This window comes from Enhydra lutris, unplaced genomic scaffold (assembly GCF_002288905.1).
Source record: "Enhydra lutris kenyoni isolate GAN:26980312 unplaced genomic scaffold, ASM228890v2 scaffoldscaffold12, whole genome shotgun sequence".
Lineage (NCBI taxonomy): Eukaryota > Metazoa > Chordata > Mammalia > Carnivora > Mustelidae > Enhydra > Enhydra lutris.
The window spans coordinates 70,153,486-70,373,357 of record NW_019154096.1 but is presented as its reverse complement, the minus strand read 5'-3'; the positions used below and the strand labels follow the sequence as shown (position 1 = coordinate 70,373,357).

The window sequence follows — 219,872 nt, the reverse complement described above, 5'->3', positions numbered from 1 at the left end:
AAAAAAAAAAAGAAGTAGGATTCTGAAAATACGCATAGAAACTGGGAAATCACCATTAATACTGCCCTTATTGGTGCACACTGGATGGACTCTCTCAGCCCATGCATTGGGCTGAAACAATGGACAGCTTGCATTTTGTGATCGATAATACTGATTATGAGAATTAACATTATTTACCATTTCCATAAGCCAGACTTTTTAGGAGTATCCTTTCCTTCTTCCCCACCGTGAGTCTCTGAAGTAATGGCATCCCCCCCACCCCATTTTCCTAATAAGAACCTTAAAGCTTAGAACCCCTCTATTATTGGTCTGAGGAAAAGAGCAGACCCACAGTTCAAGTCCATATCTGGCTGTGTCCAGAGACCAAGTCTTGAACCGCTGTCTAGCACTAAAATCAAAAGCTTCTGACATCTTATTTTAAATGTAACTGAGTTAGAAATGGATCCAGATATTAAAAAAAAAACGAGTAAGCAGTATCTGGGCTAAAATGAAACATTTTATGATGAGATGAATCAGATCATCTGTTGTGTAAATTAGTATTTTGGTATCTGTCCATTTTCTCGTGATGAGATATGCCTGCATGGCCAGGGTTGAGGAGGCTCCGTGGCCTCCATCCTCACCTAGAAGCTTTTCCTTAAGGAGCTAAGAATCCAACTACTCAGGAGGCAGGCCACTTCTTTTAAGAAACTTCACTAGAAAATCTACTCAATAACTTCTAGGTACATCCCATGGGTTAGGACTGTGGTGGCATCTCATCAGGGAAGTGGGCAAATGTCACCTTGGGGGAGGGTGTATGTTGTCACTCTCAATTCAACCAGTGGCTAGTGTGGTAGAAAGACACAGAGAACCTTGATAGAAGTCCCTGCCAGAGAGAGAGAGGCAGCACATATAGGAAACCAGAGGCTAGATTCGGTAGGAGTCACCAGGACAAGACAGGTGGCAGGAAGTTCTGGGGTGTTAGGGCAGGAAGAATTCCTTCCTTGACTCTCTCCCCTGGGTGCCAGTGCTGGAATGGCGGTCCTCGGCTGGCTCTGCCTGTCCTGGCATCACTCACGTGAGATGGCAGCAAAACGAGTCCCAGTGCCCATCTCTGGATGAGGAGGCTGAGATGGACTGCACTTTGAAGGAACCGCCAAAGTAGACCCACACAATGGTGGAAAGGGAGGATTCTCCCTCCTTCAAAAAACCCTCCATGGTGCTCTTAGAAAGGAAGAATGATGCAGAGTAGCCAGAAACCACAAAGAGTCACACCTGCTGGGTACACAGTTTGCTAGTGTGTTGGGGTTGGAGGGTGTGTACTAGTGCCCTGTTGCATTGGTGTGTCTGTTAGGGCAGAATCGAAGGGGCCAGGACCCTACTCTTTCGGAGATTAACAGGGTTGTAGCCCCTGCCCTGTGGTGCTGCTCAAAATGTGAGTTGAAATGGAGGGAATCCAGTTGAATTTAATGGAGGACTACTAATTTCAGAAGGGGGCAAGCAAAAGTGTGGTCAGTGGACACTTGCATCAGAATTACAGCAATGGCTTGTTTAAAAACTTATTCATTCATTGAACAAATATGTATTGATTCCAGAGATGTGACTGGCTTTAAAAAAAAAAAAAAAAGGAGCTGAGAACAAAATGGTAAACAAGGAACACATCATCCCTGACTTCTTGGAACATTGTTGAGTGAGGAAAACTGTGAAAATTTGAAAATTGTAATAATTAATAAAGTAAGTAAAGCAATGACACATGGTGATGTTGTGAAAGCAGCAAATCCCAGCAGGACCACGAAGAACAGAAGTCTCCCAACTCCTTCCTGTTTTCCAGGCACCAGCTAAGTAAGCCCTTGAGTCCTTGTTAAGGCCCAGGGCAAGAATGACAAACTGACGTCAGCGATCTCTCCTCTGCGGATACCTCAAAGTCAGTGTTCCTTTGATTTAGAAAACTAGAGGGACTTTTGCTTTAGTGTGACACATAAGCTTTGTTTCTCACCTCTTGCTCCCTAAATCCCACTAAACTTGCTAAAATTGTAGATATTAAGCCACAAGTTCTGAGAGATTAGGAGAGGAGAAAAATAGCTCTTACAAAATGTCAAAGTGTTTTCTGGAAGGTAAAACACAGATGAAATCATGAGCCTAAGGACAGGAAGTTGCGACCTCCATGTACATTGCATTGAAGATGCACAGAGAGGGGAGGTTACAGACCATGTGAAAGTCAGGTCATCCTGAGAACCTTCAGGGAGTGGAACTTCACACCAGGGACTGTGGAAAGCAGAGGTAAGATTGGGAACCAAGAAAGGATGCCAACTATCTTTATAACAGAGCAGTTGTCCCTTTCCCCCCACCAACTCCTTCCATCACCCCACACCACCACAGTTGGACCTGCCTTCCTCCTAGAAAGTGGACTGTCCTGTATTTAAAGAAATGTGTCCAGAAATTTCCAAGATAAGGGACACCAGGGAGGAAGGAGTGAGACACAGGGATAAAAATAGGACAGAGAGAGTTAAGTCAGAGTCTGCATTCTGAGCCCTGGAATGCCCGGGCCCCTTCCCAAATTCTGCTCTCATAAACTTAAAGCAAGACACACACTTCTCTAGGCAGAAGATCGGCATGTTCACTCAGGAAAATATTTCATGGTCCCAGAGAAAAGACCTTAATATACAAAGGTTCTGCATTCCCCACATTTGACCTGGCCAAGTAACCAGCCCCTCTACTCTGGCTCTAAGGCAATCAGAGATCCAAACCAGTGTTTTTAGAGCTTAGCTCTTAAAAAACGGTGGACAGAAAAATCTGAGCATGGCCTGCAACATGAAAAAAAAAAAAAATCAAAAAAAAAAAAAAACCAATCTAAGAAAAATAAAGGTGAAAGGAGACAAACAGAAGCAAAAGAAAGGTTTTTTAAAAGTAGTTATTACTATCCTCAAGCAGATGAAGATACTCTATTCATAAAACAAGAATATAATGCTTTTCAAAAAGGACAAACAGAATGTGAGATAAAGCTCTTAAAAATAACAAAGCTATTAACCTAAAATTTAAACAAAATCTGAGAAGGGTTGGAAGATAATTTTAAAGAATTCACCCTGAGCTCACCTAGGAAAATAAAACAAAATGTGACTAACAGAAGGGATGGAAATGCAATTGGAAGATATATCTGTGAGAGACCAGGCAGTAGAATTTCTAAAATGAGAGGTCAGAGAAAGCAGAAAGAAATTATTAAGGAAATAACTCAAGAAAATTTCTTAGGACTATATTTGGGTCTTCAGATTGCAAAGGTCTAGTAAGTATGCAGCCCAAGGACAGGCAGGACCCCCATACCAAGGCTCATCATGATATACTAGATACTGAACACTAAAATAGAAGGAAAACCCTAAAAACCTCCAGGAAGGAAAAATAACATTTTGTATGCAAAGAAGCAGGAATTAGAAATCTATCAAACTCTTCAGTAGAAAACTGGGTAGTAGACAACCACAGGAAATTCCTTTTAGAAGCAACAAAGAGAGATGATTGGACAACAAATGGAGAATGATCAATGGACATTGGAATAAGAACACAGAGCTATGGGAAGGTCACCAGGGAAAACTGGGACTGATAAGTGTTATGGACTGAATGTGTCCCCTAAAAATTTCATAAAATCCTTCATAAAATTTCTTGAAATCTTTAATCCCCAGTGTGACGGCATGAGGAGGTGGGGACTTTGCCAAGGGCTTAGGGCATGAGAGTGGGGCCCTCGTGAATGGGATTATTGCCCTTATAAAAGGGTCCCCAGAAAGTGTTCCCTCCAGGTCTTTTCACAAGGTGAAGACACAATAAAATCTGGCAGTTGGGGTGCCTGGGTGGCTCAGTTGATTAAGCATCTGCCTTCAATTCAGGTCATGATCCCAGGGTCCTGGGATGGAGTCCCAGATCAGGCTCCCTGCTTAGTGGGGAGCCTGCTTCTCCCTCTCCTCCCTCCACCAATGAATAAATTAAATTTTAAAAAAAGAAAGAAAGAAAAGGAAGTCTGTAGTCTATAAACTAGGAGATGGGTCTCACCAGAACCTGACCTTGCTGGCATGCCGATCACAGGCTCCCAGCTTCCAGCTGTTGTTTATAAGCCACTAGTCTCTGCACCTGGTTAAAGAAGCCCAAACAGTATTTTCAAAAAACAGGACAAATCCCGAACTTACTAGGAAATTAGCAATAAAATCATAGAAAACAATACAAATTACCCACTTCCAGAAAGACAAAACTCTGCACAAGAGAAAAAACAGTCATAGTGTATCACTTGGTACAGAAGTAAGCACTGTTCGTGGTCACAATATAAACATCTTAAATATATGATTTTATCAGGAGTTATAAATAACTCAATTGGGGCAACTGGAGTGGTGAATTGGGAGTGATGGTCCAAGAGCTAAGTATCTCAACCACCACACCAAAAAGTAGGTACTGCCTAAAACTAGCAAATGAGGAAATAGTACTAGGAACGTATTTGTTAGAAAAATGCAGATAAATATAAAAGAATATAGCTAGAATTGTTGAAAGTAGTTGCCTCTAGGAGGAGAGCTTTGGAGATGGACGGTAGCAGGAGGGAGGTAGGGAAATATACTACATATAAATTCTGTGTATGTTTTACCACTATTTTAAAAATGAACATTAACTTTAAGAAAAAAGAGCGATGTGAAAATTTTTTACATCTGAACGCATAATAAAATTCCCAAATGTCATTAAAATGCCTTGTAGGCTTAACGATTTGAGAACTGTCATCACCTGACAAAGACCACTAGTAAGTTTGAATTCAAGATTTTAAGCGGTCCTTGTAAAATGTCAACTTGCATTTTATTACGATCCCAACCAGCAAGAACCAGAGAATATAGCCGACCACTGATTTCCCAAGTTGAAGTGGTAAAATCTAATTTTGCTAGTATTACGGACCACTTTACCAAGTGCACGATAACTGTGAAATGGTGATTTTATCTCATCCCCCCCAAACCAATTTCATTTTGTCCTATTCCTACTTCTGGGTACAATTTAAAAGATCTTATAAATGGAATCACCCTGTACTATTTTCAGTTCCTATAAGGTTAAGAAAGAGGAGTATATACTTGATTCCTTTTATTTTATTTTTTGTTAGGAGAATGCTACACAATCGGAATGAGAATAGATTGAACATCGGTCCAGAGACTCATTTTCATAAGAAAGGTTATAACAGGCAGAAGAAATAGAATAAAATTTACTCTGAGATGGTGAACGATAGGAGGCTGACTCCTTCCTCCGGTTGCTTTGCTTTTGCATTCTAGATGCCCCGGCCTGAAGGATCTTTTATGTAATTTAAACACATCCTCTGTTCTCAGAGCTGAGATAAACAATTTTGTATCTCCCATTTGCCAGCAAAGGGGAAGAGGGTCTGGATGGAAACGAGGTGAACATTTAGGCTGGGCAAACATATAATTGCTCTGTTAGAAACACCTTCATCCAGAAAGATAAATTAATGTAACTTGTTTTGACAGCATCTTCTTGCACCAAATACATTTCAAAGCAGGGACAGGATAGGATACAAGCTCTGAAATCAAAATGCAGAGATATATTTGTATCAAAATTATTTGTTTCTTCCTCCCTTTGAAATAGGAAGCTGGTCCTGAGAACAGACCAGAAAGCCCTACCCCATGGAGGTGATGCAAATAGAAAAATCCACCATTTCACATCAGTATGCTGCTGCAGATTCCTTCTACACAGGTAGAAAAATCTACGTGGTAACCTGGACTCACCGGACAGAGGACCCTCCAGGTTATCAGCTCATGGTCCCATTTTCTGGGCTTTAATTACAATTTGGAACTTTTTCTTTCCATTGGGGAAAGAACTTCATTAACTATTCTAATGAAGTACACTAAAAGTTTTAATGACATTAAAATGAAACTTTTTATTGAAGACTATTTAATGCAACTAAAATACAACTGAAGACAAACTAAAGCTTCGTGAAAATAACTGGAAAAATTTTATGGGGAAATATTTCTCAAGAGCAGGTGAGACCCACTGACAAAAAAGAAATACACCTTTCAGCAAAGTTTGAATGTCTTCATATGAACACAGTGAAAATGGAAATGATCATTTTTTAATTGCCATGATTTTAATTGCCATGAAAAAATGAACTGCTGAATTTGTTTAATTCAAGAGCTATTTGCCAGCTGAAAGTATTAAGTCCGTAGGCAGAAATCTCCATTTGGTTAAATTTTATTTTTGTATTTACTGCTGAAAATATTGACTTTAAATTATACTACATCAAAGTTGATTAAAAACCTCCATCAGTATTTCAGACAGGCATGTTGTGAATAGCTTTCTTTTTGGAAGGAGCTCACCCCTGAGCTTCAGGAGAAACACTGGCTCCCTTCGGTGGTAAAGCAGGGAGGACTGATAGCCCACTGACTATGGTGTCCCCCAGACCCGGGTTCCTGAGCACAAAATACCAGGTGGTTGCCTGCCCCGACTTATGCGGAAGGGTGTGCAGCCCACGTACTGGAGCACTAGGATGAGGAGAGCGTTTCCAAAGGGGTGCCAGGAGGCAGGCTGGGGACGAAGATTCCAGCATATACCTGATGCTGGGAAATGTCCTCCTTCCACTGTGTTCCCACTGGTGATCTCTAACTTGGGTTAAGGAAGATACTTCCCCTTCCCACTTAATCCTATGTCCCAGATGCCATTTTTGGGCGTAGAGGGGATTTCTGCCCTCAGGTCTCTGTCCACCCACGTGTCTCTCCCAGCAGGCAACAGCTACTTGTTGTCTCCCTATAACTGCAAGCCCTTACAGCTTCAGAGAATCCTCGACCCAAAAGCTTTCTCCCCTCTCAGAGTCCTCTGGGACTAGGATATGTAGCCTTTGGCTTTGTATAAACTGGGAGAAAGAGAGTCTTACAAACAGGAGGGATTAAAGTGAAACAAGATAGAAATCCACTTCACCACATGCTGGATCAGGGCTAGCTGATTGGACCTAGCAAATGGCTCTCATGAGCAAGTTTTGTTTCGGACTAAAGGCATTCACCCTATGGCCAAAGTAATCAGGAACCGGGGACATGGTCAGCAATCAGAGCCAGTAGGGACCCAGCCCCAAGGCATGGGAGACCACTTCCCGAGCGTGCCTTGGGCTCATGGACATGGAGAGCATCCAAACCACTTGGGAGTTTTCTTACCTAGTGATAAATTTTCTGAATCAACCCCAGCTTTTAGAACTGGAAGTCCTCAAGGTCCTCATTATTTTATGCTGCAAAAATGTAAGTGTCCACAAAGCAAGAAAGGAGCAAAGGGAACAGATTGGGAGGGAGGGAGACTGGGGCTTGGTGGTGAATCTAGCTAAGTGGTTAATACCACTGGACTGAAGGGAGCCAGATACATTTAGAAACTGGGACACCTGTGTGTCCAGATCTCTTCTCAGAATGCAGAGGGCAGATGTGCATACAGGATACAGAATGAAGCGTCCTTTAGCCTTTGAGAGGCACTTGGGTCCAAGAGACAATGGAGTGGCTTACCCTACCTATCTTCATCCTCAACAGCCTCAGTAAGAACCATCTCACCAAAGGACATCTTCAAGAGCTCTCAACAAACCTGCAGGAAGTCAGCTGCCCCCTCCCCACATGCTGAGATTTGCCTGATTACAATTTCCTTCCTTTCTTTTTTAAAGAAGTGTATCCAGTACATTAATATCCCAGAGAGAAAATGAGCATATTAGAGGCTATAAAAAGTACAGTAATAAAGAAATCTTCCAACTTTTCTTAAGTGTTTTCAAACTTATTTGAACATAGACTCTTGTATGTGCCGTGTGCATAAAATCCTCATTAATACCCCACCTCTAGAATACTATGGTGTCCTGCCTAGGAGCAACTGCCCAGAGAGGGAGCCGTCCATGTTGACACAAAGGCAGGGTTGGGCTCACTGTTGGTCACTGTTAAGGCACTTTGGCTTACACCCCAGGCATCATCCTGAGAATCACTGAGGCACAGAATCCCATACAATGTACAATTCTAGCCCTAAACTGGTGCTTGGAGTCCATCTAACACAACTCAGAATTGTATAGATGAGAAAACCACCAGAATGAGAAAGCAAGTTGGTGGCTAAGGCAGGTATGAAATCTGGATCTCCCGAGTCTTAGTCAGGTGTCATTCTGACTGGTCTATTCTTTCTCTTACCTATCACCTACCTCTTGTCCAGCTCGTTTGGGAGACCAGAAGTCTAGGTAACACAGGCCACATTTTCTTACTTCACCAGGCTCGATCTATTGCATTGCCTGAGATGCATGTCATCATTTCTCCCAAACAGCTCCACTTCCCCTTCCAGCCTACATCTTCTTCCCAGAGAATAGCTCCACAATTCCTTCCGTGACTTACCCATTGGGAACCAAGGGTCATCTGGGACCTGTCCCACCTCTAATTGGCACAAGATCATTTACTCACTGTGCCTCTCACACGACACATCTCCCCTCCAGACCCTGAGTCCTCCTCCCATCACTCAGCACGGCCCTCATCACCTGAGGTCAACAGTGGTGGAAGGGACTTCTGTCCCTCCGCGTCAGTCCCTCCACTCCCCCAGCCACCCTGCACGCTCTTACTGGAAGAAGCTTCTTCTTTTTTTTTTTTTTTAAGATTTTATTTATTTATTTATTTATCAGAAAGAGAGAGAGAGAGAAAGCACACAAGCAGGCAGAGAGCCAGGCAGAGGCAGAGAGAGAGGCAGGTTCCCTGCCAAGCAAGGATCTTGATGTGGGACTCGATTCCAGGACCCCGTGATCATTACCTGAGCTGAAGGCAGTGGCCTAACCCACTAAGCCACCCAGGCATCCCCGGAAGAAGCTTCTTAAGCAACATCTTCCCTCCCTGCTTCCTAAATGAAACCCATGCTGGTGCCCAGTGAATCTATCCTCCATCTCCTGGCAAAACCTCCCATTTTCCATGTGTGGAGATGGCTCTGCAAAAGAATGACTCTGCCTTGATCAAGTTGGAATGGCCCAGAATTAGTAGAGAATTTCCCAAAGAGTGGGAGAAAGCGTTCACTCTCTGCAGGATACATTATTTGAGTTTTCAGAATCTCTGCTACCACCATTCCGTGTAAAGACAAGATGTGGCCAGCAGTCCCTGATGCAGCCTCTCCCAACCTCTTGGTAAAAGACCAGGGAAGGCACAAGGGAAAAATGAAAACTTGTAACACACATTAAAAATGACAACAAAAATTGGCAGTCAATCTAACCTTAAGGATCTGAGAGAATTTCCTGCTATTTATAAGACACGCAGAGATGAACGGATACCCACAATCAGAGCCGGCCTGCGCTCTGTGTTGCATTAAATGGAGAAAACTTACCAACCTTAAAAAAATATAGAGATATTTTCTTCTCTGCTGCAAGTGTAGAATTTTCTGTGATGACAGAAATGTTCTACAGTCTGTGCTGTCCAGCACACTAGCTACTTGGGACTACTGAGCACTGGAAGTGTGCCTAACACAAGGGAGGAAGGGAATTCTTCATCTAATTCAAATGTAAGTTAATTGCATTTGAATTGTATCATCACATGTGGCCACTAAATGGGCAGCATAGATCTAGACCCATCAGAAAGTCTGGGGTCCTCTCTCTTCGGCAGACATCCCCTTCCTGCATAGTCAAGTGTGTCCCCTTTCCTGCCCTCAGCCTCAACATTCCTTATTTATGATCTAAGCATTAAAGGAAACTTCAGAAAAAAAGAAAATAATAGTAACAACAGGGCACAACATGGCAGAGAGAGGGAGGGAGAGGAAGTGGTGTTTGTATGCTGGGAATTATTTTTCTCTCTTGAATAAAACATCAGTTTGGTCAGAGACTGGAGGCCTGGGACCAAGGGATAATGGGAAACTCTAGGTCTTCCTGCCGTCTGTGCAAAGGGATAGAAGGCAAGTTATCAGAAAGGGAGAGATGAGTAAGGGAAACATAAAGTATGTTATTTAGGGCAGTGAAACTGTTCTGTGGGAAACTATCATGGTGGATCCATGTCCTTATATATTTATCCAAACCACAAAGTACACAACATCAAGAGTGACCCTAAGGTCAACTGTGGCCTTTGGGTAATTATGCGTCAATGTAGGTTCGTCAGTTGTAATAAATGTACCATCCTGTGGGGGAACGTTGATCATGAGGGAGGCTGTACCCGTGTGGTGGCATCAGGTATACCAGCAAGTTCTGTATGTTCCCCTCAGTTTTGCTGTGATGCTAAAACTCCTCTAAAAATGAAGGTGGTGGTTGTTTTTAATTCCACAGGCATCTAAAATAGGAAGACAAACCAAACTGTAGATTATCGAGAAAGGATTAAAAACTACGCTGGTGTGAGTTTTGTCCTCTATGATGCTCAAGGATGAAGTAACAACAAAAGACGTGAGGGGAAAAAAACAAAACAAAACACTGTTTCCAAGGATTTTCCACACAGGTTGCTGCTTACGTGCAAAACTTACAGAAAGATCACAAAGTCAAGAGCTGAGAGAAAATACATCTTGGGTGCCAGTCTGACTCAGTCAGTAGAGTGTGTGGCTCTTGATCTTGGGGTTATGGGTTCAGGCCCCATCTGAGCTACAGGGATTATTTAAAACCAAATCTCTTTAAAAAGAAGAGAGAAAATACATCTTTACTTTTTTGGGAAAGAAGTACTTGAAGATGGACACAATTTCAAGCAAGAATGGAAAGTACTTAATATAGGGGAAATCTTGGAATAAAACTACCTTAAGAAAATCTTAAAATTGGAAGTTGAGTACAACTGTGAATCTGGTTACAAATGAAATTTTCAAATGCAGTTACTGAAAGGAAATGTAAAAATTGTACGTAACATAGATAATCAATCACAACATACATTAGTGGAGAACAGGAAGTAAGAAAGATGATTTAGTAAAAACATGCTAACTTCTCCATCTTACATAGGAGGGAACAAAAAGACATTTTTTACAAAAGATTTTTACTTAAAGACCAAGAACACCTGCATGAGCAGAAGGGTAGGGGCAAAGGGAAAGAGAGAATCCCAAGCAGACTCCATGTTAAATGCAGAGCCCAATATGGGGCTCGATCTCACAACCCCAAGATCAGGACCTGAGCCGAAATCAAGAGTTGGACACTTAACCGACTGAGCCACCCAGGTGCCCCAAAAAGATTATCTTTGGTATTTAAAGAACTATAACTTAAAAAGGTCTTTTTAAAACATGATGGTAACGACCAATACTATTTAAATGAGAGGGTATACCTTGCAAATGACTACAGCTGATAAGAGGAAGGAAGCATGTCCATTCTTTCTCCCCTATGCTGCCTTTTTCTTCTGAATTTCTTTATTCTTGCCTTGTCTTCCTCCAGTAGAATGTGAGCTCCTTGAAAAGACTGAGTTTGTTTTATTCACTGCTTATCTCTGGTACCTATAGAACCAAGTATCTATTTATATCTAAAGGTCTATATTTTTTGTATAGATAAAAGTATTGTTTTCCCTCTTGATTTCTTCCATTGGTTTAATTCTTAGTCTTTCTAAACCCTGAGAATTAAGGTCATTAAGATTTTATTCCAGTAGTTTTATGATTTCAATTTTTTTTAAGATTTTATTTATTTATTTGGCAGAGAGCCATCACAAGTAGGCAGACAGGCAGGCAGAGAGAGAGGGGGAAGCAGGTTTCCTGTTGAGGAGAGAGCCTGATGTGGGACTTGATCCCAGGACCCTGAGATCATGACCTGAGCCGAAGGCAGAGGCTTTAACCCACTGAGCCACCCAGGTGCCCCTGATTTCAATTTTTAAAGATGTCATTCATTAACCCACCAAGAATGTGTTCTGCTGCCACACAGTAGGAGGTTAAAGTTTTCCAACAGCAAGTGCAAAATAATCATTCCTTCCCCACTGCTTTGAGATGCACTTTTTTGGGGGGGGCGGTTATGCAACACACTACAGATATCAGAGACTTTTCCTTGGCTGTTTTTTTCTATTCCATTACTGTGTTGATTTTTACAGAACAGGTAGTATTAATTTTTACATATTTAAGTGTATGTTACTTGTAGGAAGGACAAGACCTAATCTGTTTCATTTTCATTTATAATGTTAAATAAAACATAGCAGTATTTATTTGCAGTGAACAAGTCCGAGGGTATGTAAATAACCAACAACAGGGGATGGTTAACAAAGCTGCATTCATGCAAGGGACGGCCGTGCATTTGATCCATCAAGCAAATGCCCACGGCTACATTGACACACAGACTTCTGAACACACTTAACAGCAACACCACTCCCTGATCCGGAAATGACACAGGCCGCAGAGCAGTGTTCTCAACCCCTGTGCCGGCTGCCGCCATGAGAGGGCCTGGGGATACATTTAAAAATCGGTTTCTGAAGAATTTTTAGTGACTTCGAAGAATGTTTGTGACGTGATTAAATAAAAAAAAAAAAATCAAGAGAGAAAACTAGAAACACAATGAGAGTCCAGTTCTGTTTTAAAGTCTCCGTACATATATATTTTAGACAGGGAGAGGGAGAGAAAGAAAAGAGGGGGCGGGGAAGCAGGGGCAGAGGGAGAGGAAGAGAATCTCAAGCAGGCTCCACGTTCAGCTCAGGGCCCAAAAGGGGCTCGATCTCACCACCCTGAGCTCATGACCCATGATCCAAAATCAAGAGTCAGATGCTCAGCGGACTGATCCACCCAGGCATCCTTCCATGTATTTTAAAGACTAAATGGAGAACCGAACAAAAGGTAAAGAAAATCCATGGTAATACAAAGGACTTTACTTTTGACTTCTCTGTAGTTTCCAAATTTTCTTCCATAAATTCTATTTTCATATGAACGAAGACACAGAAATCAAGAATGCAACGGTTGTAAATTTGTAAAATTTGTAAATTTGTAAAATTTGTAAATTTGTAAAAAGGACTCATCAATGGCACGGCCAGGTCTTCTGACTCCCCTTTCCATGATTAAACAGTAATCCAGGCACTGCGTAGCTGTCTCTGGATTAAATTTATTTGCTAGAGGCCACAAGCTCCTAGAATGACTGTTTCCTCAAGGTAATTATCTATCTTTTCAAGATCCTGGTATCTGAGTTGGCTGTAGAGAAGTCAGAAGCACTGCTCATCAGAGCCTAGACACAAAGAAAGGAAATCCCAAACTGGCACTTTGCAAAAAAAAATCTTGAGTCTAAGTTCTGAGTTCTTTCCAAGGGCCATTGGCTAAAGTCAACCATAATTATAGGTCAATTTTAGCTACAGAATTGTAAAGATCATAAGGACAATAAACTACTGAGATTGAACCCAAGCCAAAAAAGAACACGAGAAGACACGATTTTTTATTAAGAATTTTAAAAGAGGAAAATCAAATAGGTACCTAGCCAATGTCAGGGGCAGATGATGGGGAAATGCTGGCAGGTGAATTTTTTTTTTTTTCCATAAAAACAAATTACCTTGCCAGCAGACCTGTAATAGAATACCTTAGGCAGTTTCATTTAGCATTTTTACATTTCTGCCAATCCCGATGTATACATATAAATACGAATAATGCATCCCAGTCCTTTTGAATTAGTCTCCACAGCTACTCCTGAGCAGAAAATGCACTGAGGAATCAAACAGGACTTAATATTACACTGTGTCGTGTTTATTCAGGCTTATTTAACATCAAACAAATCAAAGCTAATGGCTATAGCAAAATTAACATGCACGCACATGAATGGATTAAAAATAAATGCCACTTTCCTGATTTGTAAACGGTGTTGCCGGGAGCATGAGGCGTTCCCGCCCACCCTGCAGCCCTCCCGTGAGATGCACAGAGCCCTGCTCCAAGGTCAGGTCAGCGAGTGGCCAGCCTTGGCCGCGCCCCTCAGTCCCTCTGTTCTCATTGGTAGAATGGAGAGGACCGCAGCTGTCCTACAGACCTCACCTTGTGCCTGGGGAAGGCCCTGTGAGGCCCGGGACCACGCCTGTGTGTTCAACACCTGACACCACCCTTAGGGCCTGCACGTCACAGAGTTCAGTAAACAGCCGTCAGTGATGGCGGGAGATCAAGTCCAGGAATTATCTGGAGAAACGGTGAAGCATTTATTCAGATACCTGGTACAACACGGATCGCTACCAGGGACATGAAGGAGAGCGCAGGCTGGGCATTAGGTTAAGGGATTTATAGCAATTATTTCATTTAATACAACAACCCTCCGAGCTGGGTGTTACATCATCACCGAGGTTTACGGCTGCTGCCCAGAGCACGTGCAGGGGCGGGGCAAGGAGCACAGATGAAGCTGGGGCACAGAAGTGGGCAGGTCTCAGGCCCTTGTACTCAGCCCTCCTCCTCCCGACGCCTCACTTGGGGGGAGGGGCAGGTGGGGGTCCAAGGTTTGCACCTCATGCCTTCCAGACCTGGCTGTCCATTCACTCACCTGTCCATTTATTCAAGGAACAGCGACCATCTCTCACACGGAGAGAGAAACATGCTAGACATCATGGGAAAGCAAAGACTCCTAATACACAGACTTTCCCCCAGGAAACTTACAGTCCCCAGGAGAGGAAATCAGCTGCACTGACATAAGAAATAAACAATACCTCAGCGGTTAATAACTGCATGGTGGTGGGTATCATGCACCCCATTACAACTGCCTCCTCACACACACAGGGGTGTCCTGATATTCAGAGAAGAGGATGGCCATGCAAGTCGGGTCATTTAGGAAATTTCCAGAAGGAGCATGGACCTAAGCTGGCCCTGGTTCTGTAATAGGGGTGTAAACTTGCTTTTGGAGGTGGGGGTAAAAGACACAGGAGGTTAGCAAAGGGATGACTGTTATGCTGGGAAGAAAGACGACCAGGGCGCTAGGGGCAGGTGTGATCCTGGGCAAATTCTAACCCTTCCATCTTCATCCCCAGGATGGAGAGCGCCATCATGCCTCTCTCTTGAGTTGTGATAGGAGTGAAATGAGATAACTACCCTGCAGACCGATGAGCTCTGTGCTTGCTACAGTAACCATTCTATAAATGGTATTGATGCCAATTAATAATATAACACACTTAGGAGGGACAAAGAAAGAACGAAAGAAAGAAAGAGAGGGAGGGAGAGGGAGGAAGAGAGAAAGAAAGAAAGAAAGGAAAGAAAGAAAGAAAGAAAGAAAGAAAGAAAGAAAGAAAGAAAGAAAGAAAGAAAGAAAGATTGTTTTTGTGCTGAGCCAAATTCTCCAAAGGCAAAAGCTTTCCAAGGGGTGGGGGCGGGGGGGGGCAGGGAGGAATGAAGGTGGAAAACTCCCTATAGCTTTCCCACTTTCTTGCTAAAAAGGAATTATGTTAATTAAGCATGCAAAACAAACAGGAATTAGATTTTAAAATGCTGACTTCAACTCTTTCCAAGGCCAAGAGTAAAATTTGAAGTGCTTTTTACATCATTTAAAAAATCATTTGTTGTAGAAAACAAATGAGTAACTTTTCTTAAATCAAAGCTTTGTTCTTGGCACAGTAATTTCTCTTTAACAGTTTTCCTTACCAAGTGAAATGGCTTATTAAAATTAAATAGAGAAAGAAACCATTATGTAACAGAAAAGTAGTAAATTTTAAGAGAACATGTTGGTGACAAATTAGAACGCATTTAGTGAGGAGATCTAGATCCCATGGCGTACAAAACAGTTTCTAAGTTCAAGTGTCTAGTGTGAAAAGAGGTGGCTTTAGGGGACCATAAGCATCATTGTCCATAACTGAAAAGCTGTCACACAGAAGGGGAAGGTGGTTTGTTTTGCCTTATCCCCAGGAAAAGGTATTAGATCAATTTTTTAAGCTTTAAGGAGACAGATTGGACTTAACATTTTCAAATAAAAAGAGCAAAATGAAGAAAAGAAAAAAGTACCCCTCCCAACTTTCTAACAATTTCAGACCCATCGCTGGGTGCCATCATAGAGAGTAAAATGTCCTCAAAGGACATGGGTGACCGGCTGCCCATGACGCTCCTCCCTCCCCTCCCCCTCTGCCCTGCCCGTCTGTTCTCTCAGGACAGCCAGACCCATCTCTCAAAGTGGAAAACAGACGACATATATGATGTGGGAAACAGAGGCAGAAGAAAAATTATTAAATTTCCTTACCTACTGACAAGCCCTTAAAACAGGCAGAGAGACTCTTCTCTAGGCACTCAACTACCCCCACCTTAAGGCTTTGCTAAGGGCAAAGGGCAGTCCTAGCCCGACCAACCCCCTACCCGCAACCAGGATCCTTGTAAGTGTACTTTAACAGTTCCTTTGGAAACTTTATCTCTAAACCTCCAAGATAGTGCTGACAATCATTCCCAAGTATATGGCCCACTGATAGACATCTAAAGGGTCTCACGAAAAGGTTTTATTACTGAATAACCTTTTCCCCAAACAATAGCTAGCCCCTCAAGGTCCTAGAAACCTTGCTTCCAAAATTCCTTAGGGACTTACACCATCCCTAATCCCCTCCCCAATTTACAAGTATCTAATAGACCACCCCTCACAACCCCGGGGCAGCAGCTCTTCCTGCCCATGGGTCCTGTCCCCGTGCTTTAATAAACCACCATTTTGCACCAAATATGTCTCAAGAATTCTTTCTTGGTCATCGGCTCCGGAGCTCACCCCACCGAACCTCACCTATATTCTAGAACTCCATCAATATATGCACTTAAACATTTTAACCCAGTGTTTCACGAGCTTATCTTCACATTAGAATTACCTGACCTCCTTTTAAAATCCCAGTTCCCAGGTAGGATCCCAGACCAATCCATCTCTGGGGGCAGATTTCAGAACTCAGCATTTTTAGAAGGTTCCAGGTTCCACGAATCTGTATCAAGGTTGAGACTCAGAGTTTTACTCCAAAGGCTCAAATCTTTCCATAGGTTAAGACCTTTGGGATAGCCCCTACCTGCCTCCCAGCTTCCTCTCCCATCCTATTCTCCCTGCTCCCGCTCACTTCCTTTCCATCTCTCCATTCCCATCTCCCCTCTCCTGACCGGACACTGACTCATGCATCTCCAACTGCGGGAAGCATCCTTCCCTTCCCATTTAGACAACCCTGAGCTATAGCTCACTCTTCGGACCTTATCTTCAGAAGGTCTTTCCAGGTCCTCCACTCTAGACTGGCCCACCCCCCTACGTGTTACGATCTCAAAGCTCAGAAGGGCTTGACTTCAGAGCACAAGTCATGGTTTTTAATATAAACCTTGTTCGTGTAAGTATGTGATTAATGATTGAATCTCCCATTACCACGGAAGCTTTGGGGAGCGCTGGGGAGCACCCAAACATGGTTTGTTCATTCTGAGTCTCCAGGACCTTGTGCAGGGCCTAGCATAGAGTAGAATGAATGAATTCATTTGATGGATACATGAAGGAGTCCAGTCACATAATTTCTGCATCGTTTAGAAGGACATAATCTTTATGGTATAATCCTGCACTCGGGCGTCTTGAGTCCTAAAAGGCGCCCAGTGTAGTAGCTCTCCCAGCTTGCTAGTGCCGGTGCCGCCATGTGCCGTACCATGTACCGTAAACCAAAGGGTTTACGAGCTCAGCCTTTGGAGTCAGACCAAGCTGATTCTTAGTCAGGACTTAGCTACTTCTTAGTAAATAGCGATTATAGACCAGTTGCCTATTTTCTCTGAATTTATGCAGAAGGACATTCATATTCATCACCTAAAGGCATCGTAAGGTTTAACTGAATTGCTTAACACAGTGCTTAGCACATGATAGGGGTTAATATTAATAATGCTGCTGGGAATCACTATTATTTTCATGTTCTTTCCCTACTCAGGATCCTTCAAAGGCTCTCCCCTTGAACGCTGCACAGTAACTCAGCTGCCAGAGCGGCTCATCCTTTTGTCTTTGCTGCCATCACCTTGTAGCTTACACCCAAATATACTGAGCTAGGGGACTAGATGGTTCTCTGCACCTCGGAACCTTTGTCAACACTGATCCTTCCATCTGGAGCACCTTCCCACGACCCTCCTGCCCCTCACACTGCTCCCCTTGGAGGCAGTGTCTTAGTGACGCCTCCTGTTTTCCCCTAGGAGGGATCCTTGTCCTTCATTCTTTCCGCACTAAGGCACCAGCCACCCTTAGCAATGGTCACACGGATTGTTTTAGTTTTGTTTTTTGTCTTTGTTTCTGTTTTTAAAGATTTATTTATTTATTTATTTGGGGATGGAGGAAGGGCAGAGAGGGAACAGACTCCCTGCTGAGTGGGAAGCCCAAGCAGGGGCATCACCTCCAGACTGGGAGATCATGACCTGAGCTGAAACCAAGAATCAGATGCTTAACTGACTGAGCCACCCAAGCATCCCTGCATTTTTCTCATGTTCATGACTCTGTTTACCAACCAGACTGCAAGATCCCTGAGGCCAGGGGTCATCTCTATCCAGCTTTGTATCCAGAAGCCTTTGTGAAATCTTATCCTCTGGGCACTTGATAAGTATGTGTTGATGTAATGAATGCTCCTGATCTCAGGAACCAGAAAACAAAGATGAACATGGTTCTATAGAAAGTCATTTTTCTCTCTGATATGTTTCATGATCCTTTCTGCAATGGTGGCCCAGCACCTGTAGGTGACGTGAAAAAGGTACTGGTACCAGCTGGAGCTTAGAAGCCCTGCAGCACACGTGCGTCCCAGCTTGGGCTAAGATTGGGGCTGAAGAACTGTGCCTCAGTGAACTTCTGGAGTCCAGAGCAAATCTCCCAGATCTGGAGAAATAGCACAAAAGCTGTGCTTTTCTAGTGCATGGTCAACAGAGTACATCCAATCCTTGCGAGTGAATCACCACAGACAGCCAAGGCAGACCCAGGGGGAATAATTATATTCCTTTCCTGACATCACTTTTAAAATATCTCCCATTGCAAATAATCGAACGGAATGAAGCTGCTCGGTTTTAGAGGCAGGTCTTCTAAAAGGCACTTTGAGAGAAAAAGAGCAATTTTCAGACTTTTTCACTTGCATGCTGCTCAGAGGAAGGTCGCATAAAACCTGCCCCAGCATTTACAAATAAGAAAGAAATGGCTTTTTGGCCAGGACCCTAAGTCTGCAGGGTGAGGCTTCTAACTGTGCTCACCTCCTGATGGGCTCTGAGAAGGCCGTGTTCTAAGAACTCAAATGAACACAGAGTCATGGTTTGTTATTGTGTAGTTGTTCTAAAAGGATAATTTCCAGATATTAAATCTATGTACAGATTTCAGTGATGTTAGCATTAAGATTCATTAAAGTTCAGTAATGGAACCAGGTCGGAGATGAGAATACACCAGCTCTAAAACAATCATCATCATCTCCCTGATATGTTGTCAGGGCAGTGAGGACCTTCCAGAGTGCCATAATTTGAAAAATAGCCCACGTGCTTTTGTATTCCCTTTGGTACTTACTGGCTGGGAAGGTGAGCCAGAGGGCCTCTCTGGGTAGACAAATTCCATCCGATGTCATGGCAGCCACAAGCCCTTTCTAAAACCTTGGTCTTTTCATCCCTGCGCAGGCGCGGGTCTTCAACAAATCGGAGAAGGCTCTGCGTGGTGTAGCTCAGTGGTTTTCAAGCTAGAGATCGCCTTGGAATAACCAGGAAGACTTGTTAAAACAAGACTATTATAACCCCCTGATTTTCTGATTTAGTGAGTAGAGTAGTGCCTGAGAATTTGCCTTTCTAGCAAGTTCTCAGGTGAGGACAATGGATGCCTCGCAATCTTCCCAGGTGATTCTGAAGCTGCTGCTCCAACACTCAGACAACCACAGCTGGTGGGTGCCTGGGTGGCTCCGTGGGCTGGAATCTGCCTTCAACTCAGGTCGTGATCCCCGGGGCCTGGCCTGGAGCCCACGCTGGGCTCCCTTCTCAGCCAGGAGTCAGCTACTCCCTCTCCCTCTGTGCTTCTCCCTCCCCTCCACTTGTGCTCTCTCTCTGTTGTTGAAACAACAACAACAAAACCCCACAGCTGATACTCTGTGCATTAGAATCACTTGGGGATCTTTACCCTGGTAAACCTGAGCTCCATCCCCGCATCTAATTTCACTGGGACCGAAGTAGAGTAAAGCTAAAATTAAAGAGATACCAGAGCTGGTGACCACCATGTTTTCCAGGGCAGTTCCAAGGACATCTGAGTGCATCTACTCACTGGTCTTTTTTCAGCGGGCTGAGCCACGCCTTTACCAGGCCATGCGCATCAAGAATAATGCCCTGCTCTCCAGAGGCTTATACTTTTTAGTAGGAATCTGTTGAATGACAGCAAACCTCTGCATTTCACAGGCCAAAAAGTAGTCTGTATTTCTGCAGTACAGAGACACCAGCACCTTCAAGTCAAACCTCAGTTTTTTACGATACTCAGAGTAACTTTAGAGAATGGCTTATGGGAAGACTTTCAGAGATGTTGCTCGGCATGTGACTCGTGTGAGCTATCATTGCCCCCAAACGTGTAGATGTCCTTCTTTTCAAGTTTTCCAACTAATTTTCTCCTCCCGAAGTAATATAAGGCAGGTACAGCATCTGTTTTGTTCCCCATGCGTGTTAGATGCTCAAAAACCACTTCTTGACTCAGTGAATTAGTCTTTGAGTCATCAAATCTGGCTTGCTGCCTGTTTTTCATACAGTCCAGTGGCAAAGAATGGTTGTTACATTTTTAAACTGTTGGGGAAAAGCAAAAGAGTAATAGTATTTTGTGACTTGTAAAAATTATATGAAATTTAAATGTCGATGTCCATAAGTAAAGTTTTATTGGAACATAGTCATCCTCAATTGGTTAGAATTGCCTATGGCTGCCTCCACACTACGTGGGTAAATTTGGTACATTAGAGCAAAACCTAAAATATTTATTATCTAGTCCTTTACAGAGAAAAGTCTGTAGCTCTCCGAATTAGCCAATACATATCCATTATTTTTCCAGAAGAAACTTGTTTGTGTTTCACATTTTCAAAGAAATTAAACATTTTAAGAAGCTGCTTCTGAGCTGTGGCCAGAGAAAATTGCATTCCACACCCAAATATACACAGCTGGGTATTGGGGGAAAAGCAAAAGCTTTAATGGAGTTATTAAAGTTGCAGCATAAGAAATAAAATTCTCCACAGAAATTCTTTTAAGCTCATGAAACTTGAGGGAAACAAAGAATTTAAGACCCTGTTTATTATTTGATTTCATAAAAATGCCTGGCGTGAAAGCAATTACCCATTCTAAATGCTTCGCTTACTCCTCCCAGATTTGGGGAAAGGCAGAAATCAGCGAGTAGTGTCATAAATCTTTGAGAGGTCTGAACAAGCATCTTCTGAACATTTTCAGACTTAACGAGAGCTAGACTTCAGCCCTGAAGAAATGAATCAGGGGACAGTTTCATCTTTTGTAAATCTGTTTCCATCTGGAGTCTTTCTTGCAGGGGGGGAAGTAAACATCCTCCTTTTTAAGAGCTGACAAGATCTTAATTGCCTGTTTGACCCTTTGCAGCTTTTCCCCAGAAGCAGAATTTAATGTATCCTGTTTTGATATTGATAGCATACACATGAATATTCCTTATAACATAAAATGAGGGAGATACATTAACACAGCTGAGTATTTGTAGTCTCTCTTTGGAGACAGAGAACGAGCTGCATTGCCAATCTATGTCCCCCAAATGACACTACAACTTTTAAAGCTATATCAATAAAGATGATGGCAAATAATTAAATAAAGCTACTTATCATACAAATCAAGATAGAAATGGAGCCTTTGTCATTTTATATATATATAAAATCTATGTACAGATTTCAGTGATGTTAGCATTAAGATATATATAAGATATTATATAAGATATATATTAATATATATATTTATATATATATATATATATATATATATATATTTTTTTTTTAAAGGAGAGGGCAAGGGTGCCTGGGTGGCTCAGTTGGTACAATGTCTGTCTCTGATCTCAGCTCAGATCTTGATCTCAGGGTCATGAGTTCAAGCCCCACATTGGGCTCCACACTGGGCATGGAGCCTACTTAAAAAAAAAAGAAAGAAAGAGAGGTTAAAAATAAGTAAATTAATTAAAAAAAAAAAAAAGGAAAGGATTGCAGCATAGTGAGGACAACATAACCTAACATTCCGAGTTGGTTTGAGAAGGGTCCACTTGGAATCCATGTGTCCTACCCCAGATTACTGACAATGTGTTGGAGAACAGCTCTGGGTATGTTCTTTTGTTTCTGCTTCTTTGGGGCAGGGACTATGATATGATTTGCAAAATCTTCCTAGGAGCAGAATGGTGGTCCAGAGACAAACAATGCTTAAGGCAAAGGAGCAAGAACTAGAGAAGTCAGCTGAGGTCCCATGGGAGAATTTGCTTCAAATCATTGTCACAACCAGATGGAGAAAGACATTTGGCTTATTTGGACGTGATAGAACCAAACGGGAATTATCAGAAAGTGAGGAGAGGTGCCACAGCACGGTGCTTCAACGCCTGTGATCCAGAGCTAGATGGATTTGGGGTAGAATCTTTGTACCTCTCACCCACTGTACAGCCTCGGGCAAGTAACGTAACTTCATCCATGATATTGGGACAACGATAGTATCTATCCTTGAGGGCAAGTGAGAATTATAAAAGATGATGCTCATAGATGTTTAGCACTGAGCTAATTTCATATAATTTTTACACGTCATTCCACAAACATTTATGACAGCCAGGATAATGCTGGTGACACAGTTGCCATTCCAGGCTAGTGCCAGATGCAGGTTGGTAGGTGAGCTAGTCCTGTTTGGAAAGTAGAGACCACCTCACCTCTAAATCATTACAAATGAAGAACTGGGGAAGAAATTGGGGAAAGCGTTTCCAAATAAAATTAGACTTATAACTTCAAAAGTAAATACTTGCAGTAGACTATTCTGAGGGACGAGAAAAAGGTTACATCATTAGATCAAGGATAGAGGGTTCTAATTCTAGAAAGCCAGAAAACATAAGGCTGTCTTAGGCATCCTGCTGGTGTAAGAGATAGAACAGCATCACTGGGGAGAGCAGAGGAGGCACAAAGCAATGCACTGTCAAAAGCTACATGGCTTGGTACAGAGAGGAGATGAGGAACAGACCAGAGAAGTGTTCTAACTGCCCTATTGGGGAGGCCTTGGGTTTGTTGGCACGAGTAGACCAGAATGGCTCTTGGAAACACCCACTGTCTTCATTCTTCTTGCAAACATCCCCAGGGGACATTCACTTATTTTTGTTCTTGGTTCTCTTTTTTAAGTTTCCATTTGGCCACAAGTAGGAAAACATTTTAAATATTTGAAGAAATGAGAAATGGAATTTTTGTTGGACCAAGGAATAACCAACTATAGAGATTAAAAAGGAAACTATAAAAACTAGTGAAAAGTCAGCTTTTGGCTATATTACCTTTTATATTTTTCCTTCCCTCCTCTTAGGGAGCTATAGGAAACTCACTTCAGGAGCAAGAGAAGACCCTAGATGCTAAGCAGTCTGGCTTCTTGTCTCTCCAACTCACAGAACCAACCCATTGCCACCTGCTCCCTTTTGTTAGGTCCTACACCATGGTGGGAAGCAGAACCACTTTGTTGTATAGCCATAGGGTCCTGGGGACACCTGACAGGATAAGCCATCTCTGTGCCTCCCCTCTTTTCTTGAGTGATAACTCCAGTGTTATATTTCTGGCTTGTTTTCAATTATTTCTTTGGGCCAGTAATCTTTTCATGTTGTCAACACGACACAATGGCAAGATTTCACCCTAGTCCCTGTGCTAGCTTAAGAAACAGGCTCTGAGGGGCACCTGGGTGGCTCAGTCAATGGATCTTCCGACTCTTGATTTCAGCTCAGGTCATGATCTCAAGGTCGTGGGATCGAGCCCCCCATTGGGTTCCAAGCCTAGCTCAGAGTCTGCTTGTCCCTCTCTCTCTCTGCTCTGCAGCTCCCCACTCATGCTCTCTCTCTCTCTCTCTCAAGTAAATAAATAAAATATTAAACAAAAAGGGCTCCGAGCATCCCTTCCTTGGGAAAGTTGGAGTGGGAGGGGTAGGACTGGGACCAGGAAAAGTCAATCATTTACTAAACACCCATACACCTGCTGAGCTGGAAATGGCCCAGTTCATAGAAAGACTCAGGCTTATCCATATCCAAATGGAGGTCACTAGACTATATAAGAGAGACTGAGAGTAGCTGAATGTCAAAGTACTTCCGACTGTCAAGTTCCTCCAAAGACTAAATGCCATGGGAAGGTGTGGGGAGGGGGCTGCTTTGGGAACTGGATGATAATGGGTATGGCAGAGACACGGCACCCACAGAGCTAGGTTTGTTCTTCACTCACACAACCTCACCATTCTTGCAGCTTCTTTTCAGGGCTCTCACAACCGCAACTAAGTAAAGGTTGTGTTTATTAGTCATTAGGGAAATGCAAATTAAAACCACAATGAGAAGCCATGATGCACCTATTAGAATGGCTACCAGTGTAAAAACGGACTCTACCAAATGTGGATAAGGATGTGGAGGAGCTAGACTCTCACGCTCTGCTGGTGGGGTGTAAAAAACATACAACCACTTTGGAAAATAGTTAAACAGTGTCTTCGAAAAGTATCCATAGACCCATCATGTGATTAAGCCATTCTCCTCCTCAGTATTTACCCAAGAGAAATGAAAGTGTATCTCTATACAAAGATTTGTGCATGAATGTTCATAGCAGCTTTGAACTTTGACTTTGGTTAAAGTCACGGATGGCCTCAATAAAAAAAATAAGGTAAATAAATCTAACATGAATTTAATAAATGTCACTACTAGGTATTTGACATCCAATTTTTTTTTTTTTAAGATTTCTCCTATGTATTTGAGAGAGTGAGAGGGAGGGAGAGCACATTTTGGGATAGTCTAAAACTAGGAACAATTTAAATGCCCACCCAAGGGGAAAGAATAAACAAATGTAGTATGTTCATGCAATGAAAGACTCCTCAGTAACAAAAAGGACTAAATTATCAATATATTTAACAGCACTGATAACATTTGAAACAATCATGCTGAGTGAAAGAAACCAGACAATATAGAGTATATACTGTCTGACTCTACTTGGATAAATTTCCCCAAAGTGCAAACTAATCTATAGTGACAAAAAAAGAGACAAGTAGTTGCTTGGGATGGGGAGTGGGGAGGGATTACTAAGGGGAAAGAGGAAATGGTTGGAGGTGACGGATATGTTCAACACCTTGATTGTGCTGATGGTGTCGCACGTGTATACATGTGTAAAATTTTACCAAATTGAGCACTTTAAATGAGTGCAATTTATAGTGTGTCAATTATATGTCAATGATTTCTGAATTTTCTTCATTAAAAAATAATACTTATGTAATTATGTTCCCTGTCTGCCTCTCCCGGAAGCAAAAGCTTGTGGGTAGGACCTGGGGTGATCTAGTTCACTGGTGTACCTACAACATCAAGTAGAATGCCTGGAGTACAGTCAGCGTGAGAGAAATATTTGTTGAATAAATTAATGGATGAACTAGGGCAGGCAGGGATTTGATATTAACCTGGTCTATTGTCAAGTCCAAGTGTTTGGTCCTAATGATTTTTTATTTTAAGATTTATTATTATTATTATTATTATTATTATTATTTAGAGAGAGAGAGAGAGTGAGAGGGGAAGGGCAGAAGGAGATGGAGGAAGAGAATCTCAAGCAGATCCTCCCACTGAAACTGGGGCTCCCTGTGGGGCTTGATCCCACAACCCCACAATCATGACCCCAGCCGAAGAAGAGTCAGATACTTAACCAACTGAGCCACCCAGGTGCCCCAATCCTAATGATCTGTAAAGAACCTAGTCAGTTATTCTCACTTGGGCACTAAGAGATGAACATTTTTACAGCTCATGGCACATACCTTATAGGTTTGAAATCAAGGATGCTGATTTAAAAACAATGTTTCTGATTCTGATTATAATATACTTAGTACAGAAAATTTGGGAGTACAGAATAATACAGGAACACTTTTTGAACTGGTGTGTCCTTGTTTATTTTCCTGCAAGTGTCTTCTTTCTAATAAACATGGGACACCCTAATGCAAACAATCATCTTGTCCACATGTTTCCTGACTCCATCATTGCCTCCAGCTACCTGGAGCCCTTGGACGTCTCTTTTGTACAGCATGACAGTCCTCCCCAGTGGGAGCTATATTTATCTGACACTCTGATTATATGAGACACTTACTCCATCTTGTTTAGACTAGAAAGAGCCAAGATACTAGGGAATTTGATGAGCAGAAAAACTGTCTTGCTTCTGTGCTACAGCTTCTAAACTTTTACAAAACAAACACTATACCTTTCTATGAGATTCCACACTTAGAAAGATCATCTGACTGATGATTGTGTCAATATGAACTCATACGTCCCCAACACCCCAGACATATTTCATCCTGAGAGGCCGGGGAAATCTGGCCATAGAGTGTGGTTGACTAGTGTCTTACAGGGAGTCACAGGTTACCTACTTTTGATTCCCAGAGCTTAGAGGATGGTGCCCTTTGATTAGTCATTGGATGAAGCCACCATGTGGGGAATATTTATATTTTACTTTTTCCTCAGTTCAATAGCTATTTAGTGAATGCTTGTTTTCAAGGACTTTATTAGATGCTGTAGGGAATGTATGGGGTGAGCAGAAAATTCATGGGCTCTCAAAGAGCTTATTGTTGAGCAAGACAGAAAACAAGCAAAAGGCACTATTTGCTGTTAAATAATGAAGTAGAGATTCTCAACCAGGAGGCTTCGGACTAACCTAAATATAGGGGATGTCTTAAAATACCCAGGTACCCATCTTAGATCTACTAGATCCAAATCTTCGGTTAAAGTCCCCAGTGGCCTCAATGAAAAAAATAAAGTGAATAAATCTAGCATGAATTTAATAAGTATTACTACTGGGTATTTGACATCACAATTTTTTATTTATTTTAATTATTTCTAAGATTTTATCTATTTATTTGAGAGAGAGAGTGCGCACAAGCGCATGGGGGGAGGGGCAGAGGGAGAAGCAGACTCCCTGCTGAGCAGGGAGCCCAATGTAGGGCTCGATCCCAGGACCCTGGGATCATGACCTGAGCTGAAGGCAGATGCTTAACCAACTGAGCCACCTGGCACCCCAACACCACAATTTTTTAAGTGGAATAACATACACATAACATAACATTTCCCATCTTAACCATTTGAGGGATGTAGTTAGTAGCATGAAGTATATTCACCTGGCTGTGCCCCATGACCACCATCCACCCCCAGCATTCTCCATCTTGCAAGAATGACTCAGTCCCATTAAACAATAACTCCCCACATCCCCCTCTCCCCAGCCTCTGGCAGCCACCGTTCCACTTTCCGTCACTGTGAATGAGACTACTCCAGGCACCTCATAGGTCTTGGCAATTTCAGGCCGCTCTACACAAAATCCCCTAGGCTGCCTCGCTTATCAACAACAGAAATTTATTTCTCAGATTTCTGGAGGTGAAAAGCCTGAGATTCTCGTGTGGGTATGATCAGGTTCTGGTGAGGACCTTCCTTCTGGTTGCTGGCTGACTTCTCATGGTATGCTCGCATGGCGGAAAGAGAGCTTCCTCGCTCTCTGGACTCTTAACAGAGGCACGGATGCCATTTCACGAGGGATCCGCCATCATGACCTAATTAACTCCCAAAGGCCCAGCTTTAGACATGATCACACTGGGATTAGGGTTTCAGGATATGAATTTTGGGGGAATGTGCGTGGCTCAGTCATTTAAGCGTCTGCGTTCGGCTCAGATCATGATCTTGGGGTCCTGGGATCGAGCCTCATGCCCTGCTCCCTTTTGTTCAGCAGGGAGCTGGCTTCTCCCTCTCCCTCCGCAGCTCCACTTGGTAGTCCTCTTTCTCTCTCTCAAGTAAATAATAAACAAAATCTTAAAAAACAAAACAAAAAAAAGGTTTGGGGCGCTTGGGCGGCTCAGTGGGTTAAAGCCTCTACCTTTGGCTTAGGACTGAGCCCCTCATCAGGCCCTCTGCTCAGCAGGGAGCCCGCTTCCCTTCCTCTCTCTCTCTGCCTGCCTCTCTGCCTACTTGTGATCACTCTCTGTCAAATAAATAAATAAAATCTTTAAAAAAAAAAAAGGTTTGAGTTTTGAGTGAACACAAACATTCAGTCTATAACGTTATATATGTTGGGTCTCATAGTTGTAAGTGCCACATTTATTGTGACTTAGATTTTTTTTTTAAAAGTCCCTTATTTATTTTTTATCTTCTGAGTGGATCCCAATGTGGGGTTTGAACTCACAACCCTGAGGTCAAGACCCGAGCTGACATCAAAAGTTGGACACTAGACTGAGCCACCCAGGGGCCCCTAAGAAATTCCTTTAAAAGGCAGGACAATACATACCTCCCTGGAGGAGATCGCAAACATACAGCTATAAGCTGAATGACCAGTTGAAAAATACTATCCTGACACTATGTCACTGTGTTCTTGGGGCTGGGAATATATTTCCAGGAAAAGCGGGGTGCCCAGATTCCAAAAGTGCTTTACCTCAAGGACCTTAAAGAGAGGCAAAGACAAGGAGCTCAGGTAATTACCAAGACAACCTTTCTCAAAGAAGGAAGTGAGGAATTTGACTATGAATATATTTTTTAAGTAACAGTTCTCATTTCTAAGTTACATCATTAAAATGGATGGAATAATTAAAAGTGTACTTAATTTTTCTTTTTATATTTGATCAAGTCAGAAGGCACTATTCCACTCTTGACTTTGATAATTATAGAAATTATAGCTTAAATAGTCTATAAAAGATGAAAAACAAGAAGGACAACTTTCATTCCTACCAAAAAATAAAGGCAAACCGCAATGAAGATGCTCAAAAATAGAAAACCACGGTCATGACAAGAGGTAAAACCGAATAGAACTCCCCATCTAAAAATATCCCCAAAAGTACAGAACAAGAGATAACAGAATTAAGACCAAACATACAAGAATTATTTCAGTAATTGTAAATGATTTAACATCACCTTCACCTAAGAAAAACCAAGAACAAATGATGAGAAACTCGCTGAGTCCACATGCCCAACACCTCCCCCCTCACTTCTTCCTTCCCAGATGAAGCAACGGAGGAGGGTAAACTACCCGGTCCAGGGTAGGCTTGTAACATAGGCAAATGGAGAAGGTTGCAAGTTCCCAGAGGCCTACGTGCTGCTGGGGACTCTGCCTGGGGAACCTTGAGATTGCACAGAAATTCTACACCACACCGTGCAGCGCGATCTCCCCCACAGACCAAAGTCCTTCCGGCGCCTGGTAAATTCTGGAGATAGTAAATGAAATTTTTGTAAAAAGCCAATAATCTGATGACGTGATTTGAGAAAGCAGAAACAGTATGTGGTCGCCTCGGCCAGAGGTTTGCAAATTAGGGTTGCACGAATAGGCCTGTCTGTAAATTTAAAATCAATTGGAAGAGTGTGGGTGAACGTGAACAAGTGTGTCTTTTGTGGGTGCACAGGAGCGATTGTGACCAGTCGCGGTGTCATAAAGCTCGGGCATCGAGAGCATATACACTGTGCACACATCAGATTCCTGAGATTCTAGGCACATGCAAGTTTCCCAGGGCCTGAAACTCACAGTGTTTAAGAAAAAGAGGACAAAAAATATGATCATAAAGATGATTTGAAACGGGAAAAGGAATTACAGCAAATTTTAAATTTCACAAACACCACAGTCTCAATATCTAAGAAAAGAGCATGACAATTTTATTAATTAACTGCCTATCTTTTCCATTTTACCTATATTGCTCCTTTTTTTTTTTTTTTTTTTTTTTGGCTAGTTACTCTCTAATCTCCTCTTCATGGGACAATGATGTTATAACATTTTCTACACAGCAGATAGAATGAGAAATAGAAATAGACCTTTGGTCTAGCCCAATTTATTAACATTTGCTTTTTATTTGCCGATCACAGAAATATTTCTTGTAGCTTTACAACTTAGCAGTAACATCATGCAATTTTTAGGATTGTTGTTAAGTTTGAGCAAACTCCATCATGTTCTTTTTATATATTTGAGATGTACCATTTGGAAAAATTTCCCACAGACCAGCCTCATCATGCAATTCAAGCTTTGTTTCTCCTCTTCTTACATAATTCTGCGCTGAAATACCAGGTACCACGTCTCATGATTGCAGGTGAATTAACACAATCAATGACAAGAGCATTCCTAGAAGCCTTCTTACCTCCAGGAGGCGAACAATAATTTAACTTTAGGTAGACGTCACTGCAAACCACCAAAGGAAAAAAGAAAAGAAAGAAAAGAAAAAAAAAATCCTGCTAACTAAACCAAACATTACCTAATTCACCAGTCCCTCAGCCAGATCCCAACCATGCCCACAGCCATTCCAACACCAAAGCCATCAGGGTGAAGTGTGGTGTGTGGGAAGCTGGAAGGGAAAGATAGTGGTCTTAACGGATTGCAAACAGCATATTTTACTTTTGCAAATTTTATTAAAAATTTATGAACACATGAACACAGTCCAGAGCTTTGGAAGCAGTGCATGAGAGAGGGGACCCCTGCAGCTTAAGGTTCATTAGCTTTAAAGGAAATCCACTTCTGCTACATTCAAATCCTGTCGTTGCCGCTCTAGGGCCTTCCGACAAATTGCTTACCTACCCCATGGCCTCAGCTATAAAATGGGAAGAAAACATGGCTGCTTTCACTGCCAGACTGAGCTGAGTAGTTTGTGGGAGATGATATGGTCTGCAAAGCCTAAAAGGTTTACCGTCCGGCCTTGAGAGAAAGTTTGCCAACCCCTGCCTATTAAATGCCATTAGAAGGCCCTGATTACCAAGCTTCATCTCACCTCCCCCGCGACAAGGTTGCAAAGCAGGTATGTTGCTCCTACTTGGTCAAGAAGCAAACTAAGATTCAAGGAAAGTCAGTGACTTGCCCCAGGTTCCAAGGACAGTGACGAGGTTCACCTCCAGTCTACAGGACTCCAGATTCCAGTGACCCCTCCATCACGCCACGCTGCCAGTGAAGCGAGCCACGCCATGCTCAGGGTCCATGGTCGGGAGGGGTGGGAAGAAGAAAACACCTCCCTCCCTCCATGTAGCTGGTTCCCATCTCTCTGGTGGGCAGTAATGCAAAGCTCCTGAAGTGGCTGGCTTGGCCTCCCACGGCAGTGTTGCCCACCTCCCCGTTAGCAGCCTTGATCGCTGTGAACACACTATTTTATTTAAAGTGTGGTTTCAAACTGTGTGCTCGCAGGAATGGAATATTCAAATATAAAGAGTTTGATTACAAGTGTTTCTCAGATGATTTAAGTATTTAAGCCATTGTATACATTATAAAAGTTTATATTTTGAAAAAAAAAAAAAAAAGCAAAAATAATTGGCTTCTTCTGTAAGCAGGGGCTCCTTTGAAGTCGATTAGAGGGAAAAAAAAAAGCCCCCGTAAGAAAGGGCCACATTTTGGTGACCAGATGGCCAGTCACTAGGAGCGGTTCTGGAAAGAAGGATGGCTTTCAGTGCCTGTTCCCAGAGAGAAATTCTCGGCTACCCCTAAGCCAGCAGGGCAATGTGAGTTCCTCAGATCTCCAACACCCTCACTGGCTAAGGAATCCCCTACCTGGGGAGTGCTGTCATTTCCCTTCCTTCCCCCTTCCTCCAGCCTTCCATGGCCAGTTCAGAATCCAAGACGACCAAAGTAAACTGTGGACCATGTGGCCATGTTCTCAGCACAGGTGTTCTTTGCTGTAATCACACCTATTTCTAAGGTGAGTCACTGTGAGGAGGGTCAAAGATTGGCAGAGGTGGACAGACTCCCAATTGTTTTACTAGGGCTTTGTCCTGGAACCCACCCGAAACCCTCTGTCGGGTGACCCAGTGACAAGAGCCCAGGAGAGTCTTCCCAGGAACATGAGAGAGGTGGAGGCCGCTTCATTTTTTTCTGTTGGGGGGGATGTTTGGGGCACCCTTGGAGGGGTGTGGGGGTTGGCTATAGACAGAGGACGTCTCTGTGGTGAAAATAAACCCATCTGGGCTGGTTGTTAGGGATGTGATCTTCATAGACACAAAACCTTTGAAGTTTCCCATTGATTGTGTTGATTTTTCTGTATAACAAAGTAGAGGTAGTTTACGCGTGGGAACCAGTGGTGACAAGTTGAATCCCAGGTGCCCAGGACCTCTGAACTGTCCCCTGGGGAGTCTGGTGGGTCCAGGCAGAATGGGAAACTGACTTTGCCTGGATGATGAAATTCCTCGTGCAAGAAAGGTACAGGAGCTCCATCAGCACCCCCCGCCCTGGGGGGACTTGGCCATGTTTTCTACCCTTGTCCTCCCTCCCAAAAGGAGTCCCCACTGAGCTAGGGCCCTCGGGCAGGACTGGCAAAAGACAGGCCAGCCCTTCCTCCTCTTCCTCCCTTCCCTAAAGGGCCACGACAGAGAGTGGCTGCAGGGTCCACGCCAGCCCAGGAGGGGGAGTAAGACAGCTCTGTCAGGATGGTCAGGGTCAGGGCATGTGGGAAGCCACTCTCAGCCTAGTGCCTCACCAACTAGTCTTAAATGCAGGTGCCTGGAAATGGAGTGCTGGGATTCGGAAGCAGCTAGAAAATGCATTGCAGGAATTTAAGAAAACGGTGGTTGAAATCATCTTCATCGCCCACCGCTGTTCTGGATGAGGGTTTTACAAAGCTGGTTCATCACACAGTATCTCGCAGTCCCTGCTGTAATTCACAACTTGGGTCGGACTCCATAACCCACGCTCCCTCCCACTCCTTCCCTGCACCGTTCCACTCCTTCTCGGCTCTGGCTCTTTGTCACTATTTGTTCATGAAATGACGCCCCAAAGTGATAAAAGAACTTTCCTGCAATCTTCCTCTGGGCAGACCCGTGAAGTGCAAAGGGCTCTCAACAGATTGTCAGAAAACCTGGATTCTAAGCCCTATGACCTTGAGCAATTCACTTAACCTTTCAGGAATCCAATTAATTGGCATTAATATGGGAGTGGCTTCTCTCTAGGATCTCTTGCAGGCCCCAAACCTATGGCCTTAAGTAGGGAAACAGGAATTGTTCACAATAATGGCAAGAAAAACTGAAATTTATTCACGTGGAGCACTGAATGGACCATCGGGTACGAAGGGTCACTTAGGAGGAAGTATGTGCCCCCCGAGGCACCCAAGAGCTGTATGAATTATTATCTTGATAGCCTCTGAGGACAAATTCACACCACCATTCACCACCAAAACGATTAAACCAATTTAGGAATGTGCAAAGCTACAAGGGCAAACTTAATTTTGATAGAGAACAGGAAATTAGATACTACACGCCCTCCACCCTGAAAAATGAAACAGATCTGGTTGTGAATTAACCTATTATTACTTATTATGAGGGGGGAAGCCAAAGAGTCTTGCTTCTAAGATACTGCAACAGTGCCTCATTTCCTGTTGGGGGTATGCATGGAAAGCTAATTAGTTCAGACTGATTTTTCCAGGGCTGTGTCACACTCGGCTTCTTCCTGCCTGGGTTACTTTTCTATGAGATTGAGATGAGGCTGTCATGTCCGCAGACTTATGGAGAAGAACGGCCCTAACCCATATGCCCATGGACCACTGAAACAGCAAGACACGGGCTGATAAATGGAAAGGTTTATATAAAGTTTATGCCATGACTGAGCATTGCACTTGAAGATGCAAATGCCATGATAGAGGTCAAACAGCTTTTCATCCTGAAACGTAGCATAGAGAAGAGTTCAAACTCATCATCAGCTCAAAGCCCTTCTCACAGACCAAGAAACTCAAGTCCACAGAAGGGACAGATATGCCTGGAGTCACTAGGAAGAGAATGGCTGAGTCCCACCTGGATGTCCAAGGCACGTGGCAGGTGGCCAGACTCCGCTCTTTCTCTGTGTAAATCGTGTAAGACCATAGAGGGCAATTTATCTTTTTCATCAGCTTAAATGTGTTGACTTCAGAGTCTCGGAATGCTTTATTTGTGATCCCAGTGTGTTTTGGAGGCTGCAAGTTAAATTCTAACAATTAAAACAAGTTAGAAAAGTAAAGGACTCATTTGCCAGAAATCCCATGAAAGGCGGAGTTCAGTCTAAGTGAAGTGTATGGCAGTTTTTATCTTATGATTAAAAGCTACCACTTTGGAGTATCTCTTTCATGCCAGGAGTCATAATTGACACGGCACAGCCTGACCTTCACGGGATCCTCGCACAGATCCTCTGGAGAGTTAGCAGTCCCGTCCGACCCCTCCAAGACCATAGCCTCGCACTGTCCCCAGCTCTCTGGGGTGGCTGATGTGGGCTGGGGCGCTGCCTCATTCCTGGGTGATGTCAGTGACCCAAGGAGGGACACCTAGTAGGAGCCAAGCCACTGGTCTTCTGCCCCAGCTCTGAGGCAAAATGACACAAACAGGAAGCCAAATGGGGATGAATCATTCTGAGGGCAGGACCTTCAAGACAGTCACTGAGTTCCTGCTCCCAGACCCCTGGAGCTGAGCGTGGCCTTTGTTCTTCTGGGGGGCTGTTTGTCTCACTATTCCTCCCAATGAATAGGGATCCCTACCCCATTCCTGCCTTTGTGTCACATTGTTTTAATTGGTTTCTTTTACTTGTAAGCAAAGAATCCAAACCATATCTCACTACACCGTCACACGGAAAGCCTTTGTTTTGCTCTTAAATACCAACATTTATAACAACCTTCTATAATCTATGCCATCCACATCTCTGCCTTCTTATGCACAACAATGAATACATCAAGATCCTGTGTTAATGGGAGCATTTTGGGTGCCTTGAAAGGAATGCAGAAGGCACAGTAAGTTATGCCAATTCTTTGCTGAGCCCAAGACACAGAGTGGAAGATATTCTAGGGGAGGGAATATTTGATTCTGTTTTTCTTTTCTGCTCAATCTCTAACATGAAACTCTCTGCTTTGCCTCAGTCCCCTGGATCTCCTAGGGACCCCTGGACTCCCTGCTCTCAAGTCCTAGGCAGGTCCTCCCTTAACCCTCGTCCTCTCCCCCATCATCCTCTGTGTTCTCCAGCTGGTGCCAAGAATGATCTGCCTCCTTCCATCCACAGGGCCTCCATACTATTAGCTTCTTTCTCATCAGGGTCTCCAGCCTCATTGATACACAACTAAGGAGCCTGGCCTGGGCCCCGGAGGGTGGGGAGGTTGAGGCGTAGGAGGGGAGAAGCTCACAGCTGATGCATGATTATTTTAGTATTGTGGACAGTGGCAGGGAGTTTGAGTAACAAATAAGAGGAAAGTTATGGAGGGTCCTTGAATGTCCTGTACCAGCCCTGGTGTCACTGGTCGAGCACGGGGCTTGGTCCCGGTTTACCCAGCCATCTCTGTGGACAGCTGAGTCCATTCACTTCCTGGGCTTTACACCCTTTTCCCGCAAGACTTTAGAAGCTGAGCTATCCCAGGGCTGCACAGCATTCAATATTCTCCTGCACGTGTGTGTGCATTCTCGCTCACGAATTCCTCTGGGTGGGCTGGAAGAGAACTTCGGAATCTGAAAAGAATGGGTTCCTTAGTCCGCAGAGCTCGCTCGTCTGGTGGGTCTGACTGCTTCATGGTACCTGTGGCCTGCCTCCACATGTACTCCATCTCCATGAGAGGCAACCAAGCGGGCTCGCACTTACTCCAGACCTTCGGGGAAACCCTGGGCTACATGCCAGTTTCTGGACTGAGAAGGGAAGATGCAGAGTTCGATAAAACACAGTCCCTGACCTCCAGAACACCAAGACCAGGACCAAAGCTTGGCCAGTAAAGAGATCATTGCTTCACTGTGGACCAAGTGCCATTCGAGAGGGGCATGCGGGGATTCTGTCCCATGGGCTTCGGAGAAGCAGAGGGGACTCTGGAAATACGGGACGATCCCTCCTTTTCTACTGCACCTGCCAGCGGCCAACTGTGCTGAGGGGAGAGCTACAACCCACCACCGATTTCTAGCACTGTTCTGGGTTCATGCAAAATTCGGCCAAGATCTCAGCTCTCTGCCATTATGATTAATTGGTCGATGCGTATTTATCAGTCACATCAACATCAACATCACTGGCTCTCCCTCTGAGAAGAGCCATGTGATGAGAGGCCTCATTTAGCTGCTGGGAACACGAGCCTGGCTTTTACGGCAAAGCATCCCTGGCCGCTCTGAAGGAGTCATTGGACCCAGTGAGGAACTGGTGTGATGAACACCATTAACTGATTCATTTTCCCACTGCTACATTGGTTCCCTTTAGACGCCTGAGGCTAATGTTGAGTGTTGCCGTTCGATGCTATTTTCTGGTCCCTCACAGGCAGCTCACATGGAGACATTGGTCACACAGGTTCCTCAGTGAATCCACGGTGTAATGTTGGAAGAGATTGTGTGGCCTCTGCCTAAAAACGCAGGCCCCTGAACTAGGGGACAACTAGGCAGGGCCCCTCAATGGTCCCAGGCGGATGATACCAAGTTTCAACCTTCTCAGACTCCCCTTCTCTGTGTTAAAGTTCAGAAGAGTCCTGTTTCCACAACACTCTGCTTGCTTGCTTTATTTATTTTGCCCCTAAAAATGGAGTGTTCTCTGCCTACCATCTCTCTCCTTGAGCTTCCCTCCTCCAGATCTTCGTACAACTGTCTGTGTAAGGTGAGCTCCCAACAGTGAAATGCAAGTTCACAAGGAAGGGGTCTGCTTGGCTCCTCCCCCACCCCTGTCCCCAGCACTGCAGAGGGGCAAGGCACAGGACAGGTATGGACCAGACTGCTGCAGGAAAGAACCTTCTCCACTTTTCCACTTGAGCTCTCAGCTCTGCGGGGATGACTCCTGTCTCCAGTTCTCTCCTACACAGAGTCCCACATCTCAGCTGCTGGCCTGCGTCTCCCTCGGCTGCCTGCTCACACTCAATACGATCGTAACAAACAGCCTTCTCTTCCTCTCCACACCAGCATCCCCACCGGACCCTCCTGGTTCTGACAGCAATGCCACCATTCACTCGTGTACAAAGACCACTCGTGTACAAAGCCTTTGTGTGGGGCTGCCTCCTCACCTCCTTCTGTGGCCCTTCTTCCTTCTTCCTGTCCCTGAGCCTGCTTCCTTGTTCACTGTGCAGTTGCCAGCCACCTTCCACCAGATCTCATGGTCTAACTCGGAATCCCATCCCTCAGATGTACCCTGCAATGACAGCCCCTACCTGACGCGTCATTTTCTAATCCATCGGTCACTCTTCCTCCAGATTACATTCCTCCAAAATACTACCTACGTCTGCTGCTTCTCTAACCTAATCAAGGCTCATCAGCTGCTCCCTATGGCTGACTCTCTTGAACTTTGGCATTCAGGGGCCTTCATGGTCACCCCTTCAATATTTTGTCCAGTCTCACCTCCAGCGATCCCCAAGCAAGCACCTTCCTTCAATCTAACATTTTCTCCTGGACATACCTTACGTCTTCCCTCTTCTGGACTCATGTCCTCTTTACCCCTTACCTTGGGACTCTACTCAACTCTGTTCAGTGAAGTCTCACCCAGACGTCAAGATCAGCCCAGATCACACCTCCCCCAAGAAACCTTCCCTTCCTGACCACAGCTCTCTCCCCCTCACCTGAGTTGCTATAGCTGTGTTCTCTGCATCATTGACTTGACCTTAGCATATAGTGCTCGGTAGTAATTTTGTCATGTCTCTTATCTCCCCAGCCAGCTTGTAAACTCCTTTTGAACAGAGCTCACGGATCATGTTTTTTTACATTCCCTACAGCAGTTAAGCTGCTTGCTCCCCAAATCCGGGCCTTGCGCAGTGTAGGAACTCAGTGGATATTGGTTGATTTTAAAGGAAAATAAGACTGAAATAAATGAACATCTGGATAAGAATCAAACGATACACATCTAGGGAACAGCAGTTCCTTAAGGTATTTTTAAAGTGTTTTCCCTGAAAAAATTGGATACTTTGAATAGCACCAACATCCCATGTTAGATACGAAATAGGCAAGCTTACCTTAGGATGTGTTTCACTGTTACTAATTTCTAGAAGAAAGAAAATTAGAAAGCCCATTATATTCTGGTAATGAAAGTAGGTCATCTGAAAATCGATGTTAATTTTCTATATTTAAATCACCTCATTTCAGCAATAACATGGTAGACTTAGTAATAATGACGGGCTCACAACATAGCTCTTTTGTAGTGTTCGTGTTTTAAATCAACACAAAGGTGTTATTGTTTTATTCTGATTCGAATAGGTTAAACTATATCAGCTTTGGCGTTTAGGAACAGTGCCCAATGTAGTTCTTGACTCTAAAGCCCTGATTTGGTCCCCTCCCCTCCAACTTCCTTCCTCCTCTCCACCCCCAAATTCATATGTAGAAGCCTAATCCCCAAGGTTATTGATTTAGGAGGTGGGGCTTGAGGGAGGGAAGTAGATCATGAGGGTGGATCCCTCACCAATGGGATTAGTTTCCTTATAAGAAGGGGCGTGAGAGAGCATGCTTTCTCCCTCCACTCTCTACCACCCACTGGAGGACACAAGCAGATAGTCATCCGCAAACCAGAAAGCAGCCATCATCAGGCACCAGATCTACGAGCACCTTGATATCCTGGTCTTGGACTTCCCGGCCTCCAGAACAGTGAGAAATAAATATTTGTTTGTAAAGTCCCCAATCTATGGTAAATTTTTACAGCAGCCTGAACTCAGACACTCCCCTGTCCCAAGCCTGTCACCAAGCCTGTCTCCCCTTGTGCCATCTACCTTCTGATAAATAGGGTCCCAGAGCTATGGCTAATAATCTATTGGGCTTAGGCCCAGGAACATATTTGTCAAAAATGTTCCTGTGGTGATTCTGAAGAGAAATAAGTATTGGGAATCTCCAATCTTCAGGCACAAGAAGGCTAAGTGGCCTCTAAGAGCCATGATGTAGATTACGAGGCTCTGCTGACCTCTGCCCACCAGTACAGCCTGAAGTGGACCACTCCTCCCTCTCTCTCTCTCTTTCTCTCTCTCTCTCTCTCTCTCACACACACACACACACACACACACACATCTATGTCTTCTCTCACACCCCTGGGCCTCTGCACAGATGCTTCACCTGCCTGGCTCACCCCTCTCCACCTTGCCCATTCACCCAGTCCCTCTTCAGACACTTGATAAACACCACTTCCTCTGTAAAGCCTTCTGGAAAATTCTCCACCCGACTAGAGCCTTTGCTCCTCTGTATCACTGCTTCCCTGTGCACTATTCTAGTTGAAAACCCTTCATTCATGCATGTATTCAATGATCATCAGGGAAACACCAATTTTGTGCCAGGCCCTGCATGGGGACTGGTCATACAGAGCTAACTGAGGCACCATCTCTGGGACCAAGGAGCTTGGGGTCTCACTGGAGAGACCAACCAGAAAACCTAAGATGAGGTTTTCAGCTTTTAATGTCCTTCCGTCAGAGAGATCATGAGAGAGCAGCACTTAGTCAGGTACAAAGAGTTTCCTCTTTGAAAAGCTGACTCTTTAACTGAGGTTTTGTATTATACTGTATTGGATTTTGTGTTTGTTTTCCTCAAGGCAAACACAGTCATACAGTACAAAGAGCTAAACTGTTTTCAATATTTGTTGTGGAAAACGTAAGATCCTTCTCTTTTTCCACCCTTCCTCACTCATCTGAAGATGGACACATCTACCCGCTTTAGTTGAGTGTTTTCATTTTTACCTCCATGTCTTCAAATGCCATCTTGAATTGTTATCTTTTGATTTTTCAGCTTTGGGCATTTTTTTATAGACATTGCCCTAGGGAAAATAAGATTTTACAGTCCCACTTCCCAGGTATGCTCCTTACATCTCCCAACTTCCCAAAGGAGTTTCATTGTAGTTTTGATTGGTTCATTAAACATTATGATTTGATAACATAGCTAACTCATAACGTTGTGTTTTTCCTGGAGTTGAATTATCCTTTTCTTTTTAAAAAATCTGCATAACATGCTCTATCTTTATCACTAATTGAAGACCAAATGGAAAATTGTCTGAACATCCTTCCCAAGAAGTCCAAATGCATTCAGTACTTTTTCAAGTTTATTTTCCTAAGGAAGCTCTCTCCCAGAGCCTTTAACCATGCTCCAGGCTGACCTGGGGGGCCCTGTGTGCCCAGCACCCAGCTACCACCCAGCTATATACATCAGCACCCTCAGAGCTCCCTTCACCTCTCTCCTGCATTGAGCGCTGCTTTCTGTATCACATCTTCCTCTTTTTTGATGTGTGGCCCCATTTTGGTAGAGCACATTCTCCAATACCTTCCTTCCAAATGTTCCTAGATACTTTGCACATTTGGAAACGTCTTTATTCTAAAGTGACACTTGATTGATTGTTTATGTTTAGCAGGTGTTTTCTTTTTTTTTTTCATTCTTTTTATTTCATTATGTTATGTTAGTCACCATACAGTACATCATTAGTTTTTGATGTAGTGCTCCAAGATTCATTATTTACGTACAACACCTAGTGCTCCATGCAACACATGCCCTCGTTAATACCCATCACTGGGCTTACCCAGCCCCCAGCCCCCTCCCCTCTGAAACCCTCAGTTTGTTTCCCAGAGTCCATAGTCTCTCATGATTTGTCTCCCGCTCTGATTTCCCCCCTTCATTGTTCCCTTCCTTCTACTAACATCCTCCATGCTATTCCTTATGTTCCACATATGAGTGAAACCATATGATGATTGTTTTTCTCTGCTTGGCTTATTTCACTCAGCATAATCCCCCCCAGTTCCATTCATGTCAATGCAAATGGTAGGTATTCATTCTTTCTGATGGCAGAGTAATATTCCATTGTGTATATGGACCACATCTTCTTTATCCATTCATCTGCTGAAGGGCATCTCAGGTCCTTCCACAGTTTGACTGTTGTGGACATTGCTGCTATGAACATTAGGGTGCATGTGCCCTTTTTCACTACACCTGTATCTTTGGGGTTAATACCTTCAAGCTATATTACAAAGCTGTGATCACCAAGACAGTAAGGTATCAGCACAAAAACTAACACATAGACCAATGGAACAGAATAGAGACTCCAGAAACGGACCCTCAACTCTATGGACAACTAACATTTGGCAAATCAGGAAAAAATACCCAATAGAAGAAAGACAGTCTCTTCAACAAGTGGTGCTGGGAAAACTGGACAGCTACATATGGAAGGATAAAACTGGACCATTCTCTTACACCATACACAAAAATAAATGCAAAATGGATGAAAGACCTTAAAGTGAGACAGGAATCCATCAAAATTCTAGAGGAGAGCATAGGCAGTAACCTCTTTGACATCAGCCACAGCAATTTCTTTCAATACATATCTCCAAAGGCAAGGGAAATAAAAGTTAAAAATGAACTTTTGGGACTTTATCAAAATAAAAAGTTTCTGCACAGCAAGGAAATAGTCAACAAAACTAAAGGGCAGCCCACAGAATGGGAGAAGATGTTTGTAAATGACATTACAGATAAAGGGCTGTTATCCAAGATCTATAAAGATCTTCTTAAACTCAACCCTCAAAAAACAAGTAATCTGTCAAAAAATGGGCAGAATACATGAACAGACACTTCTCCAAAAAACACACACAAATCAGACCCATGAAAAAATGTTCAACATCACTAGCCCTCAGGGAAATAAATACAAATCAAAACCACAATGAGATACCACCTTACACCAGTTAGAGTGGCAAGAATTAACAAAACAGGAAACAAAAAATGTTAGTGAGGATGTGTAGAAAGGGGAGCCCTCTTACACTTGGTGGGAATGCCAGCTGGTACAGCCACTCTGGAAAACAGTATGGAGGATCCTCAAGATGTTAAGAATAGAGTTACCCTATAATCCAGCAATTACACTATTAATTGGTGTTTTCATTTGGGATTCCCCTGGCAGCAAATCCGGAGATAAGTTATTGAGTGCAAGTAATTTATTTGGGAGATAATCCCAGGAGGCACCACGGGGGAATGGACACATAAGACAAGAAAAGGAAAGATACCTATACAGGTCACCATTGTGGACAACTGGACCTCTGTCCTGCTGGGACCCCAGGACACTATACAGAGCATGCCTAAGGGATGTCGCACCTCAAGGAAAAGAAAGCCCATCAGCAGTTGAGAGCTGCCACCGGGGTAGAATAAGTAGTGGCCAAGGTCATGGAGACAGTCAATGACGGATTTTAGGAATGCTAACATTGCTACCCACCCCAGACTCCTCTTCCCTGTTTTGTCTCAGTGTGTGAATGTAACTCATGAAAACTACTTCTGGACCATCACATCTCGAGAAGTCCCCTGGGAGTTTACAAAGATGCCTTCCCCTCCGGGATGACCCACTCAGAAACTGGCCTTTGCCAGCATAGCAACGTGGCATCTGCTGTACCGGCCCTCCAGACCTGCAGCTGTGTCTCCGACCAGCCAGCGTTCTCAAAATGCAGTCCCTGGACTCGCGGCAGCAGCGGCACTTGGGGAATGTCAGCAAAGCAAATGATCAGACCCAGGCCACAGCTACTGAACCCAAAGCTCAGGAGGTGGAGTCCAGCAATGTGTGGTTCTACCAGTTCTCCAGGGGACTCTGGCCCACTTCAGTGCGAACACCGCTCATCTGCAGTGTCTGTCCCCGGAAGGCACAGAGCACACGTTATATTTCCTTATGTCCTTCCACGTGCCTGTAGTTGTTCATATGTTCGTGCAGCTCTGTAGTTGTTCATATGTTCGTGCAATTAAATTTGATAAGTGACTTGAAGAGATTAAGATTAATCAGAAAGAATGCTGAGAGAGTAATTAAGCCACAAATCCCATATGCGTGTAAGCGAAGTAGGGAGGCGGGGCACATCTGCAGGGACAAGGACCTAGAGAGGCATGGGAGGAGCACTTGGGAGAGGAGGACTATGCTAAGAACAAACTCGGTCTGTTCACAAGTTTGCCTCTGATGCCCCGGAACACCTGTATGATTGGTGTGACCTCGTTAACAAAGTATGACGCAGATGGTGAGAAGAGCAAAAAAGAATTAAGCAATTGATGCATTTTCTGTTTTCCCCCTGCTATCTTAGGAAGAAAGAACATGCATACATTTGTGCTCTGACAAACACCCAAAGACAGGGCAGCCATGCACACAGCAGGGCTCCCCAGCAGCTGCGGTCTGTGGGGTTTCCCACGGTGGCCTGCAAGACCCAGTCTTCCACACAGGCCACAAGCAGAAGGTGACCAGCACACTGCTCCATTACCGTGTATCCTTAATGTCTTTCAGCTGCCTGCGGGGACATATATTATTGACGGCCCCGGCAGGCAGCAGACTGAGCCACACAGGAACACGTGAGAATCGGGCAAAGTTTCCTTTAAAGGGATGCAGACTTGCAAAAGGTGTACTGAAAATACTGGAACTGCCTGATCTGCTGTAGTAATGGGAGAAGCATTTTTTTTAAAGATTTTATTTATTTATTTGACAGAGAGAGAGATCACAGTAGACAGAGAGGCAGGCAGAGAGAGAGAGGGAAGCAGGCTCCCTGCTGAGCAGAGAGCCCCATGCGGGACTCGATCCCAGGACCCTGAGATCATGACCTGAGCCGAAGGCAGCAGCTTAACCCACTGAGCCACCCAGGTGCCCCTGGGAGAAGCATTTATAACTGGGCTCCTTCCCAGTGCATCTCAGCTCCCCCCAGCAGACACCCATCTGAAGCCGGGGACACACAACCCATGGCACTTTCACTGTCCTACTGCAGAGAGAGACAACTAACAGTGAGAATCATGAGAGCTACAATTCAGTGAGCACATACGAACCACCAGGCACAGCCCTGGGCCTCTTACATACCCTGCCTCAATTCACCTTTATGAAGTCAAAAGCTTGTTTGTAGGTGGAGACCGTTGTCAAAGTCACAGGAAGAGAAAGTGGAAAAATCCCCTGGATTTAATGTTGAAAGCTCAGGAAAGCATTTTCCAAGTGTTAGGATCCGTAATCAAAGGAGCGAGACTGATATAAAGCGAAGGTCAAGCAAAGCTTTATTTCGCGCCAAGCATCGAGAATCAAACTGACCGGTCAGTTTGAAGCAGTTTGATTCTCGATGCTTGGCGCGAAATAAAGCTTTGCTTGACCTTTGCTTTGTATCAGTCTCGCTCCTTTGATTACGGACCCTAACGTTTCCAATTAACCTCTTCCCACCTCAGCTCATAATCTCCCATATAAAGAAACTTATGCACAAAGACCAAAACAAAAACAACAACAAAACAAACAAAAACCCCTGCTTTCAGAATGTATATGACCATATCAATTCAGGTCCTCTGAGACACAGATGCCACAACGGGATTAGCTGTGTAGAAGATTCTAGTGGGGGCAATGCCTAGAGAGGAAATAGGAATGCAGCCAGAGGAGGCCGAGAGAGCCGTCAGGTCTCTATGCGGGTCTGGGGTATAGAGGAGAAAAGACCAAGAAAAGACCAAGGAGAAAAGACCAAGGGAGAGTCTGAGACTGCAGGCCCTTCTAGGAAAGGTTTGCCAAGGCCCACAATGGGGAGCCCAAACTTCCTGCCACAGGACTCCGTGTCTCCCAGGAACTCCCACCAAGTTCAGCCACTGGCCAAGAGCGCTGTGTGGGAAGCATTAGGCACCCAGGTCTTCAGCTGGGAACCACCCATGAAGCTCCTCACCATTAGTGATCTGAGGGGTGCATTTTCATGGCCGGCATCGTTATCAACTGAAAGCGAAACTATCTGGTGACAAATTCTGTGGGAAGGCCCTGAGCTCTGGCTGAGCCATGTTTTGAAGCCACGCTTTAGAAATTAAAAGTTAGCTACCTCAAAAGAGAAAAGCTCTCCACAACAAATGCCTCTTCCTCCAGGGAGCCTTCCCAGGGAACACAGGCCAAGGCAGGTGCCTCTGAGTCTCCCCCTCCCCCATCGGCCATCAGCTCTGCCCTGCAGTTCATTTCTTCCTGTCAGCCTCACCTCCTCACCTCCTCTGACTTCAAAAACCTGCATATTCTCCCTTCTCTGAACTTCTTTTGTCCTTTTTGATGATGCCAGATTTGTTTCATCTTTTAAGAAAAATGTCCTGGTTCTCAAGGGAACCTCACTCTCCAGAGGGTGTTGTCAGATTCCTTGGGGGGGCGGGGAATTCACCAAAGAGGTTAAATACCAGGTGTTTTGTGAAGTCACTGAAGATTTTACTCCGCACGGTGCGAGCACGTTATCTCTACTCATTCCCTCTCTGGGCCTCCCCTTCCTCATGCCCTCAGCACGGCGGCATCCCGGAAGCATAGTCAGGAGGGGAGGATGGAAGACAATGGACGCTTCTAGGTGGGAGATGGATTCCGTGTGTTGTAGCCTATCCTGGTTATGGAAAACTGTCAAACAGAATCATAAATCGATTTCCAATGCCACAGTCTCTAGGAACTCAAGCTTACTACCTCGGCTTTCACTCAGTACTGTGAATTGTTATTTTGTGTGGACTTGAACTTGGATCAGGTGGGCAAAACGGTATAAACAACACTCTGTTACCTACCATTTGTCACGGAGGTCATGCAAACATCTCTTTCTGATCCAGTTCTTGTGGGTCTTTTGAATACAAGTTTCATGATTGCATAGAGCAATCCTCTGTTGCCAATCGCTTGACGGACATTGGGCAGACACCAGTTTTGTGTTACGCAAATAGTGCTCCTCCCTTCTCATTCTCTCTTCCTCATGATCCATTTAATAAGCCCAGAGAGTAATGGTCCAAAATGCTCTTGGGGAAATGTGCGTAGGGAGTAATTCATAGTAACGTTATAATCTTGGGACAACCCAAATGTTCTCTTAACACGTAGCTGTTAAAAAATAATGATAGAGGGACACCCGGGTGGCTCAGTCGGTTAAGCATCTGCCTTGGTCTCAGGTCCTGATCCCAGAGTTCTGGAATCGAGCCCAGCATGCTCCCTGTTCAGTGGGGAGCCAGCTACTCCCTCTCCCTCTGCCTCTCTGCATTTGTGTTTGCTCTCTCTCTGTCTGACAAATAAATAAAATCTTAAAAAAATAAAAAATAATGCTAGATTCTTTAGTTGATCCATTTAGTCATTCTTCCAACTCACACTGACTACCTGCTGTATGCGAAGCCTGGTTCTAAGCACTAGAGATCCAGCGATGAAGGAAACAGAAATTCCTGCCAGCAGATTGCTTACACTGTCTTTTTCTCGTTGTTAGGTGTATCTTTCTACATCCTAAGTATGAGCTGATTCTTAAATCTCTTTCAAGTTAAGACCAACTGGAACAAAACAAGTGAAGAGTCAACTTGATTTCCATTTTACCACGGAAAGTTCCACTTCATCCACATTTTCATTTACACAGACCTGTAATTTCAATAATAAAACAGCAAATACTGCTCTTCCTCGGTATCTTTTCAGGGTCAATAACCCTTCAATTACAGGAAGCCAAAGAATTGATAAAAGATTTTTTAAAAATATTTTTCCCTCATGTTTTTGGATAGGTTGACTATTCAAATTGTCGACCCAATTTTAGGTTAATCTCTAGTTGAGTTCACAGCAGAAAATCTAAGTATTAGTTTTAAAATGTTTTTGTTATTTTAACCTGCAATTTAGCAAGGGGCTTCTAGAAGTTTACAAAGATACATGAAGGAAAGAACTGAATGAGCTATCCTTGGAGGCCATAACTTTCAGGCTTTTCTTGGTTTTCCCAAATGAAATGTAGTCTTCTCACCAGAGGTAAAATCATTATAGGGGGGCAGGCATAAAGTTCAAAGAAATACAGAAAGAGGGGTTCAAACACTTTGTTCAGCAATATTTGTTAAAGTGCCTCCTGATTTAAATTTTTGCTATTACTTCCTGGAAAAGTATTTATTTTGTTTATGCAATGTCTAATTATGAATATGACTAATATCTGAACCACGATTTCTCAACCTCAGCATTATTGCTACCTGGAGCTAGATTTTTCCTGGTTGTGGGGCTGTCCTGTCTACTGTAGGGAGTTTAGAAACCCTGGCCTCTACCACTGGATGTCAGTAGAACCCCCACCACTCTCTCACCCCGTCCTTCCATTGTGACAACAAAAAGGTCTCCAGATACTGCCAAATGTCCCCTGTGGGAGGACCAAATCACTCCTGGTTGAGAACCATTGTTCTGAACAAAGACTATGACTCTTGTCTACTTGTTCTTTGCCACTGCATATCCTACTGGTACTTGGAAAACAAGACTGCCATGTGAGGTTGGACAGGTCCTTCACTGCATGAGAGCACCCAGTCAAAGATGTAGGAAAGACCTGAAATCCAGTTCTTGCTCTGCGTGTCAAGACAAAAGCCCTGGAATGAGGCTCTGTTCTGAAGAAAGGCCACTTTAGAACTCCCATGGAGGTGACTTTCAGACTAGCTTCTATTAGCAAATTAAAAAATGATAAGCAGAGAGTATCATAAAAAAATGATAATGGCAGATGCTAAATTCATCTAGCCCAACTCCTTCAGTCTTACTGATTGGAGAACTGAGGTCCGTGAGGAGATAAGAAGGCTGATGCTCTTGCTCTTTGGGGATCTTGACCATCAAATGGAAACATCTAGCACGTATTTGGAGAAGGGCCCTTCCATGGGCAGAGCAAGGAAGCACAATCCAAATTGCATGCAAGTATAAGACAAAAAAGTAGGACTCTTCTAGGAAAGATATGGACTGGGCACAAGGAATGGCATACCCTCGACCAGGCAGGAAATACCCCTGGAGAAGAAGGTGCTGATGTTGGCTGCTGGGCTCCGTTCAAAAGAAAGCCAGAGTCTGATTCACTCTGTGGCCTTTGGGCTCATGCCCGGCCCATATTGTTAGAGAGCACAAGTACAGCAAAGCCCAATTCTGGACAACAATATTTTTGACAGCAGAGACCTGGGGGCAGTGTAAGGGGCAAGCTGTCCAGGGGGACTGAGGGTATTCCGAGACGCTACAGTTTCAGTCTTCCTCACCCTCAGAGAGCTCTCTTGTCTCTACAGGAAAGCGTGGCTAAACATGACCCTTCTCTTCTTCCAGATGATCTGCACCCAAGGCAGTGAGGTACGCTGTAACTTGTCACCATCTGCCCTGCCCGCTGGACTTGCTAGCTGGAACACATCTCTTCCCAAGCAAGTGGGGCTCTGGGTCTCTGAGCCCACGGACATCCTGAAACCTCAGCACATGGGTGTCTGTCCCAAGTGCATGTTGTTCTTGCCTTTGCAGGTCAGCTGTGCCTTGTTCAAGCGCTCAGCGCCTCTCACATCCCCTCAAGAATCTTAACCAAGCCCATGACAGGTCTAACAGAAGCTGTAGCAAAAGTCAGAAACACAAGCTCAGAGACGGCCACTGACACACTGCTTCCCCCTGGGCTTCTGGCTGCAACCCCACGGCCCTTAGCCTCGTACCCTCCTGCCAAGGGACCTCACAGTTTCCCCAATTCCCATCTTTCCTGTTCCTCAGGGGTGATTTCAAACATTTAGGAAGCAATTACAATGCATCAACTACTCAGAGCAGGCTCCTGGAGGCCCCCTGCTGGGTCAGATGTTAATTTGCTGGTGGTTAATTACATGGAGGTGCTGGGTCTTAGGGACTATCTGCACAGGGACAGGTATAGGTCAGTGTTCTAGCCCTAGTGGGGTCTTCCTGGTGGATATCAGTCCCAAGTCTCTCCATCCTTCTGGGGAGTGCAATTTGACTCTGCCTGTCTCTTACAAACTCATAGAGGCATCTGCAGCTTTCCTAAGGACCCTTCGAGCTCTAGACAACCATCCACCCAAAGAGGGAGGTGATAGGGTCTAGAGATAACTCAGGACACGATTCCCTTGCAGTTTTCATTTCCACGGAACACCAGCTGGGGCATGTTTTCGGGAATAGCCTCATAATATAACCCAAGTTGCTGACTCCCCTGTTCAGCTGCCCAACTTCACAGAGGTTTCTGCGGGATCTGACTCTATAACAATCCATAAGGCACCAACTATGCCAAAATTAAAGCGTAAAAATCAAACTGGCAGTAACACACAGCTGGGGAGGGATTTATCTCCCGTGCTGTCCCCAGTGGGCCACAACCCTCCTCTGGCTGCCATGGCATGTGGCAGAGGGCATTATGTCAGCAGCACGAAACCCAGCATGCCCCTTGGGCTGTTACTTCCACGGCAGGGGTTTGGGAATTAGTCGCAGGCACTGCAGTGACTGTGACAGGGAAAAGCAGCTCGCAGGCTAAGTGTAGTTAGGCGGGAGACCCTGAGGCTGGAATTCTGGGAACTCTGTAGTGCGGGTGTAAGATTTGGTACCCAGCCAGGGGAGGCGTGCAATTGAGCAGAACAGGCAGGAGATCTGGGACCAGGAGAATGAAGGAAGAAAGTGATTCAGGCCAGAGGGGAGGCAGAACCCGCAGCATTTCAGACTAAGGTTTTCATTGGTAGAGACTGCCCATCAGATGTATTAATTTAATTAAATCTGCTTAGCATTTAAAACAGACTACATATCTACTTAACGTGTGTGTGTGTGTGTAGATTATAATGTGAATTTCATCTTTAATGACTCCTGTTATTCTCTTAAAATTCCAAAATTAAATTAAAAGGAATCTTGGATATTGTTAAGGGGAAGTGATACACTGAATCTGTATTTTGCAGAAGTTTCTGCAGCATGGACTGGAAGCAGACGGAAACCAAGTGCCCTCCGTAGATTTCTCTTTTACATGTGTTCAGTGGGGTCTCATCGAGGGGTGTGTCCACCTAGTACCTATGATGTGGCCTTATTTGGGAAAAAATCTTCTCGCAGTAATTGAGGATCTCAAGATGAGACTATCTTGGATAAGGGTGAATCCTAAATCCAATGACAGGTGTCCCACTAAGAGAAAAGAAAAGGAGAACACACAGAGAGAAGATGAGGTGAAGACAGAAGCAGAGAGTAGAGTGGTAAGTGTGCAAGCCAAGGAGAGCCACAGATTACCAGCAGCCACCAGAAGCCAGGAGAAGGCACGGAGTGAATTCTCCCCCAGAACCAACCTTGATTCAATACCTTGATTTCAGACTTCTGGTCTCCAGACTGTGAAAGAGAAAATTTCTGTTGTTTCCAGCCACACAGTTTATGGAACTTTGTTTTGGCCATCACAGGAAACTACTGCACATTGTAACTGGTGACCAGGTTGGGGAATGGCATATAATGCTAGTTTGGGGGTCAGAATAACCTGGATTTGGATTTGAGTCATGCCTCTGTCATTTTCTATTTGTGTGCAACTTCAGACAAATGATTTCTTAATGTTCCCTTCTGTGCAACCATGATAGTAAATACTATTTATTTCACGATGTTATAAGAATGAAATGAGATGCAGTGATGGAACACCTGGCACACAGAAAGTACTGGATAAATTTTATGTATTATCATGACCTTTTATTAGAAGTTAGTTGAACACCTAAGCTAATGACTAGTTAAGGGGAAGATGGGAAAGCACACAAGTAACTTTGAAGTAGGCATTCCAGAAAGAGACAACGCCTCCTCTTCTGAATATTTGGAAGAAGTGCCAAAGAGAGTCCACTGGCTGTATTTGAAAAGAGGAGAGAGAAGAGAGAATTGGGCTAAGAAAGACATGAAGGGAGGACTGGTTTTAAAATAAAATAAGTATTGCTATTTTGGAAGCTGAATGGGGGGTATTGCTCTGTGTTTGGGAGGAGAATGGAAATGGAGAGATGATTATTCCAGAGAGAGGGAGAAAAGCTGTAATTATAAAGGGGATGTGCGTGACCCACATGCTGGGTGATTTAATGAACATGCTTTAAGGAGGCAAGAGAAAGGAGAAGCCCAAGGAAGGATGCGTCTCCTAAGTAGGATGCCTTCAGGTAAGAGAATGGGTACCTGTCTATCTCCTGGGCTGGAAGAGATGACAGGTCACAGATTTCTAGGCAATAGGGCAGAATGAGAGAAAGAGCAGTGCCTGGTACACATGTTGGGCAGCTTAAAACACCCCCAAAAGGTACAGAACATGTCCATGGGGTCTCACCAAGACTGAGCTAGTCTGGGGGTGTGGCTTTGACAGCAGAGAGGATGGAATATGTTCTGGGAGAAAGAATAGGTTGAGCAAAGATAATGGGTGCATCATAAATGAAGGTGGTACAGGAGGCAGGAACAGGCACGCAGGGCGTGTACAGGGGAGAAACGGGAGAGAAAGGGGAGAGGGACAGGGGCACCTCTCACTCCTGAGCAAGGGGGTGCTATGAGCAATGCTCTGGAAGGTTACTCAGGCAGCTCTGGGTAGAATGAGTGGGAGAGGGAGGAGCTATGAGGATAGTGCTTTATTAAAAAGTTTAAATTAGTGCCAATATTTAAGAATCAATATATTTTACTTAAAAGCCAGACTACTGGCATCTCTTGCCGAATCAGAAGGTCTGATAGTTCCGGGCCCATATTCGGGTGTGGTCACAGATAGTTTGAGGCAAGGAGTTGCTAATGTTTCAGAAACTCATACTCTCTTTGCCTGGCTCTACCTTACCCACCACTTCACTCATTTCCATGACCTGCTTAGGCCCTGCAAGCCGGACATAACTGATGTAGATGTTACCGAGCAAAGGGTGATGTAATGCGTTCCTGCCCTCTCTCTGCAAGAGCTAAGCTAAAATGTATCACTGATTCCATTGGAAATGTCACTTGAATCTTCTTTATCCTGAACTTTTTTTGTTTGTTTTGTCTACTAGTTTTATGAATTACTGAGAAAGGAGTGCTAAAATCTCCATCTGCAACTATGGACCAGTCTGTTTCTCCATTCAGGTTGATGGGGTTTTGCTTAATGCATTTTTGAAATTTTGTTACTAAGTGTATACATATGTAAGATCAAACTATCTTCCAGAAAAAATCAACTCTTTCATCATTAGTCTAATATGAACACTCCAGCTTTCTTACAATTATTGTTTATCCTTTACCTTAAACATTTACATTTATATTTAAAGAGAATTTCTTATAGAAAGTACATAATTGAATCTTACTTTTTTCATCTCTGCTTTTTTCTTAAAAAATATTTTATTTATTTGTTTGTCAGAGACAGAAAGAGCACAAGCAGGAGGGGTGGCAGACAGAGGGAGAAGAAGGTTCCCTGCCCAGATGTGGGGCTCATCCCAGGACCCTGGGATCATGACCTGAGCCGAAGGCAGACACTTAACCAACTGAACCACCCAGGCATTCCCATCTCTACTTTTTAATTGGAGTATTTATAACATCTACATTTAATGTGAGTATCGATATGGTTGTGTTTAAATCTGCATCTTGTTTTGTCTTCTCTTTGTCCCATGTGGTCTTTGGTCCTTGTTTCTGGTTTCCTGCCTACTTTTCTATTAATTGGATATTTTTAGCATTCATTTTTTAAATCTCCTCTAATAGCTTATCGACTCTCTTTTTTTTAAGTAGTTGCTCAAGGATTTAAAATATCTACCTTTAATTAACCAGAGGCAACCCAAATAGCATTATAAAACTTCAGGTATAACCTAAGAGCTATGTAATTCCATCCCACTAACCCCTATTCATTATATGTGCTATTATTATGCCATATTTTTCTCCTACATATGTTATAAAACCCGTAATAAACAATAAGTTTTCCTTTAAACAAAAGTAATTGAAAATGAGTCACAAATTTTAAATGTAAAAATCAAACCCAACTTTTAGGAGAAAATATGAGAGAAAAATTTTGCCACTTTAGAGAAAGCATAGTTTTCCTTCTGCTTCAATTTTTTTGAAGCAGAACAAAAACTTCCAGACTCTTTTTATGAAGCCAGCATTACCCTGATTCCCAAACCGGGCAAAGACCCCACCAAAGGGAGAATTTCAGACCAATATGCCTGATGAATATGGATGCTAAGATTCTCAACAAGATCCTAGCTAATAGGATCCAACAGTACGTTAAAAAGATTATCCACCACGATCAGGTGGGATTCATCCCTGGGTTGCAGGGGTGGTTCAACATTCACAAATCAATCATTGTGATAGAACAAATCAATAAGAGAAGAGAGAAGAACCACATGGTCCTCTCAATTGATGCAGAAAAAGCATTTGACAAAATCCAGCATCCATTCCTGATTAAAACACTTCAAAGTATAAGGATAGAGGGAACATTCCACAACCTCATAAAATCTATTTATGAAAAACCCACAGCGAATATCATCCTCAATGGGGAAAAAGCTGACACCCTTCCTTTGAGATCAGGAACATGACAAGGATGCCCACTGTCACCACTCTTGTTCAACATAGTATTAGAAATCCTAGCAACAGCAATCAGACAACAAAGAGAAATTAAAGGTATTCAAATTGGCAATGAAGAAGTCAAACTCTCTCTCTTTGCAGATGACATGATACTTTATATGGAAAACCCAAAAGACTCCACCCCCAAACTACTAGAACTCATTCAGCAATTCAGTAATGTGGCAGGATACAAAATCAATGTACAGAAATCAGTTGCTTTCTTATACACTAACAATGAAAATACAGAAAGGGAAATTAGAGAATCAATTCCATTTACTATAACACCAAGAACCATAAGATACCTGGGAATAAACCTAACCAGAGAGGTGAAGGAACTGTATTCGAGAAACTACAGAACTACAGAATTTCTTTCTACATGAAAGAAATTGAAGAAGACACAAAAAGATGGAAGACCATTCCATGCTTATGGATTGGAAGAATAAACATTGTTAAAATGTCTATACTGCCTAGAGCAATCTATACTTTCAATGCCATTCCGATCAAAATTCCATGAGCATTTTTCAAAGAGCTGGAGCAAACAATCCTAAAATTTGTATGGAATCAGAAGAGACCCCGAATTGCTAAAGAAATGTTGAAAAAGAAAAACAAAACCGGCGGCATCATGTTGCCTGATTTCATGCTATATTACAAAGCTGTGATCACCAAGACAGCATGGTACCGGCACAAAAACAGACACATAGACCAGTGGAACAGAGTAGAGAGCCCAGATATGGACCCTCAACTCTATGGCCAAATAACCTTCGACAAAGCAGGAAAAAATATACAGGGGAAAAAGACAGTCTCTTTAATAAATGGTGCTGGGAAAATTGGACAGCTATGTGTAGAAGAATAGAGAAAGCAAAGTTTTCTTAGAAAACAATATGTGCCTATCATAAAGAACAAAAAATGAGGAATTCACTTTATTAAAGTTTAAAACACTTTTTCTTTGATAGACACTGTTAAGAAAATGAAAAGGCAAACCACAGGCTGGGAGAGATAAATTGTAACATGTTGATATGAAAAAGGATACATAACCAAAATATATAAAGAACCCCTACAACCCAAGACAAATAACACAATTAAAAATGGGTAAAATATTGAAAACAGAAACACATTTCACACATACAAATACATGCACACACACACACGCACACACACACACACACACACACACACACGCACACACACACACACACACATGAATGACCAGTAAGTACACAGGAAAATGCTCAGTGTCATTAGCTATGATACTGAGGTACAAATTAACACTCCAACTCTATATAAAAACACCCACTAGAATGGCTAAAGTTTTACAAAGACTGACTATACTAAATGCTGCTGAGGTTGTGAATTAGTCCACAGAAACGGAGAGCAAGAAACTAACTCTTTCACTGTATTTTTGTCTTTTATCCAAAATTTTCTTCTCATAATTAGCAACTGCTTTTATCCCCATCAGACTCTTTGAGTATGAAGCTGCTCCTGTTTAGCGACCATCTGATGTGCTTGACATCTAATTAACTAAACATTTACAAAAAAATTTCAGAAGCCAGCTGACAGCCCCTGCCTAGGAAGAGCCAAAGGCTGGGCTTTCTAGAAAGATAAAGAAAATCTGCTTAACCATGGCACAGGAGAATAATAAACACTAGATACATTCCTTCCAGGGAGATGATGTGCCCATTTCTTTTTCAGTTCCTCTGGCCCTTGTAATATTGTCTCCATCCCAACCCCTATAGTGATTTCAAAGCCAATGAATGAGAATTCACCACGCCAATATTGACCACCCTCAGAAGAAGAAACCTGGGAGTTGTAGAAATGAGTTTTTGTCAGGATGGTACCTTGGTTTCTCTATCATTCCTGGGGAATTATGTCAGATTTCTTCTCTTTAATGGGCACATTAAGAAGTGACCCAACATTTAATAATGATTTACAAATTACCGCCTAGCACAGCCTGCAGAAAGTGGCAGCCATTAGGTCCATAGAATATACTGTGCCAGGAACAGGTGGGAGAAGGAAATGTTTTCCATCTGGATTTCTAAGTAGTAGTTTAGGAACTTAGATTTTGCTTAGCTTCATAAAAAAATGGATGAATTGCAGAGCCATGCCATCGTTCTAAATGTTATTATGCCATATGTCCTGGAGTGTAAGTGGCTTCTGTCGTGCCTCTTACTCATGTCATTGTGTGGGTGGCAGTGCTCTGGCCAACAGTGACCATGCAGAGTTTGGGGCTGAGCGACTTTTATAACCATCTCACTGGGTTCTGAGAGCTTTCCAGAGCTGATAGCACACAGCTAATTAGAAAGGCAACTCAAGTTATTTACCAGATAATGAGGGGGAAATGCCTGTGATTTAACTTTTACCTACTATCGTTCCCTGTGGAGTTTTTGAAGGGAAGTAATCACCTCCTCATTACGGCGAAGTGTGGCTTGGTGTGTGTTTTGTTGTTGCTGCCATAGTTTTTCCTCCTCTGAACTCTCCATGAGCCCAGGAGTTATTGTTCCCAAATGGCTCGAGCTCCTTCAAGGTATTCCATTAAGATCACCATTAAGATTTCCAAAAGTCAAATGAACACAGACTCTCAGCTGTTAGCTCATCTAATATTTTTCCCTAATGTATGAATTTCTTCATCAACACACACTCTAGGTGTCTGGTCTCTGCTTTGCACAACTTCAGACAGGAGCTCACTACCTCACTTGGAAACCCATTTCTCCGTGAAGAAAATTTTTAAAACAGAACTGAAGTAGCTCTCCTCCTTTACTGGTTCTAATTCTTTCTTCTGCCATTCAAGAAACAAGTCTACTCCTATTTCCAAATGATGGCTTCTGTATCAGATGCTGCTCCCACCCCTTCAACCATCCCCCAAGACGTGTCAACCGCCAAGCATCCTCCTCTCCAGCCAATGACGCTGCAATAGAATTTTGACTCTGTTTCTTCTTCTTTTTCCCTCTTTTCCTGCTTTTCAGTTTTTCCCTCATTCTCCCTTCCTTCCTTTCCTCCTCCTTCCTTCCTACCTTCCTTCCTTCCTTTGTTTCTTTTTATCAAAAAACATATGCACTTGAAGCAATGTTTGGAAACACAATCACAAGCCTCCCTGTGGAAGTACTAGACTCAAATCTGCTCCAAACAAGGGCAGCTCTCTTCATAAAAACAGAATTTTAGGTCCTATTTACCAAGGAATCATGCTTTGACATCTTATTTTTTTCCAGAATGTTAACATCTATCAGACTCAGACCTCAACTTTTCACTACTCTATACATCATCTGAGCACAGATGGGCCTGAGAGTCAAGACACTTACTTGGCTCAATTCGGATGACAAACTTCTTGGTCTACGGTAGCGACTGACAGAAGAAAGAGTATTTCATGAACATGAGGCCCTCTGATAAATGCTCAAAGCCTCCCCATGATCATGCAATGTGAAGACATGGCCTCTGAGTGTGTACACCCAGCTCCGTGACTCTCTTGCCCACTAAACCGTGGTGCTTCTCTTTTCATAACCAACAGCTGAGAGTCTAGAAGCTTCCCATCTGCCTGCAGAGGGATGTGTCATTCACGAAATGAGGCAATTGTGACAACCCTTGTGAAACACAACATCGTAACTGTAAAAATAAATTACAAATGGTATTTGCCTGCCATTATTACTTGCTGTATTGACGGTGTGTTATCCGACTTTCTTCTTGTTTCTATGGAAAACAAACCGCAGAGACCTTGTTTTTCTCCTCCGATCACATCTAAGTAAGAGCGGATTTAAATGTATATTTGTCTACTTATATCCACATATTTGGAGACATTGGACAGCCCGATCCCTACACTTTACAAATTGACATGATGGGTATCAGTAACACGGTGAAACTGTGGCCCTGAGCCATTGGCCAAAAATGGCAGTTGCAGCCCAGCTGCATGGACGTACTCTGGCTAATGAATGCGGGCAGTGGAATTCAAACCAGCGTGCCGCTTTGCATTCCGCCTGCATCACCGGAGACAGAACAACAGTGTGCTAATGATGGCGAAAGTTGAATAACACAAAGTCCCACTCACAGGTTCCAAGCATCAGCTGGACGGTGGAGTGCCACGGCTAGCTAGCCCCAGGGCTGGAGGAGAGCAAGCCACGGACCGGGAGCAAATGAAACTCTTAAAAGAAACTCAAGGCTCCGACTCCCACTCCAGAGAAAGGAGACCAGGGGGGCACTGCTGGGCATTGCAGGGCTCGGACTCACTGGCACTGGCACTCGCTGAAAGCAGTGGCTATTTTGTTTAGACACATGAAACACAAAATGAAACCACCTGGGTACAGAGGAAAGGGGGATTCACTGGTTCAAGGAGCTGAAAGCCAGGGGCAGGGCTGGTTTCCTGCACAGCTGGCGGTGGGGAGCAGGTGACATCATCCGTTCCGCTCCCTCAGTCTTTTGGCTCTGATTTCCTGTGTGGGCTCCATCTACAAGCAGATGCCCTTCTTCTGCTGGTAAGATGCCTGCAGCCCTTCGAGTTTCCCATCTTCTCCTCTCAGCGACCCCAAGCAATAAAGAGCTTCCTTTTCTGTGGTTCCCACAAAAGTCCTGGAATTCAGCTGCTCTGATTGGTCCACCTCTCAGCCAATCACTTAGGTCAGAGGGATGTGATCTTCTGATTGGCACATGCTTCTCCTCTGACACTGAGGTGGGGCCAGCTCTACTTTACCACTTGGACAGAGGGAAGAACGGGTAGTTCCCCCCAGAGTTAAATGCTATCAGGGGGAAAGTGTGAAGGACAGAAAACAGAAGTAGATAGCCACATGGCGGTAACAAAATTGACTGAAGGGGCCGGGGCAGAGTTTATGCATGGCAAGGCACTGCTATATATAGCACTAAATGCCCCCTTCTTTTGCCATCATCCCCTGTGAACACACACGTTCTGGGGATTCTGTACCCAGTTCTGCTCCTTCCAGCCACCATTTTGATCATTGCCATTGCCAAAGTCCTGTAGCTTCCAACCTGGTCTTGTTGAGGATAAAAGCATGAGATTGTCCAAGACAGAAATGAATTTGTCCTCATTGGTAGTCAAACGTTGTGAGGACTGATCATGCTTAAAATATACAGTGGTTGACGTTATTCCTGGCAGCTCGCTAAGCTTCGTGTTTTTCTTTACTGACTCTCAATAGTGAAACCACTGTTATGGCTTATTTATTAAGTGAGTTTCCAATGTGAACTTGTAAAGTTATAGATGCTTTTCTGTTTCTTTCTGTTTTATTAGAAGTGCCAGGGATTATCATTTTCTAAGTTTGTTGATTGCTGATGCCTCTCCCAAGCGTTCTATTACTCTTAATACTAGACAACTGGGAGAGATTGTTCTGAAAGTCACCGAGAGCAGACAGGAGGCTTCTGGCTGGTGAATTCACTTAAGAGGCCAAGAGGAAATGTCTTCTTTCTAGAATCTGTTAGTCACTCCTACTGACTCATAATAATTCCGTCTCTGGGCAGAAGTTCCCTTGAGGTAGGTCCCTGCCATATGGCTATTCCAACTGATGGAAGAATTCAGTGATGTTTATACAGCAAAGAGTTCTTGTGACTCCCAGGCAGCAGATCAGGATCAAGTAAGAGAGACCAGTCTTGGCTAGTAGGCATAGCCCTGGCTGGCACTGCCAAAAGTGTCACTTTAACCTCCATACTCTTCTTTCGGACTACCCACTCAACTCCTAATCTAGCCATTCATTCCACAAACGCCTGACTACAGATATCAGGGTATGAGTGAGTAAGAGAGAGAACATGCAGTCTTCTCCGATCATATTCCTATGGTTTCACATGAGCCTGAAGGAAATCAAAATGTCACCTCAAAATGTGACTTTGGCATAAAAACTATTTAAGGCTGAAGACTATTAAGAAACAAAACTTAACCAGATAAATGGGAGGATCTAATTGGCTTTATTAATGGATCTATGAATCAGGCAGCATCCCATCTAACAAGTAGGGGGGAGCTCTGTGGAGTTGTACAAAATGGAAGTTTTTTATAGGGAAGAGGGTGGGACCAGGAGTTAATAGCAAAAGACTAGAAGGGATTTGATCAGGCGAGGTCACCTTCCCTTAGGGATAAGGGCAGGGGGTCTTATCAAGTGCATTACCTCACCTTCCTTTGGGAAATGGACAGAGTCCATGTAACAGATTACCTCATTGGTGCTGACCAGAAAATTCCAGATTGATTGGCTTAAAATTCTACTACTGGAGAGGTTAAAACTGCAATTAAGTCTTGGTTTTCTGCCCTGGGGGTGAGTGACAACACCTTGGGCCTGTGGTTTTCTTTTTAGCAAGGCAATTAAGACAAAGCAGTTACCAAAAGAAAGCTCTCTGCTCTTCCCTATTTCCCTAAAAGCAGGACATAAATTTATAAAGTGTCCCTTCTGCTGTCTCTGTCAGGAAGGGAGACAACTTTAGACCCTTATCAATGTGGAGATAACACCAGACAGAGGAATCTACATGAAAAACTTCACTAGGGGTGCCTGGGTGGCTCAGTCAGTTAAATGTCTGACCCTTGATTTTGGCTCAGGTCATGATCTCTGGGTTGGGAGATCGAGCCCCCCCACTGGACACTGAGCCTGCTTAAGATTCTCTCTCTCTCTCTCTCTCTCCCCTGCCCCCCAAAAAAGGAAGAAAAAAAAAAAACCTTACTAGCGAGGCTTTATCTAACATTAGTTTTCCATATGTTGAACTTCACACAGTTTGTTGCCCTTGGAAGCCTTAAAACTGCTTTCCTTTGTCCTGTCATTTCTCTATAAACTTACTTTTTGTTGAAGGTGCTATATATGCCTGGATTCTAAGCCATTTCTTTGAGCCACTCACCCCTGGGCACTCCCACGTGCTACCTGTGCATTACACATGGTAATAAACTTGTTTACTCTTCTTAGTCTGCTTTGTTACAGACTGCAGCTGAGAACCCGGAAGGGTGGAAGGGATTTTCCCTCTCCCCTATAAGCCTGAAAGTCATCTTGAGAGTTAAACAGGGCAGGTATCCATGCCAGCCTACAGGTAAGAAGACAAGGCTTGTCCAGGCTCACAGTGCCATCTTGGACCCTCTAGTGCTTCAGGAATCCATCTCAGAGCAATTGAAGAGACTGTGGGTCTGCTCTGCAGATTCCCATCAGTCAAAATCATCTGCATATTAAGGACAGCAACCACCCCTGCCCTCTTCATATTTTGTATAGCTCAGTCTCACACTCTAAGCCTATTTAAAAACCATTGTCCCTCAACCCCCACAAGGAACCAACATGTAAGGTAGCCAAAGGGCCCTTGAATATGGCCATGCCAACAGAGACCTAGAATTTATGCAGCCACCCTCTAGCAAACTTTCTTCTGTGAGTTTATGAGCCATCTTCTTTGCTTTAAAGTCTTCCCTTTTCTTTTATTCTTCTTTTTCATTTTTTTGTCACTCACTCTTTGGGGCAATTATCATTGATTACTGGAGATCTGTGTTCCGAAGGAGGAAAGATGTGCTTGTGAACTGTGTTGAGGTTACGGCAGTACACACAACGCAACCCTGCCCTATCTTCTCCCTGTCATGACTCGGATTATTGACTGGTCTTCTGTGAACCCCAGATCATTCTCTTTAAGCATTAAGCCACTGCATTGTTAGTCCAGTTTGGAATCATGGCTTTTATCCAATGTTAGTTAAAGGTGGAAAAGAGACTAAGCCCTATGTCCATGGGATTCAGAGAAGGACAGAGCTTCAGAAACCATCCGGCTCAAAGCTTCACTGTTGGTAGTCACTAACAGTTCCTTTCTCTAAGAGTAATAAGAAATAGAAAAGAAAAGAGCCAGTATTTCTCAGGTACTTGTCTGGTGCCAAGCACTTTTTCAACATGCTTTCCACGCACTGTTTACTTAATTCTCAGAGTAACCCCCTCTGGAGAATACTGTCCTCACTGCCATTTTACAGATGGACAAACTGAGGGGAAGAGAATCCAAGTAACTTACGCAAGGCCACGTTGTAGGGCTGGGACATAAATCTGTGGGTTTGAGTCTGTGTTTGAGCAAACATCGCAATGATTCTAGAACTGTCACTCTAACCCACCCACTCATCTATATTTTTCCAACCAAACCAGCCTTGAGCTAACAAATATATGGGGAGTAAGGGACAATACTGAGAAGAGCGAAAAAATTACCCACCTACACAGTGCCACTAAGCACACAACTTTCATCATGGTCCGGGTAGGACTTGGAAATTACAAATTAAATGGACAAGACATGTCAAGTTACTTTATCTTCTTTAAATCTTTAATTTTGACTCAGGGCGCCCACCCCAATTCTACCGGCCTGACTGGCTCAGTGAATTGGGGGGCCGATCCCTACCAGGCATTCTGGAAAGGCTCGGGGGTCTTCCCTGGAGAACATTTGAGAGGGTCTCAAATGCCGACCCACTCACAGCCCAAACCCACATGATTACTCAGATGCAGAAATTCTGCTGCTTTCTTGCCACTCTTGCACGCATCAGTCTTTGCTGAGGTTGAGGGCTCCCAGGCATAGGTGTCCCTCTCCTCTAGGCAGACCAACCAGCTAAACCTCCACTTGCCTCCTGCATTACCCTGCAGGTCCTCTTCCCCCTACTGAACCCATCATGGTTCGTCGTCACCTCCCCAGTATGAGCAGCACAAGTGCAGGAATGTTTTGTGCTCAGATGCCTTCCCAGTGCCTAAGTCAGAGCTCGGCACACAGACTGCTGCCCCTTCCAGAAGGCCCTTCCTGCCTCTCTAACCCCCATCCTCACAGTGACCTCAGGCCATCAAGAAAAGCAGGTTCTCAGAGGCTGGGGGAGAGAGGAACCTGGAAAATGGAATGGTAAAGGCGCTCATTCTTTCTAGTTCTTCAGCAGCAAAGACAGAAACCAAAGTAATATCTCAATAAATCACCCCACCCTTCATGGACCAGCCAATGAGCTTTTGGCACTATTTACCCATCTTCTAGCCGTTGGGGGAAAACACACGTGTGAAGGTCATTTATAGCTTTCAAAGGTCTTTCTGACTAAAATGAGGAAGTTTGAGAGGTTCCTCTCTTCAGCCCCAGGATAATGAGACCATTCACACAGTTAAAGGGATTTTTACTCTCCACAGGGCTCTTTTGTTCCACACAAGAGCACAGCTTTCTGTGTAGGGGAGGCGGACGAGGGTCCCCACAGCCTGACAAGCTCAGCACCCATCAGCTCAGGCAGCCAGATAAAGTGATGAGAAAGAGGGAGAGAGAGAGCGCGCCACATCCAGAGGCAGACACACGCTGGCAGAAGTGGGGAGAGAGGTGACAGAGTGTAGAAGTCACAGACACACGGCGACACACAGAGTCCCAGAAAAGGCACTTCTGAAGGACATGGAGACAGAGAAGGCACGGCTGAAAAGCAAACGGCAAGAGTTAGAACACACCAGGGCTGCACTACCAGTTAGCCATTCTGTCATTCCCCAAAGTTAACTAATTTTGCATTAAAGCAGTGGCCATGCCACTGAGGCAGCTTAGAAAAAATGATTTTGTTTTATGGCTCAGCCACTTAGAGAAAAGAATCTCTTTGCTCTGCCTGCACTGCCCAGACACTCGGCCACCCGGCGCTTAGGACCCACCTCCTCACAGCTCTTCGGCCCTGGATTAAAGCTGCGCTGGCATCTCCTTTCCTGACCTTTCCGGCCAATGCCTCCTGCTGTGCAGGTATGTTTTAACCAACGGGCCTGCAGCTCCTCATGTGGGACAGACAGCTTCTGGAAAGATCTTGTAAATCCAATTCTAATAAATTATATGGGATCGGATTGGGGTGTTGTAGTGATGGTCAACACTTAGTTAAGGAAAGAAGGCTTTCGTCAAGTTAGTTGATTTGCTTTAAGGTAAATAACTTCGTTCTAGGTGTCTGGGTTTGGTTGCTATGTTTTTGGTTTTGGCCTCTGTCTCCACAGCCCAAAGGAAATGGCTTTGAACCTTCTGAAGCATGTTCAGAGAGTAAGTATTCCAGAGCCTGTAGAAAGAAGGGCAGGAGATTTTATTTTATTCAGGAAGGACCTCGGGGAACTATGGAGTCATTGAAATGATGCAGGACCAAGAATCAGGAATTCTCTTGCCTTTAGCTGTGCCACCTTGAGTGGGTAACCAAACCGTGATGAGCCAAGCTTATAGAGGTAATGGTGAAAAAAAAAATAAGAAGTTTCCACTCATTAATTCAGACACCTATCAAGGACCCCTTCTGTGCCAGCCTGTGCCAGGCCATGGGGACAGACTGAGGAAACAGAGGAGATCCCTGCTCCCATGAGCGCCACACTCTGGTGAGGGTGGAAAGGGGGGACTAAATAAATATCCGTTCGCTAGGGCTGCCGTAACCCAGACAATGCGAGTGCCCTCGTCTCACAATGTGAGACGATAGTCACGCATCGTCTCATACACAGTTCTGAAGCTGGAAGTCTCAGGTCAAGGTGTCAGCAGAGTTGGATCCTTCCAAGGGCTGGGAGGGACGGATGTGTTGTCCCAGGCCGTTCTCCTCCGCCTGCCGATGGCCCCCTCCACATGGCCTCCCCGCTGTGTATGTCTGTCTTAGCCTTCTTACAAGGAAGGACACTAGTCCTTAGATGAGGACCTGCCCTAAGGACCTCATTTTGACATGATTACCTCTGTAAAGACCTTGTCTCCAAACTCACGTTCTAAGGTCCTGGTTAGGACTTCAAAATACGTATTTTGAGGGACTTCAAAATACGTATTTTGAGGGACACAATTCAACTTATAAGAATATAAGGAACAATAAGGAACTATTTAAGAAAATGGGAACTAAATAAGAACTAAATAAATAAGAACTAAATAGGAAAATACAGGAGAAAAACAAGTGTGTGTGTGGTAGAGTGGGGGGACGGCTTGGGGAGGGACCTCTGAGGAGGGGGTGTCTGAGCCGAGCCCTGAAGACAGAGCCGGGCCGGAAGGAGCTGAGGCAGAGCTGTGGGTGCAGAGGGCGCACAGGGCAGAGGCAAGAAACTGCCCGCCTGGTAGTTACTGAAGAGAGAGGAAGCAGCATCTCAGGCAAAGGGGTGAGGAGACGGGCGATGAGGCCGGTGAATTTCAAAACCGGAAGTCAGAAACAAACGGCAACATGACGTTCTATAAAAAGTAAGTTTAATGGAAAGCAGATCTGTGGTCACCAGGCACGAGGGGGCAGGAGGAGGGCCATGGGGAGCAGAGGGACAAGAAGAAACTTCTGGGATGAGGAAGCTATTCTAGATCCTGATTGGGACGATTCCACAACTGTCTACAATGATCAAAATTTAACAAACAGCACACTTAATATCGGTGACGTTTCTTCTACGTAAATAATACCTAATGAAAGGGCACACACACACACACACACACACACACGCGCACATGCATGGGGCACGCGCTTGGCTCCTGAGTGGGACGTGGCCCGGGATGGAGCGGCGTCACTGTAGTTTGGGAGAGAGCGGCTTGCACTAAGGTGACAACAGCGCAGGCGGGAAGGAGGGGACGAGGGGTGTGTTTTGAGGGCAGGTCCAAGAGGACTGGCTGAGGATCTGACAAAGGGAATCGGAGGAAAGACAGCAGCAGGGGTGATGTCGGGGAGTCCGGCTTAGGCAGGCGAGCTGAGAGTGGTCCCCCCGGCACAGCAGCTGAGCCTCTGTGTTCACCCTGCTCCCTCCGAACCTCTGTGACAATGACCGCGGAGTCACAGACCAGTCGCCCCTCCAAGAGAGTCGGAGAGGGGGACACGGCAGAAGAGAGGTCGAGCTCAGCCGTATCATGAGCGCTCCATGTTGGGATGGACAGCATCGGCCTGTCCTGCTCCGACATGCGCCCGCAGGGGAGCCGCTGACGGGGACACTGGGGAGGTCGGAGCGCTGACCGGCCGGGCAGGCAGGAGGACACACAGAATTGCCGCAGGCCGGAAGTGTGTGTCGTGAGTACACGTGCCAGCTCGGGGGGTGGGTTTGAGTGGGAGACTGCTGGGTTCAAAATTCCCTTGCCATGTGATACAACTCAAGTTTCGGAACCTCCCTGTGCCTCCCAGTCCCACCAGTACACCGGCGGTGGCTTCAGTGCCTCTCCCACAAAGCTGTCATACGTGGGGCTGAGAGGCTGCTAGGGCCACCTGGGGCAGCCCTGGACACAGTGAGGGCTCAGAGAGCTAGTGTTACTGTGACTCTTCACCCCCTCTGCTCCAAGGGCTTTCCAGCAGCCTGCTGTCTCAAGCCACTCCTGCCCCACCCCTCTGGTCACAAGGCCCCTGGTCACCTGTCACTGAACCCTCCCAGACCACCCCCATCCCCATCTGGAGTCGGAGTTTCCCTCCGGGCCCTGATGGCTGTCCCGCACTGCAAGGATAGTCAGTGGCCAGAGGCACAAGGACAGCAGGTCAGGCTTGTCTGAGGAGCAGTAATCACATAAAGGGACCATCTCGCAAGGGAGGAAAGCAGGACACCCCGGTCACAGTGTCACACAGATGTCACCGGCTGGATGGCCTTTCCTGAGTGCAGATTTTAGGCTGGACAAGACCCTTAACTTCTGTACTGAGGAACCCCGGCTCAGCTCTTTGGGTAAGGAGACCCACCTCCTTCTTCCCCTGAGAACCTTCTTCCCCGCCTCTCCCTAGTCATCTGCCCACGGCCGGCCCCTCTGGAAGTCCATTTGGCAACCTGGAGACTCCTGTGGAAAGAAAGCACTTGCTAGCCCAGTCCTGGGAGCCTCCTGTGGCCTCCAAGCCATCTCTGCTTCCTCTGCTCCTCCTGGAATCTGAGCGGTCTGTTCCCTAGGAGCCTGGCCCTTCCTCCTGACATTGAGGTGGGAGATGACAGATCCACAACACAGAAACAACACTGTCCATGCTTCAGCAGAGCCACAAGGAGCACAGGCTCTGCTGTCACACAGGGCTGGATGCCAATGCTTTCCTTTCATAAACTGTGTGAACTTGGGCAGATGGTTTGCCTTCTCTGAGCCCCAGTTTGTTCATCTATAAAGTGGTAGAAATTGTATGAATGACCCTGTTATCACCCATTATTCAGTATTCAAGTGCTCTTTAAAATCATGGCACCGGGTTCTTCAAGCAAAGGTAATATTTTAGGGCGCAACCTCTGGGCGAGGAGAGTTGAGGGTATAGAATTCATCTATCAAAGATTTTAAACAAAAATGGTCACCAGGTGCGAACGACATCTGATGCTCTCTTTCAGGAAAATCCAGTCATGTGGAACACCCCATGCCTCAACACAACACAGTGACAGAGCACAAAGGACAAGAGTAATATACACTTATTGAGCACCTACTGTGTACCAAGCTGTGCGCTAAGTAAGACCTTTCTATACACGCTTTCCTCATTTAATCCTCACAAAAACCCAATCTTACACATGAGAATACTGAGACTTCAAAGGGCTTTGTGACCTGTTCATGGAGCTTTTCGAGCTAGACTTGAACCCAAGCACAGCCCAGAGCCAACTCCTACCTGTCGTGTGCGTAGAACTTAATACAGTGTTGTGCTAGCACCTGTTCAAGTCTGCCTCAAAACATGGCCCCTGCTTCGGTTTAAATTTCCTCTGAGGTGTCGGCAGTGAGCCACGAGTCCAAGTGTCCTTCCTGGGACCAGGTGCAGATGTAGGGTAACGCGGCAGGCCAGGATGACCAGCCAAAGATCAGAATGTTCTATGAAGTCTGCTTCAGGCAGCAGCAGGCCCAGGTGAGGATTATGAAAATGCTGCACCTTCAGACAATCTCCAGTGTGTGGTGGGGGCAGGGAGGGGTGGAGGGGGGCATGCAAATGCACAGGAAAGGGGGTCTGACTCTCATTTTAAAATAAACCTGGGCCGTCCACTTCATGACACTCCCCTTTCACTGAAGCGGGTGCTGACCCCTCTGCAGACACATCCGCTCTCTAGCTCAAGGTTTCTCTTTGTACCTGGCACACAGGCACAAGCATGATTTTGCCAGAGTTGTTTCCATGTGAACCACAACATTCTGCGACCCTTATGAAGCTCCCAAGCCTTTGAGTCTTTCTGTAGCTTTTCCTAATTCCATGCTTTTCTCCAGGAATTCCACCTCCTCCTCGCCCCCACCCCACCCCGTTCCACTGCTTCCTCTTCCTAGGGTAGCAGGGGTCCTCCCTCGCCCTTTCTGACTCTTCTCCTTTCCCCAGTGGGAGGATGGGGGCCCACAGGTCTCTCCCTCCCCACAGTCCCGATGCTGCCTTTGCAGAGGCCTGGCCTTCCTCTCCCATTGCAGCGACATATGACTTACTGTGAGCCCCTCTTGGAGACACAAATTCTTATAAAAACCAACAGCGAAACTTACTATAATATTAATTCAAGCTTCTTAGGTGAGGATCTGGGCTCCCTAAGAGGATAAACTGTACCAGCTGGTGCCTATTGGTGGCAGCAGCCATCAGTGGAGGGCTCAAGCCTCAGGGCCTTAATACTAGATGGTCATCACAGTGTTGCCCGAAAAGCTCTACTTATTTGCATTACAGTGATCCTATAGTCTTCAAGGGGTTCTATAATCCCAGAATGCTTGCTCAGAACCCTCAGGATTTCTGCAGCACAGCTGTTGTGGCCCTGCCTCTAACCTTCTGGATTCCCAAGCCATCCTGCAAAGTCTCCCAAGGTTGCTGCTGTTCCCACCTTGCAGATGCAGGCAATGAGTTTCAACGGGATTGAAGCCATTTGCTCCAGGGCTGCCTGGCCCTATTCTGAGTGCTTCCTACTCTCCCTGCAGCACCTGGAGGAGTGAGCATCTGTGGATGACTAAGCACAAGTAGGCAGACAAAGGCAGGTGTCCAGAACCACTGTGTGGAAGGAGCCCAAGGACATCCATGCCTGTGGTCTGTCACCAGTCCAGGGAGCTTTCTAGGACAGATCAAGATAAGACGCTGTACCAGAGTAGCAGAGTCATCCCCAGGGGCTCACCCACCACACAACATTCATTGTATGAAGGTGTCTCTCACATTTTCCCCAGGAGAACCATTATTCCGGATTATCTGCAGAAATCCACCGGTAGTCATGACCACATTGCAGCCAGAACTGGTGCCAAAAGGTGTCACTGAGAATGAAAATGGTCAGTTTCTTTAGTGCAGGACTTCTCAGAGCCTTTAATGTGCTACTGTATATTTTAGATACTACAGGGGAGTTAAACCACCTGTATTACACTGTACTATATTATACTGTGTTGTATTACATTGTACTGTATCATATCATATCACTGTCCTATATTTTACTGTATTAGACTATATTATATTGCATTACACTCTACACTATACTGCATATTACACTGCACTGTACTATTCTGTGTCACACTGAATTACACGTATTGTATTATACTGTACTATCTTGAATGTGTCATATCATACTGTATTTTCACAAAGCCAGACCAGTTCTGTGAAAGTCCCTTTGGGAAATGTCAGTATAATATCAGTTATCTCTTCTCTTTTTCTTCCCTCCCAAAAGAATTTCCCCTGGACTTCTAGTATTCAATCTTCTCTGCCTCCCAGATAGCAGCACTGGTACGAATCACCCTGAATTTTAACTCTAATTGAGACTGGATTCCTTTGCATTAGGATGGTGGTATTCACGGATATCAAGGTCATTTGCAAATGTATCAATATTTCTGCTTGATATATATCAATAGTTCTGCTTGATAAGAGCAGGGTCACCATGTCCCCAAGCAAGAGGCATGATCAGAAGAGCCAGTCCCTGACCATCAAAGTTCTCTAAAAGCACAAATACAAACATACAAGGGAAAAAAGACTCCTCAGAGAAGCACATCTTTAAAATTCATGGGAAATTTTACACTGAGATTAGCAATTCACTTTTTAAAACTTATGAAATGGGGGGAGGCTTGTTTTGTTTTGCATGGGGGTGGGGGGGGGGGCAGAGAGCAAGATCAGAGCACCACCTCAGCACTTCCTCCTTGTCTTCCTTTTGTCTTAGCTGCTGTGCTGGGTGTTCTGCTCGGTGCGTGCACCAGAGTTTGGAACTGCCGGCCACTAGAGACTTGGGGAATGTCCCAGTTTAGATTACCACCTGCCAGGAATTCCCTAAAATTTCCAGCTGGAGTTTGCATGATGGACGGGCTCATCTTTGGAGAGCCCAGTTTGAAAGTCGGGAGTGGAACTGGAAGCCTGGTGTCATCAGGAGGATCTCCGCAAACTCCTTGTAAACAGTCCCTCCAGCTCTGGAGAGTGGTGACTGATGAAATGAAAAGTCTTTAGAGGCAGTTTTGATCATAAGCAATGGAAAGCAACTCTGGTAAGGAAAAAAAAAAAAAAGTGTTTCCCAGCACCCTACAGGCTGAAAATGGTTGCTCTCTCTTCCAAGCTCCCCTTAAATCTAGGGGATTTAATTGTCATAATTGCCACGTGACACAATTCTAGTCAATGTAGGCAAAGGGAATTTTTCTCAGCAGTGTTGGGAAACACTTTTTTCCTTCTAAAGAGAGGCTCATGAGAACATTTATCTTGTCACATGACTGGATTCCTTTCTTCCTACATTTGAGCATGACTGAATGGAGATGTGATTCTTGGGGATACTGCAGCCACTTTGTGATCATGAGGAGAGTATCACTGGCATACTAGAGATGATTGCGTAAGAGGACGGGAAGGGCTGGGGGCCCTTGAGGTCACCTACCTCCCAGTTTCTTTTTATAATATTAATAAATTCCTATTGGTCAAGCTGTTTTCAACTGGGTTTTTTTATTACTTGCATCCTAAAGCATCTCAGTGGAAATAGCAATCTGATGTAAAACCAAGCATTTTTACATGAGAATGCAGGTTCTTGACTTCTCTCGAAAACTCAGAAGATCTGGCAACACTGGGCTTGTCTTCCTACCTGGCAGCAACCCGGAATTAGAGAAAGCCGGTTCCTTTTACCTGGGGTGCCTGTGCTTGAGTTGTGCAAGGCTTCCTCCACTCCTGACTCCTGACCTCCTCCCTCAGGTCATTCCTCTGCTAGTCCCTGCAGGAGTCTGACCTGTGACTGCTTGTCTCTGAATTGATCTGAGCAGGTTCACTCAGTGGAGGAAGAAACATCTCAGGGACCACAGCTTCAGGGTGGGGTCTGTTGGCAACACTGTGCCGCCTGCTTTGCCAGTGAGCCTGCATTAGGAGCCCTTCGTGTCCAGAAGAGACTGGGGCAGACAGAAATGCCTCATTAGTACATTATGGTGTTACTTAGCCTTCACGTTCAAAGAGCATGAAATTAACATATACGGATTCACAAAATCACCCGCCTTCTGTGAACGGACACAGTGATAATCTGCGCATAGCTTCATGTTATCACATCCTCTGTCACTTTAAAATTTAATGAAAGCTTTGACATGGCCCATCAGAGGAATTTCGATTCAATTTTCAGCATTAATAATGCTCTGTTCTTCATTACTTTTCAGAATACTTCCATTGATCTGTAAATATAAGTATTTATATTAAATTCACATTACATGGCCCAGGATTTTAAGTCCTCAGTATGAAGTGTAACTCTCACCTTCCTCCTGCTTACTATGCAGAACTTTGGTAAGTATAGAATCAAATAAGTATTTGACTTACATCAGGTAGTTTTGATTTTGTGTTTGTTTAACAGTAGCAAAGTCTCCTTTTCCTGCATTTTTATTTTCAACTATTTTTGAAAATTATAAACATTTAGTTGAATCAGAATATTTAATTTTCTAATTTTATATGAATTTGAGCTCTGGATTTCAAATTATGTCTTATAAATGGCTATGATTAAGCTTTTAAAGTATATCACATCTGTTTTCAAAGTTGTTTATGAGTGTAACTACTGTAATTTTTTGAAATCAAGAGTCTGACTTCAGATGAAAGCCAACTCAAGCCCTCCGTTCCCCCACCCCACAAGGGGAGGGTCTCCCCACAGCCCTGTGCTGAGCCCAGTTTGGAAGGACTGCAGCTGGAGCGGGCTGCACAGGGGCTCGCTTCGCACGGCGGTGTGTGCACTCTAGGCCTGAGCTCGCAGTGTAGACAGCTGATCAGAATCTCCTGGTGGTTCTCACTGGCACCTCCAGCCCAGAGCTGCCCAGGCAACAATCTATCTGTACAGCCACGTGAGTCTTTCCACAGACAGTTGGTGGCAGCAACTGCTGCAAGGGGACAGTCCTTAGTCATCAAAGTTGTGCCCCTTTGCAGCAGGCCCAGGGACCTGGAGAATCACAGGTGTGTCTGCTCAGAACAGAATGAAGGGCAGGCTCACTGCCTTGGAAAGGACAAACTGGCCAAGGAGCAGCAGGCTGTGCTCTCAGACTGATGAGGGTTCTCGACAGGCTGAGCTAGAACAGGGCATTCCTGATTCTGTTCCTGTACTTTCTACAAGAACCTGGCTACTGTGCTGAAACGCCACTGGCCGGACTGGAGTGGGAAGGCGCCACTTTCTGAAGAAGACTTCTAGCAGAGTCCTGCAAAACTCAGGTCCTAGAGGGGAAGACTCCTCCCCGGAGGCCACCTCTTACTGCCAGAGGTCACCCAGCCACTCCCTGTGAAGGATCCAGAGGCCCTCAGCCCTCAGAAAACCTCAGTGACCTCCTCTCCATCCTGACCCTCAGGCCCCTTTGTTTTCCCTGCATTTGCTGAAAGCCTCTGTGTGAACTCATTCATTTCCTTCTGAATTCCAGGATTCAAAGGCTCTGGAAATACCAAAGCAGGAGCCTCAAACTTCAGCTCCATTTTGGGGACCTATGCCCTGGTAAGCTGACCTTCCAGAAAGATTCCAAAGCTTGGCGCCCGGAATGACCCACAGCCAGACCTGGACCCGCTCCCCACCCCGGCCTCGGCGTCTCCGAATGATTTTTGCCACCCTGGCCAGCCAACACTGTGTCTTCCAAGTGGGAGGTTTTATTAGGTTTTACGACCATGAAAACACAGGACAGTGGCGGTTACAGCGAACATTTCAGATAAAGGAACGGACCGAGTTGCACCCGCCCTGTCCTTGGGGCCTCCTTCCCTAGGTCTCTCACAGATTCTCCCTGTGTCCTCCCCCTTTGCAAATTCGAGAAAGTTGAGAAGACACATTTAAAGTAGCAGGAATACCACCAGCAAAATGGAAGCAGAAGGATAACTTGGAGAAACAACGGATGAGAAACACGCTACAGAAAAACCTCTTCTACTGCGTTAGGGTGTGGGGCGGGAGAGCGTGCCCCGGGCTCAGCGTCCATCCCCCGGAGACCCTGGTCATACAGGGCCTTCGGTGATACCCTCCAGAGGCATGCTGGGCGCACTGTCAGTGGTGGGCCGCTCGTCCTTCTTCAGCGACGTCGGGACCCGGAGGCTGACGTAGGGTTTGTGACAAGCTGTGTTGGCCAGAGGGGGGTAGTGCTGTCTGTAGCAAATGTAGGCAAAAATGAGGCCAATGACTCCACCGACAAAAGAATCTAGGCAGAAAGAGCAAAACGGGAGAAAAGTGTTATGACGCATTCGAATGTGGCCAGTTGCGTTTTCCAGAAAGCCCTCTGCTCACCTGCTGCAGTGAGTGGCTTGCTTGCTGGACCCCTTGAGAGACTAAAGCAAAGAGAAACCATGCTGGAGGTTTAGATCTCGGTGGCCTCTGCAGATCTTTCCATTTCAAGGACTTAAAGATTCCTTGAAAATGCTTCCTTGATTTGCTCTTAGGTCTTTAATATGGACCCAAACATTGCATGAACTCAGATTTGCATTCTTGGAAGTTAAAACCAATTCTAGGTTCTGGAAGAAGTCCAGCCATGTCTATAGGATTGAGACACCCCGGTGGGGGGCTGTGCTTTCTTATCCTTCAGCAAGTTCCTGCTGGAGGCCAGCACTGCCAGAGAGCTATGGAAACCCACTGGGCGTGCTGTCTCTGTCTCGCGGTCAGTGATTTCTCAGGGAAGAAATACACTTCGGAGTCGCAAACCTCAGCATTTTATGGTGAACCAGGACTGGCAACTCAACACGTCTCTGCTGTGAGAATCCCAGTCCCTCCAGCATCTCATCAAGTCGGGGGATAGAGAGGGTCGGGGAGGTGGGGGCAGGAGGGGGCATCTGCGGCCAGAACAGGCCCCTCCACGGCAGGGCAGTGGGGGGCAGCCCCTTGCCCAAGCAGGCATTCGGCTGATGCCCAACAGAGACTGCATCGGAGCAGTCCACCCCAGCAACCCTCACTTCGTGTGTGTGGATGTGCACGTGTTGCCACTTTAAACTGTGTCTATGGGTTATTCCAGCCAGAAAGACCCTAGCACACTGGAAAACCTTCCCTAACAAAAGAAATTTGGGACTCCTTTGAAGATTCCTGCCAGGATGAACTGTCATTCTCCATTCGGGGTTTCCGCTTCCACGTTTTTAATCTTGTTGGGCTGCACACACCTCTTAGAGGCAAATAGCATCATGGATTCCTGAGTGAGGTCACAAGGCATAATTTTTGTTTTTAATTTAATTTTATTTAAATCCAATTAATTAACACATAGCATATTACTAGTTTCAGAGGTGGAGTTCAGGGATTCATCAGGCGCATATAACACCCAGTGCTCATTCCATCAAGGGCCCTCCTGAGTGCCCATCCCCCAGGCACCCCATTCCCCCATCCCCCCCCCCAGCAGCCCTGCTTGTTTCCTAGAGTTAAGAGTCTCTTATGGTTTGTCTCCCACTCTGATTTCATGTGATTTCACTCATATGTGGAATTTAAGAAACAAAACTGTCATGGGGAAGGGAGAGAAAAATAAAATTAAGACAAGGCATAATCAACAGGATTACACCAAGTTCCTCAAAAGGAGAAGCTCTTCACAGTGCCTGTGGCCAGCAACCTATAAAAATAGGCCAGGACTCCAGGGTCTGAGGTCAGAGAGTTCCACTGCTGTTTCGATCTTTCTCTAATACCAGGGAGCAGCTGCATAGGGCAATGATTTCTTATTCGAGTCTGAAATGACCCATGGCACCTGCATTTGAGTCACCGACTTACTGAGCAGACCAAAGAGCAAAGCCTAGAAATAATGTCATTCGGCTAGCAAGTTTCCACATCTCCTTAGGTGCACCACTGGCCATGGGACATAGAATCCTCCGGAGCAAATGTTCTCCAGGCTTAAAGGTGGAACAGCACGCGAGGGCGAGGTGAGGGCTGCCCACGCTGCTTTCCCAGTGAACGGGAAGAGGGGAACGTGGTATCACAGGTCCACCGGAGTCACCAGAAATGACAAGGGCAACGCAAGGTCCAGGCAAGCTGCCTTCTCGGCTGGGTCATGTGGCACTTTATTACAAAGGTGGTGAACGAGATCCAAAAACTCACTTCCTTTAGGAGGGAGAGGGTCATCAAGTGCCTCAAGTGGGCCACTGTTATGATGATGAAATCACTTTCACATCCTGTCCGGCCTGTGCTGACAGAAAAGCAGGCAGGGGACAGGCAGGATGTTATTATGAGAAAAACAGCTTGGGATCGACTTTACCCTACATATGGCAGCATGGGACTGGAGCGTTCAAAAGGGGAATCAATGGATCTCAGCGTCCCTGAAGCACAAGATGCTGGTCTCCTTACTCAGCATCAGTGCTATTCCATTCCTCCCACGTCTGTGTTCCACATGGGTATCAGGTGTCCGGTGCGACGTCTGGCCCTCGGGCACGAGGCTGAACAACACTGACACCTCACAGTCCGAAGGGGCCAGATGGACCCTGACTAGCAACAGGCTTATCCATGAGCCACAGCCGTAGTACACATCTCGAAGGAGAAGCGTGGGTCTGTGACACCACCCAGCGGAACAGCCCGGGCTAGTCCCGTCAGACCAGGTGAGTTTCATGGAGGGCACCACCCCCTGCCCCCCAGGCCAGCCCTGCAGGATGGCAGGCGTGAGCCAGGAGAAGTGGGAAGTGGAGACAGCAGGCATGCAGAGGACAGAAGGAAGGGGCTTGGCAAATTTGGGAAACAGAAGGACCAACCATCTTTTACAAAGGTCTGGTGTCTTTATCATTCCACAGGACAGAAGTTGACCATCAGGTAGTTCATGTACCCTCGAGCATGGACGAGGGACTCCGCTGGCTTTCTGGGAGACTGTGCACACTTCTTAACCTACACCTACCACTCAGGACTCAATTCCCCTTGATGGTCTCCCTCGTCTTCGCTTCCCAGAGCCCAGCAGTCATTACTCGGTAAATGTCTGGTGAGTAGGGACGCGTCGACCCACAATGATGAGATGGAAGCCCTAAACCAGCGACATCACCAGCCACAAAAGGCCCCACGCTGTGTGATCCCATGTACGTGCAGTGCCCAGAATAAGGAAATCCATGGAGAAAGGAAGAACGATTAGTGGTTGCCAGGGGCTGGGGTTTCTTTTGGGGTGAAGAAAATTTCCTGGAATTAGATAGTGATGATGGTTGCACAGCTCTGAACATACTAAAAACCACAGAGTTGTGCACTTTAAAAGGGGTGAATTCTAAGTTACGAATTATACCTCAACAAAGTGGGGGGCGGGAAACAACACTAGAGGGGCTCCAATGGTAGCAGAAAGAGGCTTTGCATCAGGCAACGTGAATTTTAATCTTATTTATAAAATGGGCATGACCCCCTCCCCCTTCTCATGAGGTCAAAGGACAAGAGAGGATCCCACTGGGCCTGGCACAAACAAGCAGAAGGGCTCTGAAGATGTGCTGTCAAGTCCCCTGGGGGAACACATCCCTCTCTGTCACCATGGCGACATCCAACATCACTGAGCTAACTTGACTTGGGAACTTGTATGCCTTGGGCTGTATGACCCAGGACACTACAGGAAAAATCAGCTCTGACAAACTCAACAAACCCACATGATACTTTCTGTTCCTTTCATTCTACTACTAGTGAAGCTTTCTATTTTTGTGACTTTGAGCTTCTATGAAAGAATTTCCACAGCACAGAGGATAGAAGATCTGGCTGGTGTACCGGGAGCTGGAAGGGCGGCTGCCATGTCTGTCTTTCTCAACACCACACATCGTGGGGAGAATATGTCTGGGACACCGGCACAAGTGACATAATGACTGAATGAATGCTTCCAGTCACATTTTTCTGTTCATTTTTGAAGGGAAAGAACTTGTAGAGGAAAGGTTAATTTTAATAACCCCCCAAAATTTAAATAAAACCAGTGTGAAGAAAAAGATGATACTACTAAGAAAGAAACATGATTTAGTAAGACTCATTCATTCATTCGTTCCCTCATTCAACACATCGACTGGGCACCGTTAGGAGTTGAATTGTGTCTCTCCACCCTGTAAAAAAGACAAGTTGAAGTCCTAAGCCCAGTACTTCAGAATGTGGCCTCATCTAGGTACAGATTCTATACGGGGGTCACCGAGTTAAAACGATCCTGAGGGTGGGCTCTCATCTACTGTGACTGGTGTTCTTACAAAAGGGTAAATTTGGACTCAGGGACAGACCCCCACAGAAGGAAGATGATGGGAAGAAACGCAAGCTCAACACGGGAGGTCAAGATGGGAATGATGCTGCCACAAGGCAGGGAACATCTGGGGTTTCTAGAAGGTGGAGGAAGCCCAGAAGGATCTTCTCCCTACAGGTGTCAGAGGAAGTGTGGCCCTTCTCACACCTTGACTTTGAACTTTCAGCCTCTAGAACTGTGAGACCATTTCTATTGTTCTAACCCACCGGGTCTGGGGAACTTTTTATAGACCCCAAGGAAACTAACACAGGCACCTACTATGTGCCACGTCAACAAGAGACAAAAATCCCTGCCGACATGGAGGCTGGACTCTAGTGCGGAGTTTCCCAACTACGCATCGTGTGAGCAACCGGCTCCGTGTTGTCCACGGCTGTTTGCACATGACTACAGCCAAATCCTGGAGTTGCAACAGAGACCGTCCAGCTCACACAAAGCCTAAGATAGTTACTGTCTGACCCTTTGCAGAAAAAGCCTGCAGACTTCTGTTGTAATGGATAAGGACAATGATCAACACACCGCAAACTACGTGGTTTGTTAGAGATGCGTGAGCAAGATGACAGGGAGCGACAGGGAGCGTGGCAAAAGCGCTGCGGTTCCAAGAGCAGTCATCACGAAACGTCCTCACCCAGAAGGGGACACTTGAGCCAAAGCTAGGAGGGGGAAGGGAACGAAGCCCACCTACAGAGGGAGTCGGATTCTAGAAATACCCTGAGCAGAGAACCCACAAGAAACACCAGAGAAAATGAGAGGAAGTAGAGGGGAGAAGGATGGGAATGACGTGAAGCCTGGAGGTCATCAACGAGACTTGTGAGCAGCCAACATCCCTCATCCCTGGGGACCGAGCAACAGCGGAAGGCAAGGGCTAACCTGGAGGCCGAGAGGGCAGAGGGCCTGACTCATGCTCCTCTGGCCTGGCCCAAAGCGCCGTCCAGTGGGTTCTGAGGGAGGGGGGCAGACAACCGGGGGTTGCACACAGCCTCAGCCCTCCTGTGGGGGATGCCTAGGATAGGAAGGCAGAGGTGGGCAGACTCATAAGGCCGAGAAGCGGAGAGGCTCCCAGACCCTGAGCAACATTCCGCAGCTGATGCTGAATGTGAATACAGACCCTGCCACAGAGGGCAGCCCACCGTGGAGGGAAAATGGGTTGAAATCAGTTCACTCCAGACCGAGAATATCTGTGGGAGACTCTCAGTGTTTCTGTTTTACTCAAGGCGGTGCGATCCTGTTAGGAACAGTAATATAATTTCAAGGGCTCCTTTGCTTTGCTTTTTTTTTTTTTTAATTTTTTTTTCCCAGTGTTCCAAAATTCATTGTTTATGCACCATACCCAGTGCCAAGGGCTCCTTTTCAAGTCACTTTGTTTAGAAAATCTAGAGACTGCTTCTGACAGACCAAGGAAACACCTGGTCAACAGAGTGTATCCCTCAACCGTGTGTGTGTGTGTGTGTGTGTGTGTGTGTGTGTGTGTGTGTCTGTGTTTAGCAGGGAAGGGGTAGCAGCCTCTTCCTGGCTCTTCCCAACCACCTCATCTGCAGGGCTGATCATCTGAAGTCTGGTAACTACACAAAAATTCCTTTCAAATCACAAACCCTTCACAGCCCAGTCAGGGAAACATGGGGAAGGCAGTAGCAGCCCCCGAACACTTCAGCCCGGCCAAATATGGCGTCTGTGATGGCCACGGATGCTTGCTAACCTCGGGCTGGGTGGGAACGAAGGACCGTTTCCTCCCTTGAGACCCACTTTTCTGTATTACATTCAGAGGGGATGCTCTTCCTTAGAGTGAAACACCACACAAGCACCCAGGGCCACTTAAATGACATTATGATTACAGAAAACAGTGTCGGTTGGAAGATTACTCCCAAATGTGGAGTCGCATGAGGAAATCCTAGATCCAGATACAGGAATTTGAGGGAAAGAGTGAGCTCACGGTTATGTCCACTCATATAACAAACAATACCTTCCTGCCACTCCTGTGATTTCTCACTGACTAGAAATCATAAACCCACAAGCCTATGAGTTGAGGCAGAAGTGAGTTCAGTAAGAATCTCTGCCCTTTCTCTACATTTTTCTCCACACGTTTTTCTCAGCAGGGGAGTTCAGTAAGTTTCAACTCTTGAAAACACGTGGCTAATCACAAAGGTCAACCTCCTTTTGGGGTGCTGGGCTTGGCAGTTAGCATCACCCATGAAACCCTGTAGCTTCCACTTGACCTGAAAGGCGGCATATCATAAAGACATGGAGACTCTCAGCCATGTATGGCCTCAGGACCCATCCATCTGGCTTTATTTCTGCACAAGTCCTGCTAAATGTTTCACAGGCCTCTTCCTGCCCTGGCCTGTGCCCTCCATCTTCTTCACTTAATAAAACAACAGGCTTGTCTGTTTGGAGTGGAGCTGGGAAGGCAGAAAAGACGAGAAGGGTGTTGATAACAGAAAATAACCATGGTAATGGAAAGAGGGAGGCATTTGGGATTATGGGCTATTTATTGGATAAGAATATGTAATCGAGTAATTGGATGTACTTCTATATTAGACACAGTTGTGTAAGTCAAAACTGAAATGGAGTCATAAAAATCTCATAATATTAATGCTGTTAACTAAAGTCTATAATGAGAGGGATTTGGGTTTTGCTGACGCCTACGGGGCTCTGCGTGGATTCCCATCATGATGGGCAGCGCCTGCCCATGGTCACTGGGCTCAGTCTGCGAAGGAAAAAACTTATTTCTCTCCATCAGGCATCCTGCCTCAAACGCACACCCACACTGCCCATCCCTTCTCCAAGCTGGAAACCTGGGAGGCCTCCCTGATGACTCCCTTAATGAGTGAGTGTTCAATGAATAAAATTCCCCGCTCGTTGGATACCGCCGCTTCTTAACATGTAATAAGGGGGAGGAAAGATGGCGCCGAGGTACACTTTAGATCAGGGCTTCTCAACGTCAGCAGCAGCCATCCAGGCCCGGGGAGGTCTGTGCTGTGAGGGAGGCACTGTCTTGTACATTGTAAGAGGTTTAGCAGTAAACCCGGCCTCTCCCCACCAGGCTCCGGGAGCAACCACTACCACCACCAGCCCCCAGTTGTACAGACGAAAAAGATATCTGCAGATATTGCCAAATGTCCCCTGGAGGTATAGTCACCCCCTGCTGAGACCACGGGTGTAGACAGCGACAGCCGGCCTCATAAAAGGGAATTCAGGTCAAATGAGCCAGACTCATTTCTGAGCCCGTTAAAGAGTCCAAGGAAATCACGCATGCTCCTCTCCTGGCTGATTCTGGGGTTAAGAACTGAACAGACGACACCAGTGAACTGGTCTTTAGGCCACATCAATGACCTAGAACACCCCACGTACATTCAGTTTTGCCTGTGGGAGTCTAGTATAGCTCAAGTCTGGCCCTAAACATCACTGAACATAAATTCTCTTGCTCTGCTTTCCTATCAGCCCACAGAGCGTTACTAGTCTCCCTCTACTGCTCCGAGCTCCTTTCTGCGTCCGCTGGAGAAGACGGGTCTCAAGCCCTGTTGCGAGCAGGCCTTCAAGGCCCCGGGTGCATCATGAGCCCACCACGTCTGGAAAGCCTGGGACTGTGAGTCTTCATCCTTTCCTGATGTACCGGCCCCAGCAAGGTAATGAGGGAAAACCAATCAGGACCACAAGTATTTAAGAGAGGCCGATCTCAGGTCTGAGGGTTTCAGGACGAGTTCACTTCACAAAGGCCCTGACTGCCTTGCAAGATAAAGCAGCGCTCTATTCAAGGATGAAACCCGCCATCGCTTCACAGATCCAAAGCGCCCGAATCAAAGTGCAAACCGGGGACTCATGGCTCACAAACAGACCGCATTCCAAAAACACGTCTGCCTCTAAATCAGTTGTTGGGGAAACACAACTCATCCTTCTCCAGAAACAGTGCGGGAAGCAACAATACCAATTTGCGTTTGTGTAGTATGTTTTCGCTCACAAGATACATTCGGATCCATGATTTCACTCGGTCTGTAAAAAAGCATGTGAAGTACTGGGGGGTGATTGTTCCCAAGCTCAGAAGAAGAAACTACAGCTCACAAGGGATAAATGAAGAGCCGTCCATAAGACACCAGCCAGCCCGTCCTGTTCTTCATGGAGAGACGCCCTCATCATCTGGGCAATAATGATTCTGTTGGAAACTAGTGCCGTGCGCGGTGGGTAGGCCTTGGTGCTGCTGGCTCGGCGACTCTGCCCCTGCCGCCCTCCCATGATGAAGCTTTGTGTCATCTGGAGCTCCGTCCGAGTCGTTGTTCAAAGCAGATCGCAAGGGAGGGCACAGGGCTCAGCCTTATGGCTTCTAGTGACTGCCCCCCTCAGAAGGGCCTCAAGACCCTCATCCCTACTTGACCCATCCACCTGCGGAGACCATGCATCAGTCTCTCTCTTTACCCTGAAGCCGTGGCTCTTAGCTCAAAGCTGCTGCTAGAAGGAAGCCCAGAGCACGAGCTTCCAGGAGCCTGGAGAGTGGAGCTCAGGCCAGGGAAGGAGCAGGAGAAGCTGGAGAAGTACCAGGAGGAGTGGGAGGCCCCAGAAAAGATGGGGAGATGGTGTCCCCAGCTAGGAGCGCCCCTCACCTCTGGCCTCATCTGCTACATCACCACCCCTGGAATAAATAGCTGGGAAGAGGCCAGAAGTGTGCGGGAACACAAGGCAGCTGGCTGCAGAGACAGGAAAGGGGGAGGAGGAGAACCGCCTGAGGGTAACAGGAAATGGCAAGGGAGAGGACGGGCAGACCACAGGCTGATGGGGAAAGTCATTCAGATCGCGGGAAACTGGATTTGGCACATGTATAATTCAGTCTGTTGGCTTAAAGTCGACACACTAGAGCTCTTCCCCAAAGCCGCTCAGAATTCATCAGAAATGACCGACACGCATGTTAATGCAGACGCCTGGCCACCGCTCCGGACCCACCCTCCGAGTGGCTTCCTGTGTCAGGGTGGCCTGGTCAAGGTGACCTGAGGCTCGCCCTGTGGGGAACGTGGCCCTCCATCCTGCGCTGCTGGGGGCGCGGAGGCCCGTGGACATCCCCTCTGCCCCTGCTCCCTGCTTGCCATGGCAGCTGCTAGAGGTCAGCCGGCCGTGAGCAGCAGCTGTCTGCCGGGGGACAGGGCGCGCTGCAGCTTTATTCCAGCCCCGCGTTTGTTGGCGGTTCGTTTTCCTTGTCTCAGATACTCCGGAGTCACGTACAGGTAAACCTCACAACAGCCTCGGAGCGGCGGCTCAGAACGCCACTGGCGTTGATCCCTGGGCTGGACCCATCCTTTGGAAGTGCATCTGTGGTGAGAGATACGTCCTTGCGTGACAGATGTGACATGTGAAAGGAGCCAAAAACCATTTGGCACCAAGTCGAAAGACTGAGGCACGTGATGGAGCAGGGCGGTCACAGTTGGGTCTGAGGCCCAGGGTCTGCCTTCCTGCTGGAACCTGGGCACAGAGGGAAAGGAGCGGCTTCCGTGCTACCTCCAATAAGGGCAGTATGGAGGCCAGAGCTCACATGCACAGGCAGGTTTTCTCTAAAAACTGTATCTGTGGTTATTTCAACCTACACTGGTCTGACAGTGGGCAGCTGGTTCCCCCTGAATGGGTACCTTTCTACACCCCTCCCTTCAGGAGAGTGTCAGACGACACCATGAGGACGAGGCAGGCCCTGGGCAGGGACTCACCTTGCCAGTGATGCTTGTAGTCACACATACGGGACAGGGCAATCATCATGGCGCAGTACAGGGGCAAGATGGCGGCACAGAGCCGCCAGCTCTTCCCCCGCCCACTCTCGGTGAAGCAGTGCAGCTTGCCAGCCAAGTAGAACGTCGTGAAGCCAAGGCCAGAAAAGGCAACTGCCAAAGAGAAACAGCAGGTGTTACACTAGCAGGTGGTAAGTGGCAGGGACACAGCATGTCCTGGGCATCCTGTCTACCATCTTGCACACCCCAGGGCCAAGGCGTACTGGCACCAGGCATGGTCTAGGCAATCTGTGCTCTTGCTAGAACCACACTGGTATGAAAGTTTTAACAATGAGAATGACCTTCCAGGCTTGTGTCTGATCAAAATCTATTCTATTTCATTCATTCATTCATTCATTCATTCACTCAACAATGATTTAATGGGTAGCTATGTGCGTTAGACAGACACTGCTCTAGGTGGGGGAATAACAAAGTGTGTCCAATGCTCTTTCTGTGTCAAGGGTCTCAAGGTCTGGTTGAAAGACACAGCCATGTGTAGAGAGGACTTCAATATAATGTGTTGGGCTCTATAAGAAAAAGTGTGCACAGAATATAAGACTGTGACGACTCCTTAGATTTGAAGAGTGAGGGAAAGGGAGAGATTTGGGGCTTGGTGGTGCTCAGTAAGATGGGTTCAGCACAACTATGGAGCAGTGAGTTTGATGGAGAGGTTGGCAGTGACGAATGCCTTGTTTTCTTCTAAAAATTATGCCTATTGATTTTTAGAATTGCAAAGACAACTCATGACTACACTAAATCTGTTTTTGAAAGCGTAGAGACCGGGTGTAGCTTGTGTAATTCCAAGACTTCTTACCCAGTCAGGTTTAGAACACAGCTGGAACTCAGTGAGATTTAAAGCAAGTTTTGTGCGGGTTTAGTCTTCCGTGGGTTTAGAATGATCTGCAACCCTGGCTACCCATGGAGTAGGAAGGTGAAAACCTAAAAAGCCTAGGAAGCTTTACAAAATCCTCATAGCCTGTCTCGCCGCTGAACATTCTGCTGCTGCCGGTCTGCTGGTCTGGAGCACGTGTGTGAGTGTGAGTGTGTGAGAATGTGTGTGGGAGTGTGTATGTGTGTGTACATGTATAAGTGTGCACGCATGTCTAAGTGAGTGTGCACATGTGAATGTGTATAACTGTATATGTGTATGAGTGTGTATGTGTGTGCGTATATTTGAGTACGTGCATGTGTGTATATGTGAGTATGTGTGTATAGGTGTGAGTGTGTCTGTATGTATATGTGTGTGAGTATATGTGTATGTTTGAGGGTGTATGTGTGCATGCATGTGAGTGTGTGAATACACATGAGCTGTATGTGTGAGCGTCTATATGTGTGCACACATGCATGTGTGCCTAAGCGAGCATGTCTGTGTGCGTGTGTGTGTGTGTGTAGGAGCATGTATGTGCGTATGCATATGTATATGTGAGTGTGTGCGCGTGTGACTATGCATGCGTGTACTCCCCGAGTGCTTCCAGCGCCAGCCAGGGTTGAGCTTTGCACACTCGTAGAAGCCGCAGCCCCTGCCTCCTCTAGACACCAGCCTAATCAAAGCTTTCCTCTTAGAGAGAAAATCCTCCAGAGGGGCAGACTGCTTGGTAATCAGCCCTTGGTAATCAGACTGCTTGGTAATTGCAAGACCTGGTAAGAACCGTCTTGCAAACACTCCGGATGCCAGGCCACCAGCGATGTGGGGAGACTGCCCGAGCCCGAGCAGCAGCCTCAGCGTCCCCGAGTTAGGGACGGATAAAGAACGTCAGGCTGGCCCAGACCTGCTGAGTTAGACTCTGCATCTCCCAGGGTCCACGAGAGACCTGCGGGCACTCTCCAGTCTGCGGGCCTGCCTCAAACACACTCAGCCTCTTATAAGACTCCCTAAGAGGGCACCTCAGGGAAGTAATCCAAAAATATGGACAGCTCTAGAAGATATCCCGGCCGAGTTATTTATAATCATAGAACAATGGAAGATGGGGAATGCAGAGGCACAGAGAAGCAAACTGTGATATTTCCATTCAGGGGACTGTGACGCACCCAGGAAAACCACAGCTCACACGGCGCGACAGACAATTCTCACGGTACCATGTTAAGGGGAAAAGCTGGACCTCAAATTGTAGGTTCAAGATAATCGTGGCCACAGCGTGTAAAAATGGTTAAACTGTAGCTTTACTAAATTATCTCTGACAATGTATCTTTTTTTTTTTTTTTAGAGAGAGACAGAGAGAATAAGTGGGGTTGGGGAGGGATGAGGAAGAGGGAGAAAAATCTTCAGTAGGCTCCACGCCCAGTGCCGGGTTGGATCCCATGGCCCTGAGATCATGACCTGAGCCTAAATCAAGAGTCAGATGCTTAACTGATGGAGCCACCCAGGTGCCCCCATAATGTGTCTTCTTAAAAGGGATCCCCCAGGCACAAACATGAGCTTGTGCCAAAGTAAGAATGTTTCCAACAACCAAGTTAAGGTAAGTGAAAGGGGTTGGGTTTTTTTTGTTTTTTGTTTTTCCTTTTTAAACAATATTAAATCAGGTTTATCTCAGGAATAAAAATGAAGCACTTAAACATTTTTGAACAATAATTAGCACTTAAATAAACAGCAGAGCAGTGCCCATGCATATTAAATATTCCATTTAAAAGAAGAATATGTAAGGAGCTTCACTGTCCAGGCCTGTTTTACATTTTTGCTACGATGGAAGGTTTTTAAGTGACTTAAGGGCACTCGAGAGTGGTCCCATTTGGCCTCCATCCTAGCAAGCACAATGGGTTCTTAATTTCCCGTCCTTACCCACGTTGCTCTGCTTCTTCTATCCATTTACACCCACCTCTGAGGTAGCTGAATGGGAGTGGGAGGCTGGACAGTTGGCTCTGGTGGGTACTGGCCTCATCCTGAATTCTCAAGGAGGAGTAATGGAATTCACTCAAACCAGACAGCTTAGCAAGTCTATCTGGCTAATTATGCTGAATGTGGGAGCATAAAAGAACTGTCCTGGGGCTGTGTAGGGTTATGGATGAAAGTCTCCAAGATTTCAATCAGAGAGGCAGCCTTAAGTGTTGCCAAACTGGCATCTCTTGGGAAAAGAAACACAACCAAAAAGAGGACGTCCACGAGTACAAGGCAGATGAGGGCAGGAATTTGTCTGTGTCCCCGTAAAACAAATTTATTCGGAGACTTTAGGACAGACAAATCCCAGCTCAAGCAGCCACCTGAGCCTTGAGGCACAACACGGGCAAGGGAAGGGGCAGCTGAAAACCCTCCAAGGTCAAGACCTGGGGCAGGTAGCTCAAGGCCAGGCCCTCAGGCTGCACTAGATCACCTCCTGGTCCCCCTGGAACTCGAATTTGGCCAGCTTTGGCAGCCACAGACTGGCACTCATTCTTTGGAGAGCAGGTAAAAGGTACTCTCCCTCATGCCCTGGGACCCACGCTGCAGCCCTCCAAAGTGTGGGAGTGTCTGCTGCTTTGAAAAGGAGCAGGGACTCACAGGCATTTTTAAAGGCTGGGTTTGACCGTCCAGATCCTGCGGGCACCCAACAGCAGCTGCTTTTCTACATATTCTATTGGGCCTTTGGGCAACATTTTTAAAGCAGCACTTTATGCCTTGACTTTTCTAGGTGACACGACAGGCTCCGAATTCATGCTAAACCTCATGCTTGTTACTTTCTCAGTGGCATTCACGTTGAGCCAGCAGAACGTCCTTTGGCAAAGGGCTTTGGAGGCTCTGCCTTGTGGCCTGGAAGGCACATGGGAGCCATGGACACCATGGGCACTTTGCATTTCTGCTTTCCCGAATACTGTCTGAATTAGAACTAGGCTCTGCCAAACCCCACTGAATTCATACGATCCCACATTTTGTTTTGCCGCCTCCTCCCGTGAGGCTGGGGGTTTGGGACCAGCCTGTAATCCCCCGGGAGCCGTCCAGCTCTCAGATCCTGGGGCTCACCGGGGCTCAGATTCGATTCAACTGGGAGAGAAAGAAAACAGGGAAGTCTTTAAAGGCTTTCCAAGGCGAGCCAAGCGACACCCTATTCTCTTCTCAAAGAAACATGCACTTGAGACCCTGCAGAGCTGAAAAACCTTTTATGCTCATGTAGATCAGGTGAGACCCGATTCATTCCGCCGGCCTCTCCCCTTAAACACAGCCCCCCCCCCCCCACCGACCCTTCCAGCATGATTAAGAAACGGAACTGAGAGCAGAGCAGTCAAGGCGGTGGACATTTCAGAAGATGGAGATCATAAAATAGGGGAAATGTGTTCCTATTGTGCTAACATCATGAACAACAGAAATATGATTAGAGCACTCCCAAGCCAGTGGGCAAGAGGGTGCTGGGATTCTAGCTGTCCCTGGGGCTCCAAACTCGTTCATTTGCTCTCCAGAGTGTGAAACACACACAAGCTCTCACAGTGATCTATGAGGAAGAGCATATGCCCCTTGCTTTCAGAGCCGGTAGCAGGTTGTCTGAACTAGAAACAGCTGATTGTAAATATTTATATGTTGATCTGGCTGTGAAAAGCAAAAATGTTCTTGGAGCCTGTAAACTAGGAAGCAGATGAAGGAGGATGATTTCCCCACCCTGTTTCTGGCACTTTCAGCTGCACTCCTGGCACGGTCCTCAACGAGAGGAGATAAGCAAAGCATCACAATACAACTCCTGGCCCAGGACATCTCAAGTCGCCTCCCCTGTACAGGGCTCTCTGCCTGCCTGGGGATTCTGAAAGGGAATCACTGGTTCTTCTCCCAGGCTTCATAGACCAATTGCCACAGGTTGATAACTCTCTCTTTGGAAATTAAGTTCTATTTATGGCGCTAGCTTAGGTGAGATAATATGGTTTCCCTCCCCACCCATTCCCCTCAATTGACTTTTAAAGCAAGTTGAAGACTTTCGGACCCCAATGATTGCCAGAAATAAGAAAATTGGCATGCACAAACACAAAGATTTCAAAATAAAATGAGGTAAGAATTGGGGGAACAGATTCTGCTTTGCGTGTTGTGTTTTTCACTTTTGCTAATTTTAATGAATTTCCCAGGCAAACTGATCATTCCTGGCACCAAAAATGGAATTGTACCCTGATGAAGTAATCTGTACAAATTTTCCATTTTATGATGCTCAAACAGCTAGAATTTTCTTCTCCAAGAGGGAGAAGGGTAATACCAGATGGCTGAATAAATCTTAATACTGAAGGGGGTTTTGAGAACATCAGTGCATCTCTACAAGACCATCCAAAACCAGGACATGGGAACGAGCATATCTGGTCGGTACCTGGACATTTCTCATCACGGCTCTGTCATGAACTGAATACATGACATCGGGCAAGTCACTTTCCCTCTCTGGGCCACAGTTTGGTCTATAAATTGAGAGACTGAACCATGGGGGCCACCAAGTCATGCCCACGGAGGTCAGGCAGATAGGGAACAGGAATAAAGTAACTGGTATTAGAGGCAACTTTTTGCAGCAAAAAACCCTTCTGGGTCTATCTTTTATTATTCCATTATTGTTAGGCACTCAGATAAGAAGCACTTCACTTTCTGAAAAAAATCAATGGCTCATTTGTGATGGTAAATGATAACTAACACCTGACCCCACGGTGGGACAACAGCTGGGAGTGCGGAGTACTGGGGAACACCTGCCTATTTAAAGATGCAGCCTTGCCATGTACGATGCACCTGCTTTTAAAATGCAGCTGGTGTCTGCCACGTAGAAATGTGGGCTCTGTGGTCCTAGAAGTTTTGATCTTCTGCAAAGGAAGGAAATCCCAATGTGTGCGGTAAATGTCTCCATTTTAACATATTAACAGCTCATCAAAAATTAATACAGTGCAGACCAAACGAACCTTATCTATGAGCCAACAGGGCTGGATCTGCGGACTGCCAATTTGACCGGTCACCTGACCCCCATCTTTCAGTGTCATCTGGTTAAATCCTCCCTGTGCCTGAGCTGAAAATGACACAAGTCCATTTGTCCCTGCTCTCTACACTAAAGCAAAGAAGCACTTGAGCTTGGGATGATTTTGTTTAAACCAATAGCAACAGCAAATTAAGTGACACAGGAAATTTGGGACTCAGGAATCCATTCAACAGCAGGGACGACGGACAGTCCCCAACTTAAAAGGGTGCAACTTACTTTTTTTTTTTTCTTTATAATGGTGAGAAAGCAACATGCATTCAAAAGAAACCACACTTCAATTTCTGAATTTTGTCCTTTTCCCATGTTTGTGACCTGTGATACGATCCTTTCTCATGATGCTGGGCAACACTGGCCGCAGCCCCTGGTCAGCCCCACTATCCCCAGGGCAAACCACCAGCACACTTACAGCCGTTCTGTTCTTCACTTTCAGATCAGTGTTCAATAAGTCACAGGAGATATTCAATACTTGATTATAAAACAAGCTTTGTGTTAGATGATTTTTCCCAGCTATATGAGCATGGTCAAGGGGGGGCCAGGCTAAGCTATGAAATGTAGTAGCTTAGATGTGTTAAATGCATTTCTCAACTTATGGTATTTTCAACTTACCATGGATTTATTGAGTTGTAACCCTATCAGAAGTTGAGGAAAATCTGTATTGTGTGCTGTTGGGGAGTGTGGGCTTTTGAGGCAAACCCGTGTGGACTCAGCTCTGCCACCTAACTCCCATAAAAGCTCACCCTCTTGGGGTCTCAGTTTCCTTATTTGTGCAATAGGGTTACTAGCACTTGCCTTACAAAATTATCTTGCAAATTAGTTCATGAGGAATTGTAAAATGCTTCGCTTAGTGCTTGGCACCAAGTGATCATTGTCTAACCCATAGCCTTGGTTCCGTAAAGTTCCATTCTGCAAGAAAAGCCTTCACAAAGTCTACTCTTGTAATCTGCAGTTCTCCAGTTATATAAGTGCATGCTTGCTCTGAGAGACTTCCAGAGCTAGGTATCAGGCTGATACAATTCTTCATCCCCCAAGGCTCTCAGTAGATATAAAATGATCTTAGCCAGTAAAATGAATAGATTTGAAGACTCAGGGAGATGAGTCAGGGGATATATCTTTCTGATCCCACTTTGCAGGATGCCTGAAGCTCTCGGGTGAGAGGGTCAGAGAGCCAGGAGGCTGTGCGTGTGCTAAGTGACCCCTCACAGAGCTTTTCTCCCAGGGACTCCCTAGGAACAAGCTTCATTGTGTCGGAACCTACTTTGATGTCCCTGTGGCCCCCAATGCCTTAATGTGACTAGTTTCTCCTCCATAGTTTTGATGTCATCGTTTCTTAATTCACAGTTCAGCGTAGCCAAGATGCTTGTTCTGTTTTCTATGACAAGCTAGACTCATTAATACTCTAAGATATTGGTTAAGAGATTTTACTTTAAAAAAAAAAAAAGATGAACATAGATTGCTACAAATCCTAGGGAGAATGTGGATCTACAGTGCATCTGTAGCCTAAAACCATTCAGTGGAATTTAAGGAATGACAGCTATTTATTCTGTATAAAATTATCAACAGAAGATCATTAACATTGGATTTCACTACCCAAACAGGGTTACAATTTCAAGGGTCAATTTTGATGAAACCTACAGAGCAAACTCAGTATCCACAGTGATTTTTTTTTTTAAGATTTTGTTTATTTATTTGACAGACAGAGATCACAAGTAGGCAGAGAGGCGGGCAGAGAGGGAGAGGGGGAAGCAGGCTCCCTGTTGGGCAGATAGCCCGATGCAGGGCTCCATTCCAGGACCCTGAGATCATGAACTGAGCCGAAGGCAGTGGCTCAACCCACTGAGCCACCCAGGCGCCCCACCACAGTGATTTTTAAAAAGTGGCCTGCTTTCTCTCCAGTTTAGGAGCAATGAGATTGTTTTGGCTCAGATGAAGGAGGCAAAAAGTCTACCTTTGGTGGAAGAAAGAGAATTGTCAAAATCCTTGAAATCTTTTTAATCTTACATCAATCAATGATTCTTCTAAAATTTCTTTTAAGGCCAAGAGTTCATCACAATCAATATAATTCAATAACCCCAAAAGTGTCAACTAATTCAACTAGACAACTGAAGGGAAAGGATTTAGGTCCTGATTTATCTTGGTAAGCATCTACACATAATTCCTTTTCTTTGTTTGTATAACCAGGCAGACCTAGATCCCACTACACTATAACCTCCATGAGGGCAGGACTTACACTATCTTCTTCACCCTTGGATCTGTACAGTCCTACACAGGGACTGGCCCCAATAAATATGTGTTGAATGGAGGGAGGACTTAGCACAAAGGTATATTATTGTCACACACTCCTTCATTCACTCTCTCAACACCTATTTACAAATGGCCTCAAGGAACCTCGGACTTTGCTGGACCACAGTGATGGGAAAATGTATAAGACTCAGTTCTTGCCGTGGAGGAGTTTTGTTTGGAGGGAAAAATGGGGAAACAAAGGAAGCTTCATGGAGGAAATAAAATTGGAGGCTGGCAGACAGACAGAAGGAAGGGCTTCTGCAAAACCACCTCAGTTATCTGGGATCCAGGGGCTAATATCATTCAACCCAGTCACTGAACTGCCTGTGAGTCTACGCATGGTCACAGTGGCTATGTCAGCCTCAGGAAGAATGACTTACTCCAGTACCATCAGCCTTAAGATTTAGTTAGAATTGGTGTGCTGGTGAGAAACTGAAAGCCATCTGTTAGACTGAAGGAGATTAGGTAGATTCTAAGCAGCTTTGGGAAGGCAGGCTGAGCCTGGGACTGTTGAAGTCAGCACCACCCGACTATCTGCTCTGGAGGGATGGAGAGAACCACCTTGACCCACTACAAGAGGCCAGCTGGCCACACAGACCTGTTGGATACAACTCCAGAGATGCGACATGAATTGAGAACCTACAGCTAGTCAGAGATGGAGTGAAGATCTAAGCACAGATGAGAAGAGCTCTGTAGCACAGCTGGGTGCACTTACGTATGCATCCTGACCCCACTACCTGCCACCTGTGTGACCTAGGGTAAGGTGCTTAACTTCCAAAACTCAGGCTCACCATCTGTAAAATGGACAAGCCAGCAGCTGTCCAACAGAGTGATTATAAGAACCAATCACAGCGTGTCCACGATACGCTGGACAAACTGCATGGCAGGCATGAGGCTCTCGGTGATTGTCTGATCCCTTTCCCCCTCCCTCCTCCTTCCTACTCATGCTCTTTCTCAAAAGGATGCTGCCTCCCAAGTGAATCTGCAAGTGTGGAAGAGGAAACAAAGCAGATGCATGTACCAAGATAACAAGGATGTGAACCCCGTGGCACCAGGATGGCTCCATGACAAAGACGGTGTCTACATCCTCTGCTATTATATGACTCACACCAAGGACAGTGCCAAACAAGTCATGGGTGCTCGAAAAATACAAGTGAATGAACACATTAATGAAAGGAAGGAACGGTAGGATAATATGGAAGCCAGATCAGGGGGCTCTATGCCAGCACAGTGTTGAGCATCCCTTCTCTGCCTAGCTAACTCCTACTCACTCTTCAGGTCTTAGCTTAAATGTCACTTCCTCAAGGCCCTCCCTGGCATCCCCCATCAGGTGTATTGGGCTCTTACTATACCTTGCACTGGTCCTTCATAACACTTAACACCACACTCTTCTTTTTATGTGATTGCCTAGCATCTACCTTCCTTCTACTGGATTCTGAAGCTCTCTGGGGGCAGAGGCTGTGCTCCCTGTGCCTGCATTCACTAGGTGCTCAATAAGCGTGCACAGTGAATAAATGGCTGCAGTTCTGACAAGCAGGGAAGGTTTCACTAAAGAAGGAGGAGGCAAGGATGCACCCAATGATGGAGAAGGGGTAGAGTCAGGCACTGGCTCAGAATAATATATGTGAGGGAGACAAGCTGGGGGGGTTCATGCAATTCTTCCTTGCCATATCCCACCCTCCAGATATATACATAGTCAGTCTCTCTCCGTCTCTCACACACTTCCTACAAGGTTCTCCCTACAAGGATAACCCCAGAATCCTCCTGGAGCCTTCTGAACAGAAGTCCCTCTGTTCCCCAGGGACAGACAGCCACCCGCCCCCCACCCCAGATATCTGGGCTAGATTCCAGGGAACAACGAGAGATGCTCACAGCGTTCTCAGATGAAGTGAAGCTATAGAAAGGGAAGCAACACAAGATTCCAAGTGTCTGAAAGGCAGACAGGTGGAGCAGTGTTTCAGTAAAGTAGAAAGAAAGGAAAGAGGACCCTGAGCTGACTTGAGCAGGTTCCAAGAATGTTCTGTCAGGACGGCAAGACCGTCAGGTGCGGAGGGACTCCACCCGCCAGGCACTGTGCTAGATTTCATTACCTGGCCTTACTTCATCCTTGGGACAACACAGTGACATAGGCATTAGGCCCATTTTATGGATGAGAAATGGAGGCCCAGACAGGTCCAATTACTAACTGAAGGTTAATACAGCCCTTAAAATGGGTGAATTATTTCTTTTGATGGGGAGGGGCAGAGGAGAGGGAGAAAGAATCTTGAGCAGGCTCCACGCCCAGGGCAGAGCCCAATACAGGACTCAAACTCACAGCCCTGAGACCATGACCTGAGCCAAACTCAAGAGTCAGGTGATTAACCAACTGAGCCACCTGGGCACCCAATAGTGAATTATTTCTACATGGAGCAAGAAATCACAATCTTCTTAGCATAACTACAGTTACGGCAGTGCTAACTGCCTATCTGTTTTGATACCCCCGCGAGGCATGTACATTTCAGGGTCACCACCAAAGCCCGAGGACACAGCATACCGCCTGGCAAGAAAAGTAATCAACACATGGTAACCAAATGAATATATAAATGGTAGAGACCATTTATTCATTTCACAAACTTAACTGTACTCTATCAAGTACTCCGGCAACAGACCAAGGTCCTCGGGGTCAGAAAAATATTACAGCCATGAAAGGTCATGTCCTTCCTCCCCTATTTCTAGGCAGGGAGATACTTAAACTTCCTGAGCCAGACGAGATTCCCATCCCATGATAGAAATGAGAGTACTGTCTTGTTTGAGGAAGAGCAATGGGGAAAAGGAATCAAAAAGCTCATAATTAGTCTGAAAGCAAATGTCAGAGACAGAAAATGCAAACAGAAGAGGGGAAGACTGGGAAATCCTTGTGTAACCCCAGTCCTGCATCTTCAAATAGGATTCTGTTCTGAGAAAAAGAACCCACAACCAGCTCAGGCACAATGCACAAGAAGTGCGGGGGGGGGGGGGGGAGGGAGTTCCAGTGGCTGGGAGGAAAGGGACTCTGGGGGAAGAAGGTCCTTTTGTTAGTCCTCAGAGGCACCATCCTGGGAACAGGGGAAACAGCAGAGAAGGAGTAAGGATTTTTAAATGACAGAAGTCACTCTGGCTCCCCCACCCCTCCTCCCCCCCACACCCTACGCTGCTTGATGACAAAGCCTTGTTAGGAGTCGTAAACCGGTGCTCGTCACCCCAGACAGAGCTATGAACAGTCACCAAGATGGGAAGTGGTTTTGCATGCCAGAGCACCCTGACCTATAGAAGGCCCAAGCTGCCAAGACAACTTTTGCTTTTTTTTACTGTGATTATATGCCACGATGATCTGAAACATAAATATAAAAATATGCCCTCAAAATGGGGAAATTACCTTTTTCCATAACACCATCAGGGGAGCTGATAAAAGCAGGGGCCAGCTTCAGATCAAGATAACATTTTAATGAAAAGCAATTTTATTTTGCCTCCAAAGGCCTTAGCGGAACATAAATTTGATGGTGAAATTTCAGGAGCCATGCATGCGCTGGAGAAGCAACTAAAAAGGCAGTCGCCATAACTATGCCCAGTGTGTTCACTGGATATCAGCCTCTCCATGGGGTGCATGAACTTCAGGAGAAGCCTTGGAAGTCTTAACGATGGCTACTGCCCAGCTATCTGTCAAGGACATGACCTTTTGTGAGTTGTTACACTATCTGCAGTTGTTAGGGGAAAACTGCCTTCTAACCCGCCCCCAGCACTAGCCCGGATCGGGGATCTCAGCTCACACAAGAGGAGAACATGTGAGATGACAGACTATGTATATATTGGTCTTTGCCCCTGGTTCCTGGCACAGAGCTCCTAAAGCCCTTATAAACTCCCAGGTGATAAGGCCTAGGAGCATCTCTTGTTCTAGTGCAGTGGCTCTGGGTGGGTTCCTGGATGGGAGCTGGTCACCAGAAAGTCCAAGCCATGAAGAGAAGCTTGGGACCTTCCGCTCCACCTGCCATTCTCCAGCAAGGAGAGAAGGGCTGGAAACAGAGTCGGTGATCGATCATGCCTATATGATCAAGCCTCCATGAAAATCCCCCCAAACTGTGGGGTTCAGGGAGCTTCCAGGCTGGTGAACCTACCAGGAGGATGACCCCAACTCCATGTAGACAGAAGCTCCCGGGCCTTATCTCTGATCTCAGAAGACCTTCCTTAAGACAACATCCAAGTGGCAACTTGCTCTACACGGCAAACTGAATCCCACCTGCGGGGCTCTTCTGAATCCTTCGCTCCGAGACAACCCAAAATAGAAGAAAAGTAGAACTCTTCCAGGTGTTATACGATCTGGGTTCCGGGTCAGAGTGGGGGCCCCACCAGCAGTCTTACTAGTTGCCAAATGGGGACAATGATCTGTCTCACCCAAGTCTCAAAACCCGATTTTTGTGAAAGTACTTGGTAAACAGAAATCCACTGTACAAAGGAAAGGTGGCGTTAGAGACGCTGGGAAACTGATAAGAAATGCCGCAGCCAGCCTCAAACCCAGATCTGTCTGCTTCTCGGCCCCGGACGAGTCTCCTTCCCAAGCACAGAAAAGAGCTGACACGTCCCCAACCCAGGATTTCATTGCTGATGGAAGTAACTAAATGCTGAGTGAAATACAGAAGCGAGCAGCAATCTTTTCCGCTTATCACTGAACTGACACGCAGAGAAGAATTAATGAAAGCAAGTTCCCTCAAAATGAAAGGAAAGTGTGGGTCTTAGATACAGGGAAACGGCCAAGTCAGACTGTGCCCTGAGTGTGTTCACAGAAACCTGCAGACCCTGAGCCCCTGCCTTGAGGTTGCCATGAGGCCCAGGGGTGAAGAGACACAGACCCAGGCTTAACCCAGCTGGTGAGTCTAACAGGAGACCCCAGAATAAAGCTTACTCAGAGTAAAGAAGGGGGAAACAATAAGGAGCCTTGCCTGTCTCCGTCTTTGCGCTGTGTGGAGACCTCACAACCGTGACATGCCTCTCGCAGGATTTTGGTGTCCAATTTGTGTTTCTCGTATGGTCCCCACACAACGTAATGGGCAGAATTAAGTCTGGATGGACCCAGAGCAGGTAGTGATCTCTGGAAAAATTCGCCTTCAATCCAGACATAAAAAATATTCCCCCAAACAAAGTTTTAGGAAAAAATTAAAAGCCCAGTTAATGGGCGTCTGGAGGTCTCAGTCAGTTAAGCACCCAACTCTTGATTCTGGCTCAGGTCCTGATCTCACTGTCGTGAGACTGAGCCCTGCACGGGGCTCCCCACTCAGTGGGCGTCTGCTTGAGATTCTCTCTCTCCCTTTTCCCCACTGCCTGCTCTCTCTGCCTCAAATAAATTAAAAAAAATAAAATCTTCAAAAAAAAAAAAAACCAAAAAAAAAAGCAAGAGTAAGAAAGCTCAAAACACAAAAGATTTCGGGGTATTTATAGGAAAAACAGACTCATAACAACTTCAGATATTATAAGGCATAGAATGTAAAATAATTATTTGCAATGTGTTTAAGGAAATTATAGGGAAGCCAGGAAAAGCGGGACAAAGAACATGTACTATATAAAAAAAATAATGAAGCAGATTTTTTTTAAAGAACCAAATAGAATTCTATAAATAAAAAAATAGAGTAATTGAACTTAAAAACTTGATAGATTAAAGAAGCATGTGAGACAATGCTGAATAGAGAATGAATAAGTTGGAGGACAGATTCAAATTTTTTCCAGAACGCAGTTAGAAGATGGGGGTGGGGGTGGGGTGCAGAATTCGCAGGACAGGTTACGTGATGTGGATAATACGGTGAGAAAATCGGACTGTGGCTCCAGAGAAGAGGAGATGATGATAGAAAATAGGGAGGAGCAACGTTCAAGAGACAACGGCTGGAGCCTCTCAGAATACTGGCAGACACAAACCTGAGATTTAGGGAGCCCAGTGAATCTTGCACAAGATATGTGAAAGGAAACCCATGCCAAGACACATAATAATGAAACTTTATGACACACAAGAAAAGCAAGATGGTAAAAGGACCCGGGATGGAAAAACACAGTATTAACAAAGGAACAACAGTAAGACTTACAACTGAACGCCAAAAACACCAAAAAAAATTGAAGCAAGAGAACAGTGAAATACAATCGTCTGAGTTCAGAGAGTCAGTAACTGCCAAATTAGAACTCCACAGTAAAGCCATCTGCCAAGCATGAGGTCAAACAAAGGAAATTTAGAAAAATCAAAAACAAGGCATTTATCTAAAAAAAGAATACCAAAGAAGGAAATGTAATGGCTCTGTTTGAGGCAGAAGGTGGACGGGCTAAGGTGGACAAGGGATGATAAGCAGAAGTATCGGTACACACACGGGTCACACGCACACAGGTTGTCTGCAGGTTACGCGCTCATGGGTTATATACAGGTTACACATGCATGGGTTGTACATGGCTCACATGTACCCAGGTTGTACATTGGTTACACGCTCATGGGTTGTACAAGGGTTATACACACATGGGTTGGTGGTTCTGTTGGGGGAGAGAGAGAAAGAATCAAGGTCGGATGAAAACACCAGAGATCTACCAGGTAAGTGAGAATGCAATTGTCAGAAAGCTTTCAGTGTCTCCATACTAAATGTTCAGAAGGGAAAACCAAAGATATTAAATGACTCAAGACTTGCTTAACTATGTGTGTTAAACTAGAGAATTGATAGAACCTCTGAAGAAAAGAGGAAAGTAATGAAATTATAACATAAAAATTGTACAGGAAGGAAGGAGAAAACACTATGTAATGAATGATATAAATAAACCCTAACATAGGAGTAATGACAACAACTGTAATTAAAATTAGCTCCCCAGCTAAAAGTTAAAAAAATACATACATAAAACTCAGAGCATAGGCATAGAATAGGAAAAGATGTAAAAAGTAAATATTAACCAAGAAAAAGCTGATTTCTTTTTTTTTTTTTTAAAGATTTTTATTTATTTATTTGACAGAGAGAGATCACAAGTAGGCAGAGAGGCAGGCAGAGAGAGAGGAAGGGAAGCAGGCTCCCTGCTGAGCAGAGAGCCCGATGCGGGGCTTGATCCCAGGATCCCAGGATCATGACCTGAGCCGAAGGCAGAGGCTTAACCCACTGAGCCACCCAGGCGCCCCGAAAAAGCTGATTTCAATGGTAAAGTCTGATACTGTTTATTATAAAAACAACTTTAGAGATAAAGACAGTCATGGCTTAATTATAAAGGAAGAAGAAGGTAGAATAGGAAATACGACAATTCTAAACTATGTATACACAGCACTTCAAAGTATACAAGCACAAATATTCAAAATTATAAGACCCCAGAACTGTGACATTGACTCTGAGGGTAGAACTTTTTAATGCACATTTTTGTAATTAATGAATTAAGCATAAACAGAAAAATTAGACACATGAGATTTGGCTAGCACAACAAGCTTGGACATAGGTACAGCTTTAGATCTTGCAATTTTAAAATTTACATTCCTTTTTAAGCCATGTGAAATGAAAACAGACCATATGCTAAGCCACAAAGCTAGCCTCAAGATCAAAGGACTGGTAATTTTCAGATCCCATAATCCAATCACAATGCAATTAAACTATAAGTTGTTTAAAAAATATAACAAGAAAAATATCATATGTTTAGGATTTTTTTTTAAAAAGCCCTTGTAATCAACTTATGAGTCATAGAAAAAAATGAAAATTTGAAAATTTTCAAAAGTAAATTTAAGGAAAACTATGTATTAAAACTTACAGAATGTAGCTCAGCAAAATTTATGGGAAAATTCACAGCCTAAGTCACTTAAGTTAGAAAAGGAAGAAAGAACAGCAATGCATGTAATGTTAACTCAGTAAGTTAAAAGAAAAAAGAGCAGAATAAAATGAAAATTGGAAGTGGGAAATACTAAAGATAGCAACAGGAATAATGAAAAGTAAAGCAAACACATAGCACAGAGGCTCATAGGAAAAGGGCATATTGAAAAGAGTAACAAATTAAACTGACAAGATAAACAAGAAAAGAATTCAGGGTAGAAGGAGAGAGAAGGCACATATAGCCAATACAAAAACTAGTAATACAGATATTACTTGAGAACAAGTGGATATTATGAAATACTTTGTATCAATACATTTGAAAGTTTATGTGAAAGGACTAAGCTAATCTAAAAATACATACAAATTACCATAAATATCTCAAGAAAAAAACAGGTAAAACACAAGAGCTTTATAACTGTAAATTGATTCAGTATTTTAAATTCTAGGACCAAATATTTTATGGGCCTACCTGTCAGACATCCCAAAAGGAAATAAATCATCTTACACAGACTCTTTACAAAGAATTAAACATGAGGGAAAACTCATTTTATGAAGCTTAACTGTGCTATTCAGATCTTCTATATTTTCCCACTTATGTTTGATCTGTCAGTCACTGAAGTAAAGAATAAGGCTTCCAACAATTTTGGTGGATTTTATAGGTCCTGTCTTTCTTTTTTGTACTCCAGTCTGCTTTTGGTAACAGTGATTACAAAACCAGACAACTGCGGTACCAGAAATGAGAATTATTAACCAACATCACTCAGAACGTATTTACAAATGTCTTTAACAGAATATTATCAACCAAATCTAGCATTAAGAAAAAAGGGGAACACAGCTTAACCAAAATGGGTTAATTACAAGAATTAACACTTGTTTCATATTTTAATAATTAATGACTATAAGTCACCACATTAGCAAACTAAAGGAGAAAAACACACAACTTGTTGATGCACAAAATTCAAAACTCATCGCTACAAATTAGAAATAAAAGGAACCTGATAAAAAATGTCTACAAAAAGTCATACTTAGTGGTAAAATGTTTAAAACATCCCCTTTACATCAGTAATGGATGCTAGCTAATCCCCACTTCTAAAACACTATAGGGAGGTCCTAGCTGGTGAATATAAAAGAATGAAATAAAAACGGTTTAAGAATTAGAAAGGAAAAAATAAAACTGTCATTATTTGTAGGTAAATAGATTTTCTTTGTAGAAAACCCAAAATAATTTACATATAAGTAATCAGAATTACTAGGGGAGTTTGAAAGAATTTCTGCATTAAAATATCAATATACCAAAGTCAATTCTATTCCTGGATAACAGAAAACAATCAGATAGAAAACATAATTTAAAAAATAAAATTTACGGTAGCAATATGAATATAACTATCTACAATTAATGTGCTAAATGATGTGGAAATAAAACTACTCTCAGACATTAAGATTGAAATACACAATTATACCATGCACTTAGACAGGAAGGTATCACAGCTCCCCAATTGAACCACAGATTCAATAAAATGTCAATCAAGGTCTCAATTAGGATTTTCATGCAATTTGACCAGCTGATTCTAAAATGCATATGGAAGAGCAGACGGTTGAGAACAGCCAAAACACTACTGAAGAAGAACAAGGTCAGAGATGTGGTAGTCAATCCTCTAATTCTAGTGATTAAAGAATTATATTCCCCAACCCCCTTGAAATTAGATGTGGTCATGTGACCAGTTCTGCCAATGACATACAAGCAAAACTGACATGTGTCACTTCTAAGCATTTAAGACATGATCCTCCAAGCTCTATTCTCCCTTGTGGGAGCACATAGTGAGATGACAACAGTGTCTGGGCCCCTGAGTCACCACAGTTATACATGTCACATAAGCAAGACCCAATTTTCTTTCTTTTTTTTTTTTTTTAAGAGAGAGTGTGCACATGAGTGGGGTGGGGAGGGGCAGAGGGAAAGAGAGAGAGAATCTCAAGCAGGCTCTACATCCAGCACAGAGCCACACATGGGGCTCAATCTCACAACCCTGAGATCTGACCTGAGCTGAAATCAAGAGTCAGATGCTTAACTGATTGAGCACCCAGATGCCCCCCAGAAAACCTTTCTTTAAAAAGTTTTGGGGCACCTGGGTGGCTCAGTGGGTTAAAGCCTCTGCCTTTGGCTCAGGTCATGATCCCAGAGTCCTGGGATCGAGCCCCACATCGGGCTCTCTGTTCGGCAGGGAGCCTGCTTCCACCTCTCTCTCTCTGCCTGCCTCTCTGTCTACTTGTGATCTCTGTCTGTCAAATAAATAAAATCTTTAAAAAAAAAAAAAAAAGTTTTAAGCCACCGAAATTTACACTCAAAAGATAGCCCAATCTAGCCCAACATGGGGATTTGCTCCACTAAATCTCACATTATTGTAATGCAGAGTGATTAGAACACTGTAGCATTGCTATAGAAATAAGCAAAAAAGATCCATGGGTCAGAACAGAGAGAGACAAGGAAAAGACCCATCCTTGTGTGGACAGGAAATTTGGCACAGGCTGGGTTATAGATCAGTGTAAGTCACTAACTAGAGCTGGGAAAGATGGGTATCCATCTGGAAAAAATAAAACTGAACCTCTATTGTAGAGCATACACCATACCCAGAAATCAATTCCAGATGGATTACAAACCTAAAAAAGACAACAAAATGGAAGGGCAATTAGAAGTTAGCAGAGTCTTGAGGTTGGGAGATGTATTTTGATAAAAACACCACAAGTACTAATCATAAAGAAAGGACTGATCAAACTGACTGCATTTATTATTGAGTATCTGGTTCCTCTAAAATCCTGCTTTGGATACTGGCTTGACCACCACTGTAAAGAACACTGAAAATATCTGAAGATGGTTTGCATAGGTCATGAGATGAACATGTACTCAAATGGAAAGGGAGACATTATTGACTGAATTTTCATCTTGAACACACACACACAGACACACACACACATTGTCCAACCCAGAAGAATATGCACGAAGGTGTTTTAATGTTGCTGACTTCTGGGAAGTAGTAACTTTCCATTGTATGCATGTACTACTTCTATAATAACAAAACAATTATTACAATGAATGAATTAATAGAAGAATGAACATACAAATTAAATCTGGGGGGCAAAACCAAACAAATAAACAAAAAGATCATGAAAAAGGTAGGCACAGAGAGGTAGAAGAGGTTTAACACACAAATAACCAACAAAGAACTAATATCTAGATTATTTTTTCCAAAAAACCTGGATGTCAGCGAAATAAAAGCAGGGAACCTAACTGAAAAATAGGCAAAATACAGGAAGAGTAACGTCTTATAAGGCGGAAATCTAAATTCCATTAAACTTAGAGGAAAAGATGGTCCAGCTCGATAGTCATCAGGAAGATATACATGGTAACCCCAGGGCTGTCGTCAGACCCCCACCCCCAGACCAGTAAAACCTACATTCTGATGGCCCCAAGTGCAGACAAGGCTGTGGGCTGGAGGAACTCTCCTAACTTGCTGGTGAGATTATAAGAACAGTTTGGCATTATTTCTTAAACTCAGAAGATGAGCAAATGCCCAGAAATCTTACTGCCAGAAATATATCTAAGAATTATTTTTGCAATAAGTGCACCAGGAGTTCATAACAACACTGTTCATAATTGGTACAAATTGGAGATGACCCAAGTGTCCGTTAACAGAATGATTTTTTTTTTTTCAAAAACTAAGATATTCACGCCCTGGAATATTACACAGCAATGACAATGAATGAACTTCTACCGTCTGCATTAATAAAGAGAAAGATCTCAAAAACAATGGTAAACAAAAGAAACAAATCACAATAATGCATTCTATATGACTCCATTTATGCCAAGTTCAAGAACAGGCAAAACTAAGCAATATTTTTAGGGATGTGCATGTGTGTGCGCATGCGCGCACGTGTGTCTGTGTGCGTGCGTGCGTGTGTGTGCGTGTGTGTGTGTGTGTGTGTGCAAGACTACCTAGAAAAGAAATAACTTATTTTTAAAAACTCAAGATAATGGCAACAGTGGAAGAGAGAATAAGGCACCATGAAGGGTCCTACCAGAATTCTAAGAGTATTTTTCAATTCTATTTCTCTTAATCCAAGAAGTTGGGCACGTGAGGGTCTGTTTTCTGTTATGATTTAATATTTATTAATGCTATTACTTAACTTATTACTATTACTGTTGTAACTATTATTACATTTAATATTATTACAAAACCATACAGATATGTTTTATTTGTGACTCTGTACATATATCTCACTGTTAACTAACCATCCCTATAAAACAACAGCAGGGTACTAAGAAAATGATCTAGTCTAGAAACAAGTGCAGATCAGACCAGATAGAGCCAGCCACCAAACTGTTTGCCCTATATTGTGAACTATTCGGCCATTCATTTGGTCATCAAGTAAGTCAGGCTACTTAAAAAAGGGACACCAAGTTCAAGTCCCCTGCCCTGGTCTCCTTTCACTGGAAAGCTTACCTATAAAAGCTCCATGATCACAGGACAGACACTGTGCACACCAGGGTACAGGTGTCAGCTTGAGTCACATACCAGGGAACCCAAAGTACTGGATTTGGTTTTAGGAGATGCTACGTATCATAATAATGGAGACTTTAAATTGCAATTCTATGACAACAGTGATTTGCTTAACTAGAAAACAGAAGCAATGCTCCTGAAGAAAAAGCAACAAAGGAAACCTACCCGAACATCGCCTCATTATTCAAGTGCAACCAACTCCAACTAATACTTAATTACAAGAGGCGTTCGGAGGCCGCCAGTAGAATAAGACACGGCATTCTCCCAAGGCACTTGACTGATTTCTCAGATTATAAAACCCAAGCCAATGAGAATTCTGAAAACACTGATTTAGCAAGAGAGAGCCCAGGGAGCGCTCAAGGCTTGTAATGAGAATAAATACAGAATAAATGAAACTGGCCAGGTTGCCTGTTACAGATTTTACACTAGGACGTTTTTCAAGCTTCACTGCTACTTTATTTTTCTAATGCAACTATTTCTTGAGGGTGAAAAGACAGACCTCATCCCTTTTTCTCCTGTACATCCCAAAACACACAACTACAACTCTGTCTTTTGTTCCAGATCTACACAGGCTCAGAAATATGCTATATCAGGATGTGGATTGTTTATTTTCTTTGAAATTGATTAGCAGTGAAGCATGCTCCACAAACATGAACATTAAATATCTTGTTACAAAGTTTTCGAGGAAGAAAACAACTACTTTGTGCATACATGATCAATTGGAGATTTTTTTCAGCTAACATCTTAAACTCAATATAAGGTAGGTATGTATTGATGCAAAGTAACATCTAAGTGCCTGGGTTTGAATGCTAGTTTCATTATTTACTATCTATGGAAGCTTGGACAAGATACTTAACCCTATGGGTCTCACCTGCAAAATGGGATTTATAAGACTATCTACTGTCCAGGGTTTTCCTGAGGATTGACCAAGACAATGCATTTAGGACAATTCAGTGTATGCCCAGAATACAGTAAATCCTCAAGAAATGGTAGCTGTATAGAGTCAGGAGAAAGCCTCTATGCTTAGTTCAATATCCTCCACAGCCAAATGAATTTCCCTGTGTCCCTTCTATTGCAAACAGCAAGCTTAAATTTTATACTCATATCCACACCATCTGATGTCCTACCCATGAAATTAGACCACAACCTGCACCCATAAGCAGGGGCTTGGCCCAGAAATAATTTAACAATTCTTTTCCCACTGCGATTTCCAAGATGAAAAAAGAGAATAATTACTCCCTAGACACTGAAAACCCTTCCCTATGAGACTGAAAATGACTTCCAGGAAACTCTGCTAAAACATGGAAAATAAAGGTGCCAGAAGCCTGATGACAAGGAAAGACTTTAATTTTTTTCCTTACGATTTATTTATTTATTTAGAGAGACGGAGGGAGCATATGCAAACAAGGGGAGGGGCAGAGGGAGAGAGAGAGAGATCTCAAGTACACTCCACACTCAGCACAGAGCCCGAAGCCCGGACCCTGAGATCATGACTTGAACTGAAACCAAGAGTCAGACGCTTATCTGACTGCACCTGCCAGGTGCCCTGGAAATACTTAATTAAAAAAAAAAAAAGGCTTAAAGAGAAAATTGGAATTCTGGAAATGAATGATAGAAATATCTGCCATTGGTCTCTGGCAATATTCATAGCCTGGAGTGTGATCTCCTGACAGTGCTCACCATTTTCCCAAGGCAGAGAAGAGAGGGAGTTAGTCACACAAGCCCCTCATCTACAGAAGCCAAGGATCGGGGTGATGCCCACCCCTACAGCCTGGTCGGTCTTCTGGAAGGCTCCTTCCTACACTGTCTTGACTTCTTTACTGGACTTTGACACGTAATTCGGTGCCTGGCACTCAGGAAGAACCGATACATGTCATCTGGGTGAATGAATGTCAATCTTGTCAAGGTCACCACTGAAAGTGACAGACATACAACCCAAATTACATTCATTCATGCATTCGTTCAAGCAGACATGAAGCTAGTCAGACTTCCCAAATCCCATGCTTTCTGCCTTGCGCAATGACACTCTCATGAGTCTAAATTTTAAAGAGGTATGTTTGCCAAAATCTCACCTGAGAATTTTAAGAGTGAGCAAGAGGCTGGGGGTGGGGAGCGGTGTGAGGTGCTATTTTGGTAAATGACAAAAAAGCTAGGTTTTTCTTTTTTTCTCTAGAAGCAAAACTAAGGGCTTTGCTATTTGGGTTCTGCTTCTTACGGTGTTTGGGGTTTATTTCTCCCTTACTGGTACTATTCTCCATTCCCTTCCACACCTACTTTCCAAATTTGGCACTCAGTTTAACCAACAACTTCTGGGAGATTATCAGCACTCTCAGAACTTCCTAAAGGCAGGAAGAAGTCATATGCTGTCCAGAGTAGGTGGGCAGAGCCTGCTGCCATGCATCCAGATGAACAGGTGGGGAGGGGAGTGGCCAAGTCGAGAGAGCAGCTCAGGCCATGTCAGATCTCTCTAACTCCCTGTGATTCTCTAAGAGCTTCAGACCTCCTCGGGCCTCAGGAGGTCTGAAACTTATTCTCAGGGATAGGCAATCTCACTGACAACAAAAAGTTAGTTAAAGTGAATCTACTCACAACAGAAAACAACTTGTCATATTAAATAGTGCAGAAGAGTTTTACTGAGGTTCCAGCTCAAAAAAATTGAACTACAACTTAGGAAAACTTTATATTTAACACAGTTGGGTTACCGTTGCAACGAAATGAATTTCTAGAACAAACAATAAATCAAGTTTTGGTTGTTTTTGACACAATGTAGAAAATAAGAGTGTGCAGCAATAGTGCCCATTCTGCTCTCAAAATCACTAGGAGGAACTTGCTGTTCATTTGTTACAGAAATATCAGTAGTATTCATCATTTCCCCTCAATTCCATTTCATAATCCTTTGATATTCAAATTTGTCTCTTCTGAAGCAACTCTACTGGCCTCATCCTACTGGACTTGCTTCTTCTCAATCGTTAAACTGGTCTCTTTGGTCCAGCAGTCCTGCAACATCACTTTCACTGACTTCATGAAATCCTGAATCTTTCTCAAGATGTGCAGTCTGCCTCCACCCCCCACCTGCAATGTGTTGGCACCATACCGTCCTATAAGACATCCGATAACCACTGAGAACCGAGCAGGGGTGGCAGGTTCCCACCAAGAGCATAGATGTTTGAGAGCAGATTAATTTCAGTGGTTGGTTCACTACTGTGGCACATTGATGACAGCTTCCCCATGAAATCTCTTAATTGCAAAGAATCAGACAACAATAATTTGGATGTTGAGAACCCCAATGTCCTTGCTCCTCTCAAATGCAGTGGGCTCAGTCTATAGAAGAATTTATAGAAGAAGAGAACTTAAGGGCCGGGGTCCCAGCTTCTTTTTATTGCAGCTTGTGAAAGCTTTTTCCTGCGTGGATTCCAGAAGCTGCTGCCCTTATCACTCAGCTTCTTGGAAGAGGAGAAATCAGCATAGCTGAGATACCTTTCCAATCACTGATGTGAGTCTACAGCTTTGGGGAAATGAGGCCCAGAGGTGAAAGCTCATTTGTGTTCTATTGTGCCAAAGTAGGTCATGGATTCAGTCCAGCTGAAGGAGGAGGAGGAGGAAGAAGAGCAGGAGGAAGGCGAGGGGAGGGGAGGAGGAGGAGGAGGAGGGAGAAGGGGAGGGGGAGGAGGGGAGGAAGAGGAGGGGGAGGAGAAGAAGAGGAAGAAAAAGGAAGGGGAGGAGGACGAGGATGAAGACAAGGAAAGGGAGGAGAAAGAGGAAAGGGTGGGGGAAGGGGAGTAGTAGAAGGGCGGGGAGGAGGAGGAAGAATGGAAGAAGGCAGCCACCGGTCCTTGTCAAGTCAGTCAAATGGTCCATCTGGTCCACCAGCCGGCTGCTTTCCTGGGAATGAGCATAAAGATATGTGCATGTGGGATACAGGGAATGATAAAGTTCCTGAATCTTCCCAAGACACTCTCTGATGAACAAGTGATAGAACAAGGGGGCAAAATGTCAAAACCCTGCAATCCAGTCAGATTGCAATTTTCTATCCGGAGAGAGGGAGGATGACACGGTGCCCTGATTTTAGATTCAGCACTTCAGCCATTAGAGATGCTGTGATTCAATGAAAGGTCATGCAAGTGGCGGCGGCGGAATATCTGAACTTAGAAAAAATTGACTTTATTCCCTATGACGACACAAGTTTTTGTCGTTGAATAAGATCCTGGCCTGCAGGATTTAGAGAAATTGTGGACTCCACACGACACAGAAGCACACGCACACACATTTACGAGAAATAATGATCACCATCACCACCTGGGGTTATGAGGTTGAGAGTTTTATCATGAAGCTATTCAACAAATAGTTATGTGATTCCTGCTACATGCCTGACCAGGTGTCATGCTCAGCCCTGGGGAACAAAGAAACAGACTTGGTTCCTGGTCTTATGGAATCTAAAGATAAAAATAATTATAAACTGTGAACTGTTTGGAAAGGAACAAATGGGCTTTTGAAAGAGAGGAGGATGGATGGGGTCAGCAAAGGCACCTCTCTGTATAAATCTGGAAGATGAGACAGAGCTAGGCATGCAAAGAGCATCAGAGAGAATGTCCATGGTAGGGAACAGCAGTGGAGCCCCGAAAGGCAGAGCGGTCAACACAACCAGGGACGGTCAGGTCAGTGGCTGGAGTAGGTCATGGCTTTAGATGAAGCTAGAGGGTTAGGCAGGAGATGGATTTGATTTTTCTTTTTTTTTCCCCTGACAGGGAGAGAGCTGGGCAGGGATGGGCAGAGGGAGAAGGAGAGAGAGAGAATCCCAAGCAGCTGAGCATGGAGACCAAGGCAGGGCTCAGTCCCATGATCCTGAGATCACAACCTGAGCTGAAATCAAGAGTAGGATGCTTAACCAACTGAGCCACCCAGGCCCGCCATGGGCTAGATTTTTATAGGGCTTTGTGGCACACAGTTATTCTAACACTTTTGAAGAAAAAGAGTAATCACAAATCCATTGGTTGCTGTGAATGACCCGATGATGAGCAAAAGAAGACAGTAAGACCACACAGGTCTGAATCACTGTGTCAGCGGACAACAGTGACCTCAGGTGACCCTATTATTTTCCAGTGTCATTTCAAATGCCACTTGAATGTAATCACAATTGATAGCCTGCTGGGTTTTCAAGTTAAAATAAATGCTATGGGAAAGGCTTCCTCAATGATCAAGCTGTTCCTAAATATCCTTGAGATTCACGAATATGTGGACAGTACATCTTGCATGTCTGAAAATTTCTACTTTTGGTCTTGCTTTTTTTCACTGAGATAAAATTTATACACAGTGAAACGCATAGATCTTCAATCCTGTGGGTGAAGATACGCAGATAAGAACATAAGGAAAATCCCCCAAAAGATACTCCAACCATTTCAAGTGAGTTCCTCCCCAGTCTCTGATGCCCCACTCAGAACAAACCTCTCTGATTTCTACTCCCTAGACCAGTCTGGACTGTTCTTGAACTTCTCATTAACAGAATACTACGGCGGATACTCTTCTGTGTCCTGCTTCCTGGTCTCAGCATAGCGTTTCTGAGACGCACCTAGACTGCCATATTCATCAGTAGTTTGCTCTGTTCTCCTACTCATAGACACCTGCATTGTTTCTGGCTTGGGCTGATTGGGAATAAAACTGCTGCAACAATCTAAGTCCTTTCACAGACGTGTGGTTTTATTTCTCTTGGGTAAATACATTAGAATGGACCTGCTGAGTCACAGGGTAACTATATGATTAATTTTATTTAAAAAAAAACCTGACTGCCAATTTACAAAGCAGTTACACCAATTTCCACCAGCAATATATGAGAGCTCTACTTGCATCGACCACGACAACATCTGGTGTTGCCGGTTCTTCTAAACTTAACCATTAGCTAATGGCTAAGAAGTGGTATCTCACTGTGGTTTCAATTTACATTTCCCTAATAAGTGATTAACTGAGCACCTTTTCACGTGCTTACTGACAGTCATACGCCTTTCTTTATGCAGTCTCTCTTCAAGCCGTTTGCCTGCATTTTTACGAGGTTGTCTTTTTATTATTGATCTATAGGAGCTCTTTACATATTCTGGATATGAGTGCACAAGTCCTTTGTATGACATATGAATGGCAAGTATTTTTTTCCTTTTTTTTTTTTAATTCCAAGTATTTTCTATCAGTTTGTGACTTGCTCTTTTCTTTTCATAATGATGTCCTCTAAAGAGCACAACTTTTAAATTTTGGTGAAGTTCAATTTATCATTTTTTTAAAGATTTTATCTATTTATTTGACAGAGAGAGAGAGAGAAAGCACAAGTCGGGGGGCAGGAGAGGGAGGAGGAGGCTCCCCACTGAGCAGGGAGCCCCGTGTGGGGCTTGATCCCAAGACCCTGGGATCAGGACCTGAACCGAAGGCAGACACCTAACCATCTGAGCCACCCAGGTGCCAACCCCTGTCATTGTTTTTGTTATCGGTGTTTTTGTGTTCCTTCTAAGAAATTTTTTACTATACCAAAATACCAAAGATATTCTTCCACATTATCTTCTAGATGATTTATAGATTTAAATTCTATTATACGGTTCACTTTGAGTTAATTTTTACATATTGTATTAGGTAGGAGTCAAGGTTAATTTATTTTTCATACTTTATTCAGGCTTTCTAGTATCACTGATTTTAATCTTTCCTTTCACCACTAAGTTACCTTGGCATCTTTGTCAAAAATAAATTGACCTGGGGGGGGGGTGCCTGGGTGGCTCAGATGGTTAAGTGTCTGCCTTCACCTTGGGTCATGATCCCAGGGTCCTGGGATCGAGCCCCACATCAGGTTCCCTGCTCAGTGCAGAACCCTCTCCCTCTGCCTGCCACTCCCCCTGCTTATGCTTTCTCTCTCTGTCAAATAAATAAATAAAATTTTTAAATAAATAAATAAATTGATCATGTATGTGTGGATCTATTTCTTGGCTCTACTCTGCTCCATTCATTTATCTACCTATCCTTAAGCCATACTAGCTTGATTACTACAGAGTTATACGAAATCTTGAAATCAAGTTCTATCAGTATTTCAAATTTTTATCTTCTTTCTCAAAATTGTTTGGCTATTTTAGGCCCTGAGTTTTTCCATAAATTTCATAAACAGCTTTAAATTCCTACCAAAAAAATTTTAAATAGGATTGTTGTGAACCCTATGGTTCAATTTAGAAAAAAACAACATATAGATTTTTCAATTTCTGTTAAGTTTATTCTTATGTTTTCATAAACTGATGCTACTATAAATGGTACTTTTAAAAAATCTGCACTTTCTAATTCTTTATTGCTATTATGTAGAAATAAAGTTGATTTTTAGATTAGCCTTGTACCTATGATCTCTCACAACTGCTTGTTAATTCTGTTTATGGATTTCCTAAGATTTTCTAAATAAATAATAGTGTCATCTGCAAATAAAAAGAACTACTTCTTCCTTGCTTTTTATTTTTTTCTTGCTTAAATGCACTGATTAGAACCCCCACCCACCTTTTAGCAGATACAGTAATAATAGACAATCTCTTATGATAGTCACAATCCAAAGGGGAAAGTATTCAGTCTTCTCACTAGTAGGTATAAAGTTAACAGTAGGTTTTTCATAGATGTCTTTTATCAAACTAAAGAAGTTCCATTTTCTTCCTAGTTCAATGAGACCTTTTACCATGAAAGTGTTTTTTCTACATCTTTTGACATGATTACATAGTTTTCTCCAATATTTTGTTAACTTAGTGAATTGTAACAATCAATTTTTAATTTTTAAATCAACTTTACATTCCTAGGATAAACTCCAATTCTTTTGTATACATTTCTATACTTGTTAATTTATTAAGAGCTATGTGTCTATATTCGAGAGATATTGGTCTATAATTTTTTCTTCCCTAATATCTCTGTCATATGTTGTTATCAGGATTATTCTGTAACCGTATTTGTATAGTCTCATATAACTAGCTGGGAAGTGTTCTATCTTTTCAAAAGTTTTGTGGAAGCTTGATATTACTTCTTAAATATTTGACTGCAAATTCCAGAGAAATCATTGGAGCCTAGAGATTTCTTTGTACAAAGGTTTTGAACTACAAATTGAATTTTGGTTTCATCTCTATAAGTTCTGATGAGCAGTAGTTTGCAAGGAATTTGACCATTCCACATGCATTGTTGAATTGTTGGCAGGCAACTGTCCACAAATGCCCTTATTATCTTTTTAATGTCCTCAGGCTATTTAAGAGGCACTCTGCTTTCTTTCCTGATATGGGTCATTTGTGTGTTCTATTAGCCCTTATCAGTCTTGCCAGGAGTTTATCACCTCTGTAAATCTTAAGAAATAACAAGAAGGGCAAGTCCAGTGGAATTGCAAGTCTTTTACCTCAAAGTTTTGGTACTCCAGACAACTGTTGAGGGGTGCCTGGGTGGCTCAGTGAGTTAAGCCTCTGCCTTCGGCTCAGGTCATGATCCCAGAGTCCTGGGATGGAGCCCCGCATTGAGCTCTCTGCTCAGAGGGGAGCCTGCTTCCCCCTCTCTGCCTACTTGGGATCTCTTGTTTGTCAAATAAATAAATAAATAAATCTAAACAACCATTGCCATGAAAACCAATCCCCAAATCTAACACCAATCATCTTGGCCCACATGCAGTCGTTATTCCTAAGAAATTCAACAGCATGTGACTAAATCACATGAAAAGATTAGTACATTTTGAAAGTTCAGTGATCTAAGAATCCTAACAACAATATGAAATATTATTATAGCTACTTCAAAGATGGGGAAACCGAAGCTTAGAGAAATTAGCCATTGCCAAAGTCACAAAAGCTATTTTGGATTCACACTCAACGTCCTTCTGATTCCAACACCTGTGTACTTCCCACTTCAACCGCAAAGTTGCCATGAGTAAATGACTCAGGATCATGTTACCAGCATCGGGCACCCTGCCTCTGGAAAGGTTCCCCATGGAACTGGGATAAATGCAGATGGAAAAAGGAACATAAGAAGAAAAGATGTCCCTCAGTTTTTTCACATGGCCATGAAGGGACACACCATACTGAACAAAATGCTATTGTTGGTGGAAATTACAGAAGCAACACTTTGGTCACATCTAAATGGTTGTAGCTCTTTTTTGACTTTTTGATAATCATTTCCTACTGGGTTTCTCCTCCAAATTACCATTTTTTAAAATAAATATAATTTCAACTTTCACTTCAAAAATTGTGATTGATAAAGAAGGGAAATGTCACTTGCAAGCTTGTGACATGCGATGTTTGATCAAAATGCCATTTCCATTGTTTTAGTAATAGGTCCTCATAGAGTGAGGCTTTGCCTTCTCATTTCTAGACATTTCTTTGAAAACCATTTATTTTGTCTTAGTTAAAAAATACCAGGGATTAACTAAACACTATTTTAAGTATTGTTCTTATTGAGTGTCTTGTTTTAGACAATAGCGAAAAATAATTTTCCTTTCCATTATCTTTGCTTGTCATTCCTAAAGATTGTTTTTACAAAAGGCAGTTATTTCAGGAGTACCCATTTTAGGAAAATACATACTGTCTGGCTTCCCTGAACTCTAGCAGGAAACTGGATACACATGTTAGTCCTATTCCCTGTAAACGGCTGCTGTTCATTTCACCTCCTACTCAATGCACAGAACAAATCATGCCATGCTAAAAACACAAAATGGTGCTTTCGTATTCTTCTTTGCATCTGAATTTACAATGGGCAATGGTTTTCTTGTGATCTCTCTAGCATCATCCACATAGCCGCTCTGCAAGAGAAACAAGGTGGATGACAATGGAGAAGTGAATGAGGGACTTCCTCACCACAGCTGGCTTGCAGGAAGAGCTGGGAAAATGAGTCCGGCCTTGAAAGATGGGGAGGCAGGATGTGCACTCACTTTCTCAGCACTACTCTGTGCCAGGCATGGGTGGAAGGGGAATATGGGAAGAGCCAGGAAGGCATGACTTGGAGGGGAAGACAGTGAGCCATAGGCTAGGGCAGTGGCTGTGGGGGCCTGAGACTGCTTGGCTGGAAGGGTACGTGCTGGAAAGGAGAGGGGCATGCTCTCCCCAAAGGGGGTAGGGGCGCGTGGTGGCTAATATTGTGGGTCAACTTGACAGAATCACAGGGAGCCTTGATATCTGGCTGAACATTACTCGTGAGTACATTTATGAGGAGGCTTCCGAACTAGCCCTCCCCAGCAGGCGTGGGCATCATCCAATCTGAGGGTCTGAGAGAACAAAAGGTAGAGGAAGAGGGGATTCTCCTCTCTGCCTGACAGCTGGAGCGGGGACGTCCATTCTCTCCTTCCCTCGGACCAGGCTGCACACCATCAGAGCTCCTGGTTCTCAGGCCTTCCAGCTCAGACCAGACGGCACGGGGCCAGCTGTCCTAGGTCTGCTGTGTGTAGACGGCAGATCACAGGACCCCTCAGAGCCCATAATCACGAAAGCCAATCCTTATTATATACACACACTCTTGGTTCTGCTTCTCTGGAGAACCCTAATCAGAGAAGATACTCACGCGGGTTCAAGCAAGGTTTGGGAAGATCCCCAGATGAAACTTCCGAGGAATTCTTACAGAAACTGGTGAGTGACCGTGGGTGACACAGGTCCCCATGTTCTCAAGGCGCTGCCATGAGGAGCATTTAATGCTTCTGGTGCCAGCATGGGGGAGGGAACAGAAGAGGAAGGAAGGCCAAGCGGGGCATTTGGGGGCTGGGGGAGGGGCAGCATCCAGGCTGATAGCTCCTTCTTGGGCAGGAGTTAGAAATGAAACCCTGGAGGACAGCCAAGCCTTTATCCAGCCACCTTTACGCCACACTGCCCCTTCCAGGGCAGAGGGAGGGGAAGAGACAACATCCGGGGACCCACCTCTGGGTCTCAGGGGCTTCGCAGGCTCTGGCCCTTCCCACCATGGGAACTGGTAGGTGACCACAGGCTGACCACCCAGGCAGAGCACCCCATGGCCAATAGCTGTGACGGTCGGTGCCAGGGGTCACCTGGGCTCTGCCTTACCATCTACACACAAGCACAGTGCTGCTCAGATAAGAAGGATCTGGAAGCTGATGGTGCTCCAGACACGGGCTCCAGACACGGACTCCAGTCCCTTGGGTGTCCCTGGGACCTCCAGGTTTCTGCAAGTCTGTGATATTACTCAACTCGCAGCGGGCTCCCGTGGGGCCAGTGGGTAACCCTGGCTCCTCCTCACGCCTGTCCCCAGCAAGGGGGCCCAGCCCTGACGCCCACACCCACGCTTGTCCCGTGTCCCAGAGATGCTGGAAGCTGTGGAGAGGCAGGCGAGCCTCCTCACCTCCTCCTACTGTTCATATCATCCGGGGACAGAATTCCCGTAGAGCCTCACTTGAGATAAAAGCGTGCAGAGTGCCCCAGGAGAAGAAAAACTCCATCTGAGTGAGCGTGGCACATGTACGCGAGAATTTTTGACAACTTTGGAAAATGAGGTCATCCTTTACCAACAAGCAGGTGTCTGACTGTTCCAAATGACCGGGACAAGGAGGGAGCGGCATCAGCGGGCACACGGCTGTGGGTTTTGTGGTGGCTGTCGCCGCATGGAAAGCTTTTACTGGCCAACTTCTGGGCACCAGCTGAGGAATGCATGCACCTGCTGGATGCAGGAACCGAGCAGACTTGCACAAAATCACTTCTTGCTGAGGTTCACACGGCTCCCCATCGTTAGCCAAAGCCCTTCAGGGGCACCTTCTCTCCTGGCGTGGGCAGCCAGCTCCTCAGCCATGGACTCGAGCCACCACCCCCGTGCTGCTCCAAATCCCACCTCCCAAACAGACTGGGGGAGGCTCAGGGAACAGTGGTTCTCACGTTGCCTTTCAGTTTTGCGGACAACTGGCCCAGCTGGACCCAGAGGCTTCCTTTGCATCTCTAGCAACCGCCTTGATAAACTATGTTACTCACTTAGCAAGTGGACTGATAATTCTCTTCCTGGGCTTTCTCCACCTCTAGTGAGCAACACAATGGAGGAAACAGCGTAATGACTTTCAACTCAACCGTCTTAGGTCAGGCAGTGACTCCGGCAGTTTGTGTCTGGGCCCATGGTGGCGGACCCACAGACAGACCTCACTCTGGGTGTCCCCACCTCTGTGACCTTTCTAGGTGTGGGTTAACTGACGTTCTTGGAAAGGAACCTCCAGCAGGCCTCCCCACCTCCAAGCCCAAGGCTGGCAGGCCAGGGTGCCATGTTGTGCTGCGTCCACTAGCCCAGCTCGAGAGAGGCTCTCTGAAGCACATGACGGCTTTCAAGAATAATTTAAAAATGGCACACCGCCATTCTTAAATGCAGACCATAATCGGGGAATGATTTTTTTTTTGTTTTACTTTCTTTTCAAAAATTGTAAGACACTGTGTTTTTGAAGCATGTAGATCTATACTTAGGATCAAATTAATACTGTAGGTGTAAACATCAGAACCAACACAAAAGGCCTACGTTGACTGAATTTATCACACAGCTCTCACAGCAACACACATGCCAGGAAAGAAATCATCCATCATGTAATTGTCAGACATGTACCTTGTGGTAGGGAAATAAACCTAGGAGGTCCATTCACAGCCTGCGGTCACGCTGACTTAGGAACAAACACATTCAAACGGACACCTGGTGTGGGGACAGGGGGTTCCGTTTCTCCCTTGTTCTCTCATCTGCCAAAGGGGACAGAGACCAGACTTCTCTGATCTTCCCCAGAGTCAGAGTTCAAGGGGGAAGAGCAATAAAGGATCTAATTTCATGTCCCCCCCACCACACCTTGAAAGGTAGGAATTGGGACTCTAGCTACAGATAAGTGAACTGAGACACACAGTCTTGAAATGATCTGCGCGACACTGTAGGGACTAGAGCCAGGCCAAACTCGGGTCTGTCGGGGTCTGAAAATCATTCTTCTCTACCATAGTCAATACAGAAATGCTGGATGTGAAAGTGTTTATTTATGTGGAGCAATCCAATGATTACAAAAACAAATAGGCCATTTTTAGTGCCAGGCTAGCTCTTAAAATGGCACTCTTTTGACATCCAACAATATGTGGCTACAAACATATGGAGAAAGAGGAAATAAATGAATGCCCGGAACTCTGAGCGAGAATCCGAAAGTCATAAAATGATCTACACGTGCTGGCCCTCTTCCCATCCCCAGCTGACTCATGGCCCTCTCCTCCACACGCATCGTGACAAGGGACAGGTGAGTTCAGGGTCTTTCCGGTGAGAAATGTTCTTACTCCCTCTTCTCTGATCTTGCCCCACCCTACCCCTAGAATGAACTGTCCCAGACGCCTCTGTTTATGTAAGAGACACCACTTTAATTACCAGCTATTATATATTTTTTCTACCAGCATGTCAGGAGTGTAATTAAATGGCCTTTTGTTTAATAGCCAGTGCTGTCCATCGGGACTATCAGGAATGGCTGTTGGGGATGCTCGCGGCCCTGGAGTGCCCTGCCACAAGGGTAGGCTGCTCTCCGCCATCTACACCCTGTACCTGGTGTTGCAACTGCCGAAAGAGACTCGTTCTCCTCAGTGACACAAGTACCCTGTGGGCTCACAGAGGCCCTGGCCTTGAACTCCGCCACAACAGGGACTGGGTCTGTCTTACCCCCCACCATCTCTTCCCGTACCATGCACAGGCCTGGCACGAACTCGGTGTCCAATCAAAGCGGAAGCACTAAATGACTGATTCATGACATAAATGAGTGAATATTTTATAAAGCATTTAGAGAGTCCTGGAAGGTTTACCTGAGATGTGGTGACAAAGTCCCCATTGTGAATCATATGGCCACACTGTCACCTGTCACAGCAGCTAGGACAGCAGGTTCAACAGCAGGAGGAGACAACCCCTAGGGCCATGGCACCAAGCCATGGAGAGGAACAGGGAGGAACGGGCAGCTGCTCATATGGCTTCCCCACTCTAGCCAGAGTCAGCAAATGCCTGTCACTTTTCTTTTCCAGAAGGAAATAAACGGAAGCTTGTTTTATTTGTAAGGTATGATAAGTAATACCCAGGCAAAATATATGAACATTGGACCAAAAGGCCATATTCGTAAAGGACAGAAATATGATCCATATTTTTTACAAGCTTACTAATCACCAAGGGATGTGGAGAGGCTTGGGTAGAGGCTCTCAAGAATATTCCCATCTGGGTGGCTCAGTGAGTTAAGCCTCTGCCTTTGGCTCAGGTCATGATCTCAGGGTCCTGGAATCGAGCCCCACATCGGACTCTCTGCTCAGCGGGGAGCCTGCTTCTCCCTCTCCTTCTGCCTGCCGCTCCTCTTACTTATGCTCTCTCTCACTCTATCAAATAAACAAAATCTTAAAAAAAGAATATTCCTTCTTTCTTTCCTTCCTTCCTTCTCTCCTTCCTTCTTGATGAAATATTGCAGAGCTCCTCATAACTTAAAAATGAAGGGAAATAATCCTGTGGAAAAGAACAAGCTGTAGCCTGAAACCGAGTCCATTTACAGTGGAAACAGGCACAAAGAGGCTCCCAAAACACTTTTAACCTCTGAATGTCTGCTTATTAAAAAAAAAAAAAATGACTTGTGAGTGTCAACGTTCTGGACTAAAGAAGCCCACTTGTCTCCCCTGTCAACATGCACCCAAGTCCCCAGGTCCCGCTCAGGCTTCCAGACACCAGTGATACAAGTGGTCTTCCCGGTCATTAGCAAGATTCCCAGCTCCACCAGAGGAGGCAGACTACGATTATGAACCAGCTGCCATGCAAGGTGCTTCCCCGCCTTTAGCCCCTTCAATCTCCCAAGAATTTCTCTGGCAGAGAAGCCGAACCTCTCAGAAAGCTGACGACACCAAGGGACAACCACAGAGCTCCAAAAATCAAAGTAAGCTACGCCACCCTATCCCGCCCTACCCCTTCATGTTCTAAGAGTCAAGGGGAAAACTGAGCGGTCAAGGGTTTGCTGCTAGACTTCACAGCTGGGGGGCAGGACAGCTGAGCACCTGACCCTAATGGCTCAGGTCTCTCTCACTCTAAACAAAGGAAAGTGTGGGGTATTCTGGGAACTTGGCATCGATGATGAATTTGGGGTCCTGCTCACACATTTGTAGCATCTACGTAGCTTCCGTTAAAGCTTTATTCAGTTAAGACAACAGATTGGTTAGTTCAGTAACTATTTGGGGCACCAATCCTGAGCATTTGCAGTGCTGGGCCCTGGGACACATCAGCGCTGGAGAGGATCAAGGTTCCTGCCTCACAGAGCAGGAGTAGAGAAAAACAAGCAAACCACCAGGTTGAGGACAGACACAACTAAGTGCTACAACAAAAAACAGTGGCTAGAACATCTGGGGTGTTCGGGATGGCTGCTTTCCTAAGGCCACAGAGAAGCTGAAACTCAAGGAAGTCATAGGAGTTAGCCAGGGTAATGTCTTCATTTGGGTTCCCTCAGGATGAGATCCTGAGGTGGATTCAAGTACAAGTTGTCTGTTAGGAAGATGATTCAAGAAAACACCAGTGGGGAAGAAAGACCTGGATGGGAAGGAAGCCATAGATGGATGACATTGGTAACACATGTTACCACTCTGGGAGGCAGGAGCCCACCCCCGTTGGGGCTCTAGGAGACGGTAAAATCCACCCTCCGGCCCTGGTCCACCTACGGGGAAAGGGAGCCAGGATAGTTTTACACCAGCGTGTGAGTCAGCGGCTGAGGGTGGAGGAAGGTGGGCAGGCTTCTGACAGGGTCTGAGAAGTGAGAGCAGGGCAAGTGCAAATGCCCAGAAAGGAAAGAATGTCTCATTTGGAGGGAGCTGTCAAAAGTTGGGCTCTGGGGGCTCCTGGGGGGCTCAGTTGGTTGAGTGTTTAACTCCTGATTTTGGCTCAGATCATGATCTCAGGATTGTGAGATGGGGCCCCGCATAGGGCCCTACATTCAGTGGGGAGTTTGCTTAAGATTCTCTCTCTCCCTCTGCCCCTCCCCACTTTCATGCTCTCTCTCTCTCAAATAAATAAATCTTTAAAAAAAAAAAAAAAGTTGGCTCTGAAGTCAGACACTCTGGATATAAATGCCAGCCCTGTGACACACAGGCTGTGTGGTGTGGAGGCCAATCATTTTCCTCCTCAGCCTCAGTTTCCTCATCTGCACAAGAGGACGAATGAGAGTGCTGACCTCATAGATATGTCGTGGGGATTCAACGGGATAAGTCCTTTAAAGCTGTTAATGCAGAACCTGACACATTTTGTGTGTTCAGTAAATGACAGCTGTTTGCAGGCCATCCAAAGGACAGAGCAGCTGGACCAAAGGAAGTGAGGCTGGAAGGGGTGAAGGACATGAGACTGAAGAGGCTGCCAGGGCCAGAGCATCATTTGGGGCTGGATTATCCTTTAGGTGCCTGGGAAGTCACTGAAGAGTTTGAAGCTCTGGGGTGTCCTGACATCAGCTTTCTAGAATGTCATACTCTTCAAAAGCTTGAAATGCTTTTCCTGCTTCTAGATCTCCAGAGCTGAATCCACTCCCGGAAGGAAGGTGCTATTTAGCACTAATTAGCAGACGCCAGAGACTGATGGGAGCAAAGAAGTGCTGGTTTGAATCATCTGAAGGCTGCCCAGACTTGGCTGGAGAATCATCCTGTTTCATTTTCCTTCGGCAGACTTCACTTCTTAATTAAGTTGGCTCCAGCTAACATTCAAATGACTTTGCATTTCCCAAGAAGATGCCAACAGAGGTAGGAGAGGCAGCCCCCAGACCCACCGGGAGACATAGGAAGCAAGACTAGAATGAAAAGCTTGTTGTGGAGACCCCCACGGGAATAACTTACATACTTTTATGAGTTCTACCCAGAAGGGAAGAGAAAACACAATGCATGCTAGATGTGAATCTGAGAAGACACAAAGAAAAAGGCTGGTGGTTCTGAACCCAAAAGGTAATGTTTCTATGGCAGGGTCCCATCTAAAGAAGGGTATCCACTCAGAAATGGGACAATTTCCAGAGGAGGGGATTGTGGGACAGTGTTGGCTCATGATCAATTGGTTGATTGATTTCTTTCCTTTTTTTATTTTCTTTCCCTTTCTCTTTGTGTCTTTCCATCCATACACATATATCCCAAAAGATGTCCATTACAGAGGACATGTGATGATTTCAATTTCTATTTTTGGAATCCAGCTACCATCTTGAATGGTGTCTGGACCCATATTCAGAAGACTGTGTTAAGAGTCAATGGTTTGATATAAAGAAAAAAGGAGCCCACACAAAAGAGGTGTCTATTGAATAATTCCTTTACAATTCAAGTCTATTCCCTCTCCAAGGGCTAAGAACAAGGTATCTATTATAAAATTTTTTTCACAGTTGATAGACCTAAGAGCCCTGTACCTCCAAGAAGTCATTACATAATATGGGAAGAGGTAGGATGAGGAACAGAGGACATTTCCTAATGATAAAAGAGTCAAAACACCAAGAGTCCACAACAATCAATCTGTATGTGCCTATAAACAGACCTCTAAAATATACGAAGCAAAACCCAGTAAAACTAGAAGAGGAAACAGATGACTCTATTGTCCTAGCTGAAGAGCTTCACACCGTATTCTTAGTAACACTGAGAATTCTTAGAGAACACGGAGACAAAAAGAATAAAAGCAAGGATCAAAAATTTCCGAATGACACCATGGTGACTTAATGGACACATATGGAATGACACACCCAACATGTGCATAAATAAATACATTTTCAGGTGTGCATGGAAAGTTCCTTAAGAAAAAGTTTTCAGTAGGGAATAAAACAAATCTCAATAAATTTCAAAATACTCAACATGTTTTCTGTTCACAATAAAATGAAGTTAAAGACTTAACTCAAAACATTAAGATAGCTAGAAAAGTCATTTGGAAAGTGAAAAACTCATTTCTAAATAAAAAGGTCAAAGACAGAGCCAAAGATCAAAGAACAAAAAACAAGGGTAGTTAGAAAATATTTTGAACATAACAGCAATAAAAAATACAATACTCCAAATTGTGGGGGCACTGCTAACACAGGGCTTAAGGGAAATCTATAGCTGTAAATGCTTAAGTTAGAAAGGAAAAGTCTTAAACAGCTATGATTTAAATTTCCAACTTAGGAAATTAGAAAATTATGAGCAAATTAAGCAAAAATTAAAAATAAGGAAATAATACAAATTAGAGCCAAAATCAATGATGTAAAAAAGAGACAAAAACAGAGAAAATAAACACACAGAAACGTTGGTTCTTTGGAAGGATTAGTAAAATTGATAAGCCCCATGTATAATTAATCAAGAAAAAAGTAGAGAAAATACAAATTACTATAACAGAAACGGAAGAGGGTTGTCAGTACTGCTCATATAGACATCAAAAAAGTCAAGAGCAAAATATTATAAACAACTTTATCCTAATACATCCAACAACCTAGATGAAAGGTATAAGTTCCTTAAAAATATGATTAAAACTGACATAAGGTAATTCCACTTCTAGGATGGCAATGTGAGGACCTGTGTGGACCCACTACCAAGCGAAACAGAGGAAAATTATTTTAAAAAAAAAATTTTTAAGTCTCTGGATGGTCCCAAGAACGTACAAAAACTAAATAAACATTTATTCAAGAAAATGCACTAAAACTCAGTAAGAACAGCAAGAATCTGCGGCATTTGAACCTGACCCATTCCCTCCTCCTCACTCGAACCCTAGTATGATAGAAAAGTCCACTCCAGGTAGGAACAGCCCAGAACACAGGGCCCCCTCCTCTTCCCTCAGCAATAAAAAGAAATTACTGGGGGCGCCTGGGTGGCTCAGTGGGTTAAGCCTCTGCCTTCGGCTCAGGTCATGATCTCAGGGTCCTGGGATCGAGCCCCGCATCGGGCTCTCTGCTCAGCAGGGAGCCTGCTTCCCCCTCTCCCTCTGCCTGCCTCTCTGCCTACTTGTGATCTCTGTCCGTCAAACAAATAAATAAAATCTTAAAAAAAAAAGAAATTACTGATACTCATGACAACCTGAGGAATTTCAAGACATTATATTGAGCAAAAGCCGCCAGCCAAGAAAAGGACATACCGTACGATTCCAATTATATGCAGTCTTAAAATAGGCAAAACAAATCAGAAGTTTAAAAACTAAAACAAAAACACAAAACCTGCAGCGGCTATCCTGAGGGAATGAGGATGGACTGAAAAGGGACGTAAATGAACTTTTCTTTCTAGGTTTATGGAAATATTCTATATCGACGCAGGAATAGGGTTACATGATAGGTGCACCTGTCGGAACTGAATGGCGATGACTTAGCACTGTGATATAAATTTTACCTTAAATTACTAAAATAATTTCTTCCAAAGTATCATTAGTACTGAATGTGGTAGGAAATGGACAAAGAAAAGCAGAAAGCAAGAAGAGCAGGACCTCAGACTGGGGCTGTGGATGTTCAGTCAATTTGTCTTCTGTTACAGGTCTGAAATTTTGTATCATAAAAAGTGAAAAAAGAGGGCTGTCTGGGTGGCTCAATCATTAAGCATCTGCCCTCGGCTCAGATCATGATCCCAGAGTCCTGGGATCAAGGCCTGAATCGGGCTTCCTGCTCTGAGGGAGCCTGCTTCTCCCTCTCCCACTCCCCCTGCTTGTGTTCCCTCTCTCACTGTCTCTCTCTCTGTGTCATATAAATAAAAATAAAATCTTTTTTTTTAAAGCAAAAAAAAAAAGAAAGAAAGAAAAAAAAAGGCATTTAGCTTGTATTTAGCTTTTCCTCTTACCCCCTTTTTTTTTTTTTTTTTTTTTAAATAGAAATCAAATAGTGGGTCGAGCTTTAGGGGGAGAGTATTTTGAATTCATTAAAACAGTGCCCATTTCTCAACCTATCTTACTCAGTCAGACCAGGACCTTGGAAAGGGGACAAATTTCACATGTCAGTGACTAACTTCTGCCACACATCTACCTAAGAGGGTTTCTTAGCCCAGACACTACTGACATCTGGACCAACCTAAGTCTGTGTCGTGGGGCCTGTGTCTTGATGTCTAGCAGCATGGGTGACCTCTGTGTACTTGACGTTCTCGGTCCACCCCCCCACCGCCGCCACCAACTTGTGAAAACTGCAACTTTCTTCAGACATTCCCGAGAGTCTCCCGGTGGGTAAAACTGCAAGGTTGAGAACTCCCACCCAAACCAGGCATCCTCAACCAGGACAGCACTGCCGCCTGCCAAGGGGATAAAAACTGGCTCTTGGAGAGATGAAAAAGTCTTAGGGATTATCATTGCTGGTGGCCCCCCAAAAAAGGGCCATGGTACATAGACAGAATATTGGTGGCATTAAACTCTCACAGTAGAAAGGAGGAATTCGTGGGAGAAAGATCTGAAACGAGGAGGAGGAGTGATAATGGAAGAGAGATTAAGAAACCTCTCCCATGGGACGCCTGGGTGGCTCAGTTGGTTGGACAGCTGCCTTCGGCTCAGGTCATGATCCCGGAGTCCCGGGATCGAGTCCCGCATCGGGCTCCCAGCTCCACGGGGAGTCTGCTTCTCTCTCTGACCTTCTCCTTGCTCATGCTCTCTCTCACTGTCTCTCTCAAATAAATAAAAATAAAATCTTAAAAAAAAAGAAAAAAAAAGAAACCTCTCCCATGAAGAGGTCTAGCATCCTACTGACAGCAATCATTCCCTTCCTGCGTCTGGCATCCCCAGAGAAAGGGGAGTCTTCCTCTGCTTGAGAAAGATGTGGCAGATGAAGCAGTTACTTCCCAGAACCTTCGAAATTGCCTTCAAAGCTTGAGATGTAGGAGAACACAAATGTAGGAAAAAAGCCATGAGGGGCTCTTGCTGCGTCTGAAGCTGTCCCTCGATGTGCCGGAAGCTTTCCTTTAAGTTCTAATGGAAACCACACAAGTTGAGCTGACCTCAGACACATGACCACAGGTCGGTCCTGGCCAGAACAATGACCTCAGCAGCCATGCCATTATATACCATTTCTAAAAGAAGATAAAGGGGGTATTTTTCAAGTTTCTCATCTACGCAAACCCACCCAGCAAAACCCCTGGATGGCAATTCCAATTAACTCAATGATGCAAAAGAAATGAATCTTAGAATTTCCTATTTTCCTTTTCCTGTGTCTTTATGCAAAGGCTCGCCTAACACTTAAAGAACCAGCTGGTTTATAATCCTGAATATTCATGCTTCATGGAGTCACACCTGGCCAGTTAGCATACATGAGACCCGATGATCGTTTCGCAATCCATACTTAAAATGCATTCAGATTTGTTCAGGGAAAGCAAACTCGCAGACGTTCAACCTACAAAGACGCTGTAGTGGGCGCACTCCACTCTCAAGGACTCTATTATCAGAGTAACACCGAGGCTGATCGAGAACCTTCTGACGTGCGGTATCTCTGTAACTAAGGTATTTGAGCATTTTGGTGGTGTTTCGGATTTTAAAATGTCAGAAGGAGGAAAGAACGACAGTGAGACAGCTAATTTTACGTGTCATCGGGGACAGGCCCTGGTGCCCAGTCGTTCTGTCAACATCAGTCTAGATGTCACTGGGAAGGTATTTTTAGATGTGATGAACATTTCCAATCAGTGGACTTTAAGGAGCTTCACTCACACTCCCCAGCTGGCCTTAAGAGAAAAGACTGAGGTTTCCCAAATAAAATTCTATCTCAAAAGACAGCAACATGGAAATCCTGCCTGATTTTCCAGCCTGCTGGCTGGCTCTGCCCATTTCAAACTCAAGACTACAATATTGCCCATTACCTGAGCTTCCAGCCTGCAGGCTGACCCTACAAATTTCAGATTGGCCAGCCCCAAAAACCATGTAAACCAATTCCTTAAAATAACTGCTCCCTTTTCCTCCTCTCCTCTGTCCCCCTACCCACACACACATACTCTTTGTTGGTTCTGTTTCTCTGGAGAACCATGACTGATGCAAACAGGACCATACATCCTATCTTAGATGGAGCTAGAAGCACCTGGAGTCCACACCACAACGAATGCCAAGGCAAGCAGCTGGCAGAGAGGACACCTCCCAGAGCCAGAAAAGGCGAGTCTAAAGCCTGCAGAGGCTGGTGCTGATGGGAAGTGGGAAGTCCCTTATTCACCAGCAAGGGCCTGCAAAGCTCTGAGCTGGAGGCCCTGGAAAATGCAGACTGGGAGGGGAAGGCAGGGGATGGAGATGAGAACCAGGTGGGAAGTTCCTATTATGACCAGTTAAACTCTCTACCCATCCTACAAACCAGGAAGCAAACTGCCACCTCCCTGATTCTTAAAGATAAAAGGTTAAACGATGTGAGGCTCTGCACTTTGGAAAAGCAGGCAAGTAGAGCCCAGGGCTGAGAAACAAGACAGAAGCGAGGGTGAAGGCTTAGTCCGCAAGGTGACCTACAAGAACCCCAGCCTCCCCGCCCAGCTTCCAGAATGCCAGGTGCAGGTCCACCTGCCCAGAGCCTAGGGAGCCTCGGCTGGGGAAAGAAATAGCCTCAAAGAAAAGGCCAGATGCTAACACTTGGGGTCAACCAGTGAAAGCCCGGCTCACTCGCCATTCATCCTTCAGTGAAGCTTAATTAACGAGCTCGGCCCTGTTAGCTTAGTGCTTCCAGCTTAAATAAGAATCCCAGTAAGGTACATGACCATGGAACTTCAGATGGCCAGAGACAGAGAGAAGATTCTAAGAGGTTCCAGAGAGAGAAAGAAAAATAAAATCAAGGAAAGGAATGCTACAAGGCTTCTCTCAAACACTCTCTAAATGAGAATCCTGAGCCGAAGTGATTTTTCTACCTAGAATTCTGCATCCAGCAAAAGAATGGAAAAAAAAAAAAAAAAACTTCAAACATAAGTATCTCAAAACATTGTAGCTCATATATCCTCTCCTGGGAAATGATAGGAGAAAGTGCTTTTCCTCCCAAAGCTCTTCCTGTCCCCTCCTTGGAATTCCTAGTCCCCAGTTCTGGACCACTGTGGTTACGTAACTGGTATTCATCCTTGCCCTAAAGAGGACTTGGCCATGTCTGGCTGTCCTGCACCCTCCCGGACTACCAACCCCATACCTACAAGAGTTAATGCTCAAGAACATTTAGTTTCTATTCTTCTCTCTGAAAGCTATCCTCTTTCTGGAGTGTGAAATAATGCCCGATCAAAAAGCCCAAGACTGCAATGAAAGAAAATTCCCTTTTCAGAATATCCCTGCTTTAAAGCTATATTGCCTTTCTCTGCTTTAAATCCCAAGTTTCTGGGGGCACCCGGGCGGCTCAGTGGGTTGAGTGTCCGACTCTGGGTTTCGGCTCTGGTCATGACCTCAGGGTCATGAGATGAAGCCCTGCGTTAGGCTCTGCGCCCAGCAGGGAGCCTGCCTGAGATTCTCTCTCTCTCTCTCCCCCTCTGCTCCTCTCCCTGCTCATGCACACACACACACACTCTCTCTGTCCAAAATAAATCTTCAAAAACAATAAAAAAATAAATCCCAAGTTTCTGGTAACTTCTTGGTTTCTGGAGGAAACCACTTGCTCTTTGAAACTGTGACTCCATTTTTCCTACAAAGGAGGCCCAGGACTCCTTACGGAGCAAGTCGCACAAGATGGCCGTCAGAGGGCTGGATGCCACGTGAGCACGTTAGGAGAGAGCTGTTTGGCTGCTCCTGGTCAATTAAGCACAAGATCTTCTGTTTCCAAAAGAAACCAGTGTTGGTTCTTAGGTTCAAAGAAAACCAACTTCTCTGCAGGGTGGTATGTAGACATCGACTACCTTCCTGTCACTGGTTATCTACAAAGCAAGCCTGTGATTCTTGAGCATGAGGAATTCATCCTCAGAGATCCCGTGGCCCAGAACGCCTGTGTCCACTCACTCCCGCGCAACCTACAAAGCTGATCTGACTGAAGGGAGAAGGAGTGTGTGTATCACCCCGGGGGTCCACTAAGGTCATCCCTCCGGGGTCCAGCACCTCCTCCAGGAGCCAAGAGTCATGCCAACCACTTCCTGGTAGCCACAAAATCCAAACAACAGCCCTGATGGCTTTTCTAAGTGGATGTGGCAGCTCCCTGTAAGGCAATCACTGACCTGTCACAACAAAGAAAGAGAACAGATAAAAATACTCTCATCGAAGCCTAGAGGCTGGGTAGAATTCCATGTCTGCCAAGTAGTAAAAATCCATAACATTTTAAATAGTGTCTTAAGCAGAAGCTAGTAACAGCCTCTGTCCAAAAGCTGGTGGAGTACAGATGGGACATCAGCCATGCACTTGACGTGGCAGCTGGCAGGCAGCCCTCAGAAAACGCATCTGATAGGGAAGGTGTGCTTCCACAAGGAACCCTTCTGTGGGGCCTGGGCTCTACTCTTCAGGACCGGCAGTCTTCTGGGCTAAGTTACTCACACGACAGCTGTTTCTTTCCCGAGGTCAAATGCAGCACTGGACACTGAACTGTGCTAGTAGGTCTCAGTCAACCATCTAAAAGCCAGCATTCAGGGTTTCACTTCTTTCAGCTTTGAGCTTTGGAAGCCCCTTCAAGCTTGGCACCGAGCCTCTGGGAGGACAAAACATGCCCTAAGACAACAGAGAAATGCGGGAGCCCAGGAGTCTGAAATCAAGGTGTGGGCAGGGTCATGCTCCCTCTGAAGGCTCCAGGAGAGGATCCTTCCTTGCCCCTTCCAGCATATGGTGGCTCCACGTTCCTTGGCTTGTGACTGTACCATTCCGATCTCTACCCCCATCTTTACATGGTCTTCTCACCTATGTCTCTGTGTCTCAAATATTCTTATGTCTTTCTCTAATGGGGACATCTGCCATTGGATTTAGGGCCACCCTAAAACCGGGATGATCTCATCTTGAGGTCCTTAATTCAATTACACCTGGGAAGGTGATTCTCCAAATAAGGTCATGTTCACAGGTTCCGTGGGTTAGGACTAGGACATATCTTTAGGGGGAACATTATTCAACTCCCTGTAGTCCAACAAACCAGACAAGAATATGAGTTATTTATTTACATGAACATGGGATACTTCATTGTATTTCATCACGGTAAGCCCTGAGACACTATCAAGTTAAAGGCTGGTAGGAAGGTCAACTAAGTGTCCTTGAACAAGTTAGAGTCTGTCTGAGCTTCACTGTCCTTATGTGTGAAATGGGGATAACCCAACCTGGTAAGGCCATTGTACAGACTAACAGTCATTCACGTAGAGTGGCTGGCACCCCAATGTCTTGTTGATAGGGCTCCAGTCTCTAAAGGCTCCGAGAAAAATATTCAACAAACACGGCAGGAAAAGGCATCCAAAGACTCTTTGATCAAGCCACTTTCAGGAAATGTCTTACATACTTAGAAAAAACAGACAAGATTAAGGTAACAGGCCTGCCAATGGCTGATAATGTCACACCAGTGAGAAATCAAGGACTTCGGGTCCTAAGAACAGCCTCTCCCAAGTGGCCACCTGTGGCCACCGTTTTCCAATGATCCCAGGGTCACCAACCTAAATATACAGTGTGCCATTGCCTCTAGAGTCCCCAGAACACAAGCTGTGTCTTAGTTATCTCTGTGTCCCCAACACCTAGCACCACTGGCACCTCAGTCACTCAACAAACATTGCTGGAATGAACCAGGACACTCCGGAACCTCAGCTCTGGTTACAGACCACGATACGGGTACATCCTGCTGATTTAAAGCAGCATCCTGAGTACTTCACATACACAGTGACTACATTAGATGGGATAATACCCTACACGCCCTGGCACGGCAACTGCTCCAAATGTCAGTGACCAGCAGTGCTTATCTTAACCCTCACCCCAGCCGGAATGGAGGCATCATCGTTCCCATGGTACACCGCAGGCGCTGAGGAAAGAGTGGGTAAGTCACAGAGCTAAGACCTGGCAGAGCAGGGTCTGTCACTACAAAGACCTGTGTCCTCTCCACTACACACCCTACACCTGATCGTAATATTTAGTCTTGGCTATAAGGCTGGTCCCAGCTCGCATATCTATAACCAGACTACATAGTGAGGCGTGCACCCACACACGTGTGTGTATTGTGTGTGTATGTACATGTTCACACACACAGTACCATAACTGAAAGAATACGCCAGAGGGAACATGGAGCTGAAAAGCAAGTTCCCAGGGAACACGGTAAATTGCCTTGCCCTGTTAAGCTCCTGAATTGTACTGCCAAAGGGTCAAGTGTCCCACATCACGCTCCACTGAGCTCACAGAAGCAACGTATACAATGTCTTGTAAACTCTATAGAGCCTCATCCCCAGGTTTATTACTTCCTGTTGAATTCGTGTTTCTAAGCCTACAGCGAAAGAAACATGAAATGTGCTCAACACTCATGTCCCAGCACTTTCCTCTCCACTGAAACTCCCAAGGAAAGTGGTCAGGAGACATGACCAGGAATTAAAGGGCATTCCAGCCTCAGAACTTACAGGAGGAATGGATGCTGGGGAAGCTTTTGCGTCCCTCGGACACCAGGTCAGGGTCACCCGTGCAGTGCATTTCCGAGTTCATCACTCCATCTGGAAAGCAGCGGTAAAAGAAATCGGGGCGAGGTCTACAAAAGACACCATGGACATTTTCAATATAAAATGCTGCATCGCAAAGGAACCCCCAGCTGACCCCGCCTTTCCCTGCTGCCCCCAGCTCCTCCTCCTGCCGTCCACACCAGCGCTCCCCCCGCACCACTCCAGACTCCGTGATCTTGGGGAAAGCTCAGGTTTCGGGGTCAGAAAGCTCTGAGTTGGAACTCTCACGCTGCCACATACTCATTTGTGGACCTTGGGAAGGTCCCACAGCCTCCCCTAGCCTCAGCTTCCACATCTGTAAAAGGGGAGATGAATACCTGCCCCCAGGGGAGGTCATGAGGGCTGGAGGAGAGGACTAATGGGAGGCACCTAAGCACGGTGCCAGCGGAGAAGGTAGTTCCTGCCTCCAGCGACAGCTCCCAGACTCCAGGCTCCTCATGTCCCCACATCTTGAATTTGGATGGTCAGTCGCCCCTCTTCGAATAGCGGGTCTCACCTAACCTCACTGAGACCAAGGACCCAACAGCTCAGCTCCACGGTACAGAGCGCACGGCCATGTAGGCTGGCCTCCCTGGCCCAGGTCTGGGGACACAGACCTCACGGGGCATGGGCAGAAGTGGGGCCCAAGATCGAACCCCCTGCCGCAGGCACAGCTGCTACTTATGGAGCCATTACCAGGTACCACACACAGTGCCAAGCACGGCACTCCCATCGTATCACGTGGCTCTTATGCCAACTCTGGGACTTCCTTCATCTGACAGGTGTAAAAATGAAGGTTTAGAAAGATTACACTCCTGTCTAAGGTCACATCCAACCAGCAAGTGGAAAAGGCAAGCCTGCACCCCAGTGATTGGATTCCTGCACTGACACACTTCCCCCCGTGTTTTTCTGCCTTCCTCTGGTGAGGATTCTCACACAGATGAGTGATGGCCAATCCCTTCCCACTAATTCAGCTAATATTTGCTGAAGGCCAGCCATGGGCAAGGCTTTGCTGGTGCTGTAAACACACGGGCCCTTTTGTGCACATAGTGGGTCACACCAACTCTTTCCAGCTCTGAGATCTAGGCCTAATAATAATCTGTCAATATCAATAAAATATCAATGATCAGTATCAAAAAAAAATCTCTCAGAATTTCTGATGTACTCTCTCCCCCCTACACGGCTACTGTTTCTCCAAGTGTGGTTATTCACCTACTGAACCAAAACCCCCAGAGCAGACAAGGCCTGGGAACCAGCATTTTATCGGGGCCCCCAAGGCAATTCTTAACACAGCAAGGTGGGAGAACACCACCGCCCCACGGTCAGGCGCTGCCCAATTTGTAGCCACCTTCTGCCCCCTAGGTGCCTGGCTAGCACCCTCCCCCAGGCAGATAATCAGTAAATGCTGAGCTTCTGAGATGAGAGCTAACCTGTCCAAGGCCAACGGCCAAAGTCAGGCCTCAGATCCAGGTCTTTCTGACTGTTCATCTCTATGGAAACTAGCTCACTTCTGGAGCAGTCGAGGGAAAAGGCAAGATAAATGGAGAACAGAAATCATGTCCCGGGGGCAACCAGAAGTGTTCCTTAAGCCAAAGCTCAAACGCCAATCCACAGATGACCTTGAGAGTCTAAGCCACCCTTTGTTTCTTTCTGGAACTTACCTTCCCACTATTAACTTAATAGTGTTTGTGCAGACTCCATTCAGAGCAAGAGCCAAGGACACCGCTACAAAACAAAACCAACAGACAGAAGAATAACCAGCTGGCTCTCAAACCACAATCATCGCCATCAACGTTATCATCATCATCACTGTTACATCATCATACTATTCATTATGACTATGGACATATGAGCCAATAGTTTAAAAGACAGGGGGAAGTCTGAGTGGCTAGAGTAAAATACAATTAAGGCAAGACTTTGGAGAGTGGCTCATAAAATCCCAAGCTTCTAGGACACAAAATTTATCTCTTCTCCTTGACTAAAATTTTTAATACTGGAAAGGAAACTATCCATTATGTTTTGGCCTGATATGAACAGATTTAATACTACAGGATGTCGAGTTTCTTTCACATGTTCTTTACAAAACATAACTTTTTGATTTGTTTCTGGCAACTTCTCAAACATAATTCTAATCAGAGCAGCTGCTGGACTCCTTTAGAGTAGGACATTTCCGCTCCGCGATTATCTCTGTGTTGACCCACCACCTGCTGACAGCTCTCCCTTTGTTATCAAACAAATCACTTTCTGAGAAGGTAAAGAGTCCCAACACCTCCCTGGGTTCTGAGAAGGTTTGCCAAGGTGGTGCTTTTTGCCACCTGAGGCAATAGGAACTTCTGGACTACATTATTTAAAAATATAAAGCCTGGGGACTTTTTCTAAGTAGCTTGGAAGGACGTTGCTGGATAAAGTACAGATCATTCAAAGGGTACCTCACAAGTCTCTCCTATTTTATCAAAACTGCACAAAGGGTGAATCAATGTGATAGAAGGTCAAATGCCTTGCATAAAAACCTAGAGATGCCCCATTCCGATGCTTTGTTGAATAACAAAGCACGTGAGCTACCATTTCCTTTTGGCAGGCCATTAACTGTTCAACAGTAGCTGAGATTTATGTAAGAAAACAGAGGTGGAGAGATATTTCCAGGAAGGAGCTGCCTGGAGCAATGCATGGTCATTAAGGGAGACAAACATGTTCTCTGAACAGAAAGTACCGTGCAATGGCCGCCATCGTCACCAAGGGCACTGGCCACAGAGACCGATACAAAACCTATCTGTTTTTAACAAGTCATGAGAAGCAGAGAGAACAGAGGGGCCAGTTCAAATGAAAACCTTTGTCAAAAGGAAACTAATCACCTAAGCGCGAGATGGGCCACAATGGGCCCTATTTGAGTGAAGACGGATGGTGTGGGGAGAGCCAAGCAGGAGTCACAGCCCAGCACTGCCATTAACACACCAAGCAGGCAACTGGGACAGATAAATTGGAAACCAGTGTGTAGGAATTCAGAGAGATCTTCTGATACCATTCTGCATGCACAGACCCTTCCTTCTAAAATGCTCAGCCAGCTCTAAAATGCTCTAGCCAGCCCAGAGCCCCCCTGAGAGGTCTCCTTTGCAGAGAGGAGGGAAAATGCCCTGGGCTCTCTTCACTGCCATATTCTCCCCAGAGCCAGGACAATTAACAGGCTATGAGATCACCCGGCATGACTGGGGTCTTTTCCTGATAGAACTGCTTTGGCGGGCTCACGGCTGTGTTTTCCCAGCAGGGCCGGCCTCCTTCTGATCCTGGTCCTAGCATGGCCTTAGCACAGAGGAAGTCTCTGGGAACAAGCATCGCCAGCTGATCTCCCAATGCCCTTGGGGAACTTCACAGACTGCTACATCAATGCAGAACACCATACACATCCCCAGTCTCAGCACTGGGTTGGCTTTATTGTAGCAAAGAGCAGTTCTTTGAAAAGTTTCAAGTAACTGAGCTAGAAAACCTGTAGATGTGATGTAACTGCCAATAGCCGGCAACTTCACTCTCTGATCCAGAAGCCTGAAGGACACAGAAAACAATGGGGCTACTGGCCGACAACATTTAGGGTGAAAGTCCTCTCATCATTCTGGAAGTAAACCGAATGGATTATTTTCATCTGAATAGTACAACCCCTAGGGGACCGCTATGGGGAACTCTCACCGATAGCAGAGGGTAGGCTGGGACCAGATCAAGAGGCATGAAGGGCTGCCTGAGCAGGAAATCAACAGCCCAAATCAGGAACGCTTGTCGATTAACAATAACCCAGTGGGTCTCTTTCATAAGAGTCAAGCTGACAACATCCCACAGCACTGTGGGTTTGAGAGAACAGACAAACCAACAAACCAGGCTGTGTCCAATAAAGAAATTCAAAATAATGTGTCATGTGAGTTAGCCCACAAGTGGCCTGTAGGGAGAACACTACTGGTCATACACATCCCAGAGGTTAGAGAGCTGTTGTTGTTACTTTGTTTGTTGTTGAGAATTTGGAGCTGCAGGATTTCTGTAACAGAAGACTCTGTTGTATCGACTGGCTGTTCTGCAGCCGAAATTCCTAAAAGCAGGATGCTGCACGGGGCAAGCCTCTCCTGTCTCGTCTACAGCAGAAGCGTGAAGGTGGCCACTGTGGACGTGTAGGTAAGAGGCAGTCTTGGGATTCAGGGACCTGAGCACCAAATCACTCTCACTGAGAAAGTCCTGAATTCTAGATCACATTGGAAAGGCTACACCTGGTTTTCTGTCCTGACTTTTTAAAGATCAGTCCCTCACCCCCTACTTCTGAGGATTCCTAAAAGAAGTGATTTTAAAAAACAAAAAAGTCGTGTACAACAGGAGGCTCCCCAGGCAGGCTTTCATCTATTTAGGCAAACAGAACATCCAAAGACTCTACCCTTCTCTGTTAACATATACAAGGCAGGGTGTGGTGTGCAATTTTGAAATGTCATCTAAGGGAGACTTCATGGAAAATGAAAAAGTCTAGAGAAGTAACTTACTGCCACAACAACACCCAACTCCAACAGCTGACAGTAAATTATAACCATAACCACAAACGACCAGAGACTCGTGACTGTTGTGAATGAGTCGAGCCAGAGGGTCTGCCTGGGAAGTCTCATCTATGAGACGAAGAGCTACTTGGAGGTGGGTCCTGAAGATGATGGTTCTACGGGTGTGGGCCAGGAGCAACCACCCCTGCAAGCCCAAACCTCATAGAAACCAAAGGCAAGGGCAGGATTAGGCAGGATGTGTGACGGGAAGAGGGAAGGCATATTATAGAGAGGAGTGTGTCTCCAGCCCCGCTGGCCCAGCTCCCAACTCCAATCCCCACGAAGTTCTTCTGTCCATTCTCCCCCCATTCTTGGGTATTTGTGAGATTGCTCATACAGTCCTATAACTAACCCCTAATTTATATGAGCTAATTGGAGAGTGATTCTGTTCTGTTCAGTTAGAGCCCAACCAAAGCCTGGTTATGTAAGAAATATTCCCTGTTCTGCTTCAGAGAACAAATCCCCTTTGCTGCTCTGCATACCCCAGTTGTTACCCTTACCACCCCCACTCCTGTACCAAGAAAAGAGAAGACCATATTTTGCTACATTTCCATTTCCTCAAAGCCCAGTAATTTACAAACATACTCTTGGAGGTGGGAAATCTCATTTTTCAGATATATCTAACTGAATGAATGGTAAGTCTATACAATATACCAAAAGTGGTTTATGTGAGGGTTTGGATAGTTTTTATTGGGATATCAAAAAAATAAACATAATTCAGTACTTCTAATGATCAGAAAGCTGAAAACTTGACTATTGGATAGTTTATTTTGGTTACTAAGCAAGTGAATTAGCTTTGTTTTCTCTTAATACTGTCATTTACTCAGTCATTTAACTAATATGAAGATCATAAAAATGTTTTTATCTTATTTTTTAAAAATATTTTTTCTTTAAGACTTTATTTATTTGACAGAGAGAAATACAGTGAGAGAGGGAACACAAGCAGGGGGAATGGGAGAGGGAGAAAGAGGCTTCCCGCTAAGCAGGGAGCCCAAGGACCCTGGGATCATGACCTGAGCCAAAGGCAGAAGCTTAGGGACTGAGCCACCCAGGCGTCCCTGGTTTTTTTCTTAAAAATGTCAAGCTCTTGTCATAGGCAGCTATGGCTTAGCTTGGAGAGAATTTCTAACAACGGTATCATAGTCAATGGCAAAGATTGTGGCACTCTTTATACAGTAACAACTGCTTAACTGCCAAAATGTCTCCCCCAAAAAATGAGCTATGGAGTTTATTTCCAATTTCTATTCTATTTTACATCTGCTTTTGACCTGTGTGCCTCTAGCCAATGATGACTGGTCAAGAAGTCTATGGTTGATTTCTGAATTGCCCGTAATATAGACTTATTCGCCACAGACGTGGGATTGGACAGTCAATGGCAACAGTTTCAGATTCTCTTTGCTTCATGGCTGAGAGCTACCCTGCTGCGGTGTCTGAGCAGCACAGAGCTCGGAGGTACACTTGGACATTCACATTCAGCACAATGGACAGTGACAAGGCTGCAGCTGAAGGTAAGATGCTCACTTTTGTGCACTGGCTTTTCTTAGGGTTAAAAGTTTATCTTTCCTTATTTCTCCCAAGCTTAATTTGACCAAGAGAAAAATCAGTTGGGTGCAACAGAGATTTTTAAAATCTACTGATCTAATTAAGTCCAGCCCCATCCCCTAGAGCAGGAACTGTGAATACTCTACCTAAGAAGGCTTCCTTAATTTCAGTCTTGTCTGTTCGCCGGATAATTTTCACCACACAAATAACAGCCAGGGGTGTGAGGAAAGAAATTGCCTGGAAAAAAAATAACAAATAATCCCTTATGAGGACAGCAGTTTGTTATCAGAGGGCTGACTGATAATTAGTTCAAGTTAGTTTCATTCAGACTCACTAGTTGAATGATCTTACTGAACTCCTGACCTCAAACAAAGAAAGAGGATTTATATCTAAACTTAGAGACTCTGAAGACTTAAAAAAAAAAAATTGGAGATCTGATTGTGGGTTATAATTGATTTGTAATTGCTGGAAGCCATGTTTAAAGTGGTGGCTTTTTAAACAGAAATGCACAGCCTATAATCATGATGACTCAGCTTTGCCAGCAACCCCCTCACATCCTCCCCAGCAGAACGGTGCAAGAACCCTTGGCCTCACATCCCCAGCTCTCTGGCAACATGGGAGTACGGTGGATTTGCTTACAGTCAATTCATCCATTTCATCCATTTCTTTGGTGTTCTTTTGTTGAATTTCATTTCCTCCTCAAAGCAGAGTTTAATCCTTTTGCTTGCCACCTCTCTTCCTTTCCTCCCTCACCTTCCCTCCCCTGGCCCAAAGCACACAAAAGTGCAATAAGTGTTTAATGAATCAAGCTGGTTGAATTCAGATGCAAGCAGCACTCATTACAGAACCCTCTATGAGGCAGGAACTGTGTTTGGGTAGCATCAGGTACTGGCATCTCTTAAATCCTCATGATGACTCTGTGAGTGTCTTTGCAGGTTTGGGGACTCAATCATGTGCCCAAGGACATAAAGCTGGTGAGTAGCAAGGCTAGGCTTTGGAGATCAGGTTTTCTGCCTGCCATATCTAGCCTTTATTCAGCATTCTACAGTTAGTAAGTCGTTTTTGACATTCCAACAACCAAGAAAAAGGTATTTCAATTACATCTTTATGACTATAACATCTCAGGATAACAGTATCAGAAGGGACTCGATATCTTGCAAATCCACAACTGGCCTAATAGCGGCAGGAAGGGTGGGGTATGGTAACCAATGCTCACACTTTTGGAAATCTCCACCTGTACTCAAATGCAATGTCACTTTGTGGAAAGGGGCTTTCTAATCAGACTAAGGCACCGCTGGGAGACACTTTTCTGTTATAAAAACAGAAATCACCCAAATGAACACAGTCTTTCAAAATGACTGGAGATGTGATACACACTTGCTACAACCAGATTGCCAGAGCTCAGCACATCCTGGGGTCTCCTCTTCGGGAACTGTCTTTGGAGGCAGTTCATGAGACATGAGAAAAGCCCTCTCCTTACTGGCCAGTCTCTTTCCCACCACAATGGTAGTCACCAGCTTGCTGAGCCTCCTGATCAGCTGTGGCCCTAAATGAATCGGCTGTTTAAACACCAAATGGGCAAGTCCTATCACCATGGAGGGTATTTGGAAGAATGCAAGTCAAAGGGCAGCTTTAGAAGAGGAGATTCAGAAATGAAGCGGAAAATTTCCCCCAAAGGCAAATGGAAAAGACAAGACTCACTTGAGAATTAATAGTTCTGGCAAACACGGGCAAGCTCCCCTGAGTGCCTCGGTGGCTCTCACCCTTAAAGAACAGTCAGGCTTGTTACAATGCTGAGTCCCTCAAGTATACTCACAGGACATGTCTGGCAATCGACACTTCGTAACAAGCATCTCAAATGATGCTGTTGCTGGTGACTGAGAAACACTGCGTCAGAGTTTTGAATTACACATTCAGTGGTGGAAGAGTGATGACTGAAGCCCTTGCTTGCTGACGTCCAAAGTTATGGTTAAGGTCAAAAAGCCCCCACCTCCTTGTTTCCTCTTGCCTCAGGCATGCAAAGCAGGCCGCACACTCCCAAACAGGGGAAAGCAGCTCACTGAGCAGTGAACAGCTTGGCAATGACCTCACTGACAGTCAAAGATGAGAACAAGTGTGACTGAAGGAAACATTCCAAGGCAATCCCAGATGACGTACTCTAAGGCTAGAGTGAATAAAACCCCAGAAAAGATATAAATTGGCAAGACTTTCCCTACCTCGGAGGCTGCCTATAGGAGATCGCGAGCAGGAATATACCAGCCAAGAGGGGACAGAGACACCACAGGGGAGACTGACAGCTCCAGGCCCATGAAGAGGGGCTGGAGAAGGCACTACGGCTACCCAGTGGCTCCAGGCTGCAGCTTAGTGGCCGAGGGGGTCTCCCTGAGCATTGCTCCCTGCCCCAGCTCCCCTGCTTCCACCAGATCCTCACTCTGATGGCCCAACCAGACTGCACTTCATTTCACCCATTCTAGGAATTCCTAGGTAGATTCATGTTGGTTTCTCTTCTAGAAGCACTGACAAACAGCTTCCTGGGCCAGTGCTAGGCACCCAGAAGGGCCAGGGCTCCCCAGCTCATGAGATCCCCGAGAGGGAATCCCTCAGACGAAGCTCCCACTCAGAAGGCTGCAGAAATCTCTGTGCATGACCGCGCGCCCGTCTTTCTCCCCTGCCATCATCCTAACGATGTTTGGGCTCCAGTCCCAATTCTTCTTCCCGAATACATAGCTGTCGTATCCTCAGACAGCATGGTCTTCAACTCAGCACAGACAGAGACATATTTACATTGACCAGGTGCTCTCCTTTTTACTAATATTTTCCAACTAGAAGACAGGAGTTAAGAGATTAGCCCCAGAAGCCAACACATTAGGAAAACAACTTCCTTCTGGGCAAAAGCACCTCTGAACTGAATAAAAAAGAAATGAATCCTCCTTTCACCTGACAAACCAGATTGAATTACACCCGGTGTACCCCCCGCCCCGCACAAATCCCACAAAGCGTTCAGAGGCCGCTTTTCTGCCACCCGAGCCCATGAGTGGAAGATGGACACTGAGACAGGGAGGTGGGGAATGATTACTTCTACTTCCAAACAGATGTGGAGATGGAGGGCAAAAGGGGGCAAGAAAATTTCCCTGGTACAGTTCTCCCTCAGGTTAGTCTTTCCATGGCTTCAAAATTCTTTTGAAAATCCTGGGAATGAGCCCAGTGGAAAGACAGTGAATGGTTAGTGCTTATTAAATGGGACCTGAGAGAGAACAGAACAACCAGCCAATCATTGCTGCGGGATGCAGGGGACAGAGGGAACTCTCTTCAGGCTTGAGTTTCCCTCACTAGTTATGAGAATGGGGCTGCTCAGTATACGTACATAAGTCAGATAACCGGGCTAACGTGCTCTGAAAACTTACGAAAGGCCATGGTCTGTTCTAGGCACCTGAGGCAAATATATACACTAATACATCCTTACTTGATGGATAGGAAGCTAAGGCACAGAGAGGTTAAACAACCTGCTGAAAGCCACACAGCTAATAAGTGGTAAAGTGAAGATTTGTACCTAGACTGTTTAAATGAAGATCTGTGCTTTTATTTTTTTAATGTTAAAAATAAGTCAGAGTTTTTTGGTTTTTTTTTTTTTAAGATTTTATTTATATATTTGACACAGAAAAAGTGAGAAAGGGAACACAAGCTGGGGGCATAGGAGAGGGAGAAGCGGGCTTCCCACTGAGCATGGAGCCTGACGAGGGGCTTGATCCCAGGACCCTGGGATCACTACCTGAGCCAAAGTCAGACACTTAATGACTGAGCCACCAAGGCACCCCTAAGCTCTGTGCTTTGAACCATGGTGTTATAGAAGTTCTCACCTTAGAAGTAAGAAGCATTAATAAAACATGGTAAATGCCATTTCTCTAGAAATGGAGGAGGAAGTAAGTGGCTCATGTCCAGGAACATAGTAGATAAGCCACAGAAATGTCAGTGGCAGGTTTCACAGATTAAGCACCTACTACATGTGAGGGGCTCCTACTTTGTTGGGGGAAACATTATTCTTGCACAGCCCACACAACTTAGACCTCTGAGCGATAAGTGAATTCCCGAAGGCACGCACATGGTGGGCCTAGGAAACCCCCAACCTGGGCTGCCATGCTGCCTGGGCTGGAGTCTTGAATCACAGGGATCGCCTAAGCCCAAATGCCTCATCTTGGCATGAGATGAGAAAACTGAGGCTGAGGTCATTCTTGCATTAAGAAACATTTTGTAGTCTACGGACTGAGCGTGCCCTGAATGTGCCCAATCTCGTCTGATCTCGAAAGCTAAGCAGGGTCAGGCCTGGTTAGTACTTGGAGACCGCCTGGGAATACTGGGTGCTATAGGCTTTTTCAAAAAAAAAAAAAAAAAAATTGTAAGCTACTGATTAATTGTACTCCACACAGCCCACATGTCAAAATAACATATAAATCATCAGGCAGGATCTGGTACGCAGCTGGTTTTGCATGATGCTATGCACCGGGCTTAGAAGCCAGAGCTCTGCAGAGGGAAAAGTAGTGAACAGACCCAGATTAAGGAAAGCCAGGTTCAAGCTCCAGCCCTGACACTTAACAGCTTTCTGACCATGAGCAAGTCACTCTACCTCTTCCCCTCCGAGTCTTCGTTTCCTCATCCATAAGATGGGGTATAATGACGTCCATAACAAATATTGTCGCTAAGATTTGAATTCACCAGCAGTTACTGAATGCTGCTTATGCCCCAGACACTAAGCAAAGTGCTGTAAGTCTATCACCTCATTTGATGCTCTCAGCACCATAGGAGGGAGAGGCAAATGTTACTAAAGCCCCTTTCTATAGACAAGGAAACTGAGGCACTAAGAGGGGAGGTCATTCTCCCAAGCCACAAAGCTACAAAGTTGATCTCAGGCCATCCACTCTGGAAGCTGCCCACCCAGAGAGTCCCGCAGAGTTAGCCTCCGGTGAATGCTGGCTGTTGACTACAATGTCATTATTTCCCAGGGAAAACTGAACAAATGACCCAAACCAGTAAAGAAGAACCAGGATCCTGAGACCAGACATTTGGGAACAAAGCGTTTTAAGTTCCAGCCCACTATTCCCTTAGGTCTGAGCAGTCAGGGAGGAGGTCAGGGACAGAGAAGAGCCTCATCTGCCTGGGCTCCCTGCCATCCCCTACGGGACCGACATCTCCACCAAGGACCTGCCTGTGCATCGGCCAATGAAACCAACCCAGGAAGTGCTGTCAGTCCCCACCCAGGGTGCTGATGCGAGGCACAGTGCGGCTAAGATGCTTCTGGAAAATGACAAAGCCGGACTAGCACATCTGAAGTGGGAGGGGCATAAGTATATCAAGAACTTTTAACAACCAAAGGGGTCAAAGCCAGAGTGCCCTGATGTTAGATGTTTGCTGGAGAAGAGCTTGTCACTGGGGTTCATTCATATCAAACAATGGGTGCAAAGTGCCTTAATTTCTGGCTTTTGACAGAAAGGTGTGCTGAAAAGTGCTTATAGAGACAACTCAGGACGAGCAGTGCAGACAGCTGAAAGGGCCTGCTGTGGGTAAACAATGACAGCCCATTGCAGAGAAAAGAGCTGTCTAAGATTTAACCAAAAAGTCTAAAAATCAAACTGTCTATCACGAGCCAGTTTTGTCTCTTTTCCTTCCCTCCTCCCTGCAAAATTGACTTTCCGTCTTCCTCAGAAGCATCCTCTACTAAAATAGGAAACCCTGTTATCATATCAACACCATGTCAGTAACATCCTACAGAAGTAAATCTTCTGGACCCATTGTGGCCAGGACAAAGGAGAGGTCTTGGGTAGACTTGATTTTTTAAGCTAAGGAGAGCAACTGGGAACACTGATCATTCCTTCAACTCATTACCTGAGTTCACCTGTTCCCGAGCTTGGCTGTGACCATCCAAAATCACGTCTGTGTCCCCCATGAGACAAGGAACCGTCTAATGTTCAGCAGTGCTCCTCCAGCACCCAGCACCATGCTTGGCTCAGGCAGGTGCTTTGTAACTGTTGGTCGAATTAAGTAATAATTAACTGACCTGAAGCTGTCCAGAGTCTGCTTCTCTCCCTGCCTTCCTCTGTCCCCTTTACACACAGATACACTAAACACACTCCTGTTCACTGCACCCACATGGCCCCTGCTCTCCCATGTCTGTGCCTTTACACACCAGCTCTTTTATGTGCAGTCTGCTACTCACCACCTCTCCACATCCCCCGAGTCCTCACGGAGACATCACAGCTGAATGGTTCTGTGAGGGTCTGCCCTCAGGCAGCTGGCATTCAGATCCGGGTGATTGTATAACCTTGGACAAGTTGCTAAATCTCACTGCAGTTTCATTTTCTCCATTGAAATTATGGGATTACAAAAGTGCTGACCTCAACAGATGGTGAGAAGATTATCTGAGATGCCACTGCAAAGTGGCAAGCACAATTTCTGTATTAAAGAGATGTTAGATGTTGTTATTACTGCCATGATGATGATGATGATGGTAGTGGTGGTGATGATGGTAGTGGTGATGATGGTAGTGGTGGTGATCATGGTAGTGGTGATGATGGTGGTGGTGATGATGTTGATGGTGACGATGGTGGTGGTGATGATGGGGTGATGACGATGATGGTGGTGATGATGGGGTGATGGTGATGATGTTGATGGTGACGATGATGGTGGTGATGATGGGGTGATGGTGATGATGATAGTGATGAGGTAATGATGGTGGTGGTGATGGTGGTGATGATATGGGTAAGGGTAATGATGAGGCTCCATATAAGTTTGCCTGAGCCTCTCGCCCTTTCTAAATTCTGTTTTTCTTTAGAGTGCAATCTCCCCCAGGATACCCTCTAAGGATATCCCTAAAGAAACCCCCCATTCCGAGTTCTCATTTGACTTCCCATCACCTGAAGCTCCTATGGCTTTCCGTACCCACAGCAGGTTCCTGGAAGTGTTCCCTGAACGTACAAAGACATAACTACTAAGACAGCAACAAAAAGTATACTAAAAAGCAAAATCCAGCACAAAGTCTTCCTACACCAAAAAGAAGATTTCCAAACATGATATGATAAATGCCACACACTCAGGAAGGAGCCATGACATCTTTTGAATAAGGGAGCAGCCTACTATAAAGACAGCTAATGGTCTGTGAACACCCAGGAAATGTTAATTCAAGACTCAGTATATGCGAAAAGAAATCTCAGCCTGTCTCTCTGCTCAGCAGGAACCCAGAGTCATCAAGAGAAACAAACTCTCAGAATCAAACAACCCAACTACATTCAATCTCCAGGCTGTCAGACTTCGTCATCTTCACTCCAAGTGCCAAAGACGGGACAAATGAAGGGGCTTCTGGGTGATACGATCACCATTCACTCTGCTTAACTCAATCCCCGACCATTGTGATCTGAACAAGCAGCTCCTCTAAAATGCACACATGTATAAACACACACACACCCCTCCAGAGGCCTAATTTCCCAATCAAAAGACATCTGGATTATTACGAGCTGTCTTCCAATAACACTTTGGTTAAAAAGTTAAAAATGTTGCCTTTAAAGTAAAACATTCCAACCAAAAGTAAGAGGCCCCAGGACTTTTTTTATTATTAAGTAGCAAAACTTGAGCTTTCTAACGAAACCAACATAGTTATTAAAAAAATTATAAAAACATGTTTTATTACAGTCTTCCATAAATATCTGAAGGCTTTAAAGGATCAAAGCAAACAAATGATATTTTATATTAAACTTTTACTAAAATCCAGGAGAAAAAAAAATCTAATTAATGCAGTAACAAAGTATTTTTCCTCTTTGTGTTACATGTATTATAAATGTATCTACTGCTTTCCTTGGGTTATAATGGAATCGCATTAAATCTTGTGACCCAATGAATGAAATGCACCAACTACTATTAACAAAACGAAAGGTTGAACTTATCTCATTAGGGGACTCGAGGGTAGGAATCAGGATTTGAGGCTGAATACACTTCTATTCTCTGAGAATCACAGCACTGAATAACTCCTTTACTGCCTTGGGTCCCCCACTGCCAACATGCAAATGCACCCCCTCCTACTTGTGTCTACAGCCAGAATCTTTGTGTCATTGGTATCTAGACTTCAAAACAATCCATTGTTCATAAATCTAGGACACAGGCACAAATTTCTCACCATATCCCACATGAACACTCATCTCCAAATTGTGTTTTATAGCACATAAAATGTGAAATCTGGGAGGAATGTGGATAAGTGGTAAGTAGGAGCTTCCCCCTTTCAAAACCATGGAGTAAACTAGTTAGACATACGCAAATTCCTTTATGTCTAGGATTTATAGGAGATTTGAGTTGGAGCAGAAATGGAAAAAGTCTAATTTTCATATTCAAGTGTTAGGTAATGCCTGAACTCTTCAATTTCCCTGAAATTTACAAAATCCCAGTTTAGTTTCCAGTGGAAAAGCAATTATTAAAGAGTAATTAAAGGGCACCTGGGTGGCTCAGTGGGTTAAAATCTCTGCCTTTGGCTCAGGTCATGATCTCAGGGTCCTGGGATCGAGCCCCGCATCAGGCTCTCTGCTCAGCAGGGAGCCTGCATCCCCCTCTCTCTCTCTGCCTGCCTCTCTGCCTACTTGTGATCTCTGTCTGTCAAATAAATAAATAAAATCTAAAAAAAAATTTTTTTTAATACAAAAATTTTTAAAAAGAGTAATTAAAATACTACTTCAAAGCTGATGTAATGTTCTGGGCATTTCAGGATGTTTGCAGACACAAAGATCCTTCTAATCATCACTAATTAATAAGATTTCCTTACATAACATTGGAGGGATTTCTTTCAAAATGTCAAAAGATTCCTCGTGTGCCCTAAGAAATCTCTGGCCCCATCACTTACGTTCCCAGAGGCACGAGACACAATGGCAGGGATAAACTTCACGCCAGAAGGCTGGCCAACCAAAAGTCACATCACCGTTCTGTAACAAAGAGGAGCTTAAATATTTCCTCTGCTACAGAAAGGCCTGATGGCAATTCCCCAGGAGGCAATCAGCATCCGCAAGGAGTCCTGGACACTGGGCTCCTACCCTGCAAGGCAGCCTCATGGCTGAGACCGGGCTCAGAGGTGGCTGCTTGGATCTGAATCCTGGCTCTGGCACTCACTAGCTGTGTGGATCTGGGCACGTTCCTTCCTTTCTCTGGGACGCAATTCTGCACCTGCAAATGCGGACAAGACTAACCACTTTCTCACCGAATGCTGGGTGGGATTCAATGAGATAATCTTCTTTCTCAAGCTCTCAGCAAAGGGTCCGGCACATCGGAAATGAAATATAAAAGGCCTTGATTGCCATGGGGGGGGGGGTCAAGGTGAAGAGGTAAAAGTAAGGCCACTATATCCACCAGCTCTCTGGATGCCGGCCCATTTACTCTAGAGGCAGAAAGACACAAAACACTATCCTGGGACTGAGTCATACGAGGCAGTCTCATCCGTGGTTGCCTGACCAGCTAGAACCAGAAGAGCCATTCACAGGACCCTCTATGGTGCCTGAGTCTGGTAAAATTGAGTTTTATCCTAGAAGGAGATGGAGCAGGGAAATTGGTTTCTGGTCTTGTTTTACTGTAAATACTTGGGAAACAACTCGGCCCAGCTCAGGTAAGCGGGTCCCTTCTATTTCCAAAGTGGCAGGTCGATTACCCGTTCTCACATGACCAAGCAGCGTCCATCATGATCTGGAACTGAGTTTCATGTGATGGGCTGCTCCCCTCCTCTTTCTTCTGGACAGCTCATGGTCTTCAGCAGGGGACAGAAGAGCAGAAATGGAAACCCATTTGGTTCATACTTGGGAGACTGGTCAAATCAGCCATGAAATCACGGTACTTACAAACATGAGGCGGGTAGGTATGTTGTCAGACTGCACCAAAGGATTTTTGTAGAGCCAGATCTCTTCTGGCTGGATGACTCTCTGGAATGGGTCCAAAAACTCTGTGAAACTGAAACAAAACAAAGACAGACGCGTGAGGGCTTGAGCGCTCATCTGTCGCCGGTAGTTCCCGAGAAGGCCACGGCCACAGGCCCTCAGTGGAGACTCCAGCCTCTGGGGGAGGAGAAGGGAATAACAGGCTGCCCTGGGAGGGGAACATGGATTGAGAGAATTACTGAGACTCTGTAGAACCTTCTGTCAGCACCTGCCACCAAAGCCCAATTCTGGGCATAAAAGAACAGTGGCAAAGCTGACATACAAAGACCAGAGAAGTCAGGTCTGCAAAGTGAACTAGGAGCCGAAGGGCAGAATGGGGGTGGGGGGTCTCAGAGTGGGGCAAGGCCAGGCCAGCAGCGCAGCTCTGGGAAGGAAATGGGCTCAACATGGAGCAAAGGTGAAGGAGGGCCAGGAACCACGAAAGAACGAACCAAGGGCTCCTTCCCTCCCTTACCCCGAGGGCGCCCTGACACTGCTCCACCAGTAGGGGGCAGAGTGAGCAAGAAAAGCCTCCAAGAGAAGACTAGGTTGGGCAGGAGGAACACAGAAAAGAAGGGAGGCAGGAAAAGGGAAATGGGGAGGACTCTAGGGCTGCTGCCAAGAAACCAGACAGCATTAAGCACCCACGTCCTCCTCTCATCACCCTCCCAACCCCTCCCACACCCCGGAAGCCCACAACACCCAGGCGGAGGGAAAGCAAACACCACCAAGAGTAAAACAGGGCGGAAAGGGGGCCGGGGGGACAGAGCCGGCAGGAGTATGGTTTGCTTTGTCAGACTGATCCACCAGCCCAGTTCTCCAGCTGGCAAACTCAGTTCAGAATGGGGGTCCAACAGAGCCCGGCAGAGGCTGAATGTCTTTTCGGACCTAGTCTCGGAGGTATTGTATCTGGTGACATGTGAGTCATTCGGTCAGCCCAGATCCAAGAGGGGAGTGGAGGCCCCTTCTTGGCAGGGATATAGCAAGGTCCAACCAGAGACAGGCTGCTTAAGATGACAGACTTGGGTTTAAAATAATGATATGCCAACCCCTGGCTGTCAATTTTGTAATGGGCCCACAGCTCCCCTCTCAGAGACCCCAGGACCTTGATCTCCACACCTTCCCCACGCAGCTGGCCACACCACTGAGCACATCCCTCTTCAGCCGGCTTGTCCCCCAGATGTTATTACCTCTTGGCTATTTTTTAAAGCCTCATGCACCCAGCCTTTTGCATACTTCCACACCCCACCCCGAGGAGCTGCAACCAGAATGCATCTATCAAGCAAATTATATCCTTTGGGAGCAGCAGAGCCAAGAAAGATAGATGTCCCTTCTCCAGCCACGCTCCAGCCACCAGTGTCTGCCTGCGAGAATCCAGACAGTGAGGCAGCTACGCAGAGGACTTGGGTCTCAAAAAGCAAACGAGGGCAGAGATGGGCCCGCGGTGAGATGGAAAGTTCTGAAGACGGTATAGGGTGGTTACCACGAAAGGACATCGCAGGCCTGGAAACCCCCTTCCACACGCTCTCTGGAGGTGGTCTGGAAGCCAGGCAATGGAAACCCAGCTTCCAGGGCAGAAGTCTTGTGCTTACGGAACAGCCAGTCCCTGGAGGGGCCAGAGAGCTGGCATCTCCAGCCAGCTGCCCCGTGGTGCCAATGCCACTGACCTGTGGTCCACCTTTGATTCACAAGGGGCCAGGGCATCCGCCTCACAGGCAAGAAACTTATGAAAAATGCAGAATCTTGGGACTTAGCCCAGATCTACTGAATCGGAATCTTCATTTTTAATAAACCCCCCAGGGCATGCACAGGAGCCCTAAAGTCAGACACACACAGCTCTCAAGCAGGAAATGGGGTGCTTCCCAGCTTTGGCCTTTTAAGAACCAAGTTAGTCAATTTTGCCTTATCCCCCCTCCTCCCAGACCATGACTTTCCGTGAGACTTTGTAAACTAAAAGCCTAGAAGAAACTTCATGTCAAGGCTTAATTATGAAATCAGCGTTCCCTCCATAAACAGCTGGTAAACATCAAAATAAATACAATGAAAACCAAAGACTGCTATTAAATTCTACTTTGGCACTGTTGCCTGGGAGTCTCGCCTGCCCTCTCTTTGAAGGACCTCCAGAGCTTCCCCGCGAGGCAGCGAGGATGGAGGGGCAGGTGAGAGGGACCAACGGCAGGTGCCCTCCCTGTGACTATGGAGGTGGGGACTCATACTGTCTGTCCTCTAAACTCACCTCACAAGCCCATAAAATTCTCTCCAGCACCGCTGCAGTCATGGAAGCAGTTCAAAACATTTTGATGGGAAAAGAAAAGAGTTACTACTAAAGTAAACATATAATTTTCTTTTGTGAAAATTCTAACTGCCCAAAGTCAGGTAACTTGCTGTTGGATGTGGATCCAAGTCATGCTTCTTTCATTTCTTGGCTGTTTGAATTTGACAATTATCTTAATCAAACTACATATCAATTCTTGGCAGAGGAGAACAGTGTTACTGTCTTCTCCCCAGTTTTCTGATAATGCGGTCTGAAGAAATTGGGAAACGTACATTGGGAAGATTCAAAGATGTTATTCCAACTTTATGCTGGGCAATTCTCTCTTTAATTCATGTGTACATCCTCCTTAGGCTGGGTTTCTATCTCCTCCCTCTCTCTCTCTCTCTCTCTCTCTCTCTCTCTGTCTTTCTTTTTCTCTTGGTAGCCAGTCCTGTTTTCACAGCCCAGCATGACTTCAAGCAGCCTATGATATCTGCTTATATAGGAAGGAGTGCAGTAGGGGACAGACAGCAGACCACCAACTTTGCCTACTGGTTACTCACTCAGCAAACCCTTACTGAGTGCCTGTGATATGCCTGGTATTGCTCTATGAACCCTGGTGAACAACACATATGTGGTCCCCACTCTTGCAAAGATTACAGTCAAGGGACCCTAAGTGGTCACTGATTGGGGAATGAGATGTTGAAGTCTTCAGTTACAGGTATCAGAGTGCTGTCTACACAGATCGCCAGCCCACCCTGCTCTGAGGAGATGCCAGCTTAGGAGTGTTCCAGTAGTTGGACCCAAGAGATGGCCTCTAGCCTAGAGCCACTTATAAGGACCTTGACCCCCAGAAATGTTATAGGATATATATCTATCACTGTTCACATGCTGAATGTGCCAACAGATTCAGCCCAGAGTTAGAAAATCAGAAGAGTGGCCCATCTTGACATCACACTAGCAAGGAATTAATGATGCCTCTGTCCCCCATGCCTCTTCTAAATCAAAGTCAAGTTTTCAAAGGCCCAGAATCCCCCCATCATCTTCTAAAAGACTCCACAGACTTGCCAATGATCTTTAAGTCATGGACCTGGATAACATATCGTTTTCAAGAAAAGGTTAACACTGGGGTGCCTGGGTGGCTCAGTGGGTTAAGCCTCTGCCTTCGGCTCAGGTCATGATCTCAGGGTCCTGGGATCGAGTCCCGAATCGGGCTCTCTGCTCAGTGGGCAGCCTGCTTGACCCTCTCTCTCTCTCTGCCTGCCTCCTGCCTACTTGTGATCTATCTCGCTGTCAAATAAATAAATAAAATCTTTAAAAAAAAGAAGAAGAAGAAGAGAAGGTTAACACTTCAGTCACATACTAGGCACAGATTTCTACCTCTTTTACTCCCAACCAAAAACAACAGAAGATTATACTGAAAATGAGCTTAACCAGAACCTTAAACTTGGTGTAAATCCCTGCTTTGGCATTTGCCTGCTGGGTGGCTTGAGAAAAGTCACTTAGCCTCTCTGAGACCTCATATCCCTCCCCGCCAACCCCTCCCAGGATGACCATACCTTCCAGGGCAGTAATAATACTGCTATCATTAGTGGTAAGAAAAGCTGGCATCTGGCATGGTGTCTGGGGCGCTGAATGCCTCAACCAAATGCTCTTCCTGCAATGTGGGCATGAACAGTGTTGAGGACACGCTGTGGGTCTGAGAAGGACACTCCTCCCCATGATCCCCTACCGGGGGGGCATGAGGTTCCGTGCCCAGGGAAGAGAATCAGACAGGATGTCAACAACTACCACTCACCACGGGGCCATTCTGTGAGCCAACAAGGACCTGGGCAGTCGCTTCTGAACCTTGCAACATGCAGGAGGGAAAATCAAGAATCATGAGAGAGAAGTTTTCCAAGCAAGAACAAAGTAAAGCCCATTTCTTAATTGAACTATTGATTTGTCCTCTCTATGGGCCTCTCTCGTGCAAGAGGGAAAACAGGGACAAGTGGGCTTTGGATGTGGTCAGCAGACAGGCAGCTGCTACAGAGGGAGGAGGGGACTGGATTTACCATTAGTCCCGGGGCCAGGGGTAAGATGAAGCTACAGAGAGAACATGCTGATCAATCATCTCTATGAGCCAGCAGGCCAGGGACGTGCCCGCGAACAGCCTTCTCCTGAGTCTGGTCACTGGCTGCCCCAAAGACAAGAGTAACAATTTTTATAAAAATAGCTAGTTACCATGTTCGGAGCCATCTTGCGCCATGCCCTTGGCTGGGTGCTTTCCAACGTTACTCATTTACTCTCCGTAAGAGCCCAGTGAGATAGCAACTGCTGTTATCCCCATTTTAGAGATGGGGGAACTGAGGCCACCAGGAGAAGGGTCTCTTGCCGAAGTCATCACAGCTCCATGTGCCATGGAATGTCCACTATCCCACGTCCTCCTGAGCACACTCTGGAACTTTAAGGAAGGAACATGCAGATACACACACGCACACACGCACACGCAGGCCTTGCCCACCAGTGTAAAGACATCTGCAACTATTTTAGGAAGAGGTATCATTTTCCACAATTAGAAATATAGCCTTACTCTTGGGAAAGGCAACATGGGATCTCAGTTCTCAGTCAGGGGGAAGACTGAGATCAGTTAGACGTTTGTCGTGAAGGAGGGAAGGGAAGAAATCACGAGAGACGTGAAGCCCCCAAGAAGGTGCTTCCGCCAGCCCCTTCCTTCTGGCTCCTGGGAGAAGCAGGTGCCCCTGCACCAAAGCTACCTGCCACTCACCTGCCCTTGGGAGAACGTCATCCAGGAGACCAGCCCTGGCCAGATGAAGAACAGCTCTCTCTTCTCTGCAGCGAGCCTCGTGAAGGATGAGAAGGCAGGCTGAGCGAGGGCGACTGCCACCCGGGGCCGAGATGCAGGCAGAGCCTGGCTCCAATGCTCACATCCTTCCCCCTCTGTGGGCACAGACTCTGGAGGGCAGCCTGGGCTGGATTTCCACTCTCCCTTACTGGCTGCATGACCTTGGACAAGGCACCTCCCTTCCTGGCCTTGGTCTCCTTACTCTGCCAAGTAATGCTGACAAGAACACCTATCTCAGGAGGCTTGGACAGATTCTAAACAGGGTGAAGATGTGAAGTGCTAGAAGGGCACAGGCATATGTTGTTGGCCTGCGGGGGAACCCCTTAAACTACAGCCCAATATCGTGTCCTGCCCTGACACCTGAAACCACATGGACTTCAAACAGCCTGACCACAAGCTCCCCGCCCCACTCTGCTCCCTCAGGTAAGGTCCCGCCACCAAACAATCCTCCTTATCAAGGGACCAGGTGTGATTTCTGCTTATCCTGGAATGTTGGGTTTCCAGCCCTTCCCAACCCAGGAATAGGCCAATCACATCCTCCTGCAGGCACCGGGGACACCCCACGTTCTTGGTACTACAGAGCCCGCCTCCCACAGGCCCTGCTGGTTTGCTCTCCCCCGATCCTAGCCCTGCCCAGCCGGCAACATCCTCTTGCCTGCTGTGAGTATATGTGACCAATAAATTCCATCCATCTCTCTGTCCCATCTTCAGTGTCACGTACGGCCATCCCCAGAACCCCAGGGTAGGAACCCCTCCTCGTCAATGGGGTAAAGACAGGGTATCAGAGCACATACCTCTGGCCGAGGCCCTCTTGAACATTATGGGATGAGACCGTGGTGGAAATATGTGGGCCAAGCCTGGGAATGTCCTTGATCTACCCAGCTCCAGGAAAGACGAGAAAGGACCAAGAGGAGGCAGCATAAATAAAACCAAGCCACCGTCCCAAGACTCCCTGTTCATGCCAGCTTTTCTTCAGCTTTTAGGAACACAGCCCTATCCTGCCTCCCCCACCTGTGGTCACCAGTACTGCAACCACAGACCCCCGTGTGCCTCTGACGCACGAAGTACACGGCACCTCAAGGAATATTCTTCCCAAATACGTATACTCTGAACCTAATCAAGTCTTTGGATCCAACTTCCAGAGTATAAGGGCAGGGGAACAAGTCAAATGCCCTCAAATAAATAATTAGACAAGTCCAGGAATAAAGCTAGAAGGAATGTTCCAGACTACAAGAATCTGCAGAGACAAAACAACCAAATGTAACATACATTTGACTAGATCTTGGGTCAAAAAAGTAAAAAAGCCATAAAAAGAAATTTGGAGGGTAACTAAGGTAATACAAGGACTGGACCAAACCAGGTATCAGGTGATCATCAGGGAATAGTACTAATTTCCTTCAGTGTCATAAGCACATGGATATGGAGAAGAACGCCTTATTTTTAGGAGATGCATTTAGGGAGCTTAGGATAATGATCTGTCAGCAACTTCCTCTCAGATAGCTCAGAAAATTGTACATAAAACATATAACTACAGAATAAAGCAAATAGCATAAAATGTTAATTGCCCAATCTAGGGGGAGTGGATGGAAGATCGTTTTACTGTTTCAACTTTTCTGTATACTGGAAATTGGTCAGGACGAGAGGCTGGTATAGAGGGGTCCAGGAGCAGGAACCCCCCAAAGGGGGGAATAGCACAGAGGCAATATAGCAATGGAAATACAGTGTTAGCAGAGCTGGGGAGTTGAATAGCTTCTGTTCTACCTTTGCCGCTTACGACCTGTGTGACCCTAGGCACAGAACACCTGCTCTCTGAGCCCTGGGTGCCTCTTCTAGAAGTGCAGCTAACCATACCCTGCGCCCCCACCCCCGCCCCGCCTTCAGGGCCGCAGTGAGGAAGGAACAGTGAGGTCGTGCACAAGGACCTCCCCAGAGAGCCCACTGTGCTGCGCTCAGCAGATGCCCCCTCCCCAAGAGTCATCTTCTGTCACAACAGCATTTTCAAACCACAGCAAGGAAAAAGCAGGACACACCCAAACCCGCCTGCCACAGAGCAGGAGCGTACATGGAAGTCTATTTTGCAGAAGCACCATGTTCAAAACTATGCCCATCGCTCCAGAACTCCAAACATTTTTTTTTTAAACTCCAAACATTTAATCCACTGATTTCAGAACATTTCCGCAGAGGGTGCCTCCCCTCTGGAAGTAAACAGAAGATGGAAAACATTTTAATTGTATGAATTCAAACAGAAAATCCTGGTCTACACATACGCAGCCTGCAAAAGCGAATACATTGGGTCCAGCTGGGGCTTCATGACCTGGAAAAGTGGCAGAGGACCCTCCCCATCTGTGAAATGAGCAGTACATTCACCTGAAATGTCATGAGAATTGGGGTATCATAACTGGGGTCCATGAGAAGCAGTCAACGATTGGCATGAAGACTACTTATCACTGGAAAACTCCAGATTTTTAAAAAAAAATCCTAAAAGCATGCGTACCACATAAGAATGTGTGGCCCTCATCTGGGTCCTGATTCAAAGAAATCTGGTGTTCTTTTGATAAGGGTTTCCAAATGGTATGGAGCTGGTTCAGTTTTGTTGTTGTTGTTGTTGTTGTTTTAAGTTCTCATTGGTTGAAGTTTTTGAAGCATTGACATATGAAATGATGTCATGTCTGGGCTTCGCCTTAAAATACTCCACCAATAGTGTGGAAGGGGGGAACGGATGAAATCAAAGTGCTGGTAACTGACGGAGGGTATTTGACAATTTCCACACTAAAAAGTTTTCTTAAGTGATTTTGCTCATTGGCCCAAAAGATACTTACAAAATTAAGTGTTTTATCAACCAAACCAACTGATGCTCTTGGAAAGCATCATTTCAGGCAAGTCTAACAACACAAAGAGTAATGAAAAAAACTCAGCAAGAAGAAAGGAGAGACAAGGATGAGGTCACGTCCTTCACAAAAGGAGGTTCCTTCCAAAACCTGTACCCCTAGACCTCAGCTTGAGGGGCCCCAAGCCCAAGGCAATGAGTAATCCTCTCCCTGGCCCAGATGCTACCCAGACTGGATGTCGGGAAGCAGGCTCTTAAAAACTAGGGTGGTGAGAGGTCAGTGACAGTGAGCCGTGGGTGACAGGTGACTATGGGTAGAGCCAGGCCACCGAGCTTGGGACTCCAGGAAACCCATGGAATCTGCTTCCCACTAGCTGCATGCAGAGTCCCCCCTCCCCCAGAAAAGCTCTCCCCTCTGCAACAAACATCCTCTGAGCCAGACACATCTCCTAGCAGAAAATGTTGCTCACACTGTGTCTGAGCCAGAGGCAAACAAAAGCCACTCCAGAAAAACAATCAAACAAACAGACAACCTAGTAAAAGAAGCGGGAGGGAAGCATATATTTCTTTGCTAACAGACTTCGTCTCCAGTTAAGCTCTGACTCCAGAACGCCCAGTGAAGCATTCGCTCCTGGATTAAATAAGTCTTCAGGAATGCAGCCAGAGCGTAAAGCACTTCTGTAGCATTCTCCCTACCTTGCATGGACCAGGCCGCGCTGAGCAGAACATTGGGGCAGAACAGAATGCCCCTCAACACTCAGGACAAAACCCAGTGAAGACAGAACTTAATTTGAAGGGGCTTCTGGGCTGGAATTTTCATTCAGACACACCAGCCAGGGGCCCTTGGAGTGTCTCTGAGCTGTTCCTTCCTTCCAGCCTCCTAGGACTTCCTCCTGGTGTCAGCTGCCGGCAGGGAGGCAGCAGGCCTTTCTTACCCAAGTCCTTGGCAGACAGCAGCAGAGCCCTGACTTGAACGAAGCCCCTGACCATGTTCTCCATGACCCGCTTGTCCACGTTCTAGAATGATCTTCAGCTGGGCTGCTAGGTGAGAGGAGGCACATGCGCGACACACACAAAAAAGCCACAGATTGGAAGGCTAAGGGCTGGGGCAGCCACGGTCTGAGGAAAGGCTGATGGCAGGGGTCAGGTCAGGGTGGAGAGCATGTGGGGAGCATATGAGACAAGACACTGGGGTACACCCGCCCTTGGCATGACAAGGTGAGGTCTGAGGAAGGCAGAAGACGTTTCCCTTCTACCCTGAGGCATGGCCAAGCCTGTGGTTTTTAAGCAGATAAAGGATGTTCACGTTGGTCCCCAAATCCTTTGGTTGTCTGTAGGCATCCTTAAGTGTTTTCCTGGCCACTTGCACACAAACCCTCAAATCCTTAATGCAGAGTCAAATTGGCCTGTGGTCTTGGGCTTGACCTTGCACAGTCGCAGACACTCCCGTGCTGGTTTCTGTGGCCCCAAAGACGGCCAGCTAGAGTCAAGGACCAAGCAATCACTGCCTGTTAGTACGACTCGGCTCTACGGCCGGGATCCATCCGCTCGCTTGAAACCATCCTAAGAGAAGGATCGAGAACAGCCGGGTCATCACCACTGCTGCAAAGATACAGCATCTTTGGGCTGAGTGGAAGGGCCACAGCACAACACCAGCTCCAAGAGGGCACCAGGGATTCTTGTCCGCTTCTGATCAGAGCTGTAGCCCCAGGGCTTAGGGCAGTGCCTGGCATGCAATAAGTGCTCAATAAACACGTGTTGCATCAGGACTAAACAAACCCACGGCAGCGGTTTCGATAAAGACCCAATCTTCTGCCACACGGAATCCTCAGCCAGAGGCTGGCACCTGGCTGCCCTTGGACTGAAAGGAACTTATGGCTACATTTAGTCTGGGCAGCTCAGTGGTTTTTGTTTTTGTTTTTTTTTTTTAAATGTATAATTCATGGCCGATATTTAAAAACCAGGAGCTCTTACAGCAAAATCTGAATCTCTGGCTTCCAGTGAAGAATTTGATCTGGCAACGTCAGGCCCACATCCCTCCAGGGCAACCCGCTGATGACGGAGTTAAGAAGAAGCTGCCCACTTGGGAAGGCAAAGCCTGCCCAGGGTCCAGCACCCCCAGCTGCCCCCACCCCCGCTGTGGCTTTGAATGGCCCAGCTCGACTGTGCAATGTGACATCTGGGCTCATCTCTGTGGCTGCTGTAGGCTGACTGCTGGCTGGACCCTGAGTGGGGGGCACTTCACAGTCTCCAGGATCCCCCACTTTATGAGGCCAGAGGCCCCAGTGGACAAGTGTGTCCCTCTCTTCTCAGGGAGCCTGGATTTGTGGGGCGCTCATCTGTTGATTGGCTTGTTAGGACAAATAGGGTCACAGCACTTGCGTATTTAGCCGTCTCTATACCCCTACCAGCACCATCAGCAACCGCTCCCCTCCCCTGCCGAAACACCAATTTGTCTTGCTTTCTCCTCTGTCCCAAGCGACATCATGGCCCCAGCCGCTGGCACTGCTGAGAACTGGGTTTGATCCCACACAGACTGTCTGAATGGTTCCTAGTAACACAGTCAATGAGATGCTGTCTTCAGAGGCATCCAGATGGAAAGAAGGGGAGAGAGGAAGCAGAGCGAGGGAGGATGGGTCAGCTGATCACTTTCTGAGTAGTTCCTACCAACCAGGAGCCTGCTGGACATGCGTTACACCTTCCCTCAATCACTCCTCACAATGAAAAAGTAGGCACTGCCGTCCCCATTGTCCAGAGAGGGAAACTGAGGCCCAGAGAGCCTCCTTGACCTGCCCAAGGGTATTCAGCAGGACAAGCAACAAGACTGAAGCTCAAACTCAGGCGTTCTAAGCATGATCCTGGGCTATTTCCAAGGTCCCTGTTTCTGGAAGTATGGGCTAGAGGACACTGCCGTGGACACCAACCACGGGAGGCTACAGACAGCAGCACTGAGTGCCGGGAGCAGCGGAGAGACCCAGAGTCTGCCAGCAGAACACGGGAATCAGCCTGGCTTTAGGTAGCAGCACACTGGACCAAGAATCAAAAGAGCTGATTAGCTTGTAATTATAGGAAGATCTCTCCCACAGTGGCATTGCTTCTTTATCAATAAAGTGGAAATCTATTCACTTACTCATCCATTCGTTTGCAGTACAGCAGGGTAGTTAAATGAGAAGCACAGATTCTGAAATACATGTACTTTGGTTTGACCTTGGCCAAATCACTCTATTTCTGTGTGCCTCAGTTTCTCATCTGGAAAAGAATTATTATCAATGAGATGACTGGCACAGAGGAAGCAGGCCCAATAAATGCTAGTTTTTACTCCCCCTTCATTCACTCATGCATTCAACAAGCCTCACCATCCTGCCTAAGAAGAAGGTTCTGTGACCCTACTCAAAGGGGCTAGTGTTGACCCTGGGCTCCTGGGGCACCATCCTCCTGTGCTCTGATCCATCTCCCTGTCCACTTTCTCCTTCCCAAGTTTCTCTCCCTCCCTCCAGGCCCTCCCTGAATAATGTTGGCCCCAGGAGGCCATTCCAGGACTTGGGCTCTTCTGTAGTGGGGACAACATGTATACCCAGGACCATGCCAGCCCAACTTGGTCTTTCCAAATTGACATCTTCATCCCTAACATCTGCACGCTCATGTTCACCGCAGCATTATTCACAATAGCCAAGATATGGGAAGAACCCTACGTGTCCAACGATGGATGAATGGATAGAAGATATGGTATATATATATGTACACACGATGGAATACTACTCAGCCATAAGAGTGAGGACATCTGCCATTCATGACAACATGGATGGACCTTGAGAGCATTATGCTAAGCAAAACAGGTCAGAGAAAGACAAATACTGTATGATCTCATATGTGGAATCTAACAAGCCACGCTCATAGAAAAAGAGTCTAGAATGATGGTTAACAAGGGCTGGAGGTGGGGGGTGGAAGAAATGGGGAGACAGTGCTCAAGGGGTAGCAACGTCCAGCTATCAGATGAATAAGTTCTAGAGATCTAGTGTATAGCATGGTGATTATAGTTAATAATACTGTATTATATACTTGAAATGTACTAAGATAGATCTTAAATGTTCTTACCACAAAAAAGATACACTAATTATGTGACACAGTGCAGGTGCTAGGTAATACTACAGTGAAAATCATTTCTCAATATACAAATGTACCAGAGCAACATATTATACACCTTAAATTTATACACTGTTATGTGTCAATTATAGCTCAGTAAAGCTAGGAAAACACTGAGTATAAAGACCAAGGAATACTGGAAAAGGAGGTTAACAGTATACTGCTAAAGAAGTCAACTGTTGCTTCTCTGCCTTAAGTGATTTCCAAGTCTTTGAGCTGGTTATTTTATGAGTGTTATCATGCATCTTCACATGAATCAGTACCCAGTGCAGTGGGGCAATACTGCCAGTCAGACTGAGGGTTGCTGGAGGGGGGGATGGGTGACTGGGGGATGGGCATGAAGGAACGCACGTGATGGAATGAGCACTGGGTGTCTTATGCAACTGATGAATCCCTAAAATCTACCTCTGAAACTAATAATTCCCATATGTTAAGTAAATTGGATTTAAATTTTTTAAAATTTAAAAAAGAAATGCAGCACACAGAAAAAGAAAAAGAAGAAGAATGACCGCCTTGTAAAATTCCGCAGTGCTTCTAAATCGCTCTACACACTCTCAGCAGAAGAGACAGTACCTTCTCACCAGTGTATGTAATCGCTTTGTTCAAAAACATAACAATAAAACTTCCTGGCTGTTTCCAAAATATACCCAAGCAGAAACAGAAGGGGGATTCTCGCCATTCTCAACCTGTTGGGCAGCCAGCTGGCCTTATCGAAGAGGCGTCCCCAGATTCCGCAGTCCTCACTGGAAGGTCTTAATTGGCTTTCGAGATTTTGCATGGCGCTGCAAATTTGGGTAATCGAGTTTGGGGAAAAGTGTAATCAAGCTGATTTATTCACAATTATCTCCCCCCTATTATCCTCCTTATTACCCCATTCTGCAATTACTTGCCTGGAAAATTTTTATGTAATAGAGACATGCAGAGGAAGGCAGCCGATCCCCTGAATCCTACAGCGAGGGGGCTCGGCTCTTCCCGGGGAGCCTGGGCTCCTACAGGAGATGGACCCCGCAGGCTGACTTCAGCACAGGTGGTGTAAATGAGGCGCAAATGCCCAAGGAGCCTCTGCTCCAAAGCTAGAGGTCCTCAAACCCTACATGCACTTGGAAACTCATTCCCTCTGGGAAAACCATTTCCTCTGGGAGAGGACTCACTCCCCGTCAGGTCAATGTGCGTACACTGCCGACCACCACCAAGTGCATTCCAAAGTAAGGGGCACCTGGTTGCTCAGTCATTAAGCATCTGATTTCGGCTCAGGTCATGTTCCTGGGATCATGTTCATGTTCAGGTCAGGTCCTGGGATCGAGCCCCATGTCGGGCTCCCTGCTCAGCAGGAAGCCTACTTCTCCCTGTCCCGCTCCCCCTGCTTGTGTTCTCTCGCTCAAGGTCTCCCTGTCAATTAAATAAATAAAATCTTAAAGAAAAAAAAAAAACCCAAAACCCTATGGAGTATGACTAACATTCCCTCCATTTTACAGAGGGTCAAACTGAGGCTCTCAGAGGCCACGCAGCATCCGTGCCGCCAGATCTGAGAGCCACCTCTGCGTGGCTTCAGAACCCGTGCTTATGCTCACCAGATGCTCCTGCCTCATCAAGGGAAAGGTTGGGACAGAGGGGTCTGTTCCCATCCAAGGGTCAGCTGCTCTTTTAAAGGAGAATTTGGGAAGAAGTGAGAAAACCTTAAAGAATCGGAAAGAAACCACTCGCCGAGGGAAGCTGGTGGTGCATCATGGTCAGTGGTTTTTGGCAACGCCGATCAGGAAGTCTACAGATGGAGGCCCTGCTCTCCACGAGGCCACCAGAATGCCTCCTAACCTTCCAGAGGGCACGTGTTTCTCTAACCTCCGTCTCTCCATGTGTTAAGTCCTTGGGTGGCCTCTAAGCGTACCACGGAACGACTTCTAGGGTTTGAAGAACTTCTGATGTTAGAACAGAACAGAGCAAGAAGGTCCTGGAGATACTGCTTGACCCCAAGCTGCACATCACACTCACTCGAGAAACTTGTAAGAACACCCCTGGCCTGGCCCTGTCCCAGACCAACCCAAACTGAATCTCTGGGGAACCATGGTGGGTCCCTGCTCTGGAGCCGCTCTGCAGGGAAGAGACAGGCAGGAGGCAACGACGGGCCCACAGGACACTTCTCCTTTCACTTCTGCTCCTTTCTCTTTTCTGTGTTTTTTCTCTTTGATGTTGTCTTTACCTCTCAATCCATAATAGTCCTTCTGAAAATGTGACAAGGAATCCAGCTTCCGGCACCAAAACAAATGTGTGCTTGTGCTGCGTTCCACCCGTGAACTCTTCTGTTTTGCAGGGAGTCCCCTCCGAAGACCTCATTAGCCATGAGCTAAGCCAGCACCGTGTCCCCAGGGTCTGCGCTGCCCCGTCCTGGGCTGAGATTGGCCTGGGCCGGCAGCAGGTCCCTAAGCTCTGGCCGCCACTCCCAGTGTGGAGCATCAAGGAGGGTTTGGATTTGGAAAGAGAGATGAAGGGACACACCCAGCCCCGACCTCGGAGGCACAACCTGGAGCACGCGCAAAGAGTTTAATAAATGTCTGTGGAGCCCAAAGCAGCCCCGGGCATGGGAATTCAGAGTGAACGTGGCACAGTACACATCCCCAGGGAGCCAGGGAGCGGGTGGGAGGAGCTGAAACCCAGCCATTTTAATTTCCTATTGTTGTAACAAATAGTCACAAACTTGGTGGCTTTAACAACACCAGTTCTAGAGGTCAAAAGTGGGATGCAGGGGTGCCTGGGAGGCTCAGTTGGTTCAGCCTCCTGACTCTTGGTTTCAGCTCAGGTCGTGATCTCAGGGTTCTGAGATCAAGCCCCGGGTCCAGCCCTGGGCTCCGTGTGGAATATCTTCAGAGTCTTTCCGTCTCACCCTCCATCCGTGACCCACCCCCCAACTTGTGAGTGTTCTCTCTCCCTTTACAATAAATAAATAAAATCGCAAAAAAAAAAAAAAAGTCTGCTGCATATCTTGCTAGGCTTAGATGGACGTGCTAGAAGGGCTGCATTCCCTTCTGGAAGCTCAGAGGACAATCACTTCCTTGCCTTTCCCAGCTTCTAGAGGTCTTCCTCGTTCTTTAATTCATGACCCCCTTCAACGTCACGGCCAACAAGAGTAGGTCTGGAACTGTGCGCCCCGCACCTCTCTGGCCCCCTCTTCTGCCTCCTCTTCCTTCGGCTTCAAAGACCAGCATGATTAGACGGATCCTACCTGATAACACTCCCCAACACCCAGTGACCCGATGAGCAGCTTTACCTACCTCTGGGACCTGAAATCCCTTTGCCATGTAAAGTAACACGTCCATAGTTTCCAGGGATTATGCTGTGGACGTCCCTGCAGGACATGACTCTACCACATGCTGGCCATTTACAGTGACCAACTGTGACGACGTGCTGTGAGGTGAAGGGAAAATCCCGGGCACCCCTATTTTGTCGTTGTTGTTGACATGACATGCAAACATGAACAGGAAAAGAAGATGCAAAGAAAGTCCCCAAAATGATAACACAGGTGACCTCTGCTCAGTCACTGTGACATCACACTTGTCCACTTTCCTGTGTGACACTTACTACCACACTGATATCCAGGGACCGCTGGGGTCCCCGCCAGGCTGGAAGCTGCGTGAGCACAGCGCCTGTGTCTATGTCCCTCCACCCCAGGCCCCCATGGTGACCACGGCAGACACTGGACAGGACTCACGCTGCCCCAGCACCTCCTGAGTGCGTCACACACGCCACAGCACTCAGTCCTCACAATCCCCACAGAGCTCAGCATTATTTTAAGCTCTGCTGTTTGCACCTGAGCAAAACTACTCCAGCCCACCTCGCTCAAAACCAGCCTGGGGCCTGGGAAAGGTCGCTGGCACGGTCGCCCCCCTCTGCTGATGGAAGACAGCACCGACTCCATGTCCTGAACTCGAACAATATGTCCAATTTAACCCAACTCTCACCTGGATGAAGACGACGTGGAGCCCTAGGAGGAAGCGCCCCTCAGGGAAGGGGGGACACCCCTCTGCAAGCCAGGAGTCCTCCAGACTGGGGGCAGGGACACAGGGAACCAGGACAGTGAGGATGTGGTCAGGGACAGCGATGGGGAAGACGTGTTCCAGTCCCGTCAGTGAGAACGGCGAGGACTTGGGAGACATGTGCATCCGCACTAGACCCTGAACTGCAACTTGAAGCTGTGATCCTGGGGCTGTCACTGGCCCAGCAGTGAGGACTAGCAGAGGTGAGGATGGCATCTGGCCCTCCCCCCAGGGTCTGGAATCCACAGGCTGGCCAATCCACATCCCTCCCGGACTTGTGATTCTTTCGCTTGATTCTAGCCACACGGCTTCCCCCGGGGCCCCTGAACTTGCCAAAGTGCCCCCACATGGGGATTTTGTCCTTGCCATTTCCTCTACCTGAAACGTATCTCCCAGACACCTGCAAGGCTCGCCCTTCACTTGCTTCACTGGGAGGCTGGTGCTCAAATAGCATCCTGTCAGCCCGGTGTTCTCGAACACTTCCACATGAAACAGCAGCATCCACTGTGAACCAGTCCTCCCTCTATTCCTCGGCTGCCTTTTTATCAACCGTTCGTCATCATCCAACAGACTATATTTTTACTTCTGTGCTTATTTTAGTCTTTCTCATTGGACTGGCATACAAGCTCGACGGGGGCAAAGACTTTCTGTCTGGCTGCTGCTATGTCTCCAGGACCCAGAGTTCTCACCTGGCATCTAACAGAGGAAAGAATGAGTTGAGGAATGGATGTTCTCTGTCTACAAGTTCAGAATAAAAACGAAAACAAAAACAACAAAGAAAACACTCATGCATTTGCTGATATCCCCTCCAACAAATGGTCTGTAATCATATTTCTATGAGAGAGAGTTGTGGAAAATGAGGTAGGTGTCCCACACACACACACACACACACACACACACGCATGCACGCACATGCACATGACAACTGGGAAGGCCAAGCATAGCCAGGCCAGGATGACAAGGGGCAGAGAGGCCTGGACACAGACCCGACCTGGGCTGCATGAGGCCGGGAGAATTTGAGGATTTGATTCCGTCCTTCCCTCCACCCCCACCCCCACCCCTACAAGGCAGAAAAGTCCCCCAAGCCCCACACAGGTGGAAACCCGGAGTCAGCTGGTTTTCATGGAAAGGCTCAACTCATCTAGACAACAGCTTTCTAACAACCTCGCCCATGGGCCACACAGCTGAGAACCTGAAAGCAGACAGGAACGTGAGCCATCTTTTGTCAAGTGGGCCCCGGGGTCAAGTCCTCTACAGAACTGGAGACTAATTCCACATTTCACAGCTGAGGTTCAGAGAGTTTAAGTGATCGGATGGCGATTCTGGAGCTAGTTAAGCGGCAGCGGGGATGCAAACCCAGGGTTGTCTGGCTTCGGGCCTGGGAGCTCTGCCCATCACCCCACACCACCTCAAGGCCTGCAGAGGACAAGCGTCGTGTGTTAATGCAGATGAGCTGGGCCCCTTGCCGTCCTGGGAGAAGAGGGGAATCCAGCACCAGCCTCCCAGGATCATACACTGAGGCACCAGAGGGTCAGCTCCCCACCTGAAAACAGACAAAGGAGGCAGAAGGGGCCTCTACAAGGCAGGCACAAAGTCCTAGCCGCTGAAGTTCTGTAATTAAAGACGTTGGAGGGGCTGTTACCAAACCCCAAGGCTGCAGGATCATAGCATCAGTGTCCCTTGGAGTAGGAGCTGATTTCAGTTATCAGGGGCTTATTGGCTGACTTGGAAGAAGGTCTCAGTGTCCTCATCTGTCCCACACAGACAGCAGGAGCACCAAACCCCACCCAGAGGCCGGGGGCACTGTGACACAAAGCGCTTGGCAGCCAGGGAGAGCCCAGGCAGGGTGTGCTGTTGATGCGGTGGCTGTTACGACCACTGGCTTTCAACGACCCTCCAGCACTCCGCTTTCACGGTTAATCGGTGATGTCGACCAGGCAAGCAGCGGGACGTGGCTGGAGAGCGCCACCTGTTTCAAAGCTCTTTCATTCGAGGAACTGCATTGTCCTTTCTTTCTGACATCTCTGGTGAGGTCTTGGAACCCCCAGGATGGTCTACACTCTCCTTCCTTGGCGGTCCACACCTGGGTATGGTCTAGTTAAGCATCTACAATTCCATGCCCTGTTCCCCACAGCACAGGGTCTGCAAATCTGTCCCTGGCAAGCGGGGTACAAGATCCAATGGCGTGAGGCCTAGAATCCTGCCCCATACTCTGAGAGGGGTCATACCAACAATCAGAGCATCCACTATCCATCTATCCATCTATTGTGAGCCAATCACAGGGTCACTGCTCAGGGAGGAGCATCTAATAAGGCAGACAGAGGCCCTATGTGTCCTTGATGCAAAGCAGAAGATGGACAATCAGACAACAGCCACATGGTTTGGCGAGCATTGTAATGGGGAGAAGGGGCGCTGTCCATCTTGCAGGTTCAGGGAAAGCTGCCCAGAGAAAGTCAGAGCTCAGCTGGGGGCTGGAAGCCAGTACAGTTTGAGAGAGGGGGTGGGAGAGAGGAACTAGAAAAGTACTCCAGGAAGTGCGATGAGATTTACCATCCTCCAGATCTCGAGGTCCTACTGCTACCAATAGCATACAAGACATAATTAATTTTAAAAAGCATATGAGGCATAATTAATTTAAAAAATTAGCATCCAGGAGGCCCGAAGTCCTTCCTTGGTCTTCTGTACTCAAACTGCCTTTGAGCCAGGCCTCTCCCATTGCCGGCGGCCGCTGCTGGCCCTGCAGAAGGGAGCTGCAAGGCTTCACATGTAATCCTGTTAGGGTTTACCTTGTTAGTTTCAGACCCATCATTCCTGCCAAGATTTTTATGAATCTTGATTCTATTATCCTACATATTAGACTTCCATCCCAGTTTTGTGTCATTCGCAAATTTGATAAGCCTGCTGTCTATGTCTTTATCCAAGTAGCTGATAAAACCCTGGACAGAGCAGGTCAGATGCAGAGTCCTGAGGCATGGGCCTTGACAGCGTTGCCCAGCTGTGCCCCAGATGCACAGCCATTGCCTGTATTCTCTGGATGAGCTACTTGTTCAACCTCTAACTACTACAGTAGCCAGATGATATAGTCTCCTGCTGTACTCCAGGGGAACACAAACTCAGTGACAAGAACTGTAGTATCTCACTCATGCAGAACACAACTATCAAGACCATTCCTCTCTAAGAACCAGTGAACAATTTAAAAAGCCCTCAGGCATGCCCCATATTCAAGCACTTAACCACAGAAGAGCTATTTAGACCTGAAGCTAAACCTATTCACTCTTACTTTACACACAGTTCTAATAAGATGGCTATCTCCTTTCAAGGCCCTTTGCAGATTAGCAGCTGCAAATTGTAGTAGAAACATCACTTGCTTTAAGTAAACATAGTGTCCATAGCCTTTCACATAGAGAGAAAAACATGGAAACTACAAGAAAAAAACCACATTAATTAAAACCCTCTATTAGTGCATGGGAAAGGTGCCTAACACCTTAGTACACCAAAAAGAACCACACAACCACCTGAGGCCACTGGTCACCAGCAATAAATTAAATTATGTTTGTCATCCTTTGTTTTAGAATAAATTTAACAACTTTTTTTTAAAAAAAGCATAATATGAGTTATTTGCAGTGTGAGGAAACATTTATTCATTCAGCAAACTTGTATTGCACACCAAGATGCACAGGTAGGGTGGAAATGGAAGAGGGTTGGAAAGGCCTTGCCTTTCTTTGTGAAGGTGGTACTCCAGTAGCACCAATAGCAGCAACCCCAACAGGCAAAGTTCCTGTACTTACAGAGCTTACAACCTGCTGAGTGGGGACAGACAATAAACAAGGATGCCAATATATAATGGACAGCATCATTTCTGATTAAAATAAGTATATTCAAACACTAAAACAGGGGATATGATAATGCAATAGGGTGGGGGATGGGACATTGAACAAAATGTTCAGCAAAGGTTCCTCCAGCAAGAGACGTTTGAGCAGAAAGGATGAGAACAAGAAGACAGATTAGGCAATGCAAAGAGCAATGTCAACTGGTATAACCTTTCTGCACTTTGGCAGAAGTAGAGGAAAAACACACTTTGTCCCAGAAATTCCTCATCCAGGAATTAAGTCTAAGAATATAATCAGGGATGTGCACAAAACACATGAGCCAGAAGGTTCAACTCAGTGTTGTTCACATCAACCTGAACCCAGGAACAGCCTACTGATGTCCACCACCAGCAAGCTGACTGTCGAATTATTTGCCTTAGTTTAATGGACTGTGTCGCAGCTATAGGGGAGATACCCTTCTGAGTTCTTGGCTGGAACCCCTATGCCAAAAGACAAATTAACAACAGAAAGACAAACAAGAGTTTATTAACTTGTATCCTATAGGTTCACATGGGAGATACCCAAGGAAAAATGAGTAGCTCAAAGCTGTGCTTAGAACTCCAGCTTGTACAGCATCCCCTGTAAAGAACAATAAATTTGTAGAGAAATGAAAGGACAAAGGAAAAGAGTTTTTAGCACTTTCAAGGGCAGCAAACTGCGGGAAGGTCAATATATGAGAGAAAACTAATGGCACACAAAAGCTAGTTGGTGGTAGTTGGAAGGTCAATATATGAGAGAAAACTAATGGCACACAAAAGCTAGTTGTGCGAATTCCTCCAATGCCATCTCCAAACCGATAGGGTCTAAAGCTGTCTCCAGTGACTAATTTCTGTCCTTCCTGGTACAGAAGGGAGGAGGGAAACTCTTGAAAATTTATTCCCCACTTTTAGGTAAAGAGGGGGAAGGCATGGAGCCTTCCTCATCTGTCTGAGCTGCCTTCAACTCAAAATAATCTTTATGTCAAAGTGGCATATTTTGGGGTGGTGTATCCTGCCAACCTTCACAGCTTTTACAAAAACAAGTTGAGGGTGAATATTTATTAGCATAGGAAGATAATGAGGGTATAATGCCAAATGGAAAAGGCAGGCTACAAAATTATATTTTAGACAAGGCAGACCTTTTGTGCAGAAAAGTATTACGTGTTATGGCAGAGGAGGAAAAAAAAAAAAAAAAAAAACTAAAAGAATACAAACCAAAATGTTAACTGTGGTTTTTCTCTGGCTAGTAGGATCATAAATAATTTCACTTTCCTCCCTTTTTCCTCTCCATATTATAGAAGTTTCCTGCACTGAGCTTACATTTATTTGTGTTATAATCTTAAAATATTGCTTATTTAAAATAAAAGGAAAAAAATTCTAGCAAAGGTAACATTTTGAAATGCTGTGGTTCTGGAAGAGGTAAACTTTGGCTAAGAGGTAACACAGCCAAGTGAAAAAGCCCACGCCCTAGGAAGAGATGGGAAGTAACTGAGTGTGAAGTCTGTGCCTGAGGAAACGAGTCTGACCCCACTGAGGACCCCACACAAGAAGGTTGTGGAGAGTCAGCTCTGGACATGGGCCCTGCCAGGGATGGAGACCTGGCAGACTACAGTGTGTGTCCAGACATTTAATCAAACACACACATGGCCACACTATTGCACCGTCACCTTTGCCGTCTCCCTGCTTGGTGTTAGCCTGCACAGCCTCTAAATGACAGAGCTCAATGGAAGAAGGTCAGAAGTCACCTTTCCTGGGGACCTGACAGAGCCACAAACCTACAGGGTATCTCTCTACAGCATCTGGACTTTTCCTCACTGTATTTCTTCCTCAAGAGGAAAAGTAGCCCAATTTGAGTGCCCCATGGTCTCCCTCGACTTCTCCTTTGAGCTTCTCTGTACATCTAAAGGGCAAGCCTTGACCTCTGTCTTCCTGTATGTAGGCCCAGGGGATCCCAACTGGAAGAGTTCCTTCCCACAACAGACATAGGTGCCAGCTGTAGTGAGGTGATTTCAGCAAAAGCTCAATATTACATGAACACCTACTATGTGCCGGGCATGTATCAGGGGTGGGAGGGACAGTGGTGAACACAAAAGTTAGGGCCCTCGTCTCAAGAAGCTCGCAATGGAACAAGACAAATGCTTTCATAACCCAAAGTCACACAGAGAAATGAGGCCTGGACTCATTTCTATCTGACACTGATTTGTACTTGGGACTTGACTCCATTCCGTGTGAAGCCGAACCTGGCTCACTCCAGAATGAGACCTGCTTTCCGACTTCCCTCTGTAGGCAGGGGCTCATGACTTCCCACAAAGCCAGCAGAAAAACCCAGGAGCCTGGTTTTAAAAACACCTCAGAAACAAAAAATTGACAACGGGAACACTTTTTTGTGGAGTACCACCTTCACAAAGTTCTGTTCTCTTCTTTTTTGAAACTTGAAATAATTAAATTTAATCCAAAAAGTACTCAGCCTACCTTTAGATTCTCCGAAGAGGAAGAAGAAAGCCCTCCGGCAGTAATTCTGAATGCTGACAAAGCAGTAGGGAATTTTTTTTAAAACACTGTTCTCCTGTATTAATTCAAAGCAGGCGGCTCACGTTCTTGAGAGGAAAATGAAAACCATGATTCACATTTGAGGCATCAAGTACACAGATAATTAATGAAGCTTCACCCAAGGCTCCTGATGCTTTTTATGTTGGCTTATTCTAAAGCAGCATTGTTTTCCAACATGGCCCGCTGACATCCAGAGAGAAGCTCTACTTGGTCAAGAAAGAAACAACAATTATGGTAGACTAAAACAGGTTTACCTTATAAACATGTGGCTCTCACAGACAAGATGAGGTCAAGGTGACCAGAGGACCCCTGGGAGAAATGCGCCCAAAGAGACGTTTTGCTCTGAAGATGGGACCAGAAGCAGGCTGGGGAATCTTCTAGATGAACACCTACCGCCATGATGATGACGGCTTACGTTTACAGCACGTGCCCTGCCTGCCATGCACCAGCCCGCAGTAATCCAAGCAGAGATGGAGACAGCATCTGATGTGCAGTCTGGCTCCAGATCCCGGGATCCCTGACATGAGACTCCCCAGCCTCTGACCATGGATCTGTTACGACCAAGACCCCTGGCGGGCACAGTGTCCAGGAGACCAGCATGTGGATGGCTGCAGACGAAGCTATCACCCCACCCAACCCCAGCAAGAGAGCGACAGAAACAACCAGCTACCCAAGCCAGGCAGACCTGGACTCCATTCTACCTCCACCACCTACTGGCAAATGAGCACAGACAGATCACCAGTCCCGCCCTGCCCTTCCCCACCTGCAAAGGGAGAGAGGTAACAGCATTCACTTCATGCTGGTGTCCTAACGACTAGATGAGCTAATTGCACACAAAGCCTGAGAACCTCACCCAGTTGCACTGTGGAAACGTAGGATTGTTATTACTGTATTTCTGTAAAGTCGTAAAGCTGCCTTCCTTTTAAATAATCCTATATTCTGACTATTCACTAATTTCCATAGAGACCTCTCCAGGTCATTCAAAACAGTGATGTGGAACAATAATCGTTAGATGGTATTTTGCAAAACCGATTTGACAGTGAAAAATGTGGCCAATGAAATTATTAGGCTGTGCTGTTCTCCAGCTACCCCTGCTGAGTTTCTTTGCAAAAATAAAGATACTTTCTGACGTTGAATGATATAATTCTTAATACATTAATGAGGTCATTCTGATTTTAGGCGTGATTTTTCACTTTTTAGATTTTCTTAAAATGAATTAAATGTGCTTATGCTAAAAAAGACCCTCACCTGGCACAGAGGAAGCACCCAAAAAGAAAGATGCTATTACCCCTTGAGAAGCACTTCTAAGGGCAGCCCCCAAGGCTAGAGAGCCAGGAGTGAGGTCTGCCCAGAGGAGGGCACAGCTGGCCGGGGCAACGCTGCTCCCAGACATCCTCACTCCATTTGGTGTCCCATCTCTGAGCACTGCCATTCTTCCCACCCAAACCCCAACTCCACTGGACCCTCCTACCTCCTGGCCAGTCCCCCTGCACCGCCAATTCCCCAAGCCAGAAGGACTGGCCTTGCTGCGTCCCAACGGCCTGGTGAGGCAGGTGTGTGCCATTCCTCATCTCACGTTCTCGGGCCTGGCTCGGTATGGGACACAACCAGTGCACATCTGAATCTGCTGGAGTCAAGGATGGGGGTGATTTCTACAGCATCTGAAGTGAGGGGAGTGCAGTCTCCGCCCCCATGTGACCCACTGCTGCTCCCAGGATAAGGGAACAGGACCAAGGAAAGTGCTGTGTCACCATTCGCAGATACTCCGTCCAAAGTGTAGGTATTCTCAGTGTGAGGGGCAGTGCCCTCCAGCTTTCAAAGCTGGACTTCACTAAAAACAAAAAAAAAAACAAAACAAAACAACAGCAAAAAACACCTCCAGAAACAACTACCCCTGAACTTCAGGTTCATCCCTTGTCCTGATACTTAAGACAAAGTCCACAGGAAACTTCAGGTCACAGAAACCATGAGGAGAGGACAGACTAGAAGGCACGACTCACTTGTCACCTCACGTGCTCTGGGCCTGTGGACACGTCTCTCCCACGTGTGCCACAGAAGTGTGATAAATTCACAGAGGGGAACTGTCAGGACTTCCTTTTTTCCAGCTTTCCTGAGATCTAATGGACACTGCGTATGTGTAAGGGGCACAGTGTGTTGCTTTGATACACTTACGTGCTGCAGAATGATTATCGCTCTAGTGTTAATTAACACCTCCATCATGGCACTGAACCATCATTTCGTTTTTGTGATGAGAAGACTTAAGGTTTACTCTCTTAGCTACCTTCAAATACATAATACAGTACTGTTAATTACAACCACTACGCCATGCCTTGGGTTTCCAGAACTTACTCATCTGATACCTGGATGGTGGTAGGGAAACCAGTGTTGGCCAAAGGACTTCCTTTTGAGCAAGAGCTTGTTTTGATAAAAAGCAGCTCTCCTCTCCAGCTGCCCTCCAGGGGCTGTTTAGAAACATAGCTGCAGGGATACCTGGGTGGTTCAGTCGCTTTGGTGTCTGCTTTTGACTCAGGTCATGATCCCAGGGTCCTGGGATCGAGTCCCACAATGGGCTCCTTGCTCGGAGGGGAGCCTGCTTCTCCCTCTGTCTGCCGCTCCCGAGTGTTTGTGCTCTCTCTGCTTCTCTCTGTCTCTGACAAATAAATAATCTTTTTAAAAAGAAAAAGGAAAAGAAATACAGCTGCATTCAAGGGATCCCAACAGGGTGGGGAACGGACAAGCCCGACTGTGCAGAACTGATGCCGCAGGAGGAGCACAGGAAGTCAGCCGCCCCAGCAGCCTGTGGCCAGGAGTCAAGAGAATGAGGTTCTAGGCCAAGCTCTGCTCCTAAACCATAAAGAGGATCTGAGTAAGGCCGTCTGGGAGACAATACAGAGGAAGATGGATGAGCAACGCCTAGAGCCCGGTCAGGTCAGAGACTGGATATAATATAATCCACTCAGTGGTGCCTTCTGGTAAAATGTCAATGTTCCATTTTCTCCCCTTCACGTCCGTGACTTCACGGGGGCTGCCGGGGTCATCTCATTATCAGAAAGCCACACTACCAATCCCTTCGCTTCCCCTCTGCACCCAAATCTGCCGTGCATAGTTCCAGCTCCTAAAATACTCAATTTAAATTTTTCACAGAAAGCGCTTTCATCTCACTGATTAGCAGTGTGACACTGGGCATGTTCTTTAACCTCTCTGAGCCTTGGTTTTCTCATTCAAAAATAAGAAGAATTGTAAATTTCTATCTCACAGGGCTGTGTGAAGGCGTAAGGAGTCCAAAGTGCCACAGCACACTACTCGGCATACAGTAAGTGCTCAATAAATACTAGTTGTTATCATCGTCATCATCTTCATCATCCCCAGAGCCAAACCACCCCAGCTAGCTACTTTCAGCAAACAGTAAGAGGATCTTCTCTGTCAGGAAAAAAATCAAAGCAAGGCATCTATGTTTCATGTTATTTTTCATGAGTATATGTGCATATTTTTAAAGTTTAATATGTTCTCCTTACATGACTGGAATCTTTTCATTGGTCCACAAAACTCAATTAAAGCACAACACATGGTACATCTGGGTGGCTCAGTCGTTAGGCATCTGCCTTTGGCTCAGGCCATGATCTCAGGGTCCTGGGATCGAGCAATCGGGCTCCTTGCTCGGCAGGAAGCCTGCCTCTTCCTCTCCCACTCCCCCTGCTTGTATTCCCTCCCTCGCTGTCTCTCTTTCTCTGTCAAATAAATAAATAAAATCTTTACCAAAAAAAAAAAAAAAAAAAAAAAAAAAGCACAACATATTCAGGAACAAAATATTTCCATCATTAAGTGAAAAGATAAGTGTGGGTCTTATATATGACTCTGTCATCAGGATTTTATATATACATATTCATTCAGAGCTAATAGGTTCAGACAAGATAACACAGAAAAGCAAATTCTGAGCCAAGCCTTGGAAAATACTGGTAGGATTTTAGGTGGGCAAAGAAGAGGCCAGGTGAATGATGACTCAGAAAACCACAAAAATATTCACGGGTAAAAGTAAGAATCAATGAGTTTTTTTAAAGAAAATATAATTTTATGTATTAAAAAACATGAACATTGTATCCAAGAAAAATTTGCAAAATATTTTTAAAAAGACATCCAGCCCAAGATGGCTGATTGAACCCATTCATTTTGTCTCTCTTTCCTCTCAAAAAACACCACTGAAAAGAAAGAAAACCTAAAGAAATCCATAGCTGGTCTGAACAGCCTTAAGGTATAACAATCAGCAAAGCAGAAGAGGGGGATAAAAACTATGAAAAAGAAAAAGCAGATAGAAATAAAATACCAGATAATACAACAAAGGTGAAACCTTCCTGAAAAGGAGTTTAGCCAGAAAAGGGAAACCTAAAATTCTGTGTACAAATTCCCTTTAAATTACTGGCTAACTCAGATATTGCAACATGTAAGACAAGACCCCAAAGACCCCATTGCGAAGTAACAGCCACAGTTTAAATGTGAAGCAGAAATTTCAGCAGCTAGCCAGTCCCAGGAGATAGAGTTTGGACTTGAAGTTTTTCCAAGTTAGACTTTCTACTGAAACCTCAGAAGAGCCAAAATACAGTAATAAAAAGCACATCCCAGAACTAAAGGATGCACCATAGGATCAAAGGCAAAACCAAGACAGACTTACACAAATATAGCCTAGAACCAAGGTTCTAAGGATGAAGGTAACCTAACAGTAGATCAACTTCCTATAAGAATAAAATCCAATAATCTTTAACAGACAGTAATGATTTAGTGTTCCTATGATCTATGATCCATAATGTCCAATAGGAAACAAAATATTACTACACATGTGAAGAAGGCAGTAAAATATGACCCACAATCCACAGGAAAAAATATCAGAACCATAGATCACCTTGATGTTGGAATTAGCAGAAAGGGACTTTCTATTATAAATATATTAAAAGATTATAGGGAAAGATGAAGAGAATGGATGCATAAGAAGAAAACATCAACAAAAAAACTAACACTCTAAAAAAGAACCAAATAGAAATTCTGTAACTGAAAAAAATGAACATCAGAAATAAAACATTCATTGCATGGGTTTGGCAGCAGAATAGATAAGAGTAGAAAATAGAGAATAGGTGAATGTGATGATAAGTCAGTAGAAATTAGCTTAAACTGAGCCACACGGAAGAAAGAGATAATAACAACAACAAAGATAAAACACAGCATCCAAGACTTGTTGAGTAATAAAAGCTGTCTAACATCTGTATAATTGAAAAAAACCAAAAAGAAAGGAGAAAGAGATCAGGGCAGAAGAAGTATGTGAAAAAATAATGCCTTATAGATATTTAACTGATGAAAGACATCAAACCATTGCTTTGAGAAAGTCCAGGAACCCAAGCAGGAAATATACAATGAGACCAACCTAGACATACCATAGTCTAACTGCTAAAAACCAAAGATGAAGACAAACTCTTAAAAGCAGCCAACGAGGGGGGGTGGGGTTATGGACATTGGGGAGGGTATGTGCTATGGTGAGTGCTGTGAAGTGTGTAAACCTGGCGATTCACAGATCTGTACCCCTGGGGATAAAAATATATTATATGTTTATAAAAAATAAAATAATATTAAAAAAAAAAAAAGCAGCCAACGAGAAAACCACATGACATTCAGGAAAGCAACAAAGACCATGACAGGTAACTTCTCATCAGAAATAACTGGAATCTACAAGACAGTTCCAAAGCCATCTCTAAATAATTGAAAGAAAACTGTCAACCTAGAATTCTACATCTAACAAAGATATCTTTCAAAATAAAGACAATTCTAACAGAACAAAAGCCAAGAGAATTCATTTCTAGCAAATACGCCCTCCAAGAAAAGCTAAAGGAAGTTCTTCAGGCTGAAGGGATATAATCCTAAAGGAAAAACCAAATCTGAAAGAAGTAATAAAGATCACTGGAAATGGTAAGTATGTGGGTAAATATTTTTATATAATATCTATAAAAGTATATCAATTAAGACAAATGTTTTATGTGATTTATACATAGAAGTGAATTCTATGACAATGTACCAAAGGCATAAGGAAAGAATTGAAAATATGTTGTCATAAGATTTTTACATTGTACTTGAAATGGGGTAATATTGACTTAATAGTGATAGGTTAAAAAATGTGTATTGTAATCTCTAGAGAAACTGTTAACATTTTTGAAGAGGTGTAGCTAAAAATACAATAAAGAAGTTAAATGGAATATTAACAAGTATTAGCCTAAAAGAAAAGCGAAAAAAGGGACAAAAAGCAGATAGGGCAAATAAGAAACAAATAACAAACTGGTAAACTTAAACTCAACCATATCAATAATTGCATCAAATGTAAGTGGCTTAACCACTCCCATTAAATGGCAAAGATGAACCATATTGAATAAAATTAAAAGGTACAACTAAATGCTGTTTATAAGAGGGATACATTAAAAATACAGACAAGCTACAAGTAAAAGGATAAGAAATATATTCTGTGCAGACATTAATCTCAAGAAATATAATGTACCTATGTATTAGATAAAGCGTACTTCAAGATAAGGAATATTAACACAAAGATGAAAATTTCCTAATACTAAAAGGTTCAACAGAAGGAGATAAAATTTAAGAACACTAACCTGACATATAGATATAGGAATTCTGATCTCCAAATCACTAAAGGAAAAAAAGGAGGACAGCAAAGCAAACTTGAACTCTTCAGCCAAAAGCAAGAAATCAGGGGGGGAAGAACAAGAGTACCATGAAAAGAAAACACAGAATAAGCTGACAGCAATATGACAAAATATTAGTTATTTCCCCCCAAAATGTAAATGCTCTAACTACCCTAGGTTGAGAGGTAGTATATCTTCACATTAAAAAGACCAAATTAGGGGCACCTGGTTGGCTCAGTGGGTGGAGCATACCACTCTTGATCTCAGGTTCATGAGTTTGAGGCCCACGTTGAGTGTAGAGATTACTTAACAAAGAAAAGACCAAATTAAGAAGAATGAATTTTTTAAAGTGAGAATATAGAGGATCTGAATAGTACAGTTAACTTGCTTTAATATATTTAGAGCTCCGTAACCACCAAACACAGACTATTATGTTCAAGCTGTATAAATTCACAAAAAATTGCCCACGTATATGACCACACAGGAAACCAGAACAAATTACAAAACACAGAAATCACACAAGCCACTCTCCCATATTGAAGAACAGGGAACTGAAAGACAGAGATAAAGGAACTCCCAAGTTCACGGAGACAGTAAACAGAAGGTTAGTGCTCATCCATTGTTCATCAGGAGATGAAGGGATAAAGCAGATGTGGTATATATATGATGGGATATAATTTCAGCAATAAAATGCATGAAATCTTGCCATTTGCAACGATGTGAAAAGAACTAAAGGGTATTATGCTAATTGAAATAAGTCAGAGAAAGACAAATACCATATTATTTCACTCATAGGTGCAATTTAAGAAACAAAATACACGAGCAAAGGAAAGAGAGAGAGAGAGAAAAACAAACCAAGAAACAGATTTTTAATTATAGAGAACAAACTGATGGTCACCAAAGGGAAGATGGGTGGGGGATGTAATCACCTGACGGGGAGTAAGGAGGGCACCGGTCACGATGCAGGTCACGTATGCAGTTGTTGAAGTACTATGTTGTGCACCTGAAACCAAACTGTATGATAACTACACTGGAATTAAAATTAAAACTTAATTGAAAAAAAGAAAAATTGCCAATACCAGAGTGAAAAGATAAAAGTGTTGTATAAATATACAACATTACCAACATCCAATATTGACAAGGATGTCGAAAAACAGAATGTAGGCGTGTATATATCCCTTTGGACGGACAATTTGGCAGTGTCCAACAGAATTTAAGATACACATGGCCTTTGACCAAGAAATTTCACTTGCAAAAGTCTATCACAGCGATATTTTATCAGGTGTGCTACAGAGTGTAAGCACAATCATAACATTGTGTGCTGCAGGAAAAAATGAAAACACCTGCAAATTCCATGAATAGGTTAATATGATGAAACACTGCACAGCCAGTAAAAAGACTCAAGTAGATGTAAACTAAGTAAAAAATGTCAACTATAGATATAAAATGTGTTTTCAGTTTTTATTCCGTTTTTATTTTATGTGTATGATATTTTTATTGTATGTATATATTAAGTAAAATATGTAATATATACATACATACATGAACTACAGCAAAGCACAACATGAATGAATCTCAGGTACGTGCCAAGCAAAATACTTACACAAAAGGGTACACACTGTTTAAAAATTTGACTTTAAAAAGTGAAAGGAGGGGCATCTGGCTGGCTCAGTCTGTAGATCGCAGGGTCATGAGTTTGAGCCCCATGTTGAGCCCCATGTTACTTTAAAAAAGTTGTAAAAAAAGTAAAATAAATCAAAATTAAAAGTCAAGGGAATGGAAATGGCACAGAGGCGAAGTAGGTCTTTACACTTTTGTATTGTTTCAACTTTCACAACTATTTGTAATTTAAAGAAAATGTGAACCTGAGGAGAAACATTGCCAGCACACACATGTACTTCTGTGTATTCCTTCCTAATATTTGTGCACATCAAACATACTCCCCATAGATTTGATTCTGAGATTGATTCTCATATAGTACTTTTTCCTCTCAACGATCACACCATAAAATGTTACCATGTTTCTTCTGATTCTCAAAATTATTATTTTAAATAGCATATAGTATTCTCTTACGTTCATAATTTATCAAACTATTCTTCAAGTGTTAACCAATTGAGTTTTAATTTATTTTATTTTTGCTTGACAAGTAGATGTGCTTTGTACGGGCTACAGCAATGAATATCTTCATACATGAGGATTTTTACATTTTTACATCAGTGCCTCAAGACATTTTTCTAAGAGTTCAAGTCAGAGGGCAGGATACTTTCACGGCTGTCCGTGCACTGCAACAGCACTCTTCTAAGGGGTTATGTCCATTTACATCCCACCTGCAACCCAATCACATCTGCTTCACCACAGTCTTGTACATCTTGATGTTACTCTTTACTTTCTGGTTTTCCTTTCGATATTTTAGTTGCTGTTAAATACAGAAAGGTGGAGGGGTGCCTGGGTGACTCAGTTGATTAAATGTCCAACTCTTGATTTCAGCTTAGGTTGCGATCTCGGGGTCATGAGATTGAGCCCCAGGTCGGGCTCCACGCTCAACACAGAGTCCGCTTGAGATTCTGTCTCTCCCTCTCCCTCTTCCCCTCTGTCCCCCATTCTTGTGGTCACGCTCTTCCTCTCAAATAAATAAATCTTTTAAAAAAAAATATAGAGAAAGGTTGACTTTGACACATTCCCACTTCAGATATTTCTAAAGCAGTCCCCAGAGGATCACCCAGTGCCCTACGGATGGATATTTCATTAGCTTCTTTCTCCCCCTACAACAGGAAATGCCTATATTGATTTTTCTGATAATGTATGAAAGTAATAAATGTTTACTGTAAAATAATGTGGACAATAAACAGTATGAAGAAAAAAGTAAATGTTATACAACCCATCCGCACAAAATAACCACCATTAAGATTTTGTTTTATATCTTTATAGCTCTTTCTCTTACAGATATAAACACAAATTGATTTTATTACACTACCACGTTAAAGTAACATTCTGCACACTTACGTAACCTTTTTATCGCTTAACGACAATGTATGGGTATTTTCCCATGCCAACAGATAGTTGCCTACCTCACTAATTCCGATGGCGGTGCATTCTTTTGTCCTGGCACAATAAAAACCATGTGCTAATCTATATGTAATGTTATTTTGTTCTTTTCAGATGCATATTTTGCATTTCTATGGAAAGCACAGTTTTAAAGGCACATTAGTTATTTGTATACTTGTTAGTTCCCTGTTAGTTCTGCTCGCATTTTTCTTTTAAAGAGCTCTTTTCTTATTGATTGGTGAGAGTTTTTTGTATAGGAGGAGCATTAACTCTTCACTCTATAAATGAGGACAACAATATGGCTTTTTGGGAGGTTGCAAAGATTAAATCATCCAAGGCGTGACAAGGGCCTAGAGCAAAGTGGATATACAGGAAGTGTTAAAGCTTGTCTCCTCTCCTCCCTCTACAGCTGGAGATACAGCTCAATTAAAAGATATCTCCACATATATATGTACTGGCCATGTCTTCTTCTCAATGATTTCTTGGAAGATTATTTAGAATGGTCCCCTGAAACTTCCTAAATCCTAGTTCAACGTTCAGCTCTCCTGTGGGGCTGACAGCTGCATTCTTCTTATTATTTCATCGGAGTATTAGGGTATTTTTTGCATTGACCACCAACTCCACCTCCCCACAGGAAGGAAGATGGAGCAAGGGATGGAGATTGGCTTGAATACTTCCTAGGTGTCAGTTTTGTAGGAGACACCTGTCACACATTGCATTATTTCAACTGTACAGCATCCCAGTGGGTGATACTCTTGTCCCCACTTTACAGATGAGAAGGCTAAGGCTCGTCTTTAGAATCAGCAGTCAGGAAATAATTCCTAAGCCCTCCTGTTGAGCCGCGTTGCCCGCCCACCTGCCAAGTGGCGACCCAACCCTTGGCTCCCCCCATGTCATTCACCAGACCCACCACAGACTCTCACAGAATAGCTGCTCGACAGATGGAGAATAAAGCAGGATACAGACTACATCCCTATGTCAGAAGTAAATAAAGAAAGGCCAAATCCTTCATTAAAAACCTCAAATGAATAACCTAGCCTTTCCACGCCTAGGTATACGCCCAACAGAAATTACAAAGTATGTTCACCCAAGAAACAGCAGCAGCATTATGCTTGCTAACCCAAGCCAACAAATAACCCAAAAGCCCATAAACAGTGAAAGAAGAAAGACGTACCGTCATACCGGGAAAGGCTCTACAAAGATCAGAATTAACAAGCTACAAGTGCAACACCGATAAACCTCTAAAACAGACTGAGCGCGATGGTCACACACAAGAGGTCACGCTGTATGATTCTACTTACACAGAGTTCAAAAACAATGTTCAAAGTCAGGGTGGTGGCGCCCCCGTTGGGGGGGGATGGGGCTTGATGGGTAAAGCGTATTCTGGGAAGCCGTGCAATTATAAATCATGCATTTTTTTCCTTGTGTATATTATTTTTAGGTTGAGCTAAATGCGATTCCTCTTTTTGTAGGTCAAGACAGTCAAATATCAGCAATTGCATATGGTTCGAACTAACGCTTGAATAGAAATGTTTTTAAAACCCGCTGGTAAAGGAGAAAGGAAACGTCTAGCACTGACTGGCAGATGGCTACCTTTCTGACAACCAACCTAGATGCTCCTGCGGCTTCAGACCCTGTTTCTCATTCCTTCGTCTTCGGTGGAGACAGAAAAACAACTCATCCCTCAGCTCTGTAGGATGGTTTTTCACAGTCATCCTGAAAGCTGGTGATGCAGCCATCCCTGGGCTCAGAGCTACCTCCTGCTCACCCGTCCCGGACATCTCCAAGCCCCTCAATACCTCTGTGCCTTTAGTTGACCAATGAGACACACGGACAGGTCTGGTTCTGTGTGAGTCCACCTCCTTGCCACGAACCAGGGCTCCTAATCCATCCACGGAACACCAAGATTATATTTTTTAAGGAATAACTATGACTAAGATGATTTTCATATTTAAAAACACTATCACAGAACAATAAAAGTAGGGAGCTTTTATGAGCCTTGTGTGGGTCATAAAAGGCATAATCCTTATAACTAATTGAGATAACTTTACCCACAAGTTATGAAACTAATGCTCTCCTTTTTTGCCATGCTACAAGCATTTATCTCCCTGTGGCAAAACATCATCAATTCTCAGAATTCCGGGTTCAGCAGACTCACTTTACAGTGGCGAATAATATTTCAAACGGAAGGCTGCTTCATTTATCAGATGACAAGGCAGAAGCCTCCCCAGGGAGGGAAGAGGCACTCGGCACACTCAGCCCAGCACCGACTGGGGGTGGACAGGGTGTCTGATGGAAAAGTCCCTGCACCAGGCTTCTCACAGAGCCCTGGGTGATGAACACAGACTCGGAAGTAAAGGATAGGAATGCAGCAATTTTCCCTCCCCGTGGCCCAAGGCAATTCTGCTAATACCCCTCCTGATTCAATGTCCTAAAATCACTGTTGTAAACGGCCAGCGATTTAAGTGACCAACGAGAAAGCACAGTGCTGAGGCCACCCCTTCATTAAACAGCGAGCCAACCACACTGCTCTATGTGGGGGGGTGGGGGGAGGAAGACCCATTGAACGAGCTCATGGCAACTCACGTACGTCACTGATGGGGGCTAAAAGGTATCCCTTGAAACATATTTAAACAAGTTTATTATTTTATAGAAATCCTGCAGTGAATCATTTGAATCTGAGTATCGTTAACTGCCTATAGCATTTCTCTTCAGTGTACATTAAGGATTCATCTCAATAAAAGGACAGTGGTCCTAACTACCATTTGCTGAGCACCTGTGATAAGCTGAACATGCCCTCATTTAACACTCTCACTCATGGGTACTGAGAGTCACAGGAGTGGGGAGAAGCATCTAATCTTTGTTCTGTGTACTGTCGGCACTTAGAGCATCTTATCTACTAACGTCCAGTGACGCTGAGTATGGTTCCCATTTCCCACAAGAAGAAATTTTAGGCAACTTGCTAATCACTGGGCACAGCCAAACTCCAAACATAGACCTGCCTAGCTCCAAAGTCCATGCGCTTCCCTTATCCCACTTTGCCTCAGTGACTGTTCCTAGAGAGCAAGCAAAACTGTTCCGGGTATATTAGCCAGATGGAACAGACTTGTTTTCCAGTAGCTAATCAAGCCCCCATATCGTTGTTAACACGAAGTCTCCTTCTATCCCACAAAGCCCACGGCCAAGGGCATGGCTCTCCAGGGCAGCTGTCCACAGCTCACATGCTGCAGCTCTGTCCTCACAACACGGAGCTCCATGCTCGCCACCGTCACAGAGGGACAATGACAAGCCACTACGGGATTTACGCTGCCGTGATGTGCCACGCGGCCCCACCTTACAGCAGGGGTTTGGGAAGGGTAGTCTCCTGTGTGGCCAGAAAGGAGAAAAGAACCAGAGGAGACCCTCCTACCACAAGAGGGTGTAGACAGCATGTTAGGAGATCCCGTATGTGATGGACAGGAGGAGCTGCTGTTAAAAATGCAGATTTCCAGGAACGCCATCCCCAAATGCGGATTCAGTTAAGTGGGAACCGAGCCCCAGGCAATTCTGACGCAGGTGGTCAGCAAACCACACTCGAGGAGGCCTCGTCCTGCACTGAGGCCGATCGCTCGGAGGGCTGGATGACCGCCAGAAATCGCGTGCGATCTGGAGGGCACTCAGGAGGCACCGACCACGTTCATGCCAAGGAAGGCCTGGCTGGGAGTACAAAGAAAACAAGGAAGATAACAATAGAGTCCCAGCCCCCACAGGCCAGCAGTCCGCAGTTTGGAACCAGCCACGGAGGCGGCTGACCACAACGCAAGGCGGAAGAGAACACCGGCCCCCGGTGGGGCACAGCGGTGGCGGCAGGGCTGGGTACTGTCACACAAGCAAGCAGCCTCTGTACTGAAGGGAGCTATTGCTTTCCATCCTGGGCAAGCATCTGAGCACGAGGCTTGTTCATTTCAAACCTCTCCGGGCTCCCCAGTTACTGCTTCTAAGGGAATGTCCATGCCTCCTGTCAGGGCACCCACATTCTCGTCCCAGACACGCCTCCTGCTACTCTTTTTTTTTTTTTTTAATTAAATTTAAATTGAATTAAATTCCTCCTGCCACTCTTACCAACCACCTCCAAACCCACATTCTGTGCTGAGGCCACACCTAGTGACCTGATCCCCACCCGAAATACACCCCTAAACCCTGCAGCCTTGGCTCCCGGACACACTGTCCGCAGCGATGTCCTCAGGCCAGGCCCTCCACACCTGCCACTCGATGCTCAAGACTCAGGTGGGATACCAGCTCTGCGCAGCCTTCCCTGGCCCCTGCCTCCTCCTTCTCTCCCTCCCGGGGCTCATTATTCCCTCCCTCTCAATAAACTGAGCACTTTGTCCTACGACCACAACCGTCCCCGGCCTACAGCCCCAGACGGGACTCTGAGGGGTAATAATGAAAGTGTGTTCCGTTCTGCCAATACTCCAAAAACCTACCTGACAGCCAGTGCCTTCAAACATACCGCCTGGACCAGCGGAAGTGCCAGGTTTCCCCGGGTCTGTTCGAATCCTACCAACCGAAGTGTACCAACGAAGGGGAAGAAAATAACCAGCACAAGTGCCCGCCCCCAGAAAAATGTCTGAAGGCAAAACTTTCAAAGCCGGTGATTATACCGGGAAAATAACAAACAGCAGCCCACTGTGTGCTCACCTGACCAACCTGTGAGCTCTGGGGAGGCCCCCCGCCCCCAGGCTTCCTTCTTCAAATATCCCCAGCACCCGGCACAGGCCCTCAGCCCACGAAGGGCTCCAAGAAGGATGCAGGACTGATCTGAGTTGAGGCAAACGCCGTTCATTCCCTGAGCAACCCAGTGTCCCAAGCAGCCCCATAGCTCCGTGAGGGACATCCCAGCCGGGGGACAACCGGAGCCCCAAAGGGAAGAGAGAGGAAGAGGGCAGGACTGAGGACCGCAGGGAACACAGATTCATGGGTGAAAGAGGTCGACCACCTTCTCCCTCCGTCGGCATTTCTGATGCAGCATTTCTCGTGTTTCCAGAGCCCATTCTGCTGTGCCAGAAACAAAGGGTTTTCCGGACAGACTGATGTCCTGGAGACAAAGGCCAACAGGTACACAAGCCTACTGGCCGCCGGTTCTAAATCCTACCATTAGGTTCTGACTTGCAATTTTCTCTCTACATCTCGCCCTCTGGGCTCCAGAGACCTAAGGAAGACCCTTCAAAATCGGTAACGTGTCCTAATTCCATCTCTTAGGGAACGGGAACCTTCACCACCACCACCCCCCTTTGAAATGTCGCCCTGAGACTCCAATGTGAGAACCAGCGTGACAGCCCTTCCCACACATCATTCCAGGCCATTCATTTGCTTCCCCGGAGACAACGGGTCATAGAAGGAGACGGCTTCTAGAATGCGGTCACCTTTGCTCTAGTCCCGGAAGCCTGGTGCTGGACCCATTCCGTAACAGTGGCCGGCAGCCCGGGGACACGGGGCCGACCGCCTGTTCAGACCCAGACTACACCTCCTGCCACTGAGTCTCTTCAGGCAAGCTACCTACCCTTTGTAAACGTTGGTTTACCTGTAAAGTGGGGAGAACATCTCAAGCGCGACGAGACCGGAGACATCCCACAGAACGCCTTTTGCACAGTAAACCCGAGTGCCCCTCACGGGCAGTTATTCTTTCTGGAGCAGTACAGTGAGGTGACGGAGTGTCCCGGTGACACAGAAGGAGCACCTCGATTTAGATCTCAGAGCTGCCCTTCTTAGCTCTGTGACCGGGGCGGTTCCTCAGTCTGCGCTTCGACCTCTGCATGCACGAGCACAGCTGCCAATGTACCCTCCCATCGGGCATGTACAAGGCTTCAGTGGTACGTGTGACTGGCTTCATGACCGCCTGGCACATACTAAGTCTTCAATAAACAGCACTTACGTGCCAGCGAGGGCAGTGGGGGGAGGTAATATACTCCAGTCCTAGGGCACCTGCCTGCGGGGCTGCTGGCTGACCCCCTCGGATCCACACCGTGCTGGCTCAGCAAGGTCCGGGGCCGGCTTCACATGTCCACCAAAGCTCCCAGGATCTCTGCTAGAGTCTTGGGTGGCAGCAGGACAGAGGCAGCCCACTGGAGCTCCTGCTCTCTGCTCCGCCCACAGTCCACAAGAAAGAGCAAAGGGTCCTCCACACCAGCTTCCGAGCACTAAATGCAGCCTCAAAGCTACGTGTTATACTTTGATTTTTCCTAAACACTGGGGTCCTCTAACCAATTTATTTCCTATTAGGTTAAGCTTTATGTGCCAGCCCTGCTTTGCATTACCCTTTCCTAGTTTTCTTCCAGTGGCATGAACTTCTTAGGCAGGGCTGCCCAAAAGGCAGTGCGCACCTCTTGGATGATCTATGGTGGTTTCCTGGAGAGCATTCTCTTGGGACCCTGAATCACCGAACCTCAGCACTAAACCTGGTCTAGAGACAGAGAACTGGTTCCCTAAGGAAAAAGAAAAAGCATATAGCCATATAACATATAACCAACAACCCAAGGGTCCAAAGCTGCATTTCATTAGAGCTAACTTCGAACTCCTAGGAGCAGGTGGGCATCACCTGGTGGGATCCTGCTCTCACTCATAGCAAATATAATCCAAGAACAAGTGCGTGCACAGGTGATATTCCCCCAGAGGCACGAGTTGGCAGAGAAGCAAGGTATCTTCCCCCCAAAAAGATGATTTTCTTATCCTGAGAAATAGGGGACCTACGCCAAGCAGGAGCAGATAATGAATTTCTCAGCAGCAGCGAAAGTAGATGCAGCTTGCCCAGAAATTTCTTCACCTACTCAGGTGAGGGCCTGCTACCGAGATCACCACCTTCACGAGCAGAGTTGGGTACAAACCTCGGAATCTTGCCATCAGACCAGCACTGGCAAAAGGAACAATAAAACTTCCTCCAAAAGTCAGCCTCTGTCATCTCACCAGAACTTATCTAAGAAAACAAAGGATCATCTGTATCTGTGAGCGTCCAGTCTGTCCTTCCGACGGTGGCTATCTACTCGATGATAACAGCATCTAAACATCCAAGATTCCCACCCACCCGGGGAGTCTCCCACTGACACCAAAGCTGGTCTTTGCAGGTCAAAGAGCCACATGTTGGACACACTGTTAATATGTCCAATTGATATGAAATCAGGAAATCATCCAAAAACACCATCAATGCCCAGGTGTTTCCCTTTGGGTGAGAGCAGATCCCCCATTAATTAATAAAAGGGGAAGTTTGGAAAAAATATAAAGCGCCTGTCTGATTTTTACATAACATTCTTTGAGGAAGCAAAAAGCACATAAAACAATAATTATCACATCTTCAAATCCACGGCACAGACCATCATCTATTTGTAAACAGCTCATGAATGTTTTGGGGAATATGTGAAGAGAAATCTGTAAACAATATAAATATTTGCACACCGTCAGGTCTTTTTTTTAATCTGACAATTCCCAGCAACAATCAAACCAGGCAACCTACAAGCCTACCTCACTTTATTTCAGCATCACTCACACACACACTCCCCAAATAAATGCTAAATCCTACCGTGTACAGAACACTGTTTTATCATTTCCATCACATAATAATTTAATGGGATTTAGCCTAGCTGCCAACTGGAAACTGTCCCCATCTGATCACACACTATCACTAGTTTTAATGTCTATTCCAAAGGTAGAAAAATCGAGGAGGAGAAGGGAAAAGTGTTTTTTGTTTTGTTTTGTTGTTTTCCCAACTGCATCAATACCCAACTGAAATTCTCATTCCTTTTCCCACTGAATAACAGCAGTGTTTGGTCAGAAGCTGGGAGAGGGGGCCTGTCCGCATCTGGGGGAACTCACCATCCTTTATGATGCTGTGAATAAATACTCTGGATGAATTTGATCCCTAGGAAAGAAAAACATGCAAGAAAGGGTCTTTCTTTCCATGTGTATACCCTGGGCTGCAAGAACAGAAGTCAACTCACAGCCTCCCACCTGCCATCAATGACTCCAGATTGGGGCAGGAATCCAGAGAGGGGCCTCCTGTTTGGAACCGCTGCCTGGGCTTTTCAAAAGAAGACAGCGAGTCCAGAAAGTTCATGCAACTTTAATATTTACAGCGTTGTCAGAAAACAACCCTGGGCAGATGGGAAAAGAGAACCTGACCAGCTAATGGAGGGTCAAGTGCAGGTGCGGCGCCTCTGTCAAAAGAGATCAAAGGGACTGTGGAGTGGGTCTGAGCTGAGGCGTGTTCAGGGTTTGCAGCTGAAAGGCAGAGACACGACCCTCCCAGCCGCTTGAGCCCGGGAGGCCAGTGGGTAGCGGGTCCCTGGGGCGCCCTGGGGTTCAGACATCTCTGAAAGAGTCTGTGCCAGGGCCCCCTCCTCTTTCCAAGATCGCTATTTCCAGGTACCAGCCGCTCGGAGACAGTAGGGGCTTTTCGCTGCTGTCCCCATGAGCCCCCGCCCGCACCCTAAACGGACAAGGGCTCCGCACAGAGCTCAGGGCGTAGGGAGCCCGTGGCTCGGGCTGCGGCCCCCGACTTCCGGAGCCCCCGCAGCAACAGTTTTCCAGCCGGAGAACTACTGCCAACGTCTCCTTGGAAAACGCTCACCTGAACCCTGGGGCACCAAAGCCAGGCACAGGTTAGGAGACGGCGCCCGACCCCGGGCACGGCGAGGGGCTATAGAAGAAGAGCCAGGAGGAAGGACTGCAAACGTCGGGCTCCGAAGATCGCACCCAAGGAGAAACTTCCCGAGGGCGCGAGCGGGGTTGCGCGCCCGCTTCCAGGGGAGCAGCCCCGATTCCCCCGGCAGCTGGTGCGCAGCCCGCGACAGGCGCCGGCGAGGAGACCGAGCGGCGGCCGGTCCCGCTCCCTGGCGCGGTGGGGGTGGCGGGAGCGTGTCTTAGTCCGGCTTACGCGGGTCCCTCCGCGGCCCGGATCCCAGAAAGGGGATCGTGAGGGTCCCGTAGAACACATCCCCGGCACTGGGCGGGGAGGACCCCCCGAACCAAGGCCCCGAGGGGACGCGGTAGCGCAAAGAAAGTTGGGGCGCAGAGATGCTCGGTCCGTGGGTCCCCGCGCCCGCGCGCTCCCGCCCGCGGCGCGCCACTACTTACACGAAGACCCCAAAGAGCAGGGCTCGGACCCCGATCTCGATGGCCAGCTCCCGCATGGTGCGGCCGGAGCAGCTCCCGGGGCGGCGGCGGCGGCGGTGGTGCTCTCGGCGGCTCTCGCAGCTCGACCGGCGCGGGCTCGCCAGACCCCGGGCGGCGAGGGAGGCGCGCTCCAGGCCGCGGGCGGGGGCGGGAGGCGGGAGGCGGGAGGCGGGCGCCAGGCGGGGGCGGGCGGGCGCTGGGGAGGGCGCAGCCCAAACCACTAGCCGCCGCGGCCCCCGGGGCTCGCGGACGCCGCGTCCGCCGGTCCCCGCCCCGCGGCCCGGCGCCGAGCTGGGGGCGCCCTGGGGACTCCCCGCGCCCTGGTACGAGCCGTGCGCCCGCGGCCCCGGGATGGGAGGGGAAGCCCGGGGAAGCCCCGCCGCCGCAGCGGCGGCCGCCACCTCCCCTGCGCGCTCCCCGGCTCCCCCGCCAGTGGGCGGCCCCTGCGCTCGGCTCCCGGGGCAGCGCGCTCGCTGGGTCCCCGCCTGCGGCGGCTCTGCGGCTCCAAGCTCGGCTTCCGACTCCCGCTCTCCGGCCCCGGGCTCCCGGCTACCGCCCGCACGTGGGCAGATGGCAGAGGCGCGCGGGGAGACTCCGGCCCAGGAAGCCCCGGCACCCTGCTGAACAGAGCTCCCTCCCTCCCGCTTTTTGCTCTCCCTACTCCTTTCCGACCTGAAATTCTTTTTTTCCCCCCTTCCCTAGGAAGTTCCCCTGAGAAGACTCGCAGCTTCGTTTTGCCCTCAGAACTGCCAGCCAGGCTCCACGCCCTGGCACACGGATTGGGGACAAAGGTAAGCCTGGCTCCACGCCAAGCCACCAGCACCAAGCAGCCCCTGGGACGAGTTCTTCCGACCCCCACCCTCAGCATTTTTGGGCTGCTGCGCTGTGAAAATCAAAAAAAAGAGACTGGCACAGTCCCTGCCCACAACAGGCCATCCGGGTCGCTGGTCGCTGACACAGCGTTCAGTCCTGAGCACCTGAGGCAGCTGAGGCTGCAGGTTAGACCCGGAGCGCCATCCTTGGGGTTCATAGTCAAAGGCCAGACCATCACCCCTGGCTGGTGGCCTGGGGGTCACTGCCTCAAGCCAGAGCCCAGAGGGAATTTGGCTTTATTTTCCCATCGCCTGTCATGATTACGTGTATTTTCTTAGGTTTACTAATTTAAACCAAATGGACACTCGAGATGCAAAGTTCAAACTAACCATTAATTTATCCGTGGGGAGACCAGATTTCATGGGTTTTAGGAGAGACCTAGCCAGGAATTTGTGAGCAGGAGAAATGGATTAGAGGGTAGTCCCTGAGAATGAGGAGCCGTATCTCAGTCTTGGACAAAAGAGGGAGTAGGTAGGGAGAAAGAAGACCTTCCGAGGAGGGTTCTTGCATGAGCAAAGGACAGACGGACCCTACTGCCAAGGGGATGACAGACCCAAGCAAGTACCTAAGCCCAGACATCTCAGGGTCTAGGGACAGAGAAGCAGGAAGAGGAAAAGCAATCCTAGTTCTGTGTGGAGGGGACTTCATATCAAGACCGCAGGCAGGAACTGCATCTGATTTGCCCATCACTGTGTGCCCAAGGCCTGGCACACTGTTCTTGGTGAGTCTTCAGTGAATAAATGAATGAATGCACTATATGCCTCATCTGAGGTGTCAGGTATGGGGGGGGGTGAGAAGAACTTGGAGGAAGGCGGTGCGGTCCTGTCTCCTCTGTGTCTTGGGCCCTGCAACGTCCTGGGTACAACGGGAATCCCATCGGTTGGCAAAATGGTGTAGGAGATGCCCTAGTCAGCCCAGTAAACTCTGATGACCCAGAACTGAGACTGGCAGGTGGCCGTGCTCCAGGAGAGGATACTAACAAGAGTCCATGTTATTAAACATCAGCCAGGTGCAGCTGGTGCAATGCTGAGTGCTAGGTGCTAAGAATCATAATCCCTATCCTCCTCAAGAAGATCGGGAGCCGAAGAGTCATGAAGAAATGCCAAGGAACTATGCAAAGCATTATTACGAAGTCCAAAGTAGTGCTTCAGAAAACCGGATCACTCAGAGGTCAAAAGTTAAGAGTCATTCCTTTGGTCTGAGACAGTCAGGAACCTAGCCTTGTAGAGGACAGTTGGTTCTTATAAGCAGAGTAGGAAAACACTAAAGGAGGAGATCCTGGGTGAGGGCAAGAGTGTAGGTGCAGAAGGTTGGAAGGGGTTTGGAGGGCACAGTCAGTCCCCCTCCCTGGCAGAGCAGAGTGGAAAAGCGAGGGTAGGCTCATGGTGCGGAGTTAGTGGTAGTATGCTACGCACCAGAGTCCATCCCCAAGATCACAGAATTAGAATCATTGTGCCACATTCTGTTTATCATTGTGTTTGTATTTGAGACGCCTACAGAGGGAGTTTGAAAGTGCAAGTGATCTCACTGCTGTAGTCATTAAGAAGTGACTTTGAGGGCCCCTGGGTGGCTCAGTGGGTTAAGCCTCTGCCTTCAGCTCGGGTCATGATCTTAGGGTCCTGGGATCAAGTCCCACATCAGGCTCTTTGGTCGGCGGGGAGCCTGCTTCCCCTTCTCTGTCTCTCTGCCTGCCTCTCTGCCTACTTGTGATCTCTCTCTGTCAAATAAACAAATAAAAATCTTAAAAAAAAAAAAAAAGAAGTGACTTTGAAACACATACATTCTGAAGAGGTGAGCAGTTCAACCTCCCATCTGATGCCTGACTCTTTTCTATTGGTTCTTCCCACCTGTCTGCTCCAGCCGCACTGTACTGGCTTCCATCTCAGGTTCCTGGGTAGTTTGTAGTTTCAAGCTGGCTGTAAGAATCCCAGTGTTACATGCTCTCGGGAACAAATCTGGTGGGAACGACCTTGACCTTGACCCCAGCGCTCCCAGCAAAAGTGTCACTGACGGTCATTGGCACCGCCCCACATGAACCAATCACGGTGGCCAGGGAATCGTGATGGAGGGATGGTCTCAAGCCTGGGTCACAGGCTCGATCCCAAAGCTGGGAGTGGAAATTTCACACGAAGCTCCTGAGCTGGAATGGGAAAGGTGGGTAACAAGCAGGGACTGACACTTTGGAGCAGAGAAATTGATGTGGAGCAAAGGAACAAAGGCCAGCACACTCCCTTCCATGCCAGACACAGGCAGACTGAAGACAGCTCACACACCCCATGAGTTCCTGTGTAAGCCCAGGATCTTGCACCAGTGCATGAGTTATTCCGGGTGCGCCTGCCTTTGTCAATACAGATTTGCAGGACTGCCTTTAATCAAAGCCCTGATATCACCTGAGGCTTGTCCTCTCTCTTCCTCCCCTCCTTCCGCACTCCCATCAGCAGCTCTGTCATCTGCCCCAAGGATCTCCTTTTTCATTTACCAAAGCTGGCTTCAAGGGAAAGCTCTAGCCTTCTTCATTATATAAGCTGGGATCCGTACACATTGTGGGCTCTCCCTCATGGAAGAATTTATACTTTAAGGAAAGTCATTCTTAAAGGGCAGGCAGGTTCTCTCTCCAGTGAAAGGAGACTGAAGATGACATTCTTGGTGTCCCACATCCCACAGAGCAGGCAGCCACTTCCATGGGTTTGGAGGTGGTTGGCTCCGGCAGCCATACAGCTGTGGCTACATGCCAAATACTAGAGCTCTCCAGAAGTGCCATGTTGCCACCCGAGCAGATAAATGAACTGACAAGGGAGAGAAGAAATGAAAGCAGGTCAGATAAAGCAATCCAGCCAAAGCAGCCGGGTACCCAGCTTAGCAGCTCCTGCTGGGTCTTCCTAAGACTCCCATGAAATGTGATGTGCCCTGCGGGGAAGGACTCATGGATCAGAGCTTCCAGTGCTCTCGGAGACTCGAGCAGTCTTAGAGTCTCACTCGATCATAAGAAATAACATAAACATGTCCATCCCTTGCCTCAACATAGTGAGGACCATAGCTGCCATGCCTGAGCCTGATCTTTGAGAAATCACACCAGGATGTAAACACTCAAATGACCACTGCTTCTGCCCCCACCCCCCACCCCCCAGCCCCCAATGCTTTTGTGACCACGCACATTTTCAAAGTACCACTCTGGGGAAACCTCTCATATTTTATATTGAGCTTCTGAGCATGTCAAGAAAGTCCCCGTCATCCCTCCGTAATCCTGCTTCTGCTCTTGGATATTTGCTTAATCCTCATACGGTATCGTGCAGTACGATGATCCCATATTGGCCAGACTTTCAGCTATTTCCAAAAACCAAAGCCACCTTTGGAGAACACAACTTTGCGACAATGTCTTATAACCTCATTTCCGTAAGTTACACTTTGTATCTCAATGACAGCTACCTAACTGCTCTAAGAGTGTGACATGGCTCAGGCAGCCAGCACAGTGACCTTCAGCTTTGGAGACCCACAGATCTGGGCTTTCCACTGTGGCTGCCTGGTGCAGACTTGCTGACGTGCCTAAAACACCAAGGAGCTAAGAGAAATTTCAGGAGAGGTAATCAAGTTCAACCTGGTCCATGAATGTCTTCCTTAATAGTTAATAAGTATCTGTCTTCTTGAACACCTCCAGGGACGTAGAACTCACTCACCACTCATTCCATTTCTGGAGAGATCTGGTATTGTTTGTTGGAGGAGAAACAGCCTATATCCATAGGTCCAATTGGTGGTTTATGGACGACATGGAGTGAATTTAACGCCTATTCCTTTACGTTACAACAGCCCTTTAATTATTCTACAACTGGAAAGAGAGATGGAGACCCGGAGATGGGGTGGGGTGAGGGAGAGGAGAGACAGAGAAAGGTAGAGAGAGACAGAGAAGCTTCTCTTTTCCAAACTAAATATTCTCAGTTCCTTCACCTTTTCAAGTCGTAATATTTATAAGACCTTTGAGGATTTAGCTCTATAGATTTAACACTGAAGTGTATTAAGCCAAATTCTACCTAATGAAAGAAAACTTTCCTGCTTCCAGGAAAGATATAAAGCACACTGAAAATGATTTAACCCCTCCTGTCTTTAGACTAGTTGTAATTCCATCTAAGGAGAAAAATATGTGAATTAATGATATTTTCAGAGGAAAAAGTATTCCTTTACTTCTTAGAAGTTTTTAAGTTAGGAAGTTTCTTTCCTAGCAGGATTTTGTCTGTTATTTTCAAATTCATCATGTGAAAAGTCAGGATATCACTGCCTTTACTTCATCCAAAGACAACCCTCTGTGTGGGATCCCCCTGCAGGATTCTCGCTCACAAAGATGCTGTGGCACAAACTGGGATCCTGGGATATTAATGCAAGAAAACAAATTGAAGACCAAGAAGCCTACACACCTAGGACAGAGTTGGTTCTGCTCCCTTGCTTCGACCCGGGGAGTCAGGGGCAGGGCCAGGGGCAGGACCAGAACTCCAATCTGTCCTTCATAGCCACGCCCCTTTGATGACACCCAGCTGCTTCTTGTTTGAAATCGTCTTGTGGTTTTGATTTGTGTTTCTGCGATAGCGAGTAATGTCGAACACCTTTCCAAGCATGTTTGCACCATTCTGCTATCTTCTTTGGGGAAGAACCTATGCACGTCTTTTGCCAATTTTTAAAAATTGGGTTTTCACTTGTGGTTATTGATTTGAAGCAACTTTCAATATATTCTGAACACTAGCCCCCTGTTAGTTACACCCTTACAAATATATTCTCTCCATCTGTGCCTTAACTTTGCATTTTCTTAACAGTACCTTCTGCAAAGCACATATTAGTAATCATGATGGAGCCCAATTTATCGATTTCCTCTTTTATGGTTGTTACTTTTGTGTCCCAAGACATCTCTGCCTACTCCACATCTGTGAAGATTTTCTCCTATGTTCTCTTCTAGAAGCTTTGTGATATTAGCTTTTATATTTAGGTCTATATTCTGCCTTGAATTAATTTTTTGCACATGCCATGAAGTAGAGCTGAGGTTCCTCTTCCCCTTAGGACGTTCAGTGGCTCCCTCCTCACTTGGAAAGAATACCATCTTTGCACAATGGATTGCCTTGGTGGCTTTGTCGAGAAGTGGCGATTTGCGTGGGCTCCCCTTGATTCTTTTCATTTCCCCCACCCATCTCTTCAGGGTCCTGCTCTGCGCTAGCCAAGCCCAAGGGATGTGTACAAATGTTCATAGCAGATTGACTCACTCTAACCAAACACTGAGAACAACACACCTGCTCATTAGCAAGAGAATGGATAAATTATGGTGTGTTCACGCAATGGAATACTCACTATTCACTGATAAAAATGAAGGAGCTACTGATACATGCAAATACAGGAATCAATCTCAAAGGCATAATTTTGAGCAAAAGAAACCAGACATGAAAGAGAGCATACCATATGATTCCATTTATAAGAGCTTCTAGAACACGCAAAACTGGGCCCTGGCAATAGAAGCAAACTGGCGTTTATCTCTACGTAGAGGCAAGAAAGTGGCACGAGGAGAATTTGCAGGTATTAGAAATAGTCTGTACTTCGCTGAGATGCTGGATACAAGGGAGCACACATTCGTCAGCCTTCATCCAACTGTGCACTTTAAATCTGTGCGTGTATTTCATCGTGTGTACGTTACGGCTCGGTTTTTCTTTTCTTTTCTTTTCTTTTTTTTTTTTTTAAGAGGAAGAACAAAAGAAGACCAATAGATCAGAGGATATGGAGGAAATACTCAGTGGGATCCCTCAGGCAAACCGGGCCAACTCCTTCATTCATCCGAGTACCCTGCCTGCTGTGGGGTCGGATACGTTCAGCAGAACCCGGGGCGCCTGGGTGGCTCAATGGGTTAAGCCTCTGCCTTCGGCTCAGGTCATGGTCTCGGGGTCCTGGGATGGAGCCCCGCATAGGGATCTCTGCTCAGCAGGGAGCCTGCTTCCTCCTCTCTCTCTGCCTGCCTCTCTGCCTATATGTGATCTCTCTCTGTCAAATAAATAAAATCTTAAAAAACAAAACAAAACAAACAAACAAACAAACGCCATGGTGGTCTCTCAAGGACCAAAACTGCAGTGTTGCTTCTAGGAAATATTGGGAAGCTGCTTCGATGCGCCTTGCAAGGAGGCACTCCGATCTTAGTAGAAGTTGTTGCCCCCACCGCTGACCTGATCATACCGGTAAGCTCGGTACTTCAGGCCATTCTTGTGGGGAAAACTCTTCATTATTTTTCATTATGTTCAACTAGCCAGCATCAAGTACAGCACTAGCTTTTGTTCTAGTGTTCAACGATTCACTGGTTGCATGTAACACCCAGCGTCATCCCAGCACCTGCCCTCCTTAGTACCCATCGCCCTGTTACTCCACCCCCCCACCCTCCTCCCTTCTGTAACCTTCATTTGTTTCTCGGAGTCTTTTCAAGCTCTTAGCCCCCATAGCCAGAAATCTTCCTGCTGGTATCGTCATGGGCTGGCCACCTTTCTACCTTCAGAGGAAGGCGTGGACGGCTCCACGCCATGTCACCTTCATCCTCTCATGTCAAGGGAAAGCACCCTATTCACCCTGTCGGTCCTTTTCCCTCCACACCACCTCTGCCTTGAGAGTGCTTCAAAAACAGGCACCCAGGGAAAGAAAAGTGCTCCCCTTTAGGAGCAGGAGCTCCAGGTCATAACCACTCTCCTGGGAATGGCGTCAGCTGTGGCGCCCAGTCAGCAAGGGCTGGGGGAATAGGTGTCCACACAGGATGCCTGGGGAGGTAGGCAGGATCTCTGACCCTTATCAGTCCTTGCCGAAGGTTGTCATTTCACATTCTAGCTTGACTCTAGCAATGAGGGTTTTCTTCTTCAAAGACCCCCTTTCGGGGACGCCTGGGTGGCTCGGTTGGTTAAGTGTCTGCCTTCAGCTCAGATCATGATCAAGGTTCTGGGATCAAGCCCCACTTTGGGCTCCCTGCTCAGCCTGCTTTTTCCTCTCCCTCTGGCCCTTACCCCTGCTTCTCAGTTTGCTCCTTCTCTCTCAAATGAATAAATAAAATCTTAAAAAAACAAAACAAAGATCCACTTTTGAAGAGCAAATTCTCCCAAGTGAACTCACACCTTAGGCTGAACAAAGATGTCTTCTCCTTATCAGTCTGCTGTTTACAGCACCCTGCCCCATGCATGGACTCCGGGGACCCTCAGCACCATCTCCTGTGGGAGATGTTTCATTGTTGTTATTGTTAGAGCCACACTTTTTTTTTTGGGGGGGGGAAGATGAAACTCAGGCAGTTGCATGACCCACCCAGACCACTGAGACAGTGAGGCACAGAGTAGAAGCCCACGGCAAGCTTTCCCATAAGAGGTCAGTGCCCTTTGCCGCATGACATGCCCCTGGCCCGCACTCTCCAGTGGGGGGGAGTGGACCTGGAACCCATGACCAGTGCCTGGGGAAGGGAGGAAGGGTGCGTGGGATGGGGGATTGGGGCGTAAGTAGCAGGGATTGATGATGGGAAGGAAAGGGTGACCAATTCCGCGTTCACTTGCCCTACAGGTTGGCTTATCTGTTCTCTGAGAACCTTGTGTATGCCAGGTTCTCAGAATATCCTTGTAGCTAAAACTACTTCAAGTCTTCAAGGCCAGCAGATGAATCAATTATGATTTCTCTAGTAGTGATTGATAGGAAACCCCACTCAAGCAGACCCAGACGATAGTATCCAGAGGGGAACTCTGGGATCAGGCTCAGCTTGATCAGGAACTCAAACAACGTATGAAGCCTCAGTGTCTCTGGCACTATCACTCAGAGCTGCTCTTCTATTCTCCGTCCTCAGATTCTTCTCTCTTGTGGCTCCAGCTTACAGGCTCTCGGCTTCAAGTTCAGCAGAGATAAAAGAGAAAGTGTATGTGTGTGTGTCTCAATAGCTCCCACAAAAATCCTCACATTGGCTCTGATGGGACCAGGGTGGGTCACATGACCATTGTGGCTAAAGATCTGGGGTGTAATTGAGCTGATTAGGATAACTCTGGGTCTTAGACCCATCTCTCAAACCAAGAGGATTGAAAGTGGAAAAGGAGTAAAGCCTTAAGCTAAAATCCATTACTTTGGGTGAAAAGATATTGGGAAGGCAAATTTCAAATGCCCACCACACAAGATGCCCACCACATAGATCTCACTGGAAGATGGTCATCATTAGCACAGGACTGTTCTTCCACTCCCTGCTATGGCCCCTTGAAAAATAACTGGCACAGTGTAGCTACTCCATAAGTATCAGTATTTGTCGTGTGGAGTGACATATAAGTGAATGCAGCTTCAAGCATGGGGGGAATCTGCTAACTATAGTATTACATGATTTTGTCTTTCTCGTCTCTTCCTTCAGACAACCCAGATTTTAGGGAAGAGTTGGGTCTACGACTACACCCAGCAGCTACACCTGTCTCACCTGTCTGAACATCCATTTGCCCCTTGAGCTTAAAGGAGACAACATGGTATTTTCTGTCATGGTACAGGTGACATCAATGAGTTTCATAAAGATATAGATAGATAGATAGATAGATAGATAGATAGATAGATAGATATACCCTTCATAGATATCTGAGTGCATTTTGGAACCCAGCTTCTAAAAATTACTTTCCACTCTCTATTCTCCCTCAAAGAAATTAAGGAGAGTCTACAGTAGGGAGAAAATGTGTTTACAACCGTGATGGATGGACAGATAGACATCTCAACACAGTGGTCCCAAACAGCATGGGCCTCAGGATTTCCAGAGTTATGGCCCTGCATCTGTATAGTCTTTTTAGACATAGAACCCAAAACTTCCTCCTTCCTGAGAATAAGGTCTGCCTTATCTGACTTTCTGCCAACTTCCCCACAGGTGACTCCCAAAGCTAGAAAGTTCCCTAATCATCATATATGTGTAATATTGGGATTGTAGTGGTACATGAAACTCCCATAAATTGTTTGTCAAGTTTAGAATATGTGTTTCTTTTCCTATGAGGCTACAGCAATTTTATCTCTCAGAAAGCTGGCATCTTGTCATCACAGGGATGCCGAAAACGAAGCTAACATGGAGGAAAGCAGAGGTAAGATTTGGAAGAACCAAGCACCTCCGCCATCTTACGAGGTCTCGAGACAAGCTCTGCCTAACATGGCTAACACTTGGACTTCCCAGTTATGTGGGCCATCACCTTCCCGGTTTTGTTTATGACAGCTTTATTGGGATTTTTTTTTTCTGTCATTGAGACCTGATTGAATCTTTATACCCATCACAGTGTGATGCCATGTGCCAAGGACCATTGGGGGATATGTGGAGGACACAGACAGTAGACAGGCCACCAGGGTTCCATTAGGAAAGCAAGATCAACACCCACAAAGCAAGAAGCTAATGACTGGGACCTACATTAAATGGTACACATGGGGAAAATCATTGAAAGTGGCTATTCTGTCCATCCACGAGTCATAAAATAAAATCCCACTCCAGAGTGACTCCATCCCCCCATGGCCTCTAGCGATCATGTGCATGACCGGGAATGGTCAGTGCAGGAAAGCAGGAGAGACTGATGTCACCAGCCCAAAGCTGGCCCCTACCCATTTTACCTGAACGTCATCTCCTTATTCAATTCACAGGTCTGTTTTATAACTTTCCAGGACACAAGATGTTCTGACACTTGAGTAATAAGTGATATTCACAAGATGTTTTCCCCTTCTCCATGCAAAGGATGCTAATGAAAGTGGGTGCCGTACCTCCCCTCTTCCCAACCTTTGTCCAAGTGGCAAGGTGACAGCCCTCCCTCCTTGTCAAGTTCCTCGTCATTAGATCTAAACACTGACAACATCTTTAATATACACATGGAAAGACAACAAGGAGAGGCCCACAACCCAGAAGACTTTCTCTGGTTTTGTCCTGGTAAGCAAAAACAGGCCTATGAAAGGCCAAGGTCCCAGCTTTGTCACCAGGTAGGGCAGCCTGAGGGCCCTATAATCACTAAGAGTCATCTCCAAAGCAGGGCCCTTGGGGACGGGGTGGCCACGGGGTGTTGGCCAGCACCAGTGACCACTGCCCTGGTGTTTCTATTGCAAACACTCACAGTCCCAAAGACTTATTGGCAATAGACAAAAATTGGGGGAGGTTGGACCTCTATGGGAGAAAGATGCTGTAGATTCTACATATCAAATGGCTTGTTCAAAAAAAAAAAAAAAAAAAAAGGAAAGAGAAGAGGATTGCACATGATTCTTCACCAGTTTTTACCAAGTCCTACCTGCATGACTTCAACAAAAAAGACACGCTCTTCCCAGGGGACAATGTCCCTCATTTTTAGCCTTTCCTCATTTGTGCCATTAGGAACAGTTAATAAATTCACAGAGGGAAGGAGGAAGAGGACACGCTTTGCAATGAGGCCCATCAGGGGCATGGTTTTGACGAAGCCTTGGGATGGGACAGACCTGGGTTTGAACCTCAGCTGTGTCCCTCCTTTGCTGTGTGACCTTGGGCAAGTGACCTGACCTCTCTGTGCTTCGGTCTTTATAAAACAATCGTGGTCATTACAGCTGCCTCGCGCAGCCTTTGGGGCACCGGGTGAGAAGAAGCACGTAGGTGCTGAGCACCTCGCGGGGCTCATGGTCAGTGCTGGGAAAACGGAGAGGCGTTTGCTGCAGATGGAAGGAGGGCAGGGCTGCCATTTCCGCAGGCCACAGGCCAAAGTGTGAGGGTCTCAAACCCGGCTCCACTTCATGGGCTGCAATCAAATGGGTGTGGGTTTAAAGTACATTTTAACCACTTTGAAAGCTGTAATAAGAAAGTACACACACCTGCCTGAGTCACATGCTACATCTTAACACACCCGGGGCTCCTGGGGGGGCTCAGTGGGTTAAGCCGTGTGCCTTTGGGTCTGGTCGTGATCTTGGGGGTTCTGGGACAGAGCCCCATGACACTGGGCTCCCCAGTGGAGACCCTGCTTCTCCCTCTCCCTCTGCCCCCTCCACCTTGCCCATGTTCTCTCTCATGCGCGTTCTCGCTCTTTCAAATCTTAGAAAAAATAAAATAAATCTTGACACATCGGAGAAAACTAGTGTGTGAACTGCTGCAGCCAGAGAAGCTCATTTTCATGCAAACTTTGGGGAAAACCCCGTCTTCCATCTGACCTGCGCAGGCAGGTGTCAGTGACCCTGCGCTGGTCGTTTTACAAATTCTGGCCTCTGCACATCCCTTAGCACCGAACGCACCAACGAGGACACCACTGTCGGCCCCGTGCATGTCCTTGTCACTTGGCAGCCGTGAGTCAGCTGGGCAGTGACAGGTGAATGCACGGGCATTCCCACCGCACAAACTGGACAGACGTCTCAGCAAGGTAACCCTTGATGCCAGAGTAGGTTTCTCATTTTCCAGAAGGTTCCACCCCTTCTTGCTTGACTAAGACTTCTGGAGTGCAAGTGGTGCTGGTTCCAAAACTCCAGGGCTTCCCATGGAAACCTGAAACTGGCCCCCGCTCCTTGGAGGGTAGGACGAGCCGGAAGGAAGGGGCAGCATGTTTGAGAAGCAAAGGAACTTACATGCCAGCCACGTCTCGGGAGCTGGGACAGGAGAAGCTCTCCAGACCGGCCCGACAGAATCTTAAAATTTTACACAGAGGTCCGAACTGGGCTCAGTCACATGTGCCTTTTCTCTCAAGGCTGTGTTCTTGAAAACGGGCCCCACTGGGAGGGCAGCATGTAGAACGCACCTTCCAACGACAGGAGAGGGCATGAGGAGCCTTCTCGATGTCCTGCTCTCTGGTGAACCTGAGGTCACGTCCTCTCGATGACCTTCCCCAACAAGTCGTTATTAGATCTTGTTAATGACTCAGTTCTGAAAACAAGAACTGTTTTCAGAACATCTCTCCTGCTTCTGGAAGTTTAACTGAAGAACAAATACTGTGATTGCACAATGAGATCTTAAGGATTTATGTACTTATCTGAGAGAGAGAGAGCACGAGTCGGGCGAGGAGCAGAGGCAGAGGGATATGCAGACCCAGCACTGAACCCAGAATCCGATGCAGCGTTCGATCTCATGACCCTGAGATCAAGACCTGAGCCAAAATCCAGAATCAGATGCTTTACTGACGGAGCCACCCAGGCCCCCACAGAGTGAGATCTTAAAAATCCCTTGTTAGCATTTGTAACTATGTTTCCGTGTAGAAACAGAATTTTGTCTGTCGTGCAATCCAAAAAACACACAGCGTGAGTGGGATGCTGAGGGGAAAACAAGGCAGCATCTACCAGTCGTAACATCGTTAGTTTGGGTTCCTCTAGAAGCCCACCCCAAGACAAGGGTCTGAGGGCTTGCAGCTTATCTAGGAAGTGATCCCAGGAAGTCCGTGAGAAAGTGAGCACATGGGCTAGAACAGGGAGGACAGCCAATGCAAGGTCGACATCAAGCAGGTGACGCTACGGGCAGTCCTGTTGGGGACTCCAACACAGCTTGTCCCAGAGTCGCCCCCCACCCCCACCCAGCCCGGGAGCCAGGGTTCTGCCATCTATCAGTTGGCATCATCCCTGGGACAATAAGAGGGTACTTCTCGACACTTCTGGCCTTTTCTGAGCTCTAGCCAAGCAGGCGACGATGACCAGAGAGACATCAGCACTGGCTTGCAGGTGTCTGTAGATGGAAGCCAAGAGACCCGTTACATAAGAGATGGTGAGTAAGGAGGGGTCGGAGGGCTGGGACAGTACCTGCTACTTCCCCCTCCATGAATTTTAATAATGGTTCTGGGTGCCAGACACCTTGCCCATGACATCTCGTGGGATCCTCATGCCAACCTCACCCCTAATTTACAGATGAGAAGACTGGGGCGTACAGAGATTGAATGACAAGCCCTGTGAGGCCATCCCGTACAACATAGACCCAGCCCTCAAACCCAGAACTAACAGACTTGGGAAGCTCTGTCCTTGTTGCTCTCCCAAATGTCAGTCATATTCATTCTCATGTACGATGTTCACCACCCTGTTACTCTGTTTTCTATCCCGTGGCAGATGAGACACAGAAAACGCCCCACGTGTCAGCGCTCAGGGAGGGCAGGCAGGGGCAGCCCCGCTGTGGCCTGCTCGGCCTCCCGACGAAGGCCCCACTATAGTAATCACATCAAGCTTTAAAAGCTCCTCTTTTAGAAGGAACATAAGCATGTAATGTGGTTGCTGAAAGACTGCCAACAAGCACCCTGAGCAGTGTCCAAGTTCACACTCTGAAAGAGTCTATTTCCACGATCTGGATTATCCCGGCCCCGGCAGAGCTGGGGAAACGAGGGTTGCTCGTTATGGAAGCTCTAAACCAGTTGAGTGAGCTCAGAACTCAAGAGGAGAAATGGCTATAGGCCCAAGGGGATGGTTTTGGGGAGGAAGGCTGATTCGCCTCTTGGATTAGCACAGCCACAGGCCAGACAGAGGACAGCTGGGGCAGGCCTGCAGCATCTCCGCTGCAGCGACTGAGGCCAGTTTTAGGGAGAGGCTGAGACCAAACTGAATCAAGAGGGGAGATGCATGAAGAGAAGGCACTTCTTTTTTGTCTCTGAAGCCCTTTTCAAAACCTGAATTAGTAAACAGCCCAGCCTCCTGGGAATTGCTGCCTGGGGAGGGGGAGGCAGGGGCTTCTGTTGGCCAGTTTAAAGGGAAGAATGAGACCAAGGCACCCTGAAGGGGCCAAAACCAGAAGGAAATTCATCCTTTAAAGCAGGTGCTCTGGTCTGACCACACACCACTGTTCTGGAGAGTTCTACAACTTTGAAAACCTTCCCTTCAAACGGAATAGGTTGACGACCATTCCTTTCCATCACAGCCTCGGAAACAGGGAGGCATAGAACACTATGATTCTCATCTGATCTCTTGTTCCTACAGAGCCATTAGCAGGGGGCAGGGGAAAATTCCTACAGGTTGTTCAGAAACAACCCAACCTCCATGATGCATGTCACTGCTACCTAGTGACTCTCATACCTACGACAGAATAAATCTATGGGACAGTTAGCCAGCAGCAGATGCCTCCTCCTTGCACACCAAATAAAATTCACCAGAAATTCCTTTCCACTCCACCATGGTTTAGTGGACCACAACTACACACTGTGAGAAAAGCGAAGACAACACCCACACAGGGAGTGACATTTAACACAAAAGACTGAAGCCGACAATAATATTATTGTCCCCATCCCCATTATTATTATTTTCTGTGGTTTCAAATCATGTGATGGAATTATAAAGAACTCCTCAAACTCAACACACACAAGACAGACAATCATATCAAAAAATGGGCAGAAGATATGAACAGACACTTCTCCAATGAAGCATACAAATGGCTATCAGACACATGAAAAAATGTTCATCCTCACTAGCCATCAGGGAGATTCAAATTAAAACCACATTGAGATATCACCTTACACCACTTAGAATGGCCAAAATTAGCAAGACAGGAAACAACATGTGTTGGAGGGGATGTGGAGAAAAGGGAACCCTCTTACACTGTTGGTGGGAATGCAAGTTGGTGCAGCCACTTTGGAGAACAGTGTGGAGATTCCTCAAGAAATTAAAAATAAAGCTTCTCTATGACCCTGCAATTGCACTACTGGGTATTCACCCCAAAGATACAGATGTAGTGAAAAGAAGGGCCATCTGTACCCCAATGTTTATAGCAGCAATGGCCACGGTCGCCAAACTGTGGAAAGAACCAAGATGCCCTTCAACGGACGAATGGATAAGGAAGATGTGGTCCATATACACTATGGAGTATTATGCCTCCATCAGAAAGACTGATGGAATTTTTTTTTTCATGTAATAGAATTCTTGGAATTCATTCAATTGGGAAGAAAAAAAAAAAAAAAACACCACTGACAGGATTTGTTAAGTGCCTACGTGCAGGGGAATAGCTGAGAACTTCTAGCCTGAAGGACTTCATAAGAAAACTTGGCCCCAAGTGAAATTATGAAGAGCTTGGCCATAAAGAGTGTCAGCCCATCTCCTGATGAGTGTCTCTGAGCAACGGACAGTCCCTTGCCAGCTCTGGAATACCAGACCAGACTCAGCAGAGGGCCACAGAACAGAGAAGAGAGTCATCATTTTTTATTATTAAAACCCCCTGCTGGATGGGAACAACAGCCCAGTGCTTAACTCATTGAAACTGCACTGTGTATAATCATTGTCTCAAGTAACATCTTCTTTCTTTAAGATATAAGTGTTTATAAACTTAAGTGTAGAAGCATCTGGAAATTGCCATATGCTCAACTCAGTGAAATGACAAGGTGTGTGATCTACCTTTCAGGTAAAACCTCCTTTCCTTAAGATATATGTGTTTGTAAACATATGTGTTGAAAGATAGGGGAGAGCTTTGTGCTTAACTCATTAATACTACAGTAAGTATAAAACATAAAAATAAAAAAATAAAATCAGCTGCTGGACAACTGGTAGACCCACATTCAGAGCAACGGTATCCACAATAGCCAAGAGGTGAAAGGAAGCAAGAATCCACTCAGGGATGAACAGGTAGGCAAAACGGGGTGAGATATTATTCAGCCTTAAAAAGAAGGAAATACTCACTCTACAGCATGGATGAAGCTAGAAGCCATGAAGTTAAATGAAATGAATCAACACGAAAGGACAAAGTATTGGGGGACTCTACTCCAATGAGGTCCCTACACTAGTCAAATTGGTGGCGTCAGAGAGTAGAATGGTGGCTGCCGGGGACTGCGGAGGGGAGAAAGGGAAGGTAGTGTTAAATGGGTGTAGAGTCTCAGCGTGGGGAGATGAAAAGCTTCTGGAGTAGATGTTGTGATGACTGTACAGCTGTATGAATATGCTTAATGCCACAGAACTGTGCGCGTAGGAAGAATCTAAGTAGTAAATGTGTTATTTGTAGTTACCACAACAAAAAAGAAATCCCCTGTGGGAACAATTTAATCTCTTTACATCAACCCAAGAACCAAGCACAGCAATGATTCCCAGCATCCTCCAAAACTCATCTTGTTCATCATTCTAAATTTTTATTTGCATACATTTGCATTCTCATTTGCATGCTCACCTCCTTTTTCCTGTAGCTGACTGGTATACTTCCTTGGCCACTGACATTTTCCTAAGTTGGAAGCCCCAATGGAGCAGACTTTCCACTGGATGTAAGAAGAAAAGGGGAAAATTTAAAACAAAAACCGTTATAATATTCAAACACTCTTGGCTTCTTATTTTAAAATTTTGACATAGAAACTCATATTGGGCTGAACTTTTTCATATAGAATAATAAAAGCTCTGGATTTTTTTTTAGTTAAAGATTTTAGGCACACACAACTTCCTGTTAATAACCAATTTATATAATTCCTCATAATACAGAAGAAATTGAAAAGGTCAGTCAGAGAAAGGGACAATGTTTTAAAGTTCTCTACACGTTATAAATTCATCCTTTGTCTTACTGCCATCACGCATATCTATCTGCGGCATCTTTTTCACTTTCTTCCTTTCAAAGGGACTTTTGTGTCAGCAAAGAATTACACAGAAGATCCTAAAACAATAAAAGCGAAGGAATAGCTCCCTTTAAAAAGAGACAGAAGCAAGATTTTCAAAAGCGTGCTCCATGAAGTACCTTTATCAGAATCACTAATGTGCTTATTACTGAATCAGAATTTCAAGGAATGCTGGCCCTGGGTCTGCTTTTCATTAAATAAGCCCCAGAGATAATTAAGTGAAGGCCTGACTTAGGCAAGATGGCAGATAGGATGAAGCTCATTTGTGGTCCGTAGGTTCTCTTGTCCAGACTGGCCAGGTGAGGAGCAAACATGTCCCAACTCCCCGCTTCCAGTGTCTGAGAGTCTCCCACTGGTTGGCTTTGAGGGGGACAGTAGATCACTGCTCCCTCAGGACCCAGTTAATGAGGGCCAAAAAAACCCCATGACCCAACCTAGCACTAGAGTTTCAGTTTGGGGAGATGGAAGGTTCTGGAGAGGATGCTGGAGCCAATGGCCCTCCTTCAGCTTCTCTGACCTTGCCTCTGTGGGGGTTGCCCTGACCAAAGCTGCTGCCCATTCACACCCTGTTCAACCAGAGCCCCCATTCCAGGTCCACTGGAGTGTCTGGACTAGGGTGGGCCAACGGGTCTTCATCTTGAGTCTAAATACCAGGGGTTGGTTGTGGATACCTTGAAGGCTGTGGCCAGGGGAAAGCGGAGTCAGGACCGGCCTCCATGGATTGGCAATGTCTGACACGGGCTGAGAGGGGCAGGACAGCCTCAGGTTTTCAGTACCCCCCTTCTCTGCTGCTGAATTGCTTTAAGACAATGCTATTCACACCTCTGTGAATTATTTGCTGATTTATGTAATTACAAGTACTTATATAGCACTTTTGTGGTCAAGACAATCTCCTAAGTGCTTTATAAATATTCATTCATTTCATCCTTATAACAACACTGAAGCTGAGACTATTTTTATCCTCATTTAGAACCAAAGCAACTGAAGCCCAGAGATGTTCAGAACTTTGCCCACAGTCACACAGCTGGTAAGCGGCAGTTCCAGTTCAAGCCACGGCAGTCTCTCACCATAACTGGCGCCAGGCTATTTAAATACAGTATAGATGAGTTCATGGCAAAAGAAAGTACATCCATAAAAACAGTGTATTAAATTCTGGTTACTGTGGCCTGTCCTCGGGCTTCCTCTCTCTTGGTTGCAGGAGAAGATGAAGGAGCAGTTTCTGAAAGTGTTCAAGGGCATCACCAGATGTCACTGACATCACCAGAACTGAAAGAGATTTGTAAAATGAGTAACTTCCTTACTTCATGGATCAATGCTATTTAATGCCACAAAAGGTGCAATTAGGGTTCCTTTCAGGAAAAGAACCTATTGACAAATTTTTGCTTTGTGCTTAGCACACCCAGGCTGGGAGTACCTAAGGGCAGGGTTTTTCCTTTTCCCCTCACAGTTTAAACCTCTTCTTGACAGTCACGTGTGCTATTAACTCACTGAAAAGACCTAAATTTTTTTGTGCAAAATGACACCCCAGCCCTAGTCACATGATTGCAGAATCTCTACAAGTTGGGTCCAAACTGACAAAGTACTTATAATCGAGTATTTCTGGTCAACACACAGTCATGGGCTGATATTGCTCTAGGACGATGATTCTCAACACATGGTCTCCAGGCTAGCAGGCTCAGCATCACCTGAGAACATGTGAGAAATGCACATTTTCGGGCCCACCCCAGATCTACTGAATCTAAAACTGTGGACTAGGGCCCAGTGTTCTGTGGCAAGCACTCTCGATTTGAGAAGACCGGACTAGAAAGGAACAGGCAAACACAGTGCACACCACAGTAAAAACTGCATGTCCACTCCCGCCATCAGTTAGCTTTCCAAGAACCTACCTGGTATCCAATGCTGGCTCTGCAATTTACTGCCTATGTGGCCTTGGGCAAGTCATTGAACCTCTTGAAATCTCAGTTTCCACATCTGCAAAATGGGAATACTGAGACTAATCTCTTAAGTGTTACCTGGACTAAATGGGGAGAGTACACTTAGAACGCTGTTCAAGATATGTCCACACTGGTGCTATTCCTGCCATTGTCTTTATGGGTAGGCTAGCATTTGATAAGCAATATTTTATTTTATTTTTTAAATTGTAGGTGAAGTTTTTTTTTAAGATTTTTTAAGATTCTTAAGATTTTTTTTAAGTTTTTTTTTTTTAAAGATTTATTAGCTTGAGAGAGACAGAGAGAGAATGAGCATAAGAGGGAATAGCAGGCAAAGAGAGAAGCAGACTTCCCGCTGAGCAGGGAGCCAGAAGCAGATTCCGGGCTCAGTCCCAGGACCCTGGGATCGTGACATGAGCCAAAGGCAGACGTGTAACTGACTGAGCAACCCAGGTGTCCTGATAAGCACTATTTTAAAAGGATTATGTCCTTTGTAGGAATTCTAAGATAAAAAGAGTTATTCCAGTTCTACAGGTCAGAGGGTACCCAGGCAAAGGGTGTAGACCAAGCCCATCTTGTTCAAATATGTGTCTGCCTGGCCAACCCCCTCCTCTCATGGCCCTACTGTTATCCTAGAGCATCGCTCCCTGGCTTTGAAGATCCCTAGAATGTAGAGACGACCCTTTCAATAGATACTTGCATCCAGATCCTTCTCCAACTCTCTTTGAAGAGAGTGAGTGGGGGAGCCCATGGGGTAGAAAGGAGAACAGTTTGGACTGGGACAGGGATGAAGAAGGAGGATGGGACCCTTCCCAGGCAGACCCCCCTCTGCCTCCACCCACAACCCTCCCCAAACTCCTCACCTTTGCCCTTCCAGAGCCACCTTGATTTGGCCTTTCAAACGTGCTACTCTCCTGTTCCTGGACACACACCTTTCCCTTATGTCCTCCCAAGCAGGCTGAAATTTTCCAGCCAAAACGGTACTAAAACCAAAGGAGAGAGACAAAGTGGGAGAAAAAGGAAAATAAACATGATCGAATCAGAGAAAAAACTACAAACCCCAGAAAACCAGCTCAACAAGCTCACCAAGTACCTGCTGATTGGTTTCTTTCCATTAAAATGAACTCTCTGAGCTGCCTAAAGACAGATGTCATCGACTGAAGGGAACCCAGTTAATGGGCAGAGTCTTTTTCTATGTCATCTGAATTTCTGACCCAAACCACCATCACTTCATTTTTCTTCCAACTTGTTCCTTTGGGCTAAGTCAACCAGTGGCAAGTAAAGTTGGGACACTTTGCACAGAGGTGACTGGAACCATATCTGAAGGATGAGAAAGACACATCAGACAAAGGACAATCATAACTAACCATAGCTGAGTACTATGTGCCAGGAACTATGCTCAATGCGGTACACCCATCACCTCCCTTAATCCTCACAACAAACTGACAAGGCAATGCTAATAAAATGGTTATTCTTAACGAGCACTCCCCACGTGCCAAGCAATGTCCTAGGCCCTTTACAGGTCTTCATGAATTTAATTATTATTACAACTAGAAGGGCTACTCAGTATTATGCCCATCTTTCAGATGAGGAAATTGAGACGTAAAGAAATTCAGCATTGGGCCCAATACCACACAGAGGTGAATGCAGAGGAGGGAGTCGAACCCCGAGACTCTGACTTGAAAATCCATCCTCCCAAGCACTATGTTTCCAGGAAGAGGGAGCACGTAGTCCTGAAGATGGACAGTATCCGGGGAGGGCCAAGAAGCAGGTATCGGCTGGAAGTTTCATTAAGTGCATAACACCCACAAGAAAAGTGTTGTGGTTTGGAGGTCAGGAAATCGATCTGCATTAGACAAAAAAAGGGCTGGAACTTGAGGTCTGCTGCTGGTGCTGAAAAAGAACTCTGTCTCAGATGAGAAAAAAGAACTGAGCAGTGAAGAAGATGAGCTGTTCTACCCGGAGCACAAGAGTCCTGGTTGCAAAGAACAGAAAGCAAAGTTAGCTAACCTAATAAGTAGTTCTTTGGATGGATTATATCACATTGACAGAAAAGATAAAGAACCAGTCTTGAAAGAAAGGAAGAAAGAAAGAAAGAAAGAAAGAAAGAAAGAAAGAAAGAAAGAAAGAGAAAAAAAGAAAGAAATAAAGAAAGAAAGAAAGAAAGAAAGAAAGAAAGAAAGAAAGAAAGAAAGAAAGAAAGAAAGAAATGCAAGAACAAGTGAGAAAGAAGCAACAGAAAATACACTGTCACACTCAAAGGATGGTCTGGATTATCCTTGGACCCTCAACTACACCTTGTCCCTGACCAAGCTACCACTGATTGTGAGTTACCTCAAAGTGTCCCTTCATCAGTGTGTCACAACTTCAGGGAAGGGTATCCGATTGGCTGAGTCTAGGCCAGGGACAAGCCCTCTTTCAACTTCTACATCTCTGGCAGAATCTTTTCTGCCACCGAGATTCACACAAGGCTCTCCCTTCCAATCCCAAATTCATAACACCCACAACAGCTGCTGAGGCCACCTGGAACAAGCACGCCACCGTGCCAGGTCGGCCAAGGTCCTGACGACCCGCTAGCCTGGGTGCCAAAGCATAAAAACAGCTAGCAAGGTATCCAGGTGAGCAGGACCCCAACAAACCTCTTTCAGGAGATAGTTAAGCATTAAAGACATCTCCTCTTGAATCATCAGGGAAATGCAAATCAAAACCACAAGGAGCTATCGCCTTATACCTGTCAGAATGGCGAGCATCAAAAAGACAATAAATTACACACGTTGGCAACAATGTGACAAAAAGGGAACCCTCGTGCTCTGTTGATGGGGATGCAAATTGGCACAACCAATGGAGGTTCCTCAAAATATTAAAATTGGAAATACCATACAATCCAGTAAATCTACTCCTGTATTTACCAAAAGTTTAAAAAGATATATCCACCCCTATGCTTAGTGCTGCATTATTTACAATAGCCAAGGTATGGAAGCGACCCAAGTGATAGACGAATGGATACGGAAGAGGTGGTGTATATGCAAGGGAGTAAGACTCAGCCGTTGGAAGGAATCAGACTTGCCATTTGCAACAACACGGATGGCCCTGGAGGGTATCATGCTAAGTAAAGTAAGTCAGACGGAGGAAGACAAACACTACATGACTTCACTCATAGTGGAATCGAAACAACAAGCCAACAAACCAACAGAAACAGAAACAAAACCGTAAGTATAGAGAACAAACTGGTAATTGCCAGAGAGGTGGGGGGTGGGAGGATGGGCCAAAGAGACAAGGGCAGATGGGAATCACAGGCTTCCAGTTATGGAAAAAATAAGTCACGGAGACAAAAGGTACAACATAGGGAATATAGTCCGTGCATTGCTGCATCCAATGGTAACAGATGGGAGCTGCACTTGGGATGAACCCTGAATAATGTAGAGTTGTCCAATCACTGTGTTCTACACCTGATACTAATGTCAATAATACTTAAAAAAAAAAGACATCCATTCTTGAAGTCTTTTTCCTTGGGGTCAGTGTCACCAATGTCACCTTGTGTAAAGGTCTCCTCTACTCAGGAGGATGCTGAGAACTTGAGGTCCCAGTCCCATCCAGATACGTAAGTGATGGCGGTCCTGTGGCCAGTAATGATGGTTGAATGCTCCTGGAGTCAGTGGGCTGGAAACTTCTCCGCCTGGTAACTGCCTTGGGCATACCCCTCTTAGCATGCCCGATGCTCAGGAGAACCATGCAGGAAAGTATGCTCAAGAGAGGGAAATTCATAACTGTCTGCCGACCTCCTATCCACAGTAGACATCGCCATGAACATTGAATGTTTTTTCCATCGAAGCGAAAGATGGACCTGCATCCAAGTGTCCCTGCCTACACTTGTGCCAACCTGGAAATCTCACTGTGGAATCTTGCGAGATGCACATAGCTAAGCTCCAGAAGTTCCCACTGTTGCGGAGTCCTGTTCCTGAATATTTCCAGCGTGACACGGGAGGATCACACAGTGAATCATTAAGCAGAAGTCTATGTACATACAGGTGCCTAAGAAATTCAGTGGCTGAGAGGAAGGCACAACCGTGCACACGGTCGGGAGAGAACAATTACCACCGTGAACGTGAACCAACAGCTGATTGGAGGGTACAACAAAAGGAAACTTTTAATGGGGAAGTTAAAACAACCTCCAGAAAATTATAAATGCAATCATTTGATTTAATTCTTTGCATTTGAATAACTCTGCAAGAGAAATACTTTTAAACATTTATAAAATTATGATGCTAAAACTAATGTTTAGCTATTACAAAAATGCTTATAATCATCTGGCAATCATGCATAATTAAATAGCAATTTCAAACGTTACTGGATCTGGCCCTGTTCAGTGAAACTGTCAAAAGAGAACCTGTAAGATTTGCTGGAAGAAACGTTTGTTGGCTGTAAGCCCTCTTGTGGCCACAAAGCACAGTACAGCCAAGGACTTAACCACCCCTCCACCCACCCCACCCCAGTCCCAGAGGAGTTGGGGTTCAGAGTCTTAACGTGAAGCCTGACTCCTTCACCAGGCCAGGACTTCTGATTCTAAGGAAAATGCTGGGCAGTAAGCAAACGCCCCTCTCTCTTTCTAGTGCCTTCAAGGACATTGGGACAGAGCCCAAACCTCCCCACGCCGCCACTGTTACTGGGTAACAGCACGTTTGTGGAGCTTAAAGTTGCACTGATAGATGGTATCCTTTGATCTGAAAGAAAGCACCATCATTCACACAAGATGCTGAACCCGAGGATCCAGGAGACACTGTGACTTGCCCAGGGTCTTTCCTTCTTCTGACCTGATTTTAAATGTCTTCCCTGACCACCTTACATAAAGTCACACCACCACCCACCCATACCAGCTACTGTCAAACACTCCAACCTCTTGACCACCACTTCTCAAATGGGGGCAAATTATCCTGTCCATATCCTGGTCGCGTGTGTGTTCTATGTCTCCCATGCTGCCACAGAAAGTCTCGGGGGTCCAGATCTGTCCCTTTCACCTGTGGCCCTGTAGACTTGGTGCTCAATAGTATCTGTGGGACCATGGGCGATGGGACTGGTGAAGCATGTGGCTGAGACACAAGCCCAGACCAGCCCACTCCAGACTCACTGGAGAAACACATTCTCTTGGGGCTTATTGGCTTGGTGCAAGCTCCTGGGCCTCCCACTTGGGTCAGCCTGCAGACCCCTCACACTCTGTGTTGAAAGGGCAAAGTCTACATTTTGTCCAAAAAACACATTCCTCCACCATTACTCAGCAATTGGGATGGGAGGTGCCACTCTCCAGTCTGCTGTACAAGCAAAAACTCGGGATACCAGCATGACCTGTCTGCATTGGAACAGCCCCTTCCTCTCAGCCTTATCCACCAGACCCCAAGTCCTGCAGCTTCCACCTCCCAGGGCACCCACCTAAATACCACCCCCTGCTTTTCAGCCCAGGCCACACCACCTTGCTCAGGTTGTCATCACGACTCATCTGCATCAGGGCAGACGCCTGCCATCTGGCCAGCCCGGCTCCAGACTGCGGCCAGAAGACGCTTCCAAAACGGCAGAGCCACTCCTGTCCCAGGCACTTGGAACCCTCTGGGGATTCCCAGTTGCTTTTAGCAGAAAGTACAAAATGGCTAATATGACCCCTTTGGTGGTCTGTATGATCTGGCCCCTGCTACTTCTCTATCCTCCTCTCTGCACCTGCTCTAGCCTTACAGACGTCCTTCCAGAGAGCTCCTCCCTGCCGGCCACAACACTAGACCCTTCCAGGGAGATCATCTTATTAAATTCTCTCAACACCTCTGCAAGGGAGATATTACTATTACCCCCCCTCCATTTTTTTTTTTTTTTTTTTTTTGACAGTTGAAGCAGGCTCAGAGAAGCCCATGTGACTTGCTTAGGGTCCCAAGACCTCCTGGTTTGAAATTCCTCGCTCCTTCTGTCTCAGCCTGCTGCTCCTCACCCTCATGACTGTCACTGGCAATGTTTGTCAAGGACCCACTGTGTACAGAACACCATACAAGATGGATTCCAGGGCCCTCTCTCCACTGAGAAAGTCACAAAGCACCCTTGTTCACACACGGTTAACAAAATGCTAACTGGAGCCTCCAGAAGCTTGAATCCCCAGCATCCAGCACATAGTAGGTGCTCAATAAACATTTGTTAAGTGAGTGATTGTCCATGCTCTTGTCCCTACTTCATGCTACCTATCAGAAAGTACAGTTGGTTGTGTTTCTAGAGCCATCCATCTTGTAAAAGGTAAAGCATCAGAAAATTTGAGCTTTACTCAACTTTTCCTCTGGATCTTCAGGCTCCCATGGGTCTAGAAAAGTTTTGTTTTGTTTTGTTTTTTCATCTCCCCAAGTAGAACACCGATCCCACCATCATGCAAGTCTTACCTGGCTGGCGCATTCTACTGCGATGCCAATAAAAGCTGTGGGTGAAAATGCTAGATGTAAGTCACGCACAGATTTTGTCCCAACACTGCAAATGACAGGGTCTTTAGGTTTGATCTTTTGGGGGGTTGGAATATAGACCTGAGCTCTTGCAAAGCCCCCATAAGGCAATGGTTGCAGGGATGGGGGTGCAGAGGCACCCCCCAGTGGGAGGTCCGTTCCAGGCAGCTCTTCATCCCGTTACAGGAGTTGTCCATTTACACTGGTTGCCATGGCAGCCTTGCCCTTCAAATTTGGAAAGTTTCATGAGCAAGATCACCTTTTTAATGAAAAAAACAAAAAAACAAAAAAACAAAAAAAAAAACAGGCCAACTCAGTCCCTGGGGGAGTGTGCTTTCTTTGGAGGACTTCTCTCCTAAAGCCAGCCGTGAGATAAAAAGACTCTGAAGACTGGTAAATATGAGCAGGAAAACCACATTCACCTTTGCCCTGGGAAGCAGTTGGTTCAAAAAAATATATTTTGAGGGGCACCTGGGTGGCTCAGTGGGTTAAAGCCTCTACCTTCGGCTCAGGTCATGATCCCAGGGTCCTGGGATCGAGCCCCGCGTCGGGCTCTCTGCTCTGCAGGGAGCCTGCTTCCTCCTCTCTCTCTCTCTGCCTGCCTCTCTGCCTACTTGTGATATCTCTCTCTCTGTCAAATAAAAATATATATATATATTTTTTGAATATATGAAGAAAGGAATATATTTTTAAATAAAATTGATTTCTCTTATAAGTAAATATAATCTAGATATAGATGTGTTTAATTGTACCATAAAAATGCCTAGAAAAATAAAGTGTCTCTGAAGGATGGATTTTCCAGGACACTATAAATTATGATTAGAACATCAACACTGACTAGTGGGGAAAGCTTGAGATTTCAGTCTGGGATCATATGCCATTAGTAAGCTATTTTTTTTTCCCATTTGAGGATAGTCGTAATAAATCAGACAGTCTATGTTTAACATTAGTTTGACTATGGACTCTGAAAAACAATCTGAGGGTTTTGAAGGGGTGGGGGGTGGGAGGTTGGGGGAACAAGGTGGTGGGTATTGTAGAGGGCACGGATTGCATGGAGCACTGGGTGTGGTGCAAAAATAATGAATACTGTTACACTGAAAAAATTAAAAATTTAAAAAAATTAAAAATAAAAAATAAAAAAAAACATTAGTTTGAAAAAGCTAAAGTGCTAAACCAAAACTCACAGTGTCTCTTTAATCCCATCTCAACAGATCTTTATGTTTTTGCTAATCTGGGCCCTATTTTTCTTCTACATGGATGTTTAATATTCCTCTTCTGTTGCCTTAGGCAATCACATCCACCCAAAGGCTCAGACCAGGATGATGTTTGTACAGCGGGTATGTTTATGGGCACTTGGCTACACATGTTTCTCCGGAGGTGAGCACAACATCAGGACACTAGTCACAGAGGGGACAGCCCAGGCCTTGCTGACACAAGAAGAGATTGCCCCCCCACCCACACACCCCCGCCGCCAAAAAGAAGCAAATGCCCAGTGATGGAGCCCTGAGCACTGAGGTTGCTTCAGAGCAAATGACTGCACTGGGAGTCCTATGGGAAATGGAAGGTTTCTTTGGAAACCCTTCTAGGCTTATCTGGTAGAAATGTCCATTGTCACTCTTCCTGTACGGGGTCCGCAGAAATTCCTTCTCCCAGACAGCTTGAGCTTGGTTTCCTGGCAGGAATGACTGTACCAGGTGCCAGCTGTGATCTTCAGATCCTGTCCAGACTAAAGCGTCAACCCACCTGCCTCACTCTCCCACAGGTAAGGATGCCAAAGATTATACTGATTTGCTTCTTTTCTAGAGGATGGAGTGAATAAAAATGGGCAGATGGTAACGAGAGCAGAATAGTCTCTAGATCATTTATGTCATCTCTTCCTTTCTTCGCATATTCATTACTCCTTTATTTATCTATGAATTTCCTGAATACCTATAGAGTGATATGCTATATACTAGGCACTGGGATGCCATGGTGAACGGGCCCCAGACCTGACCTCTCACCTTTGTCCTCCATTATCCCATCATATAGGCTCTGTTCTTATGCACCATGTTCCTGTCCCTGGACATTTGCACTTACTGTTTCCTCTGCCAAAAATGATCTTCTCCTCTTTGTAGAGCTCATGCCTCCCCTATCCTTCTAGCCTCAGTTCACAAGTCTCCTTTACAGAGAGGCCTCCCCTAACTGCTCTAAGAGAAATCCCTCCTCCCCCCCACATCCTGCATATATTTCCCTCATGGCTGATGTGACATTATTCTGATGTTTTTAAAGACAGTTCTTTGTCTTCTTGCCTGATGGATCCCCAGCCCTTGGCACACTGCCTGGCATATAATAAGACATAATAGAATTTATTACTATATAATTATTTATATATATTTATTACTATATATCAGTTGTCCTTTGAAATGTTTCACGTGCACTCTCCCAATTAACTGTCCCTATATGTTACGAAGCGGGTACTAATAAAGGCTTAGAGAAGCTGCATAACCTGGTCATACTACACGAGGTGGTAAGAGACAAGGTTGATTTTTGAACCCAAGAAGTTTGATTCCAGTGTCTGTGCTCTTTTTTTTTTCTTTTTGAGAATTAGTATTTTTTTTATTTCTTTTCAGCGTAACAGTATTCATTATTTTTGCACCACACCCAGTGCTCCATGCAATACATGCCCTCCCCAATACCCACCACCTTGTTCCCCCAACCTCCCACCCCCTGCCCCTTCAAGACCCTCAGGTTGTTTTTCAGAGTCCATAGTCTCTCATGGTTCACCTCCCCTTCCAATTTCCCTCAACTCCCTTCTCCTCTCCATCTCCCCATGTCCTCCATGTTATTTGTTATGCTACACAAATAAGCAAAACCATATGATAATTGACTCTCTCTGCTTGACTTATTTCACTCAGCATAATCTCTTCCAGTCCCGTCCATGTTGCTACAAAAGTTGGGTAGTCATCCTTTCTGATGGAGGCATCATACTCCATAGTGTACATGGACCACATCTTCCTTATCCATTTGTCACCAAACTGTGGAAAGAACCAGTGTCTGTGCTCTTAAACCCTACACTAGACCGGCACTCAATTTGTCAGTCAGCCTTTTGAATGAATGAGTGAATAAAAATGTAAGAATGAATGAATGAGGGACGCCTGAGTGGGTCAGTCATTAAGCTTCTGGCTTCGGCTTGGGTCATGATCCCAGGGTCCTGGGATCGAGCCCCACATCGGGCTCCCTGCTCAGAGGAAAGCCCACTTCTCCCTCTCCCACTCCCCGGTTTGTGTTCCCTCTCTCGTTGCATCTCTCTTTCTCTCTCTTGCTGTTGAATAAATAAATAAATAAATAAATAAATCTTAAAAAAAAAAAATGAATGAATGAATGAGTCTAGGATGGACTCCAAACAGGAAACAAATCATTATTTAACACCTACATAAATACAAGGAGGGACAGGCTACAATGTGAGCATGGAATAGAGAGCTCGAGCCCAATCTGAAGCCTCAGAGAGACTTGCCTGAAGAAGCCACACTTATTTATGCAACGGTGTGGGAGGGGTTGCGGGAGTTAGCGGGAGAAGGGGGTCCTTCCTTCATCAGGTGATGTGCCGGTGACCCCGGAAACAAGGCGCGCTGAACACAGGTGCCTCAAGTTCAGAAAAGCATCCCTTAGGGATGTTGTGGACAAACAGGCCACATACCAAGGTAGGAGCAAAAATTAGTACGTTTTCTTAAAAGCAATGTGCAGAATCCACGCTCTCTATAAGCAACTTGCAGAATTTAATATATACTCTCTTTTCAACCGAACAGTTGCACTTTAACTGTCTTTCCTACCAATATACTGGACCAGCTGTAGAGAGGCATGTGTGTAAGAAAGGTAGCTATGCAAATTGCCCCAAACTGAATAATGCAAAACAAATATTTATCAATAGGGAAATGGGCTAAATACGTTTTGGTACCACCATCTGGTGTGGAATATTCTGGAACAATTTTTTTAATGATTTTAATCAAGATGCGAGGACATGTAAAGATCCACAAGACATAATGCCAAGTGAAAAAAAGGCCCAGTGACCCTTCACTGTGTCAAGAATTATCCTATTTATATATTTTTCAAAAAGGGAAGAAGCTACGCATGTGTACACGCAATACACACGTACACACACAAATATAAATAAATGTTTTGAATTCTTGGGGATGTTGTGAAAGAACACTCAGCTAATTCTGATTCATGATATTTGGGAGAAGTAAAAAGACGACACAGACCCACACTGCCGGAAACACCACCAGCCACGGAGCTCCATCTGGGCCATCTTCCCGGAGTCTCCAGCCTGCCCTGGTCTGCTTCCCCTTCCACTTGGGTCAGTGGTTCTCGTATTCTGACTCTTGGCTTACTCCTGACTTGGCATTTGAGCTTCATCCAAGGTTCAGGACGCCTGCCTGCACACCCAACATTCAACCTTGGGACTACTCTCAACCAAATAATGTACTTTGTTTTCCTTGTCCACAGGCTTCTTAACCTCACCAGAAGCAAGGTAAAATGTTTTCCTCCATCCCTTGGTCTCACAGCTGAAAAGAAACTCAGCAGATCTGTAGACAGATAAGGGCACGTCACAGCATCACCCTAACAGAATTACCGTCAAGCTTAAGGCTGGAATTTCCCCCTACTCTGTGGTGCCTGCGACATTGCCCATGTTATTTTTGTTTGTTTTCTTTCCAGGATTCTAAAATAGATTAGCTCAGCATGTAAGAGGGCGAAATCATTTTTGGTTGGTTGAATTTGTGGTGGCATCAATAAAATAATGTCTTAACTCACAGGATGCTTGGGCAAAGCCACAATTGGTTCTCAGATTCGCCTTTCCCTCGGTGTCCTGACCAGTGTCCTAACCCCTGGCCTCCTCATCTGTCCCAGCAGCAACTGTGACCTGCACCTGCTACTCTGTGCCCAGCCCATGTGGACAGCAAAGAGAGAGGAAGATAGCACAGACTGGGAGTGAGGACAGAATAATTTCCCATTTCAGTTCAGTAAGCTCTTCAAGCCTCATGGCAGCTATAAACCACATTAAAGCCTGGAGGACAAGCCAGTGAGACAGAGAACCTGCCATCTTAGGGCTTCTGGGCAGTGTAGGAGACTGACCCGGGAGCACACCATCTCAGTACTCTCTAGTGAGTGATAAAAATAGTCAGAGGCAGGGGCGCCTGGGTGGCTCAGTGGGTTAAAGCCTCTGCCTTCGGCTCAGGTCATGATCCCAGGGTTCTGGAATCGAGCCCCGCATCGGGCTCTCTGCTCAGCGGGGAGCCTGCTTCCGTCTTTCTCTCTCTGCCTGCCTCTCTGCCTACTTGTGATCTCTCTCTCTCTGTCAAATAAATAAATAAAATCTTTAAAAAAAAAATAGAGGCATAGGGAAAGAAATATAAAAATGAGGGGCCCTCAGTGAGCCAGAAGAGTCTGGGAAGGCTCCCTGGAGGAGACAGATGGATGAGTAAGGGTATCAAGGCAGAGATGTGGATGCCAAGAGAAAAGCATGTCAGTGCATGGAGATTTGAAATGAGCAGACGCGCCTGGCTCAAACATGAGGGGTGATGGATGTGGCCATGAGCAGAGATGACACAAGAGATGCAGGCGGGGTCCTGCATGGAGACCCAGACCCCCAACTCACACCATTTCCATAGCATTCCAACATGTCAACTGGTGTTTTAGCACTGACCCTCTAAAGCACTGAGTAGTATTTTAGCATCCTATGTTGTATTTAAAGGTGATGGGGAAGGGGTGCCTGGGTGGCTCAGTCCATTAAGCATCGACTTTGCTCAGGTCATGATCTCAGGGTCATGGATGGAGCCCCACATCAGGCTCTCTGCTCAGCGGGGAGCCTGCTTCTCCCTCTCCCTCTGCTGCTCCCCCCGCTTGTGCTCTCTCTCTGTCAAATAAATAAATAGAATCTTTAAATGAATGAATGAATGAACGAATGTATGTATGTGCTCAGGGAGGGAGATGTCACAGTTGTTAAACATTGCTGTTTAACCCCTGTCAACATTCTCTTCTAGAATAAAATGATCCACTTTGACAAAGTTCTAGGTAATGAGCACCAGGAGGCTTGCTTGTCAGGGGTCACCTCCTGGACACGCCCGGCCTGGCTAACAGAAGTGGGTAAATGCCAGGCTTGGAGATGTGCCCTGAAGGGTTTCTCTTCCTTCTGCATAATCTCATGTTTGGGATGCCGGAACGCAGAGGCGATCTGCCTGTTTCTCCAAATGAGAGAACAACCAGTCGTTCCCTGATGTTAGGCTTGTACGGTAGGGCTGGGTATCCGCACGCGGCGTTCTGGCAGATACTGGTAAGACAGACAGTTTTCCAGCTTGCCGTGGTCATTCTAAGTCCCACCGCGCGGGATTTGAAAGCCGGATGATTCCGTGCGCTGCTCACTTCAAACAGGCATGCGCAAAAACCTTAGTGCGGTTTTTTGACACACAAAAACAGAATAAAAAATAATAATCCAGGGTCCCATGGCCTATAAATTTATTCTATTATCTCAGTTTACTTGGGCTTGAGTTTTTTTAATTCAGGTTTATTAAGGTATAATCTACAATCAGTAAAGTGTACGCTGTTACAGTTTCACTTACTTGTGGAGCATAAGGAATAACACGGAGGACGCGGGGAGATGGAGAGGAGAAGTGAGTTGGGGAAAATCGGAGGGGGAGATGAACCATGAGAGACTGTGGACTCTGAGAAACAATCTGAGGGTTTTGGAGGGGAGAGGGGCGGGTGAGCCTGGTGGTGGGTATTAAGGAGGGCACGTATTGCATGGAGCACTGGGTGTGATGCATAAACAATGAATCTTGGAACACTGAAAAAAAATTTTTTTTTAAATGTACACTGTTTGGGGTGTGTGGTTCAGTGCATTTAGTAAGGCTCTGGAACCATGGTGGAGATACAGAACATTTTCAGCACCCCAAAAAGTTCCCTCCTGCCTTCTGTGGGTCACCTTCCTCCATCCCCAGTCTCTGGCAATCACCCATCCGGTTCCTACCCCTGCAGGGGTATTGCTCCAATTCTTCAGAAATAATGTAAGAATCAAGTAAGAAATTTCAAGATATTACAGAAAAGTATGAAAGGAGAAATAAAGAGCAATTTAAGAAATCTTTTCCTCTTTTTTTGTGAAGGTACGGGACTTGGGAGGAAAAATGAAAGCCTATATTTTTTTGTCAGTTAATTTTATTTTACTGTGATTAGAAAATATAATCTTATACTTTTGACCAAATGGAATTTATGGAGATTTTCTCTATGACCGGGTAAATGGTTAATTTTTATAAATGTAGAAAAATTACTTAACCATAAGGAGGAGTCTCCATCAGTGGATATGCCCATGTATATTATTATAATTATTAATCTTATTTATAATCTGGTCATTCTACTTTATTAGCATTAACTAATTATATATTAATTACAACTGTTGGATCTTCTATTTAATTTAGTATTTTTCATCACGGTAAGTATACTCTTCTATCTCCAACACCTATTTCACCCATTTACCTCCCTGCTGGTAACCATCACTTTGTTCTCTCTAGTTAAAAGCCTGTTTCTTGGTTTGCCTCTCTTGCTCTTTTCTCCTTTTGCTTGTTTTTTTTTTTTCTTAAATTCCACACATGAATGAGATTCTATGGTATTTGTCTTTTTTCTGACTGACTTATTTCACTTCTCACGATACTCTCTAGCTGTATCCATGTTTATGCTCATGGCAAGATTTCATTCTTTTTATGGCTGAATAATATTCCATTGTGTGTGTGTGTGTGTGTGTGTGTGTGTGTGTGTGTATG

The 219,872-nt window shown here is 45.7% G+C and overlaps 1 protein-coding gene across 1 annotated transcript; it reads right to left on the bottom strand.

Moving 5' to 3' along the window:
- Nucleotides 1-71,747: 71,747 nt before the first annotated feature.
- On the bottom strand, nt 71,748-186,417 carry LOC111145185 (phospholipid phosphatase 4). The gene is made up of 7 exons (XM_022499904.1): nt 186,328-186,417; nt 144,938-145,046; nt 135,230-135,320; nt 130,644-130,707; nt 128,908-129,032; nt 81,971-82,141; nt 71,748-72,299 (listed from the first exon to the last, which is right to left on the bottom strand). The coding sequence occupies exons 1-7, from the start codon at nt 186,381-186,383 to the stop codon at nt 72,100-72,102; spliced, it is 816 nt and encodes a 271-aa protein (XP_022355612.1). The 5' UTR covers nt 186,384-186,417; the 3' UTR covers nt 71,748-72,099.
- Between the last annotated feature and the right edge of the window lie 33,455 nt (nt 186,418-219,872).

Bases quoted from the DNA above. Each gene is read 5' to 3' on its own strand.
- LOC111145185 (XM_022499904.1), bottom strand. From the start codon at position 186,383: ATGCGGGAGCTGGCCATCGAGATCGGGGTCCGAGCCCTGCTCTTTGGG. The intron at 82,142-128,907 runs GTAAGTTCTGAG...TCTCTTTGGCAG, and splicing joins CCCCAGCATCCATTCCTCCT to TTGCCTTTTCTGGCCTTGGC. The intron at 72,300-81,970 runs GTGAGTCCCTGC...CTTTCTGCCTAG, and splicing joins CTACAAGCATCACTGGCAAG to ATTCTTTTGTCGGTGGAGTC.